Source organism: Aythya fuligula, chromosome 9 (genome assembly GCF_009819795.1).
Source record: "Aythya fuligula isolate bAytFul2 chromosome 9, bAytFul2.pri, whole genome shotgun sequence".
Lineage (NCBI taxonomy): Eukaryota > Metazoa > Chordata > Aves > Anseriformes > Anatidae > Aythya > Aythya fuligula.
Genome location: NC_045567.1, coordinates 22,168,133 through 22,424,603, shown reverse-complemented (window position 1 = coordinate 22,424,603; position 256,471 = coordinate 22,168,133). Strand labels below are relative to the sequence as shown.

Genomic DNA, 256,471 nt, shown 5'->3' with positions numbered 1-256,471 from the left:
TCTTCCTGAGGAGAAATGTCTCTGAATTTCCAGCCTGAACCTCCCCTGGTGCAACTTGAGGCCATTCCCTCTAGTCCTATCACCACTTACCTGTGAAAAGACACGACCCCCAGATCCCCACACCTCCCTTTCAGGTAGTTGCACAGAGCAATAAAGTCTCCCCTGAACCTCCTCCAGACTAAACGACCCCAATTCCCTTATTCACTCATACTTATTTCTCTTGGTCATCCCATTCCTTTATTTTTGTCCGCGGGCTGCTGTTTGCACCCAGGAGGTGCTGCCCTCGCCCTGCTTGGCCTTTTCCGTCGCCCAGAGTCTTGCTGAGGCCACTGCTGGATTTTGGGTCAGGTACACAGCATGGCTGTGCTAGGGCCCTGCTCCCAAATGCTGTTGTCATGCATAAAGAGGTGAGGAAAGTTTTATGGGATTCATCCCTCACCAGCATGATGTCAAGAGTTCTCTCTGCTATTGTATCTTATTAGAAAGAAAAAGAAAAACCTGCTTGTCTCAAGCTAAACTAGTGGCATTAACAAAAAATCAAAGGCGTACTCCAAAGTTCTTTTTCTGAACATATCCAACTCATTGATCTGTGTTTTTTTCACAGGCATTATTCTGGCCTTAAAAGAAAAACAACATAAAAGAGGTTTAAAACTTTGTTATTCAAATATTCTACATCTACCAGTACTAAATAGCAGTCGGTGCAACAAGCTGGTATGACTTCTGTCTAGATGTATTTCAATTTTTTATTCATTGTCTTTTAATTTAACTGAATGCCTTGCTTTCCTAATTATAAGATAGGGGCTTGTTCAAAGCTGAGAGGTAAGCACCCAGGAAGTGATTGTAATTGCTTTGAAATAGTGATGTTTTTTAAAAATTCATTTTCTTTTCCCTTGCCTTTAGGAAGCTTCCTGAAGCCCTCAAAGTTACATTTTCAAACTTTTGTTCAAAACCACAGGTGTTTCAAATTGCCTTATTTTCATTCAGTATCCATTACTTTCACAAAGTAGTCACGGTAGGCTTATTAATATCATCACGCAGAATCCAAATCCAGCTCCCTTTCCCCCCCAAGAGTCCTTCAGAGATGTCCTGTGCATTGTTGCTTTACCTGGCTCATCAGGATGAGCTGTGATGTAGCATGAGACACTTTTTTATCTTGGGACTGAGGCTTTGAAATCACTGAAAGTGATTTATACTTCAGTCTTGCAGTTATTCAAGTTGCTGAACTTCTTGTGTGTCCACCTGTTGCCTGCATTACCTTTTATAAAACCAGTCTATGCCTTTAGTTTTGATGACTTTGTGCTGAAGAACAATTAATTGTTTAACCAGCTACAACATGTGAATGCATTTGTCACTTTTGGTAATCATTATGGGTTTATACTCATTGAATAGACATCATAAATTTAAGAGGACACTGAATTAACATCATTATTTAAAACCTATTCCAAACACATGTAATTGTTATGGTAAATCTAATTTATCTGCTTGTAGAAATTGGCAATATCATTAACAAATGCTGAGAAGAAAAGGAAATGAGTCTCTGTCTCTTTTGCTTAATCAAATATTACCTACATTCAGTAATAGCTAGTTACATCTCATCTTCAGCTCATGTAAATTGTGATTGTTCATGAGCAAACCAATTAGTTAAAATAAGTAATTTATTGGGAGCAAGGGACAATTATGTGAAGCTATTACGCAAATTTGAATTGAAAGTCCCAATATAGAAAGGTTTGGACCTAAAAAAGACTGTAATATATTAAAAAAAAATATTTAAAGTAGTAGCTAGGAGAGGAATATTACTTTGATTAATTACTGAGTAAGTTCTTGATGCAATCAGGAAAGAAGAGGGATAGGTCCTTTCTGAGCCATGTTGTACCATAGGAAGCACACTCAGAGGTTACAACAGGGAATTCATAAGCTGACATTTATACAGTTTTTTTCATGAATGATCCAATGAACACAGCAGTTAAATAGAGCGGACAGCAGATTTTATATGTATATATATATAAACCTACCAGTTAATGGATCAGGGATCCAAAGTTGTGGAAATGTACAGTGAAGGTTGTCCTATACAACTCACAGCCCAGTCATTTGGTTGCCAAAAGTTAAGGAATGTCCTGGCAAGGCATATGTTATTACCTCTCCAGCTACAAAGTACATTCCAACTGCAGATGTTTAGGCAAGAATGACCTTTTTGTCCTGTGACTGAAGCTCACTAATGCATACAAAGTTCGTTTTAACACACAGTGTCATTTATTAGTGGCCAGGAACTGAAGAAATAAAAAGGTTGGACTTCATGAGGTGAATGCTCCTGGTAAAATTGAACTTATCTTTGCCTGAGGTCATAGGCTGTGGCGTTAGGGGAAGTCACTTAAACCTGGCTTTTGATAGCTGACCTTTCATCTGCTTTTGTATGAGTTTCCAGCTTATGTAATCAGTTGAACTCTGTTGACTGATGTCCTAATTTGAGGTGAAGACAAGCAGGGCTGTGTTTCAATATAGAAAGTGCTGTGCTCCTTAATCTGAAAATAATAATAATAATAATAATAATAATAATAATAATAATAATAATAATAAATATCAAAAATAAGGTATCCCAAACTGAAAACTCAGCACAGTTTTGACATTTGCTTTCTGGACCTTGGTTCTGGCTGTAGAATAACAGATGACTGACTTCTACCTCTTGGATACAAACGAAGATGCATTTTTCTAAACCACTTAGCAGTCATGATAAGAATGGGGATAAAACACCAATCAGAAATTCTGTGTAGGTGCAGAGTAAAATTAAAACAGCGTGCCATGCTGAGGTGAGAAAATGTTACTAGTACGGATGAATACGGAGGACATGCTCAGACCTTGAGCATCTTGTTTCTGGTGCTTCATGACTCAAACAGCCTTGTCATTTTAGTGGCTCCAAAACATTACCCTTGTAAATAATTAACGCAGGGGAGCAGATGCATTAAAATGTGCACTTGTTGCAAGAGGACAAGGAATTAGCAGAACTGTTCGGAGCCACAGATGCATTGGCAGCACGACACGTCTAGGGCACACTGGGAACTGCCTTGCCCTGCTTGACTTGGAAGCACAGGAATTTGAGCCAGCCCTTTGCTGCAATCCCCAGAAAAAGCTCCTCACACCATTATATGCCCCATTGTTCTCAAGATGACAGCGTAAAAAATATTCACTAGTAACAGCTTAAAGCAAATATTAGGATCCCAAATCAGTTAGATACCAATTGTTGAATCAGTAATCAACTTTAAACAATTGCCCGATGATCCCCCTTACAAGAAAGTTGCAGTTGGAGAGTGCTGCGATTCCTGACAGCTGGCATTTTACAAAGCAAAGAAAATAATATTTGAGTGCTGCTGATAATATGAATGTTTGTGTGATTAAGGGGATGACATTTGAGTTGTTAGCCCCCTCCTGACAGCAAGGAACAGAAGCGCTCTGAGGCAGGGATGTGTGCGGTTTGGTTCCGCGTTTTGTTTGTTCTACAGATCAGCCTGAACCACTAAGTGAAATGCAAACAATGATAATGTGCAGCCTGACTCATGCAGGTGGATGTATTTTGCAGGAAGAGCGACTGCATATAAGTGATTAGGGTCTGAGCCTTCGGTGAGGTGTGAACAGCCGGGGAGAGTCCAACCTGGGGGAGCACCGCGCAAACGGGAGAACAGCTGGGGTACGGCAGCCTGCTGGGGCTTCTGTGTCATAGGGTTTTAGGTTGGGGAATCCTGATTCCTACTCAAAAAAGTCCAAGAGGGAAGTGGGCGTCCCAGTTTTATCAAAAGACAGCATTTGGACTCTTTTGTGAGTTAGAGGAAAATGTAGGACTTGGGAACATCGACTACAGACGTTGTTTTTTCTGACACATGGAGTAATCCCCAGTGATTTCATTTTCCTGGTGCATTTCCCATCGGGCTAGCCAGGCTGGAGGCCATGGCAGATGGAAGTGTAAATAATCCAGTGAATTTTGATGTATTCCATCCACCGTTTTTTTCAGTCTTGTCAGATGAGTCCATTTTTTTTTCCCAGTCTTCTGGTTTTCCAGCACCTGAATAAAAGCCAGCTTCTGATAGCCAACGGCCATGAAACTGACCTGCTAGGAAAGGGAAATCTCATTTTCATGATTGTTTCCATTAACATGTCACCGCGAGATAAAGACAGTGACTGATGAACTAATGTACATTTCACTGATGTTTATATCTGTGATATCTTTGGGATTTTTTAAGGACCTGAAATGGGACTTACAAGGGAGTTTGGAAGGGACTGTTTACTTTCTAGCGTTAATGCAGGGAGAGAAAACAAGCAGTCTGGAATCTATTTACAAAATCTGAAGAAATGTAGATAAAGAACTTTAAATAAGACTAAACTGCAGTCAGAATTTAACAGCCATGTTCACATTCTTTTTCATGTTCACAGGGCTGCCTTTTCCATTAGTGACAGTACCTTGGCCTTCCACACTCAGAAATAGAAGCTGTTTTTCCAGTCAGTTTCGGGGTTATCCGTGGATTGAAGTTTTATTTTAGTTTTAGTCAGCTTGCTTCTAGCTTTTGTGCTGCTCAAATGCACCAGAAAAATGCACACAGTCTTTTCTCTTAATTTACATCAAAACCTGATTCATTTGTTGTGTTTCGGGAAATTTTGCAATTCATCTGATTTATTTTTCCCCTAGTCTTTAGGACTTCTTTTTTTTTTTTTTTTTTTTTTTTTTTTTTTTTTTGTGGAATTGTTTCCCTTGCTGGTAGCTCAGAAGATGGCTTTGAAGAATTCCTCATGGAACTCTGATGGAATTTGGGTGAAATTCTGCCTTACCACATGAGCTGCTGGAGGTTTAGCCTCAGTCCCAGTGTCCAGGCAGCTCATTGCACATGCCTGGACACCTTAAGGGATACGACGAGCCTGGTCAAATATATCGTCAATCTATCAAACCAGTCAATAAATAATATTTCCTTTCCTGAGTGTGCTCCGTTCAAGGGCTTTGTATTCCCAAGCTTCAAAGGGCTTTGTGCAGGACTCTCCCCCTGCTGGCATTTACCAGGAGATAAATACCTGCGTGCAGCTCTCAGCTGCTGCCACAGCACTTTTCCTTGCAGCTTTCCCAGTCTGCCCAGTTTGTCAGGCTGTCTGGGATAATGGGAATTCGTGTAGAGGTCAGCTTTATTCTGCATGCACCCATAAGTGAGGTGCGCAAAGCAAGGAACTTCCAAGAACCTTTTATATGAGGGTGGTCCTGACAGTTAATGGTTATGCAGTAAGTTTCTTGAATTGGTGTAGAAATGACATTGGAAATTGATCTTTTTGTCCATGAAAAGGAATAGCTCATCTTTTGGTTTAGATCCGTGCAGCACTGTAAGCTCAGGAAAAAAGATCCCAGGAGCTGTTTGTTTTTGAGGTTATTAAAACCGGTGAGCTCAGGGGCTGGAAATGCTGCAAAAAAAAAGGAGAGACCTGGAGCAAAGCGAGGGAAATAAATCTGCGGGCGGAGAGAAGAATCCCAGAGACTCGGTGCCACCTAGTGGGGGCTCTCAAAAGGTTCAGCAGAAAGCCAGGCTGCTGCTTTGCACCCTAAAAAAGCCACAGAGGTGTCAGGCCACGAAATAAAGGCATCATTGGTGAGGATCTGGGTGCTGAGCAGCATCAATAAGCGAGGCAGGGAGCGAGTGAGATGAAGGCAACAGCTGGCGGGCCATGTGTGGGGGAAAAAAGTAAAGTTAATTAAAAGTCTGATAGAGCTCAGCTGTGAGGGGACTTGTGTCTTTTCGAGTTAGCTGACAAAAGAGCTCCTCACAGTGAAGAGGAGCTCCTTGTGATGCAGCCCAGTGGATGTACAGCTCCGTGTCATCAGCCAGAGACACGGGCTCGTGTGCATGTGTGTGATTTATTAATCATAATCTGCCTGTAAGTGCTTTGGGGCAATGGAGCTCATAAAGTTTTACAAGCATTTACGCAGTGCATTTACACGGTGAATGAAGAAGTGCCGTAGCTGCTATTATATGAAATTACTGCCTAATCAATAATGAGCCTTCAGAGTAAAATCTACTCATTTATGTTATCAGACCTTCTGATGCCCTGGCCGTGATGATGGACAGCTTCTAAGAAGCATCAGGACCAGCCCAGTGTGAGACTTTTTTATTTTTCATTTGCTTTTCTCATGAAATGAGGACGCTGTACTCAGCTCAGGGGGGGTGTTTGTGTGTAGTTCTCCCTAAAGCCTTGCAATTCACGGGCTGATTGCAGCAAGCTTATCATGGGATGATAACCTCAGATATTGCATTCCTGGAAGTTCACACAGATAGGTGGCTGGGTAGAGCAGTGAGAGAAAGGCTGGAACGAGGTATCAACTAGCATCTAATAGCATGGAAATACTTTGTAAATACGGGGAAAACAGGAAGAGCTGCCTTTAGTTGTCACAGTCAATGGTAAAATGCCAAACTTTTAAAGATAAACTTCTATCGGAACTATTTGTTTATGCAAAAGTAATAGAAAACTGGTAGTGAAGCAGGAGTGTGAGCAGGAACAGGGTGTTAAGCAACATCAGTGGTTCCTCTACTGATGTCCACTCTCTGAAGTGGAATCCCCTTGCAGCAGTACAGCCATCATTGCACCCCAGCACGCTGCCTGGTGCCATGGCACCGTTTAATACAGCAAAAGTTCTTGGCTGGAATGCATTTATATCCTTGGCAGAAACCCAGGGACAGCGCTTGTCTTCTCTAGGTTTCTCATGCAGTTTTATAGTAGAATATCCTAGTATTCTGGGAAAATATTCCGGTTATTTTCTACTCATCCTATTTTAAACATGAGATCCTAACCTTGTCTCCGGGTGAAGGTTCAGAACTACAATACGTTGCTGCCAGCAGACCGAGGAACTGATGGTCCCTCCAGAAGGTGCCCTGTAAATTAGAGGGGGTGGCAATTTTTACAGGTCCTAGGAAGAGCAAAGTGGGATGGAATGAGCTTCCTATCTCTGTGCTGCCCTGGGCACATGAGGTTTTACACGCATGTTATTTCTAGCTTGCTGTTGTTTATTATCTGCTCTTCAAAAGGAATCTCCCTTTCAAACTGAGCCCCACAGAAGTTCCTGTGTTTAAAAATAGCCACCATAAAGAGCTCGGATTCTTGTTTTGGCTTTTCTTCTTACATATTGCATGACTGAAGAAAAAGCTTAAGCATTCAGGGAGGAAGTGACACAGACACATTGCTTGTGATGAGAGCACAAAGCAAATGGAAAACAGAAAACAGAAATTTGGCAGAAACAGTGAGGAAGATTAAAGTACATCTGGAGCAGAGCTGTTTTGCTCCAAGGGGTTAAATATCCAAAGCAACTGGAAATCAAAAAATGTCATTTGATATTTTAGCAATCAAACATCAGCAATGAGGAGAGGGAATTGCCAGATTTTGGTAAAATAATATTTCATTATGGTCAGCTTTCTGCAGTGACTCAGGTTAACTTCCTGCTTGCTTAGAATTAACTGGTTTTATCTGAAAAGTGCTTCAAAGAAGGGAGGGGGCTGTTGCAACATGGCTTTAGCATTCATACAGTACATGCAGAATGAACGTGCTCTCAGGAAGCTGATGTATTTCTCCACTTCCAGACAGCAGAAATCTGAAATCCAAATCTGAAAGTAACAAGTCAAATAATTCCTGACCTCATACCCCTAAGAATGGTTGATATAAAGTGTGATTCCTAATCAAATCAAATATGCACGCATATCTATCAATGATCTTCACCTCTCAGAAGAGGAGCATACTCTGAGATGTATATTATGTACATAAAACAAAGACTAGAATTCCTTTGGATAGCTTTCTGGGGTGACATACTGGTTCTGTTATATTCAACATCAGATTGTTGAATATCACAAACTTCAGATTTTGCCTTTTCTTTCTTTTGACTTCACAATTCAATACGTGATTCCTTTGTTTTGACTTGACTTACAACCTAATGCATGACTAATGCTGATAGGCAGAGATAAAACTTCCTGTTAGAATAAATCCCAAGAAACTCCAGTAATTTTATTGTCAATTTGGACTCACACCAATGTTACACTGGAGAATTTTTTCATCTTTATTTCCATAGTAAAAGTAAGAGGCCCCAGCTGAAACACGACAGCCAAGCTGCAATTTGGAACAGTTTAGGTCCAGAGCTAGACCTGTATTATGCAGTCTGAATCTTTTTCTAATTAAAATACACTTGATCTGCTGTTACTGAGTTGAAGAGCTTTTGAAGTCAGGCTCTTACTTTTTCACTTTTGCTATTTCGAGTGAAGAGGGTTGTCTTTGCTTTGGGAAATATAAATGAAGTTTGGTTAGTAGATTATGGTAACCATAGACTAGGTCACATTGTAAGTTTCTTACCCCTCCTTAATTTGTTCATCCTGAAAACAGGGAATTTTTACATTTATCACAATGGTATTTGGAAAGGTGTTTCACAGTGGGCTTACTGAACTTTCTGTCCTTTTTTCCTTGGGTCTGTGTACTCTGTGTTTCAGGGCTCTGTGTTCATGTGCTTCAGCACAAATACTGAGACTGGTTCAAGAGGTAGGTTTTATATTATTTTCTGAAGACATGAAGCCTCAGGATTAGTCAGAATCGCCCATTCTCCTTATCCATCACTTACATCCAAATATGCAAACATTTTTTAATAAACATCAAATGTACACGGACTGGCCTGAAACAAAGAATGTTCTTTTCATGGAAAATTAATTTCTACTCTGAGTGGAAACTCAGGCAAATATATTACGTTATCTGATTTGTGTGTGATGCTACTGATAACTTCAGGGTTCACAGAAGCTGGATGACACCCTGTAATGTCACTTTTGGGGAAAACAGCTGTCCCAAAAGAGCAGAATTTGCTTAAAGTTGATGTTTGGGTTATTAACTACCTCTCAGGCAAGCTAGTACTCCCACAAAGTTCCAGCTTTATGAATATTGACCTGTAAACTTCAGAGGGTTGTAGAGTGCTGTGTGTGACTACATGAGCACATTCAAAAGCTACAGCATCTGCAGGTTGTTATGCTTGGTGCTGTTGGAGGACCAAAGCACAGCTGGACACACGGACACCTTGCTGCGGAGTGAGATCTTTGGCTGCCCTAAAAAGGAAGACATGGAAGAAATGGCACTTAGTTGAATGAGAAGCAGTAAAGAAAAAAACACATAGACATCATTTACCTCCGAAGGCACACGTAGAGCACCTTCGGAAGATAAACCTGTAAGTGCCCCATATTTTTATTTAAAGCAGAATTTCTTCTGGTAGTAATAAACACTTTTGAAGGTGCCAAAGCTGTCATCACTCATCAAAACTTTGTGATGCAAGCATTTAAAAACCTGCAGAGTGTATTCCAATTGGTTGGTGCTTGCCCAGATTTTATGTCAAGACTGCAAAGCCACAGACTGATGATAATAGTTTTTTATTTTTTACTCACAAAGGAAATCATGCAATTAAACGTATAGCAGTCCTGTAGAGTAGGAAACTTCACCCAAGAGATCTGATCGTATGCCTTGAAATCACTGGAAATCTTTTCAGTACTGCCAGAGCCCCAGACCCTCTGTTTATAAAAGAGATCCAGAACACACATCCAAGCTTTCTGTCCTGTTTCTGTGCCATAGTGCTTTGTTGGGACACAAGTTAAATTCTTTTGAATTCAAATTCTCCTTGACTACAAGAAACATTGACTGGGATCCTGCCTTTAAAAACAAAAGAGTAAATTAGCCTCTACGCTCAATCACAGACTGTTAGGGCTTCGTTATCTGAGCTGCTTTTGACATAAAGATCTCCTCATATGCAGAAAAAAATTAAAAAAGAGCATTCAAAAGAGCACATTTGTCAAAGCTCTGTTCCTGAGATGGAGGGATAAGCCTTGTCAGTCAGCAGCATGATGTACAGACAAAAATTACCTGAGAGGTGGGAGGTGCAGGCTACAGAGCCCTCTTTGGATCAGGGCAAGAGAGAATTCACTGCTGGCATCTGCACGCTTGGTTGGTGTCCTAACTCCTGGGCTTCTGACTGTTTTGGAGACCAGCTTGAAAAGTCTTGATGTCATCCAAAGCCAGATGGGAATTGTACTGTAAATCTCCAGTTTTGCAGGCAGGAGGAGAGTTTCTCACTTCAAATAATAAGCTGTTTTTACAGAAACTACCCATTAGGAATGTACTCCTGCCAATTTAAGTTGTTTTCTGTTGTACCTAAAGATTTGAGTATGGCAAAAATATTTTCTGATGTTATACTCTGGATATACTGCTTCTCTGCACAATAGCTTATAAATACCTTCTGCCTTGAAGTTTAAGCTGACTTAGAGGCCGTATTGACCCCTGAGACCAAGGTCCTGTTGTTGAACCCAACTTGGAAAAGGGATTACAAAATAAAGGGTATGACCACTTCATTGTGGACATCGTAAATGGGCATTAAGAGATTTAACTTGTATGTCTCCATCACTAGAGTCTGTCTAGCAGAGGGCTATAATGTTGATCCTACTGAAAAGACACGGATGATGGAGGAGACAAAAGGAGAGGCAAACAGGCTAACTGCTGATACCAAGTTTCTTAGTAAGTTTTTTAATGGGGAGAACACCCTAAAAGTATCCTTCTCTAGCTTCCCCAGTGTCTTATTTCCTATGTTCCTTCTAGAACACAGCTGCCTTCTGGAGAAATGCCATCTATGTAGGGCCTTATCGCATGCTTCAGATGTATATACATCAGCAAGGAGCTTACCCATGCCTTTTCAAACACCTGGGCTGAGAGGTGTATAACCTGTAACGTCATCTCTTCATGACAACAAGCACCACAAAAGTAAATGACACGTGTAAATATACTTATGGCAGTGTTTGCAGAAACAAATAAATAATGATGATGATGATGATAATAATAATAATAATAATAACAATAAAAAAGTTGGGTTCTTAGTGACCTCTCAGATGCTGAATAATGACTGCTTTGAGGTGAGTAAGTAATCCTTCTTGAGGGTTTCCAACAAAATGTGACTTCATGTTTCAAGACGTGGCAGTGAATGGAGGCCTCTGTATGCAAAGCCACTGCACCCGCGATGTTGTGCCTGTGAGAAAATGTTTTAATGAGACAAGAAACACTCGCTAAAGTACAGCCATGTAATACATTAAAACGGAGCAGTATATTTGTTAGCCAATTTTAACACCTTGTAATGAGAATATATAGTGACAGAAATATTTCTTACAAGTACAGCCTGGTGGTAAAGTGCTGAAATGTTCTGGCTCCCAATTAGCGTGGTACAATCCTACTTTCTATTAGCTATGTATGCTGTCACGATGGGTTGGTTGCTCTTCAGACCCTCAGGTGTGGTTCAAATATTAATTTTTATGTCATGTTTATTCAATACAGTATGTGGATGACATTGAATTTATCAGCAGAAGCAGAGCATCCCTGGGCACTATGGTAGGAACTGCTCTGATTCGTGGTGCTGCTCTCTGACAGGAGGTGTTTGCCCTTAGCTCTGATTCCTGCCCTTCAGGCCTCTGAGCTGGAGCCAGCACAAGATTCCTCCTTCATCTCCTTTCTTCTCCTTCAGTATTGTTAGATCTTTAACTCTGACTGTTTAAAATTTCTCTGTGATTCCTCAACAGAAATAGCGTGTGTTCTGCTTTCATTTATTGCCGTGAGGAACGTTCTGCGAGGGTCAAGCAAAACGCTGCTTTGTGTGACCGTTCACTCTGCGATGTCTCAGACCTTCACACAAGCTGGGGGCCTTGGGTGTTGTTCCTGTGGGCTACAGAAGAAGCAGGGACAAACAACACAGACGTCCTTTAAGCACAAACTCTAGTTCAGGGAGAAAGTGTTCAGTAACCTTGCTGCAGATGATGCCCTAGGCCTCCAGTGTCTGTCCACCAGATGGCACCAAGTCACTGATGCTTATAAAATCCCCTGACTTCCCTGTGCCTTGGTTGTGATAGGCACACTGGCTGTGTGAGCCTCAGGGAGTGGTTTTGCTGAGCCAGGTGTGCTTCGGCTTTATCTTTGTCTCCCTTTTCTCTGGCAGTACTTAAGTCCTCTGAGAGCTAAAGCACTCAGGTTAAGATTGCAGACTTAATTCCCATTGCCCTTCCAGGAGGTGACTACAGAGATTGAAATACACCCCAAACATTCAAAGTTCCTGAAAGCAAGAGCGGAAAGCCAGTGGAAAGCCAGCACTCATCAACCCACCCCTGGCTTGGGGGAGGTTTCCTACAGAGCTGTAGCTGAATGGGTCCTGCTGGCTGCATGGAGCCACCGTGGTTGGCTTTGTTCCCCTCTGCACTGTGCGGTATATTTCTTATACCAGGGGTATAAGAAATGTTTGCCAGCTCTTGGGAAAGGAGCTGCAAGGTCCTGTAATACGTTTGGGCTTTTATTCTGGCCTGGTCTGTTTCTCACAGCTTCAGTAAAAATTCTGGTTTTAAAAGTACTTCTGGTTTCTACTGGCTTGAGCTGGCTTGTGTGTTTGGAGATGGATTAATAGGTGCGCTGTCGCCAAGGCATACTGTCTTCAGGGTGTGACCGCTTGGGACACACTTAAATAAAACAGGATTTTTGTTTGTTTGGATCTTATTATCTGCATTGGGCAGATTCTGGCACTTTGCTTGGGCAGTGTGACTGAAGAGGTTCGCTACCTGAAGCAACAGCATTTCACCCTCTACAAATACTGTAAATACTGTATCGACACTCCTCTTCCACTTGGCTTGAGAGTGGATTCTGTCCAAAAGAAATAAAAGCTGGCTGGGGCCACCTGTGCTCATGTCCTCTGTAGTATTTCGGAGCCAATAAAAAGATGAAGAATAGTAAATAGAAAAAATAAAATAAAATCCTTCCCCAGTTGGTGGAGATTTCATCACAGAGTTCAAAGACGTTCGCTATGTCACTAAATAAGAAACTATAGCTGTATGTTAATGTTCATCTACAATTTCCATCAGCTGATACATCTTCATGTCTCAGTTGCATGCCCTTTACTACCTGAAAACAAACAAACAAACAAACAAAAACCAACCAAACAAAAAAACACCTTATAGGACACTGGCACAAGCCTCAAGATACCTGCTCTGAGCATCTTCTCTCTGCTCCAAGCATCTTGTCTCTGCTTCTGCTTTACTTCGGACATGCTACACAAATGCCTTTTTCCTCTCTGTAAATTAGTGTGGTCATTCTCTTCTTCCCATATGTTTATTTATACTTTAAAGATTTTATCACAATGTGTTTTTTCACAATTTAACTCATCGCTGTGGCTATCCCTAGATATTAATACAATACTTGAATGCTATTATTTTTTATTGATTTTTTTTCCCTGTCCATAATTTACTAATAAGACTCAGGAAACTTTTCCAGAACTTTAAGGCAGCCTTTGCCAAAGGGTTGTAAAATGTTTTTGAGATTGCCAGGATGAACATGCTAAAGAAGTGCCAAGTGGGATGATAACAGCCTCTGTTTGTTACCTTGGAACTTCAGTGAAAGCAAGTCGTGAAGCTCTTGTCCCCAGCTGGTGGAAACTGGGCTGTCTCTGGCAAGTCTCATAAGACTTTCTAATTCCCTGCCTCAGGTCTTCATCCTGCTTTTCATTGATCTACTATTCTTAGCGTGCTGGTGAGTTGCTTGTTTTCAGTGCAAACTTGATTCACGCAGCCCAAAGTTGGCACTGTAAGTGAAGCACTCGCTATGGTTTATGTTGCCTCATTATTTTTCTTTCTGACACGGGGGTGTTTTGCGAAGCTTAATTGAAACCAACAGGTAATTGTCTGACCTGCACTAGTTAGAACTGACCTACTAGGTATCAATTTTGTATACTTGGACTGCTTTTTTTGGCTTGCACACAAATATTTATGGCAAATTGGTTTTAAACCTATTGTAAGAGGGTTGCTGTGGCACAACAGGATTATTTACGTCTCAGAATTTCACCCCTTAAAATCCAGGTTTTATTTCACAAATAAAAATGCATCTGTGCATTTCTGCTGAACAGAGACATTTTACTACTGCACAGTCCCACGTTTACTAGAACTGCTCAAACTGGAGAGGAAAATGGAAGTCTGTGTACACAGGGACTCACCGGGGCAGCTCCAAACTGGGCTTTTGGTCACTCTTCTCAGGAGCAGCTTTTAAGGGAAATGTTTATGGAAGAAAAATCCTCATAATTTTAAAAGCATTGGAAACATATTTTTATTTTCAAAAGACATCTGTTGTGCTAAAGAGAAAATAGGGCTTAGAAAATAATGATGACTCTGTAGCTCAATATTATTTTCAGTGTTTGTGCATACCCAGAACAGACCATATTTGTCAAAAGTTTTGCTAAGCATTAATAAGTGTTGATGTAAGTACAATATGCTGGAGTGTGTTTGTAGAAATCACATAATAATTCATAGAAATATAAGCAAAAGACAGAGCATCCACAGCAATCTGGAGTTCACAGTGCTAGAAGGGAACTCTTAATTGTTAGAAGAAATTACAAATGCTCCTGGAATGCAACTTCTGCAGCTTCCATTTGTCATCTCTAAACTCATTGACTGTGCTTTATTAGCAACTAAAAGCAAATCAGTTAAGGCACGAGGAATGTGCTGAACAAGGTCAAGAACATTTGAAAGCAGCAGTTTCTTTCCTTGATAACATAAAGCATAGACATTTCAGCACCTAAGTTAAGGTCAGGATGATTCAGGGTCAGCCTTTAAAGTGCCAGCTTTAAAAGAATCGTAAACACACAATGGCCCAGGGTTTTCTGGTGTTCAGCTGGTTTTATTGCTGATTACTCCAGAGCGAGCATAGGTAGCCAGTAATCATAAAAAGTCCTGTTGGGTTTATTCCTAATGGGAGGCAAACATGATGAAGGTTTTTTTTGGTGTACTCATTTCCTGGTATGTTGTAAACATGCCAGGAAAGCTCTGTGCATTATGACAATTTCTTCTGGAGACCAGGAGTTAAAAATGGGCTGGCCTAGGAGGTGACAGTCTTTCTTACAGCTTCAGCAGAAGTTGGACATAGTTGTCTTTTCTGGAAGATAAGATTACAGACATTTAGATTGTTAGATTTTTGTGTGTGTGTGTGTGTTCGGGTAATTCACTATTCTTAAGAATGTCACATTTCTTTAGCATGCTTTTTCTACAGTTGAAATGTGGCTGTGTCTTGTCCATCATCTGTCCTAGAAATGGGAACAGGAACTGTTTCTTTAGAATTGTTAACATTATTCCACAAACACAGCAGGAAAGATGCATAGTTTATGTAGTTGCACCGTGGTATATATACTTCAAGTGAAATATACTGGGAGAAGTTGTTCAGTGGGGTGTGTTAAAGGTCTTCTATTTGCATGGATGCTTAACTTTGTCAGCTCTGATTTATAAATCCTTGGATTCTGGCACCCTAACTAAATACTAATGGGATAGCATCTGCCCCAGAGGACCACAGTGCTCTATAACTGTAGTTGCTCAGCAAAACTGTCACCTCCAAAGATCAGGTACTTTCTTAGCATCCTAATCTGTCAGAGGCTGAATAGTTAGAAATTTGTTTTACATGTCTAAGGCTTGTAAAACAAAATCATTGCACCAGGGAACGAGTGGAAACATTCATGTTCTCTGAAGTTCGGGCTGATATATCACAGCAGACACCATTTTCTACAGACGGATAGTTTATTATTAGTTTATTTCTCATAATTAGTCTATCTGTGTGCTCACATGGCCTTCCTGAGTCACATCTCAGCTCATTATCTTGGGGAACAGACCTATTATTTTTGAAAGCCATCCAGTCAATAAATTAGCTTGGAAGAAATGATAGTCCAAAACACCTTTTCAATAGATTGCTGTCATGCTTGGTTCCTATCAAAGAGAAGCCTGAATTTTTCGTGGTGACATATGGATTAACTGAGCCTTCCCTGCTGTGAGAAAACAAAAGACAATTGGTGATGCATGGAGCAAGCTGATCTTAAAACAGAGACATCAACAAAGAAACATGACAGCATGAAAAGACAGAGTACAGTCTGCTGTCCACATTTACAAAGTCATTCTGTCTGCAACTCCAACATACATCTATTGTCTATTTTTTCTCAAAGTAAGTGACAATGTTCCTTAGCTATATCATCTCAAAAAACCTGCATCTCCGACAGAAGTAGGAGCATATTAATCAGAGTTTCTTTTGGTCTTGATCATGCTTTTATGTTTGCCATTGAGCCACAGTAAGCTCACCCTGTGTCAGCAAGGAATAATTCTCCAAGCACGGCTCCTTTCTTTGCTCTGCCTTTCATTTGTTCTTCCACATTACTGAAACTCTACTGAAATTTCAATGTGATCCAATAGAACAAGCTGATTTGTGATATTTTTCCCTCATTACTTATGCATGAAGATGGCCTTTTACCTGATACATTTTTTTTATTTGTTGCATCTGTTTTACCTGCTCCCGATGTATTTAAATAGCTCACTACATAGCATTTAATGTGACCTTGTAATTGCCAATTACATCTTCATGATGCATCTTGTTGCTGGATGCAGTGCAGAGGCGTAAAGCAGCTGGTTCTCAGCTGGTGTCAGACAATGGCTCTGTGCTGGATCACGTCACGTCTTTCACCAGACACTGAAGATCAGTGGCTTGCTGCATGGGGGAAGAGGGAAAGACCCTGTCTGACAGCAGAAGTATCACAGAAAGCCATGGTGGCTTCTTCTGGCAGCACAGCCACACGAATTTGGAACTTCATTGACTATTTAAACTTCACTTCAGAGAAATCTTGATCAGTATCTACTGTTCATGTTCAGGTGAACTAAGTTTGTATGTTAGGATTTACCCCTTAAAGGACTGAGAATTTTTGTTGAACTGTCTTTAGTAATAAATGTGTAGCATTTTCTTGATTTTTTTTTTAAGTAGGCATTTAATTTACTCTCTCTTTAAAAGTATCCTTCTTCTCTGAAATTCAGGATATCAGTGTGAAAAAATTAATAGTCCACTGTGGAGTTTTTATCGTACTGATTATTGCATTAAGGTGTGATTATTTGATTCCCAAAGAACTAAAGAGCTCTTTGCCCACTCTCCTCTTGCTGTAGACAGAAAGAAACCTTTAAGCAAGAGAAACAATTGTATTACATCTTGTCCAGGCTGTCACTAATATGACAGGGAGATTGATCCCCCCTCACTAATTCCTGTTTTAATTTCATAATTCCTCTAGGTTGGCTTACGAGGAATATGCAAGAGAGGCTCACGCAACCTTCTGCAGACCGAAGGGAAGTTTGGAAGCACGTCATCCCTTGGAATTATTCCCAAGAAGAGCACGTAGGGTGTGTGACTTGCACTGAAAACCTGGGAAGCTAGAATGAGGAAATGGCCATGTCTTGTTTACCCACGGAGCCTTTAATTATTGATGATATCTACCTGCTTACATAACGCCGGCACTGTAAGTATACCTGCATATCACACGCGTTAATGGATTCGTCCTTAGGCCACCTTGGCATGGCGAGGAAAATTAAAGGGAAATTTGAAATTCAAACACAACTCCCCCAGTGCTTTAGGACATGGAGGTAAAATACAAGTGCTTAGATCCTGGCAGCGCTGTGAGAACTGCAGGCCTAACGCTCGTAATTGCCATGGTTTTGGCAGTGATGTTTCCCATTCTGTTTCTGCTGGTGGCCAGAACTGTCTGTCTTAGCAAGGTTTGGCAGCTTTGCTTGTCCCACGCTGACGTTCCTCTGAGCAGATTCCTGCCTGGGACAACCTCTCCAGAAGATGTGGAGCCACTGTCTGGTTTCATTAGAAATGAGGCTGGAGGACACAGGTCTCAGGATACAGGTTCTTGCCCGGTAGTCCAACAGAAGAGGTTTTCTTCAATGTTTCACATACATCTGCCTGTCTTCCACAACAGAAGTACCTGAGAAAGGAGAAAGAGGAATAAGAAATTGGGGATTTCTGGAGAAATGCTGGCAGAAAGAGGAATTCAAGACAGGCAGGAACACAGATGAATGATGGAGCTGCTGTGAGCTCCTGCTTGGTACTTTGTGCCTAATCTGGCTGCTCTACAGCTAGAGCAGAAGGAGGCTTTGATGGAAGCTGCTGACCCCATTTCTCTGCCTCTCAGTGGAGACCCCTGTTTGAGCTCACGAGCTCTGTGGGATTGTGCTTCTGACAGCTTTTATGTCTCCCACTCCACCAGCCACTGCTTTCTGAGCACTGGCTAACGATGTGGAGACCCGATTTCTCTGCACTCTGCTGCAGGAGGGAATTCAAAACACACGTCTCCTGCACTTCCAGGTTAGTCCCCTTGTCACTCAGTTAAATGTTGCATGCCGTGCCAGTATGCCTCTTTGTCTGTGCACAAACGAGAGAGTGGTGTCCTGACCTGGGGTTAAGGCACTGACCTGAAAAAGAGATGACTTGGTCTTGACCCCTCTTCTAAAGACTGATGATTTATCAAGTGATTGTTTGATGGTACCAGGAGAGTTCCAGACTGCAAATTCTGCATGGACATAGGTATTTTGTCCTAGGCCAATATTTAAGCCCAGGGGAAGGTAAGATTTAGGATTCATTCTTGTCTTTTTTTATTGTTCTATTGGCTAATTTAAATAGCTTCCTTCTAGGTAATGGCTGGCATATGCTGAGTATCCATTTCTTTTCAGTGCAGTAAGATGAGGTGCTGCAACTCTTTTCTAAGAGCTAAACAGCCCAAAGTTAATTGACTGCCTTTACAACTCTTTTCATGACTTCTTTCAGGTCACCTATGAGCTTTAAGAGCAAGAAAATAAAACCAATGTCCCATATCATTTCGATGCCTAAACCTTCAAATTCTGGTTCCTGTGCTGCATTTACTGACTTCCAGCTAAGTGAAAACAAGCCTTAAAATGGACAGAATAGTTTATCATTAATAATATATGTCTGCATAATATCACTGTTGGGCTCAACACTTGAAAGGGAACAAATAAACATACTCGTCAAACCTGAAGATTCCAGTTCAGTAGTGCCGTAACAGCCAGGCAGTTAAAGAAAAAAACTCCGTTTGCACTGAGAATTACAAGAAAATTTATATAAAGAGAGAATGCTTTTCAAACCAGGTTTTAGCACATTTTTGTAATTCCTGGCATCCGGAGCAGATGTCCTGAGGGCCTGCAACCTAGTTCAACACAGGCATCATTAAGTGATGGAGGAGGAGCAGCACAGCTGTGGAGGCATCCCCCTCTGTCCATATCATGTCTGGACCCAGCTCTGAATGTCAATTGCACATAGCCTTGGTCCAAATTATCAGCTCTAATAAAAGCTAATTGATGTTAAGTGAACGTTGTCTACCATATCAGCTTTATGAAATTAAATGCTTCTGTCATATTTTCCTGCCGTGAGTTCAGTACCAAAGTGGAAAAAAAAATGCTGCTGCAAGGCATGACACAGCAGGAGCAGGTTTACAGGAGTTGCCTTTGCAGGAAATGGTATCCAGGTCAAAAGTGCATTCTGCAGCCCTTTAGATCCACAAAATCAAGTTTGCAGTTGCTGATCAACCATTCTTTTTCCTGCATGCCTCATTGCTAGAGATAAAGGTCTTGTAAAGAAAATTTAGGAGGTAACTTAGCTGATGGTGTACAAAGATATAACAGAGCCTGTCTTGTTCTCCTGTTAGCCCTGCAGTGCTAACCTTGGTAGCTCTGCCTTATCGGTAAATGTATGGCTTCAGGAGAAGGTGCTACTATATTGAGGGGAAAATTAACTCAAACTATTTCTCTAATTCTAGCTGAACTATAAAATCTGATAATTTCCCATTGCCAATAATATTGCAAATAGGCTCAGCTAGCAGGACTGAACTACTTTGACACCATTGCTGTACCTACCCATGACTAACACAAGCAGATGGGTACATACACATTTGCATTTGGAAAATGTAGCTGGTCTTTGCTTTTATTCAGTCTCTAGATGTTTGCGTGTGATCTAAAAGACAAATATATTTCTATCCTCTTATGAGGAAACATTATAGCATGCTGTGATTTCAGGGTCTGTTTGCCATTTTTTGTTATTATTTATATTAGCATAATGCTAAGAATCCCCAAGCGAGGTTCAGGGTTGTATTGCACCAAACATAAAACAAAAAGGCTATTCCCACTTCAAGAAACAAAAGGCTCAGTTGTTGGAAATCAGTAAAAATTAAATTGGCAACCTCCAAAGTTATTCCATATAGTTGCTTAGCACAGAACCCCGTTTTCAGCACAGGAATTACTAGAAAAAGATCAATGTGTTATTCTTGCACCTGAGGCTGCAACACGCTATGGCTATAGTGATAGGATTCATAATTAAAAGACTGAAAACCAGCTAGGAACATAGGATTGAAAGGCATCGCCTGGTGCCCACATCCAGTTCCCTGTTATCACATAGAAACATATTTTAGACTTTGTTTAATGAACTTATAAAGTTCCACCATGCAGCTAGCTTTTTTGTTGTTGTTGTTCGTATTGCTTATATTAAAAACCTATTCCAGACACTCACTTGTTAAACACTTAAACACTCCTCCATAATTTCCTGCTTAAACATATGTGTATGGCTGGTTTAGACCGGCTCATGCTTACACCAGCGTTGTCTTTCAGCTTTGCCAACATTCTTGCCTGTCCCTGATACTCAGCCTGTCCCACCCCCTTCCCGTAGTGTGCTGCAGGAGAGCAGTGACAAAGCCATCCATCTTTGCCCCAACCTTCAATCTGCTAGCCTGAACAAGCCTTACTTTTGCTCGTCTAAACAGATCAAATTCTTTCCAGCTTCCTGGCTGCCTTTCTTCCTGCTCATCCTGATAACCCCCTCCATACCTGTATCGTGTTGAATTCTTCTCTTCATACTCCCAAATAATCAAAACTGTGTGTGGTATCTCAGAAGGTCTCCCACTGGGATCAGGATATGTTCATTTCTAACATGACACTGTATTCCAGGAGCATACTAAACCTTTTTTTTTTTTTTAATGCCTTACCACATCCGTGGCTTACAGAAATGTGTGAGTGACTTTTCGACTGTTTCTCCTCTTTGTGTGCCATGGCAGATTCAGCAAAGGTTGTTACTACTAGTCCCCAAGTGTGTTGCATTTTTAGATTTCATCCAACCAGCCTCAAAGTCTTCTTGCTTTTCCAGTGTGATGTCCTTATTCTCTACAACACCTCTCAGCTTTTTCACCAGCAAACTTCATGAGGTCATGCCCATCATTTGTGCCGTACTGCTCCTCTTTTTCCCCAGGACTCATCCTTGAGAGATTCCTTAGTGGTCTTCCCATCACTACACAGTTCCTTTTTGAACACAGCTCCCCATTATATCTTTCTGAGCTTTTCTTCTTGTGCTGTAAGCTGCTGGAGGTTAAACAAATAATTTTCCACAAGCAATAAATGCTTCACTGAAGCCTGTATAGATTAGAGTTTGCATCTAAAAACTCATTATAAAAGAAGAATGTAGAGTTAGTTTGGCATGATTTTCCTTCATTAACTTCTTGGAATTTTATACCATTTCCATTAATTTTTAATTATAAGATTCCTTCAGAAGTAGCATCAGAAATTATGGATTGTTAGACAAGTTTTGAGGTCAGTCTAAGAAGCCTGTTATCGATGACATTGCCTTTGTCCTGTGTACATCTAGATGGTCAATTTATTATTTTCATGATACTTGATTTGCAGTACTTAGTCCACTGAATGCTGATTTTCTTGGAGAGAAGACTGTGTCTGTGACCCTTACATATTCTTCTCAAGCATTTTCTCTGTAAGTCTTTGTAGCAACATGGATTTCTCCACAAGTTAATAATAGGTCCAGAGTTATTAGCTGGGAATTCCATTCCAACACCATTTTGTTGTTGTTGGATATGATCATGGCACAACCCGTTAAGCTGTAGATAAACAGACACGCAGGCATGTGTGAAATATTTAATTGCCACTTTCTTGCTGCAGTCCTGTGCTTGCTGTTTCATGAAGCATGGTCAGCGCAATTCCCGTGCTCAGAATGATTTTATTTGCATTTAGCAACAAATAGTGCTGATGCTAATATCTGTCTCCCATAAGATTTTCAAAAGAAAACTTATTAAACATTTTCAGTTCATCAACTCCCTGTAGACGAGAATGTTAAAATCCTGCCCTGTAATATGTAAATACCTATATAGATGTGCGCGGCAATACCAGGTTAGCTCAATGTATTAAAGAGCTGTTCCAGGATACTTAGGATTCCTTGAGAATAAAGGAAATGAAAACCTTTTTATGTATAAGAGTTATCACAAAGAAGAGACTCCTTTATGCTTTTCGCATATCCATGATTAAGGAAATAATCAATCGATTGCTAACTTTCTTAATAACACATTCATTTTTAAGAGAAATTGGTTACTAACGTTGGACAGGGAAGTATGGAAAAATGCTTGCAAATATTCCAACATTAACTGCAGTGTGCAGGCATCATATTCTAGGATTTAGGACTTAGGGAGGGAAGGATCTGGAGCAATGCACTTTAGCACCATTAGGGAAAAAATATGCTTTTTAATATTTTTTTTTAAATCATGAATGCTGATCTGTATTTTCGGAATACGCATTTTAGTGTGAGGGATTCCTTTTCCTCACATCTTTAGTCTCAGACTAAAGTCAACTGAGTAGTGCTGTTTAAGAATAAGAATAAGAATATTAATTTAATATTTAAGTTCAAGCATTTGGTTAAAAACAAATCTGGATACATTCTGGGTTTGTAGGTCACACGGGTCATTCTTGTCTGAGAAGGCGAAGGGAAGTAGGAGGAGGGAAGGGGAGAAAAAAATTGTTCCATCAAAATATGAAGAAGTTATCTGAATTTTAAAACACGGTAAGTTCTAAATACTTCTGAAAATATGGGTCAGCTCCTGCAGTTGGTACTCATTCAAAACACATACTGCAGTTTGTAAGCGTTAAAAATGGAGTATTTGTTGTTTTCCTTAGATTTTGCATTCGGGTTTCATCATTCCCCTGAAATTCTCCCACTTTCTATTACTGGTTGGTAAATACTTCTGTAGTAGGCGAACCATCCCTTAGAAGAAAAAGGGCAGAGACAAATCTCCTTTATGCTATGGATAAAGCACCTTTCAAAGGCAATAAAACCAGGACAAATAAGGAAAAAGCTCTCCTCTTTCATTTCATCCTTCCCTCCTTCTTTCCCTCCAAGCCCCTGCGTTAATTAGCTGTGTGGTTGATTACTCCGTCAAGGATTTAAGAGATCGATGGCGACAGTAGCCAGGCAGGTAATTTAGAAGGAAAAACAGTAAAGTAATGCTCTAATGTCTTTCTGAGAATGAGGTGTGAGCTGGTTGCGTCAGCAGAACAGACAGAGAGGAAAGGTAGACGCAGAAACACACCGTTGAGTTTCGGTTCTTCTGTGACAAATTATGTGCAAGTGTGTTCCTGGGATTTCGTTAGCTCCTAATTGGAAGCAAACAAACAAAACACTTATTTCTTTGAATTTTTAGTATTTTAAGTACCAGTGATAGGCTTAGCGCTGTACTAGACAAAGAGGAAAATACAAGCTTTCCAAGCAGCTACGTCTGAAATACATGAGCAATTCCAAGGGGAAGGGGAAACCCTGAGGAGAATTCTACTTCTGAGCACTTTTTGCTTTGATATATTTCGCGACTGCATTTTTGGTGATGTAGATTAAAGTTACTAGTTTCAACATCTAAAAACCAAATTTTGAGGGGGCTGCCTCCCCCAGAGGATAAATTAGAGCGCTTGAAGTATTAGTGCTAGTTAAGGCTGCAGTTTTACACACAGCAGTTGCTGGAGTGTTATTATTGCCTGGTTTGTGTGGTTGTGTTCATCCCTTATGGTCCCGGTACAGTCCTGACACTCACTGAACTCTGCTATGAACTAACTGAATAATTCATTTGGCCAAATAGACCTTTTTTATCACACATTTTAATATTTTTTGGTTTTGCATTTATTTGTTTCAATTTTCTTAGAGAATAACTCTTTGAAATCTCCCACCCTCTGGGTAGATCAAGAATATTTGCAAATCAGTTTGTGCTGTCTACCTGTGGTTGGCTAGGTAAGTCTCCAAGCACTCCCTGTCTTTCCTGGCTCAGCAAGCTTTTAAACACTCCTAGCACGAAGACCCCAAATCTGATTTCTGGGAACACAGGAGCATGCAGGTACTCTGCTCAATGTTGGAACGAGGCGCTTGCTCAGCTGTTTGAAAATTTTCAGGTGGCTAATAGGGTGGCCAAAAGTAATTCATTTAGGAAAGAATTGTTAATTTATTTTTTTTTTAAATACTTCCTCCTAGAAAATATTTTGCAATATTTTCACTGCTCTGCAAAACAGTGCATTGCTCTGGGGTTTCTAAAGCCTAATTCTTTTCTTTGTGTTGAGATGAGGCTGGAAGAGCTCTACTGAGTTTCAGATACATCTGGCTCTCACCTGTGTAGGCTGGAAAAGATACAAGTCCCCCAAATGTGTGATTTTAATTTGAATGTGCATAAGTACACTGGATTAGCCACTCATTGGAGTGTCATTATCCCAAATCCAGAAATAGATAAAAGCACTCCCAGTTGTTACTGCCTACCAACATAAAACATACTTTAGGATTATATTGTCAATAGCGTGTTCTTGCTGGGGTTTTGGTTAACTAATGCTAAAGTGAAAAGCTAAGGAATGAGATCAGCAGCCTTTATGTAAGTAATTGTGAATGTGGGTTACATTTTATTTTCTCAATCAGATGTAATAGCTCCCTACAGAAGTATACTCCTGACTTGAATATCAATAGATTTCTACTTGTTCTGTCAAAAAGAAATAATTTTTTCCCCCCAAAGAAAGATTGCTTTGGGGTCAAATTGTTCACTCTTTTGCTTTTTCTTCCCTTCTAGCCCTTCCTGCCCTCACCTCTGAGTGAATCCCAAACATCAGCAAGAGAATACAGTTCTGTTACACGGGGCATGTGGGAGAGGAGAGCTGCTGGTCATCAGATGGATGGAGTGGAAGAGATGGGAACAGGTAGGATGATGACCACAAATTCACAAACTAGGCAAACCTTGTTATTGAAACCAAATTTATTGAACTTCACAGGCCTTGCTTCTCATCATCCCCTGTCCTGGCGCTTGCAAAGCAATGCCCATGGCAAGCAGAGCCACCGCCAGGGTTCCAGTCCCCAGCCCTGGCCAGGTTTGTTCAAGCACACGTCGCGTTTGTCATCAGGCTTCGTGCAGGTTCGGCCTTTGTCGCAGCTAATGGCTGGGAATGGCTGTGTTGCTACCAAGTAATGGAAGAAGGGTCAGGGGGCAGAAATGCTCAGAAAGATAGAAATGAAGCAGGAATTTCGATTCAGAGCTAATGGATGGGGTTTGGAGGCTTCTATTAGCAGAAATTATCACAGTATTAATGTATTTCAGGCAGCATTTTTTACAGTTGAATACAGTGTTATTTTCTGAGTTATCCATTCCCTGACAAGTGGTTATAATCAAAACTGTCTGTGAGCACTATTATCAGAAACTTACTATTATGTGCTGTAGGGAAAAATATCAGGGAATGATGCAGTGCCAGAAAGCTATTATATGTTTTTAAGACCTACTGCAACACCAAGTATTTATTTATGTATTACTTCTACTTCCTGTAGAAGAAAATAATTTGAACTTAATTTTCTTGTCTTACCCAACTGCTTTGGAAAATGTACCTCCTGAAGTCAGTCCATAATTATGATTAACAATGCGGGCTGGATCCTCAGTTACTGTAAATTAGCGTTCCCCCCTTCATTGAGATGGAGCAATGCCAATTTATTGCAACAGAGAAAGCTTCCAGTTACTTTAGTACATCACTTTTCATCTTTAAGGGTATCAACAAACCTTCTTTAATACAGTATTGTACAGAACTTACTCTGTTTGGCCAGAACAAACTTTAAAGAGGACTAAATCTAGCATCATGTTTCTAAAAGTCTTTAAAATTCTCTTGTATGCAAAATTAATCCTTTCAATATATTCTGTTGTTTAATTAAATCAACAAAACTGCAATTGCTCTGTCATGTGGTCTGGCTTTGTAGGCCACCTTTATTTTCTTCTTAAATTTCAGGGTAGCCATACACTTAAAACTATTACTGTAATTCTAGCCTGGCTCTTACTGATTTTTGTGGAGGAAGGAACTTCAATGAGACAACATAGAAAGGAAGTAATTACCTAAAAATGTTTATATCTGTATAGCTGACTATGAAATATAAAGAAAAAAATCATAAATCATAGGGATTCTGAGGTTAAGGGTATGAGTAAGCAATAACAAATTTGGCACTTTTTGATTAATAAGTCCTCCAGAAGGCTAAAGATTAATCAGATTATTTTGAGTAACACAGTAAAAAAATATATATTTTTAAAAGCCTTCTTTTGGGCTGCTCTGCCATGTTCTCTATCCAGTTGGCACAATGAAAATGACAGTCCCAGGCTAAGACTATTGTACAAAACTTCAGAAGTCCTGAGGATACACATCTGAAAATGGAGAGAATCCCTGCAACTTGTTCCTTCCCAAATCTTCCTTTCTCAGCATCCCTCTTTTTCATCTTGTGCCTGGAATTGAACAAACCAAATCCAAAGAGGTTTTTGGAACATTCCTAAATCAGGGATACTGTTAAGACAAATGGTAAATGTCTGTTACCCCAGCTGCTAAGTTAATTACTGTAATGGGAAACATCTTGAGAGAAGCATTGCATATGGTTATTAGCAATTAACCCACCACTCCAAAAATCACAATTCCTGCTAATAACAGAACACGGCGCAGCCTTTCTAATTACAATCTCTGCACGAGAATTTCTTTCCATCAGAAGGGAATGTTAAATCCTCTAACTAGCTACGATTTAAAAAGACTTGGAGATATGGAGAATTAGACAGAAAAATGAAAATGGGAACGGGTGGTGTGTCACTGACTCAGAGTTGTAGACATGCTCATTCATATGTGGAGACACACAGCAACTTTCACAACATGTTGTGGGAAGACAAAATCATCAATGACTATTCATGGGGAGGGAAATATGCTTTAAAATGAAGAGGATAGCATGAGACTTCGTGAGAGATGCCAACTTTTCTACAGAATTTGTGATCTCAGTGGTGCTGTAAACAATATGCTGAGTTTGATAGTGCATAGGTAAGGATCACACTGGAAACGGTAAGAATTTTCTGATCAATGAAATAGGAGAACAATGCAAACTACGTATTTTCCATCCCACAGAAAGTCCGTCAGTACTACATGGAGGGCATGAGGTGTTCCTTTTCTGACAGTCAGTATTCTGTGCAATTGGCTTAGATTATAGCTCACCTGCACAAAGTCACCAAGGGGAATCGACACTTTAGCTGCTCAGTTCAAAAGCTGGTTTAGCAGAGCAAGATGGGATTTAATTTATTCCTTTCACCAGGCAGGAAGAGAACTCTTTTGTCAACATGTTCAGTGCTCAGTTTGGTGATGGGCACGATACAGTTTGTAGGTATCAAGATCAAAGATACACAATTGTATGGCAAATAAGTTTCATGACAGTAACCGTGTCTGGTTGGTCACGGCAGGGACGTGTAATATAAAGGAGTCACTAATGCTGTATCCACTACCATTTTTTTCCTGACATTTCCCGCTGCTACCACTGTAAGAACTAGAATAAATGAGTCTGCTTTTACCTCTGTATTGTCTGTGTCAGGTCTGAAGATTTAACTGACTTGGGCACAGTCAGATCAATTATTCCAGTAGGCTTTTGAAACTGCTTTCACAAATGCTGGTTCCCTGCAACTCTTACTCATGTGAATCGTCCCATTAAAGTCAACAGCCTTGCAGGATGTTCTCAATTAAAACACAGCTGAGGATAAAACATTATATAATATTTGAAGAAGGGCACATTGAACAAACTGGGTTTACATTTCAGTTCAGGAGAATGTCAGTGCCATAGCTCCTACCGCGTGGCCTGCAAGGCTTTCTGTGCAGATTACAAGGAGATGTTAAACTGCTCCGTCCTCAGGATCCAACTGCGGCTGTATTTTGCTACGTGCCCCCCAGGCAAAGGTTTCATCCATTAAGTGGCCTTCACCGTGTAAGATGCTGGGAACTCTGCACTTCAGCATCTCCCAATTTGCATGCTGCTGTTCCATTATTCTTAATGACTGGGTGTAGTAAATATTGTGCATAATTTGTAATGATCTCATGCAGATCTGAAATATTAAAGCATTTTCAATGGTTTATTGTTGAGTTCCATAAGATGAAAAAAAAAAAAAAAAAAAGTATTTTTGAAAGACTAACTTAGCTCTCCTGGAAAAAAAATAGCTGGGCAGTAAGATCCTTCCCTATTTTGCAATGATGTGATCCTGAAAGTAGTCCAGGTTGGGATGACAACTCAGGGCGTAATTAACACTCAGCCTTGACTTAATGAAAGTCTATTATTTTATGAAGAAAGATTTTCTGGGGTTTAAGAAATAAAATGATTAGAAAACTATGTGCTCTGCAGGAGGTAATGAGATTAGCTCAACACAGGGTCCTGCAGAGTTAAAACTACTCCAGATGCAAGAAGAGCTTAACCATTCAATGGAAATTTCAGGGTACAATTAATCTGCTCTAGGGTCAGATAAGGGCTATATGTTTTCTTTACCATGAAAAAGAAATCGGTAATACAATCTCAGGGAGATCGTGCCACTGCAAGCTTCAAAGCAATGAACAATATAAGAACAGTTTTCTTGTTATGACTGGTAAATGTTTACCTACTTTAGGAAAGGCCTTAGAAAATAAAAACCATACAGGGAACTGTGCTTATAAAGTATGCATAAAGTAGAAACTGCTGGATCTTGTTACAGGACTGAAAGGAAGACAAATTAATGCACTGTGAAACCGAGGTTGACCCCTACCCCGTGAGGACTTCAGAGTACCCATGCGGTTCTCTCTGTCACAAATCCTTCTAGGAGCTAATTTGGAGCAACCCGAGACCAAGCCCCTTCCGCTGGGGTGGAAGGAAATCTCCATCCCTTCAGCATCAGCTGGCTCAGGGCCCACCCGTGCACTCACAGCCCAGCGCTCGGTTAGTCATGGCCCTGCAGGGAGATGCAAACCGTGGTGCAATGGACCCTGACTTCTACCTAAGGTCATAAAGTGCTGAAGGTGTCTTTTCTCCCATCTTTTATTTGCTGCTGTGCACAGTTCCCTTTCCAGGTCAGTTGGTGTCCCTCCTCACCCTGGCGAAGGGAAGAGTTGCCTCCTGACAGCAGGGAAGGTCTGGAGGGATCGTGAGGGCAAGAGGACGGGTTGTCTGTAGGGTGTTAGGCAGCTCTGGGGTTTAAGGAATTGCTCCCACAGCCCTGCCATCACTAACCCAGGGCAGTAGCGCTGGTATCCCTCCCGCACGATGTTAACTGCATTTATTTTTGCTGTTTCCCCTTTGAAGTGCCCAGATGCGATTGCAATGGGCGTCACGCACGCAGAACAAAGGAGGACCTGAGGAAAAAAAGGAGAAGCCAAGACGTGGCTCTCCCAGCAAGACCCAAACGCCTTGGCATCCCGCAGCGGGGTGGTCAGCCGTCCTCCAAGAGCCCGTAACCTCCCCAAAACCACGACCGCACAGAACTCCCCGCTTTATCCCCGAGCACAACCCCCTCCTCATCTCCCCCAGCACCAGTGGGGGCGAGGGGGGAAAAGCCCCTTGGAGGGGGACTGGGGGGCAAAGCAGAGCGACCCCAAAGGTGAGGCGGGGCCGGGAGCCTCCAGCCCGGGGGGACCCGAGAGGGGCCCCGAGACCCCCCTCAGCCGCCGAAGGAGCTCCGAGGCCCCCCGGCCCCCCACAGCCTCCGAGGGGGCCCCGCCAGGGGCGGGCTGGGGGCCGGGCCGGGGCCGCCCAGCCAGTGGCGTGCTCGGCAGCCGCTTTAAATGATTTGGAGGGCTGGGGGCGGCTGCTGAGGGTGCTGCCGAGCCGTGCTCTGCCTCCTTCCATCCTCCCCTTCCCTCCCTCAGCCATGGGAGCGGGGCCGGCCTCCCTCTGCCTCTCCCTCAGCCTCTGCTGGGCGCTGGCCCCCCGGGCGCGGGGAGCGGAGGAGCCGCGGCTGCAGCGGGGCATGTGAGTGGGGTCTGGGCTGTGGGGACGGGCTGTGGGGTCCTCGGTGGGGCTCCTTTGTCTCCTGTGGCGCCGTCCTGACCGTCCCCGTCCTCCCCCTCTCTGCTGCCAGCATCCCGGGGCTGGCCGCGGCTCGCAAAGTTTGCCCGGGGGTACCCCGCATCGCCCCTAGGTTCGGGTTTGGGGGTCGGGGAGTTGTTTAGGGGGTTTATTGTGGGGTCTTCAGCCCCGGAGGGGAGATGGGAGTGCTGCCTGGACTTTGATCTGGGGTCTGAAATGGGCTCCGGGGGGGGGGGGGGGGGTAATCAGCATCCCCGGGGCTGGTTCTGCCTTCCCGTGTTGGGGAGGCTGCTGGCGGAGCTGCTGCTCCGCGCCCCCAAGCTCTACCTGCGGGGAAAAACAGCAGAAACAGCGGGGAAACGAGGTGTGGGATCAGCCAGGAGCGATATAGGGCAGGGACCACGAGCAGACGGAGGTGAGCGCAGCAGAAAGCATCCGGCTGCGGCTGCCGGCACAAAGGAGCTGGACCCGCACCGGTGCCTGGCGGGCGGGGAACTTTCTGGGGGTGTTCTCTGCCCGACACAATAAACGTCTTTTGTTGCAAGTATAAGGTAATGTTTTTTTTATCAAGAGGGCTTTATCTGGTCAAATTCAGACCAGGAGTAGCTGAAAACGTGCACAAAAGCTTAGTCGAAGTTTTTTGCTCATTGGAACTGAACATGTAATTTCTGGAAACTGTTGCATGCGGTGCCTTGGGCGCTTCTTTCTCTGCAGAGCTCCTGGTTATTGTTAAGAAATAGCACATGAAACACCACCACCACCCAAAGAAGGCAATCTAACAACAGACTTCAGAGATATATGTGCACCTCAATTCCGAACCTCTTTGTTCATCCTTTTTTGGGGGCTTAATTCAACTTCATCCTACTCTTCTAGAATTCACGTGCTTACCGTTTGGTTCATGGTTAGTTATTTCTTCTGTCCCAAAAGCAAATCTGTCTCACCTTGGTTTCCTATGAAATACCATGCAAATCCTCAAAATCCACCCTAAATGCATTTCTAGTAAATATTACTCCATTTTGCTAGGTGGGTATTGCTCTAGCATCACGCTGCTTGCAGAAGTCAAGTTCACTTTCTGCTAAAACATTTGTCTTTTAAGGTGTTTTGTCTTTCTTTCAGGCTTGCTTCTTTTGCCTTTTTATAAGCAATTCCTCTACTATGAGGAAGCATACCACTGACCTACATTAATCTGTTTGTGTTTAATGTATCGGTAATAACTGTGATCCAGCACTTCTGAAGCTGGAGGTGATGTTAGTTGTGAATTACCTCCATGCAAATTTTGCTTGCTTTTACCTTGTTAAGGTGGGTGTCATAGAAAGAAAACCAGAAACATTCCCTTCTGGAAATGGCACCACTTGTGACTGGGGCACAATGGCAGCATTCACTGGGGGCAGCAGGGCTCTGTCAGCCAGCTGCAGGCTTGGGGGGGGGGGGAGATGATGACAGGGACAAAACCCACCCCCATCACTCCCAATACCCATGGCAAGCCTTGGGTGCTTTTCCCGCATGGAATATTCCTGAAATTACTACAATTTGCATTGCTTTTGTTGAGCTAGGGCACATACAACTGTTCCTCCCCTCTCCCTTTACCCTGTTCAGTGTCTTTGGTGCAAGCAGAAGCCCAAGAAGGCAATATCCCATAGGAGTAAGCCTCCAGCTTTGACTGGGAACCATAAAAGTCCAGAAGGACACTTGTCACTAATCACCTCTTCTACTAATTCAGTTTTGTTCTTTTGACATTGGTCATCTGCAGTCAATGGGGTAAGAACAACAAATGCATCCCATGGCACACGTCACGCTGGGTGCTTTCTTCTTAAGCATTTTGCTGTTGTTTTGATTGAGGTCTTGTGTGGCTGAGGATATACAAGATATTCTTCATAATTGTTTTTGTTCTGCTGCTAACTCGAGTGTTTGCTCCCAGCTAAAAATGCAAAGGATCTGTGTGGATGTTGGTATTCTGCTTCAAAGCCCCCTGAGGAGATTTAATGTAGAACAGATTATAGGATGACTCGCTATTTCCATCAACCATGTTTCCAGACAATTAGCCCTTGATGATCTTGTATTAGAACTTTGGAGAACAGTGGAGCAACCAGAGCACAAATACAGTTTTCACTGAAAAGCAAGCTATTTAGGCCTTGAAATGAGGAATTAACCATTTCTCATCATAAAAAAGTTTATCTTCAGCAGCTCATTCTGCTGCAGTAAGCTCTATGGTTTAAAATTAGGGATATAATGACACCTTAAGTATGATGTGCAGAGCTGTCTAGCGTTGAGTTTGCTGCACAGAAAGCTGGGGGCTGCTGTGGGACAGGACAGGAATGGGAACTAGGAGCAGAAGGCTTGAGTTGCTGTCAGAAGAGGAAAATCCTTCTCTAGAGAAGTTTCCACTACATTTAGAACTATGCATGCCTGCTCATAGGTACCTGTACAGGACAGATCAAGAGGCAGGACTGCACTAAGAGTGATCTTTCTTAGCAGGGACTGGGACACGACTCAATGAATGGCTTTGTCTGTTCCCAAATAACACGAGTGGAGGCTGCTAGCAAAACTCATGAGGCATTGTCCCCTCCTGCATCAAGCCCAAGGACTTGCTCTGTGGCTTTGCAGCCCAGGATGACATCTGAGGGGGCTGATTTGGTCTTAGAAGCTCCACTCACAATCTTGTGTTAAAGCCATTTTGTTTATTTTTTGACTGCTCACTTATTGCAGCTGCATATTTTCACTCCATCCATAAGCAAGTAAACTTGGTTGCATCCCAAAGAACACCTGGGTATAGAGCCGGATTTCTGGCTTAGTAACAGCTGTCCAGCTTTTTCAATCCCATGGGGCACCGTAGGCTTACAGGCTTACAAACATTCCTTCAGATAAATCCTATTCCCCAAAGAAAACTCTACAACTCAGGTTTGTGTCTACAGCTGCAACAATCAGGTAAACTTGGTCCTCTGATTGTAAAAGTGTTTGGGTTATAAAGGTACAGGACTGTTGCTGCACAGTGCTTCACTGCTAACATGTGGTTGTGGACACTATTTTAAAGTAAATAACAATACTTGGTTCTTTCAAGCAAGTAGCTATGATTTAAAAAAGGGAAGTCCACTTTTTTGAGGACTGGAATTTATTTCACAATGAACTACTGGTAAAAAAAAAGCAATTCCACATGGCAAGATGCTTCTGGATTTCGATTCTTTCTGCATTGAATTCTAACATTTAAAGTGGCGTACAGTTTGCTCAGCTGTAACAAAGTCATAAAAAACTTTCTGTAAAGTATATGGTGCTATATCTTAATCTCAGAGCCTGGATTTTTGTCATGATACTTCTCAAATAATGTGAAAAGTAGGTTGTGTAATCACTTCTCGGTGAGAAATTGTCCCCGTGTATTGGCAGTTTAACCAATGCACTGTATTTTCACCTCCAGTGATGCCAACTTGCAGGTGTGAGTAAAGTTTGTGTTCCTAGACTTAAATAAGGGCTTGGTGTATGTTTGGGTGGGGGAACTGAAATGAGTAATGTAGGATCTCCTGATTGTGTGAACGGAGCGCTGTGTGTTCACAGACCTTGATGCATGAAAAAGATTGTGGGTTTTCTAGGGAAAATAAGGAGATGACTTGTCACTGCAGGGTATTTAAATTTCTAGCTCACATGTTAAGTCTTTCTTATCAACTCTCTTTAGACCTCTGCTGAAGTGATGGCGGCAACTTGCAGGCATTGCCAAATTCTAAATTGCACTACTGACTTCTACTTAAGATTTTTTTCAGTAGAAATTGCACGTACTTCTTGCCAGTCCTGCCTGCCCAGAATCCGTAAGGCTGCAATAAACACTCAGTTCTCATTAATACTCGATAGCTCCATCCCTGGAGATTTGGATAACACGATCCTAGTAAGCTGTAAGTTTAAATGCTTTGGGGTCAAAGTCATGGAAGGTTTTTTGTTTGTCTTGTTTTCTCACCGCTCTCCTTCATCAGTATCCAGTAGCTGTTGTTGGGAAAGAAAATTAATATTAAAGTCTGAGATATTTCTCATCTCTGAATATGAACATCATGCTGAACAAAAAATAACCGTGCTGTCACTGGCTTCTGCACTACAGTATGTTGCCACCAGATAGAGCTCCTGCTGGTCAACCTAATAACACAGAATCGTGTCTCTCAAGAGTTTGCATTTAAAGCTTCTGTTTCAAAAGAGTTCCTAGAGGAAAATTAACTTAGTTTAGTCTTTTAACAGATGGTAAAGGGCTCTTTTTTTGGTGCCCCAGTATATTCGTTGGCAGGAGACTTAAAGATAGTGAATGAGTATCATCCTGCTGTAGTTCTTTCCCTGATTTATAACAAGTTTTTTATTCTTCTGGAGAAAAATGTGATCAAGACTTCCTCCTAAACTCTGAAATAGACATAAAGCAATGAAAAGACATGGTCATAAAACCTGATAGCCTGAAGTTGCTGTGTTTTTCAAAGGTGAAACTGATCTGATTAACTGTAAATTACTTTTGGCTTTATTAATGTCTGTTCTCGTAACAGATACATCACACAGGAGACTTAGAAGTTAGTGAATCATAATCACAACAGCTGATATATACTATACAAGTCTGAAACCTGCAAGGTTAAGGCAGATAACCACTGCTCCCACTTTCAATGGGATTTAGGTGTAAGTTACTGTTTGAAAATGCACCCTGAGAGGAGAGACCTTGTCAGCTTCTCTTCAGGTTTAATTGTGCTGCATTCTGACATGCTGAGCTAGTTTAGTTATTGATGCATATATTCATTACGTGAGTGTAAAACCTGGTCTTTGGACAACTCCTCAGCAGAACCTCCTTTGTTGGAAATGATGCTTTGGCTCTGGGAGTTAACAGACCATATTGCAAACTCCTGTTATTCACCAATTAAATACCTTCTCTCTTTGAACGCAGTTAATAGATTTCCTCCTTCTGAAATTCAAACCTGTTATTGCTTGCGTTCTCTCTAAAATCTATTGCTTTTAATTTATTTCTGAGGAGAAAGCAATTTCCTTTCATTATTGCTGAACCAAAGCATTTAAAAATTATGTATGGAACATATGTAGTCTGGATTCCATGCTGGTCTTGGTTTAAAACTAGTCATTAATTGTTCTGGAGGTGGACTGGAGATTTTGGCCTTTTGCTCGAAAAGGTGTGTGCTTCCAGATATATCGGTTACACGAGCTGAGCTGTACATTCAGCTGTATTTCTTTCAGTGCCTTTGACCTGTGGATGAATATTTGATCCCATGTATGTGAAAGAGGAAAGTTATTGAAGTCAGAGTGCCAAAGCTCACTTCTTGAATTCCTTAGCAGAAACACAATACCACCTTCAATTAGTAAGTCACAGCAGAGCACCATGCACATTTTTTGTTCAGCAGGCAATGCTATGTCTGTACCATGTTTTTACATACACTACTTACTTCTATATTGAAAATATATCACCATAGCTTTTATGCCTAGAATTCATAAAATACTTAGATCTACCAAAATTGCTTGATGTTTAAATAAATAAATAGGCATCTTGTATCCGTGGTATCAACCTGAGGATTTCTAGGGGTGTAAATACTTGGAATGTTTTAACACTTCAATTCTTCCATGCCAATATTTTTTCTTGCATATATTACATGTTACTTCAAAAGTCAGCTTTGAAGAAAAGAGGTTTTGGCTATAAGCTGTTAAAAATCTGACATCCACCAGAAGAGAGATGAGCAAGTCCTAGATAATGGTTGCCAAAGTGAAACAGAGGATTTCACTAGCTTCTCATTAGTTTCACTGTCAAGCAATGCAGTGCTCACTGTAAACAAAAATGATCTTTTTCTCCTTCTGACTCAAGTGGTATGATATTTTTCAGAGGTTTTCATTTTAATGTTTTAGCATCAGATCCTCCTGTGCTCTCTTGCCAAGAGAAATTCAAGTGTGTGTACCTGGCAGACTTAGTGGGGTTACTGTTATTATTCGCTCTTCTGCAGTGGAATGATAATTGAGCCAGGGTACGTTTAACGTGAAATTTCATCTAGAAATGATTACTGCTACTTTATGCCTTCCTTTTATAGCTTCCCATTTCTTTAACCTTCAGATTTGTCTGGCTTCTGGACAATTAGTTGCTTTTGTCTAACAATGAGTCCATGCAAACCGCTTTGTAGCCTCCTCATACCTGAGATCCCATGTGTTTTTCTAATTGTGCTAGAGCTGGCTCCTTGGGCATTGGTCCTTAGGCTGTCTGTAAGGCAATCTGCATGCTAGAAGGGTTTTGTCAGTGCTCTGCAAGGCCTGGTCATCAGCAGTGGTGCCAGCTCTCCTGGGTGTTGTTCTTCCAAGTCATTTGTTTAAAACAACAGTGGTGTAGAAATAGGTGGAGGTACTCAGAAGGCATCTAACAATACAAAAGCCAACAATAAAGAACAAGCTGGATTTAGGAAGCGGCTAATAACAGGTACTCTTGGCAATAATTTTGCTATTTTAGTAGTGATCTTTTTACAATAAGCCCTCTGCCAGAGCAGTCATATTGTGACATAACTTGGTACTCTGGATACAATAGATGCAGGTAATGTGCACGACTTCCCTGAATGTGAATGGAGATGAATATCTGGAGGCTATCAGAGTTGTATGTTAAAGTAAGGAATCTACACTTGCCATCCCCTGTGGGTCTGTGCTTTACTTGATGCCTTACCTGGTCCTGCAGAAGCCAGCCAGTAGCAGAAAATGTGCAGAAATTGGATGTTGCTGGGTGTATGTGACTCTAAAATAAATAAAATAACTCCTTGATTTAAGATATATTAAAAAAAAAAAAAAAAAGTGACTTAGCAATCATAGTTAAATGATCTGGATGCGTGTGTTTATCTTCTACATTTCTTGCTAGCAAAAATAGATTATTCTATCTTGGGGGGGAGGTTAGTTAAATAGAAGCTAAATGACAGGCACTGCAGTCTGATAGCAGTAGGAACTAAAAATCTTATTGTTGTTATAATAGCTGAGTGTGTAATTAATCATCTCATATTGATTTGCTTTGAATCTAGATGCAGTGCACAAAGGCTGAAAGAACCCTCGTGTTATTTAGCTGCTCCATCTAATCAGAGAGAGGATGTGAATAAGACGCAGCGTTGCATTAGTAACCTGTGGGGTTAGGAGAGTCTTCTGTGGTGCACCTCCATCCACGGATCCAGAGAACAGCAGTGATAATGAGACCTAATCTAAATGAGCTTGGTGCTCCCAATCTATATCCCAGAGGGCATATAAACATCACAAATATTGATACAGGATCAGTAGAGAGCAGGGATTGATTAGTGGTCAGGGGAGCAGGATGTTCTAATTGTCACTGGTAGTGCTGATTAATTTTATCTGAAAAATGTGGGGAAGTGGATCTTAAAATAGTTTAAGGGTAGAAAGGGGAGTGAGGTAGTTCAAAAAGGAAGAAAAGCCTTCACTGTCACTCCAGACTTTGTGAAATATTGCTGCTATTAACCAGTATATATCTATATGCAAACTTTATATCTCTGTCTCTCTACAAATAAATATTTTTAACTTGCTCTTAAGACCTTTTGCTTCTGTGCCCCATTTTCCAATTTGTTTTTTTTTGTGTTCAGACAGAACTTGCTTTTTCTTTCTACATGCTGCTATCTATAGCAAACCTTTTATCAACATCCCGTTTTCATACAACGCCACGTTGCTGACTTGCTCCCCTAGAGCCCACCGTGTTTCTACATGGGTTCAACCTGCTCTTCTGGAGTTCTTTTCTGAAAGACACTCAAGGTATTTGGGGTATTTGGAGGAGAAAGGAATGTACAACTCTGTTCTAATCAAGACTGGTGCATCTCTGGAGCAGGGCCGCCAGTTGCCATCACTGCAGTGGAGAATTGGGCTTTAAGTACAGTCTATTTCCTTAAGGAAAGTTCTTGCTTATCTTTTCAAACTAAATCTGGAAAACCATGCAGGCTCACTTTTCTGCACTCTTATTAATGGCATGAAAGAAGGGAGCACTAACCAATTAGTGTTTTGAAAACCTGGAATTCTGGCAAGCTGCTTCTTATGGCAGCCTTCATCTATTGACTGTTCTGTGGAGGATCAATAGTGTTCAGACTGCAAATTCCTCAGCTGAGACAACACAGGCTACAACATCCTCCTTCTTAGGGAGATGTTAACAGCTCTCTGGTTCAGTGCAGTGGTGCCACTCACTTAGTCCCTGTGGAAAGACCAAAAATAATTCTTTGCTTCATATTCATTAATGTTTTGACTTGAAGTTTGCACTGTTGAAAGAAACCTTTAAGGATATCTTGATGTATGTTTGCTCTCCCACTACTATTAATTCTACCTATTTTTAGCTTTTTAACTTTAAGTTGGGGAGAGGGAAGGTGGGTTGATAGAGAGTTACTTTCTTTGTCATTCAAAGATCCAGGTGTTAGGATCGTGCTAAGAAAAATGCCTGTCACACAGAGATAAGGTTCCTTTTGAAATGGGGGAGCTGCTCCCTTGCTAGCTCGTGTGTGTTCAGTTGTCCTCCTGTCTCTTCACCTCCATTTCCCCTTTTGGACCACACATGCCAGGGGTGTGTGGAAAGCTTCCTCCGCTCCTGTGAGCAGACGGCCTGTACTCGTGGCTGCTTTTTCCTTTGTTACATGAAAACAACGTTGTACTTCAACTATTGCTACATAAAATTACTTATGGTTGGGTGATTTTGTGCAAAAGCTGTGCTAATATCCTTCTACTTTCAAAGTCATGGGCAAGAATAAAAAATAGTGTACATCTCTTGGGAAACTGTAGACCTGCTGCTTCTAGTGCCCATCCTCTGCCATGGGTTATGGGAAGGCTGCAGCTGCTTCTCTGGGGAGCTCGGCTGAGATGCTGCTGGTGGTGGTGACAGCTGCTCACCAGCCTTCTCAAAAGAAACTATTTCTCCACGTCTGTGTCACCAAATCCACGTATTCAGAAATCAAGAAAGCACTTGTGACACGTGGACGAGGCAGGAGTATACATCCCCTTGTTCCCCAATTGTGACATTAATTGTATTTAACCCTTCGGCCTTTGAATCTAGAAGAGGATTTTTTGCCAGCTTCTCTTGAAAACCACAAGGCTATTCTGCATGGAAGCTGAGTCTGGTGTAGGTGTGCACTTTGGGGACAAGGAGCTGTAGAGAAGATGCAGATGTTGTGAAATAAAAATGTGAAGCAGGGTAAGACCAGAGACCACTGAGCTTGTGGGCTGCTTCCAGGAGTAGACCCCAAATGGCCAGTGAAGGCTATAAGAGAAGCATGAGCATGCATCAAAGCTTTGCCTGAAATAAGTGCTTCAGTATCTAGGATGTGAGACTCAGGGACTTCCTGAGCCAGGTTTGCAGTCTCTCCACTTAAGGAGAGACTTAAGTCTCTCCATGGGGGCTTTTTTTGTCTGCATTTTTACGTGAAGATGCATATACCCTTTCAAAATCTAAACATGGGAAAGAATTGTATCCCTCCTGGAAGTGCTTTTAATTTTTCCCTTTGAACTTCTGTTGTGCAGTGGTTCCCAGGCATCGCAGCCATATGATTAGCCGAGGCTGCCGTGCTTTGCATTGGTCTAATTCATTAGAATCTCAAGTCCTGAACTGGAAGTGTGTGGGGTGGCTTTGTTTAAAGGGCACTCTCCTAATGCAAATATTAAATGTGAGCTTTCTGACTTGCCCAAGTCAGACTGACAAGCTAATAACAGCCTTCGTGTTAGTCTTGGCTAACAGAGAGCATCAGTATAAAAAGGTTTTAAGGGACTGGTGTATCAATCAAAGCGCAGAACACAATAGACATTTATGTATTTGGCATATTTTAACACTTAAACTCCCATTAAGAAATATTTTCTGAATGCAGAGGGCACGGGTGTAGAAGTGGAGCTCTCTTCCTCCAGTTGTACCATTACATCCACTAGAGGCTTCACTTTAGTCTTAGATGGCATCTATTTAGCCGAGTGTCATAATACAGAACTGTGTTTCCCAGTGGTACTGTTGTTCAAGGAACTGGTTAAGCTATAGTTAACGTATCAAAGTACAATGAGTTGGAGAGCTAAAAAATGGTGCTTTGAGTGTGGGGAGTTGGGAATTTCCCTAACTGTCAGAGAGGGCACGTGTTATCTGTTGGTTTTGCCAGCGAAGGATTACATGCTATGCGATTGCTGCAATTTAATTATAATGTAGCAGAGGTTTTGATATCTGCCTTTAAATTATCCCAAGGGCATCTTGGAGGAATGGCTTGCTTTGAATAAATCTTAATAAACATACGCCTTTATGCTGCTGCCTCGCTTTATTCTGCGAGTGCCATTCAATCCTATTAAGTACATCACAGAAGTCAATCCTGGGAAGCTATTCCTGGGAACACAGCAATGGCACACGAGTAAGAGTTTGTAGGATGGGCTCGGCGTGTGGTTACAATTGTCAGCTTCTCCTTTTATTTATGGGGGAGCGATGCAGATGAACGTACCGTTATCTGGAAAGTTTTAGGCAATTCTAATAAAAGGAGATATGCATGAATTATCAGTACATGATGTTCTATTCACTGGAGGGAGAGTCGTTCTAAAAAGCCTGCTAAGTGAGGCATGGTTGCTAAGTAAGGCGAGGGTTTTATTAGACCAACTGACGTAATGGAGAGGAAAAAAAAAAAAAAAAAAGCAGGCAAGATTTTGGGCATACAAAGAGCTCCTTTGGCTCTGAAACAAACAGCAGACTGCGCTAAGAATGGGTCGGGAGCAAACGCTTTGAGCTGAAGCTCAATATGTTGAATGATGGGGTAACTTGAGGGGGTAGCTGGCACACGTGGGGAGGGCTGTGGAGTGATGGAGATGATGTGGAAACACAGGAAGGGGGGCTTCTGGAGGAACTTGAGGCAATCTGAAGCTGTGCTGCCACCGTCTTCTGTCTTGCTTTGTGGTGTTGGCAGCTGCAGTTAGGGCCAGCCCAAAGACCATGGAGCAGGGCAGCAAGCGGGCTGTGCAGCGGAGGGAGAAGAGCGTGGAGCAACGTGGAAGGGATATGAAGAGACAATCCTGGGCCAGCACAAAGCATCCCCTGAAGGCTCAGCAGGGGTGGGCAGTGGGGGAAACAGATGTGCCCTAACCCACTGCCACTGACCCCATTGCGTTTGGCTATCGTTAAAGGCATGTGTTTCAATTTCCAGAGCTGGCTCAAGTTCTGTAGGTCTCCTGTGAGGAACAGGGTTAGGAGGCACTTCTTGAGGGGTGAGGGAAGGCTCTCGGTGACAGCTGAGCCTTCTTATATTTTGCTGGTTATCTCTGTGAATCCCCTGGTGTCCTGACTGACTGCTGTGCTTTCCAGGAAGACCCTTAGTGGTCAAAGCACGTGATATGTGTTGCAATACAGATGTTTGTCACCTAGCAGGGCTAAAACTGACAGAGGGCAAGCATGATTGAATTGTGGTGTCCACACTTTCTGTTCTTGTGTTACAGATGCTGTCTGTGTGTCTTATGCGTGTCACAGTTTGGGTAGACTTCCTTGTAAAGAAGCAGGCAGGGGAGGCATGAGAATGATGGAGATGGGATTATGACTTGGAAACAGTATTTTTGTTTGCATGTATGTTTTTTGAAGGTGGAATAACTAAAACCTGTGCTGGCTAATGATTAAATGAGCCAGCACCTGCTTCCTCCTGTGGTTCTTCAGGTGCCCAAAATGCAGGGAAGTCACACTCCTCTTCTGGGGTTTGTTTGAGACTTCTGCTCTATCGTAGGCTGGTTTTGATCTAGGCGTGCAGGTTTTTCCTAAGTATTTAATCAGTAAAAATGACCATGCTTATAGTATTTTCCTGTTCTGCAGAGGCTTAATTTAATGATGTTTGTAAGCTACCTGAAGACCTGCAGATGAAGGATGTACTTTTTCATTAGAAAGGCTGCCTTGCGTGGTACTCAGCCATAACAGGGAGATGTAAAGTACTTTGGGCCTCGCAGATAAAAAACGCCATAAATCTTGAATGAGATAGTAACAATATCCCGTGTAGCTAATAATAACTTTACCTGCCAGGCAGCTGTTGGGCTAGAACCATTATCTATTGTATTAATGTGGAAAGAAAAGTTGCTTTCTCTCACAACTTCACGTTCATGCTCCCTCATTTGACAGAGGAAGCAAGCGTGTATTCCTCTTGGATGGTGCCTGGCCTGAACAGGGGGCTCTCCAACTAACATTTCTGGAAGAACTCTGCTAGCTGGATGACAGAGCTGCTAAAATGGTGAATTTACCAAATGGTAACTGGATTAAGTATACAAAGTTCATGTACATCCCCTTATTTTAATCGTAAAGTTTTAAGTTTGCAAAGCCTCAGCAGGTAAAGCAGGCTGCTTGGAAGGAATTCATTAAATTACTACATTAGCAGTCTGTAAACCACTCCAAAAATCACCGAATTTTAATGTTGATATGCTAGTCTGTCTTAAAAGACAACAAAAAAGCAAGCTTTCTTGCTTCAGCTGGACCTGGTACACACAGCACTTCCTTATTTACATCAGCAATGAAATCAGAGTAAGGCTGACACTATCTCTACAAAAACATCAACATGTTACACTTAACTCTTTATTTTTGACCCTCAATACCTTGTGGGATGTTGCTGTTTTTTAACCAGGGCTAGCTAGTAGGATGAAGATTACATCTCATCCTCCAAAGCAGTGCTTTTATTTTGCTCTTGTTATTCTTGAATAATCAGCTGAGAACAGCTACGCTTCCTCTTAAAATTTCATCTGCTTCCCTGAGGGGGCTGCTCGCAAAGGGGGGCTCTTTACAGACCGTCCCTCTTCCTCAGCAATTTAGCTAAATCTCATCTGCTCTGGAATCAATGGCAAAGCCTCCATGGACTTGTACACAACCTGTATTTCACTGTATGCTTTATTCAGTTTACATGCTGTTTTCTAAGGTAGGATCTGCTTTCGTTAGTTATATTTAGAGCCTGGCTGTTTGGTGGCTCGAACGATGAAGGTCGGTACCTGGAGCTGCCAGGCCTGCGATTTCCACCCTGCTCCATCAGCCCAATGATGGCTAGGCAGTGAGGTTCCCAGCAAACTCAGTACAAGCACAGCCTTTCAGGCTCCCTCACATTAGCCATCCGCTTTTTTGCTTGTGAAGCACCATCCTTTGTCAGCAATGCCTCATCTGAAAGGCTTTTGTCATCTAGAGACAGCAAATAGTGCCTGAGTCGTCAGTCAAATCCTGCTCAGGTGCTTCACCTCCCATTTTCTGGGAACAAGGTACGGTCGTGTTTTGCTGCCTAGCTGTTCAGCTCATGTCAAAATTGCTACCAGGAACATGGTCACGCTCATGGCTTGTGCAACCAATACACTAACGAAACCTTGGCTCCATGAAAGCCTGGGGAGCACTTACTTGCCTGTCTGAGCTCAGTCGATCGTGGTTTGTCAGGTGTTTCTGGATAGTGTGCTCTTCCAAGAGAGCATTTGTGATCAGTTCAAGGAGAAATCAGTCACAGAAGTACAGTGTTCTTAAATAGCAATGTAAAATCTGTTTCAATCTCTTAATAACCATTGCATATGGAAAAATATACTTCGTTATGCTTAGACTTTCAAATATAGTGTTAAAAATTATATATCTTTCTTTTCTTTCCCTGAAGGCCAAATGTCTGTCCAGTGTTTGAGTTGGCACTAGTAGGACACCAGCAGCCATGCGTTCAAGCCTTCAGTCGGATGGTCAAGATGTGGAAACAAGGTTGCACGGGGAGGAGGTGGTGCATGGGCTATGAGAGAAGGTAATTATTTATTGTTATAAATTAACTCTTTTACTGAAAGAGTGCAAATTTTTTAATATTTTTTTGTGAGGAAAAGTTGCATATATTTCAGAAGATGAAACAGTTTACAACTTAATTAAGGGTATATCATATCCTGTTGAGACATAACCACATTTACAATGTATGTAATATTTTACATTTCTGAGTATGGTTTGTTACTGATGAGATGCAAATAAGCTAAATTAGAGCTGTGACTGTTCTCCTGAACTAATTCTCTTCAAAGGTCTGGTTACTACACAGTGTACAAGCAGGTGTACAGAATGGAGCATCAGACTGTCTATAAGTGCTGTCCTGGATGGGTCCAACACAACAATGAACCTGGCTGTTTGCACTGTAAGTGGATGGCAAAACTGTGACAGAACAATGACTGAAGAGATCATATCCTTGGACCTTATTTTCTTACTAAATCTTCCTTCTAGAAAGATTTTTTTTTCTTGCTATTTATAACTAGAAATTTAATCTATAAAGATGCAGTCTATTTATGGAAGAGGAAATTTCTTTTAAAAAATACAAAAGCTGTTGTATGCAAAAGTCCCAAGGAACTTGAATTTTGAGCTAATCAGAAATTCAGTTTCTACCGCTTATAGTTGTTGCAGCTTTTTTGTGCCAGTGTGGCTTTGACAGGCCAACCAGATTTATTGCTGTTACACAAATTATGCAAACAAATCTGCTGTAAGGCACTTGTTTCTTGGACATAGCACTCCTTGTGGAGTCTGACTGGTTTGGCTTTTTCACTGCTGCTGTTGCCATTGAAGTAAATTGACTTTCTACCCTGCAGTTCTCCATCTGATGAGAACCTGTTCCTATTAGTAATTTTTAATCATGATTGGATGTTTTCCTAAAACATGGAATTAAATTTAAATGATGGGGAGCACTTTAACCACTGTTAACAAGACATGAATAGAAGATAACAATCTACTCACTGTTCAGTTTTGCTACTGTTTTGTTGGTAATTATATTTTCTGTAGGAAAGCAAGCATCTGTTCCTATGTATTTTTTTAATCGTTGTACCAACTTGAAGACCACATTCAGAGAGCTTGCTTTTATGATTCTCTTTACGCAAAAAAAGAAAAGAAAGAAAAAAGCCTGAAAGGTATTTCTGTTAGTTTCAGTGTGAATCTACATATTTAGTGTGCACCTGTTCCATCGTAAGAAGTCAAAGATATGTTTACAATCTGTATTTTAGTCTCTGGCATAAAGGAATGTAACACTTGAACACCAGGGGTAATGTAGAATTATCACCTTCCTGAACAAGCAGTGAAGACTTACATTGAATTCTTTAAGGCACTGAACTAGCTGGATTATTCTCTTATATTTGATACTCTATGCTAATTTGGCTCAAGTATGTGGAATTTAACCTATTGCAAGTAAATCTGTGTTGGAAGAAGGAAAGAGAATTATTGTAATTCCCTTGGACGTACAAAACATCTTTTAATACAGCAATGTTTCCTAATCATTGCTGCATTATTCTCCAGCAGTTCATCTCTTCTGTCATTCCGCATTCAGGAAGTACTTTCAGTCCTAGGAAACTGTGTTTTCTGATTTTGAAGCATCTTCAGGCTAAACTGCGTCATCCTGGTCTTTTTTTATTAAAATTAAACTTCATCATAGTAACATAGTAGTTGTAGTCATAATAAAGTTCTGTCACAGTTTAACTTTTCAATTTAAATAAGTGGATGAATTCCATTTATTTGGAAGTGCCTGTTACAGCAGGCTATGATAGAAAGAGGCAGTTCTGGAGAATCCTTGGCACAAAATAAACAAAACCCTGTTTCATTCTGTTTGTGTGTACTAGTGCTGTGCACTGCTGGCACTTGCTTCAACGGAGGGAAGTGTTCTGAAGCAGGATCTCAGATGTGCCAGTGTCCTGCAGGATTTCAGGGTCCTCGCTGCCAGTATGGTGAGTCAAATGTAAATTGTCTCAAACGTATCTGTGGTGAACTGCGTTGATTTCATAGTGTTTCAGTAAAATGCATATATAACAAGGTATTTGTTCTTAAAATTAGTTACCTCTTCAGTATCATGTGTTAAGTTAAACTGACTATTTGGCCACTATTTTTCAGGATAAGCCTCTTAGTATTGAAATTTAACAAAGCAAGTTGAGAAATGAATTTTGTTGATAGCAGATGAATTTCTATAAAGGATAACGCCATTGAATATTAGTGGTGGTGTCCTATGAAATATCATTTACGCTGCTTGCTTCTGAATGTGCACAACGTGCTCTTGCTAAATTTCTCAGTGGTTCTTTAAGTGTGGCAAGGGTGAATTGAATCAAAACAGGTTGAGCACAGGTAAAGTACGTAGCAAATGAGCCAAATGTATTTATTAATGGGCTTTCTTTGGTGCATCTGAAAACCAGAAAGTTGGTTTTACAGATCACTACTGAATATTTTCTAGTCTCAGAACAGTAACTTATATGCTACTCTTTCACTCTACATGCATTTTAGCAAATTAGGTACTAAAGTCTGTGCAACTTAGGCTATTGCTTGCTCTTCATGGGAATCCTTTCCTCTCTTGTTGGTTCTTGATCTGACAAACTTGCAAAAGGTTTTCTTGAAACTCATGTGAATTAAGAATCTCACGTTGTATAAAGCTCTCTAAAGTTATGGATATGCATCCTTCTGGCTTCTGAAAAGGGGTGGAAAAGTCATCCCTTCACAGTAGACTCTGATGGAGACAAAGGATTTATTTCGTATTAAACAAATGGTATTTTTTTCTCAACAGAAGCACATAGTTTGGTTTAGAAAGGCAAGTTTTTGAATGTTTACTTATAATTCTAATATGTTCATATCCACGCTTGGCCTGTGTCTTGTGAAGTATAAGTGAGAAGGGATGTGATGACTTTATTTACAACAGCAATCCCTTTTGAGAGCTGAGAAGCTAAGCTCTGTGCTTGATACGTAGTGTGTATTATACTTGCTTCAAAACCTCTGTCATTCTGATCTCTGGGCTTCACCAAGTCTTATGTGCGGGACTGGGTCTTGCATGACCATGCCGAAATAACTCTGTATGGGTAGCAGCCTCCCCAGGTGAAGGTAATAAAGCAGCTGAAGTTGCAGCCGGAACAGTAAGTAGGAAATGCAAAAAAGTCAGCAAACATTGCATCAGATTTATTTCATGGAGCCTGGTCATAGGCAACACTTTTCATTTGTAAGCAAGCATTTAAATAAAATGCAGAGCACTTCACAATGAAAATTCCCTGATGAAAATTCTGCTGACATCAGGCTACGGCATGCCAACATCTGCCTTCAAACAGTATTAGTTCAGTTAAGTGAATCCTAAGGGTAATGCTGCAATTGTTGTTTCTATGGGCAGTGCAGAAATACACGGGTTTGTGTGTAACTTGGTATGAACCGGCGCGACACCAGTGAAGATTGCCTTGTTACTGTCTTACAGTAAAGCTGCTGCTTCAAGGTAAGCAAGATTAGGATCTCTAAGGAGCCCATACAAGAAGCTTTTACCAAATGCAATATGTCTCAGCAAGTTCTAAACTGTCTTCACTAGTTTTTAGTCTTCCTTCTGTTGCCTGGAAATACCTACAACACTAAAGCATTTCCAACGGGCAGATTATATGGGTGCTGCATGGGGATAGCAGAGGTCAGATTTTCAAACTGAAATGAGATTGTTTTTGCAGTGTCCGCAGCCACCAACCTGTGAAATAAAGACTGCACAAAGTGAGGTATCCTGCCGTTCTTGCTCTTTGCAATTGGGTGGAACTTTATCTTGGTGGTTTGTCTGCTTTCTATTGATTCCTAAGGCTTGAATGGAATTTCTGTAGTCATCATTTTCAGGTTTATACAGTAGCTGCTATCGCAGCCTGGCAGGAGTGAGTTTATAAATTAAATTCTGAAGGGAAATACTCCTTTCTGAAAGAACGCTATGGCCATTTCACCCGCCTAACAAAAGCATGGTAATTTAGAGAGTAAGGCCTCTTAACCATTGCAGGCATCTCCAGTCAGGTGTTTGTGAGGGTTGTAACACCATAGTTGTTGCAAACAAAACTAAAGAAAATGCACTGTGGAGCTAGCAACCTTAGCATCTGATTTTTTTTTTTCCTTTTTTTTTTTTTTTTTTTTATTTGGCTGATATTGGAACTGCCATTTTTAAGTAGTTTGAGTTTAACGTGACTGCATTACTAAACTGTAATATGCTGTGTTTTTAAATAAGCATTAAATCTAGCCTATTCCTCCTCCCCTACTTGCATGTGAAAGTTTACTAAAAATGTTTTTCCTTCCTGCACTTAATGCAAAAGACAAGGAGACCTCTCATACCAGCACCTTTTGCTTTGAGGATTCAGTGGAGCAGATGAGTGCCAGTCAGACCATGGTTTGTTTTTGGAATATGTGCTAGAAAGTGCAAATAGAAAGGGCTATTCTACAATATGTGATTCTGTCGAAGGGGACACTTTGGTACAGAGATGCAATTTCTTGTAACCCTAAGCTGTGTTCCTGACTGCCTCTGGCAGGAGAGTTCAGGTAGCCCTCAGAGGCTTTACAGGGAAAGGGGACTATGTGGTTATGTGGCCACAAAGAATCTTTCAAAAAAGCTGGTTGTTTGGCATCTTTGGCCTTAACCTTGGTAACTGCCACCTCTGGTATTGTGGCCTCTCCCTGGTCCCCTAATACAGGGAGAACCACTGGCACTTCACATTTCATAACCACTTGCAGCAATCTTGCTCAAGTGAGTGCACGTACCCTATCATATGTGCCCCTTCCCAACCTCTCTGCTCATCTTTTCTGCTCCTGCTATTCAGTGTTGACAGCTAATCCTGCAGTTATGTATGTGCAGTGGCTCTCATTTCTCTGCTAGGTACTGTGATCCACAGACAACAGAAAAAAATACTGCAAAAAAGGGGGTAGGTTAAAATTAGGTTCTCTTAAACAAAACACACAAGGAAAAAAAAAAATCCAAAAAAATGGAAATATCCCTGGTCTTCTAATCTGTTTTCCCCTGTTGCCTTTATTTGCCACTAAGCTTGTTAGTAAGTAGGTCAACCTCCTGGAAATCAGGTTGGTACATGCTCTGCACTGCTCTGTCCCACAGAAAGTTTGGGACCCATTGTTGCGAAAGATTTAGGACATCCTTGTGCACCATATCAATCTGCAGCAGGGGTATTTATTCACAATTGGCATGATCAAATCTAGTGACTTCTTAAAAGTACTGTGGTGTTTTAGTAGCCTGTAAGACAATATTATTTCTGATTAGATGCTGAAATGGTTATGATTCCTGTAACAAACTTTAGGTAATTGTGACTAGAGATACAGTAATGCATCTCTTGTATACTTCACTCCATAGTTTTATTATTTTACCCACACTAGCAGCAATAAAAAACTTAGAAGAAAGATTTATGAGTGAAATGGCTGAGCTCTTCATATAGCCGTTACAAGGACTCAGTAACTAATTGAGCTGTCTCTTTCATTGTCTGTTGCAATTTGTCTTGCAATAATAGACTTATATCAATTACAGTATAAACTTGCAAGCTGTATTTATTTATTTATTTTAACTTGCTCAGAAGTTGAGGTTCCTATTTGTCTTGAACCCAGCAAAAGGGAGGAAAGACTTATAATAAACAGAAATAGTAAAACCCAGTGCCAAGAGTTAAATTGGCTGCAGTTCTGGTTTCAGTTATTCACTGGTTGTCCTGGTAATCTTGTTCAAGGCCTGCTAGCCACCTGAGCTGGATGTGGAAGTGAATTAACTTGATTTAGCTTGTTTAATTCAGCCCTGGAAGTTGTACTTGGCCACGCAGCTAATGAAAGCATTCCAAATTGTACAAACAGAGGTAACTATTTACTCCTTGTGTAAATAAAACCACCCAATGCAAAAAAAGTTAGTTTTGTCTTAGCCATTTTGTCATCAGACCTCAATTTACTGCTGGTCTTATCAAGTGCCTCCTACTCTGACATTAATACTTGAAGAGAACTGAGCAGCCTTTATCTGTTTGAACAAAACAAAGGCCCAGCATTACAAAGGCTTTGCAGAAAGCTATTACAATCAGACATGGGTGACTGAAACTGAGCATCTATGAGAAAATGGGTATTTTCAGAAGATATTTAGAAGTAGGCATGGAATGACTACCGGAATATCCCAACGTCCTATAGAATCTAAGTGTACAGCTGCTCTGGTTTACACTGAAATGTTTGCCATAATTCAGGTCAAACTTTAAATCCTTTTACACTGGCTCATGTAGACTACAAAGGTTACATGCTTAGGAAGCGTTTGCTACGGCTACATCTCAAGAGGCAGTGTGGTCAACTGAATTCAGTGCTTGCTTGATATTTGAGATAAGAGCTTTGTTTTTCACCTGCCACTGACCTTGGATTTGAGTTCAATAACTTTTAGCAAATTATACCACTGTGCCTCAATTTCTTTCTATATGAAATGCCGATAATGATAGTTCATTCCTTTAAGTGCTTTGAGACCTAAGTAATTAAGCATGAGATAATAACACTGGAATGTGTATGTAAAGGCAAAATGCCCACTGCATGGGTAGCTAAAATGAAATGCTTATGAGATAGATATTCATCAGTTCATTGACTAGCTGTCAATCTCTGCCTTAACTCTGGTCACACACTATTAGGATATTGAACTGTATAAAGATTCTAGGGGAAAAAAGGCAACACCTCCTAGTCTGGCTGGGTGAGAGTTCATGCTACAGAACTACTTAGAGCAAAGGCATTTTTTAAAAGCAATGACTGAAACGGTACGGTCTGGTTCTTTGTGCGACTGTCCTTCACTGTGAAGGTTTCCTTCCATTTTTCTCTAGTAAATATTTCTTGATGCAAAGAGTTATTTCTCAACTTGTAATGAATCTCCTGTCTGTATAATTCTGGTCTCTTGAAGACCTGGATTTGAGACCGAAGACCTGGATTAGCCTTTTAGGACAGTATATATCCATAAAATGATGCAACAAAATTTCCTTCTGTGTAGGTCCATTAAAATGGCAAAAGGCAAGCCTAAAAGTCCCATGGATTTGTTATTCATAGAGATGTCTTCAGATTTCATGCACTTTGTTTCCTAGTAGAACTAGAAAATGTTTGTGTATTTGAGGCTAGGTTAACCCTTAACATGCTTATGCAGTGCTCTTTATCCCAAGACCCTCGTTGTTGCCAAGGGTTTTGGTATTTTGTGTTCATATTTTAACTGAGTTTTGTGCAGCTTCACCAAATATGAATATTTTAGCATGAAAATGTGTAAATGAGAAGAAAATACATGATGATTCCCAATTCTCTCAAAGAGTGGAGGAGGATGACACAATGATTCCCCCAGTTTGCACATAATCTCTTTAAGGTTGTCACTTTCTGTCCTACCATAGTCGTCCTCCTGCTCCACATTACTCAGTTCCATTGGTGCAATGCCAGCAAGGGAAGCAGAGATGGCTGAGGCTGCTTAGGACAGAAAAACAGCTTCTTGCAGAAAGAAGCCTGGCAATTGTGTTCCCCTCCTAGTGGGACAGGCTCCTCTGTCCTTCTTCTGCTCTGAGAGGTGGAAAACTTCTGAAGAAAAATTATATGTCAGCCCTCTGTTCTTTCTTTGGCTACCATTCTCTTCTGTTGTCATGATTAAGTAGTGCTGGCTGACAGCAAATATGAAGGTGTGGATGCTTTTGGCTCTTTATATAGCAGTAAAAGAGCACCAGCATTGTGTGAGCTCTTGACAGGCAGCTTGAGAGCATCCTGTTGGCTTGGCGTGTGCTGAAGTGCTTCAGAGCCGTGCAATCACTTGTGCCTGCATTAGGGCCTGTGGTGACGGACATCTTTTTAGCGCTTGTCAAAGTAATAACAGTGCTGCTGCTGAGCATCCCAAACCCCCAAAGTAGCGAGAAGTTTAAAAATGAGTGTGTTTTAAACCACAAACACAGCCAGCAAGGTGTGTTGACACGTTTCATCTCCTCAGGAGTTCAGAGTAGACCTCGGTGCTCCCTTTCTGCTTGAAGGAGAGACAGGAGATGGGCAGCACCAGGCAGGTCCACCTGGTGCTGCCTTCACGTGGGGGTTGTTGGAGGCCAGCAGGTAATGCCTGGTGGGTGTTAAGGAAGCTGTCACTGCTGATGTCCCCGCCAGTTCTACAGAAAGCAAATTGTCTTAATTCGACAAAATTGCGGGGAGCCTGGATTTTAAATGGCTTGATATAAATTGGACATGTTACAAATGCTGAAGCCCTTGACTCACATGAAGACGTCTGAGAATCCCATTAGTATTTCTTTGCTGTAATTCGTTCCAACACTGAAGGCTTTACAGTTCTTTTAACACCGTTTTGAAGGCTGTTTCAGGTGATTTTTATTCAGTGTTAAGTCTTCTACTGCCCAATGGGCATTTGAAAAATCCCCCTTCCTTGACTTATTTCAGATGTTCTTGGATTTGAAGTTCCTACTCCAGGTGGCCAGACAGTTCTGATGTTGTTCGGAGTGTGAGAAGGGACTTTGTAGGGCAGAGCAAGTTGCGTGCCTTGCTTCTTTAGTTGCCTGGTAGGCATGCAAGACCTCCAGAAAGGAGACCTGGAAATCTACTTAGCCTAAAATAAGGATGACCTTTTTTCAAACTTCCCCTCTAATTAAAAAGCAGTGTTTTATTTCAGATGTAGATACTGCTGTTGCAGACGACAAGGACTAAATGTCGTCCTTCCTTCATACAGTCTGTAGTGCACTGGTGTCAGGTGAGTTCTTACCAATGCAGCCTTTGTGCTTCCCAGCATAGCCCAGTGTATCGTCAGCCTCTGTCAACTTGGAGTTGTCAGGGCTCATTCCATGTACTGCTGCCACCTCTGCATTCGTTCTCATGCTTTTTGCACAATCTGCTTCGTGGTGACCTTGGAAACTGCTGTCACAGCTTTGCTTGCTTTCCTCCTCGGCCAGGGGCTGCGAAGTCTCAAAAGATGTACAAGTTTTGGCCCTTCCAGAAGCAATATGAAAGTTCGACAGCGCTGGAGCTTGCTTGATGGCACAGACATCAAGAAAAAAGCCTTTCTATAAGCACAGGGACAACAAAGATAATGCTGTTCAGGGCAAAAAGTAGAGAGCAAGGTATGAATAATGAAAGTTTGCTGCCCTTACACTGCAAAACCATTTCAGATCTTATATCCATTCAGCAAGATGACTTGTGTAATTCTTCAAAAGACAGGCAATGCTTGCATGGTTTAGAATTGTCCTAGAGAAGAAATCAACTGGAGCAGTGGGACAGATATTCAACTCTGTCAAGGCAGCTTCACGGTTCACAGGACCCATACAGAAGTCTAGGCACAAAGCCAGCTCTTGCCTTACTGTCATATGAGCTTGACACTTACTTTGGTCACTCTTAGTAAGCAGGAAGCGGCATTAGGTGTGTACATTTATTTAAGCAAGTGCTTTAGTGTGATTTTCTGCTTAAGTTTGAAAACAGTAGATGATTTTTCTTTGGCTTTTTTACTGCGTGATTTTAATTCATGATTCGTCGGGGCAAATTTGTACCAGAGTGGAGTTTAAAATGAATTTTATAGAAGTGCCTACAGCATTTGGTCTTTATGTAGGTAATAAAAAGTATTTGCAAGAGAAAGTATGCTGACATATGTTTGGTGTTTAAAATTAGTATATTAATCAGAACAGCTATTTATAGTTAGTGAACTAGATTGATTGTTTTTCCTGCTATGACCTACACTACTTAGAAGTAATTGATCTCATCCTGCCTGCCTTGTAGGAAAAAGAGAAAAACACTGTCTTGCTCTTTCAGTCCCTAATTAATTTATCAACTTTAATGACACTTTAGCCTTGATAGTCTTCTGACTTAACCTTTTAGCACATTCTGGTCTCAGTGGATAGCTGGAGACCTCCAGCACTTCAATGGCCTAAATGCCTCAAATCTGAAAATCAAATATGCACTTCTTGATTCTCTTTTTCCCCCTAAGCCCTAATATAGCATGTAAAAAATTTCCCATTAAATGTTTAAATGCCTTCAAAGCAGGAGAAAATACTGTTTTAAGTTTTGTTTTGTATCTTTTTAGATCTGTTTCTAATGTATAACGTCAACCCCTACATGTAGGTCTATCAAAAGTCATCTGCTGTCAGTGGATAAATACCTTCTGCTCTTGGTAACATCCCTTTCTCTAATCTGTCTTCTGTATTCTGCACCTTGGCAAATGATAGATGTCCTGATACTTTAAACAGACTGTGATTTGAATAATAAATTATATACATATACAGTCACAAATTAATACAGGTATAAAGTTGGACCTAAATAGAAAATGTCAGAGCTGGAGCTGATAAGAAACTCAGGAGAAAGAGGAGTGGAGTGTTCTTCTGTGAAGATACTTGTAAAAGAAAAAAAATATTGCATAAAATACCACAGAAGGGCCAAGCTATCTATAACCTCTCAAGAAAAAAAAGTTATGGTTAAGATAAAAATGACACTATCTGCTCTAGTGAAGGATAACAGTTGATTCAGAGATTAATTTCAGTTGCAAGCAGGATCTCATAAATGATTCAAAAGAAAACAAAAGCATGGGCTTCCTCCAGCTTTTGTGTCCCTCATTCTTTGCCCTTCCCCTGCATTCATTTCTCTCTTCATATGCAGCTGGCCCTTACCGGTGTAGTCTGCAGGAACACCTCTGCATTGGGAAGGTACGAACCTCTACAGGTAAAAAGCTCTTTGAAGTAGCCACTAAAAAGTTCAGAGGAATAAAAGCTTTGTCATTTTAAAATGGGCATGGTAAAACGCTGATTGAAAAATCGTGACTGGCTCCTACCTAGCTATGACAGGATATAATAATCAGCCCATCTCGCTGAAATGCTCTTGAGTGCCTGGGCTTCACAGCCATTAGTACAAAGCGACAGGTAGACAGACAGCAGTAGTGAAACAGCAAACAAATGTCAAAAGTAAATGAACCTAAGAATAACCACCTGAGAGCAAATTCACCCTTATTCTTTGATATAAAAGGCTGTTTACTTTTGTACTTGCTGTGAAAAGTAAAAGTAAAGAATAATGGAAGAAAACCTGCTTTCTAGCTGTTAGCATTTATTTGATGTTGCTTCAAAAAATGTGGTAGAAAGCCATAAGAAAGATGAACGCTGTGCAGAGATGCTTGCAGTTCCTTTTTGTTTTCCTCCCTAGAAAAAGGTGAGTGAGCAGACCTCGGGTCTGCAGAAATGCCTGGATTCAGTTTTGTGCCTCCTGCTGGTCACTGTGTGATGGGGGGCAAAGTTACTTGGGTATCCAGCCTGCAGCACACCATGCAGTGTGGCCTCTGAGCAGATTACAATAAATCAGGTCGGGTGCTGTAGGTAAGTTTAAATACTCAGTGGTACTCCAGCCAGACTCTTGCCAATGCCCACAGCCACTTCAAGCAGTTCTGGGGCTCTGTGTGCAATCCTGCTGTCGAAAAGCATGCAGGTAACTTGGAGCTTTCACTGTGATTTGGCAGAAAATCCAGCAGCAATATTTAAAATCTTTATTGCTGCAGTTTGGAAGGCTTGCTCTGTGTTAATGTGAAGCAGGTTTTGAGATGGTTGCTCTGTGTCCCACTCCTCTCAGCAGATCTCTCTCCCTGTTCCTTAACCTGTGATGCTTGAAGCAGGAGGCTGGGCTCTGCTCTCTGCGGTGCCTTCCCTCCAGCCCCTCAGAGCAAACTGGCTGCCGTGTGCTTCCAAAAGTACAAATAACACAATTCTTCACAAACAGAGCTCAATTGAATGCTTTGCTTTCTACTTCAGTGGTATTATTCTAATGTGTCTCTGCTGATTGCTTCTACTCCTGTGCAGTGTGTTTGAGATGCTTTCACTGCAGCTTCTTGCACAAGTGATGAAATTGGGCCTTGAGCAGCACTTACAGGATTGGGAATAAGAAAATTAGATACCTAAATTTGACTCTTCTTGCAGATTTATCCATATGCCATCGACATGTGTATGAACAGTTTTTTGACTATGTAGGGGGGAAAAATATATATACTTCAAATATTACATGTGCACATTAAGCTATTTAGTCAGGGTTTGTATTGTAAGTGACTTACGACACAGGCACTGTGCTTTGTAAGTGATTTTGGCATCAAAGGAAGCCCCGTGGTTCATTCTGCTGTCCCTTCCCTGCAATTGTCTCAAACTGGCTGTTGATATTTGCTGTATTCTGCAGGCTGTGCTTTAAGGCTTAAGGGTAGATCTGTTAATATGTATCCTGTCAGCTCTTTTCTACAGGAAACTCCTTCCTTCCTGTGTTGTCTCTCCTTGGGTGTCCTATCAGTGCCATTAAGGAAAGATCTATCTGTTCCCAGTCATCATCCACCTAGAAATTTATTTTCTCAGGTTTAATGACTGCCATAAAATTCTTCTATATAAATACTATTTTACAGTCGTTTAACAACATTCTTCAGTGCCGATGTTTATTTCATCTAAAAGGGGCAAAAGAGTTAATTACATTGTCTAGAAATGGAGACAGAATCTTGCCAGCAACCACGAGGCATTGCTGCTCACTTTGATATAACTGAACTCGCAGTAGTGGCAGCTGGATTTAATTATAAGTTTGCAACCCTGTGGTTTCGGCAGCAGCTGCTGAAGAATGGATAATGCAAGTAGCCTTCGAAGCCATTCACATTAGAGATAAAACCTTGTCATTCACGGAGACAGCTGACTGAACAAGTATTAAAATGAACAAAGATTTCCCCGGGGAGGTTGCAGTAAGAGGGCTTTTTGTCTATCTGGCTCTTGCTCAGATATGTCAGGCATGCACCGTTCTATTCTGTTCCCACCCCAAATATGAGGCTATTCACCAATAAATCCTAAAATGTCTAATTGTTGAATGTATTGAACAGCAATGTGTGTGTTTGGTATTACAAGTGACTTCCATAAAGCTGAGCAGTCTAAGCCAAGCATGGGTTGTGTTATAAACATGTGGCTAAATGAGTTAGAAAGGAGGTAATGCTGGGTTTTGTTGGATTTCTGCAGCAATCTTATGAAGTAAACACTACTCCTGCCTGAAACATGAGGAGGAAGGGGGACAGAAGAAGGCTAAACTTTTGCTAAAGGCACCTTAAAGTTTCACTCTTTTCTGTTATATTCAGTGGTGTTTAGTAATAAACTACCGGATAAACGTGACTATTACAAATGACATTTTCATTTTTGGTTGATATTTTCCAGTTCTCATATATATTGAATTTTAATTCAGGCTGAGTCTTGGGAAACTGAAATTTTGGAGTGGAAATGACAATCTCCATAGGCAATCTCAAATATTTCTCAACCCAGATAGGAATGAGAACAGGTCTAAATGGTGTGGAAATGCTAGGTTTGGTTTAGGTTATATGCTTAGGTCTGAATTTGGTTGTATTAGTACCACTCAGTATGATGTACCTTTTACATCTGAAAAACTACTTGCTCATAGGACTTCTTTCTCCAGGAAGGCAAGTCTGCTGTTTCATTAGATTACTTGAATGTCAATGTGCATTCACGACACTAAAAAGCGAAGCTGTACAGTTTTGTGCACAGATACAGACATTTGTCTTCTTAACACTATGATTTGCCCTCAAATCTCATTGAAAAATTCTGTGCCTCATGCTGTTGATCACTGATGGGTTGCTCTCTTACTCCCAGCAGTTGTAGTAATATTTCAGTGGTGATACAGGCACGTAGCCTGTGATTACATCTCTGGAAGGCGTGGTATGAGCTTCAGGTTAGCGTTACTTGTGGGTAACAATCAGGCTGGAAGGAAACTGAGTGTGTCAGGGCTTTTATTTTAACCAAATATCAACACATCACTGGTCACAGGTGCTTCCTAAGAGAACTTCCTGTGCTCTCCCAAATTCTGGGATGCGTAGTGATTTGGAATACCAGGAAAGCCTTTTTTTCCTCCTGTTTTCTGCATAGCATGAGACTTGCTGTTCTTAAACTTAGCTTGTTTTCAGACATGTTTTCCTGGGCCCATAAACAGTCAGTCAAATTCTAGACTGGGGTGTTTCAAAGCTGCCCCATGTGACATTTCCTAGGCATGTTCTTAGCTGCCCCCTCTTCTTTTCAGTAATAACGAAGCATTGAAATAGTCTGCTTACCGCAGGTGCAGCAGAAGCCTTTATTTGTCTAGGCAGGTATCTGTCACCTGGCTCTGTCAAGCTCCTGCAGAGGATGAGAAGGCTGCAGATGAAATGCTCTCGGAGGTGCCAGCCCTCTGTTCCTGTGGTTCTCTGAAATTCTGTCACTGCTGTTGCATGTCTTGATCATTTCTTTCCTCTCTTGTTCATTTTCCTTGTGTCCTCACCATGTTTGAAGCCAGAAATTGTGACTAGAACTTGTGATCCAAGCTATTTCAAAATTGTTTTCTGCTTCTTCAGCTACTTTCTGATAACCTCCTCTAAGCACAACCAAAGTGGAAAGGGCCAGCTTCGATTCCCAGCCCTCTGGGAGAAAAGCAGCTGCCCGTGTTTTTGCGATGTTTGAGGTATTCTGATAGTGCTCCTCACCTGGGAGGCACCAGAGTGAAGGCTCTGCTATCCTTTTAAAGAAAACTTATTTCTGACTGTTTCCTTTTTTCTTTGTAAAATCTAATTGCTTTTGGTTCACCAAGAATTCATGAGCAATTGCTTCTCTCACTATTACCTGTACTGCAAGCGTTGCTTTTGTGTGCGGGGTTGCTGACCCGAATCTGCTTTCTTTCACAGTAATCTCATACTGTTTGGGAGCTCAGGGAGCCCGACAGGACTTGGAGGAGGCAATACTGATCTGTTAGACTGTAGATGTGTTTTACGTCACCTACTTCATATGCAAGTAGTAGAAATCCTTTTATATGCCAACACAAAGAGTACCTGATGAGGGGAGGGGAGTGGGAATGCTCTATTCCAGTGGAGCCTTAAATCTGAATCTCCCACTGCCCATCCGTCTTCTCCCTACAGCTGTGTCTCCCAGCCTGGCATGTACCTGCATGTAAAAGCGATTGTCTGTTTTTCTTTTTCTTTTTCCCCTCACTTTTCCTCTAACCTCTAGATTCCAGCTTTGCATTTATGCCATAAATAATGTAGATGCTGTAAATATAACTTATTCAGGGGTGGCATAAAGAGTCAAACTCAATACGCGAAGCCTCCTGAATATTTTTCTCATTTTGGATCTCTGTACCCTACAGGAAGTATTCTTGAGAACTTGTGTAGTGCTTACTTAACTGGGTAGCCTTGTTTGCTCATTGTGTCACTGCTATAAGGACTGTTTATGCAAGCGATGGCTTCCAAGCTTGGGTCTGAAGTATATCGCTTCTGCATCTTTGCACAGTCAAAGAAGCTGAGAGTTTAATTAAATCCTCTCTTTCCTGGCTTCTCTGCTTTGTGGTTAAGGATGAGCTGGAGATGTGCTTTTGAAGCTCTGGTTTAAAAATGTTTTCCTTGGCTTGTAGGTGGTACTACGCGAATGTATTTGGGAGCTTAATTTGGAATTATTTTTGACCTTAGCATAGTAAAGCAACAACCTTCACTTGTAGTAATCTGAATTTAGTTTTATATTGTGTCTGAAGCAACAGAAAGGAGAATATGCTAACAGTAGATCATGGATAGATGCTTATTGGAGGGCAAACTTAACTGTGGAATAAATGAATATGTTAATAATGCTTGCTAAACTCTTTGCATGGAGGGCACATTCACCTGTGGCGTGACTGTATGATTATTCAGGGATTATAGTGCAGTTGTACTCTACATCTCCAGAGAATTTAGCTACAATTTATTTCATGTTCCACCTCTGTTCTAGCCAAGTAAACTTGAGGCAGAGGAAAACTACATAACATGGGAGAGGAAATGGAAAAAGAAACTGTGGATGTAACTCGGCGTTGCTCTCGTCATCATTGCTGTATTTCAGATAGCTTTGTGCAACGATCCGTTTATCATGGCAGTCGTTCATTATCCTGCCAGCCACTTGGCGTTATCATTTATTCTGACAAGCCCATAATAAATCAGAGTTTTCTGATGAACTACTGCATATGTGAATAAATACTTCAAGACTTTTGGGGGTTGTGCAACTAATTAAACTTCACCGAAAATGTTTTTTCGCTTCATAATTCTGCAAGAAAATGAGATGGCAAGTAAAACCTGAATTCACCAACAAATGAAATGCTTTCAATCCTCTCATGGAATATGGACAGCTTGTTGGAGGTGAAGAATAAATCTAACCAGCTATTTAGGAAGTGTGCAAAGCATAACTCTCTAAAAATTCAGAGAAAATCTTAGATACCTGTCCAGAAACACTGCTCAAACTGAGGTTTGGTCAGTTTCTGACTCTTCTCTCATCTTCCAAATATTTCTGTATGTTCTTAAATACACATTTGTGACGTAAGCAAGCTGTCTGTGTAGTAAAACTTAAGTTGCATCTGATTTATTGTGTTACATGTATACTTCTTGGAAAAGCCTAGCTGAACAATTAGTAAATGCCAGCACCTCTTGAAGCTCAATTCCAGCTTTCCAGGAATGCTTCTTTCCACATGCTTTGGTCTTACCCAGCCTTACCTGTTTGCATAAAATAAGGACTGTCTAAAGAAAAAAGCTTGAGCTACCCCCAAAATCTCCATCATCCCATATTTGTAAAGCTTCAAAAGTACCTAAACATTTAAAAGAGCAAAGTGCCCAGGTCATAGTGTGGGAGAACTCACACTGTGCAAGGCTCAATGTTCTCTGACTTGGCCTCAGTTAACCAGAAACTTCTGAAATGGGGTTATTCTCCTAGGGCAAGATTTCCTTATAAACTAGGGTATTACTCTCATGCCTTCCTTATGCATGTTCATTTACAAAGGCTTTATAAAATGCAGATTCAATACCAGCATCTTTTATCTTCATTGTACATATCAAGCACAAAGAGGAAAATGTCTGCTGGAATAACACTTCTAAGTTTATAAACAGCTGAAAATATACCATCAGGGCAGCACTGTGTGGTGGTGTGAATATACTTGAAATGTGGTTCATCATAGTGAAAGTCAGAGTCCCGTTACCTTATGCAAACAGTTCTGGCTGACCTGTAGTGCTGTTCATTCTGTCTATAAAATTCATTGGATATAAAGTCTTGAGTTTTGTTTGGCCTTTATCCTGACACAGGTACTTAGTAACTATCACCTGATTTATTTTGCTGGGCTCATTCCCTTCCGACATAAAATTTCCTGACTTAAACAGGTCCTTTTTTTTTTTTTTTTTTTTTTTTTTTTTTTTTTTTTTTTTTAAAAAAAAAAAAAAACCTCTGGGAGGCCCATATTTCTGCCACCATTTCAAAGGTTTTATGTGTGGTCATTATTAACCTTATTCAGCGCTAACAGGAAACCTGTTAGATTTCTAACTAGTAATGGTGAAGAACACTTGCCTATATGTCACTATTTTTCAAATGTGTCAGTCTTTCCGTAATAACTACAGGCTTCATTAGCTGACAACTTTACATGGCTTTTGATGCACTAAGGCATGAGGAGAAGGATGCCTTATTACTTACTTGTCCAGAAGCCATGTCAGTATGGCTCATGTGTCTTACAACAAGGTTACATTTACTTTATTTTCCCCAAGGAGAAGTACAGGGTGTAAATGAGGGCAGGGTGAGTGGTGGTTGCTCTACTTCTCTTGCATCGGGATCCCGGTTGAGGGGCAGTGACTCTCCTTTCTCCAGTGTTGTCTACAGGGAATCCAGCACCTTTCTGAAGTCCTGCTGCTGCTGATGTCATCCTTCATCCATCACCGTGTCTCTTCTCACGTTTTGTCTGTGTTTAATCTTGCAAGATGCTAACGTAAGCTGTGAGCTTAGCGGTAGGTGGCTTTATTTGATACTTGCTAGGACGTGGGCCAAAATGTGTTGCAATCTCCTGTGGAACATATGTGACTTCTGCTGTGTATTTTATTGCATTTTATTGCACTGGAGCATGATTTAAAGTCAGTACAGAAATTCTAGAGAGCATGTGTGAAGCACCTAGTCTCCTTCCCAAGCCTGGAAGGACTTGTTGCTGTGCCAGCAACTAAAATCTGCAAGGGGAACCACTAAATGGCATAAGCTCATCTTTTCCTTCCACTAGAGAAGACTGTCCTAGTTCAGTATTAGTTTTGTGTTCTTCCACAGTCACTTACCTCTTCAGGAGGAATACAAAAGTGCTTACTCAGAGGAGCTGAGGACCATGTAGGCTTGCTATATGGCTCTAGGCCTTAGAGAAACAATAGCTCTTGACAAGGAAACAGCTTTTGAGTGTACCCACCAAGAGAACTGCCGAAGTGTTCTCTCTTTAATGAGCACTTGCCTCATCTCTTCTCTTGAACAGCCCAGCAGAAGTTACTTGTGTAGTGTTTGGCCCGTCCTGGCTTCTGTGTGAAGGTTTTGTGTGGCACACATGGTTAAACTCTATATCACCTTGACGTTGTCTTCTAAAGAAAAGGAGCACTTAAGCATTCAACAAATTTTGTATAAGAAAATAAGATCAAAATGGGTGTCTCTGATTGCTGCAATCTGCAGCCAGCTTTCAGATTGCAAAAAATAGGTCTCAAAAGCACCATATGCACAGATCGACGTGAAGGAAAGTCTGCCACAGTTGTGTATCAGGCAAAAGTGCCCATGTCAAATGGAGGCAGTGAAGAAGTGGTCCCAGGGCTGTGCTGACAGCATAAGAGAAAATACCCCTGCAAGAGAAAACACTTAAAAACCCACAGCTAAAGGGTCAGGAGAATCACCAGGATGGTGATGCATTTTTATTTTAGCTCCTACTATGTTTTCTACAGGATGGCTACATGTTATCATCTTAATCGTGTCAGGATTTACTCCTCTAGCTCCCCTAAAAATTAGATACTTACACGTGTAGAGTGAATGCCTTGCTATTTATCCAGAGACACTTCAAGCAACTTAACAAAGCCCTAAGTATGTAGAAAAAAAGCATATTCACGTGTTCAGAGAGATGCAGAACCAGTAGTGTTGAACAGGACAAAGGAGTTCTCGAAAAGTTGCTCCCATTTCTCCCTTCTCTGTGTTTAATGATTTAAAACAAACAAAAACAAAACAAAACTTATGGTTGCATGTGAATAATTGAACCTATAACAGGCTGTCTGTCTTGGGCTAGCTAATAGGGGTAAATCTGTCTTATGATGTCTAAGGGCCAGCAGTCCCAACATTTTTCTTAGTCTTGCCCATTTATGAACTGAATGTTTTAAACTTTTTAAATAATTACTAAGCCCTTTCTAAATTTTTTATATTTTCCCTTTCTAAAGAATTTTAGATCAAAACTGTATTGTGTTCAAAATGAAGTAAGATTCTGTTGTTAAAAAAAACCTTCAATATTTTTAAATATTGCAACAACTCCATTAAAACTAAAGGAGACTATTGATTTAATGCACACGATAATATTGTATTGTGCTAAGTGTTCTCTTTTAGTAGAAATATATTATTGTTTTCATTTTGACCAGATGGTACTGACTAGCAAAGGAAGTCTAGACAAATTGCCAATAAAAAAAAAAAAAAAAAAAAACACATTTGAAAACTTTTATATCTTGCCATTTTACTTGACTGCAGCTTACTTTTAATGATCTCATTCTTTCACACCTTTAAGTAAAAATATCGTTCTCATTGAGAATAGGTTTGAGTTTAAAATACAAGATCATATAAATGGTGGTACTTCAATGTGCTGTTATGGTTCTTAGGTAGAAAAAAAGTGAATATTGTTACAAACCCTTGAAGAGACTTTTTGGCTGAATTTATACTGGCTTTGCACTGCTGCCTTGGGAGGGCTCTGAGGCAGCAGAGGACTTGATGCACTGTTAACCTTGAAGAAATCTTGATTCTGAAATACTTGCAGCTCTTACTAGACTCCGTGGAAATTCTTCATGAGAAACAATGCAACATCACATTGAGATGTGTGAACCCGAAACAAACTGCCCTGACAGACTTTGGAAGAGCAGGAGGACAGTGGTAAAATGGATCTGTCTAGCGGGGTCCCTCCTGACTTCAAGTACCCCCAGCAAATTTTGAAGCTTCAATGTAATTTTGCCAAGTGATGTGCTGTCATCATGGAGTAAATTAGAAATGATCACCTCCTAGTAGAAGTGGTACTGAAGACCACTTCTTGTTCTCCTACAATTTCTGTTCTCATTTGTTTCTTTCCTGGGGAGGGGAACATGACCATACCTCTCAGTGACTCCAAGCTGGTGCCCAGTCAGTGTGTGTGCCAGCTCAAGCAGAGAGGGTGAGAAATAGTCTTGGTGGAAGGGAATAGGGAGTTCTGAGTTAGGTGAATAGTGACGTTAAGTGGTGTGTGATGGCAGTTCCACAATTACATGAATTGGGGCCTGTGTGGGCAGTGGGAATAGCCCTGAAGCCAGAGGGGAAAACTGGGAAATGCAGCCAGGAGAGTGGATGATTCTTTCATTTGTTCTTATTATTTATAACTTATTAACTTTTTATAGATTCTTTTTCCTGATTGAAGCCAGAAAGTTGGTGGCTTCTGATGCAATCTGAGGTTTTGGTCTTGGCAGTGAAATGCAGCTACAGTCATCTATCTAGGATTTTGGCCGAGTGACTCGCTCAACTCTGCCCATCTGTCATCAGCATCCTTTATTCCGTGGCAGAACGAAACTGGGAGTTTGACTTCAGAGATGCTTGTTATGCCTGGCATGTCACCGTGCGTGACAGTTCTGATGTACTTGTGTAGCAATTAATGGTGGTACAGATTTTCTTTTGGCACTATCGTGTTTCATGAGTTTTCATCATCGTGTACATAGTCTGAAGCGAACAGAAGACAGCCAGGGCTGGGACTGCAGATGCCCACACAAATAGCGTGAGGGAAAATGTGCCATAGTGTAGGGCTGGGCAGGCAGCAGCACTCCGGTTCTCTGATCATTTTCAGGATGGAAGAGGTGTCTTGATCTTGCTCTAATTCACAACAGATCACCAAAATTCAAATGAATACGGACCTGAAGATTTTCATTGCTCTGCTTTGAGTAGAGTGCCCGTCTAACTTCAGAAGACATCTGCTCTGGCAGTGCTGAATACACCCAAATGATCTTTGGCACTTCTATCATCTATTATACTCATGATTAAGCTGAGGAACCGTTCAGTTGCACAGTGTGATGTGTCTGTGGCTCTGCATGAGCCTTGCAGTTAGGCCATCTTAGAGCCCTATACAGTGTGGTTTCTAGACCCTCCGAAGATATCCCAAGTCTGACTTACGGAAAATCCCATTGCTTTTGGTTCCTAACTCCCTCCAGATGGGCTCTTAAGGGTTGCAGCTCACCAGGGGTCTGCAGCAGCCACCTGCATGAGCTTGAAGAGCTATATTCTCTTTGTTCTTCTCCAATGTATGACTGACTCCTTTTGTTTCGTCAGAATTTCGTTGCAACTCATATATTTTCTTCAAGACATTTATTTTGGTGAAGCAAGCTTGTTTTCTTGGAAAACTCTGAGTGGCCTTTTCTGTATACTTAATTCTGCTGCAGCTTCTGGAAGGTCTGAGTGGTGTGACCCACTGCAGGGGGCCTCCTCGTACAGACGGGCAATAAAACGGACAGGGTACAGCACTAAAATCTGTCCTGCTGAAAGTGTAACTGTTTTTTATGTAAAAACTAAGCATTAAATAAAAATAAACAAAACACTGTCTCAGGGATAATTGTCTACATTTTTAGGCTAAAATGCAAGACACAGTATTTGGCATCTATTTACTAAAAGGCAGGTAATAAAAGAAAGTTATCTTCACTAAAACCACACACCACAATGAGGATCTCATTTAAGCCTGTATAAATTACTCTGAAGTAATTCTGTTTCTGTTTATTCTGCCATGTGATAAGTGTTTATGTGCAGCTGTAGATTCATTGCCTCATTCTGCTGCTGTTGGTGTGAATGTCAAACTTAGCTTCCTTCGGTGGAAGGAGGCTTAGGCCCTTACCTTACATCATAGGAGTGAGGATACATACCCCAGTTATTGCTATGGGAGTGTGAATTGTTACAGAAAACCTCCTGTTTTTGCAGTGACTGGAACATGTTTTCCATATTCAGACCATAATGAGTAACAAGTTGAAACTTGCAATGGCTTTGCTGGTTTTACTGAGTATTACAGCATATTTCCAAACTGTTTTATAGGCATAATATTTCAGGATTTTGCTTACTGTAGTATTTAAACTGAGAAATAGCCTTGTAGAATTGAGCTGTCCCAAGTCCAGTTTGGCAGCTGCTCCGCTGTAGACTTGTACACTTCTCATTTTAAATCCTGTTGATCGAGTTATTCCATGTTCCATTACCGATTTCTTACATAAATAACTTTAAATCTCCAAGGGACTGAAACAACAGTTGTGGCGGCCAATTCTGGATTGTGATTTTTTTCTGATCTCTTTCTCTGCTGGCAGTGAATGTGTGCATCAGGTCTGACTCAGCTACTGCATGCTTTTGGCAACTTTTTTTTTTTTTTTTTTTTCATTTTACATTATTAACAATATCAGAGTAACTTAGTCACCTCGGCGAGGTCTGAAGACCTTATTTGCTGGTCATTTTTGGTCTATCAGCCTTGGAGGCTCGGATCATCTAGGCTTTGGAAAAGACTTAAAGGAGACTTACTTAACTTAATGTAAGAAAGAATCGCTAGGACTTTCTTATTCCCTTTGTCAGTATTGTATGTGACAACCAAAATACCCAATGATAATGCTTTAGAGCATTAGGTAGTACCCACTTGCATAATATCCAACCACTTTTAGTAAAAGTCACTGCTTCTGCCATACAGTAATTTAGTATGTTAAAAAAAAAAAAAAAAAAAAAAAAAAAAAAAAGAGCAAATACTTTCAAAATATCTTTACCTTTTAATTTGTAAAACTGTGCCAATATTCTTCCAGAGAACCAGAGAACATCTGCAGAGGAAAGATTTTTTTTTTTTTTTTTTGATGACTTCTTTTGAAGGAGAGAAATGGGGTCTTAAAGACATACTTTAGCAAAAGCATTTTCTGAAAATGCATCTGTATTTATATGCACATATAAGTATATCTGCAGAAAGGTGATGATGCATGTCATTGAACTGAGTGATTAATTGGCAGCTACGTTGTTTTCAAAAAAAAGTTAATCTTTTTCTTTTTTAATGAGTTTTTCTTTTTTTTTTTTTTTCCTACCACCTGTGTTATAAGGTGGCAATTCTGTCATTTTTGTTCCAATTTAGGATCAGCTAAGATATTTACTAACATCAATATTGTTTGTTTGTGGCTATAACACATATAGAAATTGTCTCTTAGTGAATGTGTAATTTTGAGTGGGGATGTGTTTTTATGCATAGATCATGTATATATACAAAGAGGAGGAAATAAAGTTGGTTTACTAGAGCTGTAGATTTTTTTTCCTTAAAGATCTTAAAGCTAATGAATGGTGTTCCTCTGCTTTGCTTAGGGAACTTTATTTACATATATGTACAAATAAACTCTGAGTTTAAACTAAATAGTCCCTGTGCACCCTGAATATGTCTGAGGAAAGTCCTTAAAACCAGCCTCTTTCCAGCTATCCTTCTGACAGATGCTTCCCAAAAACAAACAAACAAACTAAACTAAAACAAAACAAAAAAACTTGCAACATTTCAAAGATAATCTTTTTTTTTATTGTTGTTGTTTTTCTGGAACTGTTTCTCAGCTGAGAGTCCACCAGGACTAACGTTTCAGCACTAGCCTGGACATTGAAATCTCGGCACCATTAGCTGGAGTGTCCCAATTACTTTAATTGACACAGACATATCTGAGGAGGCTGTTTCCAAGGTTACCAGGATTTGAACTATAGCATCACTTTTTTTTTTTTTTTTTTTTTTTTTTTTTTTTTTTTTTTTGGTATATATTTAAAAGCCAGTGCTTCCTTTAAACTCTAAACTCCATTTATATTTGAAGTCAAAGTGTAGTGAGGGAAGAACAGGCTCTTCCAAGCACTAGTAAATTGTGTCCTCAGCAAAATCATTACCCAAAGACTTATGTAATGCTGTAGCCATCTTGATTTGCTTTTGATTTACTTGCAAAGTATTATGACTAGCTTTACTTGAAGGATGGGTTTCTGGACCATGCTTTTGGCCGTCAGGACTATTGTATAACGCTCTCTTCAGCGTCAGACCCATGCACATGTCTGGCACTGAAAGAAGTCGTCTCTTCTCTCATCACCCAGTTCCTGGTGAAATGTGTGCTGCAGTCAATGGGAATGAAAGTGAACTTTCAACTCTATTCTATATTAACAGCTAAAAGTTCATCTTATAGAAAATTTGCATAATTCCAGAAATATTGTTTTCCAAACACTTTTTTAATGATTCTCTAGCATAGTTTCTGTGCTGTGACGCAACTCTCAGTTCCTTGCTGCATTCCAACATCTGTTTCATTTTAGTAAGAATTTCAAACACTTAGCCTCGATGTGGCGTGTGAAGTTTGGAGTATAATTTTAACCACTTTTCCAGGGACTAGCCCTGGAGTGGCAGCAGACGGGGGAGGCTCTGGGGGAGGCAGCAGAGGTTTTAAGGCTGCTGTGAATTACCAGAGGAGGCATAAGAAAAGGTAATGCAGAAGGAAGACCGTCTTGTCTCTATTGTCCTTCTGCCACAGCTGCTAAATTTATTGTGCATGCTGTACTGTCAAATAAAGAAAAGCAGTTTCTGTTGTGACATCTGGAGCTCGAGTCTCTCAGGCCCAGGGGTTAAAGGCTCCCTTTCCTGTACAACGTAGTCAAATATTTGAGTTATCAACCCCTTTACCCTGCAGGCTGCCTTCTCTTCCCCAGGCTTACAAACACTTATGGAAACCTTAAGAACCTGGCAATGAGGACTGCAAAAGTAGGGAAAGAGAATGCCACAGGGGCAGGACAGCATCTATAACATGTGCATTAATCTCTATCCTCTGGCAGCCCATTTTGTATTTAGTTTTGGGGATGATCGCTGTGGGAATTGACTCCGTCAGTCCTGGAGCTGAACACTTGCTGCTGTCCCCCTTCTGGTGTCCTTCAGGCTCGATGTTGTGCTCCACAGTCCCGAGGAACATTTTGTTCTTAATTCCATCTTTTCTGCAGCAGCCTAACGGAGGAGTAGTCCCTGCCTGCAAGTTCAGCCAGTTAACTTTAGGTGAACTTTGCTGCTACATTTCTCCTCCATTTCCATCTTTGTAAATCAGGAGCAACTTTACTGACGCCAGTCTAAAATCATTTCACATAATCGAAGGGAGAACCAGAGAGTAGGAAAACCAATTTGTAAAAGCTTTGGGGGCAGGAATTGTTTAAGAGGAGGAGCTTTTTCCTGCTGGGGAGCAATTGCCAAGTACCTGGCCTGTACTGCATGGAACAAGTGAAAGAACCTGCCTGGTTTTATGCCCGAGTACCTCCTGTATGTGTGATAAACCTCTCACTAATTCTGTTGCTGGTTAAACAGGTCCAGTGCCGTTTGGTCTAGGGCTTTGGCAGACTTGTGTTCCCAAAGTCCCTGCTCGGCTAAAGCAGCAGTGAGAGCCTCATTGCTGTCGTAAGCGTATTGATAAGGGTCTGGAAGGAAAACGAGAGAAATTCCCTAAGATTTCCAGAGCAATTATGGAGCTGCAAGGAGTTTAAATAAAGTTCAGTAAGACACCCAGGGATAGCAGCCTTTTATGCTCATCAGTCATCTGTGGGGATGAGGGCGATATTTATTATGGGCGCGCTGTCAAGTCTCTGTAAGGCTCTGCTGAGGAATCGTTTGCAAGACTGGTTCATCGTAAATTTTGTCATATAAGAGTGAAAGCATTTTTTTTTTTTTCTTACTGGACAAAACTGAAATATACATGGATCTTATCCAGTAGGTATCAACTTTTAAAGCCTTTCTGGATTATATCTGCTTTATTAAACTATAGCCATTAAAGAAAAGAAAAGGCTGTTCTCAGCCTGAGAGCTTTTCATTAGAGAATTGGAGAATGCTACAATAGGTGGGAAGAGCTGGTGATGAATTTCCTTTCTGGTCCATGGTTCAGGTGTTTACTGCAGGAAATGATTTATGAGATTAATCTAGATTTCAGACTGTTTGGCAAAGAGAAGAGGCAAGAACACCCTCTGAATAGCATAACGAAATAAGGCATTTAATTTTTTTAATATGTCTTCCCAAAGTGAAGCCTGCCAGTTCTAGACATATGTGCTATTACTGATTTAATCATATAAATGATACATGCACAGAAATCATACACAGCTCATGTATCTGGAGTTGTTGCATATGTGAGTCTCTCTTAATAGCAGTTTTGTGAAAAAAAAAAAATAGTCTTTTTATAATCTTTTAGAGCTAGAAACGGAGAATGAAGTTTCTTAGTGTTGAACTGGAGCTTTTAGGCACTGTGACATGGACCAGGAGGCTTGTGTTAAGGGTCAAACAAATGATGAGCAAAATGTAGTCCTCACATCTGAATAGTGAAAAAGAGATAAGTGGAATACGTGAAGTCTTAAAAAGAAAAGGTACTGATTTCCTTTTTAAATCAAACGTATTTGTTTCTTTATTGTAAAATTCAGTCACCTCTTTTTTCCTGGTATAATTGAACACTTTTGATAAATTGCAAATAAAACCAAATTCTTTAATTGGGTAGGTGCGCAATGTTCTTGTATTTTTATACAAGGACCAGTATTGTACATAAATGGACCCAGCATACTCCGTATCAGCAAAAAAAAAAATGTTTTTGACTGTCTAAAAGTGCTTTGGCCAGCAGATGACTATGGCAATGCAGCCGTACTGTCTGTATTGGTCTAGAGTAAAGGCCAAGAAGGTGCAGAAACATTTCATAGTGGCCTAGTCAAAGGCTGGCAGAAATCCCATCTGTTAAACTACCACAGACACAACACATGCAATCATAGCTGAAATTAAGAGGCCAAAGTGTGTGTGGAAATATAGTTGTTTGTGTGCTATGCAACACACGTACATGCTTCTCCAGCCATGCCGTAAGAGTTGCTTATCAAACCCATGGAGACTGTTTAGTCATTCAGCGAGGCACCTCCCCAAAACAAATCATGATTTTTCTTGTTCTAGTTTCCCAAAATAACGCTAGGGCTGGGGAGTGAGATTACAACCTTTTGTTTTGTTCCAACATATTGAAAAATTGCTTTAACACACTTTTCATCATTTATCTCCTCATTTATATTCAACTGCTGCTCTGGGATTTGCCAGATTCAAAGATTTTTCATTTCACTATTTCTCTGCTTTACAGAGAAGTAAAAAATGAAAAAAAAACGAAGTGATGTAGTAGCTGGTTGTACTTCAGAGCTGTCTGGAGGTGAATTCTGGGCTCCTCTCAAGTTGACGGAAAAGCTTTCATTGACCGTAGCGAACCTGAAGTTTCCTTCTGAAATCTTTTAATTAAAAAACAAACAAAAAAAAACACTTTTTTTTTTTTTTTCCCTTTGTTATCTTTTCTCTTCTTGCTTGGCTTTCCATCCCTTCTCCCTCGTATCTTGTTGAAACCTTGCATGTTCTAACAACAAACTCCATTTATTTTGGGTGATCAACCTTTCTTACTAGTTCTTGTGTCTTTTGAAAATTTCTGACCAGGAACATTTTTCCACAGATGGAAAAGACAGGTACTTGTCCATGGCTTTGAGGTTGTTATCTCAACTCCTTAATATTTTGCTTCCAATAGACATCAGGCACCTTCATCAGTGAATGTTCACCCTGAGCATTCACCAGTGTTTGTAACTGGCTAGCTGGTGAAAGGCACTTCCAGCACTCTTTCCAGAGGTGGGAGGCAATCCAGAGTATAGATATATAAAATAATAACAAAATCAACAGGAAAGAAGTTGTGCTTGATGTAATTAATGCACCAATATTTTTTTTCTCTGAATGTGATCCTTATCTGTTTTAAAGAACTCTTTTTACTGCTTCAAAATCAGAATGTAGTGAATACTATTTTGCATGTGCCAGTGCAAGAAAAAGCATATAAGAGGTATTTCTGTTCTCTTTCTTTTTCTGTGAATCCCTGGTTTTGTAATGCTCTAGTAAAGAGGTAATACGGCATCATTAGGTAACCTCAGCGGCCAGTGCTTATGAACTTACATGAATAAGACTCGCATGTACAGATACTGCTTTCCTGCATTTACATTTCTATACCAACTTGAGGAATCTTTAGTACATGTGAAATCTACGTTCTCCCTCATAACCTTTCTTCCAGGAATGGAAGTTCCTGGATTTCAAAGAGAAGATCATTTTTACAATGAATTTGTAAAATAAGTGACTTTTCAGGCAGATTTCAGCAGAAATGTTGCATGAAAAAAAAACACTAGTGATGGCTCTAAAATTTGTCCAGTGCATAACTTGCTGGAAGTAGCAGTTATTTCTACCATGTTGTAAACTATTCTATTCTTCAAAGCTTTAAAATGTTTGTATTTTGAACTGTTCTTGTAAAGTTTTCTCTTGCTCTCTTTTATCTGGAGACTAGAAAATGGTTGAAGATATTTCAGGTTTTATACCCACTTATTTTTTATTTTTAGTTTGTGTATTGCTCACCAGTTAGAACAAAGTTTCAAAGGTTGCTTCTGAAAAAAAAAAATCATTAACAATGCTTTTTTTTGAGGTATTTCATGGAATTATAAAAAGAGCTCTTGATTGCTTTTGTTACTATCAGCTTCTTCTTTAGGTTGTCACTTAATTTACCCACTCCTCAGTTTCTGAAGTAAAACTGAGCTTATTTTGTAATGAAACATTTGACAAATGTTATGTAGGTACCCTGAATGAGAAAGGGTAGTCATGAGAAAACGTTTAGAAACTCTGTTAATTTTGCTTTCTTATGTTTTTATGGGTCTTCAAAGGTGGTACCTTAGTGGTTGGCATCCTTATAAAATAAATAAATCCAGAAAACAATTTCCTGCATGCTAGCATTGCATCTGTAAGCACCCAGAAATTTCAAGAAAAATAAATATCATTAAGCAAAGTGCTGAAAGACTTTTGTACATTGCAGCCTCTTTCTGTTTGTGCTTTTATCTGATAATGCTACATCTGTTCACTGGTTACCATTAACAAAAGAACATGATTTAGAGCTATAATAAAAATTGGCCCAGTACTCCTCCTATGCCGACTTTCAGGTGAATTTACTCTTCCAATTTAACCTTTAGAGATAATATAGTTTATTGCAGATACATAGTTTTCCCCAATAATGGTAAGAATTTCCTTGGTGAAAATGTAACATTTGGAAGAGTCTATTAGAGGTTTACTCAACGTGTACTTAAAGATTTACTGTGTCTTGTTAAAGGACAAACTGGGAGCTAATGAAATCACTTTACCTTCTGTAGGACTGCTATGTTGAACTACACCAAGCACAACATCACCAAAGCAGATAAGGCAGTTAATCGAAAAGACACTGTATGGTAACACGTTATTACCATGGCTTATGTAGAATGGTCCAGTGTGCTCCTGGAGAGCAGCTTCGATGGTTCACGCAGTCCTTATTTCTGCTACCCCTGGCTGTGATGAGTAACCATGTGCTGTCCAGAACACCGGATTTTTATAACTCTTCTTTGTGAAAATCTGTTGCTCGGTGCCAGCTACATCTGCTGCTCTTTAAATGACTCAACGTACACTTTCAGAGGACAGAAATATACAGGCTTTGGTGAGTGAAGAAGTTAAGAGGAGCTCAGCTAATTCTTCTCTTACATTCGCTCAGGTTTCTTACTGAAACCATTACGGGATGCAGAGCCCAAGTCAATCCACTTCCATCTCCATTGTTACTGAGTATAAAAATGCTGTCCCAGCTATCTCTTACAGTGTAATTTTCAACCATTGACTTTCTTTTGTCGTGCCCTCAGGAGGCTGTTGAGAAAGTAACTCATGGGAATCAAAAGTGTACTGATAGTTTGCCATCAACTGCATAATGAAAGAATTTAACGAAATGTTAAAGCTCATTTTAGCATTCTTCATTTCATCTTCTGCTTTGGATTAGTGCAAAGACCGCTGTAGACAATGCATGTGTGATTGCTCCTGGATTCATGAACTTCAGGGTACATAGGAGGCAATGAACAGAAGCAGATGTTTCCTACCAGACAAACAGGTTCTGGGAAATCAAATGAATATTTATTTTTGCTCATGCTTTTGCAAATAGTAAGAGTACAAGTTATAATATCAAGACCTCTGGTATGCTTTGATCAGATGCTCCCAACAAGAAATTCTTACTCTTTCTGGCAGTGAGATCAATGCACGCTACCTGCCCAACACAGTCTGTATGTTCCTTAGTTAGTAACATTAGAAGAGTAGAAAATATTGGTAAGTTATAAACCCATGTTTTATTTGTATAAGCAAGCATACTTCTTTCATCAGAATGTGATATTGGAGAGGATGGAGATGGCTGAATGGAAAACACAGTGCTTAATGTATCAACATGCAATAGGAGGACAGGAGAAGGGAGAGACAAGTGTTCTTGGTGATATGAGGAAAAAGAGTGACAAAAATGCAGGGATTGCTTAATTCTATTGAAATTACAGATGCGATACAGTGGATGTGTTTCTTCTTGACTATTTAACTTATAGGAGTAAGAAGTATATTACTCTTTTTTGAAAGTATTTCTTTTTTAACACTGTTACTGTGGAGTTTAGTTATGGAAGAGGTCCTTGAAATGGTGAAAGTATAAAAGGACTTTTTCTCATCCCCACCCAGGAATTATACCTTAAATGTAAAAGACAATGGATACTAACAGGGAGGTAGAAAAACAATAAGATTTTACACTACTTATTTCTTTTATGTTGTAGTTTTGTTATATCCATGGCCTAATTGTCAGGCATTCCAGTAACAAAGTTGTTAGATATTTGAAAGCAGACAGTGATTTAGTTTTGTTCAGGGAGAGCTGTGTCCCTGCCTGGTCCCACAAGGTGAGGAACAACATGAGACAATATGCAGAAAGAGACACTTGCTTTTATTTTTATCATGTGGGTAATGAAGTCTGACATCTTGATTGATGGGACGGAGCTATTGGGGACCTTGGAAGTAAGGTAAGGCAAGAAAATATATGCTTGATATCTCAGAGAGGGATGAGTCTGCAGGAGAAACAGCACTGAGATTTGGCTGCAAATACAACTTATCTGGACTGCTATTTTCACAAGCTTGTACGGATATAACAGGCGAAATTGCAACACTCAGGCTCAAAAAAAATAAAAAGCGTGATAAAATCTCCTTAAAATAGTCAACATGTAAAAATGATGTGTGCCTCAGAAAGAGGTTAAGCTATCCAGATGAATGCTTCTGTTCGGTGAGGCTGGAAGGCAGACCAGATCTGGCAGCTGGGAGCTGTAGCAAGACCCATGCTGAAGAAGACGATGTGTGGATGAGCACTTTGCCTGGCTGGATGTTGATGTGGTTGGTACCTGGTCAAAAAGTAGCAGGAATTTTCTAACTGCGAATGACACACAAACAGAAAATGTGGTAACCCTGTTTTCCCCGCTGAAATTAATCCTTAAAGGAGCTGGAGACTATCTCATTAAAAAGTTCAAAACAATTTGTTAATTAGCTTATCTGTTCAAAAGGACATACCTCAGAGCCTATGGAATAATTGGGCTGGAGGAGATGGAATACCAGTTCCCATGGAGAAGCAGATTTGGAATTGTAAATCTAAATAAGAATACGCAGCAAACTAGCTCCCATTTCGAGTAAAGCCATTTGAGAATTAGAAAAATACAGATGAAACTAGCGGTAAGCCAAATCTCCAGCTATTCATTTAACTGGAAAAGCTTCCCCAGGGGCTTAGGTCTTAATCTAGAGCCTTTTTCACTGCCAAGTGTTTGTACCCTTTTGTTATCTGCAGAAGGGTCGGTCCTCACGTTTTATTTCTCCTTTAATATTTAATGTTTCTAGTTGCTAACCATTTTTTGATCTTCATCTAACCCACCTTTTCAGTTTGAGAAAAATTAATCAAAATGCCTCACAGTGATCAAACCTATTTGTCTTCTGTGCTTAATCATTTAATTTTTGTATCTTTTTTTTTTTTTTTTTCCTAAAGCTCAAGTATATTTAGCTTCAGACCTGTGTGGCTGACACATTCCCCCTCCATATTGTTTCTCTATATTGGATGTCCATTGAGACTTCCAAATAAATTGAATTGACCTGTGCAGCTCTCTGACCATTTCTCTTGCCTGATCCTCCTCTTCTATGGCATGCATACAGATTGGAATGAATATGATTATATTGGAAAGCAAATTCTCTGTTTATAATTGCTTTTAATTGCTATTGCTTGGCAATAGAAAGTGCCAAACTCATTTGCTTGTTCCCTCCCTCTGAAATGTAGTTGTGTTTTTTTTTTTTCTACAGGAACTTTTGTTTGAATTGATAATAATTGTGTGCTCCAATAACTGTGCCTTGAGTAGTTGGTAGATATAATTGGCTGTTAATTGTAAGCTTTGATTGCATGTCTACCACTTGTGTTTATTCAGAAACAAATGTACCTTTTCACAGTTAAGTATGATTCTGGCCTGGGTGACAATAATAGCTCAGTGTTTTGGTATTCTGCCCTCTGATCATCAACCCTGCAAAATTAGCTTTCCCTTTTCATGTGCTATCTGGAGAAAATTTGCCTTTGTTAGCAGTGATGCTGTGTTCTCAGTACCTAAGGATCTTCAGAAATACTCTGTGCTGAGTAGGAAGTCCCAGAGGAGGAATTTGGCCACTCATTTGGGTAAGGGATGTCTTCCCTCAGCTGTATTTCCTACCCAGCTATTGCAATATTATGCGATTATGTGAACATTGGCAAACTGGAAGATGCATCATGCTGTAAACTGGGGGGTGTTTCTATGTTTATTCATAGATTTTGTATGTTGAACTTGTAATAACAACCAACAATGATGCAATGTCATTCCACATCTGCCAGGATTTTTTTTTTTCAAAAAAAATCTAGGTGATGTCTCACTAAAAAAGAAAAAAAGCGAAGTTCTTCATTTTAAAATTTGTGTATGTCTTTTTTATTAATATTATTATTTATTTATTTATTTTTTGCATTTGAATCACTGTTTAAATTCCAATCATTTTTTCCCTCTGTCACATCTGATCGTGGTAGTTTCAGGACACTTTTTATATGTGAAATTTAGGAGAGACTCATTTTTAAGGGAAAAAAAATGCATTTGCTAAAACAAGATAATTTTGTTCTTTGTCTGCACAGAGAACACTGAATTATTTTCTTTTTCAAGCAGCTGACTACAAAGTGAAAGAAAATGTTAAGTACTACAGATAGCTGGAACAAAACTAAAGGTTGAATAGAAACCTCTGACTGGCTGCTACTGCTAGCAGCACCAGTGGTTCTGATATTTTTTTTGGCAGTTCGCTTACCAGATGGAAGTATTTCATTCATCACTATCTTTTTCAGTTTGTCACAAAGAATTTTTGGACGTCATCTCTTTCATTCATTGTTACCAGGACTAATACGTGGAGAGTCAAAGAGTGTTGTTGAGAAGGCTGGTGAATTTAATACTTATTATTGAAGAAAAATGAGCTTACAGATGTGAAAATTAAACTTTTTTTCTCCCCTTATCTTAATGTTTAATCATAGACCTTGCAACTCCCATTTTTGCTGTCTGGCACTTGCAGTCTGATTACCCATACCGTTCTCTGAACTTGAAAGCTCAACGCAATGCCTGCAAGCACACATTAATAATAGTTTTTCTGGATTAAAATCATTTATATCATTTCTAAAAGTGGAAATAAATGTGGATGACTAAATCTGCCTGATTTCTCCGTAGCGCAATATCTTCTTTTTTGCTTCAGACCAAGGGAAATTGGCAGATGTAGTTTTATTTCAAATAAACCAAATATTAGCTAAGCAGAGGTGCAGCTAGATTTCGTGTATCCTCTAGGAGAGGATCATACTAATTTACTGAAATAACTTGATTGCTACAAGGTGCAAAGTTGGATTGGGTACTTATCTAACCTGATTCTGAATGTACAATGTCAATTTTGTTTGCATACGTTTTTATTCTCACTAAATCTTGTCTTGTCAGTTGAGCATTGGCACCATGAAGATGCTCACAAGGCTCCCTGACTCTGCTCGGTCCATGTCTTATTGTTTTGTCTTTGTAAGTAGGATTCGTGTGAAAGGAGAACTGAAACCATGTGAAACATCAGCTCTGGATCCTTCCGTTTGTCCCAAAACAGGGGTAGGGAAGCAAGCTCCCAAGTCACTGGACCACCAATGTGCCTCAATCACGCTTTTGCTGGTGGAGATCCTTCCAAGCAGAGAGCTGTTTGTTCCCACTTCAGCCTTCTAAAAAGGAAGACAATTTGTGTAAATTGAGGTTGTTTTCAGTGTGGTAAGCTATGAGCTGAAATCTGAGCTGAAGCCATTTACGGGTGGAACTGGTATTGGGAGCAGAGGACTGATTTGCCTAGGAATCATAGTTATTTTCAGCATGTGTAGGATAAAGTAAGCCTAACAAATGCTGGTTATCTTTAAGTGTTTCTTCTTGCTGTGTTACAAACAGTGGTGCTCTCAGCACTATATGCATTTAAAGGCTCAGAGGCTGTTTCACATTAGACAGCTTTATTCTCCGAAAACGTATTTCTGCACCAAGAAATGACTGAAATCTCAGACCTCCCTGCTTGGCCATAAGACCTCTAAGCTTCCCTCACCTCTTTGCAACGATGCTTTTAATGAGACTTTGCAGCTCACATCTGGCTTTTACTACTGCGAGCGTATGACAGAATACAAAGGGTTCATTGTTTAAAAACGAAGACCTGAGGCTTGTAAGAAAGCAGTAGGAGTTGAAAGTGACTCTAAACAAAATCCATTTTAAGTGAATTCAAGTCTTCAAGAGTGTTTCTTGTATATTTTACACATCAAAGGCCTTCGTACCTTATTTATGACAGGTAAAAGCTGTGTAGGCCACTGCTTGGTATTGTTTTGTCCTTATTTCGCTATACTAATGCCTGGTTACTGTAGGGTAGCATCTGTATTTGGTGAGCCTATTTGTCTTTTCTATCCATAAAGAGCCAGTGAGTCTGCACCCTCTGTGCAGGAAAGCATCCTTCTGTTTACGCAGCACCGAATATCAGTGGCCTTTGGTGACATGTAATGGATCGTATTTGCTGTGAAAACAGCAGAGCCTTCTGTCTCGTGGACAGATCCTACCAAAAAGGGCTGTGTCCACAGGAAAGCTTCCAAGTATTACTGAGGAGGAGGCAGATAGGGGCAGGTCCAAGAGGGGCTTGCTGGCTGCTGGATCAGCCAAGGACTGAAATCCTGCAAGCCAAAAGCTCTCACGTTTTGGAAGAGAAAAGAAAGTGGGCATTTTAGAAAGCACTTTTTCATCTGAAAGCAACATCTGTGGAATGCCTTTAATGGTAAGCTGTGGCTGTGAAGAAGGTTATGATGTTTTTGCTGTCCAACAGAAGGTAATTGCACAAAGCCCCTTTTGCAAAAAGTGCAGAAATATGTTAGCTCCAGGAATGATCATTTTTATAACTCATTAGTATTCTTGCAGAAGTTCACCATATGTTAAGGGAGTGATATAGGAATATATAGGGCAAGCAAGGAGACTCGGGAGACCTGGCTGTGCGTTGGATTTGCTGTAGGATTGTTTTGCACAGCCTGCGTTGGTGGGTTCATTTTTGCTTTGGTGGATTGCTGCTTTTCACCTCCTACCATTTCTTTTCCCCTTTCATTTGAACTAACGTAGAATGGGGACAGTTTCTCCCCGCTATGTGATTTCAGCTGTTGGCTTGGGTTTTCCCCCAGACTACCTGTTGCTGGTTTTGCTGCTAATTTTGCCACGCTGCGTCTGGTGCCTGAGCTAACGGGAGCTCGTGGGAGGTGCTGGAAATGGCAATTTGCCGTGCCATGTGGGCACACCTTGATTGCTTTTGTACGGGCTGCTACAGCTGAGATCTCTAGATGATACCATAATATTTGTAATGGTTTAGGTAGGCTGATTAAGATAAAAGCAGGTTGTATCTTTTTGTGCTTTTCTTCGGTGTCTAATGTTACTTCTCAGCATTGCTGATTTCAGATAAAGAAATACAACGTGGTGGCTCAAATTACCAGCATGTGTTTTCTTCTGAGAATCCATGAGATGTGTTATTAAGTAAATGATACTTCTGGGGAAATAGAAAATATGTGAATATGAAGTCACCTGCACTCCTACTAAGAGTATACGGAGAACTATAAGTGACAGAGCTAACCCTATTGTAGGCAGCGTTTCTATTCCCCACATAGTCATTCAGACTGGAATTTAAACGAAATTGGGTTAGAACTGAATTGGATTGGAAGAGAATAGAGACTTCTCCTGTAACTAAGTCTACATTTTTTTTCTTAAGTGTTTTTCTTTTGGCTGTAGTTCCACAATAGTATTTCCTATCTCCATGCTCTATCATGGCAAGCAGCTTTCAGCTGATCAGCTGGAGTTACTCACTTAATATGACCTAAACAACATGGTTCTTAAAACACCAGTTAGATTTAGACTTTGCATTAGGCTACGTGAACAGTCTTTTCATGGCTAAGCCTCAACAGCAGGCAGAAAGCCTACCCCTCCTTCCTCCCCCCATCTCAAGGAGCACAGTTTTTTTCTGGAGCCGATGTGCACAAGCTGTGCTGTGTCCATGAGATTGGTTGTGGAAAAATAAAAATGTCATTTATGTACTAATTTTAATTAAGGTGATTTCTAAAGTCCCAAACCAAAAAGTTGTGGAAGGGGACCAAAATTTCTACCTGATTTTATCTGTTTAAAAGGTAGCCTTCAGAGCTTTTGCCACTGTTTTGGTTTGCTGGGAGTCCTGGGCCAGTCCTAGCTTGCCCTGGCTCGCCGACTACTTTGCTTTGTTTTCTGCATGGGGTTAGTTATGTGCCTTGGGTGCTGTCAGCAATCAGAGGAGCATCTGGGATTGAGCAGGAGGGATTTAAAGGGCTAGTAGGGTACACTGAAGCTGCAGAGTCTTTCAAAATTCATCCTCAACATGATAAGCAACAGTAGCCTTTGATTTGATGATGAGCGATGAAGACACATTTTGTAGACAGACTTGAGCAAAATACGAACAAGCAAACTTTACTGCAAAATTTCGGTGACTCCTTCACCTGCAGCCATCCGATGGGCACAGAGTAGTCAGTGTGAGCTGTTTGGTAGCTCATTTGGGATGCAGCTGGCTGGCATGCTGCCGGCTGGCCGTGCTGGGGCTGGCAGCCCCCAGGGCAGCCCCGTGTCTGAGGTTAAAGCTTCGGGCCTGGGTGTGCTTGGGGACGCTCACTCTGCTCCTTCTCAGCTTTCTGATATATGGCAGATGGGGTCCTGCGAGTTTGCTTTCTGGGAAATGACATTGTTTGCATTTTCTTTTCGTTCTGTAGGGGTTGATTTACTTTTTGTAATTCTTGCCAATGAAGGGAAGTTTGGAAGACAAGGAGCTCTTGAGTCAGGGTAGCCCCTGGGGTTTGGCATCTGAATCTACTCCAAAGCAAGAACGATCTGCCCTCCTCCTTGGGCTTGGTTGGGATATTACAGGAGCTTTCAATCCAAGCGGAGAGAAATGCAGGAATAGTTGATTTCATCAGATTTCTACAAATGCAGCTTGTCCTATTGTCCTGATACCTGTACTGGTTTTCTTAGGTAAATGTTAATAAGAGGCAGGGACCTCCAGCATCACAAACATTTTGTATTGCTTTGGAATACTTTACTTGGCATTTCATGCAGGCAGCTCGCATGTTGATCACATTGTGATGTTCCTGTTCCTGTTGTGCCATACACTGCGCCGCTGGTGTTCTCAGTGGCTTTGGCACATACACTTTGTATAAAATAGTGTTCCCTCTGAGTGAGGTTAGCCTAAGCTGTCCTTAAAATTCAAGATAAGGAGCTTCATCACCTCTAAATCCTGAATAGTTGCTATTGTAGCGCACAGCATGATGAGAAATAGAGCTGAGCAACTGAATACAGGAAAGATCACTGAGGTCTAAGGGAACCAAGTATAAGAAAAAGCATTATGCTGAACAAGCACAAGGCTTCACATTGAACAGCCACCAGAAACTCGACTGTCTGTGGATAAATGGTGTTGTCTTTGCCTGTTTTCTGTTTCTGCAGCAGATAACCACTTTTGGCCAGGAAGGTTTTTTTTACCTTCATTCATTCTCTCGTTACATGACCTGATTTTTGCCTGTTAACCTTTCATACTTACACAGGGTTAGAGCTTCAGGGGTGTTTTCCTTTTCCCACTAAAGCTCCGGTATGAGGAAAGCACAGTTTGTAGTTTAATCTGTTGCAGCTCCTCAGTTAATACAAACTCTGCAGAGGCGCTGAGATTGCAGGGCCGACTGCCAAATTGCTTTTGTCTTTTCTCTCTCGGTGGTGAGTTGTAGGCATCAGCACAGTAACCTTTCTTAAATGGCACCTCCCTAGCACCTGATCTCTAAGCACAGAGCAAATTTGGATTATATAAACTTTGTAATAAATTGGAGAAACCGAGCCATGTTGGTGTCCTGAGACTGTAGACATAGAGGGACTTAGTGAAATAGATATAAATAAACTAATTTGCCCAATCTACGGCTATTTTTTTTAGCTCCTATGTTCCAGTTTATGCAGGATGCACAGAGAAAATAAATAAAAGTTTTCATGGAGTTTAATAAGGATGAGCTATATCTTCAGACATATTTATTTAGTGTGTACTGTAGCCTATTGATAAAGCAATTGGCTGTTGGGAGGTTAAAATATTTTTGTCTATTTTAGCCAACCTCTTGCAAAACAGAAGCATCCTGGTTCTTTTCTAGAGGCTTGGAAGGTCTTGAGGCTTGAAAAGTCTTAGAGCACTTGTGTGCGCTAATGAATTTGTAGTTTCTATACAGGAATATTTATAAATGACTTCTCTGGGGATCCTGTCCCATCGCTCAGTTGCCCATGCAGTAAGGAGCAGTCTCCGGAGGTTCAGATGGAATCGCCTGTGGTTGTGCCCATTGCTTCGTCTCCTGTCACTGAGCACCACTGAGAAGCGCCTGGCTCTGTCCATGCATCCTCCTGTCAGCTATTTATATACATTGACACGATCCACTCTGTTTTAATTGGGTATTTCCAAGAAACTAAGACCTATATATTTCTTACCTGAATCTTTATATCCAAGAAGGATACAGAGGTCGCCCGCTTCCTTGATACGTCTTCTTTTCAGCTAAATAAGCACAACCATTGTTCTTTTTAACAGCGCGAGAACAATAATGAGATGCCTTCTCCTTCCTCCTGAAGAAATTCAGAGCCAGGAAAGAAACTCTGGGGGGAAACCAACTGTAGCCATCTAATATTTCTTGAAGAGTGATTTCTCCTCCAGGGTTACTATTTCATGTTTTTATTCTAATAGATCTTGTTAAACAATGAGGCAGGTAACTCTGCCCTTACTTTTAATGACTGGTTTCAAACACGTGCTGCCGTTCATCAAGTTGAGTGCTTAATTGTTGTTCCCAAGGCCATTTACAAACATGCCCTGAAACAGTCTATCAGCGTAAAGATTAATTGAAGTCATTTTGTTGTCTGGGGAAAATTGGAAGTAATTTTGTTGTCTAGAGAGAATTTCAGAAACTTTTCTTGATGTTCCCTGTTCTTATGAGTGGGCTCACTGGAAAGGTGTCCTGGACTTGTGCTGGGCTTGCTGGGTGTAACAAACAACATTTTTTTAGCTTTAGGCAGTCTGTCACCATTCCTAGAGCAACACACCTTTGTTCAGGAGCTGATCCAAAGCCCAAAGACTGTTGAGCAACCCATGGCTTGCTGGTTTGTGTGTGTTACTCAGATGCTGCTTGCTTCCTGCTGTGACTGGGAAGACCAAAAGGGCGCCCACTTCACAGTAATCAACAGGCAGCAGTGATAAGAGGGAACTGAGATTTTTTTCTTTTATCAGCTAGTGAAAGTTGCTTCATTAAGCCAACAGCACGAAACAGCTCCTTTCAAACACTGTGCCTACCTGCCAGACAGTTGACATCCTGAATAATGTTTTGTATTTGATGTTTATCTGGCTTTTCATCAGTTACTGTGGGCTTTAGGAAGTGTTTATGGACTTCTTACCTGTAGCAATTTCTTTGCTTCTCTCATTATGAAAATGCATTAACCTTCAGGCCAGGGCACCTCAGCTGTTACATCACATGCAAGTAGCAATAGGGAAAACAAAGAACTCTATTTATTTATTTAAAAAACAAAAAAGCTTTCTTTTCCTTTTATAGGAGCATGTAAAGGCCCCCAGTCAATGCTTAGGCCCCAGTTTTGCTGAGCAATGTACAACTACATACCATAAAAGATAACTTCTTTTCCATGTATTATCAGAAGGTAAACATAAAATTAACAATAACAGGTGGAGGAAACAGATTGAGAGAGCACAAGTTAATGATGATATTGCTATAATTAAAATATTAGCAGTGGTTACTTTATGGCAGCTGCTTAGGAGCTCTCTAGAACAACCTGTCCAGCTAAATGAACAGATTGAGGCAGGTGAGAAGGTAGCTTCTAAGAATAATTTAAAAAAAAAACACACACACAAAAAAAAAACCAAAAAAAAAAAACACAAAAACAAACTGCAGAAGGCACTGCAGGTACCATCTCGAAATTAAGGTAAACTCATAGTAACATTTCATTGGACTTAGTAATCATTAAAAATCTCTACTGCACTTCTTTAAAACATGGTACCTGTGATGGTCTCAGAGCATCTGATGTTGTAGTGATATGTGGGTTTGGTCCTAGCCCATGTTACTTCTGACATATATTTTTAAAATTCCTGCAGCTATGTTGGTTTTGGGGAGGTTTTATTAAGGCTTAAATGATGAATTTTTAAAGAGATGTCCATTCTTGGCCACACTCTTGGAGTCTGTCATTTTAAAAATTGATGGAGAGACAGAGGGAAATCACATATCTCTGGAACCCAGCTGAGTTAAACTCCCATAAAACAACAACGGGAAGGTAAAGCTGAAAAGGAAGGCAGACATTTCAGCTTTTTGGAAGAGCTGAAATGATATGGTGCCTGATGGAGAAGAAAACCAAGCCTGATAATAGTGACAAATATCATTATATACGTCTCTCAAATTTGGCCAGACTTCTTTTGAGCTTACCTAAGAGGGGTTGTTTTACCTTGAAATAATACCAGCCAGAGGAAGAAAGTTGGGAATGGTGTGGCCATAAAAACAGGAGCAGTAGTAAAAAACGTACCCCTCACGAGAGACTGCTGTTAACCATGTTTTCTTTTTGACTGTACAAAAGCCACAGTGATGTTGTTTTACATCTGAAATTTCCAAAGATCTTAGGCAGGGCAAGCAGCTCAAGAGCTCAGGCTGAGGAGCACGTGGGCGAAGGTAGGTGAGGTCCCCAGTGCCCGTTCACTGCGGCACTTCTTTCAGCAGGAGCAGGGCAATAAAGTTCCAACATATAAAATGTTTCTTATTTTAGTTTTTGCCCTCATTATGATATGTCTCTGAAGCAAACGGCACAAAGAAGACAAGTAATTTCTCAGTGTGCTGTGAAATGCCCAGAATCTAATAAAATTTGGGAGCCTGTCCCCACCAGGAGGTAATTGCTTTAGTCCTCAAGCAGCTGATAGGCGTATAATAAATGACTGGACCAAACATAATGTTAGTACCTGAGACATTCATCATAGCTCTTCCCAAAACAGTGAATCTTCCTGGAAGAGCACAGGGGAGCTGGAGTGGTACTGTACATGCTCCTTAGTTTTTGCTGTCTTGCTTCAAAGAAATGCTGCTGTGCGTATCCACCTAAGGTGCGATGAGTTGGAGAAGCTCTTGGCAGCACCCATGCCAGCATTCAGCATGTGTCCATTAATCCCCTTCAGTCCTCACAGCTCCTCTGGAGCTGCCAGTGCTCTGAGCTGTGCCTTGCCCCACAGGTGGAAAACAGAAGCAGCTGGGAAAAGAGATATCCTAAGTTTTGAAATCTTTTTTTTTTCAGAAAATAGTACAAAAATTCTATATTCAAGGAAACAATTTAACAGGAGAAACAATTAAATAGGAGAAATTTCTTGAGAAGGCAGCCTAGTTGATTCTTAGTGATACAGCTTTGTAACAGACCCTTTTGCAGTGTAAGCTTGCAAGACCTAAAACGTGTTTTCCTTGCTCAGAACATTTCATATATTAATAATTAAAGTTGGATTTCAAGGGACAACTGGGCTTTGATATGCAACTCCTCTGCTCTGCCTCTCCCTTTTTTGTTCATTAGGGACCTTTGGAGTGAGAGAGGAAAAAAGGACAGATTTTCATTGCCCTTTTGCTTTGCACATGGAAAGGTTAGTTTTTGAACTGCATTTACAAATTTATTTTTTCACTGGAGTCGCTGATTGGATTAGCAATAGTGCTGGCTTTATTATTACCCCTGATTAGAGCCGGAGCACTGGGGATCTGACAAATGAATTCCGTCTGTAGTTCACCCAGCACACACTGTTTAATCCTGTTGATTGCAGAGCTTACCAAAATTGTTTAGTCACAAAGCTAGTTCTGTAAGTCAGCGAGGAGAAAAAAGGTAAATAAAAGATGACTCACTAGGAAATGAGTTTGCAAATTATGTATACTTACATAGCCTCTATCAAAAGTCCCAAAAAACAGGGTGTTACAAGTTAGAGCTCTGGATGACCTTTCAGTCATCTGGTCTGTATTTGTATTAATGCAGGATGATTTCCTATGGTATACATGTTTGAAGTCTTTGTAGAAAGGAGATTAGGTCTGAGTATTCTGCCCATGAAAGTGTACTTGGTGGCAAAACAAAAGGAAAAGTAGGACATCCTGCCTTGGTTTTCAGTCTTGTGTTCCTTGGGCCTCAAATCTCCCAAATATGAAGGAATGATAAAGTTATTCTGCTTCCATGGAAGACTTTTTTTTTATCATAAAACTGAACAGAGTAATGATTCTTCACTACAAGTACTAATGGCAGACAAAGTAGTAAGCAACTGTTTTCAGTTATAATTATCTTTGAGGTTTGGGGTTGTCACTGGTCTCCAAACGCCCTGTGCCTGCACGCCTCAGTTTCTGCCACGTTTTTCAGACAGCAGCCCTGCTCGTCTCCCGCTGGGTGCCATCAAGCCACAGCACCACCGAGCTCCCTTCCACGTGCCTTGCTTTGCAGTGGTTTCTCAGCTGAGCACTGGGGCATGAGTGCGGTGGTATGTGATAAGACACTTTAACATGTTCTTTTTCATGCTTGCCACAAGTACCTGCGGTAACTGCTGGCTTCTGTGATGCTGAAGAGTTTAAAAGAAACTATCAAAGAGAAAAGGGTTGTGATTTTTTGCTGCTAATGGTTTTGTGAGACAAGCTTCAGGCAAAATTGTACAGTAATGTAATTCCTGTGAACACAGTTTAAGTGCTGCATTTGAATAACTCAGCACCTCCCATACTGATGAGAATCATCCTGATGTTTGAGGGATGAGCCTTCACAAATCAGCCTGACTCAGTCCTAATGCCTGGACCGGGCCATAAACATCGTGCTTAATTCCTGATAGCCACCTGTCTTCTTGTAATACTGTCATGGTCAAATTATGACTTCCCTTGTGCCAAAGCATTGGGCTGGGATCCCTCTCTTGCTTTGCACAGTGACTCGGAGGGAACTGTTTCAGACGTTTGGGCTCCCAGAGTGAACACTGGGAGGTGCAAATGATCACTGAGGCTGGTTTGTGGTGCCCTGCTGGAAACCACTGCTTCAGGAGTTGAGTTGGTCTTGACTCCTCAGGTTTATTGCTTAATTCAGTGCAGTAACACTGGAAATATTTTGTTAGAAAATGTTAAATTAGATTTAGACTGTAGAAGGAGGTTATATAAATGAGATGTGATAAATCAAAGCTTTTCTTTTCAGGGTGTAATTTGTACTGAATACTCTTGGAATCAGTTTTGTGGCTTTGGAAACTGTATATTACAATTTCAGTGTGGCAGAAATATGTTTTGGTGAGAATTAATTCCTGAATAACAGAAAGATGTTTATGTCTACCCAGCCTCTATCCTCTCCAAGGCAGCATCTGGCTTATTCTCCTTCCTAATTTTACATTTGGATAAAGTCTGGATAAGAAAACTCATGGCTTTACTGCAGCTCAGCAAATAACCCTGTCTTGCTAAAGTCGCTTTCTAGCTGTTGCCTTTTCCCTAAGTTGGTTTGTTACATGGATCATTTTTCTGTATATCCAAAGAGTTAGAACTGAGTGAAAAAGCAAACTTCATTTAAGGGAACGGATTGCAATAAAGCTATTTAAACTGTGCTACCGTATCTATATATGTGGTGTAACAGTTTTATGCCTTGTAGTGATGAAGAATTTCATCAGCACTTGCTGCATGTTTAATAATCGCTCAGGAGTGAAGCAGAAGTGTTGTGAGCATCTTTACTGCCGTTAAGATGGGGAGCAGTGCTGGCCCAACAAGGCTGTCCTCCCTCACCGCTGCCTGTTAGAGCTGGCATTTTCCACCCTGCCTTTTCCACTGCTTCTCTCTGTCACGTTTGGGAGCTTGGCTTCTGTATTTTTGTTAATAAATTTAAAATACACAGTGGTGCTCAAATCTTGTTAAATGATGTTTGGGTTGCCTCGTAAAACAAGCTAATTGTGCAATCACAGAATGGTTTAAACATCTGATTTGGATTTGAAACAAAAATGCTGTGTAATTGCTCTCTAAAACTTGTAACTCGCACACGAAATGGATGTTATCAGGCAGATGTTCTTTTCATTCACCAGCACACTCTGTGTCTCTGGCTCTTAAGTAACAGGATAAGCGAAACATGCTCAATTAGCTCAATTGTCTGTGGCTAACCGTTATGCCCAGCGCTTGGTTTCTAGGTATGGCTCTGCAGAAACTCCCGACAATTTTCGCTGGTGCTATACCAGCAGACTGAGCCAGAGCTATGGGGCATAAAAGTCAGAAATGTGGGACACTGGTGCTTAGAACTACCCCTTGAAACTTGAGGACTGTGGGTTAAATAGACTTAACGGCATCAATATGTAGAAAAGCTCAGCACTGCTATTTAGATGCAAACCTTTTCTCGCATCCAGGCAGAAAATATTTAGAAATCTCAATTCTTACCCAGGAATAGAACTTGAAAATGTAGCTAAAGTATTTCCTAACCCCAGATCAAGTACTGACATTTTTGTGAGTGCTTTCTCTTTGCTTTCATATCCTTTTGCACTTTCTGAAGTAATTTCAGTAACATTGAGGGCTACAAGCCTCCCAAACAAATGCCACCTCTTCCACTGATCTGTGAGCAAAGCCCAAGGAAAACTGAGCCTTTAAGAAGTATGCGAGGTGGGTGGTGACAAGTCTGAAAGTATTATCCTGATAGAGCACCATTCCACTTGTCCTTTCAAAATCTCTGCTCTGGGAGACTCTGCAAGTGCTTAGAAAGTCTTGGGACTGTGGAGTAGGGAGTTAAAGATGTCTGGAAAAAAAAAAACCCTGCTAACCAGAACATCTTTTGGTACTTCCAGTGCATGTTAGTGTTTTTCCTCTTGTCCTGGTCATTGCCAAGTCTTCCAGGTCGTCCTGCACATCATTTCACTATCATAAACAATTCCTTTTCTTCTGCTGAAATCCATTGCACTGTCACCACGTTTTCAGCACATATTGATCTCTAGTCAAGCACATACTCACCCTGCCTTTAGCAGCATCTCGCCTGTGGGCTGCTGCAGCTTGTTATTCCTTCATTGGTCACCGTGTTCTCTGAGATGGCCATCACCCCTGGAAGTGTATTTCAAAGGCACTGAATCTGGTGTTCTAACAGAAAAAAACATAATTATTATTATTATTTATTTTTTATTTCTGTGAAGGTGATGGACAATACTTAACTTAATTCTTTTCTTTCTCCTATCCCACAGCTCATATTTATATTTCTTAAATATATGAAATTCTTGCAAAACATTCCAAAAGTGGAAAAAATACACAAAACAAAGAAAAAGCCTACTCCACAAGCTTGGAGGAGTTGCTACAAATAACCCCCTTAGTTCTTAAGCTTAATTATGTCAGATCTGGTCAGCAGGTAGGTGGGATTTCTATCCAGGCTGAGGCAGAAATCCCTTCCAAAGGTGGGTGGTGATTGTGGTCACATCTTGTTGAAAAGCCTAATCGTTAATCGTGTCAGTAAGAGGCACAAGGGAGTAGTAGGTGGCTTTGGGTGGCTTTGAACCCAAAACTTTATTCTTGTTGCCCTTTTATGCAAGTGTTGGCCATTAAACAGCTAAAATCCAAATGTGGAAGTTTAATTTCTTTAACGAAATTTCCCGTGAGAATTCAAATTAGACTCTCATCCCCCCAGTTCTCTGTTGCTCATTACTGACAGATTTCGTTTTCTATCCCTCTGTCACTAATGTAAGAGGAAATGAATATCCTTGAACATAAACTCTTTATTGCATAGATGGGACCATCTTCTTTCAAGTTCATTTGCTTTCTTGTACGCCAGCTCCTAAAGGCACCATATATGATTCTTAAAAATAGAATGGCAGAAAGGCAGGTGACTGAGGTCTGCATTACTCATAGCTCTAAATAAAACACATTCCCCAGCTGTAGATAACAGTAGCTTTAGATATCATGAAGCAGCAGAAAGCATGCACATAGGCATCTCTGCCTTCTGCAGGTCAGAGAGGTACCAGGGATCCTCCCTCCTTCGGAAAACACTGGAGACTCCTGGAGCTGAATTAGGGCACTGAATTACAAGGAGGCCTAGGCCTTAACAAGAAGTTTAAACAATTGCCTTCATAAAACAAAGCATCAGAAGCACTGATCACACTCAGGAGTGCTTACAGGATACATTTTCAAGTAAAATTAGGACATATGGAGAAAATCATATGCAAGAAAGGCTTCCAAACTAATTTTAGTTGACTAAAACAATGAGCAGATCCCAAGGTGCAACGTAAGGCTGTAAAGGGAACATAGTTTTTATGGTTGAGAGTCTGAGACTCCACGTGCACTGTTCCTGAAATTTTGTTAAATTAACTTAAAGTTGCCTCATGATAAAGATTGATAATTTCGTTCCTTATTGGAAATTTATCCTTCAGGAGAAACAAAACCAACATCATGTTTCTTGTATTTGAAGTATACACAGGCTTCTGGAAATCTAGTCTGTGGATTGAAATGTGTTAGGGATTAACAGTTTTAGATCTGATCAAACCAAAACTCAAAAGCTGAAATTTCTGTGGCTTTTTGGGGGTCTGGCTTGACTGTCGTGAACAAGCCTGTTCCAAAAAGCTGTGGCTGTGCCACACAGGAAAGTCAAAGTCATGATTCTCGTTACCACAAAGGGGATATCAGATGTGGGCAGGGACGAGGTGATGGAAACATGGCACTACCTTGGAGGACTTTAAAAAACAAAACAAGCCTCTGCACTTCAGCTGACCTAAATGGAGTATTTAACCTTTTTACAAACTATGGCCTACCTGGCAGTGAAAACAGGCCAGCTTTTAAGAGCCGCGGTGGCCTGGACTGAGCAGTCCTCACCGGCAGAAGATGAATTTCTCTGACTTGAAGCTTGCTGCTTTAACCAGGCTACAGAACAGAGGAAGGCAGTTATGAATCTTTAGCAGCTGGAGAATTAATTTTGTGGCTGATTTTTCTACTGTTTTAAATACCTGACTGATTACCTTATAATGAACTTAGAACTAAAGTTTGTTGTAAGCTGCCTGCTACTTCCGTCAGGAAACTGCCTTCCTTGGGGTGAGACAGGAGGACACGCAAGTTCTTATAGCTTGGCCTCCCCTTTTGACAATTTGCAAAGCAACGTGCAAATAAATCACCAAAGATTTCTGGTGTTCGTGCTTGGAAATTGAATTCCTGCCACATTTAGCATTGTTCCCATACTGCCTGTTAGTTCCCCTGCGAGCATCCCTTTGGAGAAGGCAAAGGGATGAGAACAGAGAGAAATGTGAGAGAGGACAGGAGCACTGGAACAACAGGAGTTGAAAATCAAACCCCTTCAGTATGCTGACGCTCAGTATTTTAAGATAAAGGATGCTGTTCAATAACCCTGTGGTACATCCTGAACCCAGCTGCTCTTTATATTGCAAGTAATTACGACTTGCCCATGGATTAACCCAAGATCCAGATATTCCTCTAAGAAGATGAACTCTTTGTAAAATTGAATATTTCAAGATCATCCTTGCTGTGTTGCTTTCATTTCTGTAGTTTTGTCAGTAAAGCCTGCTTGCTGATCAGCACTCCCCCCTGCCCTCCAGAAACAGAGCAGCCCACCATTTCAAGAAAACAAATTAATTTATATTGTAAGTTTTGTATAAATTTATTCTCTTGGATGAATAGACAAATAATTTCATTTGGCAGAACTAAACTGCACATTATATAATAATATCTAAAACCTCTCTCTCCAGAAGGTTCTCCTGACCTGCTAATAAGAGTATGAAGGGTTCAGGAAATAATTTTTATAGAGAATCATATTGCGTGCTGATAGGAGAGTTACAATAATGAGGGCTGACTGAGATTCATTGATCTTGGAAAAGGTAGGAGAATAGCTCATTATTTCATTGCAGAGAAGGGGAAATGGATGGGGGATGCAGTCCTTGTTTGTGGGGTTGTTTTGTTAGAGAGGAATGCAGCATCCCTCCTAGAGCTGGGAGGTGGGATTGGAAATGTGCTAACTCAGGGATAGGAAAACAAGCAGCTGGTATTTGCTAACACAATTGAATGTGAAAAGGTAACAGAAATGGGGTTGCAAGGCCTGGGAGATTTTGAAAGCACGACTGTTTTGTTAGAGTTTCTAATACTTTGGAAGATGATGGATAACTCTGAACACATGCAGCACACAGACAGCTCGTGGCAATGAGTAAAGGTGTGGAATTTGGGGCTTTACTGTCAGTGGAGGAACAAACAAACAAGTCTTCTTTCCTTGCATTTCAACAAGGAAACAGTCAGCAGTATGTGAAAGAGTGAAACAAGGCCATGTGAGGTTGTGGTGTGGCATGTGTGCTCACGGGGGAAGCAGGTCTCCTCTTCCTGCTCAGGGTCCTCCGTCTCCCCCTTTCCTGGCCAAATGGAAAGAAGTGTTTCCCTGCCTTGCAGGAGAGTGGTGATGGTAAATGCATGGAAGACCGAGCGATTCCTATCAGATTCCCATCAAATAACACAGACCTAGGACTGGAAGAAAGCTCTTGGGCCATTGACAGGATTTCCAGCTAGCATGAACAGATGTATCTTATTAATCCCTCTATAAACTTGTTAAGCAATTGCTTTAAAAACCTTATGTTCTCATATTTCTATCTTTGTGGCAGATCTTATTGTCATTAAATATTTTTCAGCGCTGTTGTTGTTGAACCATCTGGCTGTGGATGGAGAACTCTGCTTTTTCCAAGGTTTTCCTCGTCTCTTCCTGTTGGGTTTTGGTTTCCTGGTTTAGCAGCAGGCATAAATCCAAAGAAATGAAGAGCTGAAGGGCTAAAACACTATTACTTCTCTTATTTTATGACCCATGCCCAGGCAGCTCTGATTTACAACATGCACTGAACCTTGACTGTTTTGATGGAAATTTCGTTTTTTCATTGTGTTTAGTTAAAACAAACATTTCGGAACACAGAATATCATAGATCTTGGACTTCTTGGGTGGACTTTTTTCAGGAAGTCAGCAGAAAAAGTATAAAAAGGAAGAGGGGAAGGAATCCTATTGCTCTCCCTGCACAATTTGTCAGCTTTCAAGCCAATGAGAACATTTTTCTCAGGACTGAATTGGCTGCGAAGGAAAACGTTCTGGGAGAATGGGCAAAGCAGCCCGCTAATATTGGAGCAGAAATTGCTGTGCAATCCCTGTCTCCTTGTAGAACAGGGCAAAAAAATGGGTGTCTCTTAAACACACACCACCCTTCAGGTTATCCAAAGAGGAGAAATGAAGAAATGTTGTATCTCCATTTTAAAAAGAATTAATGCAACTTCATGGCACTGGGAAGCCATGGTCAGACACCTGCAGGTATGTCTGAATGGGCAGTGAGATGGCAGTAAATGTGGGAAGGGGGAGAGGTGAGTCCTGGAATGCTATTTTAGGAGAAAAGTAGAAGAAAACTAACAGGAACATCAAATGTAAACACTATAACGTTAAACAGGAGGGAAGAAAAATACATAGAGGAAAAAAATGTGTATTTAAAGACAGTACTTTGGGTTACTGTTTTATGTAAAAATTTGAGACACGCTGCTGTATGTGAAGTGCAAAAAAAAAAAAAAAAGATAAAAGTAAGGTTTATTTGCTTTGTATTATGTGCATGGACACAAGACACAACTTCTCATGTTGTGTTTTTCTATTTTGCTCTTTTTTTTTTTTTTTTTTTTATCCTGTAACTAAACCATTCTGCTTTTTCCTGGTTTTCAGAAGGCACACTTGTTGCATTAAACACTGCTTATTCTTTATCAAATGGGCAGCGGCCAAATGCAAAACACAGACCTCTTTGTCTTTGCCTGTTAAAGCTCATCGTAGCAGCTCAAGGAAAGGCTAGTGGCAGCAGAAGAGGTTTGCTAACATCCCCCCAGTTCAGCGCTGAGTGTGGTTCTTTCCCCTCCTTTTTCTTTCTGGTCCTAGATGCAGCAGCAGTGGCTGGGGCTCTCTTCCCGTTTCTCACCTCATCTTTTAATTGGTGATTTTATTTAGATTCCCTTTTACTCAGATTAGTGAAGTTCACATTCCTTGGTGGTGGTGGTAGCTACATGGCAGTTTTTAAATACCTACAGTTCTGTGATCAATTTTAGAAATGTCAGCTTGGAAGCAGGATAAAGTCCTTTTGTTGTCCTTTTGTATTTGCATGTTGGTCTTTTGTGGACTGAAATTACACTCTCTATTTTCTTTACTTTCAAGGTCAACTCGTGACCCCTATTTCCACCTTGCCATCCTGGTTTGAATTGCAGCTCCAGCAGTTAATGTCGACATTAGATATATCTGCTTCTCCTTGAACAGTTATAGGAACAGAGAAGCCAACTGAACAGTAATATCAGGTTCTGTTGGTGCTATTTTCTTTCTTCAGGCTGATTTGAATCACCCCCTAAATAAATATTTTGGTCCTGTGTACTGTACATAGTTTCTATCCCATTCTTAATTTTTTACTTGTATTTGTATTTCATATTGAAATTTGTGTTTGAGCCAGAATTGGCTTTAAGCTGCGCTCCATAACAAAAGTGGTTTTGTTCTCAAGGTTGCATTTGAGGTTAAGCACCGTGTCTACCAGTCTGGTTTGGATCCTGTACTCACAAGTAACCCAACGCTGAGAGCTTCCTTCCCCAACAGCCTTGGGATGAGGCAGGCAGCCCCCACCCAGCAGCTGGGCTGCTTACAGCTGTGCCGATCCCTGGTATTTAGCACAACGCTCAATGTGAAGGAAGAGACGTCCCCGTGGCAGCTGCTGCTGTTCTGGGTTCTTGGCCAGGATGACAGCAGAAGCGCACATCAGCATCCCTAGTGCCATACGGCTTGAGACTGTTGTGTCGCACACCATGTGCAGGATGAGAGAATAATTTCAGCCGAGTATTTAGGGGAGGCTGCTGGGTCTTTTAGGTGCCTCCGTGTCCTCATAGTGACCCCTCCTCTGCAGTGTATCTGCTTAGTTAAATCTTGTCAGCGTGAGGGCATGCGACATATCCTTTTCCTTGTATCGGATAAATTAGTCTGGTGAGAATTTCACTCCAGTAATAAATTTTTTCCTATGTCTCCCTCTCCCCATCCCTCCTTCCTGTTCTGAGCGGGCTTTACATCCTGACATTCCCTTTAAGTGTCTTTACCAATGACTGCATTAATTTTCTTTTACGACTCTTACCCTGTGCGCCAGATGAGATGCAGGTTGGTGGTGGAGGTGCTTTTTAGCTAATGACTCGCATTTGATATCAAACGCCCCATTTTAAATGCAAACAAAACACACCCTGCCAAAAGGAAAACAAAGCGTGTTAAGCAAAGACCAGGCACACAGGGCTTGACGGATGTTCAGAAGTTATTTTTTTTTTTTTTCTCTGTGAACTCTTGTCAAAGTCTAGAATTCATGAAAGCAAAAAAGAGCCTTGATTCCCTCCGCGTGCCCTCGGGGAATATATATGGCGAAAAGATTTAAAATTCAGATAGAGCAGCTTCAGAAAGAAGTGGCATCTGAAATAAATTATTTTCACTCTATAGCAGCGAGTGAACTTTTACACTGAAATTATTCCTTTTGAACTTGTGCGTGGTGAACAACACAAGTGTCTCGAGCCATACGGCACCAGGAAAACACCGCCTTTCAGGGCTGCAGCCTCGGATTTGCAGCGGCAGCTGTCAGACGGCTGTCTGCTCTTTTGTATTGATCATTTGACTGGAAAATGAAAAGATAATTAACGGCCTGGTATTTAATAGGGATTTGTTTTAAAAACAAGGCAAAACCGAGATGGAAGGGAATCCTGGTGGAAATCGCCCGCAGATTGCGCGTTTCACTCAGCTGCAAATTTGCCTCTCATAAATCGTGGCGGTTCTGTTCCCTAGTAAATGGATTTAGTGTCAGCAAATTTTAAAACAATGTCTGAAGTGTCTAATGAGTTTATAAGCCACTAGAGAAGATAGGATGCTTTGCTTGCAGCACGGAGCTTAATTTGATATTCAAGGTCAGCACATCAAACTTCTTAATCAAGACCATAATGAGGAAAACATTTCTGCTCAAGCAAAGGAGCAGAAAATAGGAACAGTACAAGACTGAACGTTTTATGCCACTGATTAACATGTGCTTGTTTTAGACTCCTATCAAAGTTTAACCAAAACTCTCAGTACACTCTTCCATTAAACTAGTGCATTAAAAGTTAAACACTACTATTACTACTAATAAAAAATTACCTTAGTTTCCAGGGGATTGGTATATGGATGCCAAGCCATGTCACTCTATTTTAGCAAGGTGACAATGTTCTGCTGTCCTACATTTCAAATGGAAAACCTGAAACCTTCAAGACTTAATGCATTAAATGTTCTCTTAAACTGTGCCACAGCAGGAGCAGAGCTGGGGAGAGAAGCTGAGGAAAGCTTTGCCAAGGAGCTGGGAGCTGCTTTGGGGAATTAGCGAAGGTATCTGTTTGTATTAGCAAACGGAGATAAGAACTGCTCAGTTCTTTAGCAGCAAAGTTAAAATCTCGGTCCTTAGGGCACTCTTTTGGATGGAAAAAGTCTGGTGCTTTAATAATTTTATTTATATAGTTGATAACAGGAATTGCTTCTGTCTTCGCTCGCTGATGGCCAAGGGTTGAAGCGGGGCGGGTGCAGTGGAGCTGCTCTTGGAGAGCGCTGGAGGCGTTTGCCCTTCGCTTTGCCCTTCAGCTGGGTCTTTTTGGCTCCATATCTGCAGACGACATAAGCGGAGTGCCCCAAATTATTTCAGTCTGAGATACTGTCAATATGTCATCAACTGCTGCCTTACTGGGGTGTTTTAAAATTCTTTCCAGCACATAATGGATATATCTGTTTAAACAGCTCTTAAAATTCTGAGGAGATAGACAAATTCAGCAGAAAATCAATAGTGTGTTGCTAGTGGCTGTATTATTTATTAATTTCCAAACAACCTGGTCTATGGCTATGTGAATATTGAAGCCCAGGGTTTTTTCAGTCCATTATAAAGATGATATCTTAAGGCTGAGGGGGTTATTATGAAATGCTTTTGTTGGGTAAATATCTCTAGAAGGTCCATCAACTGGCCTCTTCCTTTTGAAGTCTGAGCTCCATTTGTGCATTTTAAAGCTGGATGTAGGCACACAGTGACATTGCTGTAGAAGCACCTTTCTTAATAGCATTTTTTTTTCCTCTGAAATTATTGTTTTACAATATATGCAGGCCTTAAATGTGATCTTCGTGTCAATGATGTTCTGTAATCTTTGTAGGAAATGAAGCAAAGTGTAAAGTCTGATACATAGAAAAAATTCCTTTTATTTATTGGGCTGATGTGGCTCATAAATAAAGGTTTAAGAAAAGCTGTTTCAGTAAGCATATTTATATTGAGAATAAATCTTTTATCACGGTACAAGCCATTATTGCTCAGTGTGGGTGTCCACTATAAACTGGCAATAGCTCGGGGCAGCTTTTAAATGGTAAATCTTGATTATGAAGATATTAAAGCCTGGCACTAGCCTGAAAATAAGTATGCGGTGATGATACCTTCTCACTTGCAGATCTACTTTCTGCATGTTTTCACAGTCCAACCTGCTGATGGGGGAAACTAAAATAGATTCTGTTTGCTCCTGGTAGCTCTGCAGTCAGCACGCTCCTGGAAATGGGAGCTAAGCTTTTCTCAGGGCTAAGCAAATCCACCATACTCATTAGGGAAACTCTGATAGCAGGGTCTTCATGGCCAGTAATATATTCAAGGAAGAAAAAAATCATCGAGGTTTTTAGAATCAAAATGAAATTGCCAGGCTGACAGAAATTATCGGGAGGAAGCCAAGAGACTGAGCAGGGTAAATCTAGAAATCTCCTGGGAATCTGGGGATCTCCTGTGCATCTCCTAGAGCAGCATTTTTATGAAGAGAAGCAGTATTTCTACATTCACAAACCTTATGATAGCTCTTTTGCTACAAAAATGTACAATTGTCGGGAAAAAATGTTTGTGTTTTTAATATTCTTTTTTTCAAATGCAAAATGGAAATCTGACTTTCAGGGAGTCCTGTGTGGAGTGCAGTCAGCAGCACGCAAAGTCAGAAAGGAAAACTAAGCCCTGAAGTACAAAGGGGTTCTGTTGTGTTCCCAGAAGCCACATGAGTTTGTGCTTGTGCGAGCATCCTGAGGTAGGACAGAAAGGGACCTTCTGGAGCCCTAGCAGGTAGCCAGAAGTTGCTGTTGGGTGGGAGTGCTGTTTGCTGGGGCAGTCTGGTGAAGCACATCCAATTTCCTGCTGCCACAGGCCAACCACCTCATGTAAGTCCTTGCATATTTTTCATTTTCAGAGTATTGTTTTATTTTCAGTTTCATTCCTTTCTGTTTTGTAAACAAGTGACCAGCAATACAGGATGCACCGTCAGTCCTATTGCCTGGCACAGTTCCTTCCTATAGTTTTTGGGAGCTTGCTAAGAAGTCTCCCGAGTATGAGAGTATTTATCATTCCCAATATGACTGATTGAAGCTAGCACATGAAACCAACGTCCTACCCAATACCAAACTTCTGTCTTCCTGTTGGAATTAACAGGGTAACAGAACCCAGGCAGCCAAAATCTGCTCCAGGTGTACGGGCACCACTCCCTGCCCTTGCCAACCTGCTATGCAACGCGCCTTCTGTGCCTCTGCTTTGCTGGTAGGCACCTTTTGGTGTTTATAAACTGGTGACTGGTTATTTACATTGCATTTTTAAAATGTTTCTGTGCACTGTGATTCTCTGAGAACTTTGCAGAGAGATGTGCAAAGTATCAGCTTTCACAGCAAGTCTCACATCCCCGCGCTGGTTGAGATGCGAGCCTTATGGCTCCTTCTCGCCTTATAGCAGGGAAAGGAACTTGTCACGGGGACCGAAGTGGTAACTCGCTCTTTAGCAGTAATAAAATTGTGTTAATTTATTGTTTTTAAGATAAGTGCATGCTGAAACTTGAATTTGCAATTATCCTACTGATTGAGCCATGTTATAGCCTTTGTCTTACACTGTTATCTTCCTTCCATGCATTGGAAGTGAAAACAAATTTTCAGTATGTTTTCCTGTCAATACACCAAATTTAAGCTTTTTTAATAAAACAGCAGTGCAAGTTTTTAAGACTTTGCAATTCAGAAAACACCACCCATGTGGTCTTTGTGTTATATTATTTCAATATTATTTCATTCCTGTTTTGGGGAAAGTGCTGTTCTCATTTTGGCTTCTATGCTTGAGGTGCTATTTGTGTAATATGGGTATAAATTCCATTTGGACGGTTTTATGGCCTTTGTAGGTCCTACAGCTTAAAGATACAGAAGTAATTTAAAGTATCAAAAATATCTGATTCTAACCTGCCTACTCAGACAAAGTCAACTGCCAGTACAGTGAGAATGGATTTATTATCATTTGAAATAAAAGCATTTAAGGCAATAAAAGCACACGTGATAGTAGTTTTTAGAATCATATTTGGAGTTTGATTCTCATGAGTTATTTTCCAGTATAGTGAACCTGAGCAAAGTAGCTTTGTGATCTATTCATGTGTTTGTAACATGGTAAAATTATGCATGAATTTAGCAGGTAAACGTGCCGATGGGTAAGTGTGGGATAGCCTGGGCTGGCTCCGAGATGAACGAAGATCTCTCTGTGACCATAATAATGCTGTGCTACACTCAGGCTGGCTCTGGAGCTGCAGATCTGCACTAAGAGCAGGAAGATTTGCCCTCTCTCCTCTGCTTTTCTGAAGCAGCTGGAAAGAGGAAGGCAACTAAATGAAGGGAATGTACAGCAAAAGGTCAGGAAGATTTGTTCATGTCACTGTGCTTTGATTTCCCTCTGTAATTTAGAGAAAATATGTTGTAAGTCTTTAAAAATAGTACATTTGACACTCATTTGGTGCTCAGATATGGTGGTGATTAGGATATCAAATATTTTTATAATGAATATGTTTTAATTTTTGTTCGACTTGTGGTGGAAAATAAAGCAGAAAGCCACACGTTATAAGTGGGTTTTCATCCTTTCAGTAGCTTCTCAGTAAGAAAGCTGTGCCCGTTTTATGAACTGAGTGATGGGGTGTGGATTTAGGACTCCTGGGGGAAAGCAAGAAGTGGATATTTAAGAGAGAAGGTATGTGCTACAAAGGCAGATTTCAGCTCTAGTATTCCCCCTCATGCTTCTAACACTAATATGCATGTGTTTTGTTTTGCTTCGTTGGTTTTATTTTTTATGCCTGAAGTGAATTGCTTTACCAGCTAGATTGTGTAGCTGTACGTCAGCTTATTATTTTATTTGGAATTCTAATTTACAATAGTAAGGCATTTCTTAATGTAGGATTTGAGTTAGCATCTTCTTCTGTAATATATCTGAACATGCAAATATTGCCTTCTAGTTTATGGCATCAGAATACCTGCTAAATACACTTTTATCTTCCTCTTCACTAGAAAAGTCATTGTTATCTGAAATATACTACTTTTTTTTGGAAGATAGAACTTATTTAAGACCTTTTTCATTTTCAATAATTTATCACATATAAATCTTTGCTTATAACTTTATGAAGCCTTCAGGCTGGAGGCACTGTTAGAAGAAGAGTTATAGGAAGCAATCTTTTTTTATATGCTCCTAATAAATGGAACTAGGCTAGGTAAGGGTATAAAAAAGTCAATACCTAAGAAGTAAAGACATGAAGCCAGGAGATTGCGTTCCTGTTCTAATCTGAATAAGAAACCATGCGCTCACAACAAAGAGATGGAGTAAGGTTTCCCTGCATCGGGCACACGGTATATTCAGAGAAAGGAAAATTCGTATTCTGAGCGTGTTCTTTTGCATTCTTTAAAGTAACCCAAGCAGTTTGTGTGTGTCAAGTGGTTACGTTTCAATGCAATTGGTTATCTTACATTTCAGGTGCATAAACACCTCTTTGGTTCAAGTTTGCAGGAAGCTCAATTCAACATGTAGTTGAGCCGCAGACGTAATTTTTCACCAAATAATGCTTGAAATTATATCGATTGTATGAAGCTATTCTTCCTCATCCAAATGGGCGCACAGAATGAGGTACAGAAAGGAATAAAAAGAATAGCTTTGCCCCAAGAAAACACATGGTGTGTGGCTTCCTGTTCAGTCTTTGCATCGGGGTGCGTGACAGCCACGTCAGTGCTCGCCCTTTGGCGCCAGCTGCCTGGTCTGAGCCGTAGATGACACCAAGGGAATTGCATCCAGGGTTAGCCTGAGAGCAGCTGAGATTGTAGAGCTGTGAAACTATCAGATACAAGTCAGACTCCACGCCTGTGTATTTGTATAATAAAAACAACCACAGACGAAGAACAACAAAATCCTTCCCTACAGATACCCACCCGAGGACTACTGGCTCCATTTCCAGCAAAGCCTGGACAGGTTTTGAGGAGAAACACGTGTGAAAAGGTAGACTCCCCAAAGAGTTGAACAAAATCTTTGTCACCCATCCCTCAAGACCTTCTGCTCATGCCAATACCCTGTAGCATGGCACAGAAGGGCTTTAGGTGGGCTGCAGCATTGCTGCCACTCCCCCTGCAGTGCAGCTGTCATCAGGGCTGCTTCTCCCCCACTTAAAATCCTAAAAAAGTTATCTGTACTTTCATGGCAGCTTGGTTGTCTAAGAGCAGCAATTAGGAGACTTCAGTGCCTGTGCAGCTGCCTCAGATGTAAAATTCAAGCCCTGGGGAGCAAACATCCACCTGAACGGTGATGCTGGTATAAATGCCTCGTGTAATGCTGTGTCCTTGTGTGTCCCATTGCTGTGCGGTGCCGGGAAGATGCTCAGCTTGGGCTCATCCTCCTGGCTGCCTCTGGGTAGATTCACTTGTTGCTCACATCACCGGAGGCTGTGTCCCTGTTGAGCCCACCGCTGACACCGTGACGGTGTGGATGTCCCTTGAGCGTGTCCTGTGGTTCAAAGGCAGTTTCTGCTCTAAGCCCCTCACGTCCATAGAAAATCTGCCTTGTTTTTAACAGGAATTACAGGAGCTGACAAGTTCACAGTTCTTAGAAACACTGCTACTAGAAATGGTGGTTTTCAGGATATTCTGGATCCCGTTAAAGACATGTCTGTGTCTGTGTATGCGAGGGTGAGGGAGCCTCAGTGGCAGCGCACCGCAATTAGGGGCAGCGGGAGAGGTCAGGGCTCCTGGTGCTTGCCTATGGAAGCTCCTCACAAATAAAAATAAACGTTTATTGGAGTCCTCCTGCACAGTGGTAGAAAAAATAGGTATTTGTACCAAATCTGGGCATTTCTTTGACCTTGGTGGTGTCAGGCTGAAGGCAGTGCCGGGTGCCTCACCGGCGGTGTCCCCACGCCAGGGCTCCGTCGTTAGGAGGGGAGATCAATCTGAGACACCACCTGAAGGGAAAGATTAATGTGTCACTGCTGGCTTAAATTGTCAAGCAGGTAATATTTCTTTTTTCTAAAAAAGTAATTACTAGTGAAGTAAAGGATGGGTTTAGGCATCCAGAGGTTTCAAACGACATGAAGTATTTGGTGCTACTATTATAAGAGGTGATTTATCCCAGCGGATCCAGAAGGCTGGTGCAATGAAAATATTTCTGGATACTGTTACTGCTTACCATGCACAAAATCCCTCAAAGAGAAATATCTGAACCATCCTGAAGAGTAATGCTGGAAAGAACCCCAGTACGGGTGGTTTCTCACAGCGTACGTGTTCTTCATTTCATTCTCTTTCTTTTTTTTTTTTCTTGAAGACTCCAGTAAACCACAATTAATATTTACTGTTGAAAAAATACAGGTTCGCTCAGTTTTTAGAACCGTAAGCTGCAAACCTGTAATTGAAGCGTGTGCAAGATTATTTGGTTGATTACCCATTTTCACAATGATAGGTTTCTCGTTGTGTGTGAAAACTAAATGATAATGTTTAAGTCACGACTGCACCTTGCCAGCCTCTGAACGGCGATGTGCAGAGCTTTCCGTAAGGTAATATCAGAGTCTTGTAGCATAAAGCAGTAATTGATGTGACTGATCTGAGAGTGAACTCTGCAAGGTGTAAGATGAATAGCAATGAAATTGCAAAAGCTGCTGTAATGAGGCAGGCTGTATTTTAGTCTGTTTTACTAGAGGTGTGCTGCTACAGATTGTGCTGGTTTATTGTAGGCTACATAGCAAAGAACGTCTGAGCATAAACTCAAAATTTTAGTTTTAGGTTATTTCAGGTAGACTTCCAAACTGTTAAGTATTTTGACACAGAAGTTATAGCAGAAGTAGAAATTCTCTCGTACACACATTGTGCGAAGAGAGGGATATATATATCATGTATATGTATTTTTTTCCCCAAAAAAATTGCTTTTAAACCAAACCCTGGTGGTATTTGTCAGACATCTTCACTTGGATAGCGCCCTTCCTTAGCGGTAAGTGTCAAAACACCTCCTAGGTGCCTTCCATTGGTTCCTCTGTGGCAGCACTTGGTATTTAGTGGGCAGGTCCTCATTTCGGTCTGGTAATTGTGGCACCATGGAGAATACTACAGAAACCCACCAAGTCACACAGGCCATGTGAAATGGGACTTGATCTTCTGGCTTTGTCAATCCTCCTCAGAGAAATTGTATGTGAAGACATGATGTGAAGGCAGAAAAATGAGAACGATTGGTAAATCGGTAGTGGTTAAATGGATTGAAGAAGGCCACCTCTGCATGCATGCTGTGTTTCCCCCAAACAATGGTTTGGGCAGAGCTTTGTCAACACAAATAAAGCGGGTATTTAATCCTTAACTCCATTTGTTTCTCCAGTTTTATCCCTGGCAGCACACACACTGGGTCTGAATTTCTTTACTTGCCAAAATTTTGGCTGGTTTCTGGGGCTGAAGATCCCTGACAGCACGGCCACCGGATCCGTGGGGGCGAGAAATCAGCATGTGGCAGTCACGGGCAGGGGGAAGGAGCGATGGATGGGCTGTCATGTGTGGGATCCGAGGGGCAGCTGGAGTTAAAAGGGTCGTGAAGTTTATGCATTATTGACAGAATATCCATAATGACTCCTTAGGAGCTATTATACAGTGATATGTGAAGACCTTAGTTGGGGATGATTTAATTTATGAATCATTGCTGTGATGGATTGCCTGTTATGTCAGACTGGCTGCTGCACTGACTCTGTGTTCTTAACTCATTATGAAAGATTTTATGCAAAGTAATTGCTGTACAACAGCCACTCTTCAGAATGAAATAATGTACATGCTTTTCCACCCCTCCTAACAGCGCAGGCTTTTGTTCACATTATGAGCAACGTTCGCTTTGTGAAGTATCATCTGGAAAAGCTTTGCTAGGAAGCAGCGCTGCTGAAGAACAGAGCTTCTGAAATGGCAAATATTTCGGAGGCCTAATCTTTCAGGTTTCAGGTTTCCTTCCGTTTAATGAAGTATCACGTTAATTCACACATAGGCCCTGTATCGAGAGTCTTCATGCACAAATCCTCCAGAGGATCTTAGGGGTTGGTTCTAAAATGTCTGAAGTGGAATTGAAAAGTAATGGCTTTTTATTATTTTGGTAGTCTTCCTGTACAGTCTTCAGTGAGGCTCATAATCTTTCCCTGCCTTTCTCTCCTCACTGCAAAATAAAGGTAGCAATGTTTCCTCTGGAGAAAAAATGGAAAAGCACTTTTTTTTTTTTTTTTTTTTTTTTTTAAGCAATACAAGATGATGGGACTGGGGCGGGGAGAAGTTTGTCCTTGTGCAGTGCAGGGGCTGGCAGGAATCTCTGTCAGCCCCCAGTAAGGAGCTGCGTTAACACGGTACACACTTAATTTGTTCTGCTCCTCAGGCGCTGAGTTGCTAGTCCTTGTTAAGAGAGAACATAAACACAGGAATCCACGGCACGGCTTCAATAGTTATTTTTAAAAAATCTTAATTCCTTCATTCTGCTTTCTTAATTCAAAGCAGGGCTGAAATTGTAATATATTCTGCTGGGAAACATAAAAATGGATTCCTCTGGGTTAAAAAATTCAAGTGTGGGTTTAAAAATAACCTGAGTGATCCTTTTTCTTTCCACTAATATGTCCTATTTTTAAAGCCTAGAGATGAAATCTTCAATTTTTTTTTTTTTTTTTTTTTTTAATAAGTGGATGAATAACTTAAAAGTGCAATCCCAGAAATATTGTAAGAGGCTACGAGCTCCTCTGCCTGGGACAAGATTGATGATGTTAGCCTGACTGGCAAGTGTGCAGTTTACATGCTAATAGAAACTAGGCTGTCTTGCAGGGAGCAAATACATTGCAGAGTAAGTGTGGAATGTTTATTAGTCCCAGTAAAGTGCAGCGGAGACAGTACAAATGATGTAAGAGGAATGTTGTGCAGGAAATATAAGTCATTAGATCAGGCATATGTGTTTCTTGGCCCAAACCCCTTTGTTTTATAATCAATCCGTAAGGAATTAGTGCAGACAGACGTCGCGCTCATCGCCGCCCCCCGCGCTGGATTCAGCAGAGGTGCAGCAGCTCCACTAATGCCTCCCCATGGCTCCAGAAATCAAGGATGGGTAAGACCTCGTAGGAAAACTTGAAGGCGACCCATACTTGGTTTCAGGGGCTGTGTGGCCGTCGTCGACGTTGGGTATCGCTGCGTGTACGCCCGCACGTGCTTTGTTTTCTTATCCAAAATGATTCGTGCATGGCCAAAAAACAATTTTGCTTTTACCCTGCTTGCAATGAAGTTTATGACAATGACAATGAAAAATTGAGTGAATCACAGTAAGATACCCTGCTGCAGTCAGAAATATCAAGCTCACTTCTTGCTGGTGATGGGGAAAGCAGGGAGGGTTTAAGCTCTTGCCCTCCTTGTTATTGCACAAGTCATAAATCTGAGGGAGATTTTATGGCTTAGCAATTAAAAACAAAATTAAATTTATCCCTGCTGTAGACTGTAAATACTTTTATACAAAGCACCTCGGCTTTATTGACTGGAGCTTCGTTGTAAACTAGGATATCTTTATTTCATGATTCGGTATAAGCCATTACCTATAGAAGAAATTACTTATAGAAGATTGTGTTTTGATTTTAACGTTACTCTAGGTTTTGAGATGGAAGGGAATCACATTTTTGTGCTGTCCCTACTTTTCCTTGAAGAGTAGAAAATTCAAATTAGGTTCCCTTTTGGGAAGCCTGGCTTTATGCAAGTCCACTCAAATACAAGAAGAAACACAATAATGACTGTGACTTCTTTTACCTTCTAGTAGCAAAACCTCTTGCTTATGCTCACTGGACAAGTCTTACAAGTTTTCATTCGGCACAGCCAGGGATTTACACAAATTCCTGTTTACCATATTAGAATGGAAATCTCCTCCCTCCAAATGATGTTCATATTAACTGCAAGTAAACCTGGGGTAGAGCTGGCAGGGGGTGACTGAGCCTAAGCTGCCTGCCTTGTGCTACCGAAGAGGCATTTTGGCTGGAGAGTGAGCAGATTTCCCTGGGTCCCACAGGATTATAGCAAAAATCTGTGACTGTTTCTCCTAGCAGTGAATCTGATTGCGCTTGCCTATGCAGGTGTAGCTCTCCATTACTCTAATATATCTTAGATTTGGTGCTCTTCGAAACACCTGGCAAATTTGGTGGGCTGAGCAATCAGCACTTTGCTGCAGAAGGTGCATTTGGAGGCTTGTCTTGGTTTTGGTTTGCCTCCAGGTACAGGCAGAAGCATGTGGACAAGGCAGTGCGACCAAATACAGCAGCTTTTGTATGACCAGTTGTTGACAATGATCTTAAAACAAACCATCCGCTCCGGATATCCCTCAAAAGTCACTAGCGGTGCCTTTTTAAACTAAAATGTTTAGAAATAAGAAAAACCCTAAAATGGTGCTTTGATATAAATAGAAAATTCATGTACTGGAAGGCTCTGGCAAAAGAGGTTTTTTTTTTTTTTTTTTTTTTTTTTTTTTTTTAAAGAATAAAATTAACATCCCTGTATGCCATTTATCTTTATCCTTCCTAATTTGCATACTGGCAATCAAAATAACCTACTCCCCCATTCTTTGAATAGGCTTTTCAAGCCTGTTTCTTTTTTTAATTGCTCTATTTCCTGCTGGCGTATAAGATAGGGTCTTTTTTTTTTTTTTTTTTTTCTTTTTTTCTCCTTCATATTTGTGCTATAATAATTTTCAGATACATGTTCTTCTAGGAATATAAGGTTTTCAGTAGTATATTTTTAAAGCTGATTTACTGTTTTCCTTTTATTAGCTTAAGGGTTAGAAGCTTTGGGCAGATTTTAAAGTCTGTGTTTGATCTTTTTTTTCCTATGAAGATGACAGTTCATGGCAATCAGTGAGCTTTATCTCTCCGGGTTTCCTGCTAAATAAGTATCTCTTAATATGAAAGTGTATTTTTACATTTTAAACAGGGGCCGTTTCAGAAGTGGTTTTTAACTTTTTAAAACAATGATAACGGTAAAAGATAATCCCTTAAAAACATTACAAACCTAAAGTTCATTCTTTACCTTGTATATTTTTTCCATGTAGGTTTTACAGTTGATAAGGAGGATGCCAGCACGAAATATGCTGTTTGTAAATCCAATATTGAGTGCAGCCACGCTCAGCCATGAATGTGGGTGCTGGTCATGAAACTTCTCCCTGTAATACAGCAGGTGACTGCTTGAGTTGGGCCCGTTAAAAGGAAAATGTTCGTATTCACGGAGAGAATACATACCCTAGTCATTCTTCTTTGCATGTTGACATCTTCATTTGCTATTTAGAGAACAGGTCTTCTCTACAGTTTGTGCAGGCTGTGCCTGTTGGGTTTGGATGTGCCATCACGTCCTGCTCTATAGAGCCCTGCTAACTCCAGCACCACCTCATCCTGCTTGCCCCTGGCTGTCTTCTCTTGTCTTGGGCTTTTTGTCATCTGGGGAAGTAGCTGTGGTTGGAACATCCCTGCTGCTTATATACTGAGCCCCTTTTCTTCCTTCTGCTAAACTTCTCCTTTCAAGAAATACCCTTTGTCTTTTTCGATATGCCAAGTCTTCCCTGTATCCATGTTTTTCTTGTTATTCATTACCCAGGATAAAAATACCTATCGCTGTTGATTAGTGTTGATTACAAGAAAGTACATCAGAGCTTTTGCGTATAAATAAATTAATTTCATTAATAGCTATTGTTACCTGTGAAAGCTAAGGAACATGGGGAGGCTGCAGCACGTCTGAAGTGCTGGAGGTATTGCTGCCTTTTATCAGGTTTCTACTTCGGTGCAAAATTACTTGTAAGGGTAATTCACCCCAGTGAATCTGTATCCAGTGAAAAGGGGGAGAATCTCTGTGTTGCCTAAGTGTGAATCATTTAACCATGCAATTAGCACGTTCATTGGGAAGCACGTGAAGGAGGATACAAGAATCCTCGGGGGCACGCTGGTTGAATACCAATGCCTTAATTAAAATCCCTTTAAATATCTCAGTGCTCTGCAGTTGGGGCCACCTCTTCCATATCGCAGGGCCATCTTTTCTCGTAAAGTATACATATAACACGAGATGTTTATCTTGTACAGAAACACTTTCTTTTGGGGGCACGTAAAAGCCTGGAAGGCTCCTGGGTTTATACAAACATCGGGGGGCTGTGAAGATCCATATTGTCCTCCCGCGGGGCGATGTGCGCCCGCGAGCTCTGTTTGGGTTGTCCGTCTGGTCTCCTTTCTTTGTTGAAACTACGAAATGCGCAACGTAAACACACAGCATAAAGAGCTGAAAGCAAATGTGTTCTATAAACTTTGTTGCTTCAGGCTTCAGTTTTTGAAAGGCTCTGAAGTGCGAGTTCCCAGCCTCCCTGCACTGGTGCTGAATCAGCAGCCGCTCCCCTTTCATCTCACTGCTGTGATCCGTTCCACCAGGCTCAGGTTGGGTTGTCATCTTATCTGCTAGCTGTCTACTTTTGCTCCTGCTCTTTTCAGTTATTTTCTTCTCTGCTGTTTCCTATCCTATCTCTCAAAACCACTATTTTGGGACCTCTGAGCCCTGTGAACCTAAAGAAAGAACAGACGCTACTGCCTCGGAGTCCTCATTTCCTCTGGCTGCTGTTACCAACAGGACCAGAAACCAGGATGCAGCTCTCTGGTAGTAAAGTAAATCCAGGAGACAACTTTTTTGGGGAAAAAATAGCAACTATCACAAGGCTCATGCCAAATCTCAAAGCAGATTGCAGCAGGGAGGCACGGCTGCCCCGAGCCCACCTGGCAGTACCTGTCCCTGCTTGGGGTCACCCGCATGCCCCAGCTGGGAAGGAGCAGAGTCAGAGACAGGTTTTCACCTGGCAATAGCCTGTGCTTGGCTCAGAAGTGTCCCTTTAAGCAAGCCCTTCATGCTTATGTTGCTTTATAAAGTTTGTAAAGTTTTCCCCTTCGATTTGCTGTTGCTAGGTGCTGGATGTTGTTTTTTTGTTGTTGTTGGTTTTTTTTTTTTTTTCCTTTTTCCAGTGTGCTTGTTATGAAGAAGCCTTCAGCAGGCTAAGAATATTTTATAAGGTTAGAAAATGGTGTTAAATGTTAATTAGCAGTTGCATAATCCCAGGTGGCATCCTCTAACATGCACTCGTCAGTTTTTAATGAGTGTCACTCGTGCACATCAAACTCAAAATTAGCTTTCTTTCCTGAGCACTCTGTTTGATTTTCACACTCACTTCCCCTCCCCTTCTCCTTTGATGTTACTGACACAATATATCATGCTGGCATTTGCTTTGGTTTCATCTCCAATGCACATTGTCATGTAGCTAGTTAATCTGCTACATATACACATCCTCATATCCACAGAAGCACATCTTGACTTTTTTTTTTTTTCCTTCTTAGACATAGCCTCTGGTAACTTGAATGAGGGAATTTGGAAGCAAAGGGTTTTTAGCTTTCAGTAGGAGAACTAAGAGCTGTTCCCCAGCCTAGCTGGAGGTGACCCTCACACCACCTTCCATCTGAATTAGAGGTGGAAGGGTATTTAGCACCCATAAATACATGCTTAGTCCTGTACGGGAATGCCCTCTGTGTGTTTTTGGGTTTTGGATTTTTTGGGGAAAAGTATTCCTAAATGAGAAAGTTGCCAAGCCCCATGGTGTTTGCAGGTCTGCCTGGACAGGGGGAGCAAGCTGATAATTGTGGCCCGTGCATCAAGTCTCTGGCTGCTCTCAGATGAGATGGCTGGAGCAGCGCTACCCGGACAGCTGGCAGCAGGGAAAGCGCCCACATGTAGGAGGGATGCAAATAAAGGGGCAATCAGGCTGAGTAAGAACATTTCAACTCCTACGGAGCCTTTCTCTCACCTTTCTCAGCTTGAGCAGCTCTGCAGCCCCACGTCTGTGAAGTGGCCCCTCAGTAAATCACGCAACAACCCAACAGAAGCTCGGATAACTGAATTTTCTTCATTGAGCATTTCCATTCGTTTCCTTGCTCTTTGAAAGCACAACTCCCCCTCCTTAGCCCCTCACTGCCTCTCTTCTACATGCACAGTTTCTCCCTTTGCCTCTGATTTTGATCATGTAAGTAATTTTACTTTGGTCTGCATTTTGCTTTGATTTTTATTTGTTAAGGAAGGAATCCTTCTAAGCATCGGGATGATTTTGTTTTGTTAAATGGAGTTGTTAGCTCACTTGGCAGGAGACTCTGTACAGACTTTGCTTTGATTTCCCCTAAGAATACCATGTGTTTGAAAAATATTGGCTTCTTGACACCGTCGTGCCAATGACCTCTCTTTCCAATAGAACAAACTCGGCTTTAAATTATTTTTATTAATCAAGATTTTATCTCTTACCAGAGATTGACAGTTTTCCAAAATCTTTTTGACAGCTACTGTTACATGCAAGAGGTGAACCAGAATTAACGATTAAGAGGTCCGGGCCTGATTCCCACTGTTATTTACTGAAATCAAACGTGGGGGAAGCTCGCTGATCCTCACGCAGTTACACCAGTGTAAATGAGATTACAATCCAGTCGTGTAGCCAGGAAAATGAAAATGTCATGGCAATGACTTGTGTCCAGCTCCTGAAATAAACAGATCAAGCAGTAGTAATTACATTTTTCTTTCACCCTCTCTGCACACAGACAATTTTCACTATCTTTTGATGATCCGTACTGAAAACACATACGATAATAAATACTTCCACACTCATTGCTGGTTTGCAAGAGTAATGAAGTCTCTTAATAAGAAGAAAGTGGCAGGATCATACACAAGTTGTTGAAATGCCAAAAGGCCCCTATATTTTCTGAAAGTTTTCTGTTAAAAATGTCTGGGTTTTATTCAACTTGGAGCAAAGGGAAAAAATGCAAAGACTTTTTTTCCCCCCCTTATCTCAGCAACATGCAGATGCCCTGATCATGGTCAGAAGATCAGTGCAGCCTCTGCCCAAGGAGGGAGTAGGGATAACATCCCACGGTGCAATGACTGCCTGCTCCCTCTGTCCTTCTCCAGTGCAATTTTGGTGTTCTCATTGCATGGGAGAACTTAAAAAGACCGCTCCAATATTAATTAAACCCTTTTTGATGCTTTGTAAGAAAAGGCAATCCATTCTAATAGGAATCAAGCCCTTGCTGCTCCTGAACTTGCATCTCTTCTAGAGCCATCTGGAAACTCAAATGCAGTAGATGACTCCGAGAGAGAAACTATAATTTTTTTCCAGTCTGGACCAGAAGTTGAATGTTAAAAATTTAATGAGCTAGCTTGCTATTGTGGGATTTGGCACCCCATTGGAGTTTCTTAAAAGCTTTGAATAATAAGCAGTATCTATTAGGCGTGAATTTAGGCTCATTTTGGTACTTTCTCTGTCTTCAGGCTTTCGTATTTTGTGTCTCCAGGTATTTGGACTGCTGTCCATTGACACTTTGAAGAGATAGGCGCCATTAAAGAGGCTGTATATTTCACACCATTTCTGTTGGTAGGTTATTAGACAAAATATCAGCTTCCTCTGGAAGATCTCCAATCATTTCATGTGTGTCTGTGGCCGAGCACGTAGTGCCAGGCCTCCTAAAAGCAGTCTTATTCCTCTGTGTCTGCTCAGCCATCTGCAGCCGCCTTACAGTGCCGCCTGAACTCTGCCTCAACCTGGGAGAAGAGAGCAGGAAGGTGTTTGCAGTGCAGTGCTTCTTGTTCTGCTTCCTGACATATAATTATATATTTTCAAGTACTCATACTATAATATGTGAAACCTATTCATTTGGAGGGCACGATTTTTTTTTCCTTGCTTTTGAATGATGGCTTACTTACTGCTGTAGGATATTCTGCCTTCTGAGAGACAGAAAATTGGTCAGTTCTGCCAATATTTGGAGTTATAAACCATTGCTTGAACTTTATGATAGCATTAATCCCAGTGCATAGATTGTTACTACGGTTAAGGCCCGTCTTATCAGCTCTAACAGCCCGTGGTATTGCTTCAAGCCATTAAGCAACAAATTGGCTGTAACAAATAATTTCCTTGCACTCCCCCCTTTGTAATGAGAAGTGTTGTATTTAACATGATGCTCTCTTCTGTGCAGTTGTCACCACCAGACAACGCCACCAGCTCCTCAGTCTGTGTAACTGCCCTGTTATTCCCTCTCTTGGGGATTTTTTTGGATGAGATGAGATCAAATGCAAAGTATTTTGAAGTGGTTTTGGAGTAGTAAAGTTCAGGAACCCTGTGAAATCTGTGCCTGGGTGTTTTCCTAGTCCAAGACAATTTCTAGGCCAGACAAATACAGACTGCAATCTGGTTTGGTCATCTATTTCCATGTCAATATGAAGTTTTATATGCTCATAAACTCATTTACAGAAAGTCCTGGCAGAAGAGGAATGTCAGAAGATGGAATTGCTGATGAAAAGTTCATAATTATTGAATGGAATTATTAAATAAAACTGAAGATGTGAAAACATCAGAATACAACCCTATTTTGAAAGGAAACTCTGGAGCTGTGTTATGTCATCTTCTCACTTGCGTTGTGTTCCATCCTGATTTATTCAAAAGTTGTGCACTGGCGAGAAGCAGCCCGTTGTCCTGAACAGCTATGTTCTCTCTGCTTACAGCTTGTTCCACCAAAGAGAGGAATAAAGGCTTTTGAAGGCTCTTTCATTGTAGTTTAAAGGAAAAAGAAACAAAGGTAGATAGATACAGGATCTGAAGACACAACAGCATGGACAGGACTTGCTTCATGGCAGCAGCAATACTTCCACGTGCGTCCCATTGACAGGTGCTGCACATGAACAAAGTCCCTGTCCCTGTGCCTCTGAGTGGGCACAGGTGGAACAAACACACTTGTCTGGAGCTGGTGGGCCTTATTCACCCCTCTTTTGTTTCACTTTGTTACTCCATCAGAATTAATTTTGTTTCTGTGGAAATCAGCTGAGAGCTGGCCCAAACGCATCTCTTGAAACAGCCGAGCAGCTGGGAGCAATGAGCACTTGCACTGCGGGTCAGCATCACACCTGGAGCTGGGAGCTCACCAGTGTGTCCTGCTGTGAGATAAGTTAGGAGAGCTATGTAGCTCTGCCTTCTTCCTTGACCACGTTATTTGAGTATCACTTTGAAATAAATGTTGGACTGCAGCCACTCTGAGTGATCTGCTGCAGGCTGATATAGGCTTTTCACTGATACTGACTTGGGCAGGGTAATTTAAAAACCTCTTCTGATGCCTTTAGCCTTGAACAGCCCAAAAAGCCAAGACGCAGAGCTTTAGAGAAAGGTATACACCAGCATTGGCACATTGATGGAGCCATGGTGACACTGCAGAGGACACCATCAGGTGAGAGGTGGGTGATGTTTTGTTATCCATGTTAGTGAGGGAAATGTTGGTTGAAATTCCAGTGAGCTTGGAAACTTGCAAATTTGTTGAAAGCTTTTGGTGATGCAGGGAACAAGGATGTCATTTGGCTCTGCAAAACTTAAAACGGGAAAGTGAGAAGTAGGGGGGCTGATTTTCCTTTTAGTGTAACGTACATTGCAAATAAGTGCTGAAATCAGTGAGCTGCACAAGTGTAAAAATTGGAGAAAGCAAAAAGCAAACCTGTCCATTACCATTTAACTTGTAAACTCAATATATCTGATAAAGAAATCATTTAGAAATAATAAACATGCCATTTTTACAGTCACATTTCAGAGCAAAACCACACTTGAAGGGCTATAATTGTGACCTACATTTTGAATTATTTGATAAGGCTGACCCCCCATGATGATCTCGAATTAAAATCTTATAAATTACCACTTTCTGGCAAATAGGCTTGCTGTTATCATTTCACTCTGACATTTATTCTTTGCTGTGGGTCACTGCTTTATTACTGTAAGAGCTTTTGGCCAAGTGCTGTTCCCAAAGCATAGGAAAGACGTTAAAGGTTAATTTCTTGCAAACTGTGAGAAAATGTTACTTCTCATTCATTTAGACTTGCATTACTGAATTTGCATTCTTTTTATAGTATGTGTATTAGTATGTAGCTAAAATCCCTCACAGCAAATCAACCAATAAATTGCACTGAATTACAGTGTGGTAATGAATTGCTTGTCATTTGCTTTCCAACAACAATAACAATTTTTTTTTTAATGCTCTTGGCCAGACAATTAACATATCCTCTTGTGGCGTAACTCTGAAGTCTTTGGAGTTCTGCCTGTGGAGCATTTGGCCCAAAAGTTACACATGCCATAAAAGTTGTTTGTCGTGTCTTTATCTGCATGTGTCTGGGGCTGTAGCCCTCTATAAAAAATTATGATGATGAGAGCAAATGTTTGGATCTACTGTGTGCCGAGTTTTTGAGTGGACAGGCAATTCCCTGGGAAACGCTCAGCTATACCTCAAAGGCAAAATGGTTTTTGGCTGGCCAACACGAGGCCGGCTAGGCTAATCCCCACCAGGAAGAGCCCTGTGAAGTGTTTATTCACCCCATAAACAAAATTCTTTGGGGATTTGACAAGGGAACTTCATGTGGTAGATTTATTGGGATTTACCTGATCAGCCCTCCAGGTGGTGATGAGGCCAGAAGGAGGCAGGGGTGATGTGAATGGGTAATTGCCCAGTGAAAATGTTGTACTCCATGTGAATTTTAAGGTAATAATGTCTACCTTCCTAATGGAAACTTTTGCAGAGGGAACTGTTAATTATCTCCATACTCATTTGGGATCTAGATGGAGGTGAACAAAAATGTCTTATCCATGTGTTGTGTGTGCAAGTACTTCTGCCCCAGGGAATTGAGGTTGTCCTTAAAGAAAAAAGTGGGGTACAGCATGGGACTGATATGAGTAAAGGCACCTTCACACCTAGGTCCCTTTGGTATTGCTCAGAGGAGTTCAGCAATGTAGAGGAGGAGGGAGAGAAGCATTGGCACAGCTCTACGCCAGACAGAAATGATTAAAAAATGAATCATGGCTTACAATGTGTGAGTTATCACTAGTGGTTCCCTGAAGAAATAGGTTAATAAAGTTGTGGCCTAATTAAATCACAGACCTTGTTTGTCTTCTTGCCCATTTGAGGCTGACATCTTCCAGACTTCCCCATGACACTGGCCCAGAGGCTCGCGTGCCTCGTGCGTGGCGGTGGGAGCAGGTGAGATTCTTTGCACATGCGGTCACCAAAGCATTTCCCTTTTCCACAGGGTGGGGACTTGTACCAATTAGTTTATTGTTTACTAGTTGGGTTTGCAGATTATGCTCGGCGTCAGGAAACATCTGTGTGGTCTCTTCTGAGGCTTCTGGCATTACTCTACCGTCTAGCCTTCGTGCTCGCCAATTATTTTGGCCATCTCGCAGTCTCCCTCTACTGCCAAGTTTGGAGGCTCCTGAAAATAGGTAATTAAATGTGTAACCTGGGGGTGTGAAAAATCTCTGCATCGTAAGGGCTCTGCTTCGCTTCAAACTGCACGAGTCGTTCGTACAGCACGAGGAAGATTAGCTGTGCCGTCAAGGATTATACAAGGTTTGTTTCAGTGCCAGCTACCAGTTATTTGTGTTTGGGGGGGCTCCCAGGGGAGGCAGGCAGGTGGCACTCGCTGCCCTGGCACTGGCAGATTGCTGCCACCCAGCCTGGGCCTGGCACTGGCAGAGACTGGAGCTGGCTCCCAGGGATGTGCTGGAACAGTTGGGTGGCAGAAAGCAAGGAGTTCATCGCTCCTGGCATGGGATGAGGTTCTTTTGCAAGGGAAGATTGGTAAAATACTGCTGTGGTACATTGTGAGGTGTCAGTGTACAACAAGGAATATGTATGTATTGCCTCAGATGCACATCCTACTATTCATGGTTTTGTAAGGGTTAAGATATGAATCAGAGCATTTCATGTGTCCCAGTTCACTATACATTCACCATAAAGTGAGTCTGACCTTTTGAGATTTTATTCTCTTCTTTAGTTTGTAAGCATATTCCCTTTATGCTTTTATCCCGATTTAGAATTTATTTTGAATTAAGCTCATTGACAGTTGTCAGTGAAGGATGTACTTGCTGCTGCCCATGTAAAAAGAGTTTTTGAAACTCAAGCAATTCCCCAAGCCATGTTAATTCAGAAACATTACAGAGTTTGGAGTTGGCTCGTATTTCATTTGCAGTAAAATCACAACTTTTATCTTTCTTCAGGGAAAGAACGTATTTGCCAGTGACTGGACAAGAATAAGGATTTTGGTGATCAATTTTATAGTGCTAAGGCTATGGAATGCAAGAATTAAAGCAGCTACTGATATGATTATTATAGCTTTAACAGTAAACAGATGTGATGTGCATTTCTCACTGAGCTGGGTTTTTTGATTCCTACTCATATGTAAAGAAGTGCTAATGAGAACATTTTGGGGTAACTTCTCTGGCATTTCTACTGTTTTCGTTGTATGAGTTGGAGGGCTTGGTTTGGATTTGGACTTTTAAACTTTTTTTTTTTTATACAACTCCATTAGATAAGATGTGCTTCGGTAGGTATTTGTTAGGAGCTGCAAGGAGAAGAATGACAACAAATGTGTTGGAGATGGCAATATATCAGTATGTGACATTTGGCACTTCGCATTATTTCATCAAGGAAGGAGTTCTTTTAACTCTAATCATTTGGTTGATGTAAAGAACCTTAAGGATTTTGCCATTAAAGATCTCACTTTAGATACACACCATCTAGATGTCAAGTTTGTCCAAAAGTCAAGAGATGTCATATATTCTTCTCCAGTGCATTCCTTGTATAGACCCACAGCCCTCATTTCTCTGCCCAGTCTATTTGACAAAGACATCAACTGCTGGCACCTTCTGACTGAAGAAATCTGGCCTTTCATTGTTAGCCTGTTTTCGTAAACTGCCTAAGGATTTAGCAGCTGAGTAAGGAAATACATTTGGTGTTGGGTCATCTGAGCTTAGTGCTGCAATACAAGCAATAATAATAGAAGCAATACAATATGGAAAGGAAGTGTCTTGAGCCTAGAATATTATCACTTAATCAGTGCACTTTGAGTTGCTTATAGATGCTACACCCGTACGCTAAATTTGGAATTTGCTGTGTTTAAGTGTTAATAGCACATAACCCTTTTTTTAAACTTGGTGGTAATTAAATCTCTGTTATTTAGCTATGTTATAAAACTTTATCTTCATACTATTACTGGAAATAAAACCAATTCTAATTTGGTTTGCTAAATTGAGACACAATTGTCTTATGTCTTGAAGGGACATGGCTTCCTTATTGGCCTGGAGTCTTGAGCCCAGACTTAATGTAACAGAACTGCAGTTTGGATTTATTTTTAAAAACAAATTATAAACAGAAATAAAACATTCAGTTGCTTTATTCAGTAAAAATAATTTATAAGGGATACAGATTACAAACTACTAATTTGAAATTTTTTCAGCATTATTCTCCAAATTTGTATTGCAAAGCAGCTGTACCTTCCCCTGCCTCATAGTGTGCGTTGCATCACAGCTCCAGTTAGGTCTTCTATCAGTCCTGCAGCAAGGATTACAGCTGTAACTCCAATATCCTGTAAGGAGAGGTTGCCACACAAATACGGGGGAAGTGACAGGACTTCCATTTATTATTAAGTGTCTGACAAGGAGAAATAAATTAGTTTCAGAAATGAAATACGAGCCTTTCCAAATCTTATTCCAGGAGAGAAGGTTAGTGTTTCTCCACACTGTAGTAGGACTGGAAACAACTGCCAGGGGAGTGGGTTAAGGAGAATAACGAGGGTCTCCCTTCTTGTGTTGTTCTTCCCTCCTGCTCTCCAGCTGCTTTAAGCCCCTTGCTCTGGATGACTCTTATATTCTTCATTCATAGACAAACATATGAATTTGTCTTTAAGGTAAACACATTCCTGTTTTAAAGGGTGCTGAAATCGCTGCCAGGTACAAGTAAATGATCAAAATGTGCTAACAGCTCCAGGTGTAATTTTTGGCTTATTGATTTTTGTCTTTGGATGGCTACAGTACGTTTAAAAGGAGACAAGGCAGGCAATGGAAAGCAGGGGAATATTCTGCAGTGGCAGGGGCTGGCCGGATGACACAACAGATCTTCTGCTGTACAGTCTGGTCTTCTGCAAGTTGAAATTGAGAGATTTCATTTAATGCAAGTAGCAAGGATACAATGTGCGACTTGAAAATAAAGAAGAAATACAGTATTAGCTATAGATAGTCACTGTTAAGGATTCTCAGAGGCTGTTCGATAGGTGATTGTTCTTCTAACTTTAAATACACAGTAGTACTATTTGAAAATCACTTGTACGGACATGCTATTTCTCCTTGAGTAATAATGATTTACCAGCTTCTCTTTTATCTTTTGGGTGTCCAGGGCAGTAGCGTTACCACAAGAAAACTAAATTGTGTTTCTTATATCCTATTTCGTTCTCTTTAGCATCATTTGACAGGTAACAAAATAAACAAGCAAAAAAAGAAATCAGATTTTCAAACTATGAAATAACTATACTTACGAAAAAATATATAAAAAAAGGTTTGAGGTGCACTTCAATATCTTCAGTCACATGTACTTTAAGCAAGGATAAGCAAAATATTAACTAATGTAATATTTATATAAGGGACATCTTGATATTTGCCGTGTAGCAAGGACTTGTGACTGTTTTATGGAGATTTCTAGACCTTGAGATTTACTAATCTTTTTGATTTGTCACTCTGATGGGATGGAAGTGCTCATGAATTTACTCTAAATAGAATTTTCTAATCATCGTTAGGAAAATTAGAAATATATGGCAGATTAACAAACCAGCCATTCATCTGTTGGGTTAAGTGTACTAACATGATCTTAACAAGCCATGTCGTCTTTTAACACATGCAAAGGACCAAATTATCTGCTGAAAGACTGACATTATGTAAATGTAACATTTGCTGGACCTCTAAACCCTGTGATTAAATTACTGTCTAAATTATTCTGCAATATGAATGTCGCCTACAAAAGGAAAGCTGTAGAAGGAATGACTGTGACATCTTCTGGGTTTGCAGTGTTTCCAGAGCGAGTGTTTGAAATGAACAGTTTGTATATATAACTCAAAACCTTAATGAAATAAGAAGAAAGCAAGCGGAGGATGTGAGGTGAGAAAAACTTTACATAGAGGCAGATTTATCCCAGGGCTTCAGCAAGACTTCCTTAGCGGAAGAAGCATGGCTCAATTAAGAGGGGAATTTCAGACACAAATCAAAACTTCTCACTGGAGAGATTTGTTCCCACCTTCCCTCCATGAATACGCTGGGTAGGCAGAGGCAGGTAATCAGCTTTCACTTAGGACGTTGCGAGAGACACGGCTGTAAAACAGAGAAAATAAAACCAGAAGAGTGTGCTGAAACGCTGGCGTTGCGAGTAATTACGTCCCTGAAAGGCTGCAAATAAATCGTGTTCCCTGCAAATAGATGTCTCCTCATATACAATAACTGATCAGTTAACGTGTGCCGTATCATTAACTCGTATAAATTATCTCAGTCATATCTCACTCATTCAAAAAATTAAAATCTAGCAGAATAAATGTGCTTCAGCAAATGAGGAATTGAGTGTTTTATTAATTGGCTGCTCGTGAGCTGCAACAGCAGCTGCAGACAGAGGCACTTTACAAAGGGCAAGAAACTGAGCCTTGTGGTACACCTGCAAGGTGAAACGTGTGGCTTTTGTGATGGCATAGCACGTGAGCCCACTGTGATGGAGGGTTAGTGTTCTTGTTCTCCTGAAAATCTGTTTAAAAAAAAAAAAACAAACAAAACAGGCTTGTTGCTTCCCTGGTGGCTCCTTGAAGCTGCAGGTGGAAACCAGCAGAACTGGGATGCTCCAAGGAAAGACATAGTGCCCACCTCCCCGGCAAGTTAGAGGTTTGTCTAAAGCTCAGCTTTATTTTATTTTTTTTTATTTTTTTTTTTTTGGAGCTTCTTCTCCTTTGTGGAGATCTTTTTTCTGTCCCTTCTCTGTGCCTCTGTCCATGGGCAGGGTTTGGGGAGGCTGCGAGAGGACGGGGCAGCTCCGCAGCTGTTGGGTTGGATGTTTTCTGCCGCTCCTGCTCCGTTCCTCATTCACCCATTGGTAAACACATAATGAGAGGCAAAAGGAGAAAAATGCATTCATTTACCTAAGGCAAGATGTTACATTACTGGCTTTAGAGTGATTGATTTGAGCTAAAGAAAACTGGCAGAAATGAAGATGCAAAAAGGGCAGCGGCAGGGGGAAAGACAGGTAGAAAAGCAAACCAGTGTCAGGCAGAAATTCCTTTCATGTACTTTCAGGCCTTCCAAATGAACCAAAAAATCCAAATCAGACATTATCCACAATAATTCCTTATAGTTTGTAAGATGCCCTGTCTCATTTGTCCTGCTGGCTACATTTTTATTTTTTCCAGAAAATAGGCACTGTGCGTTTTATTTCACCCAGTAATGCAAACCCCTTTCTAGAGACTTTTGGTCTCTAGATTTCTTTTGTGCATTCAGAAATCCTTATTAGAAAAGTATGACCGGTGCTGGCTCTCAACAGACGGATTTGTAGGGTTCTTTCCACATGACTCTTGTATGTTTTTTGATCAGTTTTTCTTCAAGGTTTGTTGTTACCCCAAGGCTCCAGCTCTCCACCATCCCTTGTGCTATTTTGTAATCGCAGAGCCTGGTTCCAGGCCCTTGGAATCCTTCCCCATTCCCTCATCAGCTCTATGCGACCTCTCCATTCTTTTTATAAATTCTTGTGGTTTTAAGTTGAAATGAGTAGAAAATTAAGTGTGAACTTTTTACCTGCAACGCATGTGTTATCTTTTCTCAGACTGCCAGACAGCAGGGTTTTGCTGAGAGCCGTATTCGTTTGCGTGCTTCGTGTGCCAAAGCCTCGTATAAGAGGAGAATCACTTGTATGTATGTTATTCAAATGCTGAAGAACTCCAGATGTAATTTCCAGATTAGCTGCATGTTTCAACAAGCCAAGTTATTGTGGCACTGTTTTCAGATGAAATAAACCTCTCCCAATCCTACAGACCGCTCATGAAAACTCGCTTCTTCTCCCCGTCCCTCTGTGTGATTTCACTCAGCCAGGCAGAGGATGCAGAGGATTTTGTTCAGGTCATCCTACAGTGAGCCTACCTGTCCCAGCATATTGCTATCTGCCACTTAAATTGAATATGATAGGATTTTTTGCTTAAAAAAAGCTTTGTGTGTGTGTATGATTTTGCTTGTTTGTTTTTTGGTAAAACGCCTGTGGGTGACCTATTGGTTTTTCTTCATTCAAATTCTTCTCGTTATATGGGAAGAAAAGCAGAAAAGTCCTGGGGGGAAAACCAAAAACAAACAAACAAACAACTCTCCATAACTGGGAGAAGATTAAGCAGAGAGATGCCCTCGTTTGTGTTATTTCCTCCTTTGAAATGGAAATCTGGCTTTCTGTGCCATCACGCCAAAGGTGTCTCCAAGACTTGCTTCACTGTTGGTTGAAAAGGAAATACATCTGGTTTGCTGCTCTTCACTCCCTGATCCAGCTTGGTCAGCGTCCCATAAAAGCATCTGAAAATGGTGCCCCAAGCACTTCTGTTTGTGGTTAAAAATTTGAGAGGAAAAAAGACAAGGAGGAGAATCATTGATACGGTCCTTGTTTTTCCAATTTATTCATGTTTAGGGGGGCTAGAGGTGCAGAGGAAAATAGATGAGCTTAAATGTTATGAGAGTGAGGGCCGACCCTTTATTTATATCACTCTGAAATGTATATTGCTCTTAGTTACACCATAATCCATAGTAATTGAGGAGTTTGGTCATTTCTGGCACAAGTTTAAGTAGTTTTTCAATATCTTGCTCCTGAGCTTAAATTACCACAGGTTTACAGTTGTGTAACTATAAACTGAACTTAATCATTAATTTTTCAGCATTAAAAAGAAAAAGTAGGCTAAACTTCAGCTATAGATGAAGTATTTAAAATAATTTCCCAAAGCCCTTCATAAATATGACATTGATTCATTGATATACAGGCCATTAGCAGTTAGTCTCCTCTGTTCATCTATCATTTCAATTATCTCTAGACTTCCCTAGGGTCTTTGACAAATGGGAGACAATTTGCATTTGGTACATTAATGACCTTGGTTGAATTTATAATTCTCTCCCCCCCCCCCTCCATAATTATACTTCAGCATTTGAGGGGAAAAACCCACAAAAATATAGTCAGACAGTTTGTAATTTAATCAGAAGTGGAAGGGTGCTGAGAAAAGGAAGAGCTGGGGAAAAGGAAGAGTTGTCAGTCTCCCACTGCACTGCCCCAACCCTGTTGATTTCTTACTGGAAATACTGTCTTTTTGGTCCCTGCTCTTACAAAGTACAAGAGGGGTTTCAGAAAACGACCCTTTAAAACCTGGGGGGACAAAAAAATAAAGCTTTAACAGAAAAGTAATATTCATCACTTAAATGTCCATGCTTTGATGCACTCACCGCACCAGTTCCCACCTCAGAAAGCTCCCTGGCCAACTTTCAGGATTTTGGGGCAGTGTGTTGCTTTGTAAGCACTGGGGGGTCGTGTATGTAGTGAATCCATCACACACGATGAAAACGCTATCAGTGCTGTCCCAGGAATGTTTCCGGTTGTTAAAAATTTGCCGTTGCTATCAGTAACAGCAGCATAGTTAACAGCAGATACAAGTCTTTGCCTTTTCCTTTGAACATGAAATCTCTGCAGCCTCTCAGACAACATTAGGTGGTAACTGTTGGCAACAGCTATGATGTTAGGAGCGACGTATGTTTCCAGCTAGATTTTCAGAACCATCCATAACATTACACTACATGTACTTTTCTCATATATCACACTTCCCTTTTGTGAGTCAGAATGAATTTGGCTGTCTCTTCCATGCAAAAAAGTAATTAGACTGCTTTGAATGTGAGGAATTTATTTTTTGATTGGAACTGAAGGGTGAAGTTCCAAAATGTGAAATTCCAGATTCACCGATGCTCCTGCTTAGGAGGGAGGCATGCGTAAAGCAAGAAAGGTCTTGGGTTTGAAGAGTGCCAACCCAGTCTGAGGCGAGCGCAGGGCAGGCTGATCTGCCTTGGTTTCTTCTGACGTACGCTGTACAACTGTTATTCCACATGCTGAAGAGCTGTCAGTGTTTGGTTTGAAGAGGCTTGGTTAAATTAGAAGCTCTGAGTGGTCTCTAAGAGTGAACGAAAGATCAAGGTAAACATATCTATTGATTTCTTTCCTCACCCTTCTGCGAACAGGACTAGGACTCCAAATAGTACACGCCTGTGGAATCTCCTATGCTCTGCACACAGATGCTGTATGAATGTCTTTATTTCCACACAGCCAGTATGCTTTGATTTTTCACCCCTAATAGATTTTGCCCTTTGATGTCTGTTTTTAATTTATTGAACATCTATAATATATCTTAAGAATATTAAATTTATTTCTAATAAATATTCTGCTTAAGAGTATTAACTTTAACACTGTGACCTTAGTGCTGCTCGCAAAATATGGTTGGTTATCTTGAAACCAACATCTTTATGGCTGTGTGTTGTGTTATTTAAGATTTTACAACAGTATACCCTTTTTAATGGCCAGGAACATAAAAACATAGCTGCTATTTGCAGAGAGGAGGGTGGAGGAATGGATGTTTTAACGTGCAACATGATCCCATGAAAAGACCAACTGCTGTAGTCATTTTGAAGTTTTAAATGAATTGCACCATCTCATTGATGCTTTGCTGAAAACATATGTACATTTCTTTTGTATACCCCCTGAAAAAATTGGGTTTGGCTCCCCATCAAAACCAGAAGCCTGACATCTTTGTAGATTTGAAAGGCAAATTTAGTTTGGGTTGGAAACCAGAGTGTGAAATTTGGGTTACACGAAGCTGGTCCTTTCTGACTGTGGTATGAATCCGTTTTAACAATGCAGGATTAGCAGTTTCAGCCCTCTAATTTCTGCCTGTGATCACCTTTGACATCTGACAGTTTAAAAACCTTGAGATCACATTTTTATAACCAGAACTCCCAGGCTGTAAATCTGAGACTGCTACCTCTGCTAACGGCGACTGCTACACGTGGTGAACATATGTGTTTGCAGAAGTAGGAGAGGTCCCAGGTTCAAATGCTGGTGTCAGTCTGAGATAACTTCCAGCCAAATTGTTCGTTCTGCAGAGTGCCTGACTGTGGCATCAAGCAGAGCAGGATTTCTTTGTTTGAGAGGAGACATCTCTGCTGTTCTATGAGGAAAGGCCCCAAGAAATCAGATCTGTTCTCTGCTCATCACTGTTAATTTATCTGGAAAAATAAATCTTATTTTTCTAGTCCTTTGCTTTGAGTTTTTCACTGGTAACAACTGCACACAAGCTAATGGTTCAGACATCTTTTTTTCAAGCTTGCTATAACTCCATATCCAACTTAAGTGTCCTGCTTGAATTCACTAGCAGGGATTCCCTCCTAGACAAAGGATGCTTACCTCTCTGCTGGTTTTGGATCTTTCTGAAATATTTAGCTCCCGTTTAGCATGAAATGAAGCAGCTGCATTTGCGAATGCCCAGCGGTGGCCATCCATTGGGGTGCTGCACAGCACTGCTTTTGGCATGGGGCAGGCGGAGGAAAGCCTGCCCCACAGTGACACTAAGCACCAGTTAACAAGCAACCACTGGTGTCAAAAGAGTTAGAGGAATTCAGAAGATAAATTAGGCAATGAAGTCTCTGGGAATAATGACTTCCCTAGGGTTTCTTTACAAATTAAACTGATGAAGATTTAATCATTTGTTGTTTTTCATTTTTTCCATGGGTTCTGTTGCCCTTGACATGTCAGATCAGTTACCAGAACTCACCGTGAGTGAGCGCAGCTAAGGGGCGATGGCATATGTCTGTGCAGACCAAACAAAGAGTTCTCATTTACGTTCATTGTTAAAGGATTGACCTGGTTGTGCAATCATCTTTCAGCCACACAGAGAATAATTACAGAAAAGTTATTTTCTGTAGTAAGAAGAAGTGAGATTACTTGACAACTGTAGCTAGCACAGGATTTTTGACAGGGTAGTGAGTAATTCTGCCCACATAGCTGTTAGGAAGGTCTTCTAGTGAAGAAAAAACAAAAGACAGGAGAGATTATTCAGGAGGAAATAGGAAGAAAGAAATATTTAACTCATTTAAGGCAGCAGCGGAGGCGTGCTGCTTGATCTAATCCCAGGCTGTATCGAGCGATGAGGAGAGTCTGTCCCACCAGTGATTGACATTGACTGGCAAGGATAACTATTAAGAAAAAATAAGAAAACGGGAGTTTCCATTTAAAACTCAAAAATTCATTCCAATTCTAAACCAGAAGCCAGGCACGTGGCATCCTTTCCCCACTAAAAAATCCTTCACAATCATATCAGTATGTAATAGTTTGGGGGGGAAAAAGGGGGGAAAAAAATATTATTCATGTGATAAATGAACTAATTTGTGCACTTGCTTAGTCCTGCGGGTAATGATGTTATGAGAAAGAGTAGTTTAGAAGGAAACTACTTGGCTTCTTACAAGAGGGATGCCCTGAAATTTGGGGTCATTAAATTGATATCTTTCTCAGGCTGCACTGCAGCAGTCACCAGCCTGTTTGGCTGGGGAGTGGAAGTGTCTGGACCCGTGGCTTCAGTCCCATTGAAATTCAGCAGCACCTCCACATTGGGCCTGACGGTCCAGTTGGCAGGGTTTTATCATTCGTTAAGAGACAAATACTGTTTAAGGACAAGCATTTGGATGACACTTTTTCCTGTCCATGTCCCCTTCCTTTCACGCACACCGGGGTATGTTGGGCCTGGCACCCACTGGGGCCTGCCCCAAGGTGCCCACATGTGCTGCAGGGGCTCCTCCCCACAAAACACTGCCAAAAGGAGTGGGCTCCTGGGTCTGAGGCATTTATTTTACAGGGTTGGAGGAGAGGAGCCACATGCATGCTTAGATCGATCGGTTCTCTTGCTGAGTAGAGGAAAGAAAAAAAAGAGACAAAGCTGGAATAAACACTTTATGCTTATAATAGTACTTTTCTTTGTTGTCTCTCCTGTCCTGCCCTGGATCAGATAAAATCATGATTTGAGGTTCCTTTACAGAACTTTATTTATTTATTTATTTAATTTTATTTCCCAATAAGCTGCTCTGGTAGGGCCCAGTGCTGCCGTGCACCCTGCCGCATGCCCAGCTCCTCCTCCGGCCTCGCAAACTGGGGCTGCTGCTCTGCATAGATGTCAAAGCCACGGGGTGTCAGGCCTTTTATCATCCCACACGGGCCACCACTGAATTGGTAGGCTCTGACCCATCATTACAGGTTTTACCTGGGAACAAATGTATTTATTTCTTTCTGAAATTGTTCGTTCACCTTTTAGCCCAGCGAGCCTGAAAAACATCAACAATGTACGGTGCTATCTTTATCTCTGCTTTTGTTATTTATGTGTTGGACTGTTGCAGGGCTCTTCATGGGAGGTGACATTTTAAATCTCTTGAAAATACAGGTTGAGCAGAATGCATCAGACACCTTCTTCGCTTTCCCGTTGTGCTCCTTTGATGCCGGTGCTCTACTTCTCTGAGCTGATGGTTGGTCCTGAAGACGTTGGCATTAGCTAACCCAAGGGTACCCCCAGGTTATTTTCACATATCTACTGGTTATCACTCTTCAGCTATCATAGCCCAAGAACCCAAATAATTTTGCATAGCCTTGATTTTTTTTTTCATACGGAAGTAACTCATTTTTATGGAGATTTATACCACTTAAGATTAATAAATGTAAACGCTAAGCTTTTAGCAATGACCTAGCATACCTGCTTTTTCTATATGCTTTTACAATTGCACTCTGATGACCCAATTTATAGGCGATCATGGGAAGTGGGGAGAAAGGCAGTAGTTCTGCACATAAATTTTCTTGAGATACAGAAGCAGAAGAGGGAAGCTGAACATTTATTGGGAACAATACTGGCATAGTCCCACCCTGGGTTTGTGACTAAATGGCTGGCCCTTTCTGGTTTTCTTTGCCAGGATACCAGAAGGTAGCAAGCTACAAGCCTGTCTCAGGTTCAAGGTGCATTTTATGAACTCCCCGTTAGGCTCCAGCACTTGGCTTGGCTGGAGCCAAATGCTTAACTCGTGCTTGCAATTCATGCCAGAATTCAAGTTGATAAGACTCCTGGAGTCTCACTGGTACTCAATGGATATGATTTTTAAAGGGCGTTTACCTGCCTGCAAGATAGGAAAGAGCTTTATATCGTGAAATCAAACCTCCAAAGTTCAGTCTTCTACCCTGTTTGTGTGTGTACACCCACCGCTTGTTGGCAAGGGAAGTCAGATATACAGCAAAGAGAAGGCGTTTTTAGGGTAGCTGCATTTTCAGACAAAGGCAAAGGCTTTTGAGGATGCCACTGTGGAGCCCTGAGTTCTTTCTAAAAAGGCTCCATTTTGTCGTTTTGTGGCATGAAAAGTCTACGCAGAAAGAAATCCGCCTCAGCAGAGCTCTGTTGTGAGGAAAGCTACATTACAGCAAATGATGCTTTCTTTTATGTTTTGCTCACAACCATCATAGCAGGCAAAGGCAAACACTTGTCTAATTTGATAAAATATCTTTAATTGCAGCAACGGTACTTGAGGTTTGGGCTGGGTGCGTTAGCTCTGTTTGTAATCATAGTTCTAGCCGTGCTCCACAATCATCTCCAATCATGGCCAATTAGCATCCGTTAGTCTGTTGTTGCTTAATTCAGATGTTCTGGGATGCTCAGTTGCATTATTCATACCTTGTCTGTGAAATGTGTTTTAAAAATGAGTACTATTACAGGATTTCGTTGTACTGTGGGAAGGTTTTTTATCCTTTCATTTTAGTTATTCCAGTTGCTATTAAAAGAAAACTGGAACATGATTTAGGTCTTGCAGTTAACTTTTAGGAAGTAGTTGTTCCTGCTATAGATGGTTTTAAAGTGGGATAAAAAAAAAATAAAAATCAAAGCAAGTATTTTTTCACCCAGCACTTTGGTTTTGTAGGTTATTGTTGCAAAACGTCCTTGAAGCTCAGGGAAAAAAAAAAAAAAGAAAGGAAAAGAGAGACCAGCTGCGTATGTGGTTATGGAGGGTAAGCAGTAAGATTCTGAAAGGACAGTTAAATGCCAAGTTTCAGGATTTAGTCCAGACTTTATATACTCCAAAGAGTAGGAGGAAAGTGTGTGGTGGAGCAGGCCGCCTCTGTACCCACAGCACGGCACTGAGCATTTTGTGATATTGCACAGGGGCAACAACAGCTCTAGAGTACTACAGCGGTTCTTACCAGCCTCTTGCTTTTTAAGAGCTTGTTTTTAACTTGTTATTTAAACTCTGAGCCTGTTTTTTTCTCCCTGCCGAGTTTTACTCTGACTTTAAAGGAGTTATTCTTGATGTGTGCAAGTGCAAATGACTGATGCATCTGGTTTTTGTTTTTAATCTTCAGCCTATGATTTTAATAAGGAAAAATTAGTAGTGGTAAAGGATGTTTAACAAGAGGTTTTGTTTGATTTTGGTTTTGCATCTAGGGTTCATAAAATCAAAATTTTTAATGCTCCAGGGACAAAAGCAAGCAAACCATTGCGGAGATCTACACCCCTGGGGTAGGTGGGCTGCGCACCCAGTCGTTACATTAGACGGCTGATGTTCTCTGTGTAAATGATGTGACATGGGGATCAAGAGGAATGCGTGCAGAGGTAACTTCTTTCTACAAAAGAAAATAATAAAAAGAGGAGGTGATAACTTTTGGAAACAAGGTACAACAGCTGCCAGTGGAGACAATGGCAATGATGGGTGTTCTCTGGGAGCTCACTCGAGAAAAGTCTGTACCAAACTCTCAGAAGTTTGTTCCACTAATCAGATGCTTGTTAATAACAGCTCAGATTTACGATACTTCATAACAGCACAAGAAGAAATATTCATCCTGTTATTGACTTTGTGGAGGAAGAAAACCTAATAAAGCATTAAGAGTGCTTAATCAATACACATGTAGGACTGTGCTTGACTACCAGAATGAGCAGCTTTGTTTTCTATTCAGGCAGATAATTTATGGTTCACACTGAAAATGATGGATGTAATTTATGTTTTCAAGACAATTACTGTTCAAAGAAGACTGTTATATAGGTCTTGCACAAAACGAAGATAAAGGCAAATGCAGTAGCTGGGGCGTGAGCATTGTGCTCACCAGCCTGTCCAGTCTGGCTATTTACATGTAACATTGCTGTGATATATGTGCGTATGTACTCGTGTGAGCTGTGTACTGTCATAGCAGTGATTGGCCTTTAAAGTTCAAATCAACTTTCTCAGGCTTCGGGATTTATTCAGACATATGGTTTTGGTTGCAGACCATCTGGGCCGTAATTTAAAAAAAAACAGCACAGTGTCTAAAACCTTAAGGAACTACCTATTTGTTGGATCTTTGGTACTTTTAAAACTTGAATCAAACCATTTAGAGCTATAAATGAGAAGTTTTCAAGTGCACGTTATAATTTGCAGATGCTCACCTACTATATTTCCTCATGGAAGCAAATAGTAATATGAATGAGAGTATAGCTCTTTGTTCTTGTACCAGGCACGCATCTTTATCAAGGTACACATATAGGTGCATTTAGGTTGCACATTCAATATATTATATATATATTGAGGATTTGATGATAAGTATTATGAGGGTTTTGTGCAAAAAAAAAATTCAAGTTTGATGCTGCAAGCATTCATGTTATGTTTTCTGAGTTAGGAATTTACACTTCTGAATTGTCATTAAAATCAATAGATGCTGCCAGTGTCTGTTACAGCAGGTAATCAAGCTTCATTCTTAGATAAAGTTGCTTAATATTTAGATTCCTGAGATCTGCCCATCTTCACCCCAGTCTTCAGGAGAAAATCACAACTGGGGTGATGTGCTATTAGTGAACTGCTGTATTCCTCCTAAATAAACATGTTCTGGTTACTTTGACCCCTAATTGAAGCACAGTGTGCTAGCCAAACACTTTTAAACTAATCAAAATAACCTCCCATTTCCGTAGCGGTGGGCTTTGTTTGTGTGGTATTGCAATAACAATGTGAATGATTTTGCAGATTTTATTCCACTCCAGTGATTTATTACAAGCCCATTGAGCTATGACATGCGCTGAAGTCAGCTGCTTATGGTTCAGAGCACAGGTTAGCCCTCGCGAGTGGTCACTGAAATGGCAAGTTTGCATGTGGTTGCATTAAATAAAGTTGTTGCTCATCTGCAACTGATAAATATAGCAACCTTGGGGGGAAAAAAACACTAAATAATGGGCTGCGGCTATGAGATTCTCTTTGTTGACTTAAAAATTAATCTTTACAGTAATACAAATTCCTTAAACTTGTTATACTGGTAAAATCCTTTACCTAAAAATACTATTGCCTCTGGGCTGGTGTGTCCCATAGATCTAAATTGTTGCCAAAAATAGAAGGTGATTCAGTCCATTGTTGGAATTAATTTTTATCCAGTGCTGCATTTATAAAAATTTTGCATTTATTTGTAGGAAATCTAAAATCGTCTAGACTTTCCAGAAATCTTTGTGAAAGATTTTTTCTGGCTTGCTCTGGCTTGCTATCTGATACTTTCAGACAGGAGCATTCAACAAGAATGGAGAAGGCTATTGGGATCTGTCCTTCTCCACCCAGCATATAGCTCCTAGGCATAGTTAATTGAGCAAAGGTGATCCATTTCCTGAAAAACAGACATGCTCTCCTATGCTGAAGATAACAAATATTTGAGGAGGTTTTTGGACAAATGAATGAATTTTTACAATACCTTGTGCTGTGAGTAAGGGATGTAGGCAGATGCCTACAATCTACATTTTTGAATTCTAGTGTATTAAAATGCTGTGATTTTTTTTTTCCACACACATGACAGGCATCATATACAAAGTTAATATTGAATTAATCTAGATTTTTTTTTTTTCATTTTTATTCTCTAAGACTTCATACGTTTGAAAACATATTGAAAGCATTGAAAACTCACATAAAGTATGTCCCGTGGAGAATGTTTTTGTGTTGCAACATTGGCTCTATAAATAAATGTGAAATATTGCAGTAGAAAGCATCACATTTATTTTTCTGAAGCGCCTACAGCATGTCATTACAGATGGATTGATAGTCTTGATAACATTGAACTTTTGTCAGCCCTAACCTGGCAGACTTGTTACATGTCAGAAATTTTTCTGTCATTTTTCTTGCTATCCAAAAGGCAAATATATTTGCAACCTTGAATGACATTGAATATGGAAAGCAGACAGAAATTTATCATTTGACAGAATTGTTTTTGTTGTAGTTGTTTTTTGTTTTGTTTTGTTTCTTTACAGTGGCAAATCTGTAATCAGACATTAAAATTCTGCCTACTCTGTGTTTTAGGAATATAGAATGGCTTACAAGGGCCATATGAACCATGTTTTAACAATGTAAATATGTAATAACAAATTTGTTATTATTTCACATTCAGATAACTTATTTTTGTGCTTGTTTGAGGCAACTTCTGACCTTTATTATTGGGACTGTTAAAAACAAGTTGGCAAAGTACAAGCAGTGGAGAAGCTCTTGTACAGGAGGTTGTACATTGCAGATGCAGGTGCTTAGAGAGCAAATTTCCTTAACACTAACTTTTGAACTGCTATGGTTTGTACCTAATGAGGGTTATGCCTTCAGATATGTGTGCTGTGTTGTAGGGAAAAGGCTATGTCAAAAGCTCATTTTGCTGTCTTACAATACCTATAATTTAGTTTCCGAGTTATGACGATTAGCTTTAAATGACATATTTGTTTTATAGAGGAGTATGGATGAAAAGTCAGAATTTCTGCATGCAGTAGAAAAAGCAGTAGATTTCTGGTGTAAGAAACAGCCAAAAAAAAAAAAAAAAAAAAAAAAAAAAAAAAAAAAACTTTTAAGGCAGAGATGAGGAAATCCTGCACACAGCATGTGAAAAAGAGATGGAAGAAGATAAAGAGTTGTAGAAGCACCAGTTCTTTTACTGGGGCAAAACACATGGGTGGGTCACAGCTTTTTATGCTGAACAAGAAGATTCCTGATTGCTAATATAAATATGTTGCAATCAAAAGGAAAAATGTTCTGTACATTAGTATGCAATAGCACCATAGACTTCTGCGTGTATTATACCCTTGTGAAATCAAGAGGATAATGATTAGCTTCTCAGCTTGAAAGGTTTTCTTTCAGTGTTTTGGTTGAAAATACAGACATTGGTGTTAATAAATTAGGTTGTATATTATAGACCACAGAACTTAGTCAATATTTTATACTAGGAGGTCATGTAGTATTGCAGATGCTAAACATGGTCTAGAAAAATAAAGTAGTTCCTCACATAATTTTGTTTAAAAAAATAAAGAGCAAGAGATTTTATTAGTTTTCAATTCTGCTAGTATAAATAGAAGTTGAAGCTGTGGAGCAGGGTTATTATGCGGCTCATTACTGTTTATTACCACAAGGCATATCAAGATGTGTGCTAGTTAGAGGGAGTAAATCACTTGGAACACGTCTGCTTTGTCGATCTTCTGTACGATGCTCAGCGCTACCGTGCCTTCTTCCTGTGCTTTGAGGAACAGGACTAAAATCTGTTGCTTGTCATATGTTCTCTCAGTCTCTTGCTGAGAAGCGAACAGACGAATGTTTTATTTCGGTACGGGTTGCTTTTGCGTTTCGGGGTGTGTAAGTGTTTCACTTCAGAAAAGTTTCTATCTAAATTGTGTTTCCATGAAATCAAGAGAAAAGCCTTGCTGACTTCGTGTGAGTTAAGATTTGCTTTGTTGTGTAGCTCTGACATAACATGTATTTTTTTAAATCCAACTTGCCAGTGCTTGTCAGTGTCACTGGGAATAAAGAAAGTTTTACTGTGTCGGTCATTGCATTGAATGTAGAGCTGTAGAGAAATTAGCTGCAGAGAAATGAGACGTTTTCAGTGAGATTGTGCCTCTTCAGATATGTGTTAGTAAATGTTGACATTGCATGATGTGCTTTCCTTTAGCTTGTTAATAATCTGAAACCTCCCCCAAAATTTCTTTGAACTCTGGTTTTTAGACAGGATCATAAATGAACTAGTAAAATTAAACTCAAGCTCATCAAAGAACTAACGAACCTTGGTAAATCTTAGTCTTTAGCAGCTAAGGATTGAAGTTGAAAGGCTCTCATCTCTCTTGTATACATGTGAAATTCTTTCTTTTTTGATTTTTTTTTTTTTTTTTTTTTTGCAGCACTTTGTATTTCTCTTAGACAGAGTCTAATTAGAACTTTTTAAAAAAGCCATATTTCCCCAGTGCTGATGTAGAGTGCCCCTAATATGAAGTAATTGCTCCAATTTGTATAGTCATGATGATGCTTATCTACTATTGCTTAATCTTCCTCCTCACAGCTCTCTTGCTCTCTAACCTGAATGCAACGTGTGATCCTTACCAATATCGAAGTCCTCGTGGACATGACATCTGTCACCTACATCCTCATGCCAGGTTTTGGGAACCTGGCATGTCCCCCTAGCCCTGGCTTGCCCCTTACCAGTGCACTGTTGTCTGTCACCAAATCAAGAAAAAATGCCCACAACCCATCGCTCTTGTACAGATTCATTGCTGTCCCTCCCTGCCTCTGAATTGCGTGTCTGTGAGACAACATTCACACTTCAGAGAGAGCGATGTAAGCCAGAAAGTAATGCACAAGTATGCTTTCCAGAATACGTGAAATCAATACAGCAAATACCTGCTGGTTTTGCTATATTTACTATCCCACTTGACAAATTTTCTACTTTGGAAATACTTTCATACCATCTGTTGTCTGCGATGCAGCTCAACAGAGCATTACTGGCCCGGAGATTTCTATCACATTTCTTCAGAAATTCTTGGGTAGGATATATGAGTACACAGGTTAAAAAGAAAATGTCTTCAGTATTGATTTTTCTCTGCCATTGACTAGTCATTTACTTGATTATTTATGTGGTTCTTTAATGTTCTTCATTTATAATGTGTAAAGATTTTTTTTTTTCCCCATTCAAAATCATGCAAGCAAGCACCAGTTTGAGCAGGTGAATAGGCAAGGAGTGCAGATATTAAGTGCACACATATCCTGAGGAAAGAAGGACCTTAACTATTTTCCAGTGCTACCATTTTCTAGAGGCTTTTCATCTCTGCCATGGATGCTGGCAGCAACCTAGCACACAAGTGAAGTGGTGGAAATGGCAGTATAAAGATTGTTGTTGCTCTTCTTGAGAAGAATCAGAATCATGGGCTGGTTTGGGTTGGAAGGGACCTCAAAGCCCACCCACTTCCAACATCCTTGGGCACTGCCAAGGATGGTGCAGCCTGTGCCAGGGCCTCACCGCCCTCTGAGTGAAGGATTTATTTCTTGTATCCAATCTAAATCTCCCCTCTTTTAGTTTAAAGCCATTACCCCTTGTTTTATCCCTACATGCCGTGACAGAGTCCCTCCCCAGCTTTCCTGCAGCCCCTTCAGGCACAGGCAGGCCTCTGCGAGTTCTCCACAGAGCCTTCCAGTCTGTAGGCCAAACATCCCCTGCTCCCTCAGCCTGCAGCTGAGGCCGGGTGGACCTTGCAGCTTACCTTGCACAGAAGTGGAGGAGGAAAAATCCCCCCATTGCATCTATCAGTTGCATGGTGGGGCACAGTGACATAGCTGGGAGCCATTTATGCAGTGGTGGCCTAAAAGGGCCTTAGTTGTGTTTCTCAGTAACTTTTTACTTCTGTAATATCAGGATCATACACAGATATTCTTAAATAAACATGTAATCTGGTCAATGCCCACTTTTTACTGACCGCCTAATGCTTTCCACCCACAGATGTAAACGAGTGCACCACAGAGAACGGTGGCTGCCACGACCAGTGCTGTAATACCATCGGCAGCTACCACTGCAAATGTCCAGCTGGCCAGAAACTGCAGGAAGATGGAAAATCGTGTGGAGGTAATGTTTTGTTCTGTGTCTTTCTGCTATTAAGGAATCAGAGAAGACATTGCAAAGGAAAAGGAAGTGTTAGCTTTTAGCTAGAGCCAGCTGAAGAGTGTATATTCAGAGTTGTCAAGAAAGCCGATCTTCTCATGTCTGGATTATGCGGATGTAACTCTAAGAACACTTCAAAGGGTTGTTTTTTTTTTTTTTTTTTTTTTTTTTTCCCCTTTTGAAAAATTGTTATCATTTAACCTGGATTGGTTGTGCCATGTTCTGATTATAGAATTTCCATCATCAGTTTAAAAACCTGACGAATGTTTGATAACATTTCGTGTCTCTAAAACAAAATGGTTCTTATCAGAAAATACACATACATTTTTGCATTTCAATCACAATTCCACAGCTAGAGATTAACAGAATAAAAAAGGATTTGAAATCACATGCTACATAAACCCATTTGTCTTCTTCCTAAGGGAAATATAAGTCCAGTTAGTGCATTATGGGGTAAAATTTGTTCCTATGCAAAAGATGCTATACAAAAGCTTGACTTTGCGTAAAATTAAAACATCACATAAACTTATGTTACAACATTTGGGAAATCTAACCATAATTCATTAGAGTTGCATTGGTAACATGGAGTGGATGTAAACAAACCCATAGGATCTGTTGATCTATAGTCACTCCATTTTTAGGTGTAAATGTAACTGAAATTAGGAGTAAAGTAGCCAAGATGTCAGAGGCCAGAGCAGATTCTTCTCCTTCATGAACTCTCTGCTAACGCAGGTGATGAATGTTTGCTGCTGTATGATCTTCTGGGGACTGGCTGTGTGCCGGGATTGCGTCCTCAATTGTATTTCATTGCTACAGGAAATGTAGAGTGGAAGTTTTCTGATTCTCTCAAGATGAAAGGTTTTAGGTATGTTTCCACAAACTGTGTTATCATCTCTTCACAAGAAGCCATCTCCTCTGGCTTTTCCTGTTGTACAAACTGTGTTATCATCTCCTCACAAGATGCCATCTCTTCTGGCTTTTCCTGTTGCACAGCGTCACACAAATTCCTTTGTTCCAGGATTTCATTTATCATTGTCCTTCAATGTCTCTCTTCAGATTTATTACAAAGCAATGTATTTCTTAGCTGTGATCGTATTCTTTACCCTAACTTTGTAATTTATTTGGCTGCACTCCTTTTTCTCCACTAGAAGATTGTAGAATTATTTTTCAAGGTAAGCTATCATTTGATATCAAGCTTGACAATGTAAATAAGCTGTAGATGCTTATTTTATTTTGATTGAAGTTTTTCATTATGGTCATCAGTGCTTTCATTTTGGCCTTTTGAGAGCTGGAGCATGAAATACTAGGCATAATTCACAGATTCCTGCTACTTCACCTCAGTCTTCTCTTACCTTTTTTGGTGGCTAATTGGTGATATGCCAGTGAGCCAGTGCATAGGTTTGTTTGTGAAGGTTTGCTGTTTTTACATCTGCTTAAAAGTTTATAAAAAATACATTTTTGAAAGCAGGGGTACTACATATTGTAATCCTAAATTGTTTAGCATGCGGGGGTACTGTTTCTGTTAAAATTGTTTTGTGTCAGTCAAATTAGTGTTCCTTCTATACAATTCTGCTACTCTTAAAATAGGCTTCAAAATCTGTTATTTTGACATTCTTTGAAAAAATCAAATAGAGCTCAAGATATTTGATTCTTGTACTACACAGGATTTAGAGAAGAACATATTGTTAGCCATTTTGAAGCCACTGTTTGAAATCTTCAGACAAAAATGGAAATGTGCAACAAACTGAAACTGCTCAAGTCATAGATTAAGGTGAACGTAGAGCTAATGCTAATTACACCTTGACTTTTGTGGTGCCAATAGTGACAAGTCAGTGGCTACAGACTTGCAACGAAGCACCTTCAGCCAACTTGTAGCCATCAGATTTTGCAATGTAAGTGACTCAGTGGTTGACTTTGACAGGAGGGAAATGTGAGCTCCCAAAGAAAGCTGCGTGTGCTGCTTGAAGGTGCTGATCTTTCAGGACGTGACACTGACTTGGTGCTTTATTGATGCGATGGTTCTGCATTGCTCAAAGGGCTCGTCTTGAAGATGAGGGCAAAACAGTTTCTCATCGCTCAGGTTAGCCAGCATTTCTGGAGGAATAAGGCTTACAGTTGTTCTGGGTAGTTACATTCTTTCTTTCTTTATGGCTTCATTGTGCTTTATGTTAGCTCTTAGTCTAAACTCTAGCATTAAATAGCCGTGCACTATTGTTCTGCTCCCATTATCTGTCTCACGGTTGGTTTTATTTCACTGGTGACTGAAATGATCAATTGCTGTACAGTGTGTTTTTTTTTTTTTGTTAGCCAAGGTACAAATACAGCATATTGTTATAAAAGCACCGTGGAAGTAGTGCAGATTTTATTCAGTAGGTCATTATTAGTGCGAAGATTGATCTTGTTTTTCAGAAACAAAATAGAGCATCCTTTTGACAAAAAGGAAATATGTTGCCAGGAAATAGCTTTAAAAAAATAAAAATAAATACTGTTGTTAGCCATTTGTAGCTCTTTAATGTTGAGGAGGTGAAAGTGAAAATTCATGAATCCAACAACATAATGAAGTGTACTGCTGATTAGTCAATAATAGCTTTTTGGGGAGCCATTTTAGGAGACCCAAGAGTATAAGCTGACAATGGCTACAGACTTTTAGAGTAGGAGTTGAGCATCTCTACCTTCTGTGCCATCAAAGGCACCTGCAAGACATAAGGCTACATGAATATGAACAAGACAACAACATAAAATAGGCCTGATCATCTTAAAAAGGATCTTTTCTAACTGGTTGTGGTCTCTTATGGCAGGATATATCATTCAGAGTTATGTTGCATATAACATCTTATTTCAGAGAGGGTTACTTGCGTCAAGAGGCAAGCTGTAGGAAGATGAAGGCACGTGCATCTATAGATGACGCCAGCCAGAGTGGTGAACTGATTAGCCTTTCAAGTCTAATTATCTGTGTGTTGTACTGCAGCTGAAATCTCCAGTGTTCATAGACAGAACTTCAGTTCTCTTATCTGACAGAGAAATATATTTTGGCAGATAGTCACATAGGCATTACAGATTTTGACATAAAGCTCATGCTTACCTCTCTGTCTTCATGTGTCCTGTTAAAATTAATGATGAAAAAGGATTTGGATTTAAATCGCTGCACAAATAGTGCCATAAATTAATATTTGACATTTATTAGTGTACAGCTGTCAGCCTCATTCTGTGCCCTGTGCATCCATACTGGTGTTCAGCATTTCTAGGGGCATCCTGATTGATGTCAGTGGGGGAATTTGCTCAGAAAGCTTTAACTTGGTCTGAGTAAGGGAGGAGAAATATGTGTGTGCACGCAAATCAACTTCATCTGTGTGCAATAGCTCCTCAGTTGTTAGGCAGAGGTTACCCTGACTTCTTATGTGATATTCTGTGATACATATAGGTTTTCTCAGTTCTTAACTTACACTAATGTGAAACAATTCTACTCAAACATCACAAAAAGCAAAATGCTATTTTCCAAATGTAAATACCATTTTAAAACTCAGCTTTCAGCACAAGTCCAGATCTGTAAAGCATGCTGAGGCTAGAGCTACAAAAACATGTTTTCACACATGAATAAGCTACAGAAGTCAAATGAAAAAGGTTGTGACCTTATGTTAACCTGCTTTGGTAAAATGTCATTTCTTATTTATATTATTGTGTTCTCATCTGTCAAGGCAACTGAACAAAGCTGGAGACAAATGAAGTCATATGGTTAGCTGTTGATGGAACGAAGCTTTTATTTTACTGATTAGAGCAATATTGCAATCAGTGCAGCCCAGTCTCTGGGCATCCCTGGGGGTTCAGTCCAGCCTCAGAGCCTGGGCAGATCCCTGACCTTTGCTGGAGAGGCTCGTGGAGCGGCTGCCTTCAGAGACGGTGTGTGACTTTGCAAGGCCACTGCTGTTTACCCAAGTAATAAAATAGTCACTGGTGTCAATGATTTATCCTGATTTCTTGTCTGATGGGAACTCTCTAAGCACTGCTTCCACAGAAGAGTTAATAGCTTGACTAAAAGGAATACTGAAGGATTTGTCAAAGAAAGTGTTTATTAAGATGACCTCAGCATTTATTTAGTCTGTAAGGCTTGAGGTTTCGGTCATAACTTATTCTTGTCAAACGCTGTGTTTTTGCCAAAGAGAATAAACACAGTAATTCTGCATTTGGACTGGTTTCCTTGCCCATCAAATCAATGCACCAAGCTTCTGCTGCATCCTGTGAAAAAACTGAAGGACGTAACACTGTGCACCTCTAGGGAGATGCCAGGAAGCTCTCTTTCTTTCTTTCCTTCCCTCTTTCTTTCCTTCTCTCCTTCCTTCTTTCTTTCTCATTTGGACTGATTCGGGTTATACTTCTTTAGTATTCAAAATTTAGAAATTTCATTGATTCATAACACTGTGACATACCATGGCACAGATTTAAATACTTTCAGGAACAATTCAATCGAAGGAGAATACAGAAAATAAATGATACTTTACAAGAAGAAATGTAGCCTGGCCCTGATTACACATGCAACAAGTACCACTCAGCTTGAACTTGTCTTAGAGTAATCTGCAGAAGGCACTCCTCATTGAGGTAAAGCCGCGTGACAATCTTTATCTTTCTCTATTTTAAAACTTTGTCCTGAGATATGGAAATAAGGCTAAATTGTAGTAATTGTATCACAGTTACCTAATTATCTGTAACTGAAATACCATGCCCATGTTACGTCCACCTCAGAGAGTGAGGGACACAGACAGCTCCATCGTGTAACCGTAACAGACCCTGGGTTAACAATCTCGATAACGAATAAATTTTAATTTATTAGATTTTTACAGTGATTTGAAAGGAAAGATAAAAAGAATAGACAAAAGAAAAAGAGTTGAGAAAGAGCACAAAACCTAATTTCTGTTATTGCCAGCCGTGTATTGAAGTGCTTAGTGGTACCTTGGGACTCCACTATGTGCTGTTAGGGCTGAGTCAGAAAACTCAAAGCATATAAGTTTCAAAGTGTAAAAGGGCTTTGAGGCACTCTGTATGAAGCCAAGGAATAAATATTCTCTTCTCCATTGGTTTGTGCACCCAGAACTCTGGTAGCGTGGTCTGATCATCTGATGTGAATTCAACAAGTAGCAATAGCTATTTTTACATATGAATATTGTTTATTTATGGTTGCTCCTAATTGTCAAATCAGTATCTTTAGTCACAAATATAAAGCATAATTATGTCTTTTGATTTCAGATCTCAGCTGATAAAAATCGAGGTTTCTCTTTTTTTCTTCTCTTATGAAAAGAAGGATATTAACTAAGATTAAGGATTAACTGTGCCTTTTAAACACCGTGTAGCATTATGCAGTCAGACTTTTGTGTTTTTCAGGATATTTGAACTCTGTGTTTGTACATGATTGCAAAGAAGATCTGGACAGAAATTACCATAAGACATTCGTATTTGCAAACTTTTTGGGTAATTTAATTTAATTTTTACTCTTAATTATTTTTGAAATTCATGCTTTTATTTATTTTTTTTTTTTTTAAGTGTTTGTCTTTTCTGGTTCTTCAGGAGGAATGAATGCTGGAGGTCATTTGTCTGTCCTTTCTTGCGCAGCCCCGTGCTGCATTAAGAGCCAGCTGGGATCAATAGATGCTGGTAGCTGTTGCACTATCCTAGGCAAATAGCATCATCTTTCTGCATTTGTCTCTTTGTGACAGTACTACAGCAAAAAATGTACTCCAAATAAGTAGTAAAAATTACTACAGATTCATAGCAAAAGTAGCATTAATTGTAGGTTATTGGACTTTTAAAATGAATTACCTGAATCCTGATTAATAGCAAGCCCACGGCAGGCAGGAACCTGAGCTGAATTTTGGATTGCTAATTGAGGGCTCACAGCGGCTGCCGGCACACAACGAACGCTGCGTGTTCGTTTGGTCGCTCCCCTCTCATTTTGTGCGCCCTTCCAAACCTAATCCACTCAATTACACACCAGGGACACGCGAGCACTTTCCATCTTATTAAAATGTATCATTTACTAAACTCAGCAAAATCAGTCCTTCCAGCTCTGCCCTGCTTCTCTCCAACCAGGGAAGCACGGGGGATAAACACACTGGTGGGGCAGGTAACAGCAGAGATTTCCAACCTGGTCTTGGAGCAGTAATGTGGTCGTGTTAGCCCAGAAGAGCATCTGATGCTCTGATAACTGTAATGATTTATTTTTGCATTTTAATTGCACCGTTTCAGATTTTTCCTGATTCATGCTTGGCTATTGCAGAAGTCTCCCTTCTCTCCTCTTATTCACGGAACAGAGAGGCTGTGAGGGAGATCACATAACTTCTCACGTACGGCATCCCTCAGGGTAGATGAACTAACAGTTATGACAGCTTCCTCCAAAATGAATACAGCCACCGAAGAGTGAGCTCATTTCTCCTGAATACAGGAGCTTATCGATTGGCACCGAGGATGAGCACAGTCATGTTTCAGCCACTTTTAAAGCAGAAGCTGGGCTTCAGTCACCTTTAGGCAAACCAGTTAGGCACAAACAGAGTCAAGAGCAAGGATCCTAACCAGAAGCTCCAAACAACAACAGGAGTGAAGGAACGGTGTTCCTGCATGTACAGCTTTGACGTCTGGGGTGGATGGGAACCCCTTCTATTTCAAGAAAACAGTGATGATTATTTCATGATCCCACTCTCCTTTTTCCTTGGAGGTTTTCTTGTTTTCCAGATTTTCCTCATTGAACTTTTAATTTAATTGTAGAATTTTAATATGCCTTTTGCATAACCAGAGCTTAATTTTCAAATTATGTAAGGATTTCGCCGAGCTCGGTGTAGTTGCACATACCTACACTTACACACAATATATGTATGTATCGTGTATCAATACGCAATATGTTTCCTGCAGCACATCTGCTGCTGTGTTCCAAAGCGGCACGATTTTCAACAAGCGTGGGATTATTCATAAACCGCAGCAAACTGGCACCCCGTTCTGCATGTCAGTTATCAGATGAATTATTGATCACTGATCTGACACGGGCTGAAAGGGAAAAATTATTTCTCGAAGTCTCAGGCCTCCCAGGTAATGACAAAGGCAGAGTCCCAGCTCACCAGCCTCTGCTGCCTAGGCCCATCTGGCACTTGAAAGCCCCCGGCACTGTTGCTCGAAGCCAGTTCTGGGCTGTGGCCTCAGGGATTCCAGCTCCCAGCCTTCCTCCATCTCCAAGAAGCCTCACGTGGGCTCTACCAGCTGGAAGGAAATACCAAGGGTAACCGCAACTTGCTCTTATCTTTGGGATGGAGCGGGTGCGTGAAGTGTGGGTGAAAGCCAGCCATCCCCTTCGTGCTTCCCCTGCCTGTGATGCCCATTTTTGCAGTAGTGAATTTGTGTGGGAAGCTGGGGATGATCAAACGCACTGGTGTGAAAACTTTGTGCAAACTGACTGCTGCATATTTATTGACCAGCTTTCGGCAACCAGAAATATTTAGGGTTTGCTAATACTGTGGTATTTACCACGCCAGTCAGGAATTTAATGTGGTTTAATTGATGCACGTAAAGAGCTTTGAATAGTTAGATGAAAAGCAGTATATATCTATATGAATGGACTATTACTGTCCAGACAACGTATAATACTTCGAAATAATATGACAAAAATGATAGACTGCAGTACAAATATGTTTTGAGACATTTCTAGGGCTCTGATTAGTTTCTATTAGCTAGTTTCTAACATTTATGACTACCTCTGAAAGGTAGGTTATGGAGAATGTTAACATTCCACGGGGCTGATTGACAATAATTAGTTTATTTTAAAGGAAAGGAAAGAAGCACGGTATTGTTGCAGCTGACTAATGTGAATTAAAAGCTAGGTAATCTTTTCTGCAATTACAGAGATACAATGATTGCCGTTGTCAGAGAAGAAAATACACTCATAATTTCAAGAATCATTGTGTAGGAAGAGCTTTGCAAGCCTGAAATTGAAGCTCTGGTCATGGTCTCCAAAATTACAGTTAGTAATTTTATGCTGAACCAAGGCTTTTGAATACTTAAATTATAGCTTGTTTGTAGCAAGGTATTTACCAGCAAATATAAGCATCTTATAAACAGCACATGAGTCATCTTGGTGTTCATTCTGAGCACATCGAAAATGTAAATTGCTACTGAATTACTCTTGTGTAGAGAGACAAGGCTTAGAAACCTTCAATTCATTCTTTAAATGGAAATTATAAAAGGAAAAATGTGCGCATTTGCCTTTCAGCGGAGAGCATTGTGCAGGGTAACTATTGCGTTCTCTATAGCGTTGCCTATAGGCTATGTAAACAATGCCGGAGGGCAGGTCCGGAGGTAGGATGAGGTACAGCTCCCGAGTGCTGTTTGTCTTCCTCTTGAGAAGCATTTAATGCCGACTTTAATGGGGACAACTAATAGAAATCCCGTTTTTTATTGAAATGCCCATGGATTTTATGAGCCGATTGATATATTCAGGAAAAAAAAAAAAAAAAGAAAAAAGAAAAAAGAGAAAACTTTAAAGCAATTTGTGATAAAACCTAAAACAAACAGAAATCCGTCAGCCTCTCTGTTCAAAGCGCTGGCCCGAAGGAAGCGATCCAGACGTGATTGCGTGCAAGGTAGCAACTGCTGGGGAAGCTACGGTTCCTTATTAAAAGATGAGTAGTTTGATCACCATCATATTGGATTACTCAAACTTCAATTACATGAGTACCTGAGGGTTTTCACTGGGTTTAACTGATTTATTAGAAGACCAACTTGAAATATACCTGCTGTTAGCACGCACCGGATCTTTGGAAGACCCACCTGAATACCTTGTTAACAGACACTATTCCAAAAGGGATTCAATGCCAGTGAAGGAGATCAAAAATGGCTAATAAAAAATGGAGCAATCCAGTGATTAACTTAATGTCATTTTAATCTCAGGAAAAAAAATTTGTTCTGTGCCTGATGACATCATTCATTAGGATCCAGCAGCTATGGAAGCCTGGCATGGGCAAATTTGGGATGTGTTAATGCCTCTTCTCACTGGTGGATCTCTGCAGAGTCACAACTAATATGTTTTAGGTGGAAGCAGAGCAAAAAAAATCTGTGTAACATACTGTCTTTTGCTTGCTGACTATTTATGTTGCAGAAGATTGGTCTGGAGCTACGATAGCTCCGGTGGGGAATCGACGCTTGTGGAGCATCTTGGGGAGGCATCATATGAACTAATGACCATGGAGCAATTTCAGTGAGCTGAATTTTCAGTAACAGAGTGGAAGGTACTGGGGTCTCATCTAGGCAATGAGTTATGGTCACCTCGGTGGTCTGTTATTTCCCTCCCTATGTTCCCTATCCCATACTCTGAAGTAGCTCAGTGTTATAATGCAAAACCAGCTCTGTCTTCTGAGAGCAGTGGCAGCATTACAAGTGTTTCATGTGTTGAAAAAATACAGATCTACCAGCAATTGCTCCACCCAAACCAATTATCACCAAGATTGTCTGATGTTCCAGTCAGTCAGCAAGAAGAGGCTGTCCATGTGATGGCATAAAGCTTTTCCCCAGCCCAAGTAGGACATTTGTTACAAATAGCATTCATGTTTCAGACGAGCAGAGTGTATGTACTGCAAGCAGGAAACATCAAATTACGATGCAATTTGCATGATTATCTTTTTTTTTCTTCATTTTTTTCCCCCTTTTTTGCATATTTTACCTCCTGTGTGTGTAGAAGAAACATTTCCCTGCGTCCTACTGTAGTAAAGGCACTCACTGAGCTCGGCAAGCGGGCATTAATATTGCTGCTAACAACAACAAAAAATATTCCCATCGTATCAGTCATTTCTCTCTCTTTTTATTCCATAACTGTTTTTTCAAACTGTCACATCCTGCTGAGAGAAGATGCTGATGGCCCAACATATAAACCTCCGCACCACATCTCCGATTTGAATCTGCGCAAGGAGTTGGGCTGTATCATGCTGTCGCTTATTAAGTGCATCTCCTCGCAGATATCCTTTCCTCCTTTGCCACCCTCCTGCCTCCCAGCATGGCCTAACTGAATTGTGCTGAGGAACTGCCTTTAAAAATTGATAGAGTCCCATAACAAATTTTCCTTCTGCTCTTATGCCCCGCATCAGAAAATCCTGCGGTACGTTGCAGTGTACCTGCTGATGCTAACTATCTCAAAGCCTCTTTCCTAAGCAGAAATTACATAAATGTTTAATTATTGTCTTTCAGCCCGCACTGATGCACTGCACAGGCAAAATGTCCTCTTCTAAATTCCCTGCTTGCAGCCGGTGCAGTCACTGCTTTTCTACAGGAAACACTGAGTAAAATTAACGAGTCTGTTTTCTTCAGCATATAAATATTGTTTAAGATCATAAGTTATGTGTTTGTCCGGATTGTTGTTTTTCAGATTGAACTCCTTTGTTTCTTCTTGTGGTCATTCACTTTTCCTGGCTGCAGTTTTTCACTGCAAGCCCGTGTCCTTCCATGTGGGTTTCATATTGATGTGGATTGGAGTGGTCAAGTGCCTACGGTTGCCAAAATATCTATTAGCGTAACCCAGTGTGGAGGCTGGTAACCCTATCAGTCTTCCTTCTTGGCTGTACTTCTTTGTGATGCTTGTGCTGCTCTGAAATGCAGAAATGGATCTGTTCATTTTTCGTTTTAAAAAAATGAGAGTGAAGGAAAACGTACAGATCTGTACCGTGAAAAGATGATGAAAACTATTTCTTCCCTGCTATGTGCAAGCATCACAGTGTTGTCTGAGGTCTGTCCATGAAAATTATCCCGTTCTTTACTTTAATTCTATACCCTGATTTTCTTTCAAATTATCTGGCCCCAATAATTTCTTAAAATTCACATATATATGTCTCTGTGTGTATATTTAATGAAGAATGCCTTGAAACTCTAATTAGGGCTGCTTGACTCCAAAGCAGTTTACATATCACAGGCTTACACAGCTATCAAACAGATGCTTCTCCTTTTTTTTCATTCAACTGACATTTTCATTTTCTCTGCATATTTTGAGGACTGAGCAGTGATGTGTTTTGACTCCTGAGGCTACAGACGATATCAAAATGAGGATTAGAAATGAAGCTTTACCTGTCAATTAAATTGTTAAGCTTGTCCTCCGCAGCATCTACACTTTCAAATGGCCTGTTTATTGAATTTGAAATAGTTTTCATTCTTGACCTTGTTTAAACTGAATGGACAGTTCTAATTATAATCTTCAAAGTTTTCAGCTGCAACATATGGTTCGCATATAGAGTTGTGGATGAAGGGCTCTTGACTGTTTATTGAGCTAAACCACTGTTAAATATCTCGGGAAAGATTGGCATGTCAGGCGTTGAATTCAAGCAGAAAGCAGCAGTACAGGTATTGGCCGTTTTCGTCTTTTCACATCCCTTTTCCCAGGAGGTCTGCTCTCGGGGGACACCTGAGAAATGGTCTGTGGTGGTGGGACCCAGGCACTGGTGAGGAACAAGTCCCCACTTTCAGAGGTTGCATTGTGCCAGTCTTTACATAAGTACTACAAAGCCATATCAAAACAAACTATATCAATAAATAAACAAAAAACAAACAAAGGAAAAAACATCCCACCTGTCCCCAGAATGAATTCAAATTACCAGGATCTTTGGCAAATCAAATGTCATTCTTTCAAATCAACGCTGGCTCCCCCTGATGGGGTTGCATGACACCTCACAGCAATTTATCCCTGTATTTATTGTCCAATAAGGCCAGTGACAGATCAGGAGATTGAATCCAGGTCTTTAAGGCTTGTCTGGGTGGATTGCCCCGTTCAGTGCTTCCAGCTCTGATCTCTTCTCCCCAGAAGCCTCCCCAGCTGCTCCCTAGGACAGCCATACCTTAGAGATGCCTCTTTCCTCTTCCCTCCTTGAAAACAGTCATCAGGAAATGCATCTCCCTCCCAACCTGGACATAAATATTTATTACCTAACATAGGCAGAGTCCCATAGATGACTGCTGTTAAGCATTTCCCGGTGTCCTTTGGTGTGCTCGGTATAAAGATGGATAAACCAGGGCTGTGAGAGAGGAAAGCCGACCTAGTCACAGCTTGAAGCCATTGAAGCTACCTGGAAAAATATCTGAAATATAGGGCAAGGTACCAACTGCAGGGCAGCAAATTCTCCTCTACGGTGTGACCAAATCACCAGGGAGGTCTGAAGGAAGGTGACGGACTGAAAGTCAGACAAACCTTTACAAAGAGCATTTTTTAAAAAAAAAAATGCCATTGATTTTCAGGGGAAGGTAAATAATTAGATAACTTGGAAAGCCTGTTTCTGTGCATGGCTAATTGGATAACCCTGCCAAAATAGTGCAGGTTAAAGCTGCTTTGTGCTTAATCCCAAGCAAAGAAGAAACATTGTGCAGAACTCGCCGCACTAACAAGGGCTCTCTTTCAACGTGCAATTGGTTCTCAGGGACTAAATTGGGTAAGGAATCTCTTAACCATGCCTTTTAACCAATCTCTTATCAGACTTGACATGCTTCTTTCAGTACGATTTGCTCAAGCTATTCCATTAATTAATTTTGTTGTAGCGAGCTTGCCTCAGACACCTGTGACTTACTGAAATTTAAGTAAGCTGCAGCAGTGATTTGAGCTAACCTGACTGACTTTGAACCGAAGCAGACAATGGATGCTCATATAATCCATTGGAGGGGCCAGAAAAGGGCAGAAACAAATAGGTAAGGAGCAAAAATAAAAGCCCAGGAGCAGGAACAGTTTAATATGACCCAGCAAGCTCTGCAGGAGCACGTTTATCTATGCTGAAAGCTATTTCACCAAGGTGTTTTAACATCAGGTTCTAGTGGACCACTCAAAAGAGCTTGTAACATATTTATGGTATTTTTTGTGAAGTATAAAAAAGAGCACTAGAGTTCATGGAAGACGTGGCGATTTAAAATCTTGCAGCTATAGAAAATTGCTCTCTTCCCTTTTTGCAGCTCAGCTTGGTTTGGTGAAACAGAAGCACATTTTCAATTAAAATTAGCAGAAATTCTGTATTTTGTTCTTGAATTTTAAGCTTTGGTTTTGACCAGACTTAAAATTTGTTGTATTTTATTTCTAGAGTCAATGCTAATGTCAAACAACTTTCATAGCGGAAAAATTGGACGAGCATTTTTCTAGCAACGGGAGGTTCAAAACTCCTGGAATCAAACTTTCAAGCCTTGAAAACAACTTTAATGTTAGTCAGACAGGAGAGGTCATTAAAAAAACTTCTGCTTGAAGAGCAAATCATGTCACGCCTAATAGTAAGTACATCTGTGAATGGATTCACACTGGTTGTCAAATTACAGGCATTTTCAAACTCAAGACTTGGGGAGACTGTGTGATTTAAAGGAAGCTGGGAGCTGAGTCTGTCATAAATGTATCTGCTTATAGCAATGGTGGTTCTTATGTTATGTTTCACTCTCACAATATACAGAAATTTCTGACTTTTGCGATCAGCTTATACGTGACTGGGTACCGAGCCTGTTCCCCTCCTCTCCCTTAAGTATACAAATTAGTCAACTTTGAAACACGTGAAATTAATGTGTAAAATCCACCATGTAAATTCGTGGGGGACGACCATATGATATTTTCACTCTGTAACTTGCATGAGGTTTAAACATCCTTTGGAATCGATACACCAGACTAATCACAAATAACAGAAGGGAAAGCGCTGTCATCCATCTTTGCTGATTTTAAATATCGTTTTAGATACCAAACAATAAGGGAGTTTGCATGTCAGATGAACGAAATGAGCTGCACTTTAGCAAGCTGAAGGGATTGGGTGAGTGATTCAGCACAAATGAGTGGAAAGCTGGATTTTTGTTAACCTAATCCAGAAAAATATTGAGATGAACAGTTTATCCACTTGTGATAATTTTACATATAGCTTCTTATTGTTTCTCCTTGTGGTTCTTTACATAACATCCAGTCTTCCCTTCCCTGTTTCTCCACCCTCCCTGTCACTGACTGTTTAATCCTAGCACGTGTGGACCCACAGAGCTCCCTGGGCACAGAAGAGACCAAACCCTGATGTTATTAAATTGTAAGATGCTGCTGCAAGGGGTAGACCATGCTTCCTCTCTCTGGTCACGATTTTTTATAAATAATTATTATAATTATGTTTAATTATAACCCAAATTTATAAGTTTAAAACCATCCACGTAAACCGTCCTTTAAATACATGGAAGTAGGGGTTTGTGTTTTCCTCTCTCCCTTGGTTGCATCCTTCCTGCAGTGAGCTGGGTGGATTGTGGTGAACCAAAAATGTCGATGTGCATGTGTCATCCGTTCCAATTTCATGCAGTATTTCTTAGGCATCTGGTAACAAGGGTGTAGTTGTGCTCCTGTGAAAGCCTGTCGAGCCAGGTCCACTTTGGGTACAGTGGAGGTTTGGGTCCCCAAGTGTGAGCGTGTGCCCAGCTGATTTTAACTGGGTGAATGTAAGCCCTGACTACTCGTGTATGTGGGATACCTGGCCTTGGTGAGGACAAATTATGCATTTTGAAGAAAGGAGCTGTTGCTCCTGGCCTCAGTGAGACCATGGTGCTCGGCACCTCCCAGCTTGGCGTGACTTGTGGCATCCCAGCAAGTCTCTAGTGCCTGCGGGGTGGGTGATGCTCACAGCTTAACGTCATTTGGCCGCTGCCTCTTTTCCTGTTGTTCTTCACAGCTGGGTTGAGTCTGGTAGGAAGCAGCTTTCCTTTGGCAATTTACAGCCATTCAGGTCTTTCTGTAGCACTCGCTCCTGTGGCAGTAAGCATAAGAAGGGAGGTAACGGTGCTAATGTGAAACAAAAAGTTTATTCTGCCCCATAAGATGTCCCCTTGAGGAGTCACCTTCCCTCCTGACGTGCATGAGCCCTTCATGTCTGCTCTGGGGCTGTCGGCATGTCTGACGTGGGCTCATGTTCGAGCTCTAGTTACAAAAAATGACCTTATGAGGAACACTTTACCCTAAAAAGTAAACTGAATTAGGAAGAAAAGCAGGCCTTTCTTTCAGTATTGCTGCAGGCTCTTTGAGATCTGAAGTGGCAGCTGTCCTGCACCAGAGCTCAAGTATTTGCATATAACTACAGAAGAGAATGAGGGTCAGGGATGTATCACTGCAGACCTGTGGGAGAGAGGATGATGCATTCATTGTGGGAGTAGAGACTGCAGAGACTGCAGTCACTTAAAAGAAAAAAAAAAAAAAAAAAAAGAAAGAAAGAAAAAAAGGATTTAAAAGCAAAAGGGATTTTGGACTGCATGAAGTGCTTGTCCAGTGGTTATTATATTGGGCATATATTTCCCTCTGGAGGCTCGTGACCGTGCAGATATTTGTTACGTGTGGGTTTAAAGAGGTAGCTGGTACAAGTGTGAGTGCCTTGGGCCCACCACCAACCCCTGTTCAGGGCCGGGGTTGCTGTGGCTGCCCCTGCTCCTGACCCACGTGTGCTGCAGAGGCTCCTGCAAATGCTCAGCCCTACTGCTGTCAGAACGGGTTTTCTCCCTCTTTGGGGGCTTTCTTTAGCTTTGCCTGTTTATGTTTCTTAGTGGCTTAAAAAGCTTAGCTGCTGGTAGTGGGGAATTGATCTGGCAACAGCCTGCTTTTTTTTTTTTTTTTCCTTTATAGAAGCATAATTGCAGGTCCACTAATTATCTGTGTCTAGCGCTGCTCTCTGTTTATTTTTAAGGAACTGATTGATCATAGCTGTTCCTAAGCATTTTAAGAAACAGTATGAAAAAAAAAATCCTGCAAGCTGTGTACAAGAGCCACCAACGTGATGACCTTGAATTCCAAACAAGCAATCTCACAGCTCTGTGTTTAAACAGGTTTTTGGCAGGGAAATCAACCTGTTGCCAAAGCAGCCCATCAAATCGGCTGGGGGCAAACTTCACAATCAGCAAAACCCCCACTCAGGGGTACAGAGGACTTAAAATCTGTAACACCATCGGTACAGCCTGCCCTGGAAGGGGCACAGTGCTGGCAGCAGCCCTGGAATTTGCATGCCACAGCCTCTTCTCTGTTTAGGGTGCATGAACAGGCAGTGCACCATCACTCAGGGGCCTGAAGAGCTAAAAGAAGCTGCAGGCTGTGGTGGCTAAGGCGGTTTGCATCCTGGCGACAAGTAGGATTGACTTTTGGCTTGGCCATAAGACTGTTCCTGATGATCAGTGGGTAAATTGGGACATAATCCTCGGGCAGATGATGGTGGGCTGGTGGCAGCAGGGCACGTGCTGCGTGTACAGCACGGAGGGCAGGGACTGGCGAATCTCACCGAAAGGCTGAAATTCACAGGTGATATAGAGGATATTCACGTCCTGACTGCTTTGTTCACCCAGTAGCATAATCCTCTTCTCAAGATAGCTTTGGGGAGCACAAATTTCTTGTTTCTCTTCTCGCCTCTATGGCTCTGCCCCTGTTTTGGGGACGCACAACTGCTTTCGGCACAGGGCGACTGGCAATAAGAAATGGCTCAAAATGGCCCCAAATGGCTCGAAATTCTGGTTATTCAGATAAGAATCCTGAATGTAACTGTAGAAAGCTGAGCACATAGCTATTTTAGTTTGATCTGCAGCAGGAATTAATCCAAATTTAATTATAGTATGTAGTTAAACAGATGCAATCTCCTGTAATCCCATGGGGACGGACTTTATAATTCTACTTTTCTAAAGTTATTTCCACATAGAAAAAGAACTGGCCACTTGTATACCTATGACAGTGTAAGCTGTTGCTTTCCTGGTGTGTTTGTCCTTGACAGGTGCAGCTATTTTACTGTAAGAGTGCAAATAGGTTACACTTGTAAAACTCTCAAGTGCAGCTCAAGCATTTAGGTTAGTGGCTGCTTCTCGGCCTTCTTCCCAGACAAAATAATTAAGGCATTTTTCTTCTGTAACTGGGGGCAGCGCTGTTTCCTGTCCCGGAGATGTAGGAGGCACCGAAGGCGACTGCATGTTGCATTTTTCTTGATTATATCTTCAGGACGCGAAAGCATCTTTTGACATTTAGTCCTGATGATATTGGTCTTGCAGAGGAAGCCTCGGGCTGGAGGCCTCACCTGCCATCGGCCTCACTGCTCGGGCCTCCCAGGAGGATGGCGGTGGGGATATTGTTGTTTGATTTTGCTTTTGTCCCCCTAAAGCTGGGCCCACCAGGGCCAGTGCTGAAGCACGGAGCCCTATGGGGCCTCAGACAGGCTGGGGACACCTCTCGGAAGGGTGGGCTGTCATGCAGGCAAAGCCAAGGGAGGGACATGGAGGGTCTGGTGATGTGGGGACATGAGCGGTTTGGGACATGGCAGCACAAGGGACACGCAGGGTGATGGAGGCCGCAGCCAGTGCTGAGCTCCCGGGGGCTCCCCTGGAAATCCAGGCACTAAAATGCCCAAACAGACCTAGCTCTGACAAATAGCACTTACTCTAATTGCTCATTTTTTATTATCTTGGCTATTTTTTTCTTTGTAAGTGCTGATATCCTAAACTAAAGCTGTATATGGTACAGATAGAAATTCCGTGGCTGGTTGTAGCTTATAAAATTAATATATATTGAAGCTCAAAATAATTAAATTTATGAAAGTATGAATACTAGAATGTGTTGTACTATATAGCTCAGCTGCTTCCTTGGTATACTTTTCTGAGCCTTTTTGCTTATTTTATTTCTTTGCTACTCAAGACAAATAGTTTCCTGGTTTTGATTTCATTCTGGGATTTTTCAGCAGAGTGTTTCTTAACAGCATAGTATCCAACAAGATGAATAACGTTTTCTGTTTACTGTTTACATTAAAAAAAATGAAACTTCTGTTTTAAAAAAAGTATTCCAGATGTCTTCAGGCAGTAGGAAATGTACATAGTATACAGTCTGATGAAAGGAAAGATATAGCAGAAGGATTAAAAAGTGGCACACGTTAGCAAATGGTCTGAATTTAAGCACTAGTCAACACTAGGACTTCACTTTAGGTGGGTGAAATTCACATGTGAAATATTAAAATTTAACTTTATAAATGCATTTCCTGAGGACCAGGATGTTGTGTGTTTCCAAGTCATCTTTAAAACTTCCTTTCTCATTTAATTTTGATTAGATTTTCTAAAAGGGAATAAACATAAAAGCATAAAAATGTAAACCATAAAAGCTAAATGCAAAGCAGATATATCAACAGCAAAAATATGAAAGCCAGACCCCTTGCTCCTCGAGTGCAACACCAGGGGGAAAAAAACCTTCTTTGTGCTCTTGTTTCCGTGCTCCTCTCTGCTCCGCATTCCTGGCTCTGCGGCCGGCCCTTTCCCTGCAGCAGCAATTATGGGCTGGCCTCTCCTTGGAGCCACTCTTTTCTTTCTTTCCATCCCTGTCTGTTCATGCACACCTGCTTGGGCGTTTTTGGGTGGGTAAATCCTTGAGGATGGTTTCAGAATGTGATCCAAAAGGCAGTTCAGTCTGTGTCAGTCTTTAAAATAAATAAATAAATAAATAGTGATGGAGTGGCCCTTCTAGATGCATATTGCAGAAGGGTTCGGTAACGGGAGGATGTGTTCAGTGGTCAGCATAATTTGGCGCCAGCATCGCCCCTGGGTGGGATGGAGGGATGTGGACCTGCCATCCCTGGGGGCTGTGGAGGAAAGGACAACCAGATCCAAGACAAGTATCTCCCAGGTGAAATTTTGTCAGGGAATGAACTAACTGGCCCTTACTTTCAATGATTTCTGTGTCAATTTTTAAGGTAATGGTATCAACATGCCAATCAAATGCTATTTACAGTATTCTGGAGTTGCAGAAAAGATGCAGAAACTGCTTATGCGGTACTTTTGAAAATGCAGTTTTGTGGATTGGTTCTAAACTTTCAAGTATTTTCTTAAACTTTTCTAGGTCTTTTTTGTCCATCCTTGTCTTCATTTTGAGGTGAAACGTTACAGCACAGTCTCAAGCTGGTTTAATGGTAGTTTCTGTCCTCATTTGACTGAATGTAATCCCCTAAACTGTGAAATACAGAGTGATGCCTGCTGATGCTGAGTACGTATGGTCAGGGAATCATCTCCCTGTCAGGGAGGTCACCTGAGAAGAAGATAGGGAAAGTTCAGGGAAACACAAAAAAGTCCAGGGGACTGGAGCCACAGAAAATGTAGCACAAAATTAACCTTCTTTTCATATGTAGCGCCAAAGCTCCCGTTGATTGAGAGCATCAGCTCTGCTCTTGCACGTCTTTTTCTCATGTCAGTTGTATGTCCTTGTACCCCCAAGCAGTCCTGCTAATGAGATTAAAGGCCTGATGCAAAAGGAAATCTTCATACAGCAAATTTTTGTGAAAGCCAAATGTTTGACCAGCGGTACCTGCAAGCTCAGACGTGTTAGCTTACTGTCATTCTCTCCTTGTATTTTTCTCTTGCCCCAAGGAAACGCCGGCGTCACAAACCACTCTAATTAACAAAGGCTTCAGAAGTAGAGACTACAAATAAAGTGCCCGTGGGAACTTTGAAAAACGCCATAAAATTTCAATTTTCTTTGCTCTGTTTAGAGTGCAGCAGCAAAATAAATAAACAAAAAATTCCAGTCGGATCGTCATGGTGGCATTGTGTATGAGCTATGTATGCTCCAGGAGAACCGGGGTATGGCTTTGCTGAGGCTGTCTTGTCATTTCAGTCATTTGTCTTCTCTCTGTAGATGTGGACGAGTGTGCAGTGGTGAACGGAGGCTGCCAGCAGGGCTGTGTTAACACCCATGGCTCCTTCTACTGCCAGTGCCAGGTGGGATACAGACTGCACACCGACGGGCGCACGTGCTTATGTGAGTAAACGTTACAAGCATATCACTGGGAAAAAAAACTGGTTTTGCATAAATGTGGAGGTCTGTAGACTTTCCCAGTCTGAATTTTGGTTAATTCACAAAGGATATCATTATCCTGTCTGGTTCAAGTAGCTTGCAAGAAATCAGACATTTTCAAAATTGGTCTGTTTTTTTTGGGAACAAAGCAGTGACGGCATCCAGTGTTTCTGTGATGCAATCGTGTGAAGATATTTTCTGCTTTGAAGCAGGCTTTAAAGAAATGTAAGGTCTTCCCGTCAAATGAGAACATTTTTCCAATTCTGAGCATTTTTTAAGCCTGATTTTAGGCAATATGAGAAGAATGATCAAGTATGGTCAGGTCACATCTGCAGAATAAATTCACTCCCAATTTTGTCATTGTCTCAGTTCTTGCGTGAATTCCCTTGGTTGTACTTAAAATCAGCCAAATATGTCATCAGTCATTTCTTAGATTATCTCAGCAGTAAATGTACTGATGCAACATAAGATGTACCAGCGCTCAGGCTGTGGGAATAATGTTTTTTTTTTTTTTTAATTTAATTTAATTTAATTTTATTTTAAGGAACTTACCATTTTAGCTTTGTTGGGTTTACCACATACAAAGACTTTCAGCACTTTGGAAATTAACCGTAATTAAAATTACGGTGAAGTCTGAATATTTTCTTGGCTGTGTCAGTTGGAGAGGGAATGAGTAAGGAAACGTAAGTGTGAAATAAATAAATGAATTTAAAGCAAAATGGTTTATACTTATGTAGTGTTTTCCTATGAATTACAAGAAAAAAAGAAAAATCCATCTCTCTCTGATGAGGTATGGCCAGGGAAGACACAGAATGCAAAGATGTGATGTCTGAATTACATTACTCTCTCTGAATAGTCTCGTTTTCAGCAGTAGTGGAGAGGGAATTTCATACTAAAAATGACTAACGTGGCTTAAGGGGAAGAAGATTGAGAGAAGTGAATGATAAAACACAAAAAGTAGGTATTGTGGGGATTCTTCTAGCCTTCTGTGGGCAGTGTATAGTATTCTCATGGCACAAATAATCAGAAGCTTAGTTTTGAGTTTTCCTAGCTATGAACATTATCAGAAAGTGAGCTTTCAATTCAGGAATTTAAGCATTCAAAAGGAGTTATTAAAAATACTTAATATAATGTTCAGGTTTATTCACAGTATCTCCAAAATTATCAAGGAGGAAGAGAAATAAATCCTAAGATGAGAGACAGAAGGAAGTCAGAGAGAGCTGCTATCATGATAATTGATACACACAATACTGAGCAGGGAATATTGAGTTCCATTTAGCTATTTAGACAAGACACCAAAATAAATGGATATAATAAACTCTTGTGCATTGGAGCACAAAACATGCTAATTGATGAGGACAGGGAGAAGAGAAGCATTTTTTATAAAACCATTCTCCAGGAGCGCCCAGCATTGGGATTTGGGCACTAGCTGCTTGCACTAACCAGATACTAGTGGGGATGGAGAGTTTCCCTGGTCTGTTGCACTGGTTTATATGTGCATTTTTGAGCACTCATCTGATCAAGAAGTAAAAGGAATAGTGCACGTCTCCTTTGGCCTAGTGCAGCTGAGCAGAACATCTAGCATTTCAAATAAGACTTGCATTAGCAATAATATTTGTTCCATGAATACCTTCGAGGATGTAACAATCTCTCAAACATACTAAGAATATAAAGGGTCCACATTCTGGAAATGAGCTGTTATGAAAGTTTGTTATCTCAGCTACAGAAATAAGAAACACGCATCCCTTTATACAGGCTTTTGAGATGAATGCAGCCCAGATTTCTGTTATGTTCATTCTTTCCACGTCTTCTTTTCTTTTTTGGCAATCTTATGTTTCTAGGAGCAAAAGTGCCAAAATGACTTGAGGGAAGCAGATTTTGCAGCCTAGATGGCTTGGAAGTCTCCCATACATAAGGAAGTGGATCTATCTTCTTATAAGATATTCAGCCCACATCTGAAGACTCAAATAGGTCTCCCTAAGCTTATGATAAGGTCTTCGATAAGCTACTTTTCCATACGATTGCATGGAAGATTACTGAAGTTTTGTTACAAACCCTTTACAGCAAGTCCTGTCCTGCTACCGCATCATCACAGCATATTTGGGATCCTGACTGTCCCTGGTAGTCCATCCCTGCATCACCAGCATGATCCTCATAGCACTCTTCTGCTTGTACTCCAAGGCAAATGATTTCTAACGTGGTTTATTTTCTTTGGTGATGAACAGCATGTGAAAGTAAAATGTTTTATTCCTGAATCCTTTGATGATCTCTGATACTTTGTGTTGTGCCACAATCCCATCTTTTTCAATGTTCCTTTTCTTCTTTAGCTTTTTGTCCCTCAGATTTTGCTCGATACTGAATTCATTTTTAGATATGTGTGCCAGTCTGAACGTTCATTACAAATCAGGTAATTAAAATAACCAAGGGTAACACTGCCCAATTCTTCTGGTTTGTTTTCAATGCCTTGCTTATGTTAATGCAGTGAATTTAACTTCATTAAAATTTAACCAACTGATATCTGGAAAGCAGAAAATCAGACAGAAAACATACTTATTATAGTACCAGGCTGTGTTTTTGGACTGATGTAAATTCATTGTCTTCACTGGAATTTATTCTTGTTTGAACTCCAAGAAGTGAAAGCAGAACAGAGGTTTTAGAGCCCAATTCATCTCTGGTGCCAGCTGTTATCTTTGATGCCTGGCTTATGTAGAAGAGCTGTTGAGAAACAGCTCTTTGTGGAGACTTCCACACACTATGGGTCTTAATAGAGGAAGCAACAAAGAAGGTATCTCTACAAATCTCTACTCTGCTTTGTCACACAAGTAAAAGTACAGTATATCTGGTTACAGTTCTAGTCATTCGTGAGGTTAGATTTAAGGTGATGGAAGATAAAAGCTTGAGGAGAGTGCTTGCTCTAGCCCCATGGTTACTAACTAGGGTTTCATACTTTTTTTTTTTTTTTTTTAAATGTTGAGTGTTACTATAGGTAATAATAGGTTGAGATATGTATGTTGAAGGCCAAAGCTTAGTTTCTTTCTGCCACACACTAAGAGACACTCTGGTGCAAGCAGTGCTGCTGTGGAGTTGAGCAATGATTTAAACAGAGAGTGGGGATCGTGCTGGGGCTTCCTTTGGCACTGTATGGCTCGGTAACACCCCAAATAGCAGCCAAGGTAGCCACACGACTTGGTGGCTCCAGGGGCTTTGACAACTCTTTGCTGAGAATTTTTTGGAAAAGCCATTTCCTCCTGGAGTCAGACAACTCTCTTTTCTCTATAGACACCAGCATCTGTATTGCATAGGATTGGAGAAGGAGCCCATCCACAGGTCCTTGTCTTCCCTGCGTGTGGCCTCCCGCCGCTGTCCCCACATGCCGTGACACTGTCCCCTTGCCTCTGTGCCATGAGGCACCACAGGTGGCAGAGCTTCTCTGCTGCCACTTCCAAACTGGCTTATGTCCAGAAGAGGAGGGAGAAAATGGCACCTTTAAAATTTGAGGCATCTCTTCTGTCGCGTAGAGCCGACTTAAGGCATTTTTCACGTCCTGAAATTCTTCCATCTTATTTGAATATTCTTACTGAAAAATGGGTCTTTGGAAACAAATGTAGAGCAAGCGGGAAGCTCCGAGTGTGTCAGTGCCTCCCTCATGGAAATTGAAGCTGCTTTCCGTTGCCTTGCTGGCTGGGCAGGAGGTGTGCAGCCTCGTCCTGGGATCAGATCAGACAGCAAGGCCAGGTGTCTCCTGGCCGCTGCTGCCTGGGCATCAAGAGTCAGTAGCAATGAAAAAAGTTGCTTCTCTTTTTAGCACATAGTCAGTGCAGCAACTAGTTGTCTGCTGATGGTAGTACAGGGTGAAATGCCTCCTACAGCAGCTTTTGTGGTTAACTCTTCCTTAATGTCTATGACAGATAACTGAATTAATATTAATATTGCTAATATAAATGTCATAGATTTTTGCTGACATCGGTGGATCCGGAGTCTGATGCCTTCCAGGGAGGATCAAATAATCTTTCTAGCTCCTCGTGGCAAACATAGTACATCCCTGCTGTTAAAATATATATAGATGCAGTCATGTACATACTCACGTACATACGTGCAGCACAATAACAGGTTCAGATGATCGATCTTATTTTTATATTCAGCGTGCGAATAGGTGTGGGTGTGTGCTAACATATTTTGGCAGGAAGTGAAACGTTTCTCCAGAGGCTGGGGATATATGCTGAACAAAAAAGAATATTAATTTGCCTGAGTAAAAGAAGAAGTATCTTTAGAGAGGAATTTAAACTGTCTTATGCCTTGTTGTTTACTCTGTATGTCCATGCTGCAGTCTTGCAGAGCCTGTGACTCCTATCTTTTAGTGCGTCCTATGCATGAGGCTGAGGAAATCAGCTTGAAAGACAATTCCTCTTTTTTAATCAATAATAGCGGGGACAGACAAAAAAACAACGGGCAAGTGCCAGTGGGGCTGCTCTATTTTTCCCTCCTTACCTCGGCAGATCCTTGAGTGCTTTGCTGCTGTCAGATCAAAGGGTGGCTGTACTTCAGTCAGCATTGCAGCTCTCAGATCTTCCCTGCCTCTTGCTGCAGTCGTCGGCTTTCGCCAGCGCGGGACGCTGTCAAACCAGCACTGTGACCGCCAGGGAGAGCGGCGCAGGGGACGGGAACAGGTGCATCGATGAAAGCTGTTCCGTAAGGCTGTAAAAATTACAGGATTGTGTGTTTTTTACCGATGTTCATATATTTGAAATGGGCACGTAGCTGAGGTGTGAAGTTTGCCTCGGTTGACAGTCACAAAGGTGTTTTTGGCCCCGCAGACCCCTGGCTGCTGATTGCACACTGACCATGATGAGATAGGTGAGGAACTTGGTCGTGCTGTAATCCTCTTTACTCACCAAGTTGTGTGCAGAGTTGGCCTCCATATTTTATTCTACGTGAAGTCTGTTCTTTAACTGATTTTGGCTTACGTTGCTCCTAATTGCGATCTGATTCATTCATCCTCCCCTTCAGGTTATGGAGCATGCACAAGCAGAACAGAAATGCTACCTTTGGGTTTGGTTGTTGTTTTTTTTTCTCCTATATTTTAAGAAATTCATCAGTTTTTAAATCAAACCTCCCCTCGCCAACACAAGCGCACACACATTGCACCCTCGAATATGCCAGCGAAAGATAGGGCCAAATCTGTGGATTTATTGCGCTAAAATTCCTGTCACAAAACCGTTTCCATATGGCTCCTCTTCTGCTCGGGGGTTTTTACGCGCTGTGTATGAAGTGTGAGTAAATCCCGCTGTTCAGCTTGCTTCCAGCTCCCGCTGTGTGCAACCGGTGCTTGGCCTCCAGGCCTGGCCTCCCCACATGGCCGCTGGCAGCCCCAGCCCGCTCCTTTCCTCATGGCCTCCCACCTGCTGGCTGTGTTTTGTCCCCAGGATTAGCAAAAAGAGGCAGAAAGGGAGAGTGCTGGTGGGGACAGGGCACCGGGAGCCTGCTCTGTTCTCCAGGCCAACTCCAAGCCTCTTGCTGCTCCTCTGCTGATGCTGGACTTGCCGCAGAGGCTGTGGTGGTTGGCTCCATCGCGCCATGGGGCTGATGAGGGTCAGGCACCCACTGAAGGCAGTGGTTCATCACCAGTAATTACTGAACAACGGAGCCCTGTCTGGAGCCTGTTTGTATGCTGGTTATCTGCATTTAGAATAGTGTAAATCGAAATATAATGGCCCGACCTCTGCAGGAGAGCAGCTGTGGTCAGAAAAAGGAATCTGTCTTACAAGAGGAGTTTGGCTGGCAAAATGAAGTCTGAGTGGGATGCTTTCATCCCATAAATACCTTTGCGAGTAAACACCTAGGAGAGAAAAGTGCTAGTTAAGCTGATGGACAAGATTTTTACAGGAACAAATGAGCCTAAAGTGGCCATGAATACATTTGGGTTGGCAATTAAAGATGTTCTAAATAGAAGAGGTGGGAGGAGGTGAGCCTGGCTGGTTTTAGTTTCCAACCAGAAAGGATGGCTGCTGTAGTGCTAGTTTGGACGGAGAAACTGCAGGATCATGAGGGGGTTTACTACAGCAGCCACGGCTGTGCTGCAATGGGAGCCACCCCACGGGCTGCTTGGGGGCTGACTCGGCACCCAAGCACCCCATGAGGCAGCCCAGAAAAACTCAGGCCTGGCAGGGTGCAGCCGGCCCTGCACAGCCACTGCAAAGGATGGAGACACAGCAGCAAAGTGCTGAGATAGAGGCTATAGGTGAGGGGTGTATAGGTGGGAGTTGCAGTGGCATTCATGCTTGCATAAGGGATGTGAGCTGTACAGGATGCCTGCTGGAGCAAATTCTTCATTGGATTACCTAGGAGTGGTAGGAACAAACATCTTTCACAACCCATTCTGAATGTCCCATGTATAAATAAACAGTTACTACCACCAACTCTCCATCTGCCAGGGAAGGGACTTTGAATCCTGACCACTTTATATTTTCTCCAGTGTAAAGTCACGGTTGCCATGAGCAAGCAAACTAGTTTGATGAGACCCAGTTCTCTTTCTTTTGCTGCTCTAGATAGGTAGGACTGGAGAACTAGACTGTGTCCTTTGCAACCTTGCAGTGTCTTTCTGGAAGGGTCTGCAGCACATGCAGCACGTACACTTTATCAAGCACATTGCTGCTATCCCAGATCAATGCATCCGCGTGGCTTTTTCAGACAAGATTCCTGGATGTCCTAAGGCAGCCAGGATAATGAATGGTTTTAAGGTTTTTTGTTTGTTTGTTTTTTGTCTTACTTTTTTTTGGCCAGTGTTTAACAGCTTGGGATAGAGTTTCATAGGGTGGAGTCTGTTACCCAATACTGTTAGCAAGTCAAACAGTAAGAGCCAAATGTGTTGGAGAAAGAACACTAATGAGTTGTTTTTAGCTTTTCTTAAAACCTGCCTGTGACAGCAAGGAACAGATATGTCAGAGTAAAACAAAAGCAAGTAAAACAAATCAATCTGTGGTTGCTTTATGTCCTGAAAATCTCTTTCCTTTACAAACTTTTATCTTGTCTAAGGACTTCCAAGGCTGCTATTTTTATTCAAATTACTACATTTTACTACCGAGTACCCTATAATTTGTTGTTTGCTTGTTGTCATGTCACAGATTATTACAAGTTTTACTCTATGCTGCAATCATTCTCAAATTAAAGCTTTGGATGCTCTGAAAACCTTTATAATATGTAGGTTTAACAGATGCTGTTTGATAGTGATTTCATTTAATTTATCCAAATAAAAAAAAAAAAGAATCAGCAAATAACTCAATATTTCATATCAGCCAGGGAACGAGTTCTTGCTTGAAGCTAAATCCTTTGTAGACAGCAAACTGTTTAACTGCAGAGCCGAGTTGTCAGCTTTGAAAGTGTCACATAGGATGAAGTGCTGCTGTCCCTCGGAAACCTATTTGCAACCTATCGTGTTGAAAGCCCAACAGAAAATTTCAGTTCTAAATCCTTAACAGTGGTATTATTTTATATTATCATGTCAGACACTCAGCCTGAAGACTTGAATGGTTATGTTCTTGAGATGCCAGGAGATGAAACGAGGGGATTTGAGGCATTCTGGGGCTGTGTCCTCTGTTGCCAACAGTGGCACAAATTTCCACTGGCTACATGGAATGGGAAAGCAAAAATTGGAGGATGTGGGAAAAAAAATAAATAAATGTCTCTATATAAAATATAGAGTCTTTTTCTCCTAGCCAGTTCTTCTACTTAATTCTATATATTTATTTATGGGGTTAGCCAAAGGAAGAGCCAAGCTGCAAGGTCTAGGGGAAAACACCTTCAACTGATGTTGACTTTCCTCCCAGTGCTCATGTAGAAATTACCTTGCACAGACCTTGAGATAACCAACGAAGGAGATGTCAAGCTGGAGGCAAGTGAGGAATACTGGTCAAATGTTTCAAAGCAGACAGTAATTACTAAAAAGCTAAAAGTGAATTTCAGTTTTAATTGTAAGGAAATAGCTTTGACTTTCAGAAAGCTTTATTTGAAAATAAGCCGAACTCTAGGGGACACATTTTCAAAGGTGTCTTCCAAGTTTGCCTCTCTGATGTTATTCACCAGTGTCTTGGTGAAACTAGCACTCCATGCTCAACCTTGTGCAGAATATCAGATTTTGGTATGAAATCTCTGTCTCTTAACCCAAACCATCCTGTCTATAGGTCAGTTTGTATGTGTGCAAAGCCTTTGGGCAGGTACATGCTTCCAGCAGGTATGCATTCCAGGAAAAAGCACGTAAACCACAGTGAAGGCATTGAGGTGGAGTCTTCTGCAGGTGCTCTATAAATGTGTTTCTAAGTACTTGCCACTTAGAACAGCTTATCCTTGAAATAGTATGTTGTTGTTGAAAAAAGTAAAAAATCTTGACGTACAACATTAATGCCGTATGTTTTTAGACTGAAAGAAATCTTTTGAGGGCTCTTCAGTGTGTACTTTCTGTAGAGACTTCTAAATACACATTATTCTGTGGCAAACTCCACCACTGTATGTGTTTATTGGTTCACATGTACTGGAGTGCTAATTGCTATTGTTTAGAGCAGCTCTTGAAATCTGCTCAGTTATGGCAAAATAAGGATGAAATGTACTTTTCCTGTCCCGCTTCCAAGGAATAACACAACCACAGTTGCCCACTGTTTAAAGTGCTGCTGCTCTATGGAAAATGCTGTCCAACAACAGAGAAAATAGCACACAGGAAAACAATGGATTTAACTCCACACTGACTTCTGTCAAATATTTTTTTCAGTCTAATCTTTTACGGCTACCGTAATCTTAGTTGTTAGCTGTAACGGTGGCAGGTAAGACCATTTTCAGGCACAAGTGTGACCTTTAAGTTGACAGTGTGCTCTAATTGGTTTCAGTGATAGACCCCTGCACAAGTGGGAATGGAGGATGCTCACAAATCTGTCAAAATGAGAGAGGAATTGCCAAATGCGAGTGTCATCCAGGGCATTATCTTTCTGCAGACAAGAAGTCCTGCTTAGGTAAGAAAATGTGGACTGTTTCTTGGGAAGAAGGGTATTGTTCTGTGCTCTGGCTTTACTGAGCTTCAAATGGAAAGAAATATGTTGTACAAATATATGTTTTGAAACAACATTACATTTCTCCTTGTGGTATTTGCATCAGCCAATTTCAATCATAGTTTCTAGGAACTGGATTTGTGGATGCTGTAGTGTTATTCCTGTAGTGTCCCTTTAAAATAATGCCCCAGATACAGTTCCTGGAAAACTGGTTCAAATAACACTGAACCAGGTCACCGAAAACCTATTTGGAATTCAAAAGGGCTTTTTAGCAGGAGAACTGTTTCCATATTCATAGAGAAACTACTGTGAAGAAAGAAATCACGAAGTCTTAAGATTTCCAAAGAAAGGAGCTTAAAAAGTTGAATTCCAAAGTCCTGTACTTAGGCTGGGATTTTCAAAAGGATCTAAAGCATTTCTGACCTGAAATGCGTGGGAATTAGAGACCAAAATACTTGCTTTTCTCTTTTTAACATGGTGCTTCGAAGCAAGGGTAGTTTATCAGCTTAATGTATCTAAAGTATCCCTAGACTTCACTGTGTACAGATTTTTAACAGCCTTGTCAGGATCAGGGTGTGATGCTGATTTCAAACTCCTCTTTTGGAAATCTTGGCCAAAATTTTACCACTATTTAAATTGCTGTGTTATCTGTACAGAATGCTGGCTGCTTTGCAAAATACTTCCTGCCTTGATGTTTTGCTCACTTTTCTGTAAACTCTTCTGTGAGTAGCACTGCACACCTTGGCAATTCCAGCCTTACTGGGATTACTGATACAAGGAAGGTTACCAAAAAGTAAAGTATTTCCAAGTAGCATCAACCCTTCACTGACGATTGGTAGGTGGAAACAGCGGTGATTTTAATCCTAAAGTCAGCATGTTCCTTGTTTTGTCTTGGATGCACATTGACAGTTCTGTTTATTAACGTATGAACTAAAGCAGTAGATAACTTGCAGCATTATATATCGGAACAAATTTTCCTACTGACCTCATGGTCTTGAAACGTTAGGCATCATTTCTAACTGTGAATATACTGTGAAACAATTGTTTTTTGTTTTTTTTTTTTCTCCTAGAAATTATTCAAAGCAGGTTTTTTTTGTTTGTTTGTTTGTTTTTTTTCCAAATTCAAGCTGGTATTTGACTATCTGGAAACCAAGCTAGAAGGAGACAGAGGGCAGGGAAGTGTCAGGGGAGCTGATGCTTTAGTGATTAGCTGTATTTACGAGTTATGAAGAAATATGTGCAGGATGGTTGCTGTGGTATGGTTTTCCAACTTTTTTTTGTTATTTGAAAAGCAGAAAAAAAAAAAAGAAAAAAACATTAGAGGCATTTGCCAAAATTTTCTACATGTAAAGTGGCAATTAATTACAGAATGAGGAGAAATAACCCATTTTATCCTAAACAGCAGCTACACACATTGCAGCTTCGGAGCAGGTGCCATTCAGCCTGAAATTTTCATGAGTCAGTGTGCGGTATTTGCACTGCCTGGGGCCTCTTTTTGCAAGTAGGCTGATTGCATTCATAAAGCTACTCGTGTTCGAGTGCAGGGGGCCGTGAGCATGGGACTGATTACAGCACATATGGAGAGAAGAAACTGTCGGGAAGCAGTTTGCTGTGGGAAAGGGTGAGGAGCTGCACACCTGACAGCTCCGTCCTGGGTGCGAGACGCTCTGACCCGGGATCGTCGCAGTGAATAAATCGCATTTTGGAAGGCAACGTCAGGACAGGGTGGGAGCAGGAGGTCGGGTAGGTGTGTGCCGTGTGGCTTTACATGGAGGTTAGTGTCTGCAGCTGCACCACACGGCAGGAGTAGTTAGTATAAGGAGTATCTTTTTTCCTTAAAAATATTTTCATGCTCTTCAGCTGAGATTTTAGGAAGATGGATGCTTTTAATGGCATTTAACTCCAAAATGCAGACTACTGAGTGTAAAGCTGATGAAGGGACTGCTTGACAGAGCATGTACAGCTCCTCACCTTTTCTACTTTCTCACACATGGTATGAAACTCCTCTGATGACGGGAGATGCCTCCCTGCTGGACTTAAGCAGAAGAAACTTCAGGATTCAGGGATGTAACAGAGAGGATCTGTCTCCATCATACCTGCCATGATTTAATCCAAATCGTTTGACATTCAGGAAATAAACAGATAATTCCTGCTCCATTAATTTAAATATAAGGGCTATGAGGACCTAGTGATAATTTAAGGGTAGTAGGAGTTAGGACGTTTTTCCATGTTCTTCATGTGGCTCCTATTACCATTGCTCTCGTTATAGGAAAAATCACAAGCTACTTTGACTGATGCTGTAAATATAATGTTGGATGTTGTAAATATTCATGTGGAGAGGCTTAGACAAACAGATTAATTTGGAGAATAATGCTGTGGGCTCAGTCCTCCTGGACTCATCATTTGTCGACTAACATCAAGACGCTCTTTTCACTGGACATTTGGAAACACAGCCATGTGGGTGTAGGGAGATATTTTTAATTTTAATATCCAAATGTCTCTGCCTTTCTCTCTGCTTCCTAGACATTGACGAGTGTGCAGAAGGGAGAGCCAGGTGTGCTCATCGTTGTGTGAACACTCTGGGATCCTTCACCTGTGCCTGTAATCCCGGCTTCGAGCTGGGGGCTGATGGAAAGCAGTGCTACCGTAAGTGACAGGTTTCCAGCTATGCATTTCGGGCTATCTTATCTGCAAACTGCCGTGCTTCATTTTTAATTCAGTTGGATTAGCACTCCCAGCAAAATAAATGTATGCAAAAACTCCAGCTTAATATTATTTTCTTCATCTTCTGCTATTGCCATTTTTGCAAGTTGATACGTTCCTAAGCCTCTGTTCACAGACCTTAATTACTGCATTTCAAAGAGCAAATATCCCTGTTGGTTTATCTTCAGAGCCTGGTGAATTCTGTTCCAGTGCTACCAAAATATTGCTGTTCTGTGAAATATATTCATTCCTGCCCTCCTTCTTCCAATTTTCTTACATATTGGATCTGATGCAGAAGAAAACCGAGATGACATTCTGCTCTTGTCTTCATCTGTCTAGGTTTACTTATGTTTCCCCCGAGACTGTTGACAGTATTAAGTAGATGCTTAAAAACGGGGAAAGAAAAAACAAGATTTAGGATGAAAAAAATAATATTTGCACAACTAACATTTCCCAAACCAAAGCATCAGGGAGCCCTGTTGTGTTCCCCCCACACAGTGGGGTTTCTCAAGCAGTGGTGTTTTTCTTGAGATGGGGACTGGCTGCCTGCGCTGCTCGCTGAGAGGTTATCCCTGGGCTGTCCTTGAGGGTAAATTTAGATTAATAAAGGAGGTGTTGTGGAAGAGCTGGTGTTATTATGGACCTAACATAAGCTCGCTGGAATGCAGACAAAAGTATGACCTGTTGTAGCAGAGGTGGGCAGCGATCGTTCAATCTAATAATACCCTGCAAGAACTTTCAGCAGAATTTCCTTCAGAAAACATACGGCGTGCCAGAGAGGGAACGCGTTCTTCAAGCATATGCATGTAAGAAGTATTTAATAAGGATAAAAATCAGTTTGAAAACATCCATGTACATTAAAAACAAAAAACAATTATTTGAGAGAGGTCCTGGAGAATTATTTCATGGGTAATGGGGATCTGTGAGTAGTGCAAAGGCAAAGGGAATGCCATTAGTACACAGATATGAAATGATCTATTACGGGCATAAAAAAAAAAGAAAGTGGTTTAGACCACTTAAGTTTCATTGTGATTTTCTGATCATTTTTTTTCTTGATGCTCAGCACATCTCCATGGATGGCGATTCTCTGTGCCTTATGTGCAATATTATGGAGCAAGCAATCAAAATAAAAACGTTCTGTGTATATTTATGATCAGGATTATCACAGCGTTTAAGCGATTCGCAATCTTTGTTTATTTTCTCATTTCCCCGGTGGCACTGGGGAAATCCTTGTTTTACAAATGAAGAACTAAGACAAAGTAAATGACGAAGTTAATGCATTAAGTCAGATTCTGGGCTCTTAAATCCCAGTTTAGCATGCTGGACAGTGGGCTAGATTTCTTCTCCCTGATGCAAATAACCCCAGCATGGATGAGATACAGCCTTTCATATATGTTCCCTGAATTTATACCCTCTTCTAAGTAGAATGGAAAGCACAGAAAGGGAGAACTACCAACAGAGATGTATCCATGAGCTGCAGAAGGGGGGAAATGCCATCCATCTGTACCAGATCTACTGTTTGCTGCTCCATTATGGGACATTTCTGGAAGTACAGTGGCTTCTTTTGGGGTGGAGTTTCTCAGCTCTCCTTCACAGCACGGAAAATTCCTCTGTAATTAGCCCTCTAATAAAACAATGCAGCTAATTCAAGAGAAACTATATCACTGAGCTTATAGTTTATTTTCTTCCTAAAGAAATCATTGAATGGAGCACCTGGATGGGAAGGAGATGGACAGATGTTCCGTTTCCTATCCGGGGGTTTCCACTGGACCTTGCCAAAATGTCTGAGGTCTGTGCAGCCCCACCACGTGCCGGCAGGTGGGGAGATCTGTCAGGGCGACAGCATCATACCGGCACTGTCTGACTCGTCTGGGGGACAGAGTCTTAACAGAAGTGCTGCTGTGCTGCAGCTAAAAGCTGCTTTTTGGAAAGCACAGGCAGGCTCAGTTGAGCTGAAGCACCTGAGCTCCTCAAATATTTCCATCTCTCCTTTGGGGTGAGGGCAGAGCTCACTGCTGCGTTCAGACACAGCATCAATCTCAGGACACCTGTAAACACTCCTGTAGCCGGCAGATTGCTTCAAACCTGCAAGCCAGCTTCACACTGCCAAAGTCAGGAGCATCCACTGGTGGGACACAGGGAGACAAATACTGAGTTCAGTGGCTCAAAACCACGCCATTCCCAGGTGTAGGTGCGAGCTGAGTTTATATTTCCTGCTACAGCAGCTGGTTTATGGATGCGTTTTTATGCAAGGCTTATTCTCTAGTGACTCTCCTCTTGCGCTTGCTTTTTACCATCCCTTTGATTTGTTTCTCTGCAAGGCATCGAAATGGAAATCGTGGATAGCTGCCAGAACGACAACGGCGGCTGCTCTCACCACTGCGAGCACACGACGGCGGGGCCGCGCTGCTCCTGCAACGATGGCTACATCCTCGGCTTGGACGGCAAAACCTGCACAGGTAATTTACACCCTGGCAAAGGGGGTGCACAGCAGAGCTGTCGCTCGAGGACATCCCTTCCCCTCCCATCCCTTCCCTCCTCCTGCAGGATTTAATTAGTGCTGTCCTCTGGCACTTCTCAGCCACTGCGCCAGCTTGCCTTGCTCTGTGCTTGCTCAGGTCATTCATTAGGAGGGGAGGGAGCTCTGCTTCCCAAATGGAAGAGGGCACTGGTGCAATTGCTGGTGTTGTGGCCATGTCTCACTGTGTACAGCTGAGGCTGAGGGGTTGTTTTCTGTCCCTTCCTCTGGCTGGGAGCATCAGGACCGCTTTTCAGGAGTGTTCCCTGTGCAAACCCTGCTGTGTGTTATGGAAGTTGCTCTGTTTCCATCATATGCTCACTGGTAAGGTTGCACACCTGGCTGTGGGCAGTCTCACTGAGGAAGTGGAAGCAATAGAGTTACAGTTGTTTTTATTTCAAGAAGAGCTTAAAAATTCCTTCATCTTCCACGTGATTTTACAAGGTGATTTTTTTTGTTGTTGTTTACGGCTTCTGCTGTGCAAACTGTATCTCATACTGGTTGAGGCTCACTGTCACTGTGCCATTAAAGTTGTAAAGAACAGCCAAGAAGAGAGGAAAAAACAAACCAGGAGCAGGCATCACAGAACAGCACAGACAGACAGGAGGAGAGGTAGCAAGCAGGAGCTCTGGTGGATGCAGAGGCACTACGGACAAGAAGTCTTGCAACGAGAAAAGCCCAGTGCAGGGAGGATGAACGAGCAGGGCAGGAGGGAAGCAGAGCTCTGGAAGGGGGGCTGATGCTGGAGCTGTAACAATGAGAGAAATGAAGGAAGGGAGGCAGATGTGGATCCTGAGCTGACAAGAGCCTGGTGGGGCGGGGTGGGTCATTCAGTCCCATTTCTGCACACAAGAGGAGGCAGAGCAGCGCGGTGACCTGCTAATGGAGATGTCAGAGGGAGAACCGCCTCGCTGGCTACAGCCAGGGGAGGAAGAGCAGAGGTGAAGGGCTTGGCAGGGCTGAGGAAGCGAAAAGCTGCTCTTAACAGCAAAATTCTTCCTTTTGTTGGATGCACATTGTGCATTCCTGCACAGACAATGGGCTGTTAATAAACCCCAGAGCAAGGTATCGTCTGACAAACTGCAGAGAAGCTCAGCTGGTGACATTTCTGGAAAACACTCCGTGTCCAAATAACCTGCATTAATCATTTTCATGCTGACCTCCTCACCTCGATTGATTAATTACATTTTCCTTCTCCTCTTTCTCCTGTCCGTGTTTCCTAATAATGTTGGTACTCTCTCCAAGGTTAATTGAGACGCTGACCTTTCCCATCTGTGGTTGCTCACCTAGGTAGTGCTCAGAAATGTTTTGCAAGCTCAGCATCGACAAGAGGGCCTTGCATGGCCACTGAATAGCATGGCAGGCTGGAGGGGCTGAGCTCAGCCAGGAGTCTGCAGTCAGAAGACAGCAGCTTCTTGTACCTCGTCACTGGCACAGCCGTGCCGATGATACTGGTTTTGGGATGGAAAACAGGCATGGCACAGCAAGGGGCTGCCAGCTATCAGAAGCTACAATTGCACCTTGCAGTCCACCCTTCCAGCAAATGCACTGTTAGACGAGAGCTTTGTTTCACTGCTGACGTGGAATAAGGTTGAATGTATGAAGGTGCAGGTAGTTAAACGTGGATAATCCACGTGCTGCGTGTCGGGGAGAGCCTTGGTGTGCTTGGTGTGTGCAGCCCGGGCCATGCCTGGGGGCTGAACGAGCTGCCCCATCCTTGCAGAGGTGGACGAGTGCGAGACCGGCGTGTCCTGCTGCTCCCAGTTCTGCATCAACTACGCAGGAGGCTACGAGTGTGCCTGCAAGGCGGGCTTCCAGCCCAGCAACGACGGCTGCGGCTGCGATGGTGAGTGCTTTCGTGCCGGTCTGACCAAGCACAGCAGCAGTGAGAAGCCTTCTCACAGCTCATTCCAGGGCTTTGCAGCCATTCCCCTGATAAGAGGATGGGCAGCGTATGCCAGCTCGTCTGATAAGGTTCACAAACGACATTTACAGTTTGTGATACATCAATAAGCCAGCATCCCACATGGATCGGTGGGGCTGCTGGAGATGAGTCAGGAACTCCTCCTCCCCTCCATGCACAACCGTACTGATGTGTTACAGAGACTACTTCTGCAAAATGAGAGCCCTCAAAATATCCAAAGCATCAGCTGAGCTTAACAGCTTAGAGCAGCTGTTTTCACTTGAGACAAAAGCATAGGTGAAATGATCTGTTCCATGTTCCTCTGACATTTTTGATATCTCCTGTACTAGTGAGGAACAGAGCCCCAAAGTACTAAGAAAATTGGGCTTTCTTATGTCCAGAGTAATTCCTCAGATGCAGCCAGGCACACAGGGCACCCTCCGAACAGACACTTGTGCCTAACCAGCATTTCTCTTTTTCTAGATGTGGATGAATGTCATCTGGAGAACGGCAGCTGCGACCATTTCTGTGTTAATTCTCTGGGCTCGTACGAATGTGTGTGCAAGGAGGGATACAGGCTGGGCCTCGACAGGCGGTCCTGCATCGGTGAGCTATTTTTACATCTTGGAGACCATTAAGTAGTTCTCAGATGTGAATTCAGAGAAGGGATTTTCACAGATCCTGGGATTTTGGGAGCCCAGCTTGAGCCATGTCAGACGTGGCCGAGGCAGAGCTCTGTGTAATGCGTGGGTCCCAAGTTCACCCTCAAGCAATTGGCTCTGCTGGAGATTCAGAGGTGAATGCTCAAATCCCCTGGACATGTTTGAAAACAAAAAGCTTGTTTTTCAGAAATAAATACTGTTTTGACATTTTTCTTGTACAATTTAATGAAGTTTAACATCCTGTGGAAAAAAAAAGGTAGCCAGATTCTGCTCTGAACCAAAACAAGTTTTTCACTGCAGTCAGTGGTGTGATTCTGGCTTTCTGCCGGTGTAACCAGAGCAGAGTTTAGCCAGGCAACTTGTTTTATAACCTACTTTAGCCCCTGCTAAACTTGGGGCAGCGTTTAATATTTTAACTAACTCTAAAAAGCCAGCCAACTGATTTCCTATCATTTTAAGACTCAAATTTTAGCTCTTGAAAAGGGAGAGCCAGCCTTGCTCTATATTTGTCATCTCCCAAATGAGCTGGAGTAATGACTTTCATTAACTATCAATAATCTCAAACTTCAAGTGAGGAAAATTAAACTCTCCTTTTAAAAATTGGCATAATAATAGAGATGGCCTTGCCCGAGGTCCAGAGTTTATTTCCAGGAGAAATGCAATTTTTTTTTCCTTCTCATTTTATGCTATTTTGGATGACAGAAACTGTTTATAAATACAAATCAGAAAATGCACTAGCTGGAAAGTCTGCCAGCATCAAAGCAAGCAAAGATAAATGTGGGGCTGCTGCTGGGGGGCAGGATTGGGGCCGTGGTCCTAACGGGGTGCCTGTGTCAGCGCTAGGTGGGGACGAGGCCGTGGCAGGGTTCGCCGGGGCCCCGGGGCTGCAGTTCAGAGGTGCCCCCCAGCTCCTTCGCTACGAGCTTGGGGTCCCGCAGGAGGATGAGGAGCGTCGAGGAGAGCTGACGCTGGTGCACAGAGTCGGTGAGTGAGCGAGCCGCGCTTCTTGCGATCCCAGCAAACTGGGGAGATGGAAAGAATTGGGGTGAGCATGGAGCGGGGCTGACCAGGAGGAGAAGTGTGGGGGCAGGCATTAATTCTGCTCCCTCTACATCCACCTGGGCAGAAGGGAGGATCCTTGGCCCTACAGCCACAAGAGGTGTTTTAGGGGATGGGGAGGCTCCTGCTCCAGTGGGAGGAATGAGATCTCTTACTTTTGTTACATATGTCCTATGATTTTTGTATGAGCTCTAATTACTCATCCGAGGACTGTGCCTTCCAGGCAAAAAAAAAAAAAAAAAAAAAAAAGAGGAACTGGTCTCAGCTTTAATCAACATTTAACTTATTCTTATGAACACAAGTATTTAGACCTCCCAGATCATACAGCATCCAGCCAGACCCAGCGACACTGATAACCAGTTGGGAAACTGATAAATGAGATAACCAAGGGCAAAATTATCAGGCACCGAAACCTCAATCAAATATTTATTGACCAGTTTATGCATGTTTTATTTATGTTTAGCCACATAAATGGGGGAATTATTAGTCATAGCTGAGCACTTTCATTTTTTCTAAAGCTGAGGATTTGCAGCATGTGATGGTTTGTAGGAAAAGGTGGTGGAGGAATGAAACTGCTCGTGGTTCAGTAGGTTCTTTTACCTATCAAATATTAATTTGTTCCTTATGCTTTCAGGCATATTTGTGTGCTAGAATCTATATTATTTTTAAAAACATTCTTTAAACAATAAACTGATGTAAGTAATTAGTGATTTTCTATAAACGGAACAACTTCGTAATGTAGAAACATCAAGTTTTTAATGGTAATTTTGTATTCTTCTCCTGAAGTATGCATTTTCAACCTGTTCCAAGTGGGAGCGCTGGGATGCTCCATGTCTCTGAAAGCCTGGGCATTTGTTCAGCTTCAGAAGCAGGAACAGTTGGGTGCTGAGACCTGGAGGAAATCTGGCCTCACACTGAAAATTGCTGGTGAAAAGCAACCAGCCTGCTGACTTTCTGTTAGCTGAAGTAATCTGCCAGCTTGCTCTCAGGTGTTTTTCAAAATCCCCTTCCAAAAAGCCTCCAGCCACATCTGTAAAGCTTACTAGGCAATAGGCTGACCGGATGGATAAGATCTTCATTTCACTGAGGTGTTTTAGCAAAGAAGAAGGAAGACTTATTTTTCTCTGCCTTTATTGAGAGACCCCACAAAGGGAGAAGATGAGGGTTCACCTGGGTGTGCTTGCATTTGTGTGCAAGGGAGACGAGGAGGGCAGGGATGGCGAGGGAGGAATACATTTTCATATTATTTTTTCCACATGAACTAACCCTTTTCATTATCCATGAAGAAAAAAAGGAAGTGATAAATGTGTATTATTCTTTGTTTTCCTTGAATAGCTCAAACTATGCTGTTAGAAATATCTCTCGACTATGCTTAAACAGCACAGCACACACCTGCTGCAATAAAAGAAAAAACTGAGCCTCACAAGAAGAAAAGGAGGTTCTCTTCCAATAAATGCACTTAACTATATACAATTTTATTAAGCTTTATTGCAATTTCACTTTTTTGATTTTAGAAAGTAGTTTTAAGTGCTTTATGAAGGGGAATCACAGCATTTAAGGGAGTAAATTCCAGGTGAAGTCCCAGGTTTCCTTTTGTCCAGACTTTACAATTTAAAGTCAAAAATTTGGGAATGTCCATTTGGGACCACCTTCTGGAATGACTCAGTGATATTTGCAGTGCTACCAACATGAAAGGTAACAACCTGAAGAGGGTTTTTTTCAGATCGTCAGTGTTGTACGTGTTCCTTTTTGTACTTGTGCACCTGTAAGGATAGGTAAGATCCCACGGAAATATTTTGTCCGGGTGCTCACCGAGTCTTCTGCATTTTTTCCTTTCAGTTTGCCTTGATAACACTTTTGGCAACGACTGTAGCTTGAGCTGTGAGGACTGTATGAATGGAGGCAGATGTAACAGTGAGAGCAGTGGCTGTGTTTGTTCACCTGGCTGGACTGGCATCATCTGCAACGAAAGTGAGTACGGTGTATTTGAAAGGTAGAGGCTTTGTCCTAGTGCTGTGACCCTGCAGACAGGTAGGAAATCGAAGTAACTGCTCTACTTCTAATCTAAAAAGCTCTTTGAGGAGCACAGCTGTTTCACTGCTAGCTCAAAATTGTATTGAAGAATGGCATAAATTGAAAGGATGCTGCAACAAATGACACAGACCTTCAAGCAATGAGGTCTCTGCCATCCAGCGCAGCGCAGTGCCTTTTTCTAAGTGCTTGTGTGGGTGCCTATTTCTGTTCACTTTGCTGCTGCAAAGTGCCCAGGTGCTGCAGTGTGCCTGCCATGCTTCGCTCCACAGCTTGCCCGGCTGAGTTTCAGAAGTCTGTCCTGGCAGGTGGTGTGACAATCTGGGGGGACGTAATGCTAACCTTGTGTTTTTTATGGAATCCCAAGACATTTCCTTTATTTATTTTTTTTCCCCTATTGTATTGGTAAGCTTGGTCCTGTTTTTATTAATTATTATTATTATTAACATAGATTTCTGGAGATTGCTAATTTTTAGTGTTGGAAATTATATTTTCCCCTCCTTATTTTTGCCTCCTGATAGAAGATCTTTCTGGTTCAGAAGTCTGTGTCAAAACCAACTGGAAAGATAGGCTGGGGACTGCTTCGTGTACCAGACACAATTCTTTATCTGCAGTTTGCCAAAAGTTGTCTATTGCGTGTCTGAGATTCCCTAGAGCAGGTCTCCCTGCACCTCTAAGATGGGGCTCTCAGATTGCTGCAGGATGGTGCAATGGCCCTTGGTACTTGGAAGGTCTGCACTGTCACGGATGAGGCAAAAACATGACAAAGAATTATTACTTAGCATCAATAGACAGCAATCCTCAGCTTAATCACCATCTAGTTTGTTTACGAGCAGAGGGGATAGGAAGGGAGAGGATTAAAAGGATAATTTCTACTCTACCTAAGACAATTCAGGCTGTCATGTTAAGATGTTTTTACTTGTATTCATGGCACTCTAGTGGTTCAGGATAGATTATAAAAATTTTGAGACAGGATTGACATTCACTTCAGAAATAATAATAACATTTTTCTCTATATTTACACTAGATATCTATGCATGTAATGTTGTGGAATTTGTTTTTTGGCATTTAAAACGCAGAGTAATGGAAGTGTGTTATTAAGCCAAAGCTGCAGTCCGATGAAGTAGGCATTGACAATGAAGGATATATAATCTGTAGGAAGTAGCCCGATGTGATGGCTTGCATTCTTTTCTCTTGCTTTCTTAAAATCCAGCATAGTTCAGGGGTTTAGGGTAAGCTAAGCAGTTGAGAAAACTGGAACTAAATTTCTACAATAATGCACCATAGAAACCAAATGGAAATTGATGTGAAATGTCAAGTTTTTTAATGTACATTGATAAAATGTCAGTTAAGTCTGATGACTCCAGCAATTGTATTTACTCAGCTAGCTCAAGCTCTCAAGCTGCAAACAGTGGAGCAATGCTGTATTTCACAAATCTTTTTTTTTTTTTTTTTTTTTTTTTGCACTGGAGTAATCAGAGCTTTAGGAAGGAGTCCTGTGCTGTTGTGGATCCTCTCCTCTACATGGTCAGCTATGGGATTTTGGAGACTGTGTTAGAAAAATACAACATTTTTATAATAGCATTTGGGAAGGGGAAAAAAAAAAAAAAAAAAAAAAAAAAGATGTTTAAAATATTTATTTCCAAATGTTCAAAACTGTGCTCTGATTTTCACACTTTGTACTTGCCAGGCAATGATTTTTGAGCCCCATGCATTGTGTGAAGCATATGCAGGGGAGAATGTGGGTACATCAAAAATTCCTCCACTTAGCTAAGCTTGGTTACTTCAGGTGTCATTTTAAAATTAGCTAGGAAATATTAGGTGAATGTTTATTACCTTATATAGAATGACTATGACATTGTTTGGAGCCCGCTTGGCTACAGGGAGCATTTCACTGCCCAGCTTTGATGACTGGAGTCTCATTTCACTTCTTGTCGAGCACAGGGGTGGGTGATCATTCATCTTCTCTGCTCTCCCCGCAGCTTGCTCCCGTGGGACGTACGGTGACGGCTGTGCCAGTGTTTGTAAGTGCCAGAACGGAGGCTCCTGCGACCCCATCACGGGGCAGTGTCGCTGCCCACCAGGAATCCAGGGGACATTTTGTGAAGACGGTACGATTTCTGTCGTCTTGCTGGGTGTGGTGTCAGCCTGAAACCTCGCCACCTTCCTGCATTCCTATCTAGCCGTCATTATGCGTGGTAAATCTTAGGGCCCAAATGAGAACAGCCTCCATTGTGCAAGACATAATACAGCCCTGCAGAGTGCCGTGAGTGATTTTTGTTTAAATAAGAGTTAAGAGGATGGATGAGCAAACGCAAGGGCTTTGCAAAGATGGGCTGCACAGAAGCTCAGCCGCAGGCTAGTGACAAAGCATGGTATTTTCTGTAGTACCTGCTAAAAGAGAGATGATTTGGTGTCCATTTTAATACTTAACAACTGATGCATTGCTGTGTTTGTGCTCTTCAAAGGATGTCCCAAAGGACTCTTCGGGAAGAACTGCAACAAGCAGTGCAACTGTGCCAACAGTGGCTATTGCCACCGGCTGTATGGAGCCTGCCTGTGTGACCCCGGGCTGTACGGGCGCTTCTGCCACCTCAGTAAGTCCCAGTAACTTTTCTGACCTGTTTATTTAACACGTGCATATCGTAACAGTCCTAGAAAGATTCCATAGGACCTATAAAATGAATAAGGCTTCAGGTCCTGCCTTGCTCACGTGCCTTTAGCTAGAGCGTTCATGATGGGGTCTGGCACAGGTTGCAAGCCCCGTGATGAGCTAGGGACAGTGGGATGGAGGAGAGGATTTCCCACGCACTCTGGGAAGCCCTAGAAACTCCATTTATCTTTTCCTGTAACAATTAATCCTTGCCATAAGGACTGAGTTTTGTTAACACATAAAGGGGAGGACTATAGCTTGGTTGGGTTGGTCAAGTTAAAGCTTGGGTAGTTGGTGAGGTTCAAGTCTGATAATTTCACTGCCCATCCTATGGCAAATTAAAAAAAGATAAGCACAAAAACTAGGTTTTCCCTTAAACTTGTGTCTAAATGAGTCTTCCTCTCCACATGAATTTCTGGAGACATCTAGGTTTTGTCCCTGAAGTGGGAATATTTCTGAATGTTAGTGCTCACGGTATACAAGCACACTCAGGAATACTACCAAAAATTTAATGGGAATAAAACAGATCAAAATGAAAAATATTACAAAATAGGTAATCGAGATTCTTTGCACTTACAGTTATTGTTTGGAAAATCTATACAAGACGGAAACAATGGTTGCTTGATATTTATTTTTTTCATGAATCCTTTTGTCTTGGACTGTATCCAAATATTTTTCCTTCAGAAACGTAACCAAGTTTGTTTCAAAACATTTCTGGTTCTTGCATTCACCACATCTTGCTTGAGCGAAGTGAATCACTTCATAGAGGAACCATGTAAACTCGGTTTTACACGCCCACATCAATAGGCACTGTCAAAGGAATGTAGATGTATTTGCCCAAAGTAAAATGAACATCTTGTTTTTTGCAGCAGTTGCATTCTGCAGAAGTGTACGATTTCAAATAACTCATGCATAATTACAGACTTAACGATTCCTTTTAATTTCCTTTTAATCTGGCTGCAGCCTGTCCCAGGTGGGCCTTCGGAGCTGGCTGCTCGGAGGAGTGTCAGTGCGTGAAGGAGCACACGCTGGAATGCAGCGCCAGGAACGGGACTTGCGCCTGCAAGCCTGGCTACCACGGCAAGAAGTGTCAGAAAGGTAGAACAGCAAGACACATTTCCTCATCTGCTTATTCCTTCAGCCTATCAGTATTTCTCCTCCTGTGTGCTTTGTTGAGCTGCTGCTACTAACACATTCATATTCCGCTAATTATTTTGTCTCTGATTTTCCATATTGCAAACTCTCCGAGTGCCTGATATCACAGAGCTTGAAGGAGCATCAGTGGGAACACAGCATAAGAATGCTGCATTTTTAAGCTGATCAAACGATAACAGGAATCTAGAAAACAAATTCTGTTACAGCCTTAAATAATGAAGATAGTGGGAGTTTTCACTTCTCTTTCCTTTTTTTTTTTTTTTTTTTTTTTTTCATGCAGACAGTAAATAAGTGGCAAAATCTGTTTTATTCCAGCAGGCTCATTTGTAAGGGGTTTCAGCAATGCTGCTTTTCCTTCGGATTTTCAGATCTTTGATTTCAACTTATTCTTTGTAGTTTTGGGGGCAGTTCAAAGAGAATTGTGTTCTGTATTCTTGTTTGCGTATCTCTGTAGACAGTAATGGAGTAACGCAATAAAGATTTTCCCTTCAGATTCCTCTCCAGGCACGCAGAAACGTGTCAGATTTATGACACTGGTTCTGGGGGGTTTGGTGGAGAATAGTAGTGATGATATTAAATATCTTTAGTGTTCTTGGTGGTCTGCTAAATTCTGGGGGAGAGCATCTCTCACCCAGAGCTGGCTTTGCACAAAGGCAGAGAGCAGCAGAAGGTATAAACAGATAAGAGTAATTCTGTAATGGCTCAGTATTTGAATCTGGCCTTAAGTACTCTGCTACACTGGTTCTGGGTTGTATTTAAGCAGTAACCTCTCTGAAATGGCCATGCATGTGTTTAATTATTATTTACATTTCATTATCAACACCTCTGAAATACACGTTATAATGGATTTTTCTGTAAATTTCTGCTATTTTTTTTTTCTGACTTCTGTTCAGTTTCCTCAGCTCTTGCTTTTTCTTATCCGTGTTCTGCATTTTCTCGCATTTTCCAGAGTGCTCGCCTGGCTTTTATGGGGCTGGTTGCAAACTGAGGTGCAACTGTTCTACTGACGCTTTGTGCAATCGTGAGACAGGAGCCTGCAAACATCCCTGCCCACCTGGTTTTCATGGAGAAAAATGCCATTTATGTAGGTACTCACTGCATGTTTCCCCGGGAGGTACACACTGGATGGGAAATTTTACCCGTGAACCTTATGTTCAGAGGCAGAAGCCGCAGATTAAAGGGTACATTTGCTGCTGGCATGAGACACTGATGCTAACATAGATCACTCTGTGCCAGCACTGCTCAGTTTCAAATTGCTGTTGTTGGTGACTCCTAATATCTTCTAAATGCTCGGTTGTATTAATCAGCTTTTGGGCTTTCCTTTGCACAGCTTGTCTGCCCGGGAGCTTCGGGGTGAACTGTGGGCAGAGCTGCAGCTGTGGAGGAGCTCCGTGCGACCCACAGACTGGGAAGTGTATTTGTCCAGCTGGGAAAACTGGTGCTACCTGTGAGGAAGGTGAGTTCAGTGTTGGCTAGGGCACTGAGTGTTCTGCTTTGGCAGACGGGGGAAGAAGCTGAATTGTCTTTCTTCTCACCAAAACTGCAATATGCTTCATTTGAAGAACAGGTCTTTAAAGGATAAGTCTTGGTGCAGAATATACGATATCTACCATGTGAGACTGCTTGTAGAGAGGGAGCATGATGCAGTTATTTGCATGATGCAGTTACTTGCATAACCCCCCTGGGCAGGGTTTATGCAAGTTGGGCAGAGATGTCAGGGCATTGCAGCAGCTCTGGGTCCAAGAGCAGAGCTTGGGACCATGCTGCTGCATGTGCATAGTGTGCCGTAGAAGCTCCTGAAGGGCGTTGGCCAAAGACAGATCACAGAATCACAGAATGGTTTAGCTTGGAAACTGTCATCTGGTCCCGGTGTGGACCCAGCAGGTGAAGGATCTGGAATAGATGAAGGGAATGAATAGGAGTACATTATTGTGGGAGATTAAGTTAAGGGGTGAAGAAGGTCTCAGAACACTGAACTACCATGGGGCCAGGGGATGCCTGTCTGCCACTTGCAGAGCGTTGGTCATGGCACTGCTCTGGGCAGCAGAAACTGGCACAAGAGGTGGAACTGGGTGTGGGCTTGGGCTGCACCTCACCTCCAGCCTCTGCATCCACCATGGGCAGGAAAACAGGAAACATCCCAACTAGCTCAGCTAGGTGGGATGCCGGGGACGCAGCTCTTCAAATTATGACTGTCCTGTCCCCCACTCTGCCCAGCAAAAATACAAAAGCAGCCCTCCTCTCCTGAATCTCTGTCCTGTTTTTCTTTTGCTGAGTGCAGTAATTCATTTTTCAGATGCAGATATCCAAGTGCTCACGATGTTACTGTATCAAAAACAAAACCAAAAAACAGACACACAGCAACGGAAGCTGGAAGAGAGCCTCTGTGTCTGTCTTTAGATGTATTCTTGTGTGCTGCAGCACAGGATCATGTCAACTCAGAAGATTTACTGTGAAAGTGCTGTCAGTCTACAACGATAACATAATATTCTGTTATCCGTCATTGTTTTACTGTTATATACATATATTTTTTTAATCAGCAGGAATCTATAATTGCCTTGAAACAGCAAATGGCAGCGTGGGTATCTCCTGTGCTTGTTTTTCTAGATTGCCCTGAGGGCCGGTGGGGCTCAGGCTGCCAGTCCTTGTGCGAGCCCTGTGCCCAGGGGGGCCGGTGCAACAGAGAGACCGGAGCCTGCGAGTGTCCCCTGGGGTACAGTGGGACGGGCTGCTCTGAACGTAAGTGCTCGTGTCAGCCTCTCTGTGAAACAGGACTCAATGTGACCAGTCAGCTTATGGCTTGAATTTTACCTTTGTGCTGTTTCGCGAGGTGTTTGTCACGTTAGGCATGTTGATCCAAGGCAAAATACCCTGCAGCTTGAGGAGTTCCCCACGCTGGGTTTGACCGTTTTTGCCAGGCAGGAGGAGATGACAGATAAATGCAAACGACAAGCTAAACTGCATCCCAAGATGATGTTATCATTAGACCCAATTTAAAGCAGCATTTACGTAGCAATGCAGTGTTTAATAGCCATAATACTTGCACTGTAATTCCAGTTGATTGGCAAGAGGTGCTGACCAACTGGCCCCTGTGGCTTCACTCACGGATTACATTGACAGCACTGCTGCTCGATTGAGCTAACTCTGGATTAAACAGCGAGGACAAAGGAGTAATATCAGTGCTGGCTGTGCAGATCCACCAGAGACTCTGAGAGTCGCTCAAGCCACTGGTCTGTGCTGCTGTGGCGTGGCTCCTTCCCCAGCCCAAGGGTATTAAGGGCTGCTTGAGGATGGCCATCATGCGGGCAGTACAGCCAGGCTCTCAGGACAGCAGGCTTCATGCAGACCTCAGCACCAGAATGTTTTCTCCTGGTTCATCACAAAATCACCCAACACATTTGAGGAAGGTTCTTCTGACTGCTACTGGTGGGCAAAAGTAGCCAAAAGCTGCTCAGGCTGTTCTGCTTCCCAGGATTGAGCCCTACCCACGCAGCATACAAATTGCAGATGTTTCTTTCATTTTACCATTTTAATTTCTGAATTCAGCTAATGCATGTTTTAGGGACAAGCTGTTGCTGACTTCTTTGAAAAGATCAGTCTGTGCCTGAGTTATTATCTAGGTGAGATTGCAGTCTACTCGTCTGCTTTCAGCCTGCCCCGATGGCTTCTATGGACAAAATTGCCTGCTGTCCTGCAGCTGTAGCAGCACCGCTCTGTGTCACCATGTCACCGGGGAGTGCACGTGTCCCCCTGGCTGGACTGGCCACGACTGCAAACACCGTAAGTCAGACACGTGTTTGCTCTCCATGCCGTATGCTATCTCCCAGGGACTTATCTGCAACTGTAAGAACCAGCTCTGTTTGTTCTTAGCCTATTACAGGTATTTTTTTAAATGTATTTTTGCTAATCTTATTGCTTCTGAAATTGTGTGGTGTTGGGTTTGCACAGCCTGGGTGGTTATAATCCTTAATTATCTAGGTTCAAAGTGCTGAAATAGATGGCTGATGAAGCGCAAAGTATTGATATAAGCTCTTATTTCAACACTGTGGATCCCTTTGCCCAATACCATCTGTCCTATCAACATTTTGACTGGCAGTTTTGTTTTTTCATTTTCAGAACATACTAGTTTCAAGATTAATTCTCAATTTTTCATTTTATTTAGGGGATATTTATTCAACAAGTGAGTGACATGTACAGCCTTGTGTCTTAAGGTCACTCCCTGAATTGTGAATGTAAATGCTGGGAGAAGTTCTGTTCTCTGGAAGAGAAGAGCATCCCTCTGTTGACTTTAGCATTGCTGTCCATATTGATGGCAGTATAAGAGCCCAGATTTGCCCTTTTTGCATAGCACCATATAAATGTTAACCCATCCCATTTAATTCTTTCTTTTTTCTCGTGTTACATCTGCTTGATTTGTTACAATCTCTCTTGCAGAAAGCCAATAGTTCTTTCTGAACTTGGCCTTGAACACATAAAATCATAGAAATTAATTTTGAGTGTTGACAATAGTAGGTTTTGGACCTGGTTTCTCAGACTTGGTACTGAAGAAAATTCTGGGAGGATCTGAAGCTTCTACCAATATCTATATTTTAAGAGTCAAACCAGTCAGAAACGTGTGGAGCCACTTAGATAAATTTCCATAAATCCTTAGCCTCTCTAAAGAATTATGTGACCATGGTGAAGAAAGGCTTTTATTTCTGTATGGGAAAAGCTGTGACCAAGATTGTTTTGCAGAGACCCCTCAGAAAGGCAGCTCTTCAGCTCTTGCAGACTGGGCAGGAAGCAGATGTACAGCTCCAAAACCCTTTATTTTTTTCCAAAATTGACACATTCATCCTTATCCTTACAAGAAAGGAAGGAGATGCTGTGCTTTTGGTACGCTGTCATAACCATATTACATGATTTTTAGAATGAAAGCAGTTACGTTGCCTTCACAAAGACTGTGAGATTTTTCCATGTCCATGTTTCACCTCCCAGTATTTTGGGAAGAAATCTTACTCATGCTTCCTGTTTTAGCAATTGTTTTCTTAAAACAAGGTGTGGCTTTCTTTTTCAGTAGCCACTGTCAGTCAACACAGTTGCAGGGAGGGAACAAATATTTCAGGGTGATTTGCAACCTTTGGAAAATTTGCAATGATTTTATGTAGAAATGCTCAAGACAATACAAGCAGTCCCATGAAGATGAATTTTCTTTTTCCTCCTTCCCCGTAAATTATCAAAATTTTGGTTTTGCTTGTTTGTTTGTTTGGTTTGGTTTGTGTTGTTGTTTGTTTTGTTTGTTTGTTTGTTTTAATTTCAGAAGCATTCAGGCACTTAAATAAGCATAGAGAGACAAAATACATATTTTCAGGAGGGTGAAAAGGCTTATTTTTCCCTTTTAGGACTTTGTCTGTCTCTGCCCTACTCCTCTCCAACAAACAGTTTGTACTAAAATAAAAATATTCCACTGCACAACAATAAGCCTTATCTGACTTGCCAAAAATCAAATGCAAGTGTCCTAACACCAGACACTTAAACCCTTCTTGCACACCTGAAAGAAGATTGATTTTCAGAGACAGTACACATCTGAAGCTCCCATTTTCTTCTGTCATTTCAAGGCCAGAAAGCCAGCTATTAGATTATTTGAAGTCTGAATCCCTGTCTAACACAGGACATCCAATCTCATCCAGATACACTTCTGCTGAGTCCATTTCCCTGCACTTGACAAAAGCATCTTGTGCAGAAAGGCATCCAGCCTTCAGGAGGCAAAGAAGCTGCCTTGTCCATTTGTAATTCCTGCAAACGGCTAATTGCTAATAAGAAGTGATTTTTTATTCAATTTGGATGCTCGTTGTAGCTACCAGCTAATTCTGATTATTTGGATTTTTGCTAAGTCAGCTACTAGTTGATATTTTGTTTCTAAGAAAGCCTCTGTTTGTGACTGTGTTTGATTGGAACTGACTGAGAATGGTTTTTACAGGTGTTGTAATACTGCCTATGGACCCCTACTTTCAGCTTGGATAAATGAGCAAAACTGTATTTATTTCTATTGATTTGTGCCACTTGCTGCAGCTGAGTGTAGTCCAGAGTGCCTGTATATTAAGGGGCTATTCAGCGTCTTCTCTATTCTGTTATTTAGATGTAAAATAATTCATCAGCCAACCTCAAAGTTCATTCTCAACATAAATGCTGTTTTGCATTTCAGCCTGCAGTAGTGGCCACTGGGGACTGCGCTGCAAAAACACCTGTGTCTGCAATAACAGTGATGGTAGCTGCGACCCTGTCACTGGATCTTGTTTTTGTGAGCCAGGATTTACTGGGAAACACTGCGAACAGAGTGAGTTGCAACTTTGTCAACATGAGGAATTTGCAAAACCAAGGAGCGGAAATTGTTTTTCCTTATAACTGACTTGAGGAGGAGCCGCGGCTACTTGGCCTCCATGGCACTGAGTACTTGTGTTGAAGGGATCTCAGGTTTCTTTAGGGTTAGATACTTCCACTAATTTGGATTCCAGAAAAGTTATTTTCAGGCCTAAATGGCTATTTTTAATGTTAAGACCTTGCATAAATGATAGGATTGATGTGTGCTTGGCTTGTAGCATAAAATTTTCCATATCAGTTATATTTATTCGATTTTACATATGCATGTCTTTATAAATGCTCTTTAAGACCAGACAGATAGAAATGCTTTGCATGTACATAACATAAGCAAAATCAGGGAGGTTTGGGGTCCTCTCTTTATTAACGGCAAGAATTGCGCAATGGTCTTACCAGTGACCTATGCTCTCCACTAATCTGTTTCTAGCAGAGGTCAATAGCAGAAGCCTTAAGAGGATAAAAACAGATATATAGAGAATTTCTGACATTTTCCCAGGTTTCAGCAATTTGTCACGTGGGAGCTTCTTGAAACAGAAGCAATATCTCTATATTTAATACGACATGGTATTTGTTTCCAATTAATGTGCCTCTTTCCTTTTTTATTCCATGCAAACATTTGGTATCCGGTTCATCTTGTGGCAGTAAGTTGCATAGTTGCACTATTTTATTATAGTTTTTGTTATTGAATAAAATAAAGATTTTATCTATTAGTTTGAGAATCTTACAGCACCACAGATCCAGCTACCAGAGTCTCGGTAGTGCAGGCAGAATTAACTGCTGGTGTCACACAGAAATGTCAAAACAATTAATCTGGAACGGTGACCTAAGACAAAAACCCTGGAAAGCTGCTCTTGTTGCTGTTGGCACAGAGGGAATGGAAGGTCAGTTATGGGAAGCCCAGCTCCTAGAGAAAGAGCTGCCAGCTCCACTTAGCTTTCTCTCTTGACCTCTCTCAAAATGGCATCTCTGCAGATAGGAAGTAGCCAAACAGCTGGGCTTCGTCTTCTCTGACACAGGCAAGGCAGTTAATGAAGCCATTGCTTCAGAGAAAAATTTTGGCAACCCCGATGTTCCCTCTCTAGGTTTGCTGTTTTCTTCAGTCTGCATTTTACCCCACTTTAATTACGTATTTATATATATATATATATATATATATAATACATACATCTGTGTGTGTGAGAGCAAGATTATGAAAGCAGTAACTCTTCCCTAAGCACTTTATGCTGCCTTGGAGGCGAGGTTTGTGTTATCATCCAAGAGCTCCCCTGCTCCCAAGGCGTACCAGGGCCCTTGCTGCAGGTCAGGCTCTTTCTCCTGGCAGCTCTGCAGTCAGCTCAGGTTCTCCGGAGCTGGGGATGTTTCTGGGCATGCCTGCCTGAGCAGAGGGCAGATTCTCTGTGATGTGGACTGTGAAATCGTTTGTGAGATGTACTGACCCATTGCCATCACCTTGAAAGTCTCGGCTCCGGGCCAAACGCCGCAGGCTTGAAGGAAGCTCACTGAGAGCCCCCACCTGCTGCTGCACTGGAATACAATTCAACACTGGGACTGCATTTCACCTGTTAAGTGCACATATATTGAAGTGAGTTCACCAGTAAACCATGTCCCATTTTCAGACACAGATGAGTGAAAGCAAAAAAATAGGGCACCTCGATATCCTTCTGTTCCCCATCCCAATGTATAGCCTCTGTAAGAGACCCAGGGGATGGCTCCAGTTAGTAGAGAGTCACTATCCTGCAGGAATGACCAAATTTGCACTGGCTTCTCTCCCTGTCCTCCTACAGCACCAAAGAGGCAGCAGCAAACACTGCTGTATTGCAGGCAGAGAGGTGTCTTTGAGGATCCTCACTGTTTTCTGTTCTCTGTGATTCTTTCCAGATTGCCTGAAAATCACTTTGTTGGTATAATTGCTAAAATCCTACACTTTTTTTTAAGAGAGCTGGCAATAATCTGCATAGCTTATCTAGAGGGAAGTTCACAGTACCTTCAAACTTGAATAGAGGCCATGCAATATTGTGTTTAGCCTAAGCATATCTCTGCATTTCAGCTTGTCCAAAATATCTAATGTCAATTAGGCAACCGGCCCTCTTCTTAATTGATTTTCCTATAATCCTGGAAGAACTTATTTTCATTCTCAAATGCTGTTTTATTTCTTCAGATAGTGAACACCGTGCAAATCTTTTAAAACTGCTAACATTAACTGCGGTGGAATTGTAATTGTTAATCTGTCCCCCAGATGTAATGCGTTAGGCTGAGTTTTTCAAAGCAGAGCCTGAAAGTGAATTATGCAGCGTTCAGTTTGGAGCTTTTTGAAGGAGGCCAACACATTGCATATTTTCTCCAGCTTTCTGGGGAATAAGGATTTGCAGGAAAACAGCGGACAGGGCCTCAAGGGGAGGCACTGAAGCTGGGAGCTTTCCCCTTCCTGGCTGTGGATGTCCCAGAGGACACGTGCCAGCCAGCAGCGCTAGACCAGTGTGTAAAGTGTCATCAAGCAGCAACTGTGGAGTTGCAGGCTTTGCAACTATCACAAGATATTACTTTCCTGTGCAGAATTTAGGCTTTCAACACCCTGACATTTTTCTAAAATAAGCTTTCACAAAAACAGCCCAGCTTACCTGCACCCCAAGGAGAGCGCTTAATGATCTCGGTTTTAGGGCATTACCTGTACGCCTCAATTCTCCTTTTGCAAATAGTCAGAATTCCCATGTATCTAAAAATTCCCCGCTGATCCGTGGTCTGCTCCAGAATTAACCCGTCATCTGGTTTTGATTCCCCACTGCAGGATGCCCCGAGGGAAGCTTTGGCCCAAACTGCGAGCACAGCTGCCAGTGCCAGAACGGAGCCGTCTGTGACCACGTGAGCGGAGCCTGCACTTGCAGTGCTGGCTGGATGGGGACCTTCTGCGGAAAAGGTACTGCTGCTTGCTCTGCCCCCCTTCCTTGTTATGCACATGGCTTGTTTCAGATCACCACAGAGCTGGTTTTATAGTTTGCAGCAACTGATCTAAATAAACCATTGAACTTAATGGGAGCACGATACTACTTTAGCACTGAGCGCAAAGATGTTTGTCAGGCCTTAGATTTGCTTACTCCTAGTGCATCTCTAAAATGTGGGAGAGAAAAACATGGAGCTGTGCATCTTCTCATATGAACTCTTTAAGGACACACATCCTTTTAACTTCAATAAATCCACCAGATCCTCTTCTATCACTTGATAATTTTCTAGAGTTGGAAATGATGGGCAGGATTTCTTAGATAAATTATTGTGAGTCAGTCTGTGGCATCATCTAAGGAGCCTGCTGCCGTGCTGTGTCATTGTGCAGATCATAAAAAATAGGGCTTTGGATACAAAAGAACCAGCATGAAGTCAGACATTCTGAAAATTATTCGTCTAAATGACTGAAGATTTTATAAATGATGATCATTAAACCAAAGCCACAATTATTTTGTTTAGAAAACAGCCTTATCAAGCGATTTATGGAGGCAGCATTAGACTCCGATAGAGGGAAATGGCACCACTCGCAGGCACCGACTGCCCTCTGATGGGCAGGAAGTTGCTACACAGCCTTCCCGGTGATGTAGTGGAGGACCCAACTAGCTGCAGTTGAATGCAGCTTGGTATTTCCCTCTCTTTCTTACCATGAATTATTGTACAAAAAAAATATTCTATCTAAAGCTCTGCTGCCATGTGCACCTCATAATTTCTGGTATCTATGCCGTGTGCCTTTTTAAAATCAATTACTTAATCTCTGTTTTAATAAGTTGTTTTTTCTTCTTATTTTTTTGTGCACAAGGGAGTGTGCCCCAAGGCCACTGACACCTCAGCACAGTTCTTACATGTACCCCAGTGCATGTCCTGTGACTCCTTTGCAATTTTTTAATACTTTTCGTATTGGGAGCTGACAAGTCAAACTGACTGATTTGACTTCATTCATTTGGAAATTAAGTCATTCTGTATGGGGGGTGTTTGCTAGCATTTGATGTGCCAAAGACATTGATAATCTCTGCTGGACTGTAACAAATTTGTAACTATACTGAAAAAGCAACACAGTTATCTGTGTTGTATAAATCTGCATTTCAGCAGGAATCAAAATAAAGACAAAGAGGCTGAATATCCTGCTCCAAAGTAGGTGTGAGAAACAGGGGGAAACCAGGGTGATATCAATTGAAAAAAAAAACAAAAACAAAAACAACAGTTTCAGCTTCCAGATCAGTCAAGTTGGATGTTTTTACTTTTTTTTTAATTGCTGGAAGAAGATGGTGGAGGGGGGAATGTAGAATTTTTTGTCTATCATTCATGACCCTCGGGCTGTCAAAAGTCCCTTTTTTCTGCATGTTTTCTCTCAAAAAGATGGGGTGTTTGCTCAGAGCTGACCCGTTCTACCTTTTCAAATAGAAAGTTTCATCTAAAATGGTTTGGTTGGTTCCAAAAAAAAAAATGAAGACGCAGGAAACGTGTGGGTGGCTTGCCCTTGGTAGAACTTTCTGGCACCTTTTCTCTGAGGAGCTGTAACACTTCTGTTTTTAGTGACTCGGAGACTGGCAGGGTTTCCTTCTGGCAGGGCTGTGCTTTTTGCTGTACTCTTGACAATCCTCCCACTTCGGCCAAGCTCTGCGCCTTTCAGGCATCTCATGTGAGAACATAACGCTGGAGAGCTGGAGCTGCTGAGTCGTCTTCGAGTGCCAACATACCACTGGTGCTTCATCCCGGGGCTAGGAAGGGCTTTTCCATCATCACAGAAACTGAAAATTTTGCAGCTTTCCAAGTTTAAAGTCCTAGGAGAAGGTAAAACCTTACAGGCGTTAATAATGAAATGAGCACCCATTTCTTTATTTGCCATGAATTTCCATGATCTCTATTATTTTTCAGTATTGTTAGTGTAATCTTAGCCCTTGCAAGTCTCAGCGTTGGGCTTTCATAGCATGTCTCTTTATGGTGAAGTTAACCAGGCTTATCCAGCTTCCTCTGCCTCTGCGGATGCCCAGGGGCAGTTGTAGAAGCTCATGGAGGATTTATGGCACTGTGGGCAAGTGAGCCTGTGTTTGTAGCCTCGAGCAGTCGTGTTACCAGCTGACATGCTGAGGTATCTTATTCCCTGCCAAGGCAGCCAGCTCAAGTGAAAAGCATCGTCACACCTGAAAGTGCCACGGTGTTTGGAGCAGGGGCAATATTTCAGTCATATTTCAGTTTAACTGGATGAAGGCAAACCTTCCCGTTGACTAGAACGGAGTGTTTAGGAGGTATGACACAAAACAAGTTGTGTCAAACCTTGTATGTGATTCACTCTTCTCTGAAAAGAGCATAAAGAGCAGGGACAGCATGGTGACTCAGAAGATATTCGCAATAATGTGATCAAATTGGCGTTTCCTTATGTTTCATCCCTACGTATATTGCCTGCCAGTAATACAGACAACCATAACCCAAAGCTATGTCATCATCCACCAGCATGGGACAGTTTCCAAGCCAACCAGTATTAGGAAATAGTGTTGCTCCAGGGGCTGTTGTGTGAGACCTTGCTGCGAATTCTTCAGGAATTGACTGAAATTCTGTGCCCTCAGCAGCAGGGTGCTGTGAAGAGGCCACACGCTCTTCAAAGTACTTCTGTCTGTCTGTCAGCATCTCATCTCTGCTTTGCTCAGGGCCAGCCTCACTCAGCTGTTCTTCATCTGGTCCAGCAGCATTCAATCACACTACTGCCTCTCCAGGAGTGGCTTGATCACATATAATATTGGGTAAGAATAAAGCTATAAAGCCACTCTCTGAAAGAAAATTAGGCCTTTCTGAAGGTGGTACGTGCCTGCTCTGTCTTTCAGCACTGCTCAGTCCTTTAGAAAAATGAATCTTTTGAACCCTGCAACGCTTTAAAAAGAGCTGCAAAAGGAGCAAAACTGTTTTAGCTGCAAAGTAGCTAATTTGTATGTCAGGAGCTATTTGTACGTTAGTTAATACGCCTTTTCACTGAAAACAAAATATTTACTAAGAAATGTTTGCAGGTCATATGAGCAACCTAGGGAAGAGTTCTTTTGCATTTTCTTGAAACCAGCAAGTGATAAAATCAGAACATGGAAGAAATAGTGTATGGCTCCTCACAAGGTCTGGCATTACCAATGGAAAATTAATCATTTTCGGTTGTTCTTGGAGAGTGATACTACTAGCGATACCACCAGATATCCTCCTGGGTTGATAACGTTATGCACCTGGACTGTGCTATGATAGCAGAAGATGGCTGGGTCCTTCCTCTGTCCTGTTAAAGCGTAGATAATGTGAGTAGTATTTTCTCCAGAAAAGGCGCCTACTGTGAGCACCCACTGCTGCAGGACTTTTGTTTTAATGTGCTTACAGATAAACAGAAAAGTCACAACAACGTAATGGGAAAAAAAAATACAACCAAGACCCCAAACAATTCTTTCTTGTAATCAATTGCTAAATATATCAATGATGGCTTCAAATAAATGTAAGTATTAGACCTGCAGGAAGCCTGGGCTTCCATGGGCTCCTGATGTCAGGCAGCCCAACAGTTCACCCCAACAAAAGCAGAAAGAATCAAGGTGTGACTGTGTTAGCCATGGGTGCTCTCAGCTTTGTTGCAAGCACTGTGTCCCACCAAGCAAGCCAGGTCTCCCTGCCCTGCACCAGGGTGCTCTGGTCCTGCTTGGGAAGGCAGCTGTTACAGCTGACGTTGTTCTGAGACGTGCTCAGCGTCTGCTTTGAAGGTTATGATTGTCTTCATTGTGCTGTAGTTTTGTTTAGCTTCACTCCCTGCTCCTCTCTGGTATGTGTTGTACAACCCAAGGCACAGGCCCAATTACAGCATCAGGCCAGCAGAAGAATTATCCAGTTCACTGCTCCATCTGACAGAGCATCCCAGAATGCCACACAATTATCCCACAGAGCTGGAGGCAGCGGGATTTTTGGACTTGTCCTACAATGTGTTTAGGAACTGATGCATTAATAACAGTATGTCTAGCCCCTGTGAAGTGCAGCACTCAACATTTGGATTTGGAATCAGCGCTGCTGCAGGACAGACTGACTCTGCTTCTCTCTTGGGACTTCTGCAGTTGATCGTTGTCATAAGATAGCCCAGTAAGATTTCTGGTTTTGTAAGATAAAAGGGGAAAAAAATGCTGTGCATGTCTAAGAATAACTGACAATGCTCTGTAGTTCCTGTGTCAAACAAAGGAAAACTTTGTCAGCCTTTGAAGATACCTGAGGTCAAGTAGTAGACGTCCTTTCTTGTATGCTGTGGATCCGCGCTGCTGATCCATAATAAAAAAGGACATAAAGATTGAAACCACATGCTGATGTTTCTTCCTTACAACTTGATAACAGCTCTCACCAGTTCGGACTGCGCAGAGGCTGCCTGATGCTTTAAGGCTTTCCATCAGTGTCAGGTATTTCTCCACGTTTCTGAGACAGCACATGCTTGGAAAGTGGCGTAAGCCTGAAGTTGTTCCTATGCCAAAGAAGAAGCTGTTGTCTGGACAGGATGAAAAGAAGTTCAGCCTTTTGATTTTGAGTAAATGAGACAATCAGATTTAATCATGAGCTGAGCAGCAGCTCTGGAGAGTGAAGAAGCCAAAGCAGATGTTGCCGAGCATTACACTACCGTCCTCCCTGTTTGAAGGTCCAGGTTTGCCTGTCTACAGATACAGACTCTTCCCCTCCTTGTAGCCAAAACAGGCAGCGATGCTTTCTGTTAGAGGGCTGAATTTATGTTGGTGGATGTAGCAGTAGGAATAGTCTTGAATAAAGAACCTGTACTTGGAAAAAGAGACAGGGCAAGAAAAGGAACAGAAGAGTCCAATAAAGGAAGATGCATATGGATATCGGGTTTTTCTGACCTGCCAGAGTTGCAAAGTTGTTGTGGGGAGTTCCTGGATAGTGTATGTTCTGATAACCATCACTTAAGGCTCCACTGGGAAACCGGTCATTCTGTATTCATGGTGCAAGAGTGAGAATTGGGTTTTAAATATTAGATTTTATTGAACAAGGAAGACAAAGCGCTAAGTTTTATGGAATAACTGCTCATTTAATGAACACCATCATTCCTGAGATTGAAGGATTCAGGATTTCTGTGGAATGAATGACATACATGTACACTCGTGTGTCTACAGCTTTATTATCGTTCAGGACACAATAATTATATATCTAATATAGGTATATGTATGTACGTATGAGAACTTTGCTAAAAACTGTTGTTTTGCGTTTTCAGCTTGTCCAGAAGGATTTTTTGGGCTTGACTGCCACCAGGTGTGCAACTGCAAGAACGCTGCGGGCTGCGACCACGTCCTGGGAACGTGCCGCTGCCTCCCCGGCTGGCTGGGAGAGACCTGCGAGCAGCGTACGTACCGCACCCACCACGGCCCCCGGCAGCCTGGCACGGGTCTCTGCTGGGAATGGAGGGTGACCCACCAGGGTATGATGGTAGCCGGGTCACGTTCCTCTCCAACAAGGCCTAAAAAGGAAACAATTTTTGGTAGCAGTGTATATAATCAAGTTTTTTTTTTCCTTTTTGGCTGATGTTGGGACTTTTCAAATATTTTAAGCATCAGTTTTTAAATAGCAGTGCTATATCTGACCGTGTGAGGAATCTCAGCTTTACATTTTTGTGAAGCATCAGGAGGTGAAGTGTCGTGTCTGCGTGTCTGGTGTATCTCATCGGACTATCAATTATAAAGTGACAGATTACAAATGCACAACGTGGAAAAATTGGAGCAGGGGCTGTTTTGTTATATGACCATGAGAAAATAGTTTTATAACTAATTCTTAGGAAAGTTATTTGCTTTGAAAAAAAAAAAAAAAAAAAGAAGTCGGCTTCCTGGATTTTCACGAGCATGGATTATCCCACACTCTTGGGGTTAGTAAGAGGACCAGTTTGTTCAGCAGCATACACAGAGCCAACTTTTGCTGTTAGTGAGAATTTATTTATGAGATTTCTTTAATCCATAGGTTGTAGATTTCTGCGGGAGAAAATTAATTTAACTTAGAGATGATGCCTGTATTGAAACAATCCAGTTCTCTAGCCAGGTACTGTGATATACCCAGCCCTGCTGGAGGACTGCACTTGCTCTTGGCATCTTTCCCTCATTTGCCCTCCACCACCCAGCCTGTCTTCTGAAAGGGCTTCTCCAGTAAAGTCCCCTGCTCCTTTGATAGAGCCATCTGTCTCCTTGGCCCTTCCCGTCTCTCTGGGATGTCTTAGGGATGGGAAGCTCTGTTCTGACATATTTCATTAAATTCAATTAAGAAATGCAGCTCTTTCTCAATGGCCTTGTGCCCCCTTCTCACATGAGGAAGAAACTATTTATCCTCTCGCACCACAGCTATTAGAGCCTTGTGCCAGGCTGATTTATTCCTCGTGCTGGTTAAGATGCCAAAGCCTCTGAGGCCGCCTCTGCCCGTAAGTAAAAGAGCAAGGTCAGCCAGCAGCACAGAAGGCCAAACTGCTCTTCCCTTGGCTACAAGATGCATCTTCATTTTGACTTTGACTGCCTGGTAATGCCTTGTACTACAGCACGTGCTAACAAATAGATGGCAGGGGCCCCTTTTCAGGTCGTCTGGTCACACATGGCTCTGTTTCTACTGGGGTGTTCTTGATGGACTTGAGGACAGGGGAGAAGCTTGCAAGGAGCCTGATTTTTACAGCCACAGGCGCAGTAAAGATCCCCTCAGAAACAAGAAGGGAGTCCCATGAAGGCCTGGGCCTTGGTCCATGCCTCCAGGAGCTGCTGACCTCAGCTCCAGAGCTGCTCCAAGGATCACACCACAAGCTGGGTACACTTGTCCCCGACTCCCCATCCCTGCCCAGCATTTAATATTCACCCTACCTTTTCCTGGGGCTCGTCAGCTTCAGCAGCTGGAAGATCAGCATTTGTTTTCCAGTAATCAGATTGCAGGCAATGTGCTGGAGGATATTGAGGAATAATTTTGACATCATGGGATTTGAATTGATCCTAAGCTGGCCATGCAGTGCATTTTATACGCTGCTATCTAATTACAGGAGATACAGACAGTAATGCCTTTTGTTAAAGCTGCCTAACACTTTCCATTACAAGACCGTGCTTTACAGTTGCTTGTAAATGAGTTATAATAATTTTCTATCTAATTATGGGCGATATGGACAGTAATGCCTTTTGTTAAAGCTGCCTAACGCTTTCCATTACAAAACTGTGTTTTACAGATGCTTGTAAATGAGTTATAATCATTTGGGATGAAATCTGCCAAGCAAGCTCTGCCTCAGCTTATGGTTGTATTTGGCAATTTTATTTAATTTTATTATTTTTAAAATTTTTAAGCGTCCACCTAAGGTATTTCAGGTTTCCAAGAAGTTTTAGGTGTACTGCTGGTGCTTAAGAATTAAGCTGTTTTGTTCACTGTCATGATGCTGCAAAGATTTAGAAGTGATGACTTGATATTTGGCATGAAGATGTAAGGCACTAAAAATGCCTCTTTCTGAAGCAGCTGGGGCTCCCCAGGACCTCCACAGAAGCTGTTCCTTGTGATAAAAAGAGACCACGTTGTGTTTTAAGATAAATGAGTACAGAAAGATTGGCTCTTCCAGAGTCTCTGCTCAGGGGCACTGATAACCAGAGTTTTGACATTTCATAGTGTGTGAGCACTTGACTTTGCAAATTTCCTGTTCTTTAAAAGCAGCAGCTTCATTTTGGGAAGCATAATCTGTGGAAACTGCATGAAATCCAATCTTCTGGGCACCCTATTGAGTCATAGCGCACATCTTTACCCTGTGCTCCCCTACACTTTTGATAGATGTTGACTTCCAGTCTGAATGTTTTGGCCTCCAGTTTCATGTGTTCCTCACGCTGCATGTAAAAGCAGATTTTAAAGACATCAAGTGAATAATTCCTCCTTTTACAGAGGAAAGGCGCTGAGAGAAAAAAATTGAAGCAGGAAGAAGTGTAATAATTTAAACCTCGCTGTTGCTTCTTTCCTTTGCACTCGTCATAGAGGAGAAAAAGCCCCAGGGATATTTGTACACTCGGTTGAGGAACTTTGTACAACAAGTGCAATATTCCACTTATCTTATTCTTTAGAAAAGTAGTTTGATAATTAGGTTTGTCCTACGGAGAAGCTAAAAAAGTTTGTGTGCACCCAGCAGAATAATTAAAGTTTTCCTCTCCAGAAATTTCTGCTTTCTTACTAGGATTTTCACTAGAAAACTCTTCTGTCTTAGTAAGTAGAGCAAGAGCTTTGCACACATATTCCAAAAACCTCCCACAAACCACTGGTAACCAGTCAGAGGACCTGGTTGTGAGCTGGTTTTTCCTTTGGCATGGTTATGATACAGTTCTGGTCTGTATTGTGGAAATATTGAGTTCTGCTCCCAAAACTGAGCAAGAGCTCTGTAAGATGGGCTGAACCCGTCAACTTGAACTTGGCAATCAGGCCTCATTTGCAGAACAAACTTGAACTGTGATGGGACTGTGCTCCTGCACTTTCTTGTGGTTTTAATGTGGATGGGGTCCAGGCAATGAAAAAAAAATAACATTGTTGAGAAGTCCTAGGAGGAATAGTGTCTGTGAGAACCATGTCGGGAAGCTGGAAGTCTTCAGATGGGAAGAAAAGGGCTGTGAATGGTCAGAATCAACCAGACTCATCCCTGAGGTCAAGATGATTTCACTCCTCCCTTCTGCCCCCTGGGATGTGTCCTCCTGCAGCACTACATCGAGTTCTGCAAGCTGACACCCTCAGAGGCGGAGAGGTTCTGTGGAAAGTGATAGTTTGGGTCAGATCCTGGAAGATGTCACATTCAGTGTGTGAAGGACACTTTTCTGGATGGCGGATCAGAGCTGTTCTAGCCTCTCCAGTGCATGCCAGCAGTGCTGCAGGGATGAGAGGCTCTGACAGCTTCGTGCAAGTGAATGAGAGCCTCTGTAACGCAGACCCAGAACCGTGCAACGAGGCTATCCAACTTCAGCGACTCGTTTTGTATTCTGCGGGTGATATTCCAAGAAAACAGAGTAGCAAGGCTGTCAGTTTTCCCCCATTTAAAGCTATCCAAATCTCCAGTGCACTGGAGACCAGAAAAATTTTATCATTGCCATTCTTCATGGGCGGCAGCACCAGCAGCACTGAAATGGAGCTGCAGCGAGTGTATATTTGTGAGATGGTTGTGTTAAGTTTTCACCTGGGAGCCAGCTGCTTAGCTGAATGTGTTGAAAATATCACTCCTCTCTGACCAAAGAATGAGGCTCTGGGTGAGCTGATGCATCCAACTGTGAAAAATGAACAATGAAAACAATGAAGTTGTCAGTTCTCTTACCAGGATGCAAATAAATATCCGGGCTGTCAGGCTGGCGGTTCTGCTGGACCATTAGTTCAGCACAAAGACATTCCGCAGGGCAGGGGGATGACAGCTGATCCATCACCGGAGAGATCCTACCCTCTGATAAAAGCCTCCTCAGAACGTGCTACGATACATATTTTTAAGCCATGTTATTTAGTGTCAGGCATGGTTAATGTATGGACTTAGGCACCCTTAAGATGTGAGAAGAGTACCATCAGCAGCCAATTTCCAGCTGATCTCCCTGGCATCAGTGTCTGTCTCAGGGTTTCTCTGCACGATGCCTCCTCTGGTGTGCTCTGATTACTTCTGGGGCTTCTCTCGTTGCAGCCTGCCAGCGGGACAGGTATGGGCAAGGCTGCTCTCACACCTGCAACTGTCACAACGGAGCGCTCTGTGATCATGTCACCGGGATGTGTGCTTGTACCCCCGGCTGGAAAGGAGCCACCTGCCAAGAAGGTACAGGGATTTCACTCTTCTACTGAAAAATTATAGAAGGGAAAAATGAAATTTCTTCTCAGGGCTTCACTGCTATGTGAATCACCAGCTCGGGGCACTGTTGTCACCAGTTTTGCACCCGCACAGTAGTGCAGTCTGGTCCATTAGAGCAACCTGTGAACCACATCACGGGCACACGTTTTGGGAGCTTGGTGGTGATGAGGCAGAGGGGGCTGAAGCAGAGCCTGGAAGGAGAGCTGATCTCCAGCTGATCTCTGAGTGAGCTGATCTTGAAGGCTGGCTGGTTGAGGGAGGAAAGGTCCATAAAACCTCCATTTATGCCATTGAAACACAGTTCTGTTTCTTTTCTGTGTTCTGCTTTATTGCCCCATGTGTTTGACTGATTCACGTCATTACCGTGCGTTGTTCCAGCCACGGGCTAAATCCAGAACATGCGAAAGGCATTGGGAGCTCCAGCCTTGGCACCTACCCCAGTGCATGTGACTCAAACACAAGCCCAGCTCCAAGCAGTCCTAAGGAAGGAGGCTGGCAAAGAACGGCTGCACTGAGGCTTGTGTTGCACATCCTCTTCTGCTGGAGCCAAAATTAAAGGGAAAGCTGTCCTTCTCTGTTGCAGCAGGGTCCTGTCTGTGTGCCTCCCTCTCAGGGTGCCTTGTGCTGTAAGCAGTGCCACAGAGCAGGGATGGCCAGAGCGTGGCACATGTATGGCTGCAGGTGCATGTGGGGAGCTAGGATTTAGGACAACCACCAGCTCAGTGCAACAAGAGGAGGACGTTGGGTACAGGGGATGAAAGCTAGCTGGGGCGAGGAGTCCACCTTTAAAACCTAATGTGAAGAGGACGTTTCATGAAGGGATACAAAGCTGGGAAGACACCAAACTCTTCATGATCACATGTAAAATACACTTTAAAATTTCCTGGTTTGCCTAAAGGCCTCAAACACAAAACCAAAGCACAAGTAAAAAAGCTATTGCCAAGTATGGAGACGTTGCCAAACATACCCTTTTTCTTTAATGATGCATTTGGAGATTTCTGTACTTTTTCTTTTCCCTTTGGAAGTAAGGAGGTAGAATAAGTGAGTGAGGATGGCTGAGCCACCCTCCTGTGGCTGTGCTTTGGCAGAGGGAGAACTTACTCCTGTTAGCGTCTTAAAAAGGTGCCACTCTGCCAGAGATCTCTATTTTTTGTGCCAAAAAAATAGGTTCTACCCATAGGCTCCAGTTGTGATGGGAATCAGTGAACTTGCTTAACTTAAAATTAGGTAAACTGTAAAATGTTATCAGTCCGCTGTGGATAGCGAAGTCAATTGCTCATTAGAAAAGTAATTGTGATTTTAAGAGCACAGTACAAATTGATGCCGAAAGCTGCAAATCGATATCTCTCTTCCTTGGTGCTGAGGAAGCCGCTGGGAACCAAGATTTGTTTTTCATAGGTGTGAACAGAAAATCTCAAGGTTGTTTGGCGGATTGAGGTTAACTCACTTCATCAGCTGCCTTTTCATGTATTTTGCTCCGAGACCAGTTTTACTGATGTAATTCCTTGCAAGTCATGCACCCCGTTTGTACTCTGTTGTACCTCCTCCTACCTACACAACCACTGGGGCTACGGAGGGTGTAAGCTGGGGAAAGTTTGCCTTCAGCCTGTGTGTGCCTGCACTTCTTAATTCAAGGCTGTTGCTGTTTAACTCCTCTTTGCAGCCTGTCCTCCTGGGTGGTACGGCGCCAACTGCCTGCAGCGCTGCCTCTGCCACAGCCAGGCTACGTGTAACCGCGTGACGGGCGAGTGCCGGTGTCCCAAGGGCTGGACAGGAGCAGCCTGTGAGCTTGGTGAGTCTCCTCATGTTTCTAGTGTTTCTAGCACTCCTGCACCTCGTGCCATTGTCCTGGCCCTTGTCACTCTGCTGTCTCGTTCCAGAGTGCGAGGATGGGAGATACGGAGAGGGCTGTGGGCAGAACTGCAGCTGCCACCACGGGGCTTGTGACCGGCTCTCAGGGAAATGCATCTGCCACGCTGGCTGGATGGGGGAGCGCTGCGATGCTGGTGAGGGCAGTTCCTTCTTTAGAGGTTTTTTTTTGGCATGCGCTTCTGCAATCAGCTGTTTCTGCTGCAGTATGGAGGCTGTTTCTGTTTTGTGTCTTAATTTTCCACTATTCTGTAGGCAAGTAAGAAACAGTGCAGGTATGAGAGCTCACCAGGTGTCCATGAGCCCTGGAGGCTGGTCTCTGCTCAACCCAAACACATGCTGTGCTCCAAATCATTTTATGTCCTTCTAGTCATGTTCCCCGACTGCTAAGAAAACAGAGGTATTTCTTGGTCTTACAGCTCCAAGGAAGAACACATGGAAGGAATTGCCTTGCAAGCAGAGTTTGCCAGATCAGCCACACGCTGCTGCATCTGTGTGTCATTGAGGGCAGCTCAGCACATCAGGCTGTAATGGTTCAAGTTGCACCTACCTCACATGTCCCATTATGGTCTAAATTGCCCAAATTTGACATAGCTGTCTGGCATGTTTAGATCTATGTAAATCCCTTAAATAGCAACCTCCTAAGTACTAGGTGTCAGATGAATGATATGTACCTTCAGTTCATCACACTGGCTTGCTGTGACTTTCTCAAGCCACAAGCACTTTTGTGACTCATGAGCTGCTGAGGACTCCTGAAGCCTTGGCCACCAAGGAGACCTGTAAAGCCTGAAGAAAGTGAGGCTTTCTTCAGGCCTCACTTTCTCTTTGATCACTTTGTAGAGACTCGTGAGGTGGAAAGCAGCACAGGGACACTGTTCTCACTGTCCAGACGGCTGTCCGTCAGGCTGTGCACATAACTGCAAAAGTAAATGGCGTCGCCATCTCTAAAGAGACCATCTGGATTTGTACTCTAGACTAGGAGCAAGTCTTTACAAGCTTTCTTATGTGGACTCATTAATAGCCAGTGATAAATGCTTTTAATATTTTTAACATATTTTACTTCAATTACATATTCTGGGCATGCAGTCCCCTAATACACACCACCATGTGCAAGAACAATACTGGCACGTTCGCCAGCGAGCAGTGCTTTCCGTGCAGCAGCACAAGCTGTTGCTCTCTGTCTGCTTCTCCTCGCAGTCTGTCCCCCTGGATTTTTTGGCGAGCGGTGCGAGGAGCAATGTGACTGCGTACACAGCGTGTCCTGCCACCACCAGACGGGAGTGTGTCGCTGCAAAAAGGGGTGGCGAGGGAGGCACTGTGACAAACGTGAGTGTCTGCGGGGCGTTCAGCGAGCAAAGCTCGGGCTGGTGTGGGTGTTCCTCCCTGATCCTGGTGGGTGGCCGGATCCTTTCACTCTGGGTCGGTTCTGAAGTGCTCACAGGGATGTCCAAGGGGGTAGCTCTGTGCTGTCCTGCCCAGGTACTAACGGTGTCACCCTTGCAGCTTGCTTGCCTGGCCACTACGGCATGGGTTGTGCCCAGCGGTGCCGGTGCCCTGCCGGCACCCCCTGCCACCACCTGACGGGCAAGTGTGGCTGTCCTCCGGGATTCACTGGCTTCAGCTGTGAGAGAAGTAAGTTGTAAGACCTGAAACAGCAAAAAAAAAAAAAAAAAAAAAAAAAAAAAAAAAAAACCTACAGGGGATCAATTAATTTCTTAAGTAAAAAGCTGATGATACAGTTAGTGGCTGAGGTAGAAGGAGAAAACAACCTCCCAGCAGTGGACATGGGTTGGGGTGAGGCGTACAGCTGCCCCCCACGCTGTGTGACGCTCAGCCAAATGATTTGGCTGGTTCTCACCTCTGTGCTCAGCCCGGTTTAGGCAGATGAGATCTGTGCTCTTGATGTTTCCAGCCCTCAGGCTGGCAGAGAGCAACTGTGGACTGAACTGGATAAAAACAGGGTCAGGAGGTGCTGCGGGTAAAGCAGCAGCTCTGCTTTCTATTGGCCTGGTCCATGTGAGAGACCTTCTGTTCCTGCCCATCAGAGCTCATGGAAATGTCATTATCTAGTTTTTCTTCAGTGTTGAATTTGGCTGTCTGGAGCTATCTCTGAACGTAGGCTTTTTTCTGTGACCCTGGCTGCATAGCCTTGACTTGGTTCCTCCTCACAACATTTTGCCTGAGCACTGCTTCAGCCAAAAAAGAGCAACACTCAAAAAGAGTTGACATTGGGGTCCCTCATCCTCCACTAAAGGATTAAATTCTTCCCCCAAACCACTGTAACTTAATAGATGTGGCAGTGAGAAACCACCAGGCCTGGCCCTGGCTAAGCCGGGGCTGAAAGATGTCAACGGTGCTCAGCTGCTGCTGGCGCCACTCAAGGCAAAATCAGGATTTGGGATAGTTGAATATTGCTCATCCTCCCAGTAAGAGTTGCTGGACGACCTACAGCTACCAGCAGTGCTCCTGCCACCTTCTGCTGTCTCTCCCATCCCCTCATGTCCTCTCTGCAAGGTGGTCTGCACGTAGTCCAAGGCCTCCTCCTCAGGGATGGCCCAGCTCGTCCTGTGCTGAGAGCTGCCGGCCATGGCTGGCACCGCTCCACCTTGTACATCCTCTGAGGCTGGTCCGAGCTACGGCAATCGTGCAGTGAGCGGCCGTGTAGGAATTAGACAGGGAAAGTTCACAAAACGCAGACGATGTGCCTGTCAACGGGAGAAATGAAACCTGTAAAAATGTTTGTGCCAAAGCAGCTTTGCAAGTTTAAACTCCCTGCAAAAGGTAGAATGTCTTTATCCATATGCCTGGTCCCTGGTGAGTTATACTGTTATTTTAGTCAATTTTACCTGACATTTCCCTATGATTTTCTCTAGTGACAAGAAAATTGTATCTGGCCCTTGACAGTTGGGCACAAATTGACTGAACGAAACAAAATCAAGCAGTGAAGTAACCCCCAAGTAAATGCAATAAATCCAAAGTCCCGGAGGATGGCATAGTTCTGTAGGCAGGGGTTTTATTTAATAAATTTGAGCTTGCTCTTTGTTTGAGTGCTATATTTACCAAGACAAATTTAATTTATTGGTTTACATTTCCTCTTCCCCAAGCCTGTCCACCAAGCACGTATGGCAAGAACTGTAACCAAGGCTGTCAGTGCTCCGCCGAGGAGGACTGTCACCCGGTCACCGGCGACTGTGCGTGCCGCCCCGGGTACCACGGGGCCCGCTGCGACCGCCGTGAGTATCACCCTGGGATGCCCATCTTGGCCCATTGGGGAGGACCAAGACATGCAGAGACATTGAATTCATCTTTGTCACTACCTTCAGCACTGACTGAGATAAAGTAAGCGTAGCTTGTGCTAATTTACAATAATAAAAATTCTTGCTTTATTGCAAGGGATTTTTTTTTTACCTGGGGACCAGCATCATTTGCTACCTAAATTCTTTCCAATTCCATGCTGAGCTGAAGAATATCAATGTAATTCTCTACGTTTACACTTCTCGTCTTCAGCTATGCATGGATATTGGGTTGCTCTGTCATTTCAAAATACCCAGGCCAAAATACTTGCCGAAATCTCTGAGTGCTGAAGTAAGGACAAATGGTTATTATAAAACAACAAGCTGCAATTGGCAATAAATCTAAGTGATTCATAAAGTCAGTTAAGTTGTAGGGCCTTCTGAGGAACAATCATATTAAACAAATTGTTACTCTGGATTGAAAAACGGTGACTAGCATAGAGGACAAAATGCCAGTTGGCTGAATGCTCCATCATAAAAAATATTCCCAGCTCCACATGCCTCATGCCGGTATTTTAGGACATCTGTAAAGTTGTTTCTGGTGGAATGTGGCAACTGATAAGAAACATATACCAAAGTATCCAAGAAAGGAGACAGTTAATTACCTTTTTATTTACAACTTTAATTTTGTTTTTATTCTGTGGCTTGTAATAGTCTTATTAAAAAAAAAAAAAAAAAAAAAAAAAAAAGGAAAAAGGAAAAAAAAAAACATGTCTTCTTTCAAGCTCAGTCTTTCTCTCTCTGGCAAATGCTGATTTTCCTTTCCTAGGAATTCAGCATGGCTGTGTTTGGTTTGCTTGCTTTTTGGGTGACAGTTTGGATACAGAGGCCAACTACAATATGCGTGGCTCTGGTAAGGGTTAACCTGTGCTTTATTCATTGAGCACAAGCAGGTAGGAGGCTCATTTTAGAGACAGACATTTGTATTACCATCATGTCATCACAAGTTATTCTTTAAAATATAAATGTAAATGGAAGGATTGATTCTATCCTTTGTACATCAGTTCTTACTGTAAGTGAGATTGAAATCCAGCGTTCAAAGTCTAGACTAGAGCCATCTGGATCCATTATACATTAGATTATAATAAATATTATAGTAGAGCAGTAGTGGAGATCAAGTATTTAACAGTGTCATTTTAAAAGATTTAATCATGGTTAGCCTATTACCTTTTATGTAGTAATCTTTCAGTAGTCATTACCTGTGCATGTGGTACTAAATTTCTACAGATTATAATAAACATCCTTGCTTATGCTTAGGTCCTTAGAATTTCACTTCAAAAATTAAAATGTAAAACATTAATAATTATACTCAAGTTTTGATATATATTAAAAAAAAACTTACAAAATGAAATCTGTGTTTTGTTACATTCAAAGGGCATTTTGTCATTGATTCCTATGTAGCTAGGATTAATCTATATCATACGAGACGTGATCCTTTGCAGTGCTGTGTTCTCCCAGATTCCATAAATAAACAGTATCTTGCACAGCAAATTCTCACATAATAAATAGAGTTTTGTTAAACTTTTACAGGAGAGAAAATGAAATGGTAGAGATTCACAGAGGGGAAAAAGTTTGTCTTGCATCTATGGTTTATTTTTCATATTCTCCCTTATGTTGCTCTGGTCAAGCCTTAGAGATACAAAAATGGAAGGAAAACAGTTCAGGTGTGAATTATTTTTAGGTTAAGGTCAGTGGATTGAGAGATCACGGACCTGATTCTGAAGTGACACTGTCTGATAACCAGGGATTAGTGTGACTTTGGTGGAAATACTGCTTGTTCCTGCCATCCTCGCTACAGAAAGAGCTGGGGCTGCTCCAAGATGAAGAAGCTTTCGATATAATATTAAAAACAGCATAGGGAGCCGCTCCCAAAGACGTGAAGTGGGCTTCAGTCCAGTCAACATGTGGCTGGATGCTGCTGGAAATGGTTTCTGGCAACTATTGCTGTATTTATAGTACTGTGAAAAAAGGTTCAAGAAAATATCTATAAAAGGTGTAGTTGGCTGGGAAGTCAAATTTCCAGGAGCCAAGAGCAACGAGGCTTTCATGTTCTCAAATTTTGGAGTGAAGAGCTGAAACAGTCTCTTGGCAGGATCCCGAGGAAGCAGACAAACTAGCAATAAGGTTCCCATCAGTTGTCCATAACTCAGTGGATAGGCAGATCTACTGGAGTGAAGTTAGGAATAAACCCAGTAAGGGGTGTTGTCACGGACAGAAAAACCATGCTACGTCTCTGTGGCATTTATTGAGCTGGGTGAGCTCTGAAAGACCTCACCGACTTCGATTTGTAGGTAACGGGATGCTTCCAAAAAGTGTTTTTGACAGTGCAATTAATAATATTGGTAAGGAAAGCCCTAGAGTATGTGGTTGGTATGAAAAGATTTAGGAACTCTTGGTCATGGCAAACCCACCCAAACCAGAAGGAAAAAATCAGGAAATGAGTTAGAAATCTGGCTGCTTCTCCTGCCGCTCTCAGAATAACATGTCAGATGCACAGGAAACTGTTAAATTAGAAAATGTCTTTATTAGATAACTGGTGGTTAGAGGCTAACCCTCTTTATAAATGCCGAGCCCGCTTAAATGGCAGGACGCTGTGTAAATTGCCCGAGCTTTCTGCATAGAAGCTCTGCTGCAAAGCAGGAGCAGGGATGGCCTTGTTAGTAATCGTGTGAACACTGCAGCCAACGTGTTTGCCCTGCTTGTGCTGCTTCTTGTTGAATAAAGCTAAGGGAAATGCTGCAAGGGTAAATAAATTGGTACGGGGGGAATGGCTGCACCCCCTTGCAGTACTGGAACAGCTCTTGCTAGTCTTGAGCTGAGGAACAGCTCTGAAAGCTTTGCCATGGACAAGCCGCATGTATGGGAGTGTGGGAAACTGAATTAACAGAGAAGAAAGCCAAAAGATGACTGAAAGGAAAGGGAGGAGGAAGAGAGAAAGTCACTCAGAGTCCAACTTAATCATTGAATCAGGGTGTGTCCTTAGCTTCATTTCTTTGTGGAAATCTAATAGGTGCTGCAGGGTTCACACCTTGATGCCAGGGTTTGCACATGAAACAGATTTTCTGTGCCGACAGATGGAAGCAGTGATGACGAAGTATTCATTGAGAAGAAGCCATGGTTGAGAAGGGCTGAGGAGAGTATCCGCATGTTGGAAAAGTGTGTATCTGTTTAGTCCTGATGATCTGCTATCCTGATTTGAGCAGAAGCCAATTTTCAATTTTATTTTAAAAGGCATCCCTTTAAAGCTTTACCGTAAGCTCTCCCTCTCTACTGAGTGGTTCAAAAAATCCATGGATTTCTCCAGGCACTCACACTATGCTTTCATGCCTTCAGAAAAGAGAGAAAATATATGAAGTTCCTTATACACAGATTGCAAGAGATCTGTTGCCTGGAGACGTGCAAATATATATTCAGCCAGATTGCCAAAGTAGCCATAGGCTTTCCTTTGGTGGGGATTAACAGAAGGAAAGAAGGAGCAAAGAAATGTCATTCAGAGGCAGCAGCATGAATGCAAATGTAGAATGATGATCACGTTGCTCTGAAAGCACTGGCTTTTCTCCCTTCCAGTACACCAGGAAACTGGGGGAGCAACTTGCCTCTCCAGGGCTGGGTGGTGGCATGCTGGAGTCAGCCCTGGCAGCCAGAGAAACATGCCTAGCAGCTCTGCCCAGCTTTTTTCCTCAATTCCAGCCTCTCTGTCTCTAAAGAGTATCCTGAAAACATGAGCTAAGCGTGGCAGATGCATTAATGTCCTCCTGATCTTGTTTTCAATGTTCCTTCAACATGAGCTGTCCAGAAAGAAGCAGAAATATTCGCTATCACCCAGAAAAAGCTTTATTTTTCTCAGGCAAAATTTCTGGCTTTGCATTTAAAGCATCTCTCTGCTATATCCATGTTCTGAGAAGATGTCTCCTGAGATTTCGTGTTATTGTCACGTGCACATTTTCGTAGCCCTCCATCAGATTTGCCAGAGCAATGCAAATGCCAGTTTGGAGCAAAAAAATAGATTATAGAGGAATCAAAATTTCTGCTACTTAAACATTTTTTTTACAGGATGAGACTTGCCTGCTGCCTAGAACTGGTCAGCTAAAATGACAGCTGAATGAGGCAGAGACTGCTCGTGGCTTCTCAACAGGCTGTTGTTGCCCAGAGGAGGAAGGACCAGGGCCCCATCTCTCCATCTCTGCAATGGAAAGGAAAGGGGGAGCGCATTGATTTGGAATAGAAACCCAGGAGAAAAATCTCTGAAGAGCCGGGCTTGCTTTTCTTGCTACCTTCGCATATGAGAAATGGGAAGAGCAGAGCCAGGAGCAGCAGGCTCAGTAGCAGCAGTCGGGCAGGCTCCCCAGGGCTTTGACTTGGAGTTGGAGAGGGGAGCACTGCCCAAGGCAACCATCTGCTCATCAATGCCTACTCCTGGCCCTCCAGAAGCAAATAGAGTTAGAAAATGAAAATCTAATTTTGGATGAAAGTAACAAAGTGCTTATGACATGAAATGCAACGGTCCCAGTAGCAACATAGCCTAATTACCCTTTTTTATTTTTATTTTTATAAAAACAGGGTGTCCAAAAGGTACTTATGGTTCATACTGCCAAAAAGCCTGTAAATGCATGAATGGAGGCCACTGCGACCCTGTGTCGGGAACTTGTGATTGCGCGCCTGGTTTCATTGGAGCCGACTGTAGTAAAAGTAAGCCAACATTCATGTTCTGCTTCGTTCAAAAAAATAGCAGAGAGAATAATCCACAGAAGAATTTGTCAGTATAAAACCAGACAGATCCTGGTTACCTCCTCCTTGAACTGTAAATCAGGATTCCAGCTTTGTAAAAATTCTCTTGCAAAATATTTTCCCTCTCTTCTGCGTGAGTAGAAACAAGGACACTCATCCCAGGATTACAACCTGCTTGCCCAAATTTATTTCTAGAGCCAACTCAGCATGAATTGCTCAAGTTCCTTCTTCCTGTCCAAAATTTCTAGGTTGAGAAATTATCTCAATATTTTGCTTCACGCTATGGTGCCATTATTTTCAATAAATGGGAAAAAGATCAAGTTTTGTCATGGCAAAACTGGTAAAGGCTCCATGGCAACCCTACTCTTACTTCTCTATTTAAGTGCTAAAATTTGTGACTGAATTTCTTTGGTGTTTCCAAAGCTGTGATCTCCTTATATGGGTAAACACAGCACCATTGGGATTTCCATTTGCTATACCTGTACTGACCATACAGGTTTAGTGCTAATCAAAGCTTACCTGATGTTTTATCATATTCAGTCACTTTCTGAAGTTTTCCTCAGCTTATTCACAGAAACACAATGCTCAGTCACCTCTAGCTTTGCTCTTCAGCATAGGAGAGCATCAATACTAAGGAAGGAAAGAAATCTTTAGCTGGCAGCATGAGCAGCTGATATTTCAGTTGTGCACTCACCTTTCTGGTGGAAAACCTACTAAATATTTCATGTGTAAGCCTGGATTTTATTTATAACCTCAAAAAAAGTTTTGGAGGAAGAAGCAGTCATGTCTTTGGGTGGGTTTTGTTTTCGTAGTTGTAATTTTGAAGCACATTAGCCGGGATAAAAAGGAAGCCGACTCTACCTGTAGGATCCTGCCTCCATTGGAAATGAAATCTGGCATTGGATAGCCAGGGTGTTTAACAAAAGACTCTGTTTCCTTCAGCTTGCCCTGAAAATCGATTTGGGAAGGACTGCACCCAGTTTTGTGCATGTGGTCAAGGTCAGTGTGACCCACGGACTGGCAAGTGTACCTGTCCTCCTGGCCAAACGGGACCCAGCTGTCAGCAAGGTAACAAAGCGGGACCTGAGGTCATCTTGTCAGTTTGGCATGTAGTTGTAACAACCAGCAAATAAAACTCAGCGCCAAACATTGTTTATGGATGTGTTTCCCAACGTATCTGGAGCCAACATTTGCTTGATAACCCTGCAGCTTGCTGTACTTTGCAGGATCTCAGCCCCTGTCCCCCTCAGATCACCCTACCTTTATCCTGCCCCTGTCTCCTGCCCACATCTCACTGCTTTGCTTCACCACCAGCAGCACCATTGCTCTGGTTTCCCTACAAAACTAGCCACTGCTTTCAGAGACTGCAGTTCAAGCAGCACAAATATAAAGATGGGGAGAAGAGGAGTGTATGCCACACAGCATGAGCAGTGTGAGGGCGCTGTGGATGGAAGGGGCTATATTTTGAAGCAAATTACTTGAACTGGAAAAGCAAAAGGAGAGGATTTGCTGAATAGCAGGCAGTGAAGGATGGGACAAAGTGAAGATAGCAAGAAAAGCAAATATGGAGTGGAGTTAAGTGAGGAGATAATGAGAGACAAGGAGTGTTTGGATTAAATTGCTAATAAGGACAGAGTGTAGAAATGCATGTGTCCCACGGCCCTTGCGTACATCAGGCAATTGGGATACTCGGTGGGGAGCATGTGTCTGTATTAATTCCCTGTCACATTCATTTTTTTTGGGGGATGCTAATTTATTTTTTTCCAAACTTTTGTTAATTCTCTGTAGTGTGTCCCCAGGGACAATATGGCCCCAACTGCCTCCTGACATGTGCCTGTCAGAACGGCGGTATCTGTGACCACGTGGATGGCAGCTGCACTTGCGGACTCGGCTGGACAGGAAAAGCGTGTGAGAAAGGTAATTTTCTGCTTTGATGGTAGTGAACGTGTACCTTCCAGCAGGGGTTTGTAGTGGCTATGGATCCTCAAATGGGGACAGGTTTAGCTTAAGCCAGAGCTCTCTCCCAGCTGGATTTGTCTCTGTAGCTTCTCTCCTGCTGTATTGCCTCAAGTTAGAGCTTTAGATATTTTATTTTAGAGGCAGTTTCCTCGTGAGTCCTCATAATTTAATCCTCATAAATTCCTTTGCACAGACTCCTATTTCTTCTGTCCAAGTTTTGTATTCTTTTTTCTTGGGAACATTGTTTTGTATCTTCTTTCACACACTCTCCCAATGTCAGCAGACGACAGCATCTTTCTCCTCTCATTACAGTCTCTCTTGATATTCTTTTCCTTTTGACATTAGACTGCACTTAAACATCCCATGTATTGATTTCTCTGATGTTTTGGCAACATCTGTCCAAAGCAATTGAAATGCTCATGCTACCACATCCTTACTTCTCCATGTTAGCTCTCTCTTACACGAGGGAAACCACACTTAACAGAATAAGCTCAGTTTTCACTCTAGAAAACCTCCTGCCAGCTGTGTTCCCATTTCTCTTTCTAGATGAGAGATATCTGTAGAGTTACAGACTTACGTGGGCAGGAAACCATGAGTTTACTGATATGATATCAATTAAACGGTCAGCTTCACATTTAACATGATATCGTCATTACATTATAGCTGCCACAGTGCAATGTCCTCAGCACTCTCCAGGACCCTCATTTACGGCCTTCCTGCCCCTGACATCTGTAGAATAACCACCTCCAGCTCCATACATATCTCTACCAAGAACTGGTTGTTATAGAGGCAACCAGAAATGACAGATTTTAAGCAATTCTATGCAATTGTTTCCCTTTGTACCTGACAAGACTGATAGACCTGTTTCTTATATACATGTATATAAGAATATATATGTATATATATACATATATGGAGTTGTCATTTTAATTCCACAGTGGACAAGCACTAAAATTCACACACACACAAAACAGTGCAGTTAACGAATAACTGGCTAACATCATGTTGCATAGGCTGTGTGTGTTCATCTCTCTGTTCCTTGAAGTCTCTATCACCACCCATGGGCTGTGATTGGGTTGCAAGGCCCTGGTGGGGTCATGCAGGTGCCATGCGGAATAGCAGAACACATGTGCATCCTCTAGGTGTGTTTAAACAAAAAGTCTATGGTGTCAAGCAATAGGACAGACATGTACCCGTCACGTAAAGGAGGTGTGTGGTATCGTTAGAAAGATCTTCAGTGTTTATCTTTTGACACAGATACTAAGCTATTGGAAAACTCAATCTTAATTTCCACAGCAGGATGGTTTTGAGTCTGTTTTGACTAGAAATCAAAGCTAATCAGGCGTCTTTTTTCTGTTAATTAGATATGATGGTCTTGAAAGATCTTGTCTGACATTTGCAGAGTTACGAATCTGATTATGTGGATGGCCACGCTCAGTTAAGTCGCTCTGCACAGATTCCAATTATCACAGCCGTGGAAGTTAACTTCTGTAGAAATGATGCATAGATTAATTATATTGACACAGTCACTTTTGCATGACTTGACTTTCAGCAATTTGAGATGAGTTTAGTTCTGTAAAAGTAGATATCTAATTATACATGGAAAGTCTGTCGCTATGTGTGAAAAAATCACCTCCCATTTTTATTAGGAGTCAAATACTGTGAACTCCAATGATAACACAGAGGAGGAAAAGCTCTGTGTTTTCTTTCACACTTTGTAAGAGTCTAAAGAAAGTATTGCTGTAGATGTAGGGGAAAAAAAAAGAAAGAAAAGATACCATTTATTCTGTGGCTTCAAAACACTTTAGGGGTGTGAAGGTTCAACGCTGGCTGTATAAAGAGACAAATTTAAAGAGGTAGACCATAAGAAGTGCAGAAAAAGTGAGCTCTTTGAACATCTATAAAACAATTCTCATCAAAGTAAGTAGGTTTGTAATGATAGTGCAGAAATGCTGTGCCTTCAGTGAGCACACCTGCATGAAGAGAAGGAAATTCATAACAATTGTTCACCTGAGTTATTATGGTTAAGTTATAAGTTATTACGTGGGCATTACACCTCAGCTGGAAAAGCTGTCAGGTAGGAGCTTTTCTGGGTGAGGTTGGTGATTCTTTCTTGTTTTTTTTTTGTTTTTTTTTTGTCCGCATGTGGTCGGCAGAATGTCTCCCTGGGAAGTACGGCTCTGGCTGCGGCTTGGACTGCATGTGTCAGCACAACGGCACTTGTGACAGGTTCACAGGGTGCTGCCAGTGCCCCGAAGGGTATTACGGACGCTCCTGCGAGCACAGTAAGAACCCCGCAGCAGCCCGGGTCGCCTGGTTTCCAGCAGTAACACAATGTGGGGTGGCAGAGCGGTTCGGTGGCGGTTCAGTTAAAGTTCTGGTGTTGTACCAGATCACCCGTCTGCTTCCAGGCATAGTAACTCGCATACCTCTGACGTTGGGGTGTTGCTGGTGAGTTTAAGAGCAGATGGGATTATTAGCAGTAATGGTAAATACCACTTTTGTTGGCTCCCAGGGAAGGTAGCTGCAAATACAGAGGATTTTAAAGGGATGTATGTTTTTCTTAATAAACTTTCCTCACTTGACACTTTCATTTCTCAGGGTGCCCCCTTGGATTTTACGGGCTAAGCTGTCTTCATGCATGCGCCTGTAAAAATGGAGCAAGCTGCGATGCCGTGACAGGGCAGTGCATTTGTCCTTCGGGTTATCAGGGTATCCACTGTGACAAAGGTACTCATACACATCTGATGTAAAAAAATAAACAAATCACATTTGCATTTAAAAGTTTGTTTGTTGAGAGCAACATCTTCCATATTTTGAGCTTTGTGAATATCCTGAAACATTGAACGTGTGATCCTTTACCTGTTACATAGCTGGGTGTTCTCATTTCCTTATAAATTAACTAACCTGGTTTTGATTAACAGAGTGAAAGTCCTGGTCTCCATGCTGTCTTGCAGCAATGAGTTCCACATGTTGCTTATTAAGAATAAGTTTCTTGCACTGATTTTAAATTTGCTTCTAAAATTCCAAGTAAGATTATTAAATTGGTGCATGTCAAGCCAGTTGAGTGTTATGGAATGGTCTACTAAAGAGTTCTAATTAAAAAGGAAAATAAGTGCCAGTAACATTTTGGGACAGATTTACAGATACTTTTGATATGTTGGATTAGATGAAACCAACAGAACGAGAGTTCATATAAATATTATGCCTGTTCCACTGAATTCAGTCCTTCATTAAAGTTGGCATTTGCACCAGGTTCAGCTGAGAGTTTATGAGCTTTTCTCTGAGACATCCTTCAAAAGCTCTTCTGGCCTGATGTATTTCTTGCAATGCTCATGTGCAGTGCACCTAAAACAATGCTGTTCCCACCAGGCTGTGACAACGGGTGGTTTGGAGAGAGCTGCCAGCATCGGTGCGACTGCGGAGGAGCTCCCTGTGACCCAGCCACCGGGAAGTGCCTCTGCCCACCTGGGAAGACTGGAGACAAATGCGACATCGGTAAGAGGAATATTTTCTAGGGGCTGGACTATGCACAGTTAAACCAATATGACCCACTGGTTGGTCTGAGCATAACTGGGAAAGGACATTTGCCAGTACAAAGTATTCAAGAACACATTGTTTGCAGCAAATTACTCTTGTGCATGTTATCACCGTTTTCAGCAACAGGCTGTACTCTTGATTTAATCAATATTTAAATTGATAGACCGATAGGGAAACCATGTATGGGTCAGCAGTAAAATGTCATTGAGTTTCAGAGAACAGGCACTGCTGAACAACACACTGAGAAACCCACAAGTTCTGCAGATGTAGTGGGATGGACTCAAAAGGGCTGCAATTAGGCATGAAGGGATCAAATCACACGGGTGTTTTGTCACTGGGACGTTTGTGGGGATTTTCAGACCAGTGCAAAAGTGTCCAGCTCCAGGTGAGGATAGTGAGCATCAGCAGATGTTCCTGGCTCTAGGACTCAGCAGTAGTCCGGGAACATTTAATCCAAATAGAATTGCCTCATTTTCAGCACAGACACTTGGGTTGTGTGTTTGGTAAATGGTTGGCCCACAAAAGCAGGATTATTTTGCAACACGGGTATAAAAATAGGTGAGAAAATTCTTCTGTAAAGAAAACCAAGCAACTGATGAAACCATTGCAGGGTTGAGAGGCAGAAAGGACAGGCAAGGTTCTTGAGCCAGGTTCTGATCTCAGTTGTGCTGGTGGAAATTTAGGGTAATCGGTAGAAAGAATCACGCTGGTTTAAACCAGTGTAAGAATAGATGTGTGATCCTAATGCCGTGGCAAACAAGATACAGGGAGTGAACGCCCACGTGCTAATTAATGTTGGGGGATCACGCAAGGAACCACAATCCTCCCAAGCCCCAGAATCACAGGGGGGAAATATTATTCCTCCTTTTGTTCGAAGAGAGGGCAGGAAACAGCTTTAAATACCCTGTTATTAATGCAAGCAAGAGGTCAAGTAATCGCCTGGAGCTTAGGGGGGCCAGTGCAATCCAAAAAACTAAAAGAGAATGGTTTGCTTGCTGGACTGCACTGTCGTGTGGTCAGAAATTGAAGCAATCCAGTCTCCAGGCACTGGTGGGACTGGGACTTATCCACCCCGCAGCAAGGAGGGCTCTGTGCACCCAGAGGCCTTGCCAGTGAAATTTTAGCAGAAATGGAACGCAAGGGGGAAGCTCAGCACCAAAAATCTGAGCCCAGTTCTTGCTTCTTGCAAACTCTAGGAGTCATTTTTATTTTTCTTAAATCAACTGGGGTAGCCCCCATCCATGAAAAGCTGTTATGGGGTAGGTTTTATTTGCATTTTTATTTTCAATTAGGCTCAGTTCATCTGTGATATAACTGTGAGCAGCTGTGTCTGTGCAGCAGCCATAAAGATAAAAGGCCTGATTTTAATTTGAACTCTGGTAAAGCACCCATTAAACAGGCAAAATGTTAATTAAAAAGAAAAAAAAGAGAGAGAATATAACAGACTTTTATGGGCGCTCCTTTTCTGTAGTAAATTAACATTGCAGACTTTCAAACAGATGTCTTAAATACACATTGTTATTAACATGAAAATGTGGTATTACATAAATTAAAATCAGGTCCAGAGGTGTTCGAGGAGACCTTTTCTCATAACATTTCCTAATTGAAAAGGCCAAGCTCTGAGCGCATGGGGAGAGTTCTGCCACGTGTTGGGGCTGCAGCTGATGCAGGGCTCGGGAGCACTTTTATTTACCTCATGGTGCCTGCGTGAGAAAGCAAGCGCCTGGATTATTTACAGCGGTTTTCGGCAAGGTGAGGGAGAGAGGGCCATTGTTTACAATGCATTTAGCACCCTGCCCTGTGACCTGCTGCTAACTTTCCCTTCCTGCCTGTACTCCGAATGCATAAAAATTTGCAATGAGCATTTGTCAGCCTAGGCATGAAATGTTCTTGTCCATCCTTTGCAGCGAAGGTAGATAGAGACCTTTTGTGAGCTGAAATTGCCAGGAGGCAGCAGAGTTGTGTGATCAGAGCACGATGTATGAATATACATAAAATGGATTAATTTCCAGTCCCACTTTCTGTGAGTGGAAGCTCTTTGCTGCTGCTCACTGGCAGCCAAGCCAGTAGAGAGCCACAGGAGATAGTGTGGCTCCAGGACGCTGACAGGAACTTTCCTGAGCAAATCCCAAGATCTCTTCTGTTGGGCTGCCAACCTCTGGCTGGACACCGGGGATGATTCCCATTCCGGGAACTTCTTTAGGACAGCTGGGTTACAGTTTGGGTGGACCACGCGGTAGATGAAACTTGAGGACTGCAAGGCTTTCCAAGATGTCATGTTTTAATATTAGCAGATGTAGGTGTCTAAGCAGCTTCCTGATCCCAGATCTGTATCTCCTGAGAGAAATACAGCAAAAACATGTTATTATTTGAGACAGTTTCTTATACAGCATAATAATAACTGATTTTTTTTTTAATTTTTTTTTTTAGTTTTATATTGGTAAGTATATAACTTTGGGCAAAACAAGGTTAATTCTTCTAACCCAGGTTTTTATGCCAGATGGTATAAAGGGATTAAAAAACAATATTATTTTCAGTTCAGCAGTTGAGCTTAACAAAGCTTCCCCTTGTCTGTAGAGCTTGATGGAGGTCTACATTCTCACCAGAGCATGTGTGAAGTTTATATTCTGTCCAGGGACTTTTATGATTTTTTTTTTAAAATAAATATCCCGAATTTTCTTACCATGTTTGCATTTTGCCCTGAATGCTGACATTGGTCTCAATTCCTTCTATTTCTGTCCACGCATTTTCAAGGAGGCTCTTCTGTAGCACAGCCATCAGACAGGGAGAAGCATTCACCCTCTTCCAAACACTTCTGTCCTTCCAGGATGCAGGTCGGACCAGTACGGCCCCAACTGCTCTCTGCGATGCCAGTGTGCCAGCAAATCCCAGTGCAATCCCTACAACGGGAAGTGCGTGTGCCCAGCCACATGGATGGGGCCAACCTGCAAAGAAGGTAACACAAGCTGGTGGTGCACAGGCTTTCTTAGTCAAAGAAATCATGCACTGACCATGGTCAGTGGACCTCGTGGACAGGATTAGCACCCCATCATGCCAATGTGCTGCTCAGCAGCAGCCACCACTGTTTGTGTCAGGCTGTGTGAGGCAGTAGCACTTCTGCATTTGTGAATAACTCAGAAAAACTCAGTGAGTAACTCCAAGTGAAAAACTCAGAGCCTACAATAGAAGCAGCTTTGCTTGGAAGGGTTGTTTCTGTGTGTGCTGCCCCTCCCACAGGCCCAGGAGCCTGGGTTGCAAATGCCAGAGGATACTGCAAACACTGGGATTCATTCTCAGGGGGTGTGAAGTTTTGGCCAAGCTGGTTTCCCCTCAGAGCGGGCTTTGATGTGGAGAGGTTGTGCTACTTGCTCAAGGGTTCCTGTGGCTACTTCTAGCACAGCTGTGCTAGAGAGCTGTATGCTCTTCTGTGCCTGTAGGTAGGAAATTGTGCCCTGAAAGAGCTGATATCCCACAGCCTAGTAAGATGAATGAAGAGGTTTACTTGCTGTGCATGCCATCACACTCACATACTGTTCATAGAGATGGCAGGATTTGAAGAGCATGATGAGATTGGCTAAGTGGCTGGATAAGTAGATAAAACATTGAAAAATAGACTTGGATTGATCTGTGAGGGCCCAAGGACCTCAGCACGGTCACAAAATATTTTGGTCTGTCTGTTGTTTTTTTGTTTGTTTGTTTGTTTTTATTGTTTTTGTTTTCTTGTTTTGTTTTGTTTTTAATTTAGGTAACTTCTCTTCTTCATGAGGTACATGCAGTACTGTGTGCTGTTTCCTTTCACGTGTAGTCTAAACTTGTCTGGCTTTTGGTGTTATCATGCAAGTCTGCCATTAGTTTAGGAAATATTTTGGGAACCTTCCATTTAAGAGTTGCTTTTACTGTTTTGATGGTTCCATCTGCCTCTGTGAGGAGGCCAGTTAACTCAGTCCTCTACCTTCCTTTGAAGGGTACCATTTATTAAATTATTTAAGTGTAAATTGTATAATCTATGTAATATTTCAGTATTATGTTATACAGACCTAAGACTGCGTTTCTACTTAATTCTCTAGGTGGCCCTCCAAAGCCTCCTTTTTATGAAGAACAAACTCAAGAAAGAGGGAGTATTTTTCCAAGAGCTCTACAACAGTAACATTTGGACTAATAAATGAACTGTTTTATATGCACAGACGGTATTTGAATTTGGATATGAAAACAGCTATTCAATTCAGCTTGAATTGTGCTGAAGTATTCACACTTCTTATGGAAGACTACAGAGGCCATTTAGTAGCTGGATCCTTTTAAAAAGTTGAATCTGTTTCATGTATTTATTCCTAGCCTCTTACCCCTCCATTAATCTGCTCGGGACACTCGTTCTGATATATACGATAATTCATTGTTTGAAAGCTTGGACATGTTTTTAGTAAAACCAGCTCCAGAGTATCAGGATAAGCAGCATGTAACACATCAACTGATGGTGAGCCTCACCATGTATAAGTGACTTTCTAAACCCACTTGACAACTGGCATGAAGTTAAATGAGTGTTTAACATATTAAGACTCCAATATGGATTCACTGCAAAATCACATTGCACAGAAACTAGTGAAATTCACCAAATTCCTCTTTGAAAAATATCTTACGTTCTAGAAAAACATCCAGTCTGATTTTAAAATTGCAACTGATGAAGAATCCACCACAGTCCTTGAAAAGATGTTAATTAATTTGAGAATATGTGCCTTTTAAGTGTGGATTGCTTGGAAGGTCTCCATCTGTATCTTGCTTGCATCTGAGTCTCGTTTCTAAAGAGCAGGATGTCATCTGTCAGGCTGCTCTGGCTTTCTACATTCTCCCATCTTGCCAGCTGAGTTTCTCAGTGGTTTGTCAAGTCAAACTGTGCAGCAGTTCTTGTAAAACTCTAACGTCTAATGCAGAAAGTTTTATCCTGGATGGAGAAAGTGGATAGTTAGCAAGGATATATATGTGTAATGATAATCTGTGTGCTCTGTATGTAAAGGATTGTAATGTGCTCTTACTGCACAATAACTTGATTGCCAGTTTTAAAAAGTCCTTCCTGATGCTTCAACAGCCGCTGTTGTTCACTTAGAACAAGGACATTTTGGTGCTATTTTGTATGTTTACACAGGTTGTTCTTTAATATAGGACTAAGTCATTATACAGAGATAATGGTCTTTGTTATAATATTCTGAATTAACCAGCCGAGAAGATTTCAGAGTACCTCTTTTCACCTCTCTTTAGGTTCAGAGTTACAAAACCTTGGTAGTAACCTCTTGAGTCTGACTAGATCAGAAGTGCACTTAGTACAAGACACCAGGACCATGGGCTCTGGGGACAAGGTGGCTCTGGGGACAAGGTAGTACAAGCTGTTCCAGGACTTGTGTTCACACACCACAACAAATTGCAACTCTGCAAGAAAATATTTTTGTCATAAAAGAGAGAAACTGACAATAATTGACGCTAACTTGTGATTTTTAAAAATGTTTGTTGTTGCAGTTGGTTAATGAGAATGTGAAGTAACACTTACCCCGTGGTTCACCCCAGGTCTTAACCCAATCTGCAGCCATTAGCTGTCTGCTACAGAGCAAGTACCACTTGCTCACCTGGGACTGTAATTCAAACTGTGATCTACTGAAAGCAATACAGGTTTGGGAAGTGTTTTTCAAGCTTCATGGAAGGCTTATTGTTGCTATTCATCACTTCATAGCTAGTAGAAGCCATCGTAAACTCAGTAAAGATATTTGTGACTGTGACCAAGTTAATTAACCAACTGCTTTCAGCCAGAAAATCTCAGGGGTTGATTCTGATCCCTTGTCATTTCTTTGTTATAGCTGAATAAATCACTAGAACTTTTGCTTGACTTGATGTAAACATGACAAAATTGTTGTCCCCAAACTAGTCAGAAGCAAGTGGTTCTCAGCAGGCCTTTTCTGTCAGCTATGACATTTTATATGTTCTTTCGGAGATGTGCTGGCCTAGGTCTGATCTCAAAAGGGTGTGAAGTTAGGGCAGTTTAACCAAATTGGAACTGTTAAGGTAAATCTTGTGCAAGACAATTAGATATCATCATAGTAACTGCTGGGGAAAAAGAACCATCCAAGTCAAGCGACTGATGTCTTTTGATTTTGTATTTACTACAAACTACGACAGTAACGCAAGCATTGCATTCAGTTTTTCATATTATTTTACAGTAGATACTTTAGAAGAGACCTCAGGCTTCTCCTTAAAGCATGGTCAACTTCAAGGTTAAATGAGGTTGCTGAGAGATCACCCAGTTATTTTAGATATTTCCGAGGATGGACAGCCCACAACCTCTCTGGGGCCCCGTTCCCCAGCCCCTGGTTACCTCCACAACCCTTCACCAGCCCCAGTCCAGTCTGGTGGACATTTCAGTTCTCAGAAAGATGCCCGATGTCTGGTATGGTTACTCAGCAGCTAATGCACAAAACCCAGGAACTTACATTTTGCTGTTTGACAGCAGTTTATGAAATGTACTGTTTTCTTCTTATCTTTGTATACTTGTGTGTGATTAGAGCAGCTAATCAAAGGGGGAACTTTTCCCAAGCCATATTCTTTACACCTGTGTACTCTTGTTTACATTTTCCACAGTATCTTGATATTAGAATTGTAAATATGTACTATAAAGGAAGTAAAAGATTTTGTATTAAGTATTTTTAAAGAATGTCACAACGTTAGGTACATGATGAAACACGTATTTTAAGTGACTGATACTGAGCCTGTGCCAATGAATCGGGGGCCCAAGTAGATCTGCCTGGGAAATATTTTCAGCAAACTTTTTTTTTAGATTGGAAAATGCCAATTCATACAGAACTATTCATATGCAATAGTCTTTTTTATTAATTCCTCCTTCAGAATATTTCTTGGTTTCTTTATGGTATTTCCCTGGGGAAAGAAGTTCACTTCAGTACCATTAAACAGATCATTCTGATCTGGGCCTCAATACGATTTTTTGTTCCAAAACATGGAATAAAGCACAATCATATAAAGATGAAAATAAAAATTAAATATTTTAAAAAATATGAAAAGTAGACTTTTCAATGTCTTTTCTTGGTTTGCTATTTGTGAAGGTTTTCACTTTTTTCACAAAGCGGGGAAAATGTTTACAGGATGTCATTTTCTAAAAGAAGACCTAAAACCTTTCATCATTAGCTATTGCCAATTTACTTGTGATATCATTAATGTGTCTTGATGCTACTCCTTACTTCACATTAACAAATTTACATAATTCTGTGCCTGAAAAATAGTCTTTATTAGACTGCATGGACTTTTTGTAATGGAAAAGCTACTAAATTATAATAGATTGGCATTGTGGCAAGTGAGTGGGAAGTGAGCTTAATTACTACTAAAATAATATAACTGCTTATTTGGTTCATCAGTGAAAGGCTGTCAGGATGAACATCCTGAACATAGCACTGCTGTTTGTTGAAAATGAAAGTGAAAACTTCAGTGCAAATGTTTTGTGATTGAAATTTATGTCCATCTTCCACTTGGTAATGACTTTCTTGGCTATCTGATTCCCAGAGGACTGAAGTTAATTATGCTTTCTTGAAACGAGTGCTCTGTGTATTCCACTGTAACACACTTGCATACACAGATAACTCTTTTCTGAAAGACATTTAAATTATTTTGAACATGCAATTTCTGTGTGAAATGCCGCTCTCTTTCCTTGTTGTATATTCCAGATAACTTCACTTTGAGAAGAGTGGAAATGAGCTGAGTGTAACTCAGTGGATCCAGCAGAATTTTATTCAATGTGAATTCATGAAACCAGAACAACATGTTTTAAGTTAGACTTTAGTATTTATAACACTATTCTCATAGGAAAACAATCAGAATTTTAAAAATTCCCCGCTTCTCCTGCCAAAAATTATTATTCTACTTTTATCCTTTTTATGTTGAAGAACCATAGCTATTAAAGTTTGCCCAGATTTCTTGCCAACCATATTATTTTGATTGGCTGCAGATTTCTGTTTGTGTAATAACCATCACAGTGTCAGAAGTTGCCAACGGGACAAACATGGAAATTATACCTTTCTATCCTTTCCAGAGTAGCCAAAGACAGAGTTTGGAGCCATCCTGGCTTCACAGTGCTGATCTAACAATGACAAGTAACAACATTTCTGTAAGAGTTTAGTGTTTTATCAGAGCAAAGAAAAGTTTGTGAAGAGCTCTTAAAAAGAACTGGTGAACCCAGACACCTCCATCTTCCCATCCCACTGTTAATTTTAATTTTATTTTTCATAGTTAGGCCAGAAACTTTCTCAGACCCCAGTTCCTGAAGGACTTTTCTGAACATGGACTTGTGGCTGACTGCAGCAGCTCCATGCATGAGCTGTAATTGCCCAGTAATTATTTTGCAGGGGCCAAAGCTTTAAATTTGAATGCTGTAAAGCAATTTCCAGCAGTAAGCGAGGAATCTCAGACTTGTAGTGTGCACGTTGTTTATTATGTGTTGGTTTTGTTGTTGTTGTTTTGTTGTTGATTTTTGTTTTTTTTTGGTGGTTGTTGCTTTTAATAAGCAGTTGCAAAGCAATGTTATATCTGTGAATTTGTGACCCCTTTCAAAGAATATGTGGGGTGTATCTCAAAACTGTACTGTACTTTCCTTGTACACATATCACAGTGAAAGGATGCTATTTTTATTTTTTTTTTTATATAAAGTTGTCATTAAAAGTTGTTCTTGTTTTCTCCTTATTGATAGCCTTAATGCAGTAGGCTTATATTGTGGATGACAATTTACTCTGTTAAACTAATTTAGATTCAGAGCAAACACACTGAAATCACACCTGCTCTTAGTAGTTTGTACGGCATAAATAATGGCCTGTATATAAATGGGTTTGTATAAAGATCCCTGACCAGAGCAACTTGTCCAGTGACTGAGCCTGATAAATAGAGGTTTCTGGCACTCAGACTCCAGAGTATTAGAAATATTCAAAACAGAGCATAAATCTTGTTGGAAGAGGCTGGTTATGAAGTGTAACATTTCTGGAAGACTTGGGCATTAAGCACTTTGAAGGTATTTGAAACCGCACACCTGCAGGCTTCCATCAGACTTCTTGGACACTTCCCAGAGCCTAATACTTGCCGAACAAATAGCCTTGTTCACCTTAGGGTATTGTCTTCTCACATTGGCAGGAGCTAAAGGAACACATGGGCCTGTTTAATGCCAAATAATGCAGTAAGTGTGTGCTGGTTAATTGGAAGTAGCATGCTAAATTGAATTCAAAATGTGTAACAAAGGGGGGACAGTATATCAAGCTGTCAGAGAAAAAAGTGGACAGATACAGCCAGCTAGATTCTGGGAGAACAACTTTACAGGCTGGGACTGATTTTAAAATTTTAGAGCAAATGCTTCTTAAATTGAGCTCCGTAGCACTGCAGGATTTTGTCGTATGTGATTTACTTCATTTTTCATACAGTTTTCAATAAGGATTAGAATAATTCTGTTCATTTGGTTTGTCGTTGTTCTGACATATGTTGTAAAGATAGTCCTATAATTCTTGTAACTTGTTCAATAATTTCTTTATTAGAAGCAACATTTAGACGATACAGAAAGAAATTGTTGAAGTTATTGTACTAAACTTTTGATCCCAATGCCTGCAGTTAACAGCTGATCAAAAAGTAGACGTGGTGGCTTAATGTGCTCGGTGTATGGTTTTAGTAGATATATGGCACAGGAATGAGTGATCTCCTGATGGCGATGCTGGAAGCATCGCTCTGTGCTGTTGTCCCTTCAGCATCTTCAGGCACAGTTAAACCAATCTGTAGCGCAACTGTTTATCTCTTATTTTAGTCAGCGCTAAAAGTTCAGGGTGATAGTGCAGTGCTTTGTATACACAATTTAAAAAAAAGTCCAAAACCCATGAATGATTTTAAAATGACTTAGAAGTTCAGGCATTACTTTGTTGATTCCTTCAAGCATGGTAGGCTTTTATTTTTATTTTTTTTTAGATAAAAAAAAAAAAGGAAAGAAAAAAAAGAAAACACTCAACTGTGTTGTTTTATATATGAATAAAGATGTCAGCAACTAGTCATCTAACTGTCCATGCCATTTGGCAGTATCTAGCTTCCTTTTCAGTAATAGCCCAATAAATCTTTATCTTCTTGTAAGCTGATGACAGCAAAACATCTTGAGAAGCTGCATGTGGTGGAGATATTATAGTTAATTCTTAAAATGCTTCATGCCACCATCTACTGGGTGTTTCTCCAGTCCAGATGTAACATCTTGGCTTCAGGCATGTGCTCATGTCTCCCTCTAGTGATTCCAAGGACCTAATGAGAATTAAACTAATTAATTACTTTTAGGACTGTCATTTCTTGGTGTAAGAGATCCAAGAGCTAGGCCTGCTGCTGCTCAGAGGCCAAATTGTGATTGATTCATTAATGTTGCAGGCTAAAACCTACCAGCAGCAGTCCTAGACTGAGGTCCAAGTGAATGAAGGCTGCCCAGATGTAGCAGTGTCGTGGTCCCGTCCTGAGCCCACCGTGCTCGTCCCCAGCACCTGAGGTCTGTTCGTTCATGTTCCATGTTCCCTGAGCGCTGGCACAGATCTCTTACCGACACTAACACCAATTTACAGATTTCCAATTCGCAGTTTCTGCACTTTGCATTCATGTTTTCTTTCTACCTCCAACTCCTTCGTAGTTTGTCCAGGCCCATGAGGGAAAACTGTTGTGAAACCTGGAGGTTTGTCTCCTTTCCGTACCCTGCTTTGAAGACCCGGGAGCACCAGAGTTAACCGAGTGCACGTTTCCTGGCCAAGGGGAGCCCTGTTTGGGGTGGAAATGCTCCACTGTTCACACTGATTCTGTCCTGCTGTTCCAGGTCTAATTAAGAAGAAACTGGCCTGTCGTTTCTTTGTTATTTTGTAAGTCTTAGAGTGCTATAAATTACTTACAAAGTGACTTGATGAAAATTCTCTGGTTTTTGCAGCTGGAGTTTTTTCATCCAGAAATCCAGTTTTGAATGATTTATATGTCCTGTAAGATATGCAGTGAGATTCCTTTCTGTATGTCATCAACACAGAGTAAGATCAGTGTGAGCAGAGGCTGTAGGGGTAATTCCTGCCTGTCAGTTTGCTTTTTTTACTTTGCTATTTGACATTTAAGTTGTGGTAGCCTTTGTGGATCTTGGCCTTGCTCTACTAGGCACATGAGAAAGCTGCTCTTAATTACTACTTTAACCTTAAGGGTATATATGAAGTACAGAATAGCAGGCATAAAAGCATCACGTTAAATATGGGGCATATTCCTGCATAATGAGGGCTGAGAGGGCTGCAGGATCAGCCTCAAAATGAACACTGGGGCTTGAACCTTTTGCTGCACCTTTCTCCATCCTCTCTCCTCCTCTGAAAACACAAAGTTTGACCAGACACCTTGAAGAACTATTAGGACTGTTCACGGTCGCATTTAACATGTTACGTTTTTACAAGAACTAGTGAATTTGATCAGAAAATAGTTATTTTTGGCTGCCAATCTAGCAAAACCACTTAAAATACAAACTCAAGAATGTGTTGAAAGGAGACAGTTTGCCAGCATTGCTATTGTTGTAGCAAAGTCTCCCCTCTGATCCAGTGGGATTCTGTTCTCCACCATATATTATTCAGAAAGTCAAGGTGGAAGTCAAGTGCCTGGAAAATCTTTCTCTTTGAAAAGGGTGTTGGCAGGGGTCATTTTGGTTTGGTTGCTTGTTGCAAAATATTTCTGGTGTGGAGTGGTACCTTGCTTTTTTCATCCTTTGGATATCAACTTCTTCACTTTGCACAACAGTTTGATAGCCCAGTGTCACTGGTTTGATAATGTGCCATCCATGAGGGATGATGGAGACGTGAGCTGGGGGCAGTGCTCTGGACAGTGCTCCCTGCCCTTTCAAGTCCATTTTTCACTAAAAAAACAAATAAGTATAAGGTCACGATGAAATTGCAGTCAATTTTCTCTTATTTTCTAGCTTTAAAACCCCATTAGTTTTTAATTATTCTTTTAATTATCACTTTCCAGAGTAAATCCTAAAGCTTCTGCTGAGGAGGGATGTGTCCCACAGGTTGCTTTTGATACCCGGGGCTGATCCCCTAGGAAAACCCAAAGGTTCTCTAAGGGTTTGGGAATAACGATGCCACCGAAACATCGCAGCAGTAAAAATCCATTTTTATGCATCTCTCAGTGAGTGCTTATGCAAGCAGAAAACAGTCACTGAACACTTCAGGCACTGGAAAAGGGGCCAATCCACAGTGCGTTATCTTGAATACATAACTGGTGCTAGTGCCCTGTGCTAAAGCCACCACGTGATAAGCGTGTGCCAAGTCATGTGAGATACGAAGAACGCAATGGCTGATAAATGAATGTTTTATTTTGAGCAGGCACGAAGGAGGATGTTGAATACTGGGTTTCTTCCTGACTCCGCTGCCAGGAATACAAAGCACCACACAGGAGACTTTGAAGGTCCCCCTGGGAAAAATGCCATTACCAACTCAGCTATAGTGTGTTGTCCAAGTTGCCCTGAAGGAATCTCTGCCAGAAACACCTGTTAACAATAAGGACTTGTTAATGTTTCACAATTATTTTCCCAAGTATGTTATTGCTACACCAGTCCTCAGCACCAGAGATTTTGGCAAATATTAAATACACATGATACCTGTGAAAATCTCTGGTCTGTCTGCATCTGCAAAGAGCAAGATAAAGCCATATCTGCAAGTCTGTGGACTCAGTGGGGCTAAGCTGGCACTCAGCAGGGAGGGATTAATGGAGTGTGTAGGGCACACATTTGAGATCCTTTGGGAGCTTGTTTTAAGGAAGAGCAGTTGGCCTGTGAGTGAAAAATAATTTACTCCAGTTCCCCCTTAACATAGTATTGTCTTATCCATTGTTGATATATTTGTTTGTTCATCCTTCTGATTCTCCCTTTTTAACTACCTCTTTTCAGTCCCAAAGCTGACCCACTTCAATAGAGATGAAAAATCTCCGACTTGCTTTTCTTGCCATTCCCCTGACGTCATGTAGCATCTCCTCTCTGCTCTATATGCAGTGAGAAAGAACGAGCTCTGGATCTATCCGTCATGATTACAATTTTTTTTTTTCAAAAAAAAAAAAAAGGCACAATTATTCTTTGCTGAAGTTAAGCAATAAACCATTTGCAGTATGTCCTAACTTTTCAGTACAGAGACTGCAAAAGAGAATGGAGGAAAGCTACATTGGTGGCTCGTCAGGGGCAGATTTCTTGTATTTGCCCCATTCTCCTGAAGAACCAGATGCAAAATCATGATTTGATGTGAATTTCCTTCTTCAAGATGTGTTTACAGAGATCTTGATATGCATGGTAGTGGACATTGCCCTCATTAAGATGCTTTAACTTTTGGTTAGCCCTGAAGAGATCTGAAGAGATCAAGCAGTTGGACTTGATGATCTTCATAGGTTTCTTCCAACTGAACTATTCTATTCTATTCTATTCTATTCTATTCTATTCTATTCTATTCTATTCTATTCTATTCTATTCTATTCATGCTAGATTTTGAAAAACTGTTCTAAGAGCCTGTCTTCATTCTTGAGTCTTTAGGTATATTACAGATATCATCCTTGGGCTTGATGCACATTTTCAGTGGTTTCTTAAATTTAGATGTTTAAATCTCATCTGTTTCATATAGTTTATGTGCTAGGTATTTAACAGCTTAAATTTCTGATGTGACAGGTTGTTAAATGATGTGGGTCCCAAGGAATGGTTCACATTGATGGTGCATCTCTTTTGGATTCTCGTTTGTGGAGTTTCACATCCATTGCTTACAAAAACTATTCATGACTGCAACGACAGAGACTGATTCATTTTGCTTGGGTTTTCCAGAGGAATAGGTGAATTCAAACCTGCTGAGATACCAGAGGGAGCTAGAGCTTGGTTCTCCTATATCTGGGGTAAGTGCTCTTGTCACCGAGTGAGTTGATGAAAGGAAACCAGTATCTATGGCTACCTTCCCACCAGCTTATACATTTAGCTTTAACAATTGTTTATTTGTAACTGGAATGATCGTATTGGTAATTTGCATGACTTTTCAGCCTCCAAAAATGTCTGAGTGGCTCAGTAGGTGGCACCCTTTCTATTCCTTTATTTTCCACCAAATGTCAAAAATAAGTTGGAGCTGAAGGCTACAAATATGTGAAAGAAGTTCAGTAAAAATGTAAATGCATATTTGTCTCCTTAATTGAATATAGTATATTGTGAAATCATTACTGTCAGGGCACACTTTGGTTTATACGAACACTTAAGTAAAGAAAATATATAAACCCAGATTGACTTGAACAATTTGAATGTGATAGCAGACATCTGTGTTCAATAACATTACTTTGGTAAGCGGTGTTTAATATTTCATGTCAAAGTGAGGGGAGTAATAGAACAGGGTATTTTCTGAATTCTTAGATTGCTGAAGTTTATGGTACGGCGTAATATATAATCTGTCCTTTGTCAGGCTCACCAGAAAGAGCCCTACTGCAGCTGAAGATGTAAAGTGCTCTAATATATATGTTTCTAGACCTCTCCCTGCTTGAGGAATTAATCTTGGAAGGTGCTGAGTGCCCTGAAGTGCCAGTGAAGTCAGCGGGATTTGAAGTTTCTCACAGCTTGGTGGATGGGGATCCTTACAGGGGATAATTACCCTCCTCCGGTCCCCGGCCAGGAAAGCCCTTAAGCACTGCTTAACTTTTAGTATGTGAGGAGTCCTCTCCAAACCGGTGTTATTAATGCTGCTGAGATAGTGTTCAGAGGCCCCGCTCCTGCCTTCGTCCTATTAACTGTGGGGTAAGAGAGAACAGGGGCTGCTCCCTGACCTCAGGAACTGCAAATCTGTGTGTGAAGAGGTGAAAAAGAGGGACAAAGCTCCTCACCCAGTGGCAGATCTGCCATCAAGGGCTGAGCCCAACGTGCCCCAAAATGGAGCAGCGCCTTACCTCCTGGGCTTTGGGTGGTGAAGGAGGAGGCAAAGGACACCCCTTTGCTCTAAGAGAGGGATAAGAAGCACAGGTATGTTGCCAGCTTGAGGGCTCTGTTTGCCTTCAGAAAGTTCAAAGTAAGAGAAACTTTTCTAAGTATCTTCCAAATCTATTATTAATGAACAATTACATTGATGTTTTTGGATGGGCTCGCACAGAGTAATTCGTCTACAAACAAATCTTTCTTTTGTATTTTCTCCTCAACCCCAATCTTTTGTATTTCATTTTTAGGTGAAATTCTGTAGTGGAACTGGCCAAAAGAAACATGCTTTCCCAAGCCTCATGCTGAATGTCTGTCTGGATATTTTCATTTTAACTGCAGCTTGGGAAAAAAAAAAATGGAAATATGGTGCTAGTATCATTTTTAAGTCAAAACTGTTCTTCCCCCATGTTCAAAGAGTATAACAAATGTTTGCTTAAAAGACACATATTTATTCTCCTAGCCTCTGAGAGAATACTGTGTGCATAGGTAGTAATAAAAATGTATTAAGGAGTGAGACAGATTTCCCTGGTAACTGGCTTTTTTCTTGACCTCCTCTTAAGCATCTTAACACGGCCCTGCTGCTGCCTCTCTGAGGAAGTAAGTTTGCACTGGGGAGGAAGAATTTTTAAGGTTGTAGAGTGTTACAAACAGTGAGCAAATCAGTGGTGTTTTTTCTTTATAATGCTGGGGAAAAAAAAAGGTATTAAAAAAAGCCATAGTATGCAAAGCAGTTACACACAATGAATATTGTTTCTAACATGCCATGTAATATTCCTTACAAGACAAATGATCTATGTGATCATTATTCCGTAACATTATGTTTTCCTAACTGAGTTCTCAAGAAAAATTTTGGTGTGACTGTTCGCTGTTTCTGGGTTTGATATTCAGATGTTGTTCAGGTGCCCAACATCTGATTGTGCAGCTTACCCGGCACCTGGTGTTTTTGTCCTGTGATTACCAGCATAAGAATTTTTAAGTGCAAAAACTATTTTCAGAAATTCTTTTGCATGAGACAGTGGAAATGCTTTTCCATGAATTTGGGTCACTTGAATGTTTGTGGAAAGGAAACACAAAACTTTTCTTATAGCAGAAAGAAATTAATCAGACTGTTTGCGTGACTAGGGGCAGGACTTCCCTGCTTTGCTCACCCAACTATCTCTCCTCCAATTAAACGTGCACTTGGCAGTCCTCAGACTGAAAGACTCAGTTCGCCATAGAAGCTGGAGATGGAAAACACCTGCTCAGATCATCTTCTATCCAGTGCAGAGCCATTTCCCTACAGGACATAGGTCATCTGCAAATTCTGCAGCTGACATACTGTATACAACCTCAACTGGCAACATCCTGTCCAGCGCTGCACTTCATAAATCAGGCTTAGACCCAGTAAATCGGCAAGGAAGAGCAGTTACCAACGGCATATCTCCCTTCCCAATGGCTTTCTTGTGTTTTAAGGAATCAGTGGCATGTCAGAAATGATACTCTTACTCAAACACTAAATAGCATCTTGATAGTGCCGTATCTTGCCAAGCAAGAACATAAGCAAACACTCAGGTCTTCACTGGGGACTTGAGCAATCGTTCTCCATGGCCAACATTCCTCCCAGCTGTTCAGGCGTCCGTCGTAGGGTCGTAGCTGTTGTTATCAATAGCTGATGTTATTACTGCTGTAGGACTGTGTCATTTTATCATTCCTGGGTGGGAGGATGAGTTAAACGATGAATCTGTGCATATTTGTCTCAATGGTAGCCTCTGCTTCTCCATGTTTCTGTGGAAACCTGGCCCCGGTTTAGCTGAACTGGCTTTAAAATTTGGCCCTGCTGTGGGTGCTGAGCGCTCAGGAAAGGAAAAAAAGCTGGCCCTGAGCTCCACTTGAAAGTCTGGTCCCAGATGTATGGATGTTTGTTTGTTTTTACATTTAAGAGATCTAGAAAACTGCACCAAGATGCAAAATAGCACGAAAAAATAGGCTTTGCAAATGCTAATCTTCACTGATTGGCATTAAGTTGGATATGTATTCTTTTCATAAAGTTTTGGGTAAGCTTAACTTACAAGATGCCAAAAAGAAAAGATCAAAAAAAGGCACATATCAGCCAAGATCATTAATTTAGACTATATGTAGAGCCAAAAAAAAAAAAAAAGCAAGTTACACAGTTTCACCACACATACCCATTTCTTAACCCATTCTGGCTCGATCAAAACTCAACAGAAGTCAATGACTCCGGTAGACAGAGGTAGACTTATACCAGGTTGTGGCAACTGATGTCCTACTCAAGGTTGTGGTCCTTTGGCCCACTGAGCTCCAAGAAAGTAATATCGGGCAAGGTGGAGTTGTTTCTGCTTCATCTGGAGAATGAAGAGGTTAGCTGGAGCAGAAATCCCCTGGGTACTAATTAGAAACAGGGCACCCTCCCCTCTGATATATGTGGGTTGGAAGCAAGCTCTCATTAAGAGCTGCTGCTTCGCTGTGTGAAAAAGGCCAGGGTGTTATTATTGTTGTGTGTCTTGCTGGGCCTTGAGAGGACGTTTTTGGAAGTGCACTTGAGATATCTGTAACATATGGTGACATTTTCACATATCCGCCATGCTGGAGGGGCTGTGCTGTAATGTAGACAACTGCCGTCTTACAGTGATGCTGGGGAAATATCCAAAGTCTGGCTTACAGAGCAAAGATTAAATAATATTGTCCAAAACTTAACAAGGTTATCACGGTGGGTTTGGGAAAACTTCAGCAATGCGGTTCTCTACAGGAAAGACTTTGAGGTACCGTTAATTAAATGACTGCTGTGTTTTTACCTCCCATAAAAAGCCCTGCCTCCCATAAAAGCTTTTTAGCTTGACAACGCATCAGGCAGAAATCCTGCCCAGTGTCTGCCTGCTCCGGAGCAAATGCCTTATGTTGCTGTCAGCTGCAGCTCCGGTGCCAGCTCTGCGACCCAACCTGTGTCTGGCTGGAAGGGTCCCGAAACCCCACCACCACCCCCTGCTCAGCACCACACGCTTGGGCACGAGTGAGACCACACTAACCTCCTGGCTGATGACTTCAGCTGGGCAGGGTGGGGAGGGCATGACAGCATTCAGATTGCCATAAGTGAGAAGCAACACAACATCCGTATTGCCTTGCTTGTTCTTGGCATTGCAACAATGCATAGTTTTCTGTTGTCTCTGGAACCACTCAGGCATATAATGAATGGAGTACCAGTGATTGGAAACGTTCCTTTTAAGCGGATGTTTCCATTACTTTGTTTTCCTCCTTAAGCCTTGTAATGGTTTTTTCAAGTGTCAGCAGAAGGGCTGAAGCATCTCTTGATCTTGCAGATTGCATGTCCATGTGGACCATTGCAGGCACTACATGGAATTTTCAGCACAATATTCACTTGTTCTCCAAGCTCTTAATGCTTTTATTATTTCATTTCACTGGTACTGAGAAGGAAAGTCTTCCAGGTCTGCATTTTTAAAACCGATCGCAGACAGTAATTCTGTTCACAAACACGAAACATAAAGCTGATTTTCAGAAAAGCTGTGAGGTCACCTTCTTCTCCATGACTCCAAGCAAAACTGTGGGATTTTGATATCTGAAGAACTGAAAAAAACGTTGGCTGCCCTTTAAAATATCAGTTGAATCTTTAGAGTTGGTTAGGAAGCTTTAATTAAAATAAAATTTTAGTAAATCTTCAATTGTCAGCAGCAAAGCACTGTGAGGGATCAGAATAGCGTAGAGCATGTCTTGCACTCGCTAGGTCTCTTCAGCCCGTGATTTACCCAAATCAGAAGGCTGCTGCTGCTTTACATAGCGCCGTGGTCAGTGTAGCTCAAATAAGCAAGAACTGGGATTACAACCCTAAACTGAATGCATCTGAGCAGAGATTTGGTCTTGAATTTCCCACACCCAAAGACCTAAATTCCAGGCTAATAGCAAGATAGAAACAGTTGTCAAGCATCTATCGTGTTCAGTTGGAGGGTGGAGGGAGAGAGAGAGAGACAAGAGGGAGGGAAAAGGAAGAGAAAGAAACTTGAAGATCTTGGCTTCATCCCAGTGTGGAAACCTTTTCCCATTTTGATTTAGCTGAAAAAAGAGCCAAGACTAGCAGCCAATGAGTTAGTAATGTAGGGACCCTACTCAGCAAATGGCTGAATCCATACTTAAGTGTACCTAAGTATGTGATTTATGTTCAAACTTGCATGTTTTGCTGAATTAGGATAGATTTAGTTGGAAAGTTGAAGATTCTGTAAAATAAGTCTGTAATTCTGATGCTTTGGTTTTACTCAGTCAGACTACTTACTGGTCAATAAAAACTCAGGGAAGTACTGACAGAGGAGACCATTTTCCCCTCCCTGCAATGACAACTGGTAGAAATTTGGGCTCAGTATCTACTTTCTCATTTTTTCTTATGCCTGTGAGATGCGATACAGATTGGATCACAGCACTTCAGTCCCTGAGCATCTCACACCAAACAGCACAGCCATGCTCAGAAGGTGGCTCTGACAAAGCCCTGGGTGTCACAGCTACCGTCAGCTGCAAACACAAGTGCTTAGCAGGAGGGAATTCTTGTCACCTCGTGTTGAACCTGTTCCGCTTCAGCAGAAATGTGCTGACCAAAGCGAATTAGGAAGCCCAGAAAAGGGACCATGGGAGTTGGATGTTGGTAGCGTGAAGAGGGATGTAGAAGAGCGTCATCCTGAATCTGACTAGCTTTTGCATCAATGTAGTAGGGAAGTCCTGCTCTCCTGGGTTTACAGACATGCTAGATGCATTTTCATGAGCTCACAGAAACGTGAGGTTGGCTGGGACCTGGGGAGGTCACATAGCCAATCTGCTGCGTGGATGCCAAGACCATCCCTGACATGTGTTTGCCTTCACTGTTATTGAAAACCTCTTCTCAAGGGATTCACTAACTTCATTCCTTTCATTAAGTGCTTCCTGACCTTTGCAGTTCGGAAGCTTTGCCTAACATCCAAACCACAGCACCTCTGCTGCAAACACGAGTGATTTCTTTCCCCGTGGGATACAAAGTTGATCAATGTTCTTCTCATAACGACATTTTGTGTGTTCAGAGACAGCTATTATGTCTCCTTCGTAAAACCAAGCATCTTTTTAATTCTCTTCAAGTGTATGAAGCTTGATACTTTGGTCCTGTTCCTGTCGAAGCCCTCCCCAGTCCCTCCAGATCCAACATCAGGAGGAGCTGAAGGACCTGCAATTCCCAGTGGCCTCATGGGGTGACCCGTTATCTGGTGGTGCCTGCACTGATCTAACAGCATCATTGTTCATAAAAGAAATATTTTGGCACTTGGGCTTGACTCTGCCCCACAGGATCATCATATTTTAAACTGTGAGACATCTTTTAACAGTTTGTGCAGGGTGTGAGGGCACTTACAAGATAGGTCTGTACTAGTCACTACCATAGGCCACCTTCTGAATATTATAAACCTTAATTTACTTTTTTTATAATCTGAATGGACTTTTTAAGTATATCTAAGGGAATTGGAGTGAAGAGAAACATTGCTTAATTCAGCTATTGCATCCTTAAAACCAGATTGGAAACATGGAAACCATATGTGAGCTTTTAGCTAATAAAATAAAATGCCAAAATGTGGCGGCTAAAGCTATTGCACCCAAAATATAATTGCACATATGCTCATTTACTCACTTATAATCAAAACATTAAAAAAAAAATACGCTGATACTCAGACTAGGTGTAACTGTTGGACTAAGTTATTTAACAAAATTATTTTACATGGAAAGAATGTGCGTGGGGTTTTCTAATGGCAATATGAAAAGCAAAGTGTATAAATACAGCCACACACAGCACCAATTGATAATGTTTCACCTGAACACAAAAAAGGCCTTAAAGTCCTTTACAGGCCAAATTTATATTCATTTTACTATAAAATAATCTTACTTTTAAATGTCTCTAGACTATATGTTAATAGTAAATATGTTTTTTGTGCTGAGAGTCAGTTTTCTTAGCAGTAGATTCATTTTTTTTCATTATTATGAGCCTTAAAGAGACATTTAGCACTGCCAAAGGTGCCAGAACTGAAATCATCTCTTTACTTACACACTTCATCCCTCATGTCCAGTCTGTCTCTAAAACATTACTTTTAGCTGTTTTCTCTCTTCAATCCAAGTATTACCGTCCCAGAACTGATTGGAAGCTTCACAGAGAGGCTGAAAATGAGCTGCTTAAAAATAAGACAGTTTGCTCTAGAAAGAGCAAAATTTAGGAAATTTAGGGCACTGACCACAGCTCTGCTGGATGCAGGAGGTGGGAAGTTTGCTCCCAAAGGTAACTGGGTGCCCCTTAATGTGGGCAGCACAAACAAGAAAATAAATTACAAGGAGACCGTACGAAAAGAAGACCCCGGGATGGTTATGGGAAGTCAGTCTGTTCAACACTGCAGCAACAAACTCCTTTTTTTGCATGCCCAGACCTGACTTCCTATGAGATAGGAAACGTGGGGAATGGCGATGGTGAATTATGGGCTCTATAAAGCTGTTTGCTAGCTGGTAGCTATACCTACGGCAGCCCTCATGCCACAAGGGAGTGATAACTTTTAATCACTGCTCAACCTTGGGCAGATCCCAGCTCCTCATTCAGAGGTTGAGACCCAGGCAGTCCTTTTTTGCCTCTTTTTCCTGCAATACTGGTTGCGTGAATTCAAGGAATCCTGGCTGGGTGGTGGGCAGCTGAGGGGGTTCTGGCAGAGCATGGTCCTTTGGGAGATGTTTGCTGAAAGTCCACAGCCTGGTGCAAAGGCTGCCATGTAGGTACTGAGCAAAGAACATTCATCGCATCAATCCTAACACTGAGGTAGAGTGCAAGGCTGCACCTCTGGTGGGGCCATAATAAATCCACCTTTCCTGTGGATTAGCTGTCAAGAGTGGGGAGTGAGTGGGGTAGCATTGCTCTCCCTGACCGATAGGCTACACTAAAACTTGTCTGAGCGTAAAGCCCAGCCTAATGTGCAACGAAATGCCACTGCCCATCTGGAAATAACGGGAGCAGCTCTTTCATTTCAGAGGCATTGACCTTGCTGGCACTGCCCCAGTGTGTCACTGGTGACAGCCTGGCCTTGCATCGGGCAGCTGCTGCATCTGTTCCAAAGCATCGCTCCCAAAGCCAATGTGAAGTTCCTTGAAATTAGCTAAAATGACTGAAAAATGTGTGAAATGTAATAATAATTAGATTTTGCAAACTGTCGTGAGTGTTTTATTTTGTTTCTATTTTTTTAGAAACATGAGGGAATGACCTAAAAATTCTAATGTGTCTTTTAGAAGGATAAGAGAAAAATTAATTTACGGGGAAGAAATTGGATGGGAATGTGGGTTAAGTGCCTGGCTCTGCCACTGGCTTCTTTCGCAACCATGGCCAACATCCATATTTCTTTCTCTCTCCAACCTTCGCGTCTCTCCTGCCCCCGTACACCATCTGTAAAACAGCTCCCATCTGCAAAGTATTTCCATTGTTTGTCTTGAGAGCTTGATGGCTTTTGACTATGTGCAGCGCATTGCACAATGGCCTCTGGATGCTATTTTATAAACAGCAAATATAAATAGAAGACTTTTAGGGAAACTAATAAAAAACTTTAGGAATAATCTGTTTAAAGTGAATTTGAAAGTGAAAATCTGATGTGCAGATGCAGTGCTGGGATATCTTTAAGGCAGGCCAGCCAAGAAAATGGGCCTTGTTTATTTTCCTATGTGATAAGTTAAATAGGAAAAATGTTTTTATAATTTTTTTCCCAAAAATTAAAAAATCAGATGGAGCAGCCAAAGGAATGAGTGAAGTCAGATCAAAGATGATAAATTGAGTCTGATGAGATGAAGAGTTTACCTATTTCAAATGCCCAACTTACAAAGTCCAATTTTATAGAAAATTCTTTCTTTAAAAAAAAAGCGAGGAAAGAAAAAAAAAAAAAAAAAAAAAAAAAGCAAGAGAGAAATGAAAAGAAAAACATGCCATAGTCAATAAGTTGTGAAAAACTGTGGAGACTGGCACTTTCAAATGCTTGGCAGGTTATTAAGCCAATTTTTATTTAGTCCACTATAACTGTTGGAGGGTCTGTGATTCCCAACTGTTTCACATCAGAGAATGAAAACAACTATAGCCCAGCCAAGACCACATTGGTGACTGCCAGCCCCTTTATGTGCCAAACATGAAAGCAACAAGTCCAGATGCTTTGATCCCAGCATTTTTGGATTTAGCCCAGAATGTTTTTAACTCATGTTAGGACAACATACATTATAACTGGAAATCAATCAATAGCACTGTGACCTTCAAACGCAGTAAATGTTTGGAGTTAGTTTCTGAGCATGTAATCTAAATTGGGGATTGGAAGTTGGAACAGTTCCTAACCTAACAGAAAAAAATGTATAGTTTTAAAATCTGGAGTTGCAAGGAAGCAACAAATGAAGGTTTAATTATCTAGAGAAAGAGTATTAGGCGTTGGAGATGCATCTGATGTGGAGGGCTGCAAAAGCCCAAGGAGCAAAGCAACCCCCTATCCATCCCAACATAAGGCGGAAATAATAAATGGGGCAATATGGTGGAAAGGCATCAGGAGCAGCCCTATCCCATTCTGAACTGGGGATCTTGAGCCCATTTCAGAGGTGAAACAGTCCTGAGTTGGTGCCACATCAAATGCCCGGTGGTAACTCATTGGCATATGCCTTCAGCAAAGCCATGGTTGGCCTCCACTCCCTGCTGTCAGTGGGCAGGGTGGTACTTGAGGGGAGAAGATGCCCAGGGAGAGCAGGCAGGGAAAACACATCCATGTGTCCCTGGGAAACTCTACACCTGGTGTCTGCACCTTGGCCATGTCACATGAGGTCCTGAGTCACTGCACGGTGCTGTGGTACTGCTTTGGAAAATGTTGTAGCACAAAAACAAAAACAAACAAACAAACAAACAAAAAAAGTACTTTATTGCAAATATAGGTGTATTATAGATTAAACTTTAGGTAGGCCTATAGACTGACACTGTGATCCCGTTCACCTTTACACTTTGCAGAGTCAGTAACACCTGACTCGCACTGACTGAAATCACAAGTCCTGACCTCTAAAGGGGTGAAGTGGCTCCAGAAGTAATTAAAATAATTTCATCTCTCTCTCTCTCTCTTTTTTTTTTTTTTCCCCACTATGATTTAATTGTATTGCCACTAAATACCAGTCTAGACACGGTCTTGTTAAAAGCTTTAAAAATCCCAGAGTAGTTTCACCTATTAGTGATCACGAATGGCTGTTGGCATATTGTGGAATGAACTACACAAAAGCTCTTACAGTAACACTGCTAAGGTTACAAAACCCTACCAGAAAGAACAGAAAAGAAGAAAGGAAGGGAGGGAGAGAGGGAGGGTGGAAGGAAGAAGGGTGGAAGGAAGGAAGAAACAGAGAAAACAAGAAAAAGCTCTTCTTTAGCTAGAAAAGCAAGTCCTTTTTAGCAAACAAGAGGCCCATGTGGATGAGATGGGAAGATACAACACATGAGAGACTCAGTGGGCCGCAAATCACCAGTGTGTGATTGCCTGTGCACAGCGGCGCAGTCATGGTGTGCTGCAGCCAGCTGTGTGTACCAGAGGCTGGGAATATTTGACCTCGAGGCCAGGCTGGCCTCCCAGCAGGGCACCCCGCGTGCCAGCATTGTTTTGGCCTCTATCACCCCACCAGATCTTGCCCAGTTCCAGCTCCGTGCACACAAGCCACGGCATGGCCCTCAGTCGGGGCAGTGTGGGCTGTGGCCGGCGGGTGAAGTGCAGGGGGACAGGGTAGAAGGAGAGAACAATGTGCTAATTGGCAAATAGCTTGGCAAAGACAATAGGCCAGTGCTGTGTGCGACCTGATCGCAATGGGCCTCGATGCCAAGCAGGCTGTGGCTCTGGCTCTACCAGCCTAGGGACCTGCAGGGGGCTGCGTGCCGGCTGGAAAACGAGGCCTGGTCGTGCTGCTGATATGTTATGTACTACAGCTGAACCCCTGTGGGGCAGGATAAGGTGATGAGAGGAGGCTCCTGTTACACCTGGGAGGGAGGGGGAATGAGGAAATGGCAGCAGAAGCTGATAAAAACCTTGGAGGAGAGACAGCAGCCCTCAGCCTAACATCAAACACCTGTTACTGGGAACCTGGGCCTCATGTTTACACTGGTGCTTCTCACAGCTTTACACATTGCACAAAGCAACTTTTTGTTTGTCTTAGCTCAATAAAGGGAACATATAGTCCTGTCTGGGTCCAGGAGATTTTGAGTTTGAATATTTTCTCATGGTAGTAGCTTTCCCCAGGAAAAGGCTCAAAGGGGAACTCATCAGTGTGTACAAATACCTGAAGGGAGGGTGCAAAAAAGACAGAGCCAGGCTCTTTCCTCTATCCTTGGTGTTAAAGCAATGGCATACGTTGCCCAGAGAAGTTGTGAATGCCCCATCCCTGGAAGTGTTCAAGGCCAGGCTGGATGGGGCTTTGGCCAGCCTGATCTAATGGAAAACAACCTTAACCATGGCAGGGGGGTTGTAGTTGGATCATCTTTAAGGTCCCTTCCAACCCAAACCATTCTATGATTCTACTCTACAATTCTTTTCAATGGTGCCCAGGGACAGAACAAGAGGGAATGGGTTCAAACTGAAACACAAGAAGTTGTGGCTGAACATCAGGAAACACTTCTTTAGTGTGCAGGTAACCACGCTCTGGTACAAGTTTCCCAGATGGGCTGTGGATTCTCCTTCCTTAGAGATCTTCAGAAGCTATCTAGTCACAGTCCTAGACAACATGCTCTGGGTGTCCTGGCTTGAGCAGAGTGATTTGGACCAGAGAGGACTGCCAGAGGTCCCTTCCAACCTCAACTGTTTTGTGATTCAGGGTTCTGCCTAAGGCATCACCACCCAGCAGTCAGCAGCACACCCACAGACAGTGAATAACTGACAAAAAGAATCACCCTAAAATAGTGATTTTTTATTATTTTATTTTTTCTCAGAAGAAACACTCAAAGCAGCAGCATGATCACACCACAACACGATACTCACCAGCACTGTGCCCTGTCCAGTGCCCCGTGCTTGCAGACTGAGCACCCACAGCTCCTCTGGCCTTTGTGCTCTCAGGCTGGAGAGGCCTCCAACCATCCTCGCCATGGCTCTGCAGGTTGCCCACAGGCCATCACGCTGCCAGCCCTTGGCCACTACCCCGACTAACAAGAAGGGTGCTGATACACTGCAAATGTGCAGGTTGCTCTGTCGTGGGTTGCTTGAGCCCCGGTCAGAAAGGTGGCTGGCAGATAGCAGGCCGACCTGGAAGCATTTTTGTGTCTGTCTGAGCTGATGACTTTCCTGTTTCATTTCCTCCTGTGTAATGTTATAGGGGACATATATGAGATATTCAGCGAGGACTGAACTGGGGAAGTCTGCAGGAGTGTTTAGTGGGAGGTCAGGAATTTTTAAGAGGTATTATTACAAGGCAGTGTGGTTTGGGTCATGTTTCTTGTAGACATCTTGTTAGGAAACTTTTTAAATAATAAATTATAATCTCCCTTTATATTGTACAAGCTTATTAAACTCAGTCTTTGATATAAACTTGCGTTTTGAAAATAGCATCAGATGAGCTCAGAAACTAAAAAAAAAAAAAAAAAAAAAAGAAGAGAGAGAGAGAAACAGAACATATGCTGGCCAGAATTGTAAAGACAGTAGCCACAGCACACCAGATTTTAATTAGCAGCTACCTGCAGTGTCAGCTGCCTGAGATGAAATGTTTTGATGTGCGTAAATGTTTCTATAAAACAGTTGAAGCTTTCTTAGATCCTGTATCATTTTTTCTGACCAGAGTGGTTATCCAGTATGGACATTTCACAGACCAAGATCTCAGGAAGATCTGAAGTCTTTTCTGTCTGTCTCTGTTTCTACAACAGTAAAATGAGGATAATTATATTTATTTCTTATGAAAGTCTCTTAACTCTCCCAAAAAACAACATTTATAGACTGGGTAGAAATAGTAGTTGAAGTAACAATAGTGGAAGGTATAATCTTACCTTAAGTCCTGCTACCGCTTTCATTAGGAGAGTAATAACAGAGATACAGATTTCTTTGTTGGAATAGTTCCACTGTGCAATCTTTTGTCAAAAACATCCTCGAATCCAACTAGCACACAGTTTCAGAAATGTAGAGCAAACAATTTCTGTTCTTTCTCCCAAATGCCTCCTTCAAATGGCTGCATAATACAAAACACCACTGACTTCACCAGAACACTTCCCAAATTCAGTCCCTGGAGGTGGTGTGGTGATCCAGGAAACGTCTCTATTGGGAATTCCTTGTGTCAGCAGCTCAGCTCTGCTTTGGATGTAGGGCTCTTTGCTTTGGCTTCACTCTTTCCCTTCGGGGTGGGCCAGGACTCTAGGGGATCATAGCAAAAAGCTGGAGTCACCAACATTGCCTTGTGCTCTAGAAAGATGCAGGTTGGCAAGGCCAGTCCTGGAGAGATTTCGGAGTGGTATGGGGATGCCTACCACCATGCTGTCTTCTCACTCTCCTGTTGGACCTGACCTTGTGGCACAAGTAAAGTGGGAAGACAGGGGTGATCCAGTCTGTGAGCGCTTTCCAGGACTTTCACCTTAATGCCTTAGATGCAAAGGATGCCCTGATTTACACCCTGTGCACTCCAGCCTTGCCCAACACTGGCAGCAAGCTCATAGTGAGGAGATAATGTTCCCTGGGATTATTTACGTAGACATAAATCAGGGAGCCCCTTTCCAATGTAAATAGTACCAAAGCGATTTGACCCTGGGTACTAATTTCCTCTCTTAATCCATAGACTAATAGAGCTTTCTTGTAAAGTGCGTGTTTTTCTCAAAGGTGCTTTTTATCAAGCTCTTGAAAGAGGTAGGTGGAATGACTGGTCGTGAAATACCAGCCTCACAGTAAGGGTAAATGTGATTAAGGTAATTAAGTTGTAGGCTCTGTTACATATTAGAGATAGCTATAGATTTTTATTATCTGTTGTGTCAGGTTTAATTGGTGACTAGTAGTGTTTAGTCAGATCTGAAGATACACAAAGTTTTTTAATGGGAAATCTGATCATACCTTGGGGCATTTTCTCTCCATAGTAAAGATTGCTTCTCTTCTCTGTCATATGGTACTCGTGTATTCTTCAGCACCGCAGTAGCCCTTGACTAAAAAATAACCTTCAGTAGTTATTACAAGGTGTTAGAAGGCCTAGGATGAACGGGAAGCATGAGCAGGGCACTACATAGGGTATCTAGAAACTGGGTTTTATTTCCTGTAATTTCTGTAATTTTTTATTTTCTTTTGAAATTCTGGACGTTTCTGCTTGTTTTGACTACAAATTCTTCAAGGCAAGAAGAATTACACTATGGCTGTACAGAGCTGAGCATATTGGCTCCACTCTTACTTTGGGACTGTTGGTCTTCCTATAATGAAAGTAATAACTACACGATATTACCAGAGTTTGGGGATTTTTTCTTTTTATTTAAAAGTGAGGCCCAGATCCAGGCTTAAAACAGGAATTTCTGGCCCAGTCAAAGTTCAGAGAAGGGGAATGGAAATTGGCAGATCAGTTAATTGATCCTGAACAAGGCAAAATACACTGACCAATGCTTTTACCCTTGCTTTCAAACCACATCGAAAAGCTGCTCCTTCCAGTGATGTGCTACATGGGTACCTTGTATTAACCGAGGGGGAGCATCCCTACTGCTGAACCACACAGCTCATCAGCTCTGAATAACATGCTGGATTTATCCCCTGCAAATTCTCATCCACATGTATAGATCCAGTCCAATGTTGTTAAGCTTGTGAAATTTGATGGTCTCACAGCACGAGGTAGTTTAGCTGCTGCTATGTAAGATTCCCATCTATGTTAGGGTTTATTGAAAACGTTATGTCCCATCTGTTTCTAGATGCTCCTTTCATGTTCTCCATCTCTTTAGGCTCTCTTTTCCAAAGGGTTTGCTTGATCCATGTGGAGTTAATAAGCGATTTTGGTGTGTGAGTATATGCATAAGGACCAAGATGTCTTGTTTCATAAAAGTCTGTCATTGATTTATTCCTCCTTCTGCTGTGTTGCTTCCTGTTCATTTCTCCTCTCACTTTCAGAGCGAAGGACGCTGTTTACATTAAGGATGTTTCTTGTGTTTACAGATGGGGCAGCATTTGTAAATGATTCTGAAGAGTTGTTGTTTTGAAGGAGTCTCTCCAGGCTTTCAAGAAGGAGTCTCCCCACATTAGTGGTTTGCACTCACTGTCTGTTTTAAACTTATTTTACATGTCCTAGAAATGTGCTAGGGGGACTGGTCAGTTCCTGTCACCTTTAGTATCACCACCATCTTCTGAAGGTTGGCAGCCAGGACACATGTGGACATCGGCGTTAGCATTGTTTGTCTGCCTGTGCAGTCTTACTCTCTTCGCATTTTGCTTAATTGATTGTGACATGCAATCACAAGGTTTTATTCCAGAAAATCATCTCTCCACCTCCTCTCCCATTGTGTGATGAGGCAGCTATATATAACTAGGAATACCAGAGTTATAATAACTCTACTATGCCTTTCTGAAAACAAAATAATATTAAAAAAAAAAAAAAAAGGCAAAAACAAAGTGGTCTTGTGTTTTATCAGTGAATGCACTTAGTCTTTTGAATCCTACTTTAAAAACATATTTGTTTTGGACATTTTTCAGTTTAATTAAAATGATAGTCTAGAAATATAGTAGATCAGCTAGAAGAATGGCTCATTGTAGAGGTTCATCTACCACTCATGGTAGATTTTTGCTCCTCTTGATGTCTGAGCCATAGAGGCACACTGGAGATAAATACATTTATCAGCTAGATGTGCATGCACTTGCTGTCACGGAAGAGTGGATACCAATTTGAATCAACCTCCATCCTTTTTTTCCTGGGACGTGGGAGGATATATATTTTCCCTAGCATCATGACATAGTTTTTGCATAGCCTAAAATAAAAAGCACATGTTGCATAAAGGCGAAGTGCACTGATATCTAAGCTATCAAAGAGGCTGAGTGACCAAGCCAAATGTCTTTGGCAAAATGAGGCTGGAATTCAAAGCCGAGCATTGCATTTAGGAAAAAAAAGAAAAAAAAACAAACAAAAAAAAAAAAAAAAAAGGACAAAATTCATTGTTGTTGTTTGCAGAAGTTTTTTATAAAAGTGGCTGTATCTCAGCAAGCAGCGCTAACCTGGCTGTTTGCTGAGCCAGCAAGACTTGAAAACACAAGTGGCAGCCAGCAGAAAGGAGCTGATGGCTTTTGGAAAATCTTGCCTACGTGGGAGCATTTCTATCTCTTCAGAGAGAGGTTTAAAGAGTGGCTACAAGTCAAGCGTTCAGCTCCTAGTTACAGGATGTCTTCATATAAATTGCACTGGATGCATTTTCTTGGAAGAGATGTAACACTGAGGTCTTAACCTCCTGGTTTAGGGATTTATTTATTTTTTTAATCCAATTTTGTATTTCATGATGTCCCAGCGCTCTTGGTAAATTGCTACCAATTATACTCAGTCAAATCCTGAGGGAGCTTTTTTTGTTGTTTGTTTTTAACCAGTTCTTACCCAAACTAAATTCTCCTGGGAGAAATTTAACATAGCAACAATTTAAGTCTAAACCAGCATATTGGGAGAAGGTTTAAAACACATGCTGCACTTGCTGGAGCTTCTCAGGCTTATGAGGGCAATGGAAAGTAACCAAGATCACTGAACAGATATTTGAAACCTCACTTTTGGCAAAAGAACACCCCGTCCTGTAAGTGGAGGTATGTGTGTGGAGACTGTTACAACCTGAAGCACGGAGAAGGAACAGGGTTTCTGTTTAGAAAAGGATTTTGAATTATACAGAGAAACCTTCATACTGTATTGGTTTAGTATGTGTAATTCCAATTTTAAACATAAACTATGAGCCAAGTTATAGATAGAGCTGCTGGTGCTGAAATGTTGTACTCAGAGAGGTCTGAAAGAAACTGATACTTCTGTGATAATGCAGATTTGGATACTTGGGTATTCTTTCCATTTATGTTTTTACTATGCTCCATTACTAGTAAAATATGCGAGTGTCATTCCAGTTTTACAGTTTTTGAAGAACTTCTTGAGCATTGTAGGAATCTTTTGGCAGGAAAAGTGCATCTTTCACAGGAAATTCTGTAACTATCAAGATAAGTTTTAAAAATATTTTCTTTTTCAAAGAAACATGAATCAAGCATTGCTCGGCAAACTGACACTCGAGATGAAGCAATGACTGAGCTTCCTGAAAGCAAATGGAAGAGGCTACAACTCTTTAATTTTACTGTTATCTGGGTGCATTTCAAAAAGGTATTTTAATGAATTTGTATTCTTGGAAAAAAACATTTTTTGTGTCAACACTCAGGGCTGATGTTGCCAAAAAGCCCATGATCCTTCTGGGGAAAGTGGCAATCCTGATGTGGAGATGTGCCCAACAGAAACGAGCTGTTATCCCCCCTTCGGTCTGGCAGCAGCTACCTGAGAGTTACCAAACTTTGGTGTTCAGTTACTGCTGCAATCGATTTGGCCAGGCAGTCTTTAGCGACTCAGTATTTAAACTCTTCAACCATCCATGCTCTGAATTTTAATGTTATTCCTACGAACACCTCTGATGCAAAGCAACGCAATCTTCTGAAGAGAAAGTTGGGTTCTCTCAGGGCCGTTATGGGAAATATTATCTTTCAAAGGAAGGGGACCATTTACATCTTTAAAAAATTAATTCAAGATCAGAAGCAATGACCTCCACTATTATTTTTCTTTTAAGGTTTCAGCATTCTGAACCATCTGATCTCACCTAATAATGCTGTAGCACGTCAACTGATCACTGCTCGTCTTTGTTCCTTGGGAGGCTCCACCGAGGTGTTAAGCTCTATTTGCTTTGGGTAAGATGCCATGCTATGCCTATATTGTTTTGTGGGGGACAATTTTCTGATGTTTGATTGCCTTGGGTAAGACATTTTTGGTGAATCATTATACCGAAATGCAAAGAAGGTAACTTGAGAAAGATGCTTATGTTTCTGTAGCACTTTGCAGCAGATGTCTCCTATTTACTGCTTTATTTTATTGCTTAATGACTGAATCTCAAGTAATTGAACAATTTGACAGATATTTATTTGTAAAACGTGATTCATTTAGTCAGACATTGTGAAACAGTTTCATGCCAGTTCTAGAGATCTTGGTAGAACTTTCTAAAGATGCAAACATTCAAGTAAATTGCTCATGTCAATAGCACATCCACTTTTTACTGTTCTTTACTGCACACAAATATTTGAGTTGACAAAAAAGCGCTGGTGAACAGACTACAGGGACTTCTGAACTTTAATCAACCACAAGCACTGGCAGGGTTCAGAAGTAATTTCCTAACTATGAATCACCTGCAGACAATGAATCACATACTGGAGAAGATTGCCAAATAAAACAAGCCATCATGTATAGCTTGCATTGACTGGACTATGGAAAGGCCTTTGATTCACCTAGCTGAAAGAGAAGCTGTGATGAAAGCTCTGAAATAAAGGCATAAAAGAATGTAGGAATCCCAAACCACATCTGCTAGCAGTGAATGGCGACATTTAAGTTCGACAAGGAAGATAAAAGAAAACTAGACTAAGCAAAATATCAGGCAAGGAGACACTATCTTACTGGAAAAGAGTTGCCTGGAGAAGAACTTCACAAAGCATTTCTGGGAAGAAGACCTTAGCTTAACTTCAAACATATGTGCGAGCTCAGATTTCGACTCCAATGGAGCAGTTGTCTTTTCTGAAATGGCCAATGATCTCCCAGTGATTTTTAGGGGAGCTGAAATGTGGGGATTGCAGGGAAGACAAATGGTAGGCGAAGGCTGAGAAGGGAAGGCAGTCTCCCGGCGGTCAGCCTAGTGCTCACTGGGGTGAACAGAAAGCTTTTCCAGTGATTTCACAGGCCTCTATGACGGTCATAAAAAGAAAACTCCTTCTGCTGAAGAAGAGGTGTTAGATTTCTGTCTGTAACGAAACGGGGCCAAGAGTTTTGGTGCTAACAAAAAAAGGACCAGATCTTGTATAACGTTTTTCAGAGACAAAGATGAATAAAGAAATCGGAGAAGAAACCAAAAACTTCCTGGAGGCTGTAAAGAATTGTACATAAGAGTAAGTCCTACCACAAGGAAAAGAAATAGAAGAAGGAATAAAATCTACTTTTTTAAATGTTTTATTTCTTATGAGAGGTATTTGGCTGTGTTTTCCTAAATAGTGAGACAATAGCTGGTAAAGAAATGACAGTGGAAGGGAAAAAAAGCCCTGCAATTATCTAGACTTTGATGATTCCCTCTGTTTGTGCCAGTATTCAATAAACCCTCAAATTGCATGCTGTAGCAGGAGAGTGAATTTACTGCAGCCAAAATCATATGAGCGCAATGAATCAAGACAGCCTTTCCGCACTGCTCAGGTCTGGCTCGTGTATAATGCTCCACATACGGACCTACACTCTGCTTCTTGTACTCGGCATAATTGAAAAGAAAGGCAAAGCAGAATTTCCAGGTCGGTATTGTAGCTACCAGCTAATTGAGCAAAACTTGCTGCCGGTCGCTGGCAGCATCACGGGGAGATCACCCCTGGTATCTGCCCAGCAAGATGGGCAGGCAGAAGTGTCTTAGCTCCTGCCTGTTTCTTGGCTTCTCAAACGGGCAGTGAATAGGAAAAAATCTGAATTTGCTCCCTGATACCCGCCAAACAAGGAGCTGGCATAGCCCAGAGCTTGTGTACTCAGCTGTAAAGAGTCCTGATAACACTTAGAAATCCTCCTGCCGGGGAATTTGTAATTGCCCAGGGCCGCTTCAGCTGGCAACTGGCTCTTTTCTGTAATTTGTTTTGAAAAAAGCTGGTTTTGACCTGCAGGAGGGAACACGAGCAGTTCCCCCGAACAGCCACGAGAGAGCAGCCGGCAATTAGGGCTGGGAGGGCTTTGCACTGCTCTGCAAAGAAAAATAAACCACGGACAATGTTAAGAGAAACCCATCACAGGATTCCCTCCTCGCATTACTCTCCTTAAACCAAACTGCACTTAGGCATGCGAGCCACTGTTAGCTGAACCCTCGTTACTTATTTTGAGTCGCAGTTTGCTCTGAGGTTCAGCTACGGACTGGCACATCGGGGCAGTCGCTGTAAAATACTGCCCTGGTGCAGAGGAAAGGAGAGGTTGCCCCTGGCCTTACGGTGTTCTTGGTCAAAGCCAGAGGCTGCCTAATGGCTGCTGGCAATGTCGACAGCCGTTTAGCAGCGGCTGGCTCTTTACCTAAGTTGTCCATTTTCCTGCGTGCTGAATAATACTCAGGCATCAGATGATCAAAGAGCCTGCCCGTGAAATGCAGCTGAAAGAAGTTTTCCACACTATATTTCTCACATGTTAGATCCATTGATACAGACAAGAAATGCTGTGTGTACAAGCAGGGCTCTGGGGGAGGCAGGACGAGCCTGGTGTCCTTCACCCACCGCCATCCCCACGGGGCACATTTCTGGGCTCACACACGAACATTCATAGCAGAAGCTAAAGCCTCGGTTAAGGTTTTACCTTCACACGCTTGTTTTTGAAGAGCTTATGCCAGTTTTACTGTAAGGGCTGGGGTGAGCAATGAAAAGAAGACGCATTTAATAAGTAATGGAAAATCATTTACATAAAGGTTTCGTGTTCCTGGACAGTGCCTTCGAACGTGCCAGATAGTATTAAAAAAATGCAGAAATCTCTGCCCCTAAACCTCAGATCACATATGAATCATGTAGTCCATGAGGCACATGTTTGCTTGTGTGGTCAGTGGGGAACATATTTTTGCAGCCATGTCAGCTCGGCTCTCGGCTGCAGCGCGGGTCCAAGGCAGCGTGCCTGGCCGAGCGCCGTGATCCCCTCAGGGATGCTCAGTGCTGTCCCACGGGTGCTGCCAGAGCTGTTCTGAACTCACACACCTCTAGAAACGTGCTCCAGCTGTGCTGCAGAGAAGCAGGGGTTGGTGTCCTACCCGGAGGGCAGGCAGCTGTTCTCCCCTTGGTGGAGAAGGCATTTTGCTCCTGCGTCTGGATTTTGGAAAGCTTTCGGTCAGGAGGGTAGGGAGAAGGTATCTACGGCCAGAAGATCTCTAAAAGGGGATGGGGTGCTTTTCCTCACGTCCTCAAGGTCACCAGGTCATGAGTGAGGAGATTTTGGCAGCATCAGCCCTGCTCCCAGGTACTGTTGAGTTGGAGCTTTTCAACAAGAATAAGAAAGATTTTAAAAACAACAAAGTAATTAAACACTGATACAGCCCTTTTTTTTTTTGTATTTGGCTGCCTGTTGCAGAGACGCTCTGGCTCCAGCGATTCAAGCAGTTTCCTATTTCTTGACTTCAAAACCAAACAACAACAACAACAAAAGCTCTGCCACGCGCTTGCCTGAGCCGGCCCCGGTGCACGGGCGCGGGAGCAGGGCCTTTAACCAGGGCTGCCGTGAAAGCACCCCCCTGCTCCCAGCGTTAACCGCAGCCGCTGTAGCTGCTGCCGACCTTGGGTGAGCAACACACGGCATCTCCCACGCCGTATTAATGTGAGTCTATAAAATCAGGCAGGAGTGGAAAACAGCAAAAAGTGCAAAGCCATGTTTGAAACCACGTCAAGTCCAGGAGTATTTTCAATCCTGCCTTTGGGAGAGTCAGCCCCTAATTCAGCTGTTACGTCCTTTACCGTGTGGAGCAGGACCGCTAATTAGGTCTGTGCTTGCATGTTAGAGAAAGGATAAGAAAACAAAATCTTGGTTAATCCAAAGGGTTTAAGTTAATGTAAATATATTCAACTGGTGGAGATCAGACGGTTGGTTCAATACCGGCTGCCAAAAAACGTACCAGAAGGTGCTGTGAAGGACCTCCACAGTGTTTACTGGGGAAGGGAGAAAATCTCCAAGAGAAGTACATAATGAGTCTACTTCTTTAAATACATTTGGCTTTTACTGAAGAACAATAACAAACACCGTGCGACGATGCCTCTGGGAAAGCAGTGCCACGCAGCCTGCGCTCGAGTCGAGTTTTTCACAACGTTTCTTGCTCCATCCATTTGATCATCCTAAAATGTTTTCAGAAGTTAAAATTCTTCCCTCTGATATATCTTGTATCCAGTAAACGCTGTTTATATCAAGGGCAAACAAATCTTAACTGAATCTATACAACTAATGTCTAAGTTCAGAGAACAAAAATAATCATTCCAAAACGTGTTTAAGGTGAAATCAAGATAGGATTGCAAAACTCTGGTGGAAAACATATCTTGGTGGTGTGGGCTGACAGTCAGGCTGCTAGACACCTTCTGGATCTGTTTTAGGATTTGCTTATTAACCACTTCAATAATAAACAGAGAGATTAAGAGCATGTAATAAAAGAAAATCCAGTGAATATTTCACTCAATATCCTCAAGCACGACACATTTATTTCATTCAAAAAAATCTCTCTTGTTGACTCTGTAATGTGATTCAATGTTTACTTCAGTTAATGATTTTTAAGGATCTTTCATTGGCCTTTTAATGCTATAAATGCTATAAATGCAGCTGAGATTTGTGCAACATAAGGGTTCGGTTTGCTTTTTAAATGTAAACACTATCAAAGGAATTTAAATTATTATTTAATCTTTATCAGCTACTTTCTGGATGGCCATGCACACCAGAAGGGCTGTACAATAACGCAGTAATGAAATGTTGCTACAGGCCTGCCGCTGCAAAGCGAGTGATTTATTCCTGTATGTGGCTTCACTCCTGTGCTTCTGTATTAGCAGCAACAGCCCCAGAGGTAGGGGCTGATTTTGGAAGGTGCCGAGCAATGAATTACTGTTAGGGCTCTTACGGAGTAGACACTGACTTCTAAGTGGTTGCCAGTGCAACCCCTGAAGTGTGGTTTTAGCAGTAAATACGCCTATTTCAACTTCACTTCTGAGGGAAAAGTCCTGGCATATTTAATGTATGCTTAATTACATTTTAACCCTTTCTTTAAGTCACGTTAAGCTGAGGACTCTGGCTGCTGAGGAGAGATTAACCAGAAAAGTGCTCACGTGTCACTTGGATAACTCACCCAACTCTGCAGAGACCAGGGGCTTAACAAGAAACAGTTGGTCCTTAAAAAGGTTTTCATTTCTGCTCTGAGCTAAAAATTACTTCTCACGTCTGAATTCTGAAGTGTGTGAAGAAAATGCATGAGTAGCTAGTTCTTTCTTCAGACTTAAGAAAATAAGTTAGAGTGGGTCCTTGCAGTTTGCAGATACTTGTGCTTCCAGGATTGTTTTAAGATACAATTGTTAGGCATGTTTAAAAAAGAAAAAAAGATCTTTCAAGAGCTCATTTCCCAGAACATTACCAGCCAGCAGCCTTTATGGGCTTACACCACGGAGCAATTGTTGACTAATACTATGTGCTTTGTAAAAAAAAAAAAAAAAAAAAAAAATAATAAAAAAACTGTTATATGTTTTTTGTTGAGATATATTTAGAGAGCTTTCTTATTGTTAAGAGCTTTAGGAACAATAATCAGCGGTATGTCATTCTGGTATTGTTAGCAAAGTCCTTTCTATTGAATTTTCAAGATGTTGTAAAGTGAGATTATGTGAGTAGCACCTCTGGACACTTTTTCCCATCATTGTGTTGGTATCAATCGCTGACTTCCACTGTTTCTCCTGGTATTAAATGAAAATGTTGTTTCCCACTACGCTGATTGGAGGCTTTATAATGCATGACATAACTGATAACCCTACTGAGATTATGCATTGTAGGATTCAAACTGCACGAGAAATTTGGACAACAAAGTAGGTGGCCACTCTGACTGGGAGACAAAGTTTAAAAGAAAATGCACTGGGATCATTGTTTCAGCTGAAATGAAGAAACATTATAAACAGATAATTTGCAAGGCCAGCCCTCCAGGTTCTGGAGAAAATATTATTTTTATTTATTTTATTATTATTATTTTTTGCTGTGGGGAGAGGAGGGAGATTATATTTTCCAATGGCAAAGTGCTGCCCCTAGCCTCTCTCATCCCCTACAGAGCTGTGTTACAGCAGAAACCAACACCCTGCTGAGGCTCCTGACATTTTCCAAAGAGGAAATATTAAAAATTCAGTGGCAGAGTGGAGGAGGAGGAAGTTATGTTTTGGAACTAGCGGTGAGCTGAGAAAGCCAGATTTTTCGACTCTATAATAAAAAAGTGAAAATAATGAGAGGCTTTGAGCTAGCTTCTGTATTACACACACCACCAGTATCTGAGCAACGTAAAGACCAATATAGGGAGTTCCCTTATAGATGCTTTTGGCCTGTGCTATTTCCATTACACCATGTCAGGTTGTCTTGGTTTTGCACTCGTGCTTCAGAGGGTTTTTGAGGGGGTGACTGAGCTGCTCCAATGCTGTTGTGCCATCCTGATGATTACCCACACATGCTTCTTCTCTACCAGCACCGTGCCAAATTTAAGCTGCTTCAAGAGTTTTGTTGTTTTCTTTTGGTGTCGGTATTTGGACTGACACCAGTCCCTGCTCCTACACTCTTGGTTCTTCTTGCAGTGAATTTCCTTCCAGCGTTGCTCCTTGCTAAGCTAACAGAGGGTGGCATAAGCACAGCTTGACTTGTGACTGACACAAGGGGGAAGGAGAGGTCACTACAGCTTTCCACCGTGTGTCCTTCCTAACAAGTAGCGAAGAAAAGCATGGTGAAAATCCAGTTACAAGTCCTGCTCCCCCACTTCAGCTTTTCACCCTGGTCTGTACTCTCAGAGGGGACAGGGACAAAATCTGACCTGATTCTGGCATTCCTCAGCTGACAGGCTGTCAGGTCCAAAAACTAGTTCTTGATCTCCCATTCAGGATTTTTATGGATGAGTGTAAAGCTGGAGTGAGCTGCTCCATGCAGTGGTTAAGGTTTTAATAGCTCTTAAGTAATAAAAACAGCATAACGGCTTCCAAAAAGAGTACCAGGGAATCAAGTCTAAATGTAATAAAGGTCTTTACTTTGTTAGAGTGGATTGCGAAGGGTTTTGTGGCTTGTGGTTACGCAGAGCAGAGGTTCTGGGGATCCTTCAGAATGAATTTTTAATTGCACAGTTCCAAATGACTGCAGCCGACTGGACTTCACATCTCCCGTAGTCCTCTCCTGAGGAAGGGTCAGCACACCTCATGCTGCCAGTGCAGCCCACACAGACTTCACGTTGCTCCCAGAGTTGCAAAGATTATCCTCCTTTAAGACATGAGTATGGCACGAGTATGTGCTTTTATTTACAGGAAAATCTGCTGTGTCTTTTTCTAAATATTTTGCTTTCTTCCCAGTCTATTCAGTAAATTATAAGGAAGGAGCTGCAGTAGGACAAGTCTTCTAAATTTAACATTGGACTACTGTCCTATTCAATTTTTAAAAATACTGAAGCTGTTTTTTTTTTTTTTTTAAAGATCAATTTTTGCTAGGGAACAATGCATTGCTGTACGAGGTCCTTGCTTTTTTGTTGCTGACGTTTTCCTCCGCCAGGAGAGCAGGACAAAGGCATGCCGTGTCCCCCTGGGGGCTGAGGGGACGCTGGGGAAGGAGCCGGCCGCTCTTTGTCTGGTCAGAGTCAGCCAGGAGACGATGGGGGCTAGAAAAGATCTGTGCTCAGAAAAGGCCATCCGTGCTCCGTCTACAGGCAAATTAGCAAGCTGATTCAGCAGATGGGTGCTTAAAAGGCCTGGCAGCAACAGGAGAAAGGTCTGGGTATAGTAAAACAGGGCTCCATAATTAGGAAGGTCTGAATCATTAAAAGGTTTGCAAGAGTCACTTTTAAATGAAGATCATGAGTCTCTGCCCTCCAATGTTTCAGTTTTATGTTGATCAAAGACAATGTGAAATGGAGTCCATTGCTGGGCTTTTCACACAATTCATGCTGAATTTCAGGGTCGAAAGCCTCAATAGGCTTCAATTCATATCCAATTCATATCCACATCTCTTCTCTTTTCTTTCTTTTCTTTCTTTTGATTTTTTTTTCTTCCTTTTCTCCTTGTGGTTGTGATCACACCCGGGTACTCTCAAGCCAGGCCCTGCCCCTGAGGGAATGCAGACACGGCAAGGTGGGGGCACAGTGCCCAACCCCACACTGCTCCCAGCAGGAATGGGGACAAGGAGCAGAGCCAAGGGGAAACCCCACACTAGCCCTGGTGCAGAGCGTTGTGTCCCAAAATTTGCCTTTCGTGTGTAAGCCCCAGCTTGGCCGTGTGAGCTGCGAGTTGGGCCTTAGGCCCAGCCTGAGCGCAGGTGCCAAAGGGCTTGTTTGGACTTGGGACCATGCGGCTGGCTGGCGGCTTACCACCCTGAGCTGCTTTATCCACCACTGCTAAAACCTCTCACTCACTCGATTTAACCTTTTCCAGGTGATTTTTGAGCCTGGATTCCCAAGTGGCGGCTTACAGCCCTGAGGAATAGCCATGTTGGGGGAGCACCACAGCTCTGGCCTGGCCACGGGGCTGCTGTGCTGACTGACCACGTCCTGCTGCTGCACGCCTCAACCCAATTAGTGCGGGGCTGCCCGGACCCTAATTGGGCCTGACACGTGCCTGTTTAAAGAGATTCCCCAGGAATTAAAGCGCTACTTCTATAGTTTGAGTTGGCTGGTGATGCGAAACATGACACGATTTTGAGAATTTTCTGCACTTACCATGAAACAAATATGCCACAGGTATCAAGCGGGCTTTGTTTTGGGGCTATAATCATATTACAAATTGAACATTTCCACATGTGCGTGCTGGCAAATGTACCCTCGGCTATCTCATATGTATCTGCCCCAAGGTACAGATGCTGGGGTCTTGACATAGCATAATATAGATCGAAATATATTTTCCAGATTGCCTTAGCACATGCTAATGAAAATGAAGAATAAAGGCCTGAAAGAAGCAGCTGTTTAAAATTTTCTTCAATCCCAGAAAATCAACTTCTTAATTACTGATAATTTAGCATCAAAATGACCACTAACCCATTTCTCCCACCAGGCCCTCCCGCGCTGGGAGGCCTGCTTCCAGACTCTCAGGCAAAACTTTTTCTTAGAAGTGTAGCATTTCATCACATTTCTTTAGCCTTTCTGGAATTAATTAGTATTAAAATACAGCAGGAAAAAGGAGGGTCCCTTCAGAAGGTGCCCTCTTGCAGACCCTCCAGTCAGACAAGCAGAGCAGATCCTGCTGCAGCTCCTACCTACCCAGCTGGTTGCAGCAGAGTGCTTTTATATTTGCACAGCGTCCGTCACAATAAAAGGTTCCAAAACCTTCCCCGAGTGGATTTATAGACGTAAATAGCTTCAATTGCCATTAAAACACAGTCACTCCTGGATTAAAAAAAATAATAATTAAAAAATGAGCCTCTGCTTGTAGCATGCTTCGACACAGAGCTCCGTGTTAGTCCAGTTTATGGTTGTACCCAGGGGCAGCTGGTCCCAAACAAAATCCAAGAGGCAGCTTTGGGGCAGCTTTGGGAAAAAGACTCTGGTCCTGAAAGACGTACCACAAGTTCCTGTCTGTGGGGCCTCTCTTCAAGGATTATTTGAATGTTATTCTGATTAAAATCTCAGTTCTAGGGAAATAGAAAACTTTGCTGAAAATTGTTCTCCTCTAGCAACAGATGAATCTAAGTTGGGGGGGGGGGGGGGGGAGAGAAAAGAGGATGAGGCATATAGCTTTTTTTTTTTTTTTAGTTTGTGTTACTTGATGTTCTCCCTTCTCCTGCTTCCCAGACTTTGTTAAGTGAATCTGAACTGTGTAGCTAAGCCTTTCCTAATGTTGGCACCATTTTCTATATCGAAACAAAAGATGAATTAATAGTGCTAGTGGAAGCCACATACTAGGTATACTCAAAAACTTACACAGACTTTCAATAGGATGGGAAAAGGATGGTTTTGGCCAGGATTCAGAATACATTTTTCTTATAACCGGAGTCCTGGCAAGGTACGCGGTCTTTGACATGGAGAAAGGGTCTTCTGTTTAGAGCTGGATGGATTTGTTTTGTTTAAATCATTACTGGAAGCATCTTTAAACCAAAGTAGCTTTTCTGCACCACTCCGTGACTGACCAGCAAAACCGCAAATGAGATTTAATGTGGCTGGACGGCGGTGCAGTGCGGGGAAAGGATCCAGGAGCTCACAGCAATTCTGCGTGTGCCTGGAAAAGGGGGAGCTGACAGAAAGTTTTAAAGTTCAAGACATGCACGCAGCAACAGGCCAGGCTGAACCTCTGAGCAAAAGCAGCCTCTCAAATGTTTTTATAATAACTTCCCCTCCCATTATGCCGCAAATGTGGCTATTAACACAGCGAGGCAGCAGGGCTGACACAGGAGCAGAGACTCGGACCTGCAGTGCTAGCAAGGGTCTGGGCCACGGTGAAATATTGATTAATCATCTTGTCATGCTGGTGCTTTGTTATAGTCTGTAGATAGAAATTGAGGTGGTAATATGCTGCTCTGTCATGTAGTAAGTCTGCTGTATCACATGGGAATGATTTGTTGACTTATGGAAAACTACTACAGCGGGTTGAACAGTAGGATGATGCTGAAACAAGCTAAAGGTTTGTTTTCTAAAACTACTCCAATAATTCTTTTCTTTAAAAAATAGCACTGCAGCAGAAAGCCAGAAACCGTGGTCCTCAGTTAGCAATCTGCATCTGGACAAGTGCATTTCTGTGCGGGGAGGCTTAGGGAAGTTAGGACACAAACACAAAAACTGCCCAGTTTTCTTCATTTATTTGGGGGATGAGGTAGCTAATGGAGTCTGGGTCTGCTTTTCAGTTGTTCCTCTCTGTGAATAACAATGCTGTTGAGAAAAGGCAATGCAAGTCAAGGTCGTGGTAAGGTATCTAAATGAAGTTGAAGGACCCCTAGAGATAAATCAGTCTCCTATTGTCGCAAGCTTTGTGTTTTCATTTCAAAGTATCTCACCAGCACTAGAGGACTGCAAGACAGTGTTACTGCTCTTTTCCTTACCACAAACTCATTTGTTTCTCGGTACATTGCAAAATATTTTTTACTGCCCTACAGAGATCATAATAAATTAAGGGGAAAAAAATCCTTCACAAGTAAGTCTATGTGAATAACGGTCATACATCAAGCTGATCAACATGTTGGCTTTTTTCCTTCCTTGAAATCCTGGTGTT

General features: G+C 41.6%; 1 protein-coding gene across 1 annotated transcript; it reads left to right on the top strand.

The window, feature by feature from the left end:
- The first annotated feature begins 42,975 nt into the window (after window positions 1–42,975).
- Window positions 42,976–222,091, top strand: LOC116492525 (multiple epidermal growth factor-like domains protein 6). Its single transcript, XM_032193296.1, has 37 exons — window positions 42,976–42,986; window positions 43,566–43,700; window positions 43,963–44,072; window positions 45,535–45,639; window positions 135,189–135,311; window positions 154,969–155,091; window positions 164,001–164,123; window positions 166,683–166,805; window positions 169,184–169,321; window positions 171,104–171,226; window positions 171,767–171,889; window positions 172,783–172,929; window positions 174,844–174,975; window positions 177,018–177,146; window positions 177,504–177,632; window positions 178,652–178,786; window positions 179,793–179,927; window positions 180,174–180,299; window positions 181,451–181,582; window positions 182,495–182,623; window positions 185,028–185,159; window positions 187,986–188,114; window positions 193,416–193,544; window positions 197,835–197,963; window positions 199,660–199,788; window positions 199,877–200,002; window positions 201,063–201,191; window positions 201,369–201,497; window positions 202,970–203,098; window positions 207,719–207,847; window positions 208,829–208,954; window positions 209,675–209,803; window positions 212,002–212,130; window positions 212,447–212,575; window positions 213,218–213,343; window positions 216,213–216,341; window positions 217,453–222,091. Exons 1-37 carry the CDS (start codon window positions 42,976–42,978, stop codon window positions 217,530–217,532), a joined length of 4,569 nt encoding a protein of 1,522 aa, XP_032049187.1. The 3' UTR covers window positions 217,533–222,091.
- The last annotated feature ends 34,380 nt before the right edge of the window (window positions 222,092–256,471 follow it).

Bases quoted from the DNA above. Each gene is read 5' to 3' on its own strand.
- LOC116492525 (XM_032193296.1), top strand. The intron at 169,322-171,103 runs GTAATTTACACC...CCATCCTTGCAG, and splicing joins GGACGGCAAAACCTGCACAG to AGGTGGACGAGTGCGAGACC. The intron at 200,003-201,062 runs GTGAGGGCAGTT...TTCTCCTCGCAG, and splicing joins GGGGGAGCGCTGCGATGCTG to TCTGTCCCCCTGGATTTTTT.